This window comes from Rattus norvegicus, chromosome 1 (assembly GCF_036323735.1).
Source record: "Rattus norvegicus strain BN/NHsdMcwi chromosome 1, GRCr8, whole genome shotgun sequence".
Lineage (NCBI taxonomy): Eukaryota > Metazoa > Chordata > Mammalia > Rodentia > Muridae > Rattus > Rattus norvegicus.
The window spans coordinates 11981371-12269728 of record NC_086019.1 but is presented as its reverse complement, the minus strand read 5'-3'; the positions used below and the strand labels follow the sequence as shown (position 1 = coordinate 12269728).

At 37.6% G+C, this 288358-nt stretch overlaps 2 non-coding genes across 2 annotated transcripts; both read right to left on the bottom strand.

The window, feature by feature from the left end:
• Positions 1-70429: 70429 nt before the first annotated feature.
• On the bottom strand, positions 70430-70491 carry LOC120100214 (U7 small nuclear RNA). The gene has a single exon (XR_005499994.1). It is a non-coding gene; the product is annotated as a U7 small nuclear RNA (small nuclear RNA).
• Positions 70492-72237: 1746 nt separating this feature from the next.
• Positions 72238-72302, bottom strand: LOC120100212 (U7 small nuclear RNA). The gene has a single exon (XR_005499992.1). It is a non-coding gene; the product is annotated as a U7 small nuclear RNA (small nuclear RNA).
• Positions 72303-288358: the final 216056 nt, after the last annotated feature.

The window sequence follows — 288358 nt, the reverse complement described above, 5'->3', positions numbered from 1 at the left end:
ACAAAACAACAAACACCACAGAAATACAAAGAACCCTTAGGTCATACTTCAAAAACATGTATTCCACAAAATTAGAAAGTCTAAGTGAAATAGACAATTTTCCCAATAGATGCCAATTAACCAAGTTAATTCAAGGTCAGATAAATAATTTAAACTGAACCATAATTCCTCAGGAAATAGAAGCAGTGACAGAATGGGGCAGAGGGCTTACCAGACTTTCAGGCCTAATATCAATGCTTCTCAAATTATTCCACAAAATACAAAAAGACAGAACACTGCCAAATTTATTTGATGAGATCACAGTCATCCTGATACACAAACCATACAAATATTCATCAAAATAGGAGTGCAGACAAATTTCCCTCATAAACATTGATGAAAACCCCTCAACAATTTTTGTTTTTTGCAAATGGAATCCAAGAACACATCAAAAAGATGATCCATAATGATCAGGTTGGCTTCAGAGCAGAGATACAGGGATTGTTCAACATAGAAAAAGCTGTTGATATAATCTAGCATATAAACAAATAAAAAAAACTAAAAATCCCTACATGATCTTCTCATTAGATACTGAAAAAGTTTTTGGTGAAGTCTAACACCCATTCATGTTAAAAATCTTAGAGAGATCAGAAAGACAAGGGCTACACCTAAGCATAGTAAAGGCAATTTACAGCAAGCCTGGAGCCAAAGTCAAATAAATGGAGAGAAACTCAAAGCAATTCTACTAAAATGAGGAACAAGAAAAGCTTTTCCTCTCTCTCCATATTTATTCAACATAATGCTTGAAGTTTTATCTAGAGCAATAAGACAACTAAAGGACATAAAGGAGATTCAAAATGGAAAGGAAGTCAATGCATTTCTATTTGCAGATCATATGATAGTATACATGACCCAAAAATATCAACCAGAGAATTCCTACAACTAAAAAACTCCTTCAGCAAAGAAACTGGATACAAGACTAACTCAAAAACATCAATAGCCCTCCTAGTGATAATGGGATTGAGAATGAAATTAGGAAAACAATGACCTTCACAAGAGCCAGAAGCAACAGTCAATATTTTCGGGTAACTCTAACCAAACTAATGACAGACCTATATGATAAAACTGCAAGTCTTGAAGAAGAAAATTGTAGAAGCCCTTAGAAGATGGAAAGATTTCCCGTGCTCTTGGATTTGAAAGATTAACATAGTTAAAATTGCTACCCTACCAAAGCAATCCACAAATTTCATGCAGTTATCAAGAAAATTCCTGTGCCATACTTTACAGATCTTGAAAGAACAACACGCAACATTATATGGAAGAAAAAAAATGCAATAGCTTGAACATTCCTGTGGAAACAAACGAACACCAAACAAACAGACAAACAAACACCAACATTCCAGTGGTATCACCATTCCTAATTCCCATATTGTACTGTAGAGCTGTAATAATATAAATATTATACCTTTATAAGAAAAATATTTCATCTTTTAGCAGCCATTAACACAAATAGGCTCCCATCAAGGAATGGTTCTCACGAATTATCTGCCCCACTCCTACAGACACACACAAACATGATAGAAATATGTGTGTACCCAATCTTTCCAATGTTGGGAAGGTCTTACGCAGTCAGTCAGAACAGTTATGATTTCACCAGTATCATAATTAATGTTAAGAGGACACCATATATTCTTTATGTGTTCTGTTGTACAATGTACCATGAGCTTAAGGTACAGAGAGTAATGGAGATGTGCCAGTGATAACTGAGGAGTTGTGTCACTCGGTGTCATCATTTTGAATATTTATGAGTCTCTATACTCGTAAATAATTTCCTATCACAAAGAGAAGGTTCTTTTACCAAGTCCAGGTGTAGCACTAAACTGTGGGTATAAAACTAAATATCTATAAATCAGTTTAAGAACACATTTCCTTAAAATAACATAAATAGTAGATTCCCTCAGACAGTTTAACATAAACTCAGCTATGCGCTTTTGAACAGAAATTAATCTTTCAAGTGATACTTTTCAAATACCTTGGCCCTAATTTATTAATAAAATGAATATATGTGATTTTTATTTTATAAAACAATTCAGGATTAAGATAACATTGCATAGCTTTTTCTCATGTTCAATATTTACTTTCTGTACATTGACACGGTTCACAGTCATCATAGCTGGGTAAAACTTTGGTTACCTCCTCTGGAACCTTCTGGTACCAGGCTACATAACCCATGAGAAGGGTACTTAAGATCAGATTTACCTATGGAGACTCTGAGTCCTATTCTAAAATACACAGTACATTTGGCAACAGGGACTTACAAGTGTGGGATTAACGAATGGTAACAGTAAGAATCTGTGTTGTGGAGACTCTTGACGTTAATATCAGTGTGGGATGATAACCCTGAGGACGCAGTATTGGCATGTATACTGCAGTGAGAAAGAACAACTCTCCAATTGGACTTAAGATCTGTTCAACAAGAGGAAGATTGTGCCTGGTAAGAGATCCTTACGTAACTACTCAGTTCTAGAGAAGTTATAGTTGCTGGAGAAGAATCTACCACCACAAATTTATTAAATCTATAGCAATTATACAGCATTTGTCCTTATACTCACTTATAAGTTTATTATTTTTCTTGACTCATAAAGGAAACTTCTCCTTGCAAGAGAAGGAGGCCATTAGAGAAAACAACAAATAATCAATGTCAGATTCCGGCAATCTAGTCCCACTGGCTATATTTAAAAGAAATTCCTCACTTCAAGGAACCCTGTGGAAAAGTGGGCAGAAATATTGTAAAAGCCGTAGATTCATGGAATTTGCTTTGAGGTGGCCTCTCCACTAATACAAGAAGCTACATCCATAAAGCCTAACCAACATGACTGCCCAAATGGGAACTAAAAACAAAGACAATACAAATGAACATGCTAAACTGGATGAAGAAAAGTCCATGAGATTTTAGCCATACACAAAGAATTATAGGCAACTTAGGAAAGTTGGGAATAGGGGAGATAGTCCTCTCAGAGAAAGGCACAAAGTAACAATTATTTTTTTAAAAATGTTATCTAAAGGAGAGCATAGTGCGTTTGGGGAGAGAAAAAGGAAAATAGATATTTTGCAATTAAATTATAATCCAAAAGTTTTAAATTTTTATTTTTTGTATTTCGCTAAATAATTAAACATTTTTTCAAGTAGCATTTTTGAGAAGAAGCTCAAAACTTCAATTTAGCCACAGAAGACTAGAAATGAGGGTGTGTGTGTGTGTGTGTGTGTGTGTGTGTGTGTGTGTGTGTGTGTGTGAATTGATTAATGCATGGAAAAGCAAAGAGATAATTATGGTTGTTGAAAAGAATAACCATATTTTGCTTGCCATTTCTTCTTATGGTTTAATTTTTCTTTAGGAAAATCTCATTTTGTGCTTGAAACCAGAGCTCTAATTTCAATAGTATAGTATCATAATTCTATCCACCATGGAATTTACAATTTCTTCCCCATTCCCTCACCTGCTAAGGCAATCAGCGTGTTTCTTTCTAAGTCCTCATCAGCTGATTAACATATTGAGTAAAATTTGACCTACATTAGGTAACATTACATGAATTTGGGGCTTTTTAATGTGGTTTTTGCATAATTATTGTTCATTTCTGCAACTCATTGTCCTTTTCCTAGAATTTTCTACTAAATTTGCAACCCATCTGTCTTTTTGTGTGAAACTTAAAAAAAAAAATAAAACTGCTTTAATAAATTTTACACTTACATGGAGATCCATATGTTGTACCACCAAAGCAGATTTTCTGTTGATATCTTAACTTTGTTTTCCTATTATACTACTCTATTTAAAAGAAAAAGGCTATACAATATTCAAAGTCAATCTGCATAGTATGCTCAACATGCCTCATTTGATATAAATTACAGGGAACAAGAAAAGATGCCTGAAAAATTAAAATTAAACCTTTCATTACCAGAGTGGTAAATATTTAATAATTTTCATTATTAAAAATAGAAAAAGACTTTATTTAAAGACCGTATCCTTAGGTGCAATGGAATGTGTCAAGATAGAGAGAGAGACAAAGATAGACATAGAGATGGTGGGGCTGAACAAGGGAGGATTACTTTTAGTCATATAGCTGGTGATTAGGGAGGTATCCACAAGGCTGTCAGCTTCAGGGTATAGAATGTGGTTATGTGGTTCCTTACAAGGAACACGGGGAAGAAGTGCATATAGTTCCAGAATTGGTAGAATGAATATGCCATTACAACCAATGTTTTTAGTTTTAATTGTTCTTTTTAATTTTCTTCATATCCATAATGGAAAGATTATAAAACATATCCTAAAGTTGACCTATCTCACCTTCTGTATTCCACATGATGAATTAAGCATTACTTTGTTCACTGGAGCATGTTTTTGAAAGGGTTTTAGTGTTTTTCTTCCAAATTTCCAGGTTGGTTTCAGAAGTTTGATGCATTCTCTTTCAGGAGTATATGTTTGTAATTTATAATCAAACATATACTAGCCCTCTCAAACTAGCCACCATTTCTGATATGTTCTCAATTTCTTTTCCTCTTTGCTTGACATGTTTTAATGTAAATATATAACCTGATGATTTTTTTAACATTTAAGGCACCTCAACTTGTAAATTTTATGTATAATAAATTTTTCCCCAATAATAAATGGTTTCCCCAAAAGTACTAAAAAATGTCTTCAATATGCTTTGAACCAGTGGTTTTGAACCTGTAGTTCTTGACTCCAAGGCAGGATCCATATCAGTAATATTTCATATCAGACATTTATACTATAATTCATATGAGTAGAAAAATACACTATTGGAGTAGCAAGGAAAATAATTATATGTTTGGAGGTCGCTACAACATGAGAAGCTGTACTGAAGAGTTGCATCATTAGGAAGGTTGAAAAACACTGCTTTAAAGACATGCCATTTGTGATAATAAGAGAACTACCAACTTTTCTATTTAATGTTGAGACACAGGAAAACGATGTCAAAATATCATCTATGCCCTTTTTGATATGAATATAGCAGTATTCTTTTTACTAGATTCAGTAAAATGAGTTTAGAGTTTTGATCTCAATCTAAAAAGAGGCCTGTAATAAAAATGATAATATATGATACCTATAAGCAAAACCAAAATAGACCTACACAGAAAGAAATGTGGGAAGAAACTTATTTTCTCCACAAATCATTTTTTTTTAATTTTCCATTCTTAAAAATGTTTTTGATGAAGAAAATTCAATATACTCTTAGATTTGAAAATTCTGAAACTTACAGGTTAGCTTCCCTTTCTGCACCCATATTCATTGTGCTCTGAGTCCTCTGGGCATACCAACCAGCCTAACTCACCTGCTTTCCCCTTTGAACCTCTATTTTCCCACCACATCACCCCCACCTTCATCAGACTTGTGGATTCTAGACCATGCAGGTTAGTTTCCCTTATCCCACCCAACTTCCCTGCTCTCAGAGTTCTGTGGGCCAATGACAAAATGCACTGAGCAACCTGCTAGCCCCGAGGGACCTCTATATTCACTCCACCCATCCTCCCACATTCATCAGACCTTAAGCTCCTAAACCATATAGCCCTGCATATCCTGAACCATACAGTACAAGGGTACCAATCAGAAGCCTGGCATACCAGGAACATTGAGCTTAACCTTCCTACCAATGGCCTTCTTCAACAAGAACATTCAGGGTCCAAAAAGATGGCTAAAGACCCTCCCAAAAAATGCGATCAACAAAAGCCAACACAATATGACACCATCAGATCACAACTACCCTACTATAGCAAATCTTGGTTATCTAAAACAGTGGAAGCACAAGAAAATGACCTTAAGATGATAGATACCTTTAAAGAAGAAACAAATAAATCCCTTAAAGAAAGCAGGGAAACACAGTCAATCAGATTGAGTTCTTTAAAGATTGAAAAAAAAATCCCTTAAAGACACACAGGAAAATACAAGTAAACAAGAGACGGAAATAAAACCATGCAAGATTTGAAAGTGGAAATAGAAACAATAATGAAAACACAAACTGAAGGAATACTGGAGATGGGAAACTTAGGAAAGAAAACAGAAACAACAAATGCAAGCATCACCAACAGAATATAGGAGATTGAAGGGACAATCTCAGGTATAGAGGATACAATAAATTAAATTGACACATCAGTCGAAGAAAATGTTAAATCTAAAGAATTGCTGACACAAAACATTCAGGAAATCTAGGACACCACAAAAAGACCTAACTTAAGAATAGCAGGAATAGAAGAACATGAGGAATTCAAGCTCCAAGGCCCAGAAAATATTCTTAATATATTCTTAGAAGAAGAAAAAAATTCCCAACCTAAAGATTAGATGACTATAAACATACAAGAGGATTATAAAACATCAGTTAAACTGGACCAGAAGAGAAAATATTCCTGCCACATAATAATCATCAAAACAAAAAAATCTATAGAACAAAAAAAGAATATTAAAAGCATCAAGGGGGAAAAGGCCAGGGAACATACAAAAGCTCTAAAAACTAGAACGGCCTTGACAGGTATCTTGCTAGCTCTAAAAAATAACAGGTGTCATCCTAGACTAATATACAAAGCAAATATCTAAATCAACATAGATGGAGAATACAAGATAATTCAAGACAAATTCAAACTCAAACAATATCTATCCACAAATTCAGAACTATAGAAATTACTAGAATGGAAACTCTAACCCAGACAGCTTAACTACATGCAAGAAAACCCAGGAAAAACTAACTCCACCCCAGCAAATACAAAATACATGAACTCTCTCTCTCTCTCTCTCTCTCTCTCTCTCTCTCTCTCTCTCTCTCACACACACATACACACACACACACACACACACACATACACACAAACACACAAACACACATAAACACAAACACCACCAACATTAAAATAACAGGAAATATTAATCACTAGTCATTAATATCTCTCAACATCAATGGAATACATTCCCCAATAATAAGACAAAGGCTAACAGAATGGATGCATAAATAGGACCCTTCATGCTGCTACATACTAGAAAAACATCTCAGTAATAAAGATAAACATTACATCACTAAGTAAAGGACTGAAAACAAGTTTTCCAAACACATAGACCCAAAAAGCAAGCTGGGGTAGCCATTCTAGTAGTTAATAAAATAAGACCTTCAAACAAAAATAATCAAAAAAGATGAAAGATACTTAATACCCATCAAAGGAAAAGCCTACCAAGATATTTCAATTCTAAACATCTAAGGCCCAAACACAAAGACAGCCACACTTGTAGAAGAAACATTGCGAAAGCTTAAATCAGACATGAAAATCCACACATTACTAGTGGGAGACTTCAATGCTCCACATTCACCAACTGTGCAGTCATACAGACAAAAACTAAGCAGAGAAATAATGGACCTAAGGGACATTATAAATCAAATGGACCTAACAGACATCTACAGAATATTTCAACCGAACACACAGAAATATACATTCTTCTCAGGAAATTATTGATCCTTCTCCAAAACTGTCCATATAAACCATCACAAAGCAAACATCAACAAATACAAGAAAAATGAAATAATTCTTTGTATTTTTTCAGAACATCATGGATTAAAGATGGATTTATACAACACCAGGAACACCAGAAATCTGACACACTCATGGAAGTTGAACAACTCACTACTCAATCATCTCTGGGTCAGGGAAGAAATAAAGAAATAAATTATAGACTTTCTAAAATTCAATGACAATGAAGGTACCCAAATATGCTCCTCTTTAGTATGGTGGCTTCTTTTTTCTAGATCTCTCAGGTATTTTAAATTGCAGATATGAGAAAATTTCTAATTTCTTTATGAAGGCAATTAGTGATATGAAATTTCCTCTTAACACTGCTCTTTCATTGTTTCCCATAAGTCTGAGTATGTTGTCACTTTGCCTGAATTTCTTCGCCAAGTGGATCAAGGACCTCAGCACAAAGCTAGATGCATTAAATCTCATAAAAGAGAATATGGGGAATTCCCTTGAATGCATTGGTAGAGAAAATGATTTTCTGAACAGAACACTAATCGTGCAGGCTCTAAGATCAACAATAGATAAATTGGACTTCAAGAAATTGCAAAGGTTCTGTAAAGGAAAGGACAACTGTCAGTAGCTCAAAATGCCAGCCTAAAGATTTGGAAAAGATCTTCAGCAACCTTACACTTGACAGAGGGCTAATATCTAAAATTTACAAAGAACTCAAGAAGGTTGACAACAACAAGCTAAAATAACCCAATTAAAAAATGTAGTACAGAGCTAAATTTTTTTCTCAATAGCTGAGTCTCAAATGACAGAGAAGTATTTAAAGAAATATTCAAAGTCCTTCATCCTCAGGAAAATCAAAATCAAAATCAAAACATCTCTGAGGTTCCAACTTACACCCATCATAATGGCCAAGATCAAAACTCAAGGGAGCACATGCTTGCAAGCATGTGAATATAGGTGAACACTCTTTCATAGTTGGTGAGAGCACAGACATGAACAACTGTTGAGCCCTACCTTGGGGTGTTTCCCTTCCCCCTTGCTGAGCCTTTCAACCTGCTGTGGCAAGAAATTGTTTATACTCTTGGCAGCTGCTCTTGGCCCCTGATTTGGGACCTGGACTTTTCTATGATACCCTTCTCCCTTGCCGAGCCTTTCAGCTTGTTATTATTAAGAAATTGATTATGCCCCTGTTTTTGGAGCTGGGACTTTCCACAACACAGATTTTTCCTGTTCTCCTGTTTTCCTGGTTGGGGATTTTCACCTGCTTTGTTGTTTTTCCATGGCTTTTGCCTCTGGTATATAAGGAGATCTCAATAAAGCCCAGATGACATTCTTCTAACATGAATGACCCAAGTGTTTGTCTTCTTAAATCTCACAGGCCTACCCCAGGTTTTCAGTGTCATAATGAAGCAGGCGTTGTCAAATGGAGGTCTCACCAGACCTGGAAAGAGAGGACTACCTGACAAGATCATCCCAGGAAGTAGGCCGGCAAAGAAGGAGGGACACATTGTTGACCAGGACGGGGAAGTGAGTTTGATATAAAACGAATAAGCTAAAAAAAGTAAAAAAGAGAATTAAATTTAATGGGAGTCTGATATAGCTGTTTCCTGAGAGGCTCTGCCAGTACCTGACAAATAGAGAGGTAGATGTTCGTAGCCAACCACTGGACTGAGGAGGGGGTCACCAATGGAAGACTTAGAGAAAGGACTGAAGGAGTTGAAGGGATTTGCAACTCCATAGGAAGAACAACAATATCAACCAACCAGGCCAATCAGAGCTCTTAGGAACTAAATCACCAACCAATGATTACTCATAGAGCGACTCATGGTTCCAGCTACATATGGAATAGAGGATAGTCCTGTCAGGCATCAACAGAAAGAAAGACCCTTGGTCCTGTGAAGCCTCATGCCCTTATGTAGGTCAGTTCCAGGGCATGGAGGTGGAAGTGAATGGATGGGTGGTTGAGGGAGAACCATCAAAGAAGCAGAGGTAGGGGGATGGGATGGGGGCTTTCCGTAGGGGAAACAGGGAAAGGGGATAACATTTGAAATGTAACTACAGACAATATCCCACAACAAAAGAAATAATTAAATGAAACAATATATAGTGTTTCATGTTGATTGTCTTAGGGTTGCCCTTGCTGCAATGAAGATCCAGCACAACAATGAATTTGTGGAGAAACAGGATTTATGCAGCTTACACATCCTTAACCACAGTCTATTGAAAGAAGCCAAGAGCTCAGGCTAGGCCAAAAACGTGAGGATACAGCTGATGTAGAAGTCATGTAAGAGTGCTAGTTTGCTAAAACAAGGACTACCATGTTATTTATATCTAATTCATTCACCATTCCATCCATCTATCCATCTATCCATCCACCCATCCAACCTCTATCATCTATCTAGCCATCTATATATCTAAACATAAATGTAATTACATTTTTCTAACAGACTTTTCACCATTCCACATATACATTGATAAATGATAGACAAATGGACATATCACCAAGAATGACCAAGAACTATATATGTCTATAGACCTCAACCACTTGTCAGACTTTATCTGAGAAGCAGATATATGGTTCGTTTTGGTACACAGAGAGATCTGGGGCTTTTAACATAGAGAAGCACACACTCAAAGTTACTCTATCATTATGTAAGGTCATCAAAATATAGCTTTGATTCTATCCAGAAATTTGTCAAGTAGATTGGAAAATAGAAACAGATGTAGATGTAGTCAAAACTGTAATTGCAAGGTAAAGCACTGATCAACACATGATTGAAAATATTTCAGATGGCTAGAGATGGGAAAGATGAGTGTGTCCTAAGTGCTTTGTTTCCAATATTCAATAACTTTAAAAAATCATTTTTATGGCACGCTATGGAGATGCTATTACTTTACATGTCCAGTTTTTTTTTAAACATGTTTTTCAAATTTTATTTCTGATGCTTCTCAATAAATTGGTACTTATAGATATAATAAAATGTAAGTATTTTGTGTCTTATGAGGAGGGATAACTAACAATGATATCATTAACAAAACAGTTTTATATCAACCTACTACTACTGTTGTGTGTGTGTATGTGTGTGTGTGTGTGTGTGTGTGTGTGTGTGTGTGAAACTGGATTTATCTAGTAAGAATAAAACAATACTGATACTAAATACCATATGCTTACTGAGAAAAAGTTCATTGACATTAATGGATTATCTTCCAGGAGTTGTTGGACAGTAAATCCTATAGACCCCAAAATATTAAATGCCATTGAAAATGCGAGCAAAAGACTTAGAGACAAACCCGCTCCCATACCTAGAACCAAAATACCAAGCTAAAAGTCATAGAATATAATCAGAGGACATGGTACAGACCCACCCAAGTCTGGTGCTTGCTGCTTTAGTATCTATGAGCCCATGTGCTTACATAGTTGAGCCAGTAGACCATGTACTCCTGGTGTTCTCTGTCCTCTCTGATTCCTATGTTTCTTTTCTTCTTGCATGGGAGTCCCCGAACTCCAGGGGAAAGGGATCAATGAAAATCTCCAGATTAGACTCTTTCTCCTCATAATGTTTGGTTTTGTGTCTTGTACCTTTATCATGTGCTGCCAGATTAAGCCTCATTGATAAAGAATGGACATGGCACCAATATATGAGTATAGTACGATATTACTAGCAATCCCCCCCCCCTTTTTTTGGACAGTAGCATTTGGTTCTACCCTACCCTACATCTCTGAGCTATCCAGTCACATAGAACTTTTAGCTATATTTGGTGATTTCTTACTGGGAGAAACATTTTAAGCTAGTTGAATTGCTCATGATTATTTAAAAGTATGTATTAAGCATCTACACATGTCAAGTATAATTTCAAATTCCTGGCATAACTTCTAGCTGTTTTGGAGACTATCCTGTAGTATACCACCAACATGTATGGACTCAAGACTCATACTGTCATTGGTTAGCGACACAAGGCTTGAATAAAAGAGAAAAGGTAGAGTACTGATTCAGAAAGGCCATGTAGCTTTGTACATGTACCACTTTATCAAATGTCACAGCTTCTTTGAAAAGACTTGAAAGATTTTAATCTGATGTGATATGAACATGGAATGTGAAACAATGTCAATTTGTGTGGGAATTTAAAAAAAACAGATACTCAATAAACTCACTCACATTGGCATCTTGGACGTAACAATTTCTAATGTCAGCATCACCTGAACGATGATTTGTGCATACAAGAAAAACCTCAATTATTCTGGAACAAATTCTTTTCAAAAAAAAAGAGCAACATACAGTGATTCAAAAATCTTGTGAATCTTCGTTTCATTAGCACTTCACTTGGAAAAGAACACATTTTCATAATGCACTTAGCATTAAAATGATTGCAATAAACTGGTTTTGCAGTTCATAGCATAGGCTACTGTAGCAGTATGCCCACATTTCACTATCATCAAGGCATCTGAGTACCTGATGGAGAATGAAGGAGTATAGCTTTACTCAGCATTTGCTTCAATCTCTGCTTTCCTGTACATATTTTCACTTTATTTTTTTAAAGTAACCTAGCTCGACAATACATTTGCCATTCTTCACATTGGAGTAATAGACTTAGGCATGTTGAATTTAGTAGTGCAAAAGTGACTGGCATAGTCATGTTACTGCTGTGAAAGCAATATAGTTCAAGTAGGGGATTTGCAAATAATAGATCAATTTCCTATCACAAAGCTCTGGATGTTTAGATGTCAAACAACAGGAGGCTGGTAGATATCTGTCTGGCGATGTCTCAGACTCCCATGTTAAACTTGTTCCTTCTTCCTACAAATTGAAAATAAAAGGGAATAAGGGACAATGGTAGCCCTCAAAACTTTTTTCAATGTTACTGTTTCTAAGAGTTATCCAGCCTCTTAGCTTAATATTCTCCTAAACTCTCCATTCCTTAACATTATGACATTGGCTATCAAATTTCAATGTGAAAGTTTTGAGTAATGAACTACTATTATTCTAGATAAGCTTACTGAATAATTAAATTTAATTACTTCAATTTCTTCTTCTTTACCTCCTACACTAACTCCATTGCTTACTCTTCTTTTGGATTTAGGTCTTGTGGTGATTTGAGTAGATATGGGCACCACTGATCCTGTGTTTGAATGCATGGCCCATAGAGAGTAGTACTATTAGGAGGAGTGGCTTTGTAGAAATAGGTGTAACTTTGTTGGAGGACGTGTGTCATTGGTGGGCTTTGAGGTCTCCTATGCTCAAGCCATACATAGTGGGCAACATGGTCTCCTTCAGCTGCCTGCAAATCAAAATGTAGAACTCTCAGCTCCTTCTCTCTTTTCTGCCTGCACACTGCCATGCTTCTCACCAAGACAATAATAGACCAAACCTCAGAACCTAGCCCCAGCTAAATGCTTTTCTTTATAAAAGTTGCTGGGTTCATGGTGTTTCTACACATCCCACAAAACCCTAGCTAAAATAAGTCTATTCTCTTTCCTTAATATGTGGTAGTGGCATAATCATGGTATCATATATTGTGGATACTTAGAGATAAGCTCAAGCATATTGGGATTCATTAATTGGAATCAATGAATCATGGGAAGAATACATTTGCTATAAAGTGACACATTTGATTTGAATGTTAAAGGCAGTTTCTTTCCAGTTAAAATATTTCTTTGTTCACAGCGGCAATGAATGTTATACACATTATACATGCTTATGTTAACGTACACATACAAGCAAGTACACAGACTTATATGTGCATACACAAGTGAACAGTACTAATACAGGATCACCAGTAAGCATGAGTCAATAGACTCAATGATCAATATATACACCTTATATGTATAATATATAAGTAGTGAAACATCATGGGTGTCCAATAACTTTATACTTATATTAATCCTAACAAACATTCTGCCTTAGTATGATAAGTTGTCCTTTGTTTTACATTAATGAAAATGAACACTATTTTTGTGTAAATTTTGTTATGCACTTTCTTAAATAGCCCAAGCTAAGCTCGCCTTGGAATCCTTTTGACATAATCCTCCTAATCCTAAGAATACAGCTTTGTGCTCCTATGTATAAATTTCTAGAGATTTTTATTTAATTGATCTGTAACAATGTTCCTAAAATGGGTAAATTATTTAGGTCAATGACCAGTTAAGGTAAAAGTCTATCCAGGAAAGTTATATATTGAGAACCAGGGTTCATATTGTGAAATAAAAATCTTTTTGATACATTATAAATGGATATTAGTATCTATATAAAATAAATTTTAGTATGCTGAGACATATAGCATACTATGTGGAAGCCTTTATGCTATATAATTAAAATAATACAGTATGAAAACAAAAATGACATCATATGCCATCTTTGAAACTGTGACTTCAATAACCCTACTTCTGTGAAATTTTATTTTTTAAATGTCAGAAAAAATATTAAACTAGAGAATTACCCAAAACTTCGGTTCATTATATTATAGTGATTTTATAGGAGCTAGACTTAGTTTTATCTTCCCATAAGCAAGATATAAAAATAAATAAGAAATCACAAAACAATCTGTATATCAACTATAATGAATCTAATAACCATTGGTTGAAAGGAAGCACATGAGGAAAATTAAAACATGTGTGCCATTTGTCTAGTACAAGAATGACAGTCAGGCCCTGATGTCTCCTTGGATAAACAGAAAGAACTAAATATCTGGAAATCCACTGAGAGGTCTTAGAAGGACCTTCCTTTAACATTCTATTAGGTGTGGAACTACCAGCATTCACTAAGCCTCTACTTGATTCTGCAAAACAAACAACACACACACACACACACACACACACACACACACGGGGGGGGGTTAGGAGGAAGGGAGAGAGAGAGGCAGAGAGAGAGAGAGACAGAGACAGAGACAGAGAGAGAGAGAAATTCCCAGTACCCACACATATTTGTCTTAAACTTTAAGAGTGATTTGATAACCAAAACTTTATGACTGTGAAATTAGGAGTAGTAAACCTTGAAATGCTGGAGTAAAAATTGTCCAAAATAAAACAAAATAAAAAGCACAATAAAATATTAAAAAAGAGGCAGTGAAAAATAAAGCAACTTCAAAGGTCTAGCAGGATCATAATTGAAGTTCATTTGGAAGAGAAATAATAAATATTTGAAGAAGTAATATGCAAGAATGTTCCAGATTTAATCAAAATTACAAAACGGCATTCCAAAGAACAAATCTGATATAATAAAGGTTGAGTAATAATAGACAAATTGCTATGGGTACTCAAAAGGAATTCCTTAATGCCAATCGGCAGCAACAAAGACTCTTCAAAGAGAAAAGAACCAATGCAGAAAGATGCATGGGTCAAGATTACAGCTGATCCTCATCAGAGAAAACACATGGTTGATGGCACTCATCCAATATCTATCTTTCAAAATGTAAGTAAAATAGTAAACTCTAGTCAGACAGAAAAACAGCAGCAGAAACTGGAGTTTGCAAATAGGGAGGAAAAGTCCAGGAATGGTAATTTTTTTTAATTATTGGATATTTTTAAATTTATGTTTCAAAAGGTATCCCTTCCCCACCACCCCGCTCCAGTCCATAAACTCCTTATTCCATATCCCTTATCCCCATATTTAATGAGGGTGTTTCCCCACCCACACAGCCCTTCCCTTTTCCCTGCCCTGATATTCCCCTACACCCTGGGATGGAGACTTGGCAGGACAAAGGGCTTCTCCTCCCATTGGTGCCCAACGAGGCCATCATCTGCTACATGTGCAGCTGGAGCCATGGGTCTGTCCATGTTTACACATTGAATGGTGATTTAGTCCCTGAGAGCTCTACTTGGCCGGTGTTATTTTTCTTAAGGGTTGCAAATCCATTTAGCTCCTTCAATCCTTTCTCTAACTCCTCCATTGGGGAACCCATCCTCAACCCAATGGTTGGCAGTGAGCATCCATCTCTGTATTTGTCAGGCACTGGCAGAGCCTCTCAGGAGACAGCTATATCAGGTGCCAGTCACCATGTACTTATTGTCTGGGTTTCGTGTCTCTATGTATATGGGCAGTCTCTGGAAGACCTTTCCTTCCGTCTCTGCTCCAAACTTTGTCTCCATATACCCTGATATGAATATTTTTGTTTCCCCTTTAAGAAGCATCTGCATCTTGACCTTCATGTGGTCTGTGGATTGTATCTGGGTTAATTCAAGCTTTTGGTCTAATATTCACTTATCACTTAGTGCATACCATGTATGTTCTTTTGTAATTGGATTACCTCACTCAGGATGATATTTTCTAGTTCCTTTGATTTGCCCACGAATTTCATATAATCATTGTTTTTGATAGGTGAGTAGTACCTCAATGTATAGATGTACCATATTTTCTGTATCCATTTCTCTGTTGAAGGACATCTGGGTTCTTTCCAGCTTCTGGCTACTATAGATAAGGCTGTAATGAACATAGTGAAACATGTGTCTTTGTTATATGTTGGAGCATCTTTTGGGTATATGCCTAGGAGAGGTATAGCTGGGTCCTCAGGTAGTGGGATGTCCCATTTTCTGAGGAACCTCCAGACTGATTTCCAGAATGGTTGTACCAGTCTGCAATCCCACCAACAATGGAGGAGTGTTCCTCTTTCTACATATCCTTGCCAGCATCCGTGGTCACCTGCGTTTTTGATCTTAGCCATTCTGACTGGGGTGAAGTGGAATCTCAGGGTTGTTTTGATTTTAGTTTCCTTGATGGCTAAGGATGCTTTTAGGTGCTTCTCATCCATTTGATATTCCTCAGCTCAGAATTCTTTGTTTAGCTCTGATCCCATTTTGAATAGAGTTATTTGATTCTCTAGAGTCTAACTTCTTGATTTCTGTGTATATATTGGATATTAGCCTTCTATCAGATGTAGGATTGCGAAAGATCTTTTCCCAACCTGTTGGCTGCTGGTTTTTTTCCTAATGATAATGTTCTTTGCCTTAAAGAAGTTTTGCAATTTTGTGAAGTCCCATTAGTCAATTCTTCATCTTTGAGCATAAGCCATTGATGTTTTGTTCAGGAAATTTTCCCCAGTGCCCATGTGGTCAAAGCTATTCCCCACTTCTTCTCCTACAAGTTTAAGTTTATCTAGTTTTATGTGGACATTCTTGATCCACTTGGACTTTGTAGGAAGTGATGAGAATAGTTCAATTTGCATTCTTTTATATGCTGTCTTCCAGATGAACCAGCACCATTCTTTTGAAAATGCTATCCTTTTTCCACTGGATGGTTTTAGCTACTTTGTCTAAAAACAAGTGAAGATAGTTGTGTCATTTCTGTGTCTTCTAGTCTATACCATTGATCTACCTGCCTGTCTCAATACCAATGCCTTACAGTTTTTATCACTATTGGTCTGTAATACAACTTGAGGTCAGGGATGGTGATTCCAACAGACTTTCTTTTATTGTTTAGGATAGTTTTTGCTATCATGGGTTTTCTTACTCCAAATGAATTTGCAAATTAATCTTTCTAACTCTATGAAGAACTGAGTTGGAGTTTTGATGAGGATTATACTGAATCTGTATGTTGTTTTTGGCAAAATGGCCATTTTTACTATATTAATCCTGCCAATCCATGAGAATGGGAAGTCTTTCCATTTGAGATCTTCTTCAATTTCTTTCTTCAGAGGCTTGAAGTTCTTTTTTTTTTTTCCGAAGTTCTTCTAATACAGGTCTTTCAATTGCTTTTTCAGAGTCACACCGAGGTATTTTATGTTATTCAGGCCTATTGTGAAGGGTATAATTTCCCTAATTTCTTTCTCGACCTGTTTATCCTTTGAGTAGAGGAAGGCTACTAACTTGTTTGAGTTAACTTTATATCCAGCCACTTTCCTGAAATTGCTTATCAGGTTTAAGAGTTCTCAGGTTTTAGGTTTTTTTTTTTGTTTTGTTTTGTTTTTTTGTTTTTTTTTTTTTGGATCACTTAAGTATACTATCATATCATCTGCAAATAGTGAAATTTTGACTCCTTCCATTCAGATTTTTAGCCCTTTGAACTCCTTTTGTTGTCTGATTGCTCTGGCTAGGATTTTGAGTACTATGTTGAATAGATGGGGAAGGAATTGGTAACCTTGTCTAGTTCCTGATTTTTGTGGGATTGCTTCAAGTTTCTCTCTATTTAGTTGGATGCTGGCTACTGGCTTGCTATATATTGCTTTTACTATGTTTAGGTATGGGCCTTGAACTCCTAATCTTTCCAAGACTTTTAACATAAAGGGGTGTTGAGCTTTGTCAAATGCTTTCTCAGCATCTAGTAATATGATCATATAGAGTTTTTTTAGGTTGTTTACATAGTGGATTGTGATAGTGGATCTCCATATATTGAATCATCCCTGCATCCCTGGACTGAAGCCTACTTGATCATGATGGATGATCCTTTTGACGAGTTCTTGGGTTTGTTTTTGAGAATTTTATTGATTATGTTTGCATAAATATTCATAATGGAAATTGGTTTCAAGTTCTCTTTCTTTATTAGGTCTTTGTGGGGTTTAGGTATAAGTGTAATTGTATCTTTATAGAAGGAATTGGGTAGTGTTCCTTCTGTTTCTTTTTTGTGGAATAGTTTGAAGAGTATTTGTATTAGATCTTCTTTGAAGGTCTGACAGAATTCTGTACTAAGACCATCTGGTCCTGAGCTTTTTTGGGGGGAGACTTTTAATGAATGCGTCTATTTCTATAGGAGTTATGGGTCTGTTTAGATGGTTTATCTGATCCCAATTTATCTTTGGAATGTGGTGTCTGTCTAGAAAATTGTCCATTTCATGCAGATTTTCTAGTTTTGTTCAATATAGGCTTTTGTAGCAGGATTTGATGATTTTTTTTTCAATTTCCTCAGTTTCTGTTGTCATGTCTCCTTTTTCTTTTCTGATTTTTTTCTTTTTTCTTTTCTTTTTCAGAGCTGGGGACCGAACCCAGGGCCTTGCACTTGCTAGGCAAGTGCTCTACCACTGAGCTAAATCCCCAACCCCATGATTTTGTTAATTTGGATTCATTCTCTATGCCCTCTGGTTAATCTGGCTAAGGGTTTATTTATCTTGTTGATTTTCTCTAAGAACAAGCTTCTGGTTTTGTTGATTCTTTGTATAGATCTTTTTGTTTCTAATTGGTTGATTTAAGCCCTGAATTTGATTATTTCCTGCCTTCTACTCCTCTTGGGTGTATTTACTGCTTTTTATTCTAGAGATTTTAGGTTAGCTGTCAAGCTGGTAGTGTTTTCTCTCTCCAGTTTATTTTTGGAGGCCCTTGGAGCTATGAATTTTCCTCTTAGCACTGTTTTCATCGTGTCCCATAAGTTTGGGTATGTTTTACCTTCATTTTCATTAAATTCTAAAAAGTCTTTCATTTCTCTCTTTTATTCTCCCTCAACATGGCATTATTCAGAAGAGCACTGTTTAGTTTCCATGTGTTAGTGGGCTTTCTGTCATTTTTATGCTGTTGTTGTTGATGGTGTTGTTGTTATTGTTGTTGTTATCATTTTTGTTGTTACTGAAGAGCAGTCTTAGTCCATGCTGATCTGGTATGATGCATGGGATTTTAATCTTCTTGTATCTATTGAGGCCTGTTTTGTGAACAATTATATGGTCAATTTTGAAGAAGGTAACATGAAGTTTTGAGAATAAGTTATATTCTTTTGTTTTAGGATGAAATGCTCTGTAGATATTTGTTAAATCCATTTAGTTCATAACTTCTGTTAGTTTCTCTGTGTCTTCTTTTAGTTTCTGTTTCCACGATCTATTGATGAGAGTCCATTGATGAGAGAGGGTGTTGAAGTCCTTCACTATTATTTTGTGAGGTCAATATGTGCTTTGAGCTTCAGTAAGATTTCTTTTATGAACGTAGATGCCTTTGCATTTGGAGCATAAATATTCTGAAGTGAGAGTTTGTCTTAGTTTATTTTTCCTTTGGTGAATATGAAGTGTCCTTCCTTATCATTTTTTGATAACTTTTGGTTGAAAGTACATTTTACTTGATATTAGAATGACTACTCTATCTTGTTTCTTGAGACTATTTGCTTGGAAAATTGTTTTCCAGCCTTTTAATCTGAGGTAGTGTCTGTGTTGGTCACTGAGGTGTGTGTCCTGCATGCATCAAAATGCTGGGTCCTCTTTACATAGCCATTCTGCTAGGATATGTCTTTATTTGGTAATTGATTGCAAATGTTGAGTGATATTAGGAACCAATGATTATTGTTTCCTCTTCTGCTTGTTGGTAAAGATGAAATTATGTTTGTGTAGCTATCTTCTTTTGGGTTAGTTGAAAGAAGATTGATTACTTTCTAGCTTTTTCTAGTGTACATTCCATCCTTGTGTTGGAGTTTGGCATCTGTTATCTTCCATAGGGTTATATTTGTGGAAAGATATATATGAATTTTTGTCCTGGCATATCTTGGTTGCTCTGTCTATGGTAACTGAGAGTTTTGCTGGATAGAGAAGCATGAGCAGGCATTTCTGTTTTCTTTGTTTGTGCTTCATCTTCCCAGGATATTTTGGCTTTCATTGTTTCATGAGAATCTGGGTGTAATTCTAATAGGTCTGCTTTTATATGTTACTTGACCTTTTATTCCCTTAGTGCTTTTAATAATTTTTCTTTGTTTTATGCATTTGTTGTTTTGACTTTTATGTGAGGGGAGGAATTTCTTTTCTTGTTCAATCTATTTGAGTTCTGTAGGCGTTTTGTGTGATTATAGGCATCACTTTCTTTAAGATAGGGATATTTTCTTCTATAATTTCATTGAAGATGTTTACTGGCCTTTTAAGTTGGAATCTTTGCTCTCTTCTATACCTATTATCCTTATATTTGATCTTGTTCTTATGTCCTGGATTTACTAGATGTTTTGGGTTAGGAACTTTTGGATTTTTTTTTTTTTTTTGCATTTTCATTGGTGTTTTCTTAATGTTTTCTGTGGTATCTTCGGCTCCTGAGATTCTCTTCTATTTCTTGTATTCTGTTGGTAATGCTTACATCTATGACTCTTGATCTTTTTCCTAAGTTTTCTATCTACAGGGGTGTCCTTCTTTGTGACTTCTTTATTGTGTCTATTTTCATTTTTGGATCTTAGAAGACTTTTGTTCTTTTCCTCTACCTGTTTGTTTGTGTTATCCTATAATTCGTTAAGAGAGTTTTATATTACCTCTTTAAGGATTTCTACCTGTTTACCTCTATTGTCCTGAATTTCTCTAAGGAAGTTATTTATGTCTTTCTTAAAGTCCTCTAACATCATCATAAGTTAGAGTTTAATTCAAAATCTTGCTTTATGGTATGTTGGGGTATCCAGGGATTGCTGCGGTGGGGGATCTGGGTTCTGATGATTCCACATGATCTTGTTTTATCTTGCTTACTTTCTTGCCCTTGCCATCTGCTTACTTTTGTTGTTAGCTGATCCTGCTGTCTCTGATGGTGGCTTGACCCTCCTGTAAGCCTGTGTGTCAGCACTACTTTCTCCGCATAGTATCTGGGTACAGAGAACTGTAGCTCAGGGTCAGCTCAGGGTGTGGACAGAAACCGAAAGAATCCTGTCCTAGACTGCTCCTCAGTTCCTGTGTCCAGAGGGCTCCAGACTGGTTCCTCTTGGGACAGGAATGTGAGTAGAAGAGGTGGTCTCACCAATGCTGTCACAATTGTAAGGACTTCTGAGAATCCTCTCTCTTCCAGTGGGATCCATGTGCAGAGAGCTGTGGCACAGGGTCATCTCCAGTTTCAGGCAGAAACTGCAAGGTGTAAATATTACAAAATTATGACCTCTTCTTCCTTGCTTGAATTTCTAAAAGATGACTAGGTATTTAAAATTTTAAATGAAATTCACCACTACTTATAATGAATATATCCAAGTGAAAATATTGAATCATGATGATTATACTTTTAAACTCACTTCTTTTATTTAATTAATTCATTTTTATTAATATATTTGTTCATTTTATATCCTAATATCAGCTCCCCAACTCCTTCCAGTATCTCCTCACAGAGATCCTCCCACCATTCCCTCCTCAATTCTCCTCTAAAAGAATGACCCCTCCATTTGTATCACACACACACACACACACACATACACATATACACACACACATACACACACATACACACACAGACATACACACACATACACATACACGCATACACACACATACACACACATACACATGCACGCATACACACACACATATATACACACACACACATACACACACATACACACATATACACACACACATACACACACATACACACACATACACACACACTCACATACACACATACACACACATACACATGCACATACACACACATACACACACATACACACACTCACACACACTCACACACACACATACACACACACACACACACACACACACACACACACACACACACACACACACACCGGTCACTGCAGGACTAGTTGCATCTTCTCTCACTGTTTCCAGAGAAGGTGACTCAGTTAGCAAAGCATAAAACAAGGCTGGCAACAAATTCTGGGATAGCCCCTGCCCCATTTGTTTGGGAACCTTCATGAAAACCAAGTTTCACTTGACTGCTTATATGGAGGGGCCCAGGTCCAGTCCATGCTGACTCTATGGTTGGTAGTCTAGTCTATGGAAGACTCCAAGGATCCAAATTATTTGACTATCTTGGTTCTTTTGTGATCTTTCTATGTTCTTCAGTTCCCTCAACTCTTCCCCAACTTTTCCCCAAGATTCTTCAAGCTCAATCTAACTTTTGGTTATGGGTCTCTGTATTTGTTTCCATTGGCTGATGTATGAAGTCTCTCAGAGAAGAGTTATACTAGGATGCTGTCTGCAAGTATAACAGAGTATTATTCATTTCAGGAACTGGTTCTTGCCCATGGAACGGGTCTCCATTTTGATGAGTCATTGGTTGGACATTTACGCAGTCTCTGCTCTTTTTCCCTGCATATCTTTAGGCAGGACATATTTGGATCTAAAATTTTGTGGGTGGGTTGAGGTCCTGATCACACTTTTGGGAGTCCTGTCTAGATACAGGGACATGGCTCCTTCAGGATCCATATCTTCCAATTATAGGAGTCTCACCTAGAGAATTTATCAAGCACCCTGGGGCATCCCTGACCCCAATCCCAGGTCTCTGGCACATCCTAGAGATGCCCCTACCTTTGATTTCTGTTTTTTTAATCCTCATCTTCCTACATCTAATAGCCTACCCCATTCCCCTCCCAATTCCCATTCAGTGCCCTCCTTTAGTCCACTTTCAATATCTATTTTATTTCTCTGGATAAGCATTCAACCGTCCTTCCGTGGGTCCTCCATGATATTTGACTTCTTTGTTTCTGTGGATTGTATGATGGTAATCCTATATTTTTAACTAACATCCACTGAAGGTGGGTATATGCCATGTATATCTTTTGGGGTCTTGGTTACTTCACCAGCATGATATTTTCAAGATGCATGCATTTGCTTGCAAAATGTATGATGTCCTTTTCATTCAATAACTGAGTTCCATTGTGTAATAAACCACATTTTGATTACCTATCCTTTAGTTTAGAGACATCTAGACTATATCCAGTTTCTGCCTATTATGAATAAAGCTGCTATGAACATAGTTGAATGTTTTTGTGGAATGGTGGAACATTGTTTGGGTATATGCCAAGGAGTGGTATACACTCGTCATCAAAACAGAAACTAAACAGAGAAATAATAAAGCTAACAGAGGTTATGAATCAAATGGATGAAACCAATATCTATAGAATATTTTAACCAAACACAAAAGATATAGTTTCTTCTAAGAACTTTATGGAAACTTCTCCAAAACTAAACATAGTATTTTTCAGTATATTCAGTAGATGTAAGAATATTGAAATAACCTCTGGCCATTATAAAGAAATTGGAGAGATCTCATATTACCAACTTACTGGTACACCTGAACCCTGTAAAACAGAAAGAAGCTAGTGCATCTGAAAGAAATTCATGGCAGGACATAATCAAAATCAGGCTATAATTAATAAATTAGAAACAAAGAGAACAATACAAAGAATCAAGAAAACCAAGAGCTGGTTATTTGAAAAAAAATCAACAAAATAAACAATCCCTTAACCAAACTAACTAAAAGGCCCAAAGACAATATCCAAATTAATATTAAAAATGAAAGGGGAACATAACAACTGAAGCTGAATAAATGAAAACAAATATGTCTTACTTCAAAAGCCTATATGTCAGCAAGCTTGAAAATCTTAACAAAATAATTGATTTTCTAGACAGATACCAATTACCAAGTTAAACCAAGATTAGGTAAACTATCTAAATAGTATGATAAAGCCTAAAGAAATAGAAGCAGTGATTAAAAGTCTCCCAACCAAAAAATAAAAATAAATATAAAAAATAAAAGTCCAGGGGTTGGGGATTTAGCTCAGTGGTAGAGCGCTTGCCTAGGAAGTGCAAGGCCCTGGCTCCGAAAAAAAGAACCAAAAAATAAAAATAAATAAAAGCCCAGTGCCAGATAGATTTAGTGCAGAATTTGATCAGACCTTCAAAGAAGAGCTAATACTAAGTGCTCAACTTATTCCTAAAAACAGAAACAGAAGGAACTTTGCCAACCTCATTTTATAAGACCACGTCTCCCTGACACCTAAGCTACAGAAAGACTCAATAAAGTAAGATTTCATGACAATTTTCTTTATTAACATTGATGCAAAAGTACTGAATAAAATATTTTTAACTGAATCCAAGAACACATCAAATACAGCATCCCTCATGATCAAATAGGCTTCATTCCAGGGATGCAGGGGTGGTTCAGTATAAAAAAAATCCACTAAACTAATGTACCATATAAAGAAACTGAAAGAAAACAGCTATATAATCATCTGATTAGATGCTGAAAAAGCCCTTGAAGAATCCAACACCCTTCACGTTAAAAGTCTTAGGGTGATCATGGAGACAAGGAGTTTATCTAAACCCAATAAAGACAATATAGAGCAAACTAATAGCTAACGTCAAATAAAATGGAGAGAAACTTAAAACAATTCCAGTAAAATCAGGGACAAGTCCAGGGTGACCACTCTCTTCCTATTTCTTAAATCAACTTCAAAACAATATAATATGTTTTATTACATATTATAAAGCAAAGTGCCAAAGAAGGATGCAATAGCTTAGAAGGAATGAGGGGTGTGAGATTCAAAAATGACCATGATTAAGTAAAGATCAATACAAAACATACTCACATAACTATTAGTAAATCTAAATAGAGTGTTGTATCCTGGAGGGCAGGAACACTTAAAATAGAACCATTTACCATTCAAAAAGAGCTAGAGCCCAGCAAGCACAGATTAATTAGATCAGAAATGGTTTTCATCATGTCAAATTGAAACCCAACAGTGCACAACTACACTGTGTCATGATTCTGCTTAAATAAGGTTGTTTTACAATACTATCTAAAAACCCTATGCTTTAAAATCAACACAATTAGCAAGGGTGTCAGTATCTTTGAAACCCAGTTTTCTTTCTTCCTTTTTATTCAATGTATACTTCTCAGTGTAATAAATTCTAGGACTTTAAGAGAGCTCTGCATACAAGCAACATGACTTTAAACACAGAGCAGTGTTCCAGATTTCTAAAAGGGGGTCAATTGATACACAGATCTCAAATTTGAAATGTTTTCCCAGCACTCTAAAACGAAGACCTCTCTGTTGTATAGGAAGAAATAATACTGATCAAAATTTGAGGAGTATACAAAACCAATTCATTCATCATCAAGTGATTCAGTTTCTTGTTAGGGTCTCTACTGGTAGTACATAGTATGGAGAAGAGGTTCGTAAAGGGAAGAATATCATTTGCAAATTCCTAGACCCAATTATTGTACATAGAATTAAACCAACTAATTTAAATTATAATAAGTTTAATATATTTTGTAAATCAATAGGTGCTACTTTAAGTTGTTTGATAATAACTTAGTAGCTATCATATGAATTATTACACTTTCAATTTTTTATGTTTTCAGACTTATTTCCACTTCAGGATCTTCACCCATAATATACATGGAACAAAGATTAGGCTATAAGGTTAAGAACCCCATTCAATTAACTATACTCTATTATTCATTGAGAAGTTGGATTAAAGAGCTTAAAATACACACACTGTGTTGATGCTCAAAATAAAGTATTCATTAAGATAGTTTAGGCTGGTTTAACCTCTTTTTGTGATTGAGGTTATTTGTGAACTCCTGATATTCTTTTATTTACCAAATGCTGAGATTATAAGTATGAGTCAAAATATATTTATCACACAGTGTTGTACAAATCCAGAGTCTTCTGTACATTAGAAAGTCTTTATCTATGTTCATTTGCATAATGAATATATAATAAACACTTGCAATAATATTTTATTTGGCTCTAAAATGTAAAATTATGACATGTCAAGAAAAATAGCTGGAACTGAAAATATTATACTGGGAAAGGTTATACAGGGCTTAAACCACAAAAATAAGTTTTTTCTTTTTTTTTTTTTTGGAATGTAGCTCTAATGTTTTGGAGTATCATGCTTAACTTTGAGTATTAGTAATGTCAAGAAAAATTGAGGAGAACCATTGCAGAAAGACCAAATGGCATTAAGTAGTAGGATAGAAGGACACAATGGACATGAAAGTTGAAGAAGGATCGTTGGTGATGAAACGATCTCAGCAAGAAAGGGGAGGGAATGTAATAAGAGAGAAATAGCATAAAAGATGTTAAACTAAACTACAAATTATGAAAAAATATGAAAGTCTATTCTTTTTGTAGAGTAAGAAAAATATGAGACAAGCAACAGAGAAAGACTATGAAATACTATTTTCTGGCTAAGGTACGGTCATTGAAATTTTGCCTGACTTTGCCTTTAATAAGGCAGGAACTCTAAGTAGACATTCATCAGTAGACAAGAAGCTCATGGAATCCTAAAACAACCTGCTAGCATACTAGCTACTGATGGGATTCATGACCTCATAACCAATATTTACATGTGTTTATGCACTAAGAAAAGCATCAGGTTCTCTTAGTTAGTTCTGTAGTTCTGATCACACAGATGCTCGTGGACAAACTTTGTTGACCAGAAAACAATTTCTAAGATGTGAATATTAGAAAGTTACTTGTAGGAAAGAGGTAACTAGATAATTAGGTAACACACATACAAACATTTTATACATATATATATATATATATGTAGAAAATGCTCCCAGAATCTATGGACTATTGAACAAAAATATCAAGGCCAAGTGTGGGATATTTCCTTAAAATTTGATCTTCCAGCAGACCACAGAGGCCTCCAATATATTCTAATACAACTTATTTTGGTTCCCAACTTGATAGTAAGACACTTTGACTAGAGATGCTACATGCCTTGGTCACTGAATAATAATAAATCAAGCTGAAATTTTTATTTTGAACAGAAGCCCATGACTGACCAAACTTCAGAGAATAAGTTATGGCAGAGTTCTCAGTTCTACATGGTATGTTTATAGCACCACTCCAATGTGTGAGAAGACTAAAGCAGAAAGTCTGGACAGAATCTAAGACCCAGAGGCTGGGCAGATATTCAACAAAAATATGTATTCTGGTTGTGGTATATGTGTTGCCCTGATGAAATTACTATAGCTATAGTTTTCTAAACAAAATATAAAATTGGTCCGTAATATTTAATTATGGATGATAAAGGACCTTCATCTCACCTTGAGGGATTATTAAGTCAATGGGTACTGTGAGAGGGGGTGTTTCCTTCTTCCATGGGTTAGCCACTCATACACATTCTGTTCTTTAGCATTCAGTCATGCTTCTTATAGGAACTTCACATTCAGTGGCTGCACCCAAACACAGGTAATGAAAGTATGATACATGTTGCACAAGAGAGAGATGAATGAAGAGCTTGACAGGAGAGGAAAACAACTAACATGTATTTTATAAATAGATGAAACTCTCAAATAATAAAAAGATATATTTGTGTACCATTTGTCAATCACTATAATAAAAACAAGACACATGAGCCAGAAAAAATTAAACATGTAAATATTTTACAGTTACCAAGGTACATGGGTGAGCTTATACATCAGTGAAGGAAGTGATATTTGGTGTGATTTCTTACCTTCCATAATCTCTTGTGATAGCAAAATCTATTTTTTAATCATTGTTGATGCTGTGATATAACGTAAATTTTGGGCACTGCTATTTATCTGACTACACTGTGATTGTCTGTGTTCAATAAAAAAAATTCTAATTTGCCAGATGTCATCAAGCCATTATGCTTGAAAGAGAAAACAAAAACTGGGGAGTGGAACCCCACTGTTAAAGGAGAAAACACGATTTCTTTTGTGGAAACATGACCTAGAAACTTGCATCTCTTTTATGCTTGGCAAATAAAAACATGCGATTCACTTAGTAACAACTAGTTTTGAAACAGCAACCTAAAGAGCGAAAAATGCTCTTAAAATTAGAAAAAGTGGAGCAGGATAAGAAGAACGGGGCTAAATGAGGTAGTTTGTGCACAGCAGAAAATTCAATGAAAGGGATACAGGACTTAGTGGTTGCAATGGTTTATTTGAAAAAGTGATTTTCTTTCCTACATTCAAAAATGCACACTTAAGCAGAAAGAGTAACTTGATAATACTTGTGACTGAACAAAAAGTCCCAACAGCTGGGGGAGAGAGGAGGATGGGGAGAAAGCATAAAAGAGAAAAGCAGTACCAGACTGCAGGGTTTAAATTTCATTTTGATATGATCTCTCTCATATTGTTCAAAGCATTACTCTGGCCACTATTTTGAGGATGAAAGGTAGGAAGTGCAAAACTCAAATAAACAAGGCCAAGTAAAAGTTCAGTTGAAGATATCTACAAGAGCAAATGTTGGCTCAGCACAAGAAGACATTGTAAAATATAGTAATAAAACTTACGTGAATTTTAGTACAGCACAGATAGAATTCATGAATTTTGCTTGACTTGAAGGACAGAAGACACGGCTACTGTAAAATTTATGCTTAGCAACACATACGGTGTTACAAGGGTTATCAAGAAAATACAATTCCTATTTGAAGTCACCACCTCGACACAGACAGTATACAGTCTTCTCTCTAAGTCTGTATCTTTACTGTTTGTGGAATATTTTAGAAAAGGAATTATACAGTATTGTCTGGTGTACTTGTTTCTTTTCATTAGCATACTTTCACATCATTTCCATGCCTCAGTGACAACAGTTCATTGCAAAACAATGTTCCATGATTCATATCTTTATCCATTCATTCAGCATTTGGTCATGCGAAACCTCTGACTAGGTCACTTTGTATAAAATTCATTGAACATTTTTATCGAATTCCAAATTTGGGCATTTGATGTTTCTGTGGATAAACTGGAGTGAGAAATGCTAAACGTATTTTAAACAAATTCCTACATTATGTTTTAAGTTACTTGTACTATTTTATGTTCCAGTGTTCACTGAAACTTTAATTTCCCATATTCTCTTGATTCCTTGTGATTGGTCTTCTTAATTTTAGTTTTTAAACTGAATATAAAGTATAATCTTATTTTAGTTTCAACTTGTATTTTCTCAGTTACTATAATTTTAGCATCTTTCTAGATTTTATACAGTTTATGAAACTTTTTTCAAAAATTTCTTATGTTTATTTTTCTTCATACCATTGAGGTATAATTATCCTTTATGCATTTTAGACGCAAGCACTCCATATTATACTTTGATAATATTTTTTCTCATCTGGTGGCATGTATTTTCATTTCACTGGACAAGAAGAAAATTTTAAAATATTTATACATTGTATACATTGTTATCATATGTGTATGAGGATGGTACCTGTAAATATGTATGTGTATCATATGTTTGCTGAGCTCACAAGGTAGCATTAGAAAATAGCATTGTCTCCTCTGAGACTCAAATTCTAAGAGAATCTGAGATATCACATGGGTGATAAGGATCAAACAAGAGTCTTCAGCAAGAGTAAAATGTGCTCTTAACCACCAAGTAGTCTCTATGACCCAACCATTCTTAACTAGGAAGCAGTACTCATTAGTCAAGCATGCATTTATTTATTTATTTATTTATTTATTTATTTATTTATTTTATTCACTCATTCCTTCCTTCATTCATTTTCATTTATTAATCTCTCTCTGTCTCTCTCTGTCTCTCTCTGTCTCTCTCTCTCTCTGTGTGTGTGTGTGTGTGTGTGTGTGTGTGTGTGCGCGTGTGTGTTTGTGTGTGATCACATGGATAGTCAAGGTTCATATCAGGAACATTTTTTATCACTTTTCTACCTTATCCTTTTTTAAAGTTGCTCCCTCAAATACTTTGCTGATTCAGCTATTCTAGCTTGCCAGCTTGCTTCAGGTATCTCATATATTCCTTCTTTGTCTAAAACTGCAGGCTGACAGCCCAGAACATCATTTACATTGTTTGTAGAGATCCGAGTGATCCTCCAAGATCTTGAGCACTGAGCCATTTCCAGGCAGCAAGAATGACTTTTATGGATGATTTTACTTTTATTTATGCCACAACTAAGATGTTGTTGTGCTGCATATATTTTCCCTTACAGAATTATAAAGTACCTTTAACTGTATATATTGCTGTATTCAATACTACATTACCTCATTAAAATAAAGCTGGACTAGTTGATACTTCTTTTTTTTTTTTGGCTTTTTACAGGGATTTATTAAATGAATTAATATCTAGTGAGTGATTCACATGAATTCTCTATACATTTGATATTGATTTTTTTTCTTTTCTCCATTTTTTTTTTTTTTATTAACTTGAGTATTTCTTATATACATTTCAAGTGTTATTCCCTTTCCCGGTTTCCGGGCAAACATCCCCCTCCCCCTCTCCTTCCTTATGGGTGTTCCCCTCCCAACCCTCCCCCCATTGCCGCCCTCCCCACATAGATTAGTTCACTGGGGGTTCAGTCTTAGCAGGACCCAGGGCTTCCCCTTCCACTGGTGCTCTTACTAGGATATTCATTGCTACGTATGGGGTCAGAGTCCAGGGTCAGTCCATGTATAGTCTTTAGGTAGTGGCTTAGTCCCTGGAAGCCCTGGTTGCTTGGCATTGTTGAACTTTTGGGGTCTCGAGCCCCTTCAAGCTCTTCCAGTTCTTTCTCTGATTCCTTCAATAGGGGACCTATTCTCAGTTCAGTGGTTTGCTGCTGGCATTAGCCTCTGTATTTGCTGTATTTTGGCTGTGTCTCTCAGGAGCGATCTACATCCGGCTCCTGTCGGTCTGCACTTCTTTGCTTCATCCATCTTGTCTAATTGGGTGGCTGTATATGTATGGGCCACATGTGGGGCAGGCTCTAAATGGGTGTTCCTTAAGTCTCTGTTTTAATCTTTGCCTCTCCCTTCCCTGCCAAGGGTATTCTTTTTCCTCATTTAAAGAAGGAGTGAAGCATTCACATTTTGATCATCCGTCTTGAGTTTCGTTTGTTCTAGGGATCTAGGGTAATTCAAGCATTTGGGCTAATAGCCACTTATCAATGAGTGCATACCATGTATGTCTTTCTGTGATTGGGTTAGCTCACTCAGGATGATATTTTCCAGTTCCAACTATTTGCCTACGAATTTCATAAACTCGTTGTTTTTGATAGCTGAGTAATATTCCATTGTGTAGATGTACCACATTTTCTGTATCCATTCCTCTGTTGAAGGGCATCTGGGTTCTTTCCAGCTTCTGGCTATTATAAATAAGGCTGCGATGAACATAGTGGAGCACGTGTCTCTTTTATATGTTGAGGCATCATTTGGGTATATGCCCAAGAGAGGTATAGCTGGATCCTCAGGCAGTTCAATGTCCAATTTTCTGAGGAACCTCCAGACTGATTTCCAGAATGGTTTTACCAGTCTGCAATCCCACCAACAATGGAGGAGTGTTCCTCTTTCTCCACATCCTCGCCAGCATCTGCTTTCACCTGAGTTTTTGATCTTAGCCAATCGCACTGGTGTGAGGTGAAATCTCAGGGTTGTTTTGATTTGCATTTCCCTTATGACTAAAGATGTTGAACATTTCTTTAGGTGTTTCTCAGCCACTCGGCATTCCTCAGCTGTGAATTCTTTGTTTAGCTCTGAACCCCATTTTTTAATAGGGTTATTTGTTTCCCTGCGGCCTAACTTCTTGAGTTCTTTGTATATTTTGGATATAAGGCCTCTATCTTTTGTAGGATTGGTAAAGATCTTTTCCCAATCTGTTGGTTGCCGTTTTGTCCTAACCACAGTGTCCTTTGCCTTACAGAAGCTTTGCAGTTTTATGAGATCCCATTTGTCGATTCTTGATCTTAGAGCATAAGCCATTGGTGTTTTGTTCAGGAAATTTTTTCCAGTGCCCATGTGTTCCAGATGTTTCCCTAGTTTTTCTTCTATTAGTTTGAGTGTGTCTGGTTTGATGTGGAGGTCCTTGATCCACTTGGACTTAAGCTTTGTACAGGGTGATAAGCATGGATCGATCTGCATTCTTCTACATGTTGCCCTCCAGTTGAACCAGCACCATTTGCTGAAAATGCTATCATTTTTCCATTGGATGGTTTTGGCTCCTTTGTCAAAAATCAAGTGACCGTAGGTGTGTGGGTTCATTTCTGGGTCTTCAATTCTATTCCATTGGTCTATCTGTCTGTCTCTGTACCAATACCATGCAGTTTTTATCACTATTGCTCTGTAAAACTGCTTGAGTTCAGGGATAGTGATTCCCCCTGAAGTCCTTTTATTGTTGAGGATAGCTTTAGCTATCCTGGGTTTTTTGTTATTCCAGATGAATTTGCAAATTGTTCTGTCTAACTCTTTGAAGAATTGGATTGGTATTTTTATGGGGATTGCATTGAATCTGTAGATTGCTTTTGGTAAAATGGCCATTTTTACTATATTAATCCTGCCAATCCATGAGCATGGGAGATATTTCCATCTTCTGAGGTCTTCTTCAATTTCTTTCCTCAGTGTCTTGAAGTTCTTATTGTACAGATCTTTTACTTGCTTGGTTAAAGTCACACCGAGGTACTTTATATTATTTGGGTCTATTATAAAGGGTGTCGTTTCCCTAATTTCTTTCTCGGCTTGTTTCTCTTTTGTATAGAGGAAGGCAACTGATTTATTTGAGTTAATTTTATACCCAGCCATTTTGCTGAAGTTGTTTATCAGCTTTAGTAGTTCTCTGGTGGAACTTTTGGGATCACTTAAATATACTATCATGTCATCTGCAAATAGTGATATTTTGACCTCTTCTTTTCCGATCTGTATCCCTTTGATCTCCTTTTGTTGTCTGATTGCTCTGGCTAGAACTTCAAGAACTATATTGAATAAGTAGGGAGAGAGTGGGCAGCCTTGTCTAGTCCCTGATTTTAGTGGGATTGCTTCAAGTTTCTCTCCATTTAGTTTAATGTTAGCAACTGGTTTGCTGTATATGGCTTTTACTATGTTTAGGTATGGGCCTTGAATTCCTATTCTTTCCAGGACTTTTATCATGAAGGGGTGTTGAATTTTGTCAAATGCTTTCTCAGCATCTAATGAAATGATCATGTGGTTCTGTTCTTTCAGTTTGTTTATATAATGGATCACGTTGATGGTTTTCCGTATATTAAACCATCCCTGCATGCCTGGGATGAAGCCTACTTGATCATGGTGGATGATTGTTTTGATGTGCTCTTGAATTCGGTTTGCCAGAATTTTATTGAGTATTTTTGCGTCGATATTCATAAGGGAAATTGGTCTGAAGTTCTCTTTCTTTGTTGTGTCTTTGTGTGGTTTAGGTATAAGAGTAATTGTGGCTTCGTAGAAGGAATTCAGTAGGGCTCCATCTGTTTCAATTTTGTGGAATAGTTTGGATAATATTGGTATGAGGTCTTCTATGAAGGTTTGATAGAATTCTGCACTAAACCCGTCTGGACCTGGGCTCTTTTTGGTTGGGAGACCTTTAATGACTGCTTCTATTTCCTTAGGAGTTATGGGGTTGTTTAACTGGTTTCTCTGTTCCTGATTTAACTTCGATACCTGGTATCTGTCTAGGAAATTGTCCATTTCCTGAAGATTTTCAAATTTTGTTGAATATAGGTTTTTATAGTAAGATCTGATGATTTTTTGAATTTCCTCTGAATCTGTAGTTATGTCTCCCTTTTCATTTCTGATTTTGTTAATTTGGACGCACTCTCTGTGTCCTCTCGTTAGTCTGGCTAAGGGTTTATCTATCTTGTTGATTTTCTCAAAGAACCAACTTTTGGTTCTGTTGATTCTTTCTATGGTCCTTTTTGTTTCTACTTGGTTGATTTCAGCTCTGAGTTTGATTATTTCCTGTCTTCTACTCCTCCTGGGTGTATTTGCTTCTTTTTGTTCTAGAGCTTTTAGGTGTGCTGTCAAGCTGCTGACATATGCTCTTTCCTGTTTCTTTCTGCAGGCACTCAGCGCTATGAGTTTTCCTCTTAGCACAGCTTTCATTGTGTCCCATAAGTTTGGGTATGTTGTATCTTCATTTTCATTAAATTCTAAAAAGTTTTTAATTTCTTACTTTATTTCTTCCTTGACCAGGTTATCATTGAGTAGAGCATTGTTCAATTTCCACGTATATGTGGGCATTCTTCCCTTATTGTTATTGAAGACCAGTTTTAGGCCGTGGTGGTCTGATAGCACGCATGGGATTATTTCTATCTTTCTGTACCTTTTGAGGCCCGTTTTTTGACCAATTATATGGTCAATTTTGGAGAAAGTGCCATGAGGAGCTGAGAAGAAGGTATATCCTTTTGCTTTAGGATAGAATGTTCTATAAATATCTGTTAAGTCCATTTGGCTCATGACTTCTCTTAGTCTGTCGACATCACTGTTTAATTTCTGTTTCCATGATCTGTCCATTGATGAGAGTGGGGTGTTGAAATCTCCCACTATTATTGTGTGAGGTGCAATGTGTGTTTTCAGCTTTAGTAAGGTTTCTTTTATGTATGTAGGTGCCCTTGTATTTGGGGCATAGATATTTAGGATTGAGAGTTCATCTTGGTGGATTTTTCCTTTGATGAATATGAAGTGTCCTTCCTTATATTTTTTGATGACTTTCAGTTGGAAATTGATTTTATTTGATATTAGAATGGCTACTCCAGCTTGCTTCTTCTGACCATTTGCTTGGAAAGTTGTTTTCCAGCCTTTCACTCTGAGGTAGTGTCTGTCTTTGTCTCTGAGGTGTGTTTCCTGTAGGCAGCAGAATGCAGGGTCCTCGTTGCGTATCCAGTTTGTTAATCTATGTCTTTTTATTGGGGAGTTGAGGCTATTGATATTGAGAGATATTAAGGAATAGTGATTATTGTTTCCCTTTATATTCATATTTGGATGTGATGTTATGTTTGTGTGCTTTCATTCTCTTTGTTTTGTTGCCAAGACGATTAGTTTCTTGCTTCTTCTAGGGTATAGCTTGCCTCCTTATGTTGGGCTTTACCATTTATTATCCTTTGTAGTGCTGGATTTGTAGAAAGATATTGTGTAAATTTGGTTTTGTCATGGAATATCTTGGTTTCTCCATCAATGTTAATTGAGAGTTTTGCTGGATACAGTAACCTGGGCTGGCATTTGTGTTCTCTTAGGGTCTGTATGACATCAGTCCAGGATCTTCTGGCCTTCATAGTTTCTGGCGAGAAGTCTGGTGTGATTCTGATAGGTCTCCCTTTATATGTTACTTGACCTTTTTCCCTTACTGCTTTTAATATTCTTTCTTTATTTTGTGCGTTTGGTGTTTTGACAATTATGTGACGGGAGGTGTTTCTTTTCTGGTCCAATCTATTTGGAGTTCTGTAGGCTTCTTGTATGTCTATGGGTATCTCTTTTTTTAGGTTGGGGAAGTTTTCTTCTATGATTTTGTTGAAGATATTTACTGGTCCTTTGAACTGGGAGTCTTCACTCTCTTCTATACCTATTATCCTTAGGTTTGATCTTCTCATTGAGTCCTGGATTTCCTGTATGTTTTGGACCAGTAGCTTTTTCCGCTTTACATTATCTTTGACAGTTGAGTCAATGATTTCTATGGAATCTTCTGCTCCTGAGATTCTCTCTTCCATCTCTTGTATTCTGTTGGTGAAGCTTGTATCTACAGCTCCTTGTCTCTTCTTTTGGTTTTCTATATCCAGGGTTGTTTCCATGTGTTCTTTCTTGATTGCTTCTATTTCCATTTTTAATTCCTTCAACTGTTTGATTGTGTTTTCCTGGAATTCTTTCAGGGATTTTTGCGATTTCTCTCTGTAGGCTTCTACTTGTTTATTAATGTTTTCCTGTGTTTCCCTAAGTGTGTTCATGTCTTTCTTGAAGTCCTCCAGCATCATGATCAAATATGATTTTGAAACTGGATCTTGCTTTTCTGGTGTGTTTGAATATTCCATGTTTGTTTTGGTGGGAGAATTGGGCTCCGATGATGGCATGTAGTCTTGGTTTCTGTTGCTTGGGTTCCTGCGCTTGCCTCTCGCCATCAGATTATCTCTAGTGTTACTTTGTTCTGCTATTTCTGACAGTGGCTAGACTGTCCTATAAGCCTGTGTGTCAGGAGTGCTGTAGACCTGTTTTCCTCTCTTTCAGTCAGTTATGGGGACAGAGTGTTCTGCTTTCGGGCGTGTAGTTTTTCCTCTCTACAGGTCTTCAGCTGTTCCTGTGGGCCTGTGTCTTGAGTTCACCAGGCAGCTTTCTTGCAGCAGAAAATTTGGTCTTACCTGTGGTCCCGAGGCTCAGGTTCGCTTGTGGGGTGCTGCCCAGGGTCTCTCTACAGCGGCAGCAACCAGGAAGACCTGTGCCGCCCCTTCCGGGAGATTCAGTGCACCAGGGTTCCAGATGGTCTTTGGCTTTTTCCTCTGGCGTCCGAGATGTGTGTGCAGGGAGCAGTCTCTTCTGGTTTCCCAGGCTTGTCTGCCTCTCTGAAGGTTTAGCTCTCCCTCCCACGGGATTTGGGTGCAGAGAACTGTTTATCCCGTCTATTTCTTTCCGGTTCCGGTGGTGTCTCAGGCAGGTGTCCTGCTGCTCCTGGGCCCTCCTCCACGGGAGCCCAGAGGCCTTATACAGTTTCCTCTTGGGCCAGGGATGTGGGCAGGGGTGAGCAGTGTTGTTGGTCTCTTCCGCTCTGCAGCCTCAGGAGTGCCCACCTGACCAGGCGGTTGGGTCTCTCTCTCACCGGGTCTGGGAGCAGAGAGCTGCTGCGGGCCGGGATCCGCGGGTGTGGGACTTCCGGTAAACACAGAACGTGCCCGGTCCTAGAGAAATTCTGCTTCCGTGTGTCCCAAGCTCACCAGGCAGCTTTCTTGCAGCAGAAAATTTGGTCTTACCTGTGGTCCCGAGGCTCAGGTTTGCTCGTGGGGTGCTGCCCAGGGGCTCTCTGCAGCAGCAGCAACCAGGAAGACCTGTGCCGCCCCTTCCGGGAGCTTCAGTGCACCAGGGTTCCAGATGGTCTTTGGCTTTTTCCTCTGGCGTCCGAGATGTGTGTGCAGGGAGCAGTCTCTTCTGGTTTCCCAGACTTGTCTGCCTCTCTGAAGGTTTAGCTCTCCATCCCACGGGATTTGGGTGCAGAGAACTTAGTTGATACTTCTTAAAATGTTTTATTTATTTTTATAATATTGTTGATGATGATGTTTTTGTTGTTATTTGGTTTAACTAGTCGGGGTTTTGTGTGTGTGTGTGTGTGTGTGTGTGTGTGTGTGTGTGTGTGTGTGCGCGCGCGTGCCCATGCACACACGTACATGTGTGTAGCCTTTGTTGCCCTGTAACTCACTTCATAGACATAGCTGGTCTTGAAATCAGGAGATGCCTCTACCTCCCAGAGTGCTGGGATTAAAGCAATGTGCCACTACGTCCTGGACACGCAAAATATTATATCATTAAATTGTTATATCTAGATGACATAATGGTTCACATCTATAAACTTGAACTTGGGGACAGAGGCAGGAGATCTGATATGAGTTCAAAGGTAGCTGAGTCTAAAGAGAGAGATTCTAAATAAAAAAACAATCAAGCAAATAAAATATTTATGATTGTTAACCCCAAAATTAGAAGTTAGTTTCCAATTGTTACCTATTAATCATATTGAGTCAAGAATAATAGGGAATTTTATAGTTTACTTCCTTCTTCTAGACTTGCTTCCTTTCATCCTCTTTTCTTTCTTTTCTATGTGAGTATATTTGTAAGCAAATTTTTCCTACAGTCAGTCTGCTTCTCATTTATAGCAAATTTTATTTTTTGAAAGTGAATATTTTCCATTGGAAGTCATTTGATTACACGTTTCAGTTAGGAAGGACTCTCATATCCATATTGTACATATTTAACAACGAAATTTATTGAGTGAGTAAAATATACTTAATGAACATCTGCAGAAGCAAAGAGAAAATTAGATATCATCCTGTCTGGAGACTAAACAATGTTAACATTTAATGACTTCTATCACATTAAAGGGCTCCAGAAAGAGAAAATTATATTATCATGTTAAAAGTTAAAGTAAAAAGAGACTCTATTTTTTGGACATAGGAATCTTGTTTCTATGTTATGTCAACACTGAATAATATTTTCAATTTTACTAACATATGAGTACATACCAAAATGTTCTTCCCATGACTCCTTCCAAAATTCACTGCCATAAGACTCAACAAAAACACTAATAATTATTAGTGTGTTCCAGGATCAAAGTGTTTTCTTGGCCAATGGGACAGAACAATTTTCTAACAATTATTTTCTAACAATTACATTTTGCCAACATGTGGATAGAATAATGACAAAGATTCTATTTCAATTTTCCATCTTCTCTGGAAGAGCTTTTTAGCAGTAATAAAAGGAAGACTACAGTTATTTACAGACTATCGGGGAGATTTTCCAGGAATCTCAGACATTCCTGTATGTCTACAGAGTGAGTTCATATGATTTCAATTTGAAAGTGTATCAATAAGCAAATGAAATTTTTTAGCCAAATCCTCCTTGAGAATAATCTGGTCTAGATATTCTGGAATGGGTAGTGTAAATAAATTCACTATACTCTAGAAATTGCAAACATTTCATCGAATGTCCTAGTTCTTTTTTTTTTAATAAATTGATTTTCTAGGAGGGTCTAATGATCTAATTCAGACTTCTTTTACTAGAGTAACTATATGCATGTAGCTAGTGTTGCTCATGATAATTGCAGGTATTTTAGTATAGCTACATTTTAGAAAAAAACAACTTATTTTATAATTAAGAAAATTATTATAAAATTTATTCATATTTTAACATATTGATTTTTTCTGAATCACTGAGTTCATTGGCTTTAGCACATTATCATGCCCTGTATTAAAGGTAGAAAAAAACCCAAGACTTACATAGATTCCAAATCATAGAGTGCTATCATACTATTAAAGTTCCATTTGTGTATCTAAATATAGATGACCTAGATTTCAGGAAGGAATAGTCTCGCAGGCAATATTTGTTCATATTTAGGCAATTCCTAGCAGAGTAGTTCTCTTGCAGTATTTTGATATAGTTTGCCTGTTGTGGCTTAAGCTATTGTTTTTCTTCTACACTTTAATTGGAACAATTTATGTCTAAAATATGTATGCCACTCAAAGAGCAAAAGCACTGACAAGATAGAAATCATGATGATCAGTTTCGATTAATTTTATAGGGGAGCAAGGCTTATAAATTCCCAATAAAATCATTTTCTTCATTGTTAGAATTTTGAAAAATACAGTGCAGTGAAGTATTAAATCTTCCCCTTAAAATATTTTAATACTCATTTGACAAGTATTGTTAGAATTTCTTAGCCTGAAGCAAACAAAAGAGCTATGGTTTGGTATGAAGAAGAATGAGAAATTCTTTTATCAAGTATCAAGAGCAATACTGAATCCTTCAACTGATAGAGGACTACTAAATATTTTATTCCTTACATTGGGCATTTCTCCAACTAAAGTCATTTTTTTCTATGATTTATCCTCTTAGACAGTTAATACCCATACAGGGAACATTGGCAAGGACATTCTTCAATATACTGCCTCATTTGTGTTTCAGGCTAGAATACTAACAGTGAAGAGAAAACTCATTCACACTGTGTGATTTCCTGCTCAAGTCCCACAATCCTGAATTCAAATCCTCTCAAATATATCAAGAGTCAATTGTACTACAATTTACCATACATAAATTATCAAACTAAAGTTGATCTAAGGCATGATAGCCCACGTAAAATTAGTTATATTTGGGCACATATAGTACTGAGAAAAGCAGTGAAGGTTAAAAAACCTTGAACACATACTTGGGGCTTCAAAAATATGGGAAAGAAAGATAGATGAAATGAGTATAAGGATGTATATTCAAATTCTAAATACTGGCCCCAAGATCTGGTTTTCCTTTTCTGTTACCTCAAGTAGATCCTTAGGGAGGAGGTGATCCTCATGCATATCAAATGATGTTATGTAAACTTACTCTCCAAATTGATCGGTCAATAAAAGCTAAAGAATATGATTGGACAGTAGATAGAGGTTGGCTGGTTTTCAGTTACCTGGCTTTGGGTTACAGGGAGAATCCGGAGGAGAAGAAAGGAACCTAAGTGAGGAGGCAGCTGCCAAGAGGGGAGATGGACCATGAGCACGTGACCAGGAGAAAGAGCAAGTAACCAAGGACCTATGACTGGGACAGAAGGTAAAATAGCTCTAAAATCTGCCCAATCTAGGTTAACACTTTGTAAATAACACACTTGGATTGTATGTCATTTAGACGGTGTAGCTAGAATGATTAATTCCTTCTACAGAGGAGTTTGAGGCTTAAGTAACTTTGGTAGAAATAAAGGGGTAATGGCAGAGAACACAAATTAATTTTGGAATGCTTCCATATATTAAATTCAATAAAGAAGGCTTTACTTTATGAGGATATTTTCCTTGGACCTAAGACAATGATCATTCATGTTTTTATCTATGTTTCTCTCCATGGTCTCCATCCAGTTTTCCATAACATAAGATTATGTGCTTGATTTATGAGTGCTTTCTCAGGACCATGGAGACTGACAATCAGAATACAGAGTATGATGCTAATCAAGTTTTGATAAACACTCTCCTTCAGATTACTATTTTTTGTTTTATCCCCATGACACAGAACAATGTATAACAAAGATCTCTAAGAATTTTGGAGTAGTTTCTTTAGGGAACATTCCACCATCATCTCCTATCTAAGTTCTCATTATCAGATATTATTGACAAACAGGATTTCATCAGAGGAATTGTGAGGGACAGCAGCAACAAAAAATCTCTATATCCCAGGATTTCTTCCAAAAGTGCAAGGATTCTCACACTATCTTATGCTTGTCCTTACTTAAGCATTTGGGATAATGACCTTGTTTTAAGGATGTCTGTGAAAGGCAAATAGAATCTGCTTCAGTGATGTTTCCACAACGTTTAAGGAGCAACCTAAAGAAAATGAAATAACAAAACTGGAGGAAAATGGAAAAGAAATATGGTAATATCTACTTCCTGTATTTTATGTGTTACTTTTACCAAGGATTTGGGGAAGGGTTTGAAAAGAAAAAAGTATTCTCACTAGATAGAGTGTGATATCAAGTGTCTCTCATAAGGTTTAACATTTCATGTAAAGTAAGATCACTTATATAAAAACAAAACATGTTTGATAACAGGTAAAATCCCAACTAAATGTATCTTCATACGAACCGTCAAACTATGTTAATATTAATTTTTATTTGATATATTTATTTTGATTTATGTAAAGATTTTTTTCCTTTGGTGTACTTTACAAGTATTGGCTTGGTTTATAAAATCACATAAAAGTTAAGCCATAATCATAAACAGAATATTATTAAACATAAGTAAACATGAAATTACTTAAATGAGATCTAGCATGTAGAGTGCTATTAAAGTGAGAGAAAACTAGTAAATCACCTTAATGGGAACTGATATACATGGAGTGAATATTTCACAAAGCAGTACAAGCTGCCCCAGGTTCTGGGAGTACTGTCAGTGTACTAGCAACCCAGCCCCTTTTTTTCTTTTTTCTTTTAATTGGATATTTTTATTTACATTTCAAATGTTATTACCTTTCCTGGTTTCCCATCCATAAGTGCCCTATGCCATCCCCCTCACTCCTCTTCTATAAGAGTGTTCCCCCTCTCAAACCCATTCCTTCCCGCCTCCCTGCCATAACATTCCCCTACACGGGTGGGGGGCAGTGTCCAGTCTCGGCAGGATCAAGGACTTCTCCTCCCATTGGTGTCCAACATAGTCATCTTCTGCTAAATATGCAGCTGGAGACGTGGGTCTGTTCATGTGTACTCTTTGGATAGGAGTTTAGTCCCTGGGAGCTCTGGTTGGTTGGTATTGTTGTTCTTATGGGGTTGCAAGCTCCTTCAGCTCCTTCAATCCTTTCTTGAAACCCACCAGTGGAGATCCTGTTCTCAGGTCAATGGTTTGCTTCTAGCATCCACCTCTGGATTTGTCACACTCTGTCTGAGCCTTACAGGAGACAGCTATATCAGGCTCCTATCAGCATGTACTTCTTGGCTTCATCAATATTCTGTAATATGTATAGGCTGGATCCCCAGGTGGTGCAGGCTCTGAACGGCCATTCCTTCAGTGTTTTTTTGTTTGTTTGTTTGTTTGTTTGTTTTTTGTGATTGGGTTACCTTACCCATGATGATATTTTCTAGTTCTACCCAATTGCCTGTGAACTTCATGAAGTCACTGTTTTTGTGTAGATGTACCACATTTTCTGTATCCATTTTTCTGTTGAAAGGTATCTGGGTTCTTTCCAGCTTCTGACTATTATAAATAAAGCTGCTATGAACATATTGGAGCATGTGTCTTTGATGTATGTTGGAGCATCATTTGGATATATATGCCCAGGAGTGGTCTTCAGGTAGTACACTGTCCAATATTCTGAGGAATAACCAGACTGATTTTCAGAGTATTTGTACCAGCTTGGAATCCCACCAACAATGGAAAAGTATTCCTCTTTCTCCACATCTAAGCCAGCATCTGTTGTCACCTGAGTTTTTGACCTTAACCATTCTGACTGGTATGAGGTGAAATCTCAGGATTGTTTTGATTTGTATTCCTTGAGGACTAAGCATGTTGAAAATTTCTTTAGGTACTTCTAAGGCATTCAATATTCCTCAGTTGAGAATTCTTTGTTTAGCTCTGGACCCCATTTTTAATACGGTTATTTGATTCTTTAGTCTGACTTCTTGAGTTCTTTGTACATATTGGATATTAGGCTTCTATCAGTTGTAGTATTGGTAAAGATCTTTTTCTTTTGTTTGCATTTTCCCACACAACCAGCTTAAGCCTATCTGGGTTCCTGCCAAAAACGTCTAACACTACCCCACCAACCAAGAAGATGGCCTGCCTTTCACTGGCAGACCAAAGACCTAAGAAGATGAGTAGGTGGGGAAACATCACATCCAGAGGGACAGGAAGACCTCCTGGAAGGACATTCATGCCCTGGCGACAGCTGCCCAGACCATGTGTCCTCAATAAGCTCCCCTCTCCTCTGTTTTTATGGCTATTATTGTCATTCTTCATGCTAACTCTGCTACTGTCCAGCCTCTTCAAAGCATTCCCAACACATAGCACTAGCGATTCTATGCTAGGGAAAGCTACAACAGATATAACAAAGTTATAGGAACCTCGCACTGTCCACTTGAAGGATGTCATACCAGGATTGAGATCCCTCTACACCCACACTCCATCTCCACTATCCCCAGTTCTTTCCTTTGCTTTCCTTACAGAAACATGGGTGAGTGTCTCCAGGAGGTCTCCACATACAGAGGTTGCAGACATTGGAGCTGCAAAAGAGAATCTGCCAGCCAAGGTAGCACTATGCTCGAAAACCTTAAAACTCATTTTCAGCTCTCCATTAACAATCCATGGGATGAATGTAGGCAAATCTGAGTGATGGCTATGCCAAATACGTGGTAGCTGACCTGCATATCTCCTTTCTCCACATCAGTTTTTTCTTATGCTAACATGATCCAACAGGAAAATCAGTCTTGGAAGGAACTCTGAGCAACCCTCCCCTGGCTACAGTACATCCAATATGCAGCTGACCTCCTTCCCTTAACCACCCACCCCAAATCTTCCCAATGCTTTTGTTGTACTTTGCTCTCCTGACCATTATTAGCAGCCATCCTCATTAGCATTTCCCTCTATAACTCCATGAACCCTTACCCACAAGGAAAGAACAGAACATTCCTATTTTTTACCTACCCCCACCTCTTTGGCTCATAGAGATCTCTTCAATAACCCATTCTATGTGTCAGTGACATCACCATCACCAAATCTGTATGTGTTTACCCTCCTGCCCTCCTCTTGTGCAAAGGCACTACAGATGCCTATATTAACCCCCCTTTTCATTCCTGCACCCTTGTAATAATTGTCCCACAGGTTTATCTCTAGAAACCTGAAGAACTCACCTTGCAGCTAGGAGGAAGCCAGAAGTAGAGAGAGTTCTTCATGCCTCTACTCATTGGACTAGGCCTTGCTGTCTCACTGGATACAACAGGAACCATTAGAGCAGCCCTTGTCAAAACACATCTGGCTACCGACTTACAGGACAAGATTGACTAGGCAATGGCTTCCACTACAGAGAACCTTGAGTCTCTTCAATGCCAGATAACCTCTTTAGCAGGATTTGCTCTCCAAAAGCAAAGAGCCATTGACTTACAGACTGCTGAACAGAGAGGGACTTGCATTTTACTGGGGGAGGAATGTTGCTTCTATGTCAATGAATCTGGGCTGGTAGAACAAAATATACAGATGCTCAAAGAGCTCCTGGGAAAGTTCTGGGCATGCTCTACTCCCAACACCCTTTCCCCTTGGTACTCTTACCCCTTGATAGATTGGATTCTTCCATTCCTTGACCCCCATACTTGCCATTGGAACCTTAATTCTCTTGATGCACTGTCTCATTCAGTTTCTAAAGCAGCAGATGAGTAACATTGCTAAGTTCACTACCAATCCTACCAATCAGGTCTTGGTTCAGTATCAAACTGTTCCCAACATAGGAGACAGTTTTTCTGATGATACATCTCACTTTTTATAGGTAAAGGAGGAGTTGTGGGGTGGCTGGTTGTCCAAGGTATCCTGAATCCTGGTCGAGACTGGTCGAATCTCTGGAAACCCAAATAGGGATGGCAGGCATATTCTCAGCCTCCTATACCAGGGTCTCGCTAGCTGCAGTCCCCCACAAACCCCTGTAGAGAAGTTTGAGACAGACCAAGTCATATAGAGCAGTGCCCCAAGCCCCTCCTCCACCAGGACATAACCACAGGTCATATAGGCTCAAGATAAATCAGTCCTAGAGACAGGAACATGCCCCCAAATATGTAGATGAGATGTCCCTCTGTGCTTCCAGGGACTAAGCCACTACCCAAAGACTATGCATGGACTGACCCTGGGCTCCAACTGCATAGGTAGCAATGAATAGCCTAGTAAGGGCACCAATGGAAGGGGAAGCCCTTGGTCCTACCAAGGCTGGACCCACAGTGAATGGGGTTCTTGGGAGGGGAGGGTGATAATGGGGGGAGGATGGTGAGGGGAGCACCCATATAGAAGGGGAGGGGCTAGAGGGATGTTGGCCTGGAAACAGGGGAAGGGAATAACATTTGAAATGTAAAGAAATACCAAATTTAATAAAGATGAAAAAAAGACTGTATTTAAGGGTCATTTTCAGAATTAAAGGTGTGCAAGGATCATTCTATCATCTGAGAGCTTCTGTCACAAGAACTGTAACACTGCCACTTGGGGAAGAGATCTACTCTCCCAAAATCACCACCTGCACCCCTCACTGGCTAGTATGTCTCCTGCTGGCTAATCCTGGCCTGAAATGGAAGCAGAACAACATCGGCCCAAGTTCTTTTCCTTTCTCCTGGACTTGCAAATCCAACAAGACCTGAAATCTCTGTAGAAAGCCTCCGGCACCGAGGCCCACCATTTGCTTTAAGTTTCTCTCTACTTAGTTTGATGTTGGCTACTGGCTTGCCATATGGGGCTTGAATTCCTAATCTTTCCAAGACCTCTAGCATGAAGGTGTGTTGAATTGTGTCAAATGCTTTCTCAGCATCTAATGAAATGACAATGTGTTTTTTTTTCTTTCAGTTTGTTTATATAGTGGATTACACCGGTGGATTTCTGTATGTTGAATCATCCTGGCATCCCTGGGATGAAGCCTACTTGATGATGATGGATGACTCTTTTGATGTGTTCTTTGATCAGATTTTGAGAATTTTATTGAGTAATTTTTGTATCGATGTTCATAAGGGAAATTGGTCTGAAGTTCTCTTTTTTTGTTGGATCTATGTGTGGTTTAGGTGTAAGCATAATTGTGGCTTCATACAAGGAATTGGGTATGTTCCTTCTGTTTCTATTTTGTGGAATAGTTTGGACAGAATTGGTATTAGGTCTTCTATAAAGGTCTGATATTATTCTACACTAAAACAATCTGGTCCGGGGCTTTGTTTGTTTGGGAGACTTTTAATAGCTGTTTCTATATCTTTAGGAGTTACAGAGCTATTTAGAGGGATTATATGATCCTGATTTAACTTTGCTATCTGATATTTGTCTAGAAAATTAGTCATTTCCTCCAGATTTTCAATTTTTGTTGAATATAGGCTTTTGTAGTAGGATCTGATGATTTTTTGAATTTCCTCGGATTCTGTTGTTATGTCTCCCTTTTCATTTCTGATTTTGTCAACTTGGATATTGTCTCTGTGCCGTCTGGTTAGTCTGGCTAAGGGTTTTTCTACCTTGTTGATTTCCGCAAGGAACCAGCTCCTGGTTTTGTTGATTCTTTAAATAGTTTATTTGTTTCAAATTGGTTGATTTTTCCCCGGAATTTGATTATTTCCTGGTTTCTACTCCTATTGTGTGTATTTGCTTCTTTTTGTTCTAGAGCTTTTAGGTGTGCTGTCAAGCTGCTGACATATGCTCTCTGCAGTTTCTTTCTGCAGCCACTCAGAGCTGTGACTTTTCCTCTTAGCACTGCTTTCATTGTGTCCCATAACTCTGAGTATGTTGTGCCTTCATTTTAATTAAATTTTAAAAAGTCTTGAATTTCTTTCATTATTTCTTCCTTGAGCAAGTAGAGTGTGGTTGTTCAACATTCCTGGGTATATGGGCTATCTGCTATTTTTGTTGTTATTGAAGACCAGCCTTAGTGCATGATGATCTAATAGGATACATGGGATTATCTAAATCTTCTTGTATCTGTTTAGGCCTGTTTTGTGACCAATTATATTGTCAATTTTGGAGAAAGTACCATGAGGTGCTAATAAGAACCTTTTGTTCTATGATGCTCCAACATACAACAAAGACACATGCTACACTATGTTCATAGCAGCCTTATTTATAATAGCCAGAAGCTGGAAAGAACCCAGATGGCCTTCAATAGAGGAATGGATTCAAAAAATATGGTACATCTACACAATGGAGTACTACTCAGCTATCAAAAACAATGACTTCATGAAATTCATAGGCAAACAGAATGAACTAGAAAATATCATCGTGAGTGAGGTTACTCAATCACAGAAAAACACACTTGATATGCACTCATTGATAAGTGGATATTAGCCAAAAAGCTCAAATTACCCAAGACGCAATTTACAGACACCAGGAAGCTCAAGAAAAAGGATAACCAAAATGCAGATGCTCCCACTCCTTCTTAAAAGGGGAAAACAATATCCATAGGAGGGGGATATAGAAACAAAGTTTAGAGCAGAGACTCAAGGGATGGCCATTCAGAGTCTGACACACATGTGGCCCATAAATATACAGCCACCAAAACTAGATAAGTAGATTAAGCTAAAAATGCATGGGGAAAGGTATTGAATATAGATATCTCCTGAGAGACACATCTAGAGCATGTCCAATACAGAGGTCAATGCTAGCAGCAAACCACCAAACTGAGAATAGGACACACTTGGTGGGAATCAGAGGAAATATTGAACGAGTTGAAGGAGCTTGCAACCCCATAAAAATAACAATGCCAACCAACCAGAGCTTCCAGGTACTAAACCACTACCAAAAGATTATACCTGGACTGACCCAGGGCTCCAACTGCATATGTAGCAGAGAATAGCCTTGTTGGGGCATCAGTGGAAGGGAAAGCCCTAGGTCTTGCCAAGGTTGGATTCCCCCAGTGCAGGAGAATATGGGGAAGGACAATAAAGGGGATGTATGAGGGGACTACCCATGTGGGGGAGGGGGAGGGAAGGGAATGGGGGTTTATGGACTGGAAACCGGGAAGGGGAATAACCTTTGAAATGTAAGTAAAGAAATATATAGTAAAAAAATTAAAAAAAGAAATTTTCTATAAATATCTTTTATATCCAATTGGCTCATAATTTGTTAGTTTCTCTATGTCTCTGGTTAGTTTCTGTTTCAATGATCTATCCACTGGTGAGAGTGGCCTGTTAAAATCTCCCACTGTTATTGGGTGAGGTGCAATGCGTGCTTTCAACTTTAGTAAGGTTTCTTTTATGAATGTAGGTGCCCTTAAATCTGGAGCATGGATATTCAGGATTGAGAGTTCATCCTGGTGGATTTTTCCTTTGATGAACATGGAGTGTCCTTCCTTACTTTTTTGATAACCTTTGGTTTGAAAGTCGATTTTATTCAATATTAGAATGGCTACTCCAGCTTGTTTCTTGGGACTATTTGCTTGACAAATTGTTTTCCAGCCTTATACTCTGAGGTAGTGTCTGTCTTTTCCTGTAGGCATCAAAATGCTGGGCTTCTGGATAGTCTATTAGTCTATGTCCTTTTATTGGGGAAATGAGTCCATTGATCGTAAGAGATATTAAGAAATAGTGATTGTCGTTTCCTGTTATTTTTATTGTTAGAGGCGGAATTATGTTTGTGTGTCTCTCTTCTTTTGGGTTAGTTGAAAGAAGATTACTTTCTTGATTTTTCTAGGGTGTAGTTTCTCTCCTTGTGTTGGAGTTTTCCATCTATTATCCTTTGTAGTGCCAGATTTGAGGAATAATATTCTGTAAATTTGGTTTTGTCATGGAATATCTTTGTTTCTCCATCTATGTTAATTGAGAGTTTTGCTGGATATAGTAGCCTGGCTGGACATCTAGCCAGGATATTCTGGCTTTCATCTTCTCTAGTGAGAAGCCTGGTATAATTCTGATAGTTCTGTCTTCATATGTCACTTGAACTTCTTTCCTTACTGCTTTGAATATTCTCTTTGTTTTGTGCATTTGATGTTTTGACTATTGTGTGACAGAAGGAATTTCTTTTCTGGTCCAATCTATTTTGAGTTCTGTAGGCTTCATGTATGATTATGAGCATCACTTTCTTTATGTTAGGGAAGTTTTCTTCTATCATTTTGTTGAAGTTATTCACTGGCCTTTTAAGTTGGAATCTTCGTTCTCTTCTATACTCATTATCCTTAAGTTTGACCTCAATATGTCCTGGATTTCTGGGTGAATTTGGTTTAGGAGCTTTTTGTGTTTTAGATTATCTGTGACAATTTTGCCAATGCTTTCTACAGTATCTTCTGCTCCCGAGATTCTTCTATTTCTTATATTCTGTTGGTTATGCTTGCATCTATGACTCCTGATCCCTTTCCCAGGTTTTTATCTCCAGGGTTGTCTCCTTTTGTGCTTTCCTTATTGTTTTTATTTCCATTTTTTAAATCCTGGATTGTTTTTGTTCAATTCCTTCACCTGTTTGGTTGTGTTTCTTTGTAATTCTCTTAGGGACTTCTGTGTTTCCTCTTTAAGGGCTTCTACTTGTTTACCTGTGTTGTCCTATATTTCTTTAGGACATATTTATGTCCTTCTTAAGGTCCTCTATCATCATCATGAGATGTGATTTTTAAATCCAAACCTTGCTTTTCCCTTGTGTTTGGATATCCATTATTTGCTTTGGTGGGAGAACTGGGTTCTGATGATGCCAGCTAGTCTTGGTTTCTGTTGCTTAGGTTCCTGGGCTTACCTTTCACCATCAGGTTGTCTCTTGTGTTAATTTGGCTTGCTGTCTCTGACCGAGGCTTGACCCTCCTGTAAGCATGTGTATCAGCACTTTTGTAGACTTGTTTTCTTTCAGCCAGATCTGGTTACAGAGTGTTGTGGGCCCGGGTCAGCTCTGAGTGCAGGGAGAAACTGGAAGAGTCCTGTCCCACACTGGTTCTGAGTTCCTGTGTCCTGATGCCTTCAAGAAGGTTGCTTGGGAAAAAAGATTTGTTCTTATCTCTTCTCTCAGGTGTGTTAGCGCTCCTGGCAACTGGGTTTCAGCTCTGAGCACAGACTGTAAGGGTCCCGCCTCTAACTGCTCCTAGTTTCCCGTGCCCAGAGGGTACAGAGGGCATGAGACAGGTTCCTCCTGGGCCAGGAATGTGAGCAAAAGTTGTTGTCTCCTCTGAGCTCTCATGATTGTCCACACTTATGAAAGTTCAGCTTTCTCTGTGTACCCCTTAAATGCTGGTCTTAGTTGCCTTGTACTGCCCACATCCCTGGTCTTCTGTGGCAACCTATTTCCAATGATTAAGTTACCTGAAGAGTAGAAGTTTACACATTTTGATTTACCAAGCAGTAATTTCCAAACCAGTTTGGTTTCGTTTTCTTTCTCCTCTCCTCTCTTCTCCTCTCCTCTCCTCTCCTCTCCTCTCTTCTTCTTCTTTGTCTTCTTCCTTGTCTCCTTCTTCTTCTTCTTCTTCTTCTTCTTCTTCTTCTTCTTCTTCTTCTTCTTCTTCTTCTCTCTCTCTCTCTCTCTCTCTCTCTCTCTCTCTCTCTCTCTCTCAGCTGGCACAATGCTGGCCATGGGGAACTCATTATATTAATATGTAGAATACAGATATGTCACAAAACAATAATAATGCACATGTCAAAATTTTTATGAAATAGCATTACATAATGGTTGATTACTACTCAATTGAAGATTATAGAGAGATAATGAAATTCTAAATGAATGAATGAATACATTTGAAAGACAATAGGCAGATGAAAGGATTTCATAAATTTCTTTTATTTGTATTATTTAGCTATCTTAATATGCACATAAACATTTGCATATGAACAGACATATCCACCTTGATATTTTCTACCTACCTATATCAAAATCTCTATCTATACATGTATACATATACAAAACTACATAAAGATATGCATTAACACACATGTACACATATACACATCTATATATGCATATATAACTATACAACATGTACCATGTACACACATCTATACACCATATAGACGTACAAATACTCATATACATATATGTTTTTGAATATCATATGTGGTTGTTTGAATATTCTTGGCCCCGGGGTGTGGCACTATTAGAAAGTATGGCCGTGTTGGAGTAGATGTGGCCTAGTTGGAGGATGTGTGTGCCATTGAGGGGCTGGGCTTTATGTCCCTCCTACTAGTTGTCTGGAAGTCAGTCACCTCCTTATTGCCCTCAGATCAAGATGTAGAACTCTCTGGTTCTTCTCTAGCACCATGTCTGCTTGCATGCTCTCATGCCTCCCACCATGAATATAAAGGATTGTAACTCTGAAAATGTAGGCCAACCTCAAAAAAATGTTGTGCTTTATGAAAATTTTCTTTGTCATGATGTCTCTTCACAATAATAAAATTCTAAAACACAATGATTACTAGATAAATTTTTGAGTGATATTAGAGTGAGTAGAACTCAAGGAAGTTACTTTATGTCTCAGTGCATACTCATAATCACATGGCTTTCATGTTCTCAGTTTTCAAATACTATTATTTCAATATTTTATAAAGTCATTTTAACTTGCAGTCACAGTACCCCTCCATCTACTCCTCCCAGGACCACCCTTTCAAATTCCTCCCCCTAATGCCCCTTCCCCTAATTCTCAGAGAAGGCAGATATCACCCCACCCTGGAATATCTAGTCAAAGCATGTATTCCAGGTAGGGAGTAAGGAATTCAGTGGCAGGGAACAAAAGCTGAGACACATATACCCCATTTTTTAGGGGACACACATGAAGACCAAGCTGCATATTTGGTACAAATGTGTAAGGGGCACAGCTCCAGACTCTGTATGCTTTCTGGTTAGTGACTCAGTCTCTATAAAGCCCCATGGAATGAGATTAGTCGACTAATGCTTCTTGTGGTATCTCTGATAGTTCCAGCTTGTACAATTCTATTCCCCACTCTTCCAGAAGACTCCTCAAGCTCTACCCAATATTTCACTATAAGTCTGTATTTGCCTCCATCTGCTGCTGGGCTGCTAGATGAAGCCTCCTGAGAGAAAGTTATGCCAGATTCCTGTCTACAAGCATAGCAGAGTATCATTAATAGTGTCAGGGGTTGACTCTCTCACATGAGATGAGTCTCAAGGTGGGGCAGTCATTGGTTGTCTATTCCCTCGGTATCTGCTCCATTTTTATCCCTACATATGTTGTAGGCAAGAAAAATTCTGTAGATTGAAGGTTTTGTGGATAGATTTATGTCACCCTTCCTCCTATAATGTATTTTCATTTGAAACAATAGTAAAATCTTTGAAATAACTTTGGCAAAGAAAATCAAGTTTATTTTTGTTCTTATTTTAAACACAATAAAACTTTTTAATGATAAACAAAACAAATACTTTATTTTAAAATATTTGGGGAAAAGCTTGAATAGTACATCTAAATAAGTCTTTTATATTCGTGAGTACGGTAAATCAGTAAAAGAAATCTAGTTTTAAATTGATTGAACGTATTGGGTATTATAAACAAATGAGACAAATGGGTTGTTTGATTTTTTTTTCCTCTATTAAGAAACCCAAAGGCCTCCTGAATTCTAGAGATACTCGGAATTGTGGGTTGACATTCTTGACATTTAGAGACTCATTTTTCCCACTGTCTGGCAATGTAATTATCTTGCTAACATATAGAGTCTAAGTGTCTTGTCAGAACTAGCTCTGTAAAATGCCCACTGGCAATCTCAGTCTACGTATTTTCTGTCCAGCCCAATTTGTTTTTCTTTCCCCCAGCAATTGATTTAAACGCTCTAGCCAATTGTAATGAGCTGTTTTCTGCCTTTGTACATTGTTACAAGCGATTCTCATTTACAGTATCTTTCTTTGAAATAATTCATGGTTTCTGGACCCAGCTTTTTTTAAAATATGACTCTACTTATTTTTCTCTTTATTTTATTGTAATCTCTATAGCACTCTGGGATTGAAACTGAATTAATATATCAATCTCTCAGACTATTATTTATTTGAGCTTCATGAACAAAGAAAATTAAATTAGAGAAATTGAGAGAATTCATTCCTTTATAGATTTTACAATAAAGTACATAATAGATAATATTGTGTTAGTCTTATATATTATTATTTTGGTTCAATAGTGATAAAAATTTGTGGTGGAGATCCTGCACAAGTATTACTTATTGTATATACTTTAATAAATCATAAACAAATGATTAATTTTCTTTGAACCAAATATTTATCTTATAGTAGTAATCTCTTTTTAAAAATATAAATTCAAAAAAAATTAAAGATAGTAAGAGCCATAGGAACAGGCAATTTCCCTGAGATTATGTCTCCTAAAATGATGGGGATGCTTCATACGTGATTATTTAATAATATGATTGCCAAATACTCTGCTGGTTACCGTGCAAGGCAAGTGGCAATGTGATCTGCCTTGTATTGTCTGGTTTCCATCTTCCTGTCCACAACTCTAACTAGAATCCCAGATGCTTGTAACCATCAGCTACTACTAGGTGAGACCTCTACCCCAATTCCATGCCTACTGCTCCCCAGGGCAAACCCAGGAGAGACAAGACCTGCTATGCCCCTCTACACTACATTTCCAGGGCTGCAACTCTATTTGCATCTCTGGAGGCCTGCTGATATTCATGATAAACAGAGGCCTATACCCATCAGAGAATATAAGCTCTGACTACATACCTGGAACCCTGTATCCACCAAGGACGATTAGCAGCTTGAAGTCATCAGGACCTACTAGCACTGCCTGCCTCCTTGAAAGCCTGCTACCACCAGGGACAAATAGCTCTGTCTGCAACTCCAAAGAACTGATCCAATCAGGAACTATAACACCTATCAACAAGAGAGATAACCAGATAGCTAAATGCCAGCATAAAAAATACAATCAACAAAAGCAAGGGCAAAATGGTACCCTCAGAAACCAGCTATTATATTAGCAAGCCTTGAGCATCCTAACACACCATAATCATAATAAAATAACCTTAAATCTAATCTTATGAAAATGATAGAGCCATTTAAAGAACAAATGAATAAACCCCTTAAAGAAATACAGGAAAATATAAGCAAACGGGTAAAAGAAATCAGTAAATCTGTTCAAGACTTGAAAATGGAAATAGAAGCAGTAAAGAAAAGACAGTCTGAAACAATACTTAAGATGGAAAACTTAGGAAAGAGAAGAGTAACTTCAGAAGCAAATATCACTGGCAGACTACAAAAAATGCAAGAATCTCAGGCATAGAAGATACATATAATAGAAACACTTGATATCTTTCAAAGAAAATATTAAAGCTAAAAGCATTCTAACAAAAAAATCCTCAAGATTTTGGAATCTAGGAAAATACCAAACCTAAGAATCATAGGAATAGAATAAAAGGAAGACTTCTAAAACAAAGGCTCAGAAAGTATCTTCAACAAAATCATAGAAGAAAATTCCCCTAAGGGAAGCAATGCCAAACATAGAAGTAACTTAGAGAATAGCAAATAGAGTGGACCAAAAAAGAAAATTCTCTAAACACACAATGATCAAAACACTAAATGTACAAAATAAAGACTATTACAGGCCACAGAGGGAAAAAGGTCAAATAACATATGAAAGCATAACTATTAGAATTACACAAGACTTGTCAACAGAGACTTCAAAAGTCAGAAGGGTAAGGACCGGATTCTAATGGTCTCTAAGAGATAACAGTTGAAAGACAAGACTAGTATTCCCAGCAGAATTCTCCATCAGTTGTAGGTATAGAAAACAAGATATTCTACGACAAAACCACATTTAAATGATATATTTCCAACAATCCTGCCTACAGATATTATTAGGAAGAAAAGTCCAATATAAGGAGGGTAAATACACCCCAAAACCCACAGCAAATAGATATTTCCACAACAAAGAAATATGTCCATGTGAGTAAAACTAAAGAAGAAACAAACAAACAAACACACATGCACACACACATACACACACACACATGAACACACACACATGTCCACACACATGTGAACAGACACACACACATGCACAGAAATGCACATACCACACAATACAACCACCAACATTAAAATCATCAGATCTAACAACCATTGGTTATTTATATCTCTCACAATCAGTGGACAAAATTCCCCTCCAAAAAGACACAGGCTATCCAGGTGGATATATCATTCTGCTGCACACAAGGAAAACACCTTACAACAACAATCAATACTACCTTACAGAAAAGGATTTTGAAAAGTTTTTCTAAGCAAATAGACTGAAGAAACAAGCTGAAGTAGCAATTCCACTGTTTAATAAGATGGACTCTTAACCAAAAGTAATCAAAAGAGATAAGAAGACATTTTATTCATATTAAAGGAAAAAGCCAGCAAGATTACCTCTCAATTCTGACTGTCTATGACACAAATACAAGAGCAACCAAATTTGTTATAGAAACATCACTAAGACTTAAATCACACAAGAAACACACACATCAATGGTGGAATATGTGAGTGTCCCATTTGTCCCAGTTGACAAGTAATACCGACAGAAAATAAACAGGGAACTAATAAAATTAACAGATGTAACTAATAGCAATCTACAAACCATCCCAGTAAAATAACAAAGATAAAACTTTCTCCTTAGCATTTCATGGAACATTCTCCAAAGCTGATCATTTACTGAGGCAAAAGCAAGCCATAGCAGATACAGGAAAACTGAAATGACTCCTTGTATCCTATCAGACAACCATGGATTCAAGCTGGACTTGAACAGTAGAGACACCAGAAAATCTACATACTCATAGAAAATGAAAAAATCTGTACCCTATGATCACTCTGTTAGGGAATATATAAATAATGAAATTAAAACCTTTCTAGAATTGAAGAAAATGAGAGCAGAAAATACCCCGTTATGGTACACCATGAAAGCAATGATAAGATGAATGTTCATTCATCTCAACAGATACAGAAAGATAGAAATAATCCCATGCATCCTATCAGACCACCACGGGCTAAAGCTTGTCTTTATAACAATAAGGGAAGAACGTCCACATATACATGGAAGTTGAACAATGCTGTACTCAATGATAACCTGGTCAAGGAAGAAGTAAAGGAAGAAATTAAAACTCCTTAGAATTTAATGAAAATGAAGGTACAACATACCCAATCTTATGGGACAAAATGAAAGCTGTGCTAAGAGGAAACCTCATAGCTCTGAGTGCCTACAGAAAGAAACAGGAGAGATCATATGTCAGCAGCTTGACAGCACACCTAAAAGCTCTAGAACAAAAAGAAACAAATAACCCTATTAAAAATGGGGTTCAGGGCTAAACAAAGAATTCATAGCTGAGGAATGCTGAATGGCTGAGAAACACCTAAAGAAATGTTCAACATCTTTAGTCATAAGGGAAATGCAAATCAAAACAACCCTGAGATTTCACCTCACGCCAGTGAGAATGGCTAAGATCAAAAACTCACGTGACAGCAAATGCTGGCAAGGATGTAGAAAAAGAGGAAACAGTCCTCCATTTTTGGTGGGAACACAGACTAGAACAACAATTCTGGAAATCAGTCTGGACGTTCCTCAGAAAATTGGACATTGAACTACCTGAAGACCCAGCTATACCTCTCTTGGGCATATACCCAAAAGATGCCCCAACATATAACAAAGACACATGCTCCACTATGTTCATAGAAGCCTTATTTATAATAGCCAGAAGCTGGAAGGAACCCAGATGCCCTTCAACAGAGGAATGGATACAGAAAATGTGGTACATCTACACAATGGAATATTACTCGGCTATCAAAAACAATGGCTTTATGAAAATTCATATGGAAAATATCATCCTGAGTGAGGTAACCAATCACAGAAAAACACACATGGTATGCACTCATTGATAAGTGATTATTAGTTGTATTACCCTAGATGCACAGAACACATGAAACTGAAGAGGGACGACCAAAATGTGATTTCTTCATTCTGTCTTTAAAAGGGGAACAAGAATACCCTTGGGAGGTAATAGGGAGGCAAAATTTAAAACAGAGGCAGAAGAAACACACATTCAGAGTCTGCCCCACATGTGGCCTCTTCATATACAGCCACCCAATTAGACAAGATGGATGAAGCAAAGAAGTGCAAGCTGACAGGAACTGGATGTAGATCTCTCCTGAGAGACACACCCAGAATATATCAAATACATAAGCGAATGCCAGCAGCAAACCATTGAACTGAGAACGGGGCCCCCGTTGAAGGAATCAGAGAAAGGACTGGAAGAGCTTGAAGGGGCTCGAGACCCCTTATGAACAACAATGCCAACCAACCAGAGCTTGTAGGGACAAAGCCACTACCCAAAGACTATACATGGACTGGCCCTGGGCTCCAACCTCATAGGTAGCAATGAATAGCCTAGTAAGAGCACCAGTGGAAGGGGAAGCCCTTGGTCCTGCTAAGACTGAACCCCCAGTGAATGTGATTGTTGGGCGGAGGGTGGTAATGGGAGGAGGATGGGGAGGGGTACACGCATATAGAAGGGGAGGGGGGGGTTGGGGTATTTTGGCCCGGAAACCGGGAAAGTGAATAACAATCGAAATGTAATAAGAAATTCTCAAGTTAATAAAAAAAAGATGTATGTTCATAGCAGCAACTTCCTTCTTAAAGAATTTGAAGAGTCCACATATTATCAATTTACAAGGATATCTGAAAGCAGAAAATAATCACCTTCGAAGTGGAAATAAAACAATTAGAAACAAACAAACAAAAACGATACAAAAATTCAACAAAACCAAGACGGGTATTTTGAGGAAATCACCAATATAGAAAAACCATTAGCCAACCTAACATAGAGAGAAAAAGAAAGAGAGAGAGAAACCAAATTATCAAAATCAGAAATGAAAAGAGAGACATAATAAGAATCACTGAAGAAATTCAAAGAAACATTAGGTCTAATTTCAAAGGCCTGTACTATATTGGAACATCCAAATGAAATGAATAATTTCCTAGATAGATACCAAATATCAAAGTTAGATGGAGTTTATGTAAACTAAATAGTCTTGTAATCCCTAAGGAAATAGAAGCAGTAGTTAAAATATTGCCAACCAAAACAGTAGCAGAGCCAGATGGTTTTAGAACAAAACTCTATCATACATTCAAAGAAAAGGTAATTCCAATACTTCTCAAATGATTCCATAAAGTAAAAACAGAAGGAATTTTGTCAAACTCCCTGTATGTGGCCACAGTCTCCCTGATAACTAAATTGTACAGACTCATCAAAGAAGGAGAATTTTGGACCAATTTTCCTTAAAAAAAAAACCATAATTACCAAGTAGACTTCCTCTTAGAGATGCAAGGGTGGTTCATTTTATAAAACTTCATCAACATAGTCCATTATATAAACAAACTGAAAGAAAACAGGCACATGATTGTCATATTAGATGTCAAAGTGTTTTTAACCAAATATAACAAACCTTTATGTTAAGATTCTTAAAGAGATCATAAATACTAGGACCATATCTAAACCCAAGTTTGAAAATAAACAGTAAGCCAGTAGTCAACATCACATGAGATGGTGATAAAGCAATTTCATTAAAACAGCAATAACACAAGGCTGTCTGCTCTTTCCCTAGCTCCTAAGTAATGCACTTCAAATCTTATCTAGAGTAATAAAACAACTAACATTGATCAAGGGGCTACAAATTAGAAAGGAGGAAATCATATATTGCTATTTGCAGTTGACTAGATAGTAAACATATGTAACAACAAAAATTCTATTAGAGTACTCCTACATCTGATAATCACCATCAGCAAAGTAGTTTTCAGTGGATTACAAAATTAACAACACCAACAATAACAACAAAAATGAGTAGTCTCCATTTGTACAAATGATAAAGAGGACAAAACAAATTTGTAAGACAACACTAATCACAATAGCCACAAACAATGCAAGCTATCTTTGTTTTACTCTAACCAAGCAAGTGAGAGACCTATGTGACAAAAAGTTCATGTCTCTGAAGAAAAAATTAAAGATGTTAGATAGAAAGATCTGATCATGGATCAATTTGATTAATATGAAAAAAATGGCCATCATACCAAAAACAATATGCAAATTAAATGCAATACCAACCAAAATTCCAACTCAATTCTTTACAGCCCTTAAAAACCAATTTCAACTTCATATGGAAAAACAAAAAATCCAGGATACATAAGGGAATCTTGTGCATTAGAAGAACTTCTGGAGAAATTAACATCTCCAATTTCAAGCTGTACTGCAGAACAATAGCAGTAAAATCTGCATGATATTAGTACAAACAAACATGTCAATTCATAAAATTGAATCAAAGACACTGAAATAATCCCACATACATATAGATGGTTGATTTTGACAAAAAAGTCAAAACCATGCAATGGAAAAGGAAGAGTATTTTCAACAAATTGTACTAATCTAACTGTATGTCTTCATGTATGTATGTATGTATATATATATATATATATATGTGTGTGTGTGTGTGTGTATGTATGTATATACACATATACATTATACCTACACCTATATCTACACTTACACATATACATACACTTGTACCTATACCTATACATATACTTATACATATACATGAATGTATGTATATCACCCACCACAAAACTAAAGTCCAAGAGGATCAAAGACCTCAAAATAAAACTACTTATAATATCTCATAGAATAGAAAGTGGGGTATAACATTGAACTCTTTGGTAGAGAAGATAACATCCAAAACAGAACACATTGCTAAAGCACTAAGATCTACATGTAATAAATAGGACGCGTCATGAAACTTAAAATCTTCAGTAAGGAATTAAGACTGTCAATAGCACAAAACGATAGCCTACACATTGGAAAAAATGGTCAATCCCCATATATGAATTATAAATATGAATTATAAATATGAATTATATGTATATATGAATTTACACACATATATGCATATATACATATATATATATACACACATACATATATATTTCAAGTATTTAGACAAAAACAAAACAAATACCCCAAATAATCCAATCCAAAAATAGGGGTGGGTAGGTAGGTATCTTTAGGAACAGATAGAGACCTGGGAAGGGGACATGCCCAAGAAACAATAGGGGTGTCCTGGGCAGTGACTTAGGGCACTGGGGATATGGAGCCTGGAGATGCTGCCTACTGCCATTAGGCAGGAACCCAGGTGGAGTGATAAGGACACCAATCCACTGAAAAAGCTTGCAACCGATAACTTTTGACCCCAAACTTATCCTGGCTATAAGAAATGCAAGTACTGAAAATGAAGTAGAAATTGAGGGAAAAGTCAATCTATAACCTGCGCAACTTGAGACTCATCCCTTTCTCAAGCACCAATTCCAGATATTATAAATGACACTGTATTATGCTTTCAGAAAAGAGTATAGCATAACTGTCCTCTATAGGATGTTGCCATTATGCAGGTGAAGGCAGATATAAGATAGAACAAAGCCTTTCATTCGATGAGAAGGAAGGATGTGAGAGAAAAGTTTTAGAGAAGAGGAGAATATGACAGGAGAAGGAGGAGAGCAGCCGAGAGAACATAGAGGCAGATATTAAGATTCCTCTCTACATATTTACAGGTTTTTATAAACATTCTTAAGGGATGGATGTGTATAGGATTTTTTATGTCTAGTTAAACAACTGTATCTTATTTAGGTGGGCAATTATATTTTATTAATTGGGCCAGACGTTACTGTGTTGTATGTTCTTTTATGTAGCAATTTAATTGAATTCAAGACAGTGTATGGTAGCTGGAGACACTGGGCCACCACAGAACTGGGATGTGTATGTCTGGCATTGTGGCAACCTGCCTTGGCAACTAGATAAGTAGAGAGATTGTTGCCATTCTCAGAGAGTAGCCATCAGCAGTGTGATATGGGATGGAGTAAAGCAGGTGAGATGCTTTGCTCACTGAGATGAAAATATCAAACAAATGACATGGGACACTACAGTTCCAGCTCTAGTGCGGGGTAAAAGACTACATTATTTTAACTTTGCAGGAGCAGTCCTCTGAGAGTCTCTATCTACCAACTCACTCAGACAGAGTGAAATTACCTCTCCCACAGCTAAACAGTGAATAGAGTTGAGAGCAGTTATAGAAGAAAATGAGGAAGGATTACAGTCCCTAACAGGGTTAGAACTCCTCAGGAAGACCCTTTGCGCTCTCAGAGACTGAACCAGCAACCAAGGAAAATAAACAGGCTGGACCTATGCCTCTCTGCACATATTTAGCATCTGTGCAGCTTGGTCTTCACCTTCGTGTGGAACATGAATAACTGAAGCAGGGGCAACCCCCAAACCTTCACCTGTATATTGGATATGTTTTTGAAGCTGGGTTGACTTGTCTAGCCTCAGTGGAAGAGGAAGTGCCTAACCTCTCAAAGACTCGCTGTGCCAGAATCAGGGGACACTCAAGGTACCTCAACCTGCTCAGAAGGGGATAGGGATATGAGGCCAAGGATTGTGTGAGGGAATGACTGGAAGGAGTCAAGGTGCAGGATGTAATGTGAATAAGTAAAAAGAAACAAGTTAAAACTACATACATAGCAGAGCTTAAATAAATAACATAATGATTAAGGCAAAATATGGAAAATTAAGATGAAACTAAGCTCAAATTTAACAAGTAAATTCAAAGAAAACTAATAAAGTAGAGAGAAAGCAAAACAAAGAATCAACAAAGCTAAGAACTCTTTCCCTGAAAAGATAAAAATAATTTACAGAATTTTCAACCAACTACATAGAAGGAAAAGTTAACTGAAATTAGCTGAGTCAGTCATGAAAAAGAAACATTATAACAGGCAATAAAGAAATTCAGAATATTATAAAGGAATACTTTAGAACCGCTTTTCCAGTTGGAAAAGCCAAAAAGAAATGAATATACTTTCAGATTCAGTCAAACAATCAAAATTAAACCAAGAAAAAGTCAACAACTTAAACAGACCCATTTAAATGAAATTGAAATCTAATAAAAACAAACAAACCAAAAAGAACTTTCCAAGTAAAACAGTCTAGAGTCAGATGGATTCACATCAGAAGTCTACCAAACTTTCAAAGAAGATCTACAGCCAATCTTTCTTAAATTAATCAGACAGAGAAGAAGAAAAAAACATGTATAAAGTCAGTCATTTTAATACCCAAATTAGGAAAAGATATAAGAGGAATTAAAAAGAGAGAAGAGAAAAATGTATACCAGTATAACCAATGATGTAGACTGAAAATTTTCAGTAAAGTATTTGGAATATGAAACACAATGTAAAGATTAGCCACCATGACCAACTGGGTTTTAACACAGAAATGTAATGTTGGTTCAGCAAACGCAAGTAAGCAAATGTAATAAACCATTCAAGTGGACATAAATACAAATCATGTGATCATCTTAATACATACAGAAGGAGCTTGTGACAAAACTTAAAATCATGTTGAGTTGAAGTTCTAGAAAGAATAAAGAGCATTGGAAACATACCTTAATGTACGGAGCCATTCTGAGCTATACAGTCTCAAAGGATGTGGGGAACAGGTGCGGTCCCAAGGTGGCGCCCGGGACTGCAGTTAAGTCTCATGACTAGCACATGACTTCCTCACACACCTGAAACTAGCCATGTCCATTGTGAAAGCTGTGTAGGCACACCATGACACAAGATCAGGCCATGTGACGTGGACCTATGAACTGAGATTATGCAGTCTGGACTGAGGAGGCAGAGTTGAGGGAGGATATAAGGGAGTGTGCTCAGGGGCTGGGAGAGGAAGGGATGAAAAGAGAGATTGCTGCTTGCATGCAGAAAGAAAGGTTCCTGAATAAACTGCTTTGAGAAGAACGTCGTGGTGTCGCTCCTTTCTGTGGGACGGAGACCGAGGTGACAAGTGGTGGCCTGTACGGGAACTCTTCCTCCACTCATTCAGAACTCATTGCAGTCAGGGGAGCTAGCTAGTAAGTTTCCAGGTTTGGGGACTAGGGTTAAGTTCTCGGATTGGGACAATAAAGTTCCCAGGTTTTGGGATGAGGGTTAAGTTCTCAGATTGAGACAATAAGGTTCCTGGTTTTGGGACAAGTTGCACCAAGCACCTTGGGAAATTCTACATCAGGGCAGACAGTTCGCCAAGCTCTCAAAGACTTACTGAAAGTAAAAGGAATTGGGCTGAAAAAGGAGACCCTGAAAATTTTTTTAAAAGCAGTGGACCAAGTTGCTCCATGGTTTCCTGTCACAGGACACCTGACGATGCCCAGTTGGAAGAAATTAGGGAAAGATTTGAGGTTTGCCAAGGAGCAGGGGGGTTTTACCAAAAGGAGTGCTGCCAGTGTGGAAATTAGTGAAAAATTGCACAAGGGATGAGGAAAGGTGTGGTTCAAAAAGGGAAATGAGGCACTAAATCAGGTTAGGGAGGAACGTTCTCAAAAATTAGAAACTGAAGGAAATTCTAGTGAGGGGGAAATGTTGGAAGACGATCTGGAAAGCATCGCTGACAGCTTAGAGAAAGTGAAACTAAAGGTAGAACCATCGGCTCTGGGGCCGCTGCATCCGCCTCCGTATGCTCCGGGCGGGGCAAAGGGACATAGCTTACACCCGGTAATCTGGAGAATTTTTTGCATTGCTGCAGCCATTGTTACTGCTATAGCAGTTTCTGCCACCGCAGCCATTGTTGCGGCCATATCCCTTACCTCTGTAGTACAGACTGCGGCAGCTGTAAGTAATTTATCCACAGGTGTTGCAGAAGCTTTAGATGTTCAGGGTAATATTAATAGTCAGTGAAAGCGGGAATTTTGCTGCTGTATCAAAGGGTCGATTTGCTCCAGGAACAAGCAGATATTATGATGGAGTTAATGCAATTGGATTGTGAGTGGAAATATTCAGGACTGTGTGTCACTTCCATACCATTTGTGAATGTCAGTCGTGCTGCTCAGATATCCCGTAATATATCTCAGTATCTTACAGGAATTTGGTCTCAACACTTTGATGGACTAGTCCATGAATTGAGACAATCCATCGTCCATATCAACTCCACTCGAGTGGACGGTCACCGTGGAAGTGGTGGGAAAGGGGAAATCCTACCTCTCTGCTGGCTCCTATTGGAATCTGGGTCCCTTCGGTGGAACACCATCTAGTTTTTCCCCTTTGTCTATTGTCTGTCCTTGGTGCACCAAGTTGTCCATGTCTGTCAGTTTATGTCTGTGGTTTTTGTTTCTCGTTGCTTAAATGTTTTATGTTTCATGTTCAAAAGAGAAAATGTAAAAACTTTATCCGCTGGTCGTTCACACCTTGATTTGGTTTTAACTCGTTTCAAAAAAGGAACAAATGAATAAAAAGCAGTTTCAATTGGCCCTTGGAGCCCTGCACCTGTAGCTAGGAGCCTAGGTCAGCTGGAGAAGCTGCCGGGGGATGAGCGTCTACATGAACTGATTATTAGACTTAGCAGGTGACAAGATGCTTCTCTTAAAATCCCAGCTAGAAAAGTCAAAATGGTGTTTGGTCTAAATATTAAAGATATGTGTAGCCACTTCAATTTTGTTTCTGATTGGATCTAAATGTATAAATTTGCTCTACATGCCTTGGTCATGGATTATTGGCTTTAGAGTTATTGGATATGGTTAAAAAAACTTAACATTGGTAACAGAAAGTTGACAGAAAACTGGTAATTTGGATAGAGTCATTCTAGACAACATGTGGCATGAGCCAATCTAGGGAAACAGGTCTAAATTGTGACAATATTTTTATGGAATTCTTATCCTAGAAACCAGGCTTCTAAAAGATTTTAAGGCAATGTCTCTTTGTTGAGGTATTGGAGACCGCACCATCATGCATTCATATGTAGGAATTGGCAGTCAAACCTTGTATAGACTCGGTGTCTTGGAGACTGGATTTTGGAGAATAGATTGTTTGTTGGAGGTTGAGTTTTGCTTTCCAAAGTTGTGGTTTGCCCTGAAGTTATCTGTATTTTGATGCTAATTCCACTGCCCTAAGGATAGCTGCCTAGTCATGTACTCAGAACTCTGGTTCCTAACAGCTGAAGCTTCCAGACTCACAGGCAAACAAGACAAGGTGCCCACCACATATCGAGAAAGGCTCACCTTGCACAATCTCCTAAAGTAAAGCCATCTGGCCCCTACCCTTTCATTCCTGGGCTTTTGGGAGGAATGGTAAGATGACCCAAAGTAGCCATTTCAATGACGGGCAACTTCCTCTAGCCCCTGACCAATCTAAAACACGGGGCCTTGAGGAGGACATGGTGACCCTATGACGGATAAGGCTGGGGTTTGAGAGGTCGATCCTAAGACAGAGATGGCTACACCTCTTTCGGTCATTTGCTCCTCTGCCCAGTTTCTCCCGGAAATCTTAATGGCCTTCTATAAAAGAAAAAAGGGGGAGATGTAGAAAGACATTTTGAGCTATACAGTCACAAAGGATGTGGGGAGCAGGTGTGGCAGCAGTCCCAAGGTGGCGCCTGGGACTGCAGTTAAGTCTCATGACTAGCACCGGACTTCCTCACACACCTAAAATTAGCCATGTCTATTGTGAAAAGCTGTGCAGGCGCACCATGATGCAAGATCAGGCCATGTGACGTGGACCTATGAACTGAGATTATGCAGTCTGGACTGAGGAGGCGGAGTTGAGGGAGGATATAAGGGAGTGTGCTCGCTGGCTGGGGAGAGAAAGGGAAGAAAAGAGAGATTGCTGCTTGCATGCAGAAAGAAAGGTTCCTGAATAAACTGCTTTGAGAAGAACGTCGTGGTGTCGCTCCTTTCTGCAGGACAGAGATGGAGGCAACACCTTAATATAACAAAATATGATTTTATATATATGTATATATGTATGTATATATGATATGAAACACACACCAATATCATAGTAAATGGAGGAAAACTTGAAGCAACCTTACTGATATAAATAATCAGAAAGATATCCAAATTTATTACTCCTCCTCAATATTGTATTCTGAGCACTTCTTTGAATAAGGGGAGAGAGGAAATTAATGATATTGAAATAGAGAAAAAGAACCACAATTCATTCCGTTTTTATATGACATACATTGACAAGTCGCAGATTTAGAAAACTGTACCAGAAAATTTCTATAAACGATGATTTCTACAACATGGCATGATACGAAGTCAGCAAATATACGTCTCTATCCCTGAAGACACCGTGCATTTCAAACTCAGAACCCAGAGAACCCAAGTTTCATCTGTTCTGAAAGGCCTACTCCTTGTTCATGATTACTTTTCAAGATAGAAGATGACTCCATGGAAACTTCTGAATGAGTGAAGTAACAAAATGTTCATTCAGATTATTTCTATGGACCACACCAATGTCCAACATAACACAATAAAGCCTAAAGATTCAATAGTGGCACACATACCTTGGTGGCATCCAAGAACTCTACACGTAGTCTTAAGATTTGCTCAACAAAGCACCAGTGGGAGGAGTAGCCCTTGGTCCTGCCAAGACTAGACTCCCCAGTGTAGGGGAATGTCAGGGTGAGGAGGCAGTGGGTATGGGTGGTTCAGGAGGGGAAACACCCTCATAGAAGAAGGCAGAGGTGGTATGGGATAGGGGATTTCTGGATTTGAAACCAGGAAAGGGAATTACATTTGAAATGTAAATAAAAAAATCCAATACTAAAAAGAGACGAAAAAAAAAAGATTTGCTCAACAAGAAGGAAACCATGCCAGGCTTTGATAAACCAACCAAACACCTGGAGCTAATACAGTCATGTATTATGGAGAACATACAACCTCTAAGACAGCATAATCTCTAACTATAATCTAAATTCATATCCTTACATTGTCTCATAAATATTGTCCTAACCCTTTATCATGAAAACTATTTTTTGCATCAGATGTGCCATTAAGGAAAGCCAAATCCAAATGCTATGCATAGTTGTGGAGCACAGGCCCAATATATACATATACAACACAGAACTTGTACTTAAGGTTCAGGGATGATTGCAGAAGATATAATGTTAAGATTATAATAGGCAGAGAAACAGGAAATTTTCTGTGATACTGTATCTCTAATAATGTGAGATGCTATATTCATAAAATCTCACCAAGACTTGAACAAGAACGATACCAATGTACATGCTAAGGTGGAAGGGAGAAAGTTCATGAGTCTTCATGAATAGGCAACTAAGGAATGTTGAAATAGCAAGACATAGTTTTCCTGTGGGAGGAGGACAACAATTGGTTATCCAATACCAACTGATTACCTGTGAAAACATACAAGTTACATTGTGGACTGAGCAGTGTATGTTTTAATATACCCATAGATATAGCAACTACTAAAGAAAAAAATAATGAATTTGAGACAGAGCAAAGAGTTACATATAAGGAGTTGGAAAAACAATAGTAGACATTGTGACTGATCTAATTTTATTATAATCCAAAGGTGACACAAATCATAATAAAAAGTGATAGAGCTGAATTTTAGTATGTCCAGCATTTAATCAAATAATGATGTTAGCAAAGTAAGTTGCAACAGTGTTAACCTACTCAGTAGTTGTTTTCATTAGAAATCTACAGGAGAATCATATAGAGAGTTCAAATACTTTTAAATAAATTTACCAAAATTACAAAGATCCCAAATTTAAAGTACTTAGAAAGTTTTTCAATAGTGTTCAAACTTCCCTGCTCTTTTTATCTTCACTCAGAATAGAAAACTGTCATATCTACGGAAGTATTCCCTTAAGTAGCAAATCAGAGCCTCACTTTACCCATCGTATTTCACATCCAAAATCCTACTCTCAAGTTTTAGTAGGTGTTGAAAATCTCAGACATGGATTTTCTTTTAGCTCCTGTACTAACTGGGTATTGGCATTTCTGGTATATTCTGGTAAAGACAGCCAAGATATATGAACTAATGCAATCAAATATGAAGTATTTAATAAATATTTAATCAACTCCCAATAACTACTCAAACAAAAGAACATTACCTTACCTTATCTTTGCTTCAAAACTAATAAATTCTCATATCATACAGAGGAATATCTTACCATGTTTTGTTGTGTGTTTTTAATTTTTACACACACATCATAAACATTCCTGATTGAATTGAAGATTTTAAAGAATACTAATTTATACTTCCTTAGTCACTACCTTTATAAAAATTGTGCATAAACAATTCTCTCAGTATTTTATTCTGCATGCTTTAATAAAGCACCCAGAAGAGTTAGAATTTCTTTATGTTAAAGCACCTGCAAATTGTAGAAAGGGGAAGTATGGTGAAAATATAAAACAAAACTCTCATAAGTGACTGCAGTACAACACAAACAAGTGAAAAAAATTGAAGAAGTCATATAATAAATAGGACTCCCATTTAGAATGATTGACTTCTAATTTGTGGATTTCATACTGGAAGTGTTTGGTTAAATAAATAAAGTTATTATACTAAAAGAGTTTCACAAAATGGTTTATATTGATCCAATGGTAAGGAAGAGTAGAAACATTGTCTCTGGAACTGATTTACAAATGCAAACAAGTAAAACTTAAAATTACTAGCATTGCTATGTAGATTTTCATATTTCTGTGAGCAGACTAACCTGAATATGAATCACTGATAACATGGTCTCCTCCTAGGTAAAGATCTCAATTAATCACAGCCATTTTTCATATTGGTATACTGTAAATAAACATTACCTCTTACGAAGCACAAGAACAAGAAAATATTTGTATTAAAAATTCTATTTAATTCTTATTATTGAGATGTTTTTAAAAGTAATTTAATACTTGAACAATTCTAAGTCATCATGATGAATTTAAGGAGAAAGTATGATTCTCTTGACATACCCTGAACCTCAGAGAAAGGGGATGGGGTACAGAAAGGAAGGTAAGAATTATAAGACAAGAAAGGAAAGTCAGGCACATGAAGATAAAACAATTTCAGTTCTCTGAAATCCAGGATGATCATTGTAATATTTTCTCACTTCTTGTCATCGTAGGGGGAAAAATCCTATTTTCAGGCAATCCAAACATAATTATACAGGAATCATCATTTTCATGCTCCTGAGTTGCAGCTGTCTCATTTACTTGATTATTTTATTAAGATCATATTGAACTCCTGAATAAATTATGACATTTTTACTACTTAAATTATTTCCATTAAGGAAATATACTAGTAAGCTATCTATCTACTCTATTATAAATGGTCTTAACACCTAAAATATCTAAATAGAAAGTTAGATTTGCATCCTGTAATTATAGGTATGAGAAGGGCTTAAAATAATGGATAATGTTATAAAGTATGTAAAGAAAATGCATTTTATTTCAACAGTTATTTCAAGTGTTTATGTGAATATGTATGTAGGTATTTATGTATGTATGTTTATGTGTGTGTAAAAGATATATTAAAATATGTATATATATTTGAAAAGGAACATTTTTTAGTCTTTCTTATGGGTATAAGTGTGGACAGATGGATTTCTTAACAATTTGATATCTGAAAAAATATTTTATTAAGCTTTTTAAATAAATATGCTTGATCATATAATAAAATATAATTTATCCTGAGAATGAACATCTTTTGTTTTTTCCTATTGATATTCATTACTTCATTTTGTAACATTATATCTGGTTTTGTCCTTTCCACAATGATAAAAACATTCATTGTTTTCATGATTAAAAAATGAACCATTTTATCCAAAGGGAATTGTCAGTATATTTCCATAAATGTAATGTGTGGTAGTTATGATGTAAATGATTCAAAAAGAAAGAATTTTATTACAGAACTTAAATTAAGAAACAATATCAGACAATGAACGATAGAAAAATACAGGTTTTTAAAATGTATATGTGAAGTAACCATGGATTGTTTTTTCAAGATAAAACCAGTGAGAAATTCTCTTCAATTATTTATCTGTGGTTTATGTTCTTTTCTGAAATATCTGTAAGTATTCAGAGACACATTTTCAAAACTTTTGAAAAAAAGTCCAGGTTTCTGTATTTCACTATCAATTGAGAAAAGGACGGAAGAAAAACGAGGAGGAGGAGGAGGAGGGGGAGGAGGAGGAGGGGGGAAGAGAAGAGGAAGAAGAAGAGGAAGAGGAAGAGGAAGAAGAAGAGGAAGAAGAAGAAGAGGAAGAAGAAGAAGAAGAAGAAGAAGAAGAAGAAGAAGAAGAAGAAGAAGAAGAAGAAGAAGAAGAAGAAGAAGAAGAAGAAGAAGAAGGAGAAACCCTCAGACAACCAAAGAAAAACTCAAGATCACAAATACTGAAAGGTATATTAGTTATCAAAACAAAAGTTATAAAATGTTATCACCATATTTAGAGGAATCTCCTGCTGTCATCTTGGACATCAGATCCCATTCCTGGGGGGGAAAGGGAGCTATTTTCCTTAATGTCCTGTGGCTAATCTTCTATAAAGTTGATTCCAGCTCCTCATTTAAGAAGTGGAATCACAACTGATAAACTGCACACACGTGATTCACCTGTGGGCAAACCTGAGTGTGGGATATAAAACAATGCCAGGAAATTTGGTAAGGTAGAGTAATTCTAGACCTTGAGACTCAGTGGGCACACACCTGAAGCTTTGGTGACTCCCAGCTACCGGCAAGACTCCTGACTTGGAACACATGCTATGCTTCTCACATAAAAGAAACATGTCCCATGGTCACCTAGGTTTAAAGCAGAGTTCTCCATAATGAGGTACCTAGAGGCCTGAAGGATTTAGCCAATAAGATTCCCTTCCCAGATATTGCACCCAAGAAAAGGTGTTAATCTCAGGCCCAACCCGAGAAGTGGGTTATGGTTTTATGCATCCAGTGATGGATCCAACCTGACAGTTCCGTAGTCTTCTCAAGATAGCTCTCTAGATGGCTCTCTAGGTTATGGGTTTTCTTACCAAAGTCAGACAACCTGCTAGAAAAATTCTAAAAGACCTATAATAGCTCTATGGATAGCTCTTTCATTCTCTGACCAAAGTCAGAAAAGTGCTACACAAAAAGAAATGTTCAACATCCTTAATCATCACAGAAATGTTGATCAAAATGATCCTGAGATTCCATCTCACACCAATCAATCAGAATGGCTAAGATCAAAAATTCAGGGGGCAGCAGATTCTGACAATGATGTGGAGAAAAAGGAACATTCCTCCATTGCTGGTGGGATTGAAACCTGGTAAAACCACTTTGGAAAAGAGCCTGGTGGTTCCTCAGAAAACTGGAAATAGTCCTACCTGAAGACTCAGCTATACCACTCTTGGACATATACCCAAAAGAGATGCTGCCATACCACAAGGACACGTGCTCTGCCATGTCCGTAGCAGACTTACTTATAATAGCCAGAAACTAGAAACAATAAAGATACCCTGCAACAGATGAATGAATACAGAAAGTGTGGTACATTTACACAATGGAGTACTACTCAGCAATTAAAAACAGTGACTTTGTGAAATTCTAAGACAAATGGATGGAACTAGAAAATATCATTCTGAGTGAGGTAAACCAAACACAAAGGAACACATATAATATGCACTCACTGATAAGTGAATATTAGCCCCAAAAGCTCAGAAAATCCAAAATACAATTCACAGATCACATGAAGGTCAAGAAGAAGAAAGTTCAAAATGTGGATCCTTCAATCCTACATAGAAGAGGAAGCAAAATACTCACAGGAGGTAGAGGGAGGATGGGACCTGGAAGAGAGAAAGGAAAGGGATGAGAAAAAGGCAGGGAGGATCACATATGGGATAGGACAGGATAGAAGTACAGCGGGTCAGGACATTGATTAGAATAGCATTGGGAGATGGAGGAACTGTGGGTGACCACTAGAAAGTCCCAGTCACAGGGAAAGCAAGAGGTTCCTTGGACCCAACCATGATGACTTTATCCAAAATACAAAATAAATGGGATATAGAACCTGTAGAGACAACAACCAGTATATAGTCACAGCCCACCACTTGAGGGATAGGGTCACCCACTCATCACAAAATGTTTAACCCAGAATTGTTCCTGTCCGAAGGAAAAATAGAGACAAAAATGGTACAGAGACTGAAGGAAGGGCCATCCAGAAAACACCCCACATAGGGATCTATCCCATCTGTAGAACCACACTCAACACTATTGTTGAAGCCAAGAATTACTTGCTAATAGGAGCCTGGTATAGTGGTTCCCTGAGAATTTCTGCCAATACCTAACTAAAAAAGATGCAACTGTTCACAGCCAACCATAAGACTGAGCTTGGGGACCACAACAGATGAGCTAGTAGAAGGACTGAAGGAGCTGAAAGGGGTTATAACCCCATAGGTAAGACAATATAAAATAACCAGATGCCTCAGAGCTCCCATGGACTTAACCACCAACCAAAGAGTATACATGGAGGGATAAATGGCTGCAGATAATTATGTAGTAGAAGAAGGTCTTATCTGGCATCACCGGGAGTAGAAGCCCTTGATCCTGTGGGTTCTTGATGCCCTAGCATAGAGAGATGCTAGTACAGTGAGGTGGGAGTGGGTGAGTAGGTGGAGGAAGACCCTCATAGAGGAAAAGAGGAGGTGAAGAGGAGAGGTGGGAGGGTTTGTGGAAAAGAAACTGGGAAGGGGGATATCATTTAAAATGTAAATGAATAAAATAAGTAATAAAAATGAAAACCAGAATAACTCTAAAAAAGTGTAATAGTTCTAGTTCTCTGTATTTCTCTAGGCTTTTCCAAAAATAATTTCAGAAAACCAGCTAGACAATTTCTAAAAGAGCTGTTTTAGCATTCTAACTAGATTTTTGGTTTTCTAATGAATGTCAGAAAATCCAACAGAAAAATCCTAAAAGAGTTATGCTTGCTCTCTAAGCCGTTCTCTCTGTGTTGTGGTAAAGTTATAAAATGCTTATTTTATCCAACACTAGAACCTTCACCATAGTGCCGCAAAACACTGTTAGGTATTTACATCTTAGATTGCAAAGCATCTCCCCTGCTTAGCTCCATCCCTTATGACACTGCCAATGGCTACTTTCTGTGCCTAGCAACAATCTCTCTAACCATGTAGTTCCCAAGGCAGGTTGCCACAATGACAGACATACACATCCCAATTCTGTGGAGGCCCAGTGTGTCCAGCCACCACACACTCTCTTGAACTCAATTACATCGCCATATGAAAGAACACACAATACATTAACCTCTGATCCAATTGATAGGATATAATTGCCCACCTAGACATATAAAGCCCTATACACATCCATCCTTTAAGAATATTCATAACAACCTATAAATATGCAGAGAGGAAATTTAACATCCGCCTCCATGTTTTCTAAGCTGCTTCTCCTTAGCCTCTTCCTCTCTAAAATTATTCTCCTGCTCATCCTTCCTTCTCATACAATGACAGGCCTCTTTCTATCTTGTACTTGCCTTCACCTGCATAATGACATCGTCCTACATCTCTGGGTAGTTCTCTCTTGCAAACAAAAGCCCAGACTTTTATTGATATATCAATTCAGTTATTTACCCCAGGCTCCTTTACCGATTATCCCACAAATCAACATTTTATGAATTTAGCCCCTTGATTTTTTAGAAAAAAATCAGCAAGTGCTTTTTTTAAAACACAGCCAATACATTCAGAGATCTGTGTGCCTTTGTAAACACAAACAATAAGCTAGTTGAGTGGGATCCTGCCTAGAGATCACTACTTACACCATTCCCGATGCTCCTTTATTACTTGAAACATAAGCCTTATTTTTTTTTATTAACTTGAGTATTTCTTATTTACATTTCGAGTGTTATTCCCTTTCCCGGTTTCCGGGCAAACATCCCCCTAATCCCTCCCCTTGTTTATGGGTGTTTCCCTCCCCATCCTCCCCCCATTGCCGCCCTCCCCCCAACAATCATGTTCACTGGAGTATCAGTCTTAGCAGGACTCAGGGCTTCCCCTTCCACTGATGCTCTTACTAGGATATTCATTGCTTCTTATGAGGTCAGAGTCCAGGGTCAGTCCATGTATAGTCTTTAGGTAGTGGCTTAGTCACTGGAAACTCTGGTTGCTTGGCATTGTTGTTCATAAGGGCTCACGAGCCCCTTCGAGCTCTTCCACTTCTTTCTCTAATTCCTTCAACGGGGGTCCTATTCTCAGTTCAGTGGTTTGCTGCTGGCATTCGCCTCTGTATTTGCTGTATTCTGGCTGTGTCGCTCAGGAGAGATCTACATCCGGCTCCTGTCAGCCTGCACTTCTTTGCTTCATCCATCTTGCCTAATTGGATGGCTGTATACGTATGGGCCACATGTGGGGCAGGCTCTGAATGGGTGTTCCTTCTGTGTCTGATTTAATCTTTGCCTCTCTATTCCCTGCCAAGGGTATTCTTGTTCCCCTTTTAAAGGAGTGAAGCATTCACATTTTGATCATCCATCTTGAGTTTCATTTGTTCTAGGCATCGAGGGATAATTCAAGCATTTGGGCTAATAGTCACTTATCAGTGAGTGCATACCATGTGTGTTTTTCTGTGAGTGGGTTACCTCACTCAGGATGATATTTTCCAGTTCCCTCCATTTGCCTACGAATTTCATAAAGACATTGTTTTTGATAGCTGAGTAATATTCCATTGTGTAGATGTACCACATTTTCTGTATCCATTCCTCTGTTGAAGGGCATCTAGGTTCTTTGCAGCTTCTGGCTATTATAAATAAGGCTGCTATGAACATAGTGGAGCAGGTGTCTTTTTTATATGTTGGGGCAACTTTTGGGTATATGCCCAAGAGTATAGCTGAATCCTCAGGCAGTTCAATATCTAATTTTCTGAGGAACCTCCAGATTGATTTCCAGAATGGTTGTACCCCCACCAACAATGGAGGAGTATCCCTCCTTTTCCACATCCTTGCCAGCATTTGCTGTCCCCTGAGTTTTTGATCTTAGCCATTTTCACTGGTGTGAGGTGAAATCTCAGGGTTGTTTTGATTTGCATTTCCCTTATGACCAAAGATGTTGAACATTTCTTTAGGTGTTTCTCAGCCATTCGGCATTCCTCAGCTGTGAATTCTTTGTTTAGCTCTGAACCCCATTTTTTAATTGGGTTATTTGTCTCCCTGCGGTCTAACTTCTTGAGTTCTTTGTATATTTTGGATATAAGGCCTCTATCTGTTGTAGGATTGGTAAAGATCTTTTCCCAATCTGTTGGTTGTCGTTTTGTCCTAACCACAGTGTCCTTTGCCTTATAGAAGCTTTGCAGTTTTATGAGATCCCATTTGTTGATTCTTGATCTTAGAGCATAAGCCATTGGTGTTTTGTTCAGGAAATTTTTTCCAGTGCCCATGTGTTTGAGATGCTGCCCTAGTTTTTCTTCTATTAGTTTGAGTGTATCTGGTTTGATGTGGAGGTGCTTGATCCACTTGGACTTAAGCTTTGTACAGGGTGATAAGCATGGATCGATCTGCAATCTTCTACATGTTGACCTCCAGTTGAACCAGCACCATTTGCTGAAAATAGTATCTTTTTTCCATTTGATGATTTTAAGCCTTATTTTTACCCATTCCATTCCCTTTACTGACTCATTAGTGCAGTTTTTTTCAGATCTGTGGAGTCCCTCATTCACTTCATATTGTATCCTTATATTTTGCATAGGTGAGAAATTCTGTTCATATATTCTTGAACTCACATTTTCCCGAATCCTATCCTATAGCCTTAAAGGCAGTCCTGAATGTCTCTGTGTGACATAGACACATTCTCACTTCCTTGAATCATGTTTTCTCTGATTATCATGGAATCATTAAGCTTGGCAGATAGGACATTCCTCTCTAGGAAGAACATATACTCAAATACATAAATTATTTTAAAAAATAAAGCATGTCTTACACCTATAGCTACAACGAACATGTGTAGAGGCCCATGCCCTGCTTGCTACGCTGCAAGGGCCATAATCATGGCATGCCACACCTTCTGCAGCCTACAGGACCTAGCAAAAGTCTTTGACAATGCTATAAAAAACATTTTGGATTTGGTGAAGATGCTGTTTAAAGTGCTTTTCATACAACCATAGGATCTGAGTTGAGACTTCCAGGACACATGAAAATCCCAAAGGGCAACAGGTGCCTACAAACACAATACGGGGATAAATTTCTCTTCTTATTTTCCTAAAATCAATTTTAATATGTTAAAAAATTGAAGATTTAGCAAAATCTTAAAATTTTTCATGTTGTTTTTTTTCCCTAGATCTTTTTGAACATTCAGATAATTGAATAGATCATTTATTGTCAGAAAACTAAACTTATGGATTGAATGCTATATAAATCAGTGTTATTTCTATATACTTTGTGCCAAAAGTGACTGCATAAAAAGTAATTCATATGACATTAACTTTCTTAGTATACTTGACTGGGTTCTTTCTTTCCTTTATAGGGCTTTATTTTGCTTCAACATAAGGTCATATGCTTGTGGCTGTGTGAGTATGTGTGCTCACATGGGTGGGTGCCTGTAGAGGAAAGACTAGGGTTTGAGATCCTAGAAATGAAGATACAGATGTTTTTGAGCAGTCTGATATGGGTCTTGGAATATAAAAGTGTTTCACAAGTGAAAAAGCAGCTTCTACTAATTGCTGAGTCATGCCTGCAGTCTTTCTTTTATGTTCTTGTAGATAATGTATTTCTAGATTACAACTTTTAAAAATAACACTTCACTCTTAACAGAAAATATTTAGAATAATAGAAAGAAATGAAAATAATAAACTTCCTATATAACATTATCAAACACAGGCCTGGGATATTTACTATAGTTTAACTATGTTACATGTGCCACTATATAGAATACTTTGTATAGATACATTCATTAAATTCTTACATATATAAAATTTTAAATTTCATAATGTGCCATAGATAAGAACTGTTAACATATCAGGCTCCACATTATGTAGAAATTTGGGTTTTTTTTTTACATTTCAAAATTAGTTCATAATTAATCTGTGAGTCACTTTGTTCTGCCTCTTGAACCGTTTAAAGTTCCATTGAGAGACAAGTACCATATCTTCTTATTTTTATGTAATAAATGATTTCACTAGAAATACTTTCTAAATAGTGTAGAACATGTTATTTCTTTTTATTGAAGTTTGAAAAGAGCAATTTCTTGATGAAAGCTATATATTTTTAGGCCTCTTGAAAAAATACTTGATATAAAAATCAAGCTGCTTTCAAAGAAATTGTATTTTTTTTATCTTAGAGTGCTAAAACACTCGAACAATCTTTTTACAAAGGTAGAAGGAAAACAATATTGGCTCCATGTGTCATTGAAAGTGACAATTTCACTTTATGAAGGTTCTGTCATATTTTTAAATCTTTTTATTCCAGTTAAAGGCTCTACATGATTTATGTTTTTGTAGAATTGTATACAGATAAATGACTGACTGATTGATGTACGTACATATAAATTCAATAGAGAACTATAATGTGTTCATATTAACTACTAGATGTTATTTTTCCTGTTGCTACAATGAATGCTTTCTTTCTAGGCTCCTTTATTATTCTGTTTTCCTTTTATGATTTATGTGTTTCTTTTAAAATAACTTGGCATACTTTTAATTGTAATGATTTAAAAAAACACTCTATTGAATGTAATATTTATGTTTTGCTATCACAAAATTGAGTTATTCATTATATTACTTCATCTTACTTGAAATAAAAATTGCATGTGCTTGTGGATTTTATTTCTCTTGTAGTGCAGACATTTCATCGATATGTTCTGTCATTTAGATCTAACTTATTGCTATAAGAGTAGATATTTGGTTTATGGAATATATACTTTTCAATAACTACTTGTATGCTGTACCAGCAAGTTCATAATAATTTATTTAAAATATTCATTAGATGGAATTGGTGTCATTTCTCATGCACTTATTGCATATTATTGAATTTTTTCTTTTAGATTCTCAACATACTGAAAGTTGAGAAAAGAGTGTAGTGACTATAACAGTAACTTTTATTGTTGTTAAAAGATCAATAATATTTTTCAATTAAATGATATTCAAGCACTTGACATATACCTTATTTTGTATTAAGCTATTGTGAAAAAGTACCTATGAGTATTAATACAAAGATATATATGCATGTATTTTTTTTGAAAAATTCTAGGCATCAAAAAAACCCCACTATTAACTTATGGTATGTTTGAGCAAACATACAAAACAGCTGTTAAGTGTTTGTTAATAATAATAGTGTTCTAGAATTTTGAAAGCATTTATACAATAAACATTGGGAGCTACTTGTCCTTCAATTATCTATAATTCCAAAGGGTAGGGAACAATTAAAAACCAGATAGAGACCACTTTTACATAGAGATCTCTATATAACTATAGAGATTCCATGTACAATTTCATGATGCCAACCTTGAGAATTTTTTTAATATCACACCCAGCAAAATTGACTCTGTTGATGCATACACTAGCCAAAATGTTGGTCTTTTAAGTTTTCCATTCTAAGACTGAATATTATTAGCCAATTAGAATAATTATATTCATTTATCGAGCAAAACCAGACATATTTATGTATAGTCATTTGTGTTTGATCTCTACAGCAATGCTTCTATACAGTGCCATAAACCATCATCTGTATTGTTGTGATATTTATTCATAAAATTGGGACATAAATGTACCACAAAACGTATTTTCTGGCAATATTCTTTCTTTTCCCTTTTTGTTTTCCATTTTATTTGAGAAATAAATGCTCCTTTGCTTTCGTGTGATTGATTTAGTTTTAGCACTCTGATTCATTCCTCTTCACTAACCATTTTAACATATATTTTTGCCTGCCATGAAATCATAGACATTTGTCCTTGATATGTTTCCTACTGGTTATTTTACATTAATATGAACATTAAAATCACCTATTTAAGAACATCGTGCAATGCATTTTGATCATGTTCAAGTCCCCCACACATCTCCTCTCTGACTTGTACCTCATTTGACTACTATTTCCTGACTGCACATTTCCTTTTAAACCAGCAAATTCAAATATGCTGCCTATATGCTCTTAGAAGTATGTCTTGAAGTATATTAGAAGTGTAGTTTTAGGAAAAGTAGTTTTAGGAAAGTAGTTTCTCCCCAGAAACTACAAATGTCAAGTAGCTCCTCAGAGAGAGGTAGAATCACTTCTTGACTACTTACCTCTTCCATTTTGGGTTTGGATTAGCTTGAGATCGCATAAATATTACACATGCTATGATAACTGCTCTGAGTTCATTTGACAGCTGCCCTGTTATGATAAGAAGCATATTCTCTGTAATAATTGCTGCTATCCCTGTCTCTTACACTTTTTACTGTCTCTTTTAAAATCGTTCCAGAGCCTTGGAGGGAGGAAGTATAGTACAAATGTTCCTTCTGGGACTAGCAGTTCTTGAGTCTTTTATTATGTCCACCTTGTCCGGTTTTGGTCCGGTTTTGGTTATCCATGTTTGTGCTGAGAGAAGCATTAATATTTTGATATGATAATTATGATTAGATAATCATCTAATGATGATAGATCATTAAATATAAATTTAATAGTATGCCCATTCAGCAGCCTCTTGGGTCCATGGCCTGTCTACCTAAAATCCTTGTCCCAGTAATAATACCATGTACAACTTTAACTTACGGAACAGGACTATATTCCAGTTATAAAATGTTTGATCTCTCCCATAATGCTCTTGCCACTACTGAAACAGTGAATATAACTTCCTAGACCAGTTATTATTAAAGCTCACAAATTTTTAAGTTTGGGTAAAACTGATGATTATATTTTCCCTCTTGTATCATAAATATAATTTATATATATATAATTTATATATATATATATATATATGCACACATAATACATAATTAGGCTATCCTTCCACCTTGTTGTTCCTTTGCTGTCCTTTCTATTCCACTACCTGAGTTTAGACCTTCCTGATGCTTTATTCTACTTTAGCCCATTCTATCACTATACTCTATTTCTCTATCTTCTCATCTACAGCACTTGCTCCCATACCTATGTCTTCATTCCCTAACCATTATAAGCCCTTTATGGGTATACTAAGTATAAATACCACATATAATGATTTAAGACTTCATCTGATATTCTTGACTTACTTTTCTTAACAACTGAGTCTAATATGTAAATCTATCAACTTTTAATATCCAATCATCTTTTGATAGACATCTAATCTGTTTTCATTTGTTCATAATGGGAGTCCTTTGTGCCTATTTCCAAGAATGGTGTGTCTAGATCTTGTAATAGCTTAGGTATCAGTTTTGTTTTCAGTTTGTTTGTTTTAGTTGTAGTTTGATCATTCATTTGTTTTGAAACTCCACACTGATTACCATAATGGATTTACCCGATTTAACTCTCCCTAATTAATATGTGCTTTCTACCACCATCTCCTTACAAACATCTGCTGTTTTACTAATCCTGGACATGCAGACTGGGGTAATATGAAACCTCAAAGTACTTTTAATTTTTATTAGCCTAATCCCTAAGATATGAATTATTTTTAAAAGAGTGTTTTGAATTATTTTATTTCATATTTTGAGGATTTTATGCTTAGTTATATGTCTCAAATATTTAATTATGATATTTGCCAATAGAACAACACCATTCATATTAACCTAAAAATATTTTAGAATAACATATTGGAATAAATACAACGTAGGACATTAAAGACAAGTACTATGATGATTTTAAAAGATGAGATGAAGAAAGAAAGAAACATAGAAACAGAAAATTGAAGAAGATATCATGATGAAAGCACTCCTATACTCATAGATTTTTAGGATTAGTGCTGTGAAAATGGTCACTCTTATCCTATAAAGAAGCAATTTACAGATAAAACATTATTCCTATCAAATTACAAGGCAATTCTTCTAGAAATTAAAATTATTTACCTAAAAATACAAAAGACCTAGGAGAGCCAAAATAATCATGAGAAATAAAAATATTACTAAAGTTATAAACATTCATATTTCAAGGTATACTACGGAGACTTAATAATTAAAACAACATGTTATCAGTGTACAAATGACATGTCGGTCAGTGGAAATTAATTAGTATCGTCATATGGTTTCATTTACCTATAAATATTTTATTTTTAATAAAGATTTCAAAAAATATATAATAGTGAAGAGATATCTTCAAAAATACTGCTGTTAAAACTATAGAACTACATGTAGATTTATGAAAGTAGATACTTATCTCTCTTTACAAAACTCAAGTCCATGTGGTTCTAGGACCTTATCATAAAACTACATATGCTGGATTTGACTGAGAAGGAAGGAAGGAATATATATGAAATCATTGACAGGTGAGAGGACTTCAATAGTTCAGTCATTAAAATAAACAATTAAAAATAGTACCACATTAAACTACAAATCTTCTGAGCAATAGAGGACACTATTTTTCAAGTGAAATGGCACACTATTTAGTGGGGAAAGCATTCACTAAATATATATTGGACACAGGGTCAGTGTACAAAATATACAAAAATTTTGAAGTAAATGCAATGTACTGTCAATTTATTCTTAGCTTTATATGAGATGGGAATTTTCTTTTCTCTAGCATATCTGCCATTCTAAAATGAGAATGTAAGAGGAAGCCTATTTTTCTTTAATGATACATCTTAGAATTCTTTTTAAATGATTACATGCATAAGCCTGATTCTTGCCTCTGTGTAGTTCTTTCTGTTTTAAATGCTTATTTTATGGGGACTACCCACTTTTAACATTCCATAGTTAAGTGTTGAGCAAGTACTTTTTGTCAACTTTTATGAAATTATTTGCCAAACTGGGTAATTTGTGACGGCCAGTAACTTTAGAATTAGCTTGCTACTAAATCTCAGAAAATAACTGATCCAATTAAAATATGGTGTGTTGATCTAGGCAAAATATTCTCGATAGAAGAAACTGAAATGGCTTTGAAACACTTAAAGATATGTCCATCATCCTTATTTATTAGGAAATTGCTAATGAAAACTACTTTAAAATTCCACCTTAATATCTGTCAGAATGGCTATGATCAATAATACAGATGACACCTCATGGTGTCAAGGATGAGTAGCAAGGGGAACACCCTCCATTGCTGGTGGGATTGCTAACTTTTAAAGCACTTTAAACATAAACTTTATTTTCCTGTAGATAATCATAATCTCTGAGACTTACTGCCTTCATCTACTAACCTATGTCTAGTCCTGGAAGCTTCTAGCCTCCATACCACCTTATCTAGGCCTGGAATGTTTTTAATCCTCTGATACTTACTGCTGAATAAGCTCTCACTTTCTTCTTTCTGAACTCTGGTTGGTTGGTTCAACTCAGCTGTTCTGGCTCAAAGCCCTCTCTAAGCTGACTGAGCCTATAGGCCAGTCAGAGAGGCTTCTCTCTCTTGTCTTTCTGCAACTGTGTTTTCTTGGCCTCATCCTAACTTTGGTAATATGTTCTAGTCTTCTTACTTTTCATTTTATGACTTGTTCTATTTTCACTGTGTCTAGCTTGTTCTTTCTTAGTAAAATTCCATCCTTTATTTCTGTCTCTCAAATAGCTCTCCATTCCTCTCTATCCTTGTAAGAGTTGGGTATGTCGTATTCTTTCAAATCTCTCTCTGAGTTGTCAGACACTCAGTTACATCATCTTCAAACATGAATAGTTCTTCCTACAAATGAAATTTATCTCATTGTTTGGGATTCAAAGTGTTTATCAAATACATGTCTGTATTCCAGACACAGAGATTCACATTGTGTGCTGAGGGCTGTGCCACGCCACAACTAAGGCTGTTATTTTCAGTAAATAACAGTCTTGGGGTTCACAGTTTGATAAAATTCCTACAATAAGCCACTATGGAAATCAACATGGCAGTTACCATAGTTGCTTTTTACAAACTGCAATTGATGCCACATTTCTGAAACCACAATAGAACTCATTGAACATTGAGAAGTTGATCTGTTGCCTATATGGAGAGTTCACCCCTAAGTTCTAATCTTTTTGGTGTGGTAATGCACTCTGTAGGTTATGAAAAGATAGATGAAGACATCTACTTGGCCACACATATTTGACTTACATGCTGTCCTGCCTAAAAATATATACATAGGCAGTGTTAAAATAGAACTTGTGGTATTAGCTAAACAAAGTTTGTTTTAACTTAATGCCCACTATACTCGAAGGATGCCATACCCACCACTACTAGGGTAAGAAAGAAGCAGAGACTAAATAGCTGAGACTTAAGTTAAAATCAAGTACTGATGATCTATAAAAAGTGAAAATATCAATAAAATAGCTCTTAGTGATATTCCGCTGCATTTATAGACCAGTGTCATATCCAGTCTCCATTGAAGAGACTTCCTCTGTCAGCAGATGGGAACAGATGCAGAGACCCACAGCTAGGCATTAAATTGGAGATCTCTGCCAAATCCTTCCATCTCAGATCTCATGAAATCTTGCTGAAGGAAAGGCAAAGAAAATGTATGAGACAGAGAAGATGGAAGACACCAGGAGAACAAGACCGTCTCAATCAAGTAAGAAATATACATATAAGCGAACAGACACTAAATCAGGGGTCACGGGGCCTAAATGGGTCTGTAACATGTCTTTTGGGTGCATGCTGCACTTTTCTTAGATTAGTATTTTGAAGGGATTCCAGACTGTAAAAACGAATGATTCTCTGAATGCTCTTGGGACACTTTCTCCCGTTGGCTTGCAATACCCACATGATAATTTTACTCCATCATGTCATGATATTTTGTCATGAACAGTTATTGTCCAATGGAAAACTGTTTTTCTCTGAAGAGATGGAAAGGGAGTGAATCTGAAGGGTAGGAGATGTGGGGAAGAAATGGGAGGAGCAGAGGGAGGGAATCTTTAATCAGGATATTTTGCATAAGAAAATAATCTATATTCATTAAATGATGGTGTTTGTGGGAGGGGGACTTTATATGCATAGGTCTGGAAACTAGCTCTAGGTTATATGAACAGAGGTTTTGGAAAGAGAGTGATGGGACATAGATAATTGAAAGTATAAGTTGTCAGTGCAAATAGAGTATAATGTTTGAGTATCTCAAACTTATTTTCTAGTCATTTAATAAAGTAGACCTAATGGAATATAAAAATCTCTGTACTGTTGTGGAATTATACTAGATATTTAATTCTAGTGATCATAAAATAATACTTAAGATAATAAAATTATAAACAAAAATATACAGAAATAAATACATCAGTTCATTTAATTTTTTTATGGAAAACATTTAAAAAAGCTACAGTATAGTTTTCAAATCTTTGAGATGGTTCTGTATGCATCTCAAGGTGTAAATCTGTCTTAACAAATTAAAGTAAAACAAGTAAACTCCAATAATCTTTAAACTAAAACTCATTTTATTTATTTATTGCATTCTTCTCTTTCAAGATTCTTTTTTATCTTTATTAACTTGAGTATTTCTTATTTACATTTCGATTATTATTCCCCTTCCCGGTTACCTGGCCAACATCCCCCAACCCCTCCCCCTCCCCTTCTATATGGGTGCTCCCCTCCCCATCCTCCCCCCATTACCACTCTCCCCCAACAATTACGCTCACTGGGGGTTCAGTATTGGCAGGATTTGATGTGCCATGGATAGGACACTTTCCTCATTTGTGCTATGAACCTTGGGTATTATAGTACCCATATGTGTATTATAGAACCCACCGTGCACTATGGAGCTATGTACACATCAATATGATGTGCACTGTGTACTAACATGGCTGTATCCCCATTGTTTGTTTTACTCACTTACTATGGACAGGAAATTCCTTTTCTACATGACCATGTATTTGTCGGGTACTATTTTCTCCAAAATGACTCATGTTTCTATTGAGTTTAATATAGTTCTATGTCACAAAAAATGGTACCAAGTAATAAGTGTTTTATTTAACTGGAACAGTATCTTAGGCTTGCATGTTATTGGGTGCATGTTAAAACACATTTTCTTTCCTCCACGGCCATAGTCTACACTTCTACCTAGTATGTTAATCTGTTTCAGGAGTGAGTGGAATGAGGTAGAACTCATGTGTTTACTTATTTGGACATCAATCCTATCAGCACACTGACATAAATATAAAATAAATAACCATCTCATAGATAAAATGTTAATTAGGGTCACTAGTGAAGCTTTTAAAAAGATAAGAGCACCAATCAGAAATCAGCAGGGAAAATTATCTGTGGTCTAAGTAGTTTTGGTTAGCTCTAACAAGAATTCTGCATTCTTCAGGTAGAGTATAGCCATGTGAGTAGTTTTCATACACAAATTGTAGTACTTGCTTTGTTAAATTGGGTAAAAATAAAGTTGTGGTGAGGGCCTAAAGACAAATACTGAATAATTATTACCATGAACATGTGTAATGGAATCTTTGGTCTTTGACAGCCAAGGGATACAGGAGTAAAATCTACTGACAATTTCAAAAACTTTTAATTTGTTGCTTGGAGACATATGTAGTAAAAATAATGGAAAGTTTTTTCTGTATGTGTGTGTGTGCGCGTGTGTGTGTGTGTGTGTGTGTGTGTGTGTGTGTGTGTGTGTGTTTAATAATCACAGAGCTCACATATGTGGGATGTGTTCAGTACAAAGAGGAGTTGGGTTTTTTTATTACTTTTTTTTTACTAACTTAAGTATTTCTTATTTACATTTTGAGAGTTATTCCCTTTCCCTGTTTCTGGGCCAACATCCCCCTAACCCCTCCCCCTCCCCTTCTTTATGGGTGTTCCCCTCCACATCCTTCCCGCATTGCCGCCCTCCCCCCAACAATAACGTTCACTGGGGGTTCAGTCTTAGCAGGACCAAGGGTTTCCCCTTCCACTGGTGATCTTACTGGGATATTCATTGCTACCTGACAGACTCCAGGGTCAGTCCATGTATAGTCTTTAGGTAGTGACTTAGTCCCTGGAAGCTCTGGTTGGTTGGCATTGTTGTAGATATGGGGTCTCGAGCCCCTTCAAGCTCTTCCAGTTCTGTCTCTGATTCCTTCAACGGGGGTCCTATACTCAGTTCAGTGCTTTGCTGCTGGCATTCGCCTCTGTATTTGCTGTATTCTGGCTGTGTCTCTCAGGAGAGATCTACATCCAGTTCCTGTCAGCCTGCACTTCTTTGCTTCATCCATCTTGTCTAATTGGGTGGCTGTATATGCATGGGCCACATGTGGGGCAGGCTCTGAATGGGTGTTCCTTCTGTGTCTGTTTTAATCTTTGCCTCTCTATTCCCTGCCAAGGGTATTCTTGTTCCCCTTTTAAAGAAGGAGTGACAAATTCACATTTTGATCATCTGTCTTGAGTTTCATGTGTTCTATGCATCTAGGGTAATTCAAGCATTTGGGCCAACAGGCAGTATTCAATGAGTGCATACCATGTGCGTTTTTCTGTGATTGGGTTACCTCACTCAGGATGATATTTTCCAGTTCCAACCATTTGCCTATGAATTTCACTAAGGCATAAGACATTGGTGTTTTGTTGAGGAAATTTTTTCCAGTGCCCATGTGTTTGAGATGCTGCCGTAGCTTTTCTTCTATTAGTTTGCGTGTATCTGGTTTGATGTGGAGGCTCTTGATCCACTTGGACTTAAGCTTTGTACAGGGTGATAAGCATGGATCGATCTGCATTCTTCTACATGTTGACCTCCAGTTGAACCAGCACCATTTGCTGAAAATGCTATCTTTTTTCCATTGGATATTTTTGGCTCCTTTGTCAAAAATCAAGTGCCCATAGGTGTGTGGGTTCATTTCTGGGTCTTCAATTCTGTTCCATTGGTCTATCTGTCTGTCTCTGTACCAATACCATGCAGTTTTTATCACTATTGCTCTGTAATACTGCTTGAGTTCAGGGATAGTGATTCTGCCTGAAGTCCTTTTATTGTTGAGAAGAGTTTTAGCTATCCTGGGTTTTTTGTTATTCCATATGAATTTGCAAACTGTTCTGTCTAACTCTTTGAAGAATTGAATTAGTATTTTGATGGGGATTGCATTGAATCATAGATCGCTTTTGGCAAAATGGCCATTTTTGGTATATTAATCCTGCCAATCTATGAGCATGGGAGATCTTTCCATCTTCTGAGGTCTTCTTCAATTTCTTTCTTCAGAGTCTTGAAGTTCTTATTTTACAGATCTTTTACAGGTTAAAGTCACACCGAGGTACTTTATATTATTTGGGTCTATTATGAAGGGTGTCGTTTCCCTAATTTCTTTCTAGGCTTGTTTCTCTTTAGTGTAGAGGAAGGCTATTGATTTATTTGAGTTAAATTTATACCCAGTCACTTTGCTGAAGTTGTTTATCAGCTTTAGTAGTTCTCTGGTGGAACTTTTGGGATCACTTAAATATACTATCATATCATCTGCAAATAGTGATATTTTGACCTCTTCTTTTCCGATCTGTATCCCCTTGACCTCCTTTTGTTGTCTGATTGCTCTGGCTAGAACTTCAAGAACTATATTGAATAAGTAGGGAGAGAGTGGGCAGCCTTGTCTAGTCCCTTATTTTAGTGGGATTGCTTCAAGTTTCTCTCCATTTGGTTTAATGTTAGCAACTGGTTTGCTGTATACGGCTTTTACTATGTTTAGGTATGGGCCTTGAATTCCTATTCTTTCCAGGACTTTTATCATGAAGGGGTGTTGAATTTTGTCAAATGCTTTCTCAGCATCTAATGAAATTATCATGTGTTTTTGTTCTTTCAGTTTGTTTATATAATGGATCACGTTGATGGTTTTCCGTATATTAAACCATCCCTGCATGCCTGGGATGAAGCCTAATTGATCATGGTGGATGATTGTTTTGATGTGCTCTTGGATTCGGTTTGCCAGAATTTTATTGAGTATTTTTGCGTCGATATTCATAAGGGAAATTGGTCTGAAGTTCTCTTTCTTTGTTGTGTCTTTGTGTGGTTTAGGTATAAGAGTAATTGTGGCTTCATAGAAGGAATTCGGTAGTGCTCCATCTGTTTCAATTTTGTGGATAGTTTGGATAATATTGGTATGAGGTCTTCTATGAAGGTCTGATAGAATTCTGCACTAAACCCGTCTGGACCTGGGCTCTTTTTGGTTGGGAGACCTTTAATGACTGCTTCTATTTCCTTAGGAGTTTTGGGGTTGTTTAACTGGTTTATCTGTTCCTGATTTAACTTCGGTACTTAGTATCTGTCTAGGAAATTGTCCATTTCCTGCAGATTTTCAAGTTTTGTTGAATATAGGCTTTTATAGTAAGATCTGATGATTTTTTGAATTTCCTCTGATTCTATAGTTATGTCTCCCTTTTCATTTCTGACTTTGTTAATTTGGACACACTCTCTGTGTCCTCTCGTTAGTCTGGCTAAGGGTTTATCTACCTTGCTGATTTTCTCAAAGAATCAACTTTTGGTTCTGTTGATTCTTTCTATGGTCCTCTTTGTTTCTACTTGGCTGATTTCAGCTCTGAGTTTGATTATTTCCTGCCTTCTATTTCTCCTGGGTGTATTTGCTTCTTTTTGTTCTAGAGCTTTTAGATGTGCTGTCAAGCTGGTGACATATGCTCTCTCCTGTTTCTTTCTGCAGGCACTCAGAACTATGAGTTTTCCTCTTAGCACAGCTTTCATTGTGTCCCATAAGTTTGGGTATGTTGTACCTTCTTTTTCATTAAATTCTAAGAAGTCTTTAATTTCTTTCTTTATTTCTTCCTTGAGCAGGTTATCGTTGAGTAGAGCATTGTTCAACTTCCACGTATATGTGGGCATACTTCCCTTATCGTTATTGAAGACCAGCTTTAGGCCGTGGTGGTCTGATAGCACGCATGGGATTCTTTCTATTTTCTGTACCTGTAGAGGCCCGTTTTTTGACCAATTATATGGACAATTTTGGAGAAAGTACCATGAGGAGCTGAGAAGAATGTATATCCTTTTGCTTTAGGATAGAATGTTCTATAAATATCTGTAGAGTCCATTTGGTTCATGACTTCTCTTAGTCTGTCTACGTCTCTGTTTAATTTCTGTTTCCCTGATCTGTCCATTGATGAGAGTGGGATGTTGAAATCTCCTATTTTTATTGTGTGAGGTGCAATGTGTGTTTTGAGCTTTAGTAAGGTTTCTTTTACATATGTAGGTGCCCTTGTATTTGGGGCATAGATATTTAGGATTGAGAGTTCATCTTGGTGGATTTTTCCTTCGATGAATATGAAGTGTCCTTCCTTATCTTTTTTGATGACTTTTAGTTGAAAATTGATTTTATTTGATATTAGAATGGCTACTACAGCTTGCTTCTTCCAACCATTTGCTTGGAAAGTTGTTTTCCAGCCTTTCACTCTGAAGTAGTGTCTGTCTTTGTGTCTGAGGTGTGTTTCCTATAGGCAGCAGAGTGCAGGGTCCTCATTGCATATCCAGTTTGTTAATCTATTTCTTTTTATTGGGGAGTTGAGACCATTGATGTTGAGAGATATTAAGGAATAGTGATTATTGCTTCCTGTTATATTCATATTTGGATGTGAGGTTATGTTTGTGTGCTTTTCTTCTCCTTGTTTTGTTGCCAAGAAGATTAGTTTCTTGCTTTTTCTAGGGTGTAGCTTGCCTCCTTTTGTTGGACTTTACCACTTATTATCCTTAGTAGTGCTGGATTTGTAGAAAGATACTTGTAAATTTGGTTTTTTCATGGAATATCTTGGTTTCTCTATCTATGTTAATTGAGAGTTTTGCAGGATACAGTAACCTGGGCTGACATTTGTGTTCTCTTAGGGTCTATGAGACATCTGGTCAGGATCTTCTGGCTTTCATAGTCTCTGGCGAAAAGTCTGGTGTGATTCTGATAGGTCTGCCTTTATATGTTACTTGACCTTTTTCCCTTACTGCTTTTAATATTCTTTCTTTATTTTGTACGTTTGGTGTTTTGACAATTATGTGACGGGAGGTGTTTCTTTTCTGGTCCAATCTATTTGGAGTTCTGTATGCTTCTTGTATGTCTATGGGTATCTCTTTTTTTAGGTTAGGGAAGTTTTCTTCTATGATTTTGTTGAAGATATTTACTGGTCCTTTGAGCTGGGAGTCTTCACTCTCTTCTATACCTATTATCCTTAGGTTTGATCTTCTCATTGAGTCCTGGATTTCCTGTATGTTTTGGATCAGTAGCTTTTTCCGCTTTACATTATCTTTGACAGTTGAGTCAATGATTTCTATGGAATCTTCTGCTCCTGAGATTCTCTCTTCCATCTCTTGTATTCTGTTGGTGAAGCTTGTATCTACAGCTCCTTGTCTCTTCTTTTGGTTTTCTATATCCAGGGTTGTTTCCATGTGTTCTTTCTTGATTGCTTCTATTTCCATTTTTAATTCCTTCAACTGTTTGATTGTGTTTTCCTGGAATTCTTTCAGGGATTTTTGCGATTCCTCTCTGTAGGCTTCTACTTGTTTATTAATGTTTTCCTGTGTTTCCCTAAGTGTGTTCATGTCTTTCTTGAAGTCCTCCAGCATCATGATCAAATATGATTTTGAAACTAGATCTTGCTTTTCTGGTGTGTTTGGATATTCCATGTTTGTTTTGGTGGGAGAATTGGGCTCCGATGATGGCATGTAGTCTTGGTTTCTGTTGCTTGGGTTCCTGCGCTTGCCTCTCGCCATCAGATTATCTCTAGTGTTACTTTGTTCTGCTATTTCTGACAGTGGCTAGACTGTCCTATAAGCCTGTGTGTCAGGAGTGCTGTAGACCTGTTTTCCTCTCTTTCAGTCAGTTATGGGGACAGAGTGTTCTGCTTTCGGGCGTGTAGTTTTTCCTCTCTACAGGTCTTCAGCTGTTCCTGTGGGCCTGTGTCTTGAGTTCACCAGGCAGCTTTCTTGCAGCAGAAAATTTGGTCTTACCTGTGGTCCTGAGGCTCAAGTTCGCTCGTGGGGTGCTGTCCAGGGGCTCTCTGCAGTGGCAGCAACCAGGAAGACCTGTGCCGCCCCTTCCGGGAGCTTCAGTGCACCAGGGTTCCAGATGGTCTTTGGCTTTTTCCTCTGGCGTCCGAGATGTGTGTGCAGGGAGCAGTCTCTTCTGGTTTCCCAGGCTTGTCTGCCTCTCTGATGGTTTAGCTCTCCCTCCCACGGGATTTGGGTGCAGAGAACTGTTTATCAGGTCTGTTTCTTTCAGGTTCCGGTGGTGTCTCAGGCAGGTGTCCTGCTGCTCCTGGGCCCTCCCCCACGGGAGCCCAGAGGCCTTATCCAGTTTCCTCTTGGGCCAGGGATGTGGGCAGGGGTGAGCAGTGTTGGTGGTCTCTTCCGCCTCAGGAGTGCCCACCTGACCAGGCGGTTGGGTCTCTCTCTCACCGGGTCTGGGAGCAGAGAGCTGCTGCGGGCCGGGATCCGCGGGTCTCCTTACTGCTTTTAATATTCTTTCTTTATTTTGTGCATTTGGTGTTTTGACTATTATGTGTCGGGAGGTGTTTCTTTTCTAGTACAATTTATTTTGAGTTCTGTAGGCTTATTGTACGCTTATGGGCATCTCTTTCTTTAGGTTAGGGAAGTTTTCTTCTATGATTTTGTTGAAGATATTTACTGGTCCTTTGAGCTGGGAGTCTTCACTCTCTTCTATACCTATTATCCTTAGGTTTGATCTTCTCATTGAGTCCTGGATTTCCTGTATGTTTTGGACCAGTAGCTTTTTCCGCTTTACATTATCTTTTTAATAATTTTGTTACATCGTTCCACAGCAGTAAGCGTGAATGTCCACAGAAAGCTATCTAGCATTGGGAAATGAAAATTGTTACAAAGAACAGGGTGCTAAGTGGTATTGACATGAAAAAAATTACAGTGTGTGAACCACAAGATTTGTACATAGGAACCTGTGAAATGCACCCTAAAAACTAAAACAACAGTTTCTTTGTTTTTCTTATCTCCTCTGTCTCTCTCTGTCTCTGTCCCTCTTTCTCCATCTCGCTCCTCACTTCTTGGTATCTTCTATTTATCTATATACTTTCTTATTTAAAACAATTATCAAATCTATATAAATTCATCATATTATCTTCATTCTCAAGTGTCTTCCCTACTCACCAAATTAAACATACTTCTCAAAAAAAAAAAACCCAAAACCCCAATACAAGAAAATGCCCAAAATATATAAAATAAAATATGTCTTCCAAAAACAAACCACTAAAACCCCACAAAATTATGACCATATGCACACATTCATACAAACACACACACACACACACACACACACACACACACACACGCAAACAGACATACACACCCAGATACATACAAACATATACCCACAGAAACACACACAAATACACAGACACACACACACACACTGAACAACAACATATCGAACCATGGAGTCCATTATTTGTTGGTCAAGAACTCCTGATGATATCTGTCCTGGAGTGATTGATATTGCCTGTTTCATTCTATTACAAAAGACATATTTCTCCTTTCCTTGCATAAATATAAACAAATTTATTTATTAATATTTATCCTAATGGATAGGATTGCATTTATTTATTCATCTTTTAAATTTAACAAGAAAAAAATTTAGTAAAACAAACATTATTAAATTGAATTCATATATGTCAAACCAGCAAAGGAAACGAACCCAAAAGAAGGCATAAGACTGAGATCCACGCATGCTCAGGAATACCATAAAACACTAAAATAAAAGCCATATGTGCAGAGGAACCTGGTGCAGACCTGTGCAGATGTCACATATTCTGCTTCAGTCTCTGTAAGTTCATATGAACTTTGTTCATGATACTTTAGGGGTCCTTGCCTTTTTGGTGTCTTCGATTCTGTCTAGCTCTTAAAATCTTTTTGCCTCCTCTTTAGCAAGGTTCTATGATGTACCTGGGGGAAGATTTGTTGGAAATCCAATTTAGGGTTGAATGTTCCAGATTCACTCACTCTCAGATTAATCCCTGGCAGTGGGTCTCTACATTTGTTCCCATCTGCTACAGAAGGAAGCTTTACTGGTAATGATTGAACAAGGAATCCATCTATGCGTATAACAAAATATCATTAGGGGTCACTTTATCAGTACATTTTTTCCTTTTTCTTAGATATGTATTATTTGGATTTGACCTAGGCACTGGGTTGTGTCATCAGATTTTTGGTCACCCAAGCAGAGTCATGTATAGGATTCATCTTGCAAAGTGAATCTTAAGACAGATATTTATTGGTTAGTTACTGCCACAATTTATCTACCTACTTATTTTTAGGCATAGTTTCTCTATGTAGCTATACCTATCCTGGAACTTGCTATATAGACCATGTTGCTAGATCCCACATAAATCTACCTGCCTATGCCATCTAAGTACTGAGAATAAAGCCTATCCTTCATGAACATAAAATCATCTTCTTGATGAGTTGCACTTAATTTCTTATCCTTGTACACAACTTCTTTATGATGCAACCATGATAAGATATGTCAATATTGCATATCAGTGGTTGGACTAGTTTTCTGTATCAGTAGAACCCAAGCATACTACTGAGTTGAACTAATATTTTGTTTTTGTTTTGCAACTACTTATAGAAAGCTTTTTAAAAATTTATTGATAAAGATATCATTAGAAGCCAGGAAAAAAACAAGCAAAAACAAACAAACATAAAAAATACTTAGCAAAGATATTCATAAAGAAAATTCGTGTGGAGTCACACAATTCATATAAAAACATTCATGATAGATATTGACTTTAATAGTAAGTTTTATTTTCTATTTCCTTTCTACATTTCAAGATATAAAATAAAATAATGTTGATACAGGAAAGAAAGACCTTTAGGGTTTTAACACATTTTAATGAAACCACTAAAATATTCTTCACTTGAATATGAATTAGTGAAATTGTCACTTTAAAAATAATTTTCTTAGTAATGATATTCCCCAAGAGCATTGAAAAACACCTGTGTGTGTACATATATATACACATATATACATATATATACACATATACATATGTATATACACACATATATATACACATATACATATATAATATTTTGTTTCTTATTTTGGAAAATTTCTAGTGACTTTACATATATATTATTTTCCTTCACAAGTACCTTTGGCATAATAGAGTTCTAAAAATGAACTATCCCCATTCTGAACAATTTGCATACATGCATAGATAAAAACAAACTGTATAATAGTTGATATGGTGCTGGTAAATGATCTTCAAAATCCATGTAAAACTGGATGAGGTGCCATATTTCTGTAATCCCAGCACTTTCATACTGATAGAGAAGGCAAAACCAGGGTAACCCCTCACAAGCCATCTAACCCAATGTATGCTACAGGGTAGAACAAAGTGACCCTGTCTAAAGCAAGAAGGAAGAACAGATACCTGTTGTTAATCTCTGAATTATAGATGCCTATAATTGCACACATAAACATGCACATCCATATGCAGACAAAGATAAAATACATTTCATATCACATTAGCAAATTATTTTTCAAGTGAATTTCATGCATTCAGACAAACTTGAAATCTAATATTTAAATATCCAACAGGTCCGTTAGGGATTTCAATAAAGGATGCAGGAGCTTTTAAGTGAAAAAAGAGAATTCTAACTGTCTTGTATCCAGAACCATCATTTTACCTCATTGCTTGTAATGACCTTCCCTTAGGAGTCTTGCCTGTCTATATTCTGTGTCTACACACATCCCAAATATATCAATTTATATATGTGGAGAGTTTGGTGAAAAGAGGAAAAGAATGAGACAATATAAAATGAAAATCTCCATCACTTTCTTTGAGTAACGGGACTGTGTGGCATCTGGAAATCTTTTAAGTTGGCTCATCCGTTCTCTTCTGAAAGAACAAATTACTTAAAATTAAATAGCTTTATTCAATGAAATGTGCAGTCCTTGATATATATGAGACATTACAAATCAACTTCTCCTTCTTATATCTGATTTTCTCTTTAAAACATTGCACTAATCTCTACCATACAATTAAAGGAATCAGAATGCAAAATTTTAATATAAAAACCAAAGCTTTTTTCTAATGTCAAAATCTTATAATTCAAAGAAACATTACTCATCCCTTTTAGCAATTATCCAAATGACATGAGAAACAAAAATAAGACTTTTTCTTCTTTTCTCTATCTGTAAAATTATGGTCTATTTTATTCCAAGATTTCATATAAAGCTTTGAATACATGAGTCATCACCTCGAAGGAAATCTCATTTAATCCATGATGCCTTTTGATCTCAATTATTTAGTTTCATTTCCTTTCCATTTTGCCTTTAACTTCAGATCATCATTCAGCCAAAATTACTATAATCCTATTCTCCCTTGGCCAGAAATCTAGCGTATATCTAACAATACTTTAACTCTCTTCTGTTTTGAGGCAGTGAAACTTAAATATAAATCTCATACAATAGCCTACAGATGCAAGTAGGTGGTCAAAATTTTATAACGTTGCTATTTGTGAAATGTATGTTTCTAGAGTTTAGACTCTTTTTAAGTTTTATTTTATATTATCTGAATATTCATGTGTTTCTGGGTGAGTTTACGTAAGTGTAAGTGCAGGCATCTGTGGGGTTCAATAGGAGGATCCCAAGACCTATAGCTAGAGTCTAGGATGTTGTGAGCCACCGGAAGTGTGTTCTAGAAATTGAGCTTGGTTTCCCTAAAAGATCAGTATGTACTTTTAATAATTCCAGCTCTACTTTTGTCTTTGTAGAAAGAACAGTTCATTATGTCATTTTATTGGTGTAACAATACACAAGAAGAAAAGAAGGAATGTAACTATTAATGTTAAATTTACGGTCAATTAAGGCACAATAATGTCACAAAAACCATAGAAAGGGATTTGATTGTTACTACAGTCTTCACTATAATCTTCTTATAAGTAATTATTATGTTTACCCAATAGGAGAATTATTGAAAAATCTCAATCAACAAGAATAATTACAATATGTTTTTCTAGACTCAAATATTATTTGGAGTAAGACTTTTGAATGTGCAATTCAATTAGAGCTATAATATTATTGAAATGGAATTATGTCTCTAAATCTATGTTATGATTAAAAAAAACTTTAAAAGCTAAAATCCTACTCTTGGTAATATAATGCCTTTATTTGTTCCATTTCAGATGGAAATGTCAGAAAGACTATTTTGGTCTTAAAGTTTATTTCATATTCTTTATTTTTTTTATTTTTCTTGGATATTTTGTGTATTTACATTTCAGATGTTATCCACTTCCCCTCCTCTCCCATACACCCTTCTTCCTTCTGCTTCTCTGAGGATGCTCCCATTCCCATCTACCCATGCCAACCTCAGTGCCCTAGCATTCCACTACATTGGGAAAGAAGCCTTCACAGGACCAAGGTATTTTTCTCCTATTGATATTGGAAAATGCCATCCTCTGCTACAGTATGGCTGGAGTCATGGGTCCCTCCATGTATACTCATTGGTTGGCAGTTTAGCCACTAGACACTCTGGAGGGATTTGGTTAGTTGATATTGTTGTTTTTTATATGGTGTTACAAACCCCTTCAGCTCTTTCAGTCTTCTCTAACTCCTTGTTCAGACAAAGGAGTAGCTGTAACCATTCTCATCTGTATCAATAGGGCTCTGGAAGAGCTTCTAGGGAGATACCCATATCTGACTCCTGCCAGTAAGCGCTTCTTGGCATCAGCTATAGTGACTGGGGTTAGTAGCAGCATATGGGATTGATCCCCATATGGGGCAGACTTTGGATGACCTTTTTTTCAGTCCCTGTTCCACTCTTTTTGTCCCTGTAATTTCTCCTGTGAGTATTTTGATCTCCCTTCTAAGAAGGAATTAAATATCCACATTTTGGTCTTCATTCTTCTTGGGAAGAAGATCTATGAATTTTTGCTTAGGTATTCCAAGCTTTTGGGCTAATATCCACTATGAGTGAGTGCATACTGTTAATATCAGCAACTGCCTTCACCTCCAGCAGTGACACCATTTGGTCCTGGTTGCTGTGGCAATGGCCATACATTTCCAGTATAACTTTTCGCTTCATTCCCAACTCCACTTTGAAGAAGTTACATCATATTCCAAATAAAAGACAGACATCTTCTGCCCTCTCTCTATGTTCTCTTGTTTCTCTTGTCCCTTCCCATTGTCTCATTCTCCCACTAAATCTCTCCATGTGGAACTGTGTTGACTAGGTGTGCTTTATCAGGGTGTGGGCCAATATTTAAACAATCACACATACTATGTGTGTTCTTTTGTGACTGAATTACCACACTCAGGATATTTTCTCGATCCATCCATTTGCCTAAGAATTTCATGAAGTCATTGTTTTTAATAGCTGGATAGTACTTTATTGTGTAAATGTACCACATTTCCTGTGTCCATTTCTCTGTTAAAGGATATGTAGGTTCTTTCCAGCCTTGGGCTATTATAAATAAGGCTTCTATGAACATAGTAGAGCATGTGCCCTTGTTATATGTTGGAGTATATTTTGGGTGTATGTCCAGGAGTGGTATAGCTGGGTCCTCAAGAAGTACTATGTCCAATTTTCTGAGAAAACGCAAGACTGATTTTCAGATAGGTTGTACCAGCTTCCCACCAACAATGGACATCCTTGCCTGTCACCTGAGTTTTTGATCTTAGCCAATCTGACTGGTGAAAGGTAGTATCTCAGGGATGTTTTGATTTGCATTTCCCTGATGAGTAAGGATGTTGAACATTTCTTTAGGTGCTTCTCAGATATTTGGTATTCCTCAGTTGAGAATTCCTTGTTTAGCTCTGTACACCATTTGCTAATAAAATTATTTGAATTTCTGAGTTCCTTTTATATATTAGCTATTAGCCCCTTATCAGATTTAGGATTGGGACAGACCTTTTCCAAATCTGTTTCTTACGTATTCAATCCATCATTAGCCTTTGGAGATCTCATTGTCATGATATGTCAATATTTCTTTGCTTCTAAATAGCCAGGCATGGCTATAGGATGTGTGCAGTTCCAGATGTCAATCACCTTAAATTCAACATCACCATTCTCACTAGCACAAATTACCTCTCTATCTTTTCCAGCTATTTTCTTAAAGATAGCAACTTTAAAATAGATTCAAATGTCCTGCCACCTTCCAATTCCGTTTCATTAAGACTTATTCTTTGAACATAATTCTTTTACTCTTCAAGGAAATCATTATATCCTATGGTGGATCTCACTCATCTTATACAGCAAGTTTTTTGAACATGCCTGAGTTATTGTTGCAAATGTTTCTTATTATTCTTGTTGGTTTACCGACAGTTCCGCTAGGCTCCTCCCAGAGATCTAGGCTTGTGTCAACATCTAAAGCAGGCAATGTGCAAGCAAGATGCATCAGTGCCAGCATATACAGAAGACTGCTTGCTACCCCAGACCTCTTTCTTCTTTTATTCTCTCTCTCTCTCTCTATTATGATGTATTCCAAGCTGGCCTCTCTTTATCTCCTTATCTCTTTCTGTCCTCTATACCCCCTCTCTCTGCCTCTGCCCCTTTTCTAGGTCCTGTTCCCTTTCATTACACCACAATAAACTTCTCTTAAATCATGTCTGTCATATAGTGTGATTTCGCAGAGGAAAACCTTGGTAAAGACCCACCATGTACTTCCCGCTGCATTACATTGCATTGTATTTCCCAACACTTTCGTTTAATACAATAAATGGGCTAGATGAGGAGACCTGGAATCCAATTCTGGCTGGGTTACAAGCTTGCTGAGTGAGTAGGCCAGTTATGTTTCTCTAGATCTTAATGTGTAATGAAGGTATTGTAATAGAACACCAATGAAGTCATTATATTTGAAACTTTCTTGTAATTATTTATTGTGATGATAATTATGTTTTTATTGTGCACATTTTATGCACAACTTGGAAGTGGAAGTTTCTGAATATGCCATGTGATGAAGGTTCATGTGGTGTTTTTCTATGTCAGATGCACATGGTGTTTTGCTAAGGCAAGACCCATGGGAGGACATGTGTTATTTGGAGAGAATATAAACAGGATGATGTGCTTCCATAGATAGTTTTGCAATGCTTTATTGGTTTCTTATAATGGCTTCATTGAGAGAGGCATGGCAGAGAACTTTGACTGGTTGCTTCTGATGGATCATGTCAAAGACGCTGATTCCATTTAGCTATTCTGACACTATTGAGTTGAACTGCTGGCAGACTGACAAATGGAGGTTGGAATTTCCCCCACAGAGCTAGTTCTAAACAGGTCCTCATCTCCTTGTCCTATTTACCATATTTTCACTTCTACCTTTGGACAGTTAGTTAAAAGGGGGGTTGAAGTATTTGAGAATCCTTAAAAGTCAGTTTTTAAAAATTTAAACCTACAAGTGTTGCCCAATATGGCTGAGGCATAATGGGTATTTCTGCTTAAAATGTGATAGACAAAAGGTCAGCTTAAGAAGTCTATGTTCCTTTTGTTGATTCTTGAACTTAGACCATAAGTCATTGATGTTTTGTTCAGGAAATCCTCCCTAGTTCACATTTTGAGACTCGTCCCCACATTTCCTTCTATTAGTTTGGTTGTATCTGGTTTGATGAGGAGTTCCCTGATACACTTGGACTTAAGCTTTGTACAGGGCAATAAGAATGGATTGATTTGCATTCTTCTACATGCTAACCTCTAGTTGAACCAGCACCATATGTCGAACATGCTATCTTTATTCCATTGGATGGTTTTAGCTCCTTTGTCAAAGATGAAGTGACCATAGGTATGTGGGTTCATTTCTGGGTCTTCAATTCTCTTCCACTGATCTTCTGCCTGTCTCTGTACCAATAACATACAGTTTTTACCACTATTGCTCTGTAATACTGCTTAAGGTCAGAGATGGTGATTCCCCTAGAAGTTTTTTTTTTTAATGTTAGAGTATAATTTTCACTATCCTGGGTATTTTCTTTTATTCCAAATGAATTTGCAAATTGCTCTTTCTATCTCTATAAAGAACTGAGTTGGAATTTTGATTGGGATTACATTGAATCTGTAGATTGATTTTGGTAAAATGGCCATTTTACTGTAGTAATCCTGCCAATCCATGAGCGTAGGAGATTTTTGCATCTGAGATCTCCTTCAATTTCTTTCTTTAGAGACGTGAAGTTCTTGTCATACAGCTCTTTCAGTTGCTTGGTTAAAGTCACACCGAGATATTTTATATTATTTGGGACTATTGTGTAGGATGTCATTTTCCTAATTTTTTTCTCAGCCTGTTTATACTTTGAGTAGAGGATGGCTACTGATTGGTTTGTGTTAGTTTTTTGCCCAGCAACTTTGCTGAAGTTGTTTATCAGGTTTAGTAGTTCTCTGGTGGAACTTTTGGGGTCACTTAAATATACTATCATATCATCTGCAAATAGTGATATTTTGATGTCTTCCTTTCCAATTTGTATCCCTTTGAGCTCCTTTCATTGTCTGATTGTTCTGGCTCAGGTTTCAAGTACAATACTGAATAACTAGGGATAGAGTGGGTAGCCTTGTCTAGTCCCAGATTTAGTGGGATTGTTTCAAATTTCTCTCCATTTAGTTTGATGATAGCTACTTGTTTGCTGTATATTGCTTTTACTATGTTTAGGTATGGGCCCTGAATTCCTAATCTTTCCAGTCTTTTTTCATGAAGGGGGGTTGAATTTTGTGAAATCATGTGCTTTTTATCTTTGAGTTTGTTAATATAGTGGATTACATTGATGAATTTTCATATAGTAAACCCTCCCTACATCCCTGGGATGAATCCTACTTGATCATGATGGATGATCATTTTTATGTGTTCTTGGATTCAGTTTGCAAGAATTTTATTAAGTAATTTTGCATCGATATTCATGAGGGAAATTGGTCTGAAGTTCTCTCCCTTTCTTGGATCTTTCTGTGGATTAGTTATAAGAGTAATCGTGGCCTCATAGAAGGAATTTGGTAGTGCTCCATCTTTTTCTATTTTGTGGAATAATTTGGACAGTATTGGTATGAGGTCTTCTATGATGTCTGATAGAATTCTGCACAAAACCCATCTGGATCTGGGCTGTTTTGTTTGCGAGACTTTTATAACTGCTTCTATTTCTTTAGGAGTTTGGGTTTGTTTAGATGGTTTATCTGTTCCTGATTTAATGTTGGTACCTGGTATTTGTCTAGAAAATTGGGCATTTCCTCCAGATTTTCCAGTTTTGTTGAATGTACACTTTTGTAATAGGATCTGATGATGTTTTTAATTTTTCTCAGATTCTTTTGTTATGTCTCCCTTTTCATTTCTGATTTTGTTAGTTTGGATATACTCTCTGCACTCTCTGTTTAGTCTGGCTAAAGGTTTATTGATCTTGTTGATTTTTTCAAAGAACCAGCTCCTGGCTTTGTTAATTCTTTGTATAGTCCTTTTTTGTTTCTATTTGGTTGATTTCAGCCTTGAGTTTGATTATTTCCTGCCTTCTACTTCTCTTGAGTGCATTCGTTTCTTTTTGTTCTAGAGCTTTTAGGTGTGCTGTCAAGCTGCTGATGTATGCTCTCTCCTGTTCCTTTCTATAGGCACTCAGAGCTATGAATTTTCCTCTTACTGCTTTAATAGTGTTCCAAAAGTTTGGGTATGCTGTTCTTCATTTTTGTTAAATTTTAAGAAGTCTTTAATTTCTTTCTTTATTTCTTCCTTGACCAAGTTGTCATTGAGTAGAGTGTTGTTCAACTTCTATGTATATGTGGGTGTTTTGTCGTTATTGTTGTTATTGAAGATTTGTAAGGCAAAGGACCCTGTCATTAAGACAAAATGCAACCAACATATTGGGAAAATATCTTTACCAATCCTACATCCAACAGTGGGTTACTGTCAAAAATATACAAAGAACTCAACAAGTTAGACTCCAGAGAGCCAAATAACCCTATTAAAAATGGGGCACAGAGCTAAACAAAGAATTCTCAGCTGAGGAATATTGAATGGCTGAGAAGCACCTAAAGAAATGTTCAACATCCTTAGTCATCAGGAATATGCAAATCAAAACAACCCTGAGATCCCACCTCACACCAGTCAGCATGTCTAATATAAAAACCTCAGGTGACAACAGATGCTAGCAAGGATATGGAGAAAGAAGAACACTCTTCTATTGAAGGTGGGATTGCAAACTGGTACAACCATTCTGGACTTCAGTATAGAGGTTCCTCAGGAAATTGGACATTCCAATAACTGAGGTCCCAGCTATACCTCTCCTAGGCATATACCAAAAGATGCTCCAACATATAACAAAGACCCATGCTCCACTATGTTCATTGCAGCCTTATTTGTAATAGCCAGTAGCTGGAAAGAACCCAGATACCCTTCAACAGAGGAATGGATACAGAAAATGTGGTACATCCACACAACGGAGTACTACTCAGCTATCAAAAACAATGACTTCATGAAATTCATAGGCAGATGGATGGAACTAGAAAATATCATCCTGAGTGAGGCAACCCAATCACAGAAAAAAACACACATGGTATATACTCACTGATAAGTGGGCATTAGCCCAAAAGCCTGAATTACCTATATGCAATCCATAGACCACATGAAGCTCAAGAAAGATGACCAAAATGCAGATGCTTCACTCCTTCTTAAAAGGGGGAACAAAAATATACATAGGAGGGTATATGGAGGCAAAGTTTAGAGCAGAAGGAAGGACCATTCAGAGTCTGCCCCATATGTAGCCCATTATACATAGCCACCAAAACTAGATAAAAATGAGGAAGCTAAGAAGTACATCCTGATAGGAACTGGATATAGCTATCTCCTGAGAGACACAATCAGAGCATGTCAAATACAGAGGTGAATGCTAGAAGCGAACCACTGAATTGAGAACAGGACCCCCATTGGAGGAATTAGAGAAAGGATTGAAAGAACTGAAGAAGCTTGCAACTCCATAAAAACAACAATGCCAACCAACCACAGCTTCCAGGACTAAACCACTACCTACCCATTGCTCCAACTGCATTTGTAGCAGAGGATGGCCTTGTTGGGCACCAGTTGAAGAGAAGTACTTGTTCCTGCCAAGGTTGGATCCACCAGTGCAGGGTAATGTGCGAGGTGGGGGTGGTAAGTATAGGAGTGGATGGAGTAGAACACCCTTAATTGGGAGGGGAAAAATAAGGGGGTAGGGGACTTATGGACAGGAAACTGGAAAGGGGAATATCATCTGAAATGTAAAAAAGATATGTATCCAATTTAAAAAAAATTCAATGTTCCTTAAGGAAGTTGCCAGAGCAGCAACTATGGCTGCTGGTTGCCCTCTTACCTTGCTTGAAGAGTGTTTTTCGTTTCTTTCTTTGTTTGTTTGTTTGTTATTGTCGCCTTTCTGTTTTGTTTTTTCATGGTTTTCATGTGTACTGTTTTTAAAAAAGACTGGAGGAAGCTGGTGATTCTCCTATGTTAGAGAATATTTCAGAGTTGGCTAAGGATGTAGAGAGTTTGCAAGTAGAGAGAGAAGTGCTTGCAAAGCAAAAAGAGCCAGTGGGATAAGAACAATTGGGATCAGGCTTGAGTGTCTGAGAATAGGAACATATAGCACAATGCAAAAGGGAAGCAAAATAGGATTGACAGTAAACTGCTCCATGCATTTTCACAGTTGGATGCCCAGTGTACCTCAGTGAGACAACGGGCTGGGAAGAGCAAGAAGCAGTACAGGTTTTCTGAGTATATCATCTAAGGATTTGCTTGGGTCTATACAGGCACCTTCAGCGGTCCTAATTTTTGTAAGAATTGCCTGCTAATAATGATTTTCCTTCCTATAAAGAAATGACCTGGCAACCAATAGAAATGATAGATCTCAATCATTTTAAAGAGGCTATGATATTATATTATTTGCTCTCTCCAATTGTTGAAGAAATGTTAAATACTTTGGCTATATAGAATAGGGCCACCCCCCACCCCACTCCCACACCACCGCCAAATTGGAAAGAATTAGTGTCAGCTGTTTTTGAAGCTGGACAATAATTACAGTGGTTGTCATAGGGGAGGCAAGAAGCCACATGAATAGAGATAAATGACATTGGTTTTCATGAGCATGATGATAATATCATAGGGCAAGCCATATCCAGAAGTCTTAGAAATTAAAATGCCCAATACTTCAATCATGGTCAACTCGTCCATTTCCAAAGAGATTCTAAGTTTAGGAGATTCAGATAGCTCAAAATTGCAGGTACACTGACTCAAGAGAATATGGTGTTTGTAGAAGGAAAGAAGCAGATTCTGGCTGTTATGAATCACAAAAGTTTCCAGGGTATTGTAGCAGATGTGGGACGGGCAAACATTGGTCAAAGAATTGCCAGTTCAAGAGGGACATACAAGGTAAACTCTTACCCTCAGAAAATGAACAGAGGATCTGTCAGCTTGAGGCCCTGCAGTAAATAATACTGTCCATCTTCCTTTGATCAGCCAGAAAGTACCAAGCAGGCAAGAAAATCAAAATTAAGTATTTATATTCTTATACATGGTAAAAAAGAAGTGTAGCTTTGCATCTGGCCACATTTATGCCTCTTAACCTGTCCTCAAAAGTTGAACATTACAAGTTAACCACTGGTGTGTATAGTCATTTATCGTTGGGCGCGATGCCTTTAAACCCTCCATTATTGATGTTAATAGTATAGTTAGAGTAAAGCATGACTGGGTTCATGGAAAATCCCCAGCCAGTTTCAGAAGACTAATACAAATCTGGTGGTCAGGATGCCCAATGACATGAAAAACATGTGACCTTTCTGAGAAACCAACATCCTGCTGACTAATGATATGACAAACCTGTAACATTTCTGAAAAGTCAACATCCTGTTGACATCAGCTGACCACACGATTACTGTGTCCTTGGCTTGGATAGATGTTTCCCACTTCCCCCTTCCCTCTATTACCTCTTCTATAATATAAATACAACCTTGGGAAAAAATAAAATCGTCACCATGATCAGACTCTTGTCTTGGCGTCCTTCTTCACGTCTTTTGTCCCCCATTCTTTTCCAGGTACCCTCTACATGCTCACTGATTGCCCTGTAGGACGGAACAACTGGACAAGACACTTTATTTTCAGGAACAGTGAGGATAATCTTAGAAAGAAGTATGTTAACTTCTCAAGGATTTATTGTGCACTCTAGTATAGTGGATAGGGAAAACAAGAAAGAAATTAGAACCATGGCTTATGTTAGAAAGAAGTAGCAAGTTGATGCAAGCCGTAGGATTGCTCACTTCTGTTGTTTCCTTACATTAAGGTCAACACCAATACAGTAGAAATGATGAGAGCTTTTGGGAGTACTGGAAAACACGTAGGGAAAAATGATTAATGATCAGACACCCAAATTAATGGTGCAAATGAATGGTGTTAACAAAGAAGGTTTGACAGATATAAGAGCTGATTTCAGTATGCTTTCTTAAAATTCCTAAAATTCAGATTGTGCCTCGGGCCATGCAGGAAGAACAACAAAGGGCATACCAGTAAGAGAAACTGGCTGAGAAAACTACCTTGCTTGCTTGCTCTTTGTTAGTCTATGTTGATTAGTTATGAATGTACAGGGGTTTGGGGGATAATTTGTTGTCTTTACCTATACTATATAATGTTATTTCTTGTAAAAATATTGGGGAACTGACTGATTTTTTCATAATCATTCATTAGAAGAAAGCTAAAATGTAATTGCATTGTAATTTGATACTACTTGAGAGATTTTGCTGCAATATATAAACAATGGAAGAAAAAACAAAGTGCAGAGGGTTGGAGAATTGGTCTTTCCATCTGTCAACTGTGTGTATATTATGTATATGTGTAAGATTTGTGTGAATGGGGGATGGAACTTTGTTTCTTCCATCAACTATGTATATGTATATGTGTAAGTTCATGTTAGTGAGGTTTGGAACATTGTCTCTTTCATCCATCAACTATGTGTGTGTGTATGTATATTTGTATGTATGTATGTATGTATGTATGTATGTATGTATGTATGTATGTATATGTGTAAGGTTTGTATGAATGATAGAATGGAACATTGTTCATTCTACTCAACTATTCATGTTTAAACTACTGGATGTGTGTTGGAGCTTGCTCCATCCACTAATTGTGTGTGTGTGTGTGTGTGTGTGTGTGTGTGTGTGTGAAATGCTTGGAACCTGCTTATTGAAGCTTTGCTCTAACCATTCTGTGTGTGAATGTGTATGTGTGTGCCTGTAGTTCTGTATGAATGTATATATGAATATACATATATGTATATATGTGTGTGTGTGTGTGTGTGTGTGTGTGTGCTTGTGAATATATGTGAATTTTCTTTCTTCCCTTCTCTTTCTTGCCAGCTTCAAGGAACTAAAAAGTTAATGGTTTGATTCACTGGCCACAGGGTGTGCCAGTCCTGTAAATTAAGCTTTGTTTCCTCAGAGAATAGACTGCTGAGTAACTTTTCTAACCACTGACTGCCATTGGCAAAAGTTTCTGTATGTATATGGATCCATCACATCATTAGATCTAAGCACTGGCCCCAAGTGGCTGCCTGCCTCAGTTTACCCACCTTATGGATGCCAAAGTCAGTTATTGACAAGATAGGCCACTTAAGGAGATTTACAACACAGTTCACAGGAATTGATAAAGTATTATCAATAAGACAATTTTTTATGGATTAACTGTGTGGGACCAGAAAGAAAAACAGGGAAGCTGAAATCTTATGTGGCTAACATACCCTTAAAATAGTAGGAAAGGGTTCTTTCACAACAATTGAGTACACAAATCAATATCTCTACAATTCCATGGGCATCAAATAAGGAAATTAAGTTTAATGCAGTAGATGGTCCTGGGGAAGGTATTGATAGAGGTGATCAAGAAAAATCATAATCTGTGCTCATGGCCCAAAACCAGGACATCACAGCAATTGAATCTCCAAATTTGTAATTTGTATGTTAGCCACTGCTAACATACCAAGACCCTTGCCCCTAAAGTGGTTATCAAACTGACCTATGTGGAAAAAAAAACAGTGGCCTATAACGAAAGAAAATGTGCAGGCACTTGAACAATTGGTAAAAGAACAGCTGGAGGCTCAACATACAGACATCTACCAGCCTATGCAATACTCCTGTATTTGTTTTAAAAAATAATTGAGGCAAGTAGAGGATGATAACAGATTTATGTATAATTTACAAAGTAATTCAACCCATGGATCTTTATAGCCTGAAAATTTTTGCAATCTTTGCTACCAAAGTTATGGTCAATAATAATAGTTTGCCTGATTGATTATCTTTTCACAATATCCTTGCATGAGCAGTATAGGGAAAAATTTAATTTCTCAGTACCTACTTTGAATAAAAGTCATCCACAAAAGAGATAATAGTGAAATTTACTCCCACTAGAGAAGTTAAATAGTCAAACTTTATGTCATTATTTTGTGCAGAAATCACTTTGGAATAATTTGTAAGCAATTACATCAGTATATTATTTATTATATGACTGGCATTCTTTTGGCTGATTTTAACATATGTTTTAGAGAATATTTTTAAGGCACACAAAGAATTCTGCCATGCTGGGGGTTACAGATTGCTCAAAAAAAAAACCCAAAAAACAAAGAGCAGACTCACCGAATTATTTGAGTTATGTAGTCAATCAACCAAAAATTTAACCGAAAGTTACACAAATCTGTACGGACCAATCACAAACACTTCATGATTTTCAAACACTAATGGGAGGTATTAAATGGTCAAGGCCTACTATTGAATTAGGTACATTTGACTTAAATAATTTGTTTCAAACTATCAAAAGGAGATTCAAATTTTAAAAGTCCAAGATATCTAACATCTGAAGCAGAAAAAGAGTTAATTCTTATACAACAAAGACTGCAAGATGCCTATAAGATTACATCAATTGTCAGGAACCAATCTGACCTAAATTGTAGTAAGTCTCACACATGCTGAGATGATGTCATAATGGGTAATCGATGAAAATTGCCAAAGAGCTTGTAGTAATTACTTAGGCAAAATTAATAAAAATATCAGAAGAACACATATGTAGTTTATAAAAAGAAATGATTGGTTTTTCCATGTGTCATAAGGAGAACACCAATTCCAGAGGCATTAACGTTCTATGGGGATAAAAATAGGATAGAAGTGGCAGGTTACTAATCAGTCAAAATAAATAAGGTATTCAAGAGTCCATATACCTCAGCCAAAAGTCAGAATTATATGCAATCCTTACAGTATTATTAGATCATCCTGAATCTTTTAACATAATCACTGATTATATATATATATATATATATATATATATATATATATATATGGTGTGTATGTGTGTGTGTGTGTGTGTCTGTGTTTTAAATACATGGATTACTGAATTTGTACCTGGTAACTCAGAATTAATATTACTATTTATACAGTTGCCAGAGGCCATTAGAACTAGAAACCATCCATTATATATTATTTTGGTCTCATACAGGTTTGCCAGGTCCACTAGCTCAGGGACATGGCAAGAATGATCAATTGCTAATAGGAAATATGTTGGAAACTTCAAAATTTTATGAAAAACATCCTGTTAATGGAAAATATATCACTCAACAACAAGTCAAAAAATAATTTTAAAAGTGTCCTACATGGTCTCTGTTAAAGCAAATTCCATTACCTGCCAGTTGAATCCCTAGAGGAGGTAAAAGAAATGACATCTGGCAGTTGAATATTCTCCATTGTGCAGAATTTGGAAAAGAAATATGTATATACCACACCAATGACACATACTCATGGTCTCAAGAGGCAGCTTATTTACTTCTGAAAAGGTGGATTGTGTTACTACACAGTTATTGGAAATAATGGAAATTATAATGATACTTGAATAAATTAAAACTGATAATGTCCCTACATTATACATAATGAAATTATTCTTTACTTATTACAATAAAAAGCATGTCAGTGGTATATCAACAAAATCCAACAGGACAAGTAATTATAGAAAAGAGCCAATCATATCATAAAAGAGATGTTTATTAAACAAAAATAGAGAGTTAGCCCTTTTGCTCACATTTCTGGCCCAAGAGGATCCTGTTTTGCAGCCTCTGGATACAGGAATATAGAAGCTGACAGCAGCAAGAACCTGCTGGTTTCTCCCTGTGCTCAGAACTGAACTGAACCAAACCAGTCCCACAGCTCCCTGCACCTAGATCCTGTGGGGAATAGAATTAGGTCCTCAGAAGTGTGGACAATCCTGACAGCTCAGAGGAGACTACTACTGACCACATTCCTGGTCCAACAGGAACTGACCTAAGGCACTCTGTGCCTTCTGTGCACAGAGACCTAGGAGCAGTCAGGGGCAGGACCCTTCTGGTTTCTGCCTGAATCAGGAGCTGAAAGCCAGTTGCCAAGAGCGCCTATACACCTGAGACCAGAGATAAGATCAAATTTTCTTCTCCAAGCAACCTGCCTGGTGCTGTCAGGACAAACAAAGGCAGAAGTCCTCTGGGACAGGACATTTCCAGTTTCTGGCTGTGGCCAGAGCTAAACTGGTCCCATAGCTCTCTGCATCCAAAACCCTTGGGGAAGAGAGCTGAAGTCCTAGAAGTGTGGACAATCCTGGGAGCTCGGAGGAGACCACCACTTCTGCTCACAATCCTGGCCCAAGAGGAACCTGCGTAAGAAAGGAATATAGAATCAGTCAGGGGAAGGAAATTGCTTGTTTCATCCTGTGCCCGGAACTGAACTGAACTGGTGCCACAGCTTCTTGAGGCCAAATCCTATGGGGGCCAGAGCTGGGTGCTCAGAAGTGCAGATAATCCTGAGAGCTCAGAGAGACAACTACTTTCTGCCCACATTCCTGACTTAATCAGAACACACCCAGGCACTCTTTGCCTTATGGGCACAAGGAACTAAGAGCAGTGAGGGGCAGGAACTTTCCGGTTTCTGCCTGCACCAAGAGCTGAAAGCCAGACCAACTATTCTGCACCAAGGAACTCGGCAAGAGGCTTCAGGTCACACAATCCCGGGAACAGTCCTCTATTCCCAGATATGTCTGAAAAAATCAGGTCTACGGGAGTGCTGACACACAAGACTAGAGAAGGGTCAAGCCACTGTCATAAACAGAAGGACAAGCTAACACCAGAGACAACCTAATGGCGAGAGGCAAGCACAGAAGCCAAAGGAAGAGAAACCAAGAATACTTGGTATTATCAGAGCCCAGTTCTCCAATGAAAGCAAATATTGGATAACCAAACCCACTGGAAAAGTAAGATTTAGATTCAATATCACATTTTATCATGATGATGGAGGACGTTAAGAAGGACATAAATAACTCACTTAAAGAAATACATGAATACACAAGTAAACAAGTAGAAGCCCTTAAAGAAGAAACACAAAAATTCCTAAAAGAATTACAGGAAAATACAACCAAACAGGTAAAGAAATAGAAAAAAAATCCAGGATTTAAAAATGGAAATAGAAATGATAAAGAAAGCAAAAAGGGAGACAACTCTGGAAATAGAAAACCTAGGAAAGAGATCAGGAATCATAGATGCAAGTATCCCCAACAGAGTACAAGAGATAGAAGAGAGAACCTCAGGGGCAGAAGATACCATAGAAAACATTCACACAACCATTAAAGATAATGTAAAACACAAAAACAAGGAAAGAATATTAAAAGCACTAAGTGAAAAACGTCAAGTAACATATAAAAGTCAACCTATAAGAATTACATGAGACTTCTCACCAAAGATTATGAAAGTCAGAAGATCCTTAGAAGATGTCATACAGACCCTAAGAAAACAGAAATGCCAACCCAGGTGACCAGATGAAACAAAACTCAATTATCACAGATTAAGAAACCAAGATATACCACAACAAAACCAAATTTACACAATATCTTTCTACAAATCCATCCCTACAAAAGATAATAGATGCAAAACTCCAACAAAAGGAGGGAAACTGTACCCTATGAAAAGCAAGAAAGTAATCTCCTTGCAACAAAACCAAAAGAAGAGAGAGACACATAAACATAATTCCACTTCTAACAACAAAATGTCAAAAGCAACAATCACTATTCCTTAATATCTCATGACACCAATAGACTCCATTCCCCAATAAAAAGACAAACTAAGATCTTTGATACATAAGGAGGACCCAGCATTTTGCTGCATACAAGAAACACACATCAGAGACAATGACAGACACTACCTCAGAGTAAAAGGCAGGAAAACAAATTTCCAAGCAAATGGTCCCAAGAAAAAACCTGGAATAGCCAACCTAATATCAAATAAAATTGACTTTCAACCAAAATTATCAGAAAAGATAAGGAAGGACACTTCATGTTCATCAAAGAAAAAATTGACAAAGATGAAATCTCAATCCTAAATGTCTATGCTCCAAATGCAAGAGAACCTACATTCATAAAAGAAACCTTACTAAACCTCAGAGCACACATTGCACCTCACACAATAATAGTAGGAGATTTCAACACCAATCTCATCAATGGACAAATTATGTAAATAGAAATTAAACACAGACATAGAGTAACTAACAGAAATTATTAACCAAATGGATTTAACAGAAGATAGAAATAATCACATGCATACTATCAGATCACCACAGAATAATGCTGCTCTTCAATAAAATAAATAAATAAATAAATAAATAAATAAATAAATAAATAACCCATATAAACATGGAAGTTGAACAATGCTCTACTCAATGATAACTTGGCCAAAGAAAAAATAAAGAAAGAAACTAAAGACATTTTAGAATTTAATGAAAATGAAGGAACAAGATACCCAAACTTATGGGACATAGTGAAAGGAGTGCTAAGAGGAAAATTCATAGGGCTGAGTGTCTCCAAAAAGACACAGGAGAGAGCATACATTAGCATCTTGACAGCACACCTAAAAGCTCTAAAACAAAAAGAAGCAAATACATACAAGAAATGTAGAACACAGGGAATATTTGAACTCAGGGCTCAAATCAACCAAGTAGAAACAAAAAGGACTGTACCCAATCAATAGCTGGTTCTTGAGAAAAATCATTAAGACATATAAATCCTTAGCCAGGCTAATCAGATGGCAAAGAGACAGTAACAAAATTAACAAAATCAGAAATGAAAAGGAAAACATAATAACAGAATCTGAGGAAATTAAAAAAATCAGCAGATCCTATTATAAAAGCCTATATTTAACATAACTGGAAAAATCTGGAGGAAATGGACAATTTTCTAGACAAATACCAGGTCCCAAAAGTAAATCAGGAACAGATATACCATCTAAACAACCCCATAACTCCTAAAGAAATAGAAGCAGATATTAACAGTCACCCAACAAATAAGAGCCCAGGACCAGATAGGTTTAGTGCAGAATTCTATCAAACCTTCATAGAAGACCTCATTCCAATACTGGCCAAACTATTCCAGAAAATAAAAGCAGATGGAGCACTACCAAATTCCTTCTATGAAGCCAGAATTAAGAGTATACCTAAAGCACACAAAGACCCATCAAAGAACGTGACCTTCAATCTAATTTCCCCTATGAATATACTCAATGAAATTCTTGCAAATAGAACCCAAGAACACATCAAAATGATCATTTGCCATAATCAAGTAGGCTTCATCCCAGGAATGCAGGGATGGTTCAATATACGGAAATCCATCAACTTAATCCACTATATATGTAAAAAAAAAAAAACTCAAAGAAAAAAAAAGCACATGATCATTTCATTAGATGCTGAGAGAGCATTTGACACAATTCAACACACCTTCATGATAAAAGTCCTCAAAAGATCAGGAATTCCATGCCTATACCTAAACATATAAAAGCAATATACAGCAAACCAGTAGCTAACAGTAAACTAAATGGAGAGAAATTTAAGCAATCCCACTAAAATCAGGGACTAGACAAGGCTGTCTACTCTCTCCCTACTTATTCAATATAGTAGTCGAAGTCCTAGACAGAGCAATCAGAAAATGAAAGGAGGTCAAAGGGACACAAATTGAAAAGGAAGAAGTCAAAATCTCACTATTTGCAGATGATATGATAGTGTACTTAAGTGACAACAAAAGTTCCACCAGAGAACTTCTAATACTGAAAAACAACTTTGGCAAAGTGGCTGGGTATAAAATAAACTCAAACAATTCAGTAGGCTTCCTTTACTCAAAGAATAAACAGACTGAGAAAGACATTAGGAAAATGACACCCTCCGCAGTAGTCTGCCAAAAAATAAAATACCTTGGTGTGATTCTAAACAAGCATGTGAAAGATCTGTATGAAAAGAATATCAAGTCTGTGAAGAAAGAAATTGAAGAAGATCTCAGAAGGTGGAAAGATCTCCCATGCTCACGGATTGGCAGGATTAATATAGTAAAAATGGCCATTTTGCCAAAAGCAATCTACAGATTCAATGTAATTCCCATGAAAATTCCAATTCAGTTCTTCATAGATTTAGAGAGAGTATTTGCAAGTTCATTTGGAATAACAAAAAACCCAGCATAGCATACACTATCCTCAACAATAAAAAAACTTCTAGGGGAATCACCATCCCTAACCTCAAACAGTATTGCAACGCAATCATGATAAAAACTGTATGGTATTGGTACAGAGACATGCAAGCATATCATTGGAATAGAATTGAAGACGCAGAAATGAACCCAGAAACCTATGGTCACTTGATCTTTGACAAAGGATTCAAAACCATCCAATGGAAAAAGTTAGCATTTTCAACAAATGGTGCTATTTCAACTAGAGGTCAGCATGTAGAAGGATGCAAATTGGTCCATTCTTTTTGCCTCCTACAAAGCTTAAGTACAAGTGGATCAAAGACCTCCACATCAGATCAGATACACTCAAACTAATAGAAGAAAAAGTGGGGAAGAGTCTCGATCACACTGGCACTGGGGAAATTTCCTGAACAAAACACCAATGGCTTATGTTCTAGGATCAAGAATTCACAAAAGGGACATCGTAAAACTGTAAAGTTTCTGTAAGGCAAAGTACACTGTAATTAGGACAAAACGGCAACCAACAGATTGGGAAATAATCTTTATCAAATCCTACATCTGATAGAGGTCTAAATTCCAAAATATTCAAATAACTCAAGAATTTAGACTCCAGAAAGCCAAAAACCCTATTAAAAAGGGGGTACAGAGCTAAACAAAGAATTCTGAGCTGAGAAATATCAAATGGGAGAGAAGTACCTAAAGAAATGCTCAACATCCTTAGTCATCAGGGAAATGCAAATCAAAACAACCCTGAGATTCCACCTCACACCAGTCAGAATGGCTAAGATCAAAAACTCAGGTGCCAACAGATGCTTGCAAAGATGTGGAGAAAGAGGAATACTCCTTCAATGTTGGTGGAATTGCAAACTTGTTCAACCACTGTGTAATTCATTCTGCAGATTCTTCAGTAACCTGAACATTATATTACCTGAGGACCCAGGTATACCGCTCCTGGGCATATACCCAAAAGATACCCGAATATACAACAAAGACACATGCTCTACTATGTTCATTGAAGCCTTATTTGTAATAGCCAGAAGCTTGAAAAAACCCAAATGCCCTTCAACAGAGGAATAGATACAGGAAATTGTGGTACATCTATAAAATGGAGTACTACTCAGCTATCAAAAACAATGACTTCATGAAATTCATAGGCACATGGATTGAACTAGAAAATATCATCCTGAGTGAAGAAGCCCAATCACAGAAAAATACACATGGTATGCACTCACTGAAAAATGGATATTAGCCCAAAAGCGCGAATTACCCAAGATAAAATCCACAGACCATATGAAGCTCAACAAGAAGCATGGCCAAAGTGAGGATACTTCTTTCCTTCTTAAAAGAAGGAACAAAAATATTTATAGGAGGGGATATGTGTTGTTGTAAAAATATGAAAAATAAAAGTCTTTCATCCTACTCTAGGTCCGGAACTGAGGTGCCCCAAGATATCTGGTAGATATCTTGCCAGACGCACACATTCCAATTCCGTGGCAGCCCAGACTAGCCATCCCACACTCCCTAATACATAAATCTGCACATGAAAGAACACACAACACAATAACCTTTGGCCCAATTGGTAAGATGTATTTGCCCACCTAAACATACAAAGCCCAATACACATCCATTCCTTAAAAACATTCGTAACAACCTGTAAAGGTACAGTGTGGAATCTTAACGTCATCTGCTATATTGTCCTGCCACGGCTTCTATCCCTCTCCCTCCTGTCTCTTCCTCTTGTCCATTCCAGTCTCCTCCTCTTCCTTCAAACTTCTCTCCCGTCCATCTTTCCATCTCATCCAATGACAGGCCTCCTTCTATCCTGTACCTGCCCCTCACCTGTATTTTACAAATTCAATAGGGAGAAGGTTCTGGTGAAATCACCTGAGTTCTGAGTACCTAACTAGGCAGCTGTCCTTGAGGCAGTGGAATTAGCATCAAAATACAGATAACTCCAGGGTAAACCACAACAGATATGCAGCAAAGTTTGGAGCAAAGACTGAAGGATCAGTCATTCAGTACCTGTCCCATAGGTGGCATATATGTGTGTGTATATATATACACACACACACACACACACACACACACACACACACACACACACACACACACATATATATATATATATATATATATATATATATATATATCCACCAAAACTAGATAAGATTGATGGAGCTAAGAAGTGTATGTTGACAGGAACTGACAGTAGCTGTCTCCTGAGAGACACAGCCAGAACATGTCAAATACCTAGGTAAATGCTAGCAGCAATCCATCGAACTGAGAACAGGACCCTCTGTTGGAGGAATTAGAGAAAGGTTTGAAAGAGATGAAGGGGCTTGAAACCACATAAGAACAACAATGCCAACCAACCAGAGCTCCCAAAGACTAAACCACTACCCAAAGACTATACATCCACTGGCCCAGGTCTCCAGCTGCATATGTAGCCATGGATGGCCTTGTTGGGCACCAATGGAAGGAGAAGCCCTTTGTCCTGACAAAGTTGGACTCCCAGTGTAGAGGAATGTCAGAGGGTGGGAAGATGGCTAGATGTGGAGGGTAACACCCTTAAAGAAGAAAGGGAGGTAATGGGATATGGGGGTTATGTCCGGGAATCTAGGAGAGGGAATAACATTTGAAATGTAAATAAAAATTATCCAATAAAAGGAAAAAAAAACATCTCCCAACAAAAAACAGCCCAGGACCAGATATATTTAGTGCAGAATTCTATCAGTCTTTCATAGAAGACTTAATACCAATACTGCCCAAACTATTCCACAAAATGAAACAGAAGGAGCACTATGCATTTCCTTCTACATAGCCACAATTACGCTTAGACTTAAACCACACAAAGACCCAACAAAAAAGAGAACTTCAGACAAATTTCCCTTATGAATATTGATGCAAAAATACTCAATAAAATTCTTTCAAATGGAATCCAAAAACACATCAATACAATCATACATCATCATCAAGTAGGCTTCATCCCAGCGATGAAGGGATGGTTCAATATACGGAAATCAATCAATATAATCCACTATATAAACAAATTCAAAAAAAATATCCACACATTCACTTCAATAGATGCTGAGAAAGCATTTGACAAAATTCAACACGCCTTCATGATAAAAGTCCTGGAAAGAACAGAAATTCATGGCCCATACTTAACCATAGAAAAAGCAATACAAAGCAAACCAGTAGCCATCCATCATCAAACTTTATGGAGGGAAACTTGAAGCAATCCCACTAAAATCCTGGATGAGACAAGTTTGCCCTCTCTCCATACTTATTCAATACAGTACTCAAAGTCCTAGCCAGATAAATAAGGCAACAAAAGAATGTCAAAGGCATAGACACTGGAAAGGAAGAAGTCAAAATATCACTATTTGAGCATGATCAGGCTTTAGGAAACAGACAAAACAGCATCTCAGCTCTACAGTAGTCGGAAATGTATTTTTAACAGTACAGCATAATGGCTTCTGCCTTCCAAATGGGGTCAACATTATTCTCATAACTAAACACTTTTGTGCTTTCCTCCTTTGTCTTGCAGGATCCCTCATCTCAGAGGCAAAATCTGAATATTTCTAGTTGCATAAGTTTTGAATTTAGGAATACTTCTTCAGTATCTCATCCCCATACACTTAATTTTCAATTAATTTTACAGTTCCAGTGATTTAATTTTACATAATAACTTTCAATATAATTCCCTTTCTAGTTCACAGATTTTGAAATACAAAAAATATGGAAATATTGTTGATTTGGATTTCAAAAAATTTGCATGCCCACGTGTGGTTTTTTTCTTTTTACACAGAATGGGATGTTGAATAGAAGGAGCCAAAATCAAAGCGCCTGATCAGGATCGTAAAATACTAAGGGTATGACAACTGGATGGACATTAATGCGTCAATATAGGAAGCATCCATTGTTAACATGAGACATAAGCAAGCTTCGGGGAACATGGGGATATTGGGAACATGAAGTATATTTTTAAAAATCTTTGAATGGGCACTTTCTCAGAAGGGAGGACAAAGTACTGTTTTTGCTGAAGACGTAGATTTAGTTCCCAGTACCTACAACAGATGACTCACAACTCTACTCAACTTTATTGTCAGGGGGATTTCATGACTCTGGCCTTGTTGGGTTGCTGCACATACATGCACATATATAAACAGACACACTTACCTATCCATACATAGTCTCTTTTAAACACTTTTGAAATTATTTTTAAAAATCTATTAAGAAGTCAGTTTATAGAACAATACTAACTTCTCAAAATACAGAAAGATCCATATAGAAGAGAATTTAGAAGTCATGAAGGGCAATTCAGCCTTTTCTTTCTTTTTTTTTTTTATTAGCTTGAGTATTTCTTATATACATTTCAAGTGTTATTCCCTTTCCCGGTTTCCGGGCAAACATCCCCCTCCCCCCTCCCCTTCCCTGTGGGTGTTCCCCTCCCCATCCTCCACCCATTGCCGCCCTCCCCCCAACAGTCAAGTTCGCTGGGGGTTCAGTCTTAGCAGGACCCAGGGCTTCCCCTTCCACTGGTGCTCTTACTAGGATATTCATTGCTACCTATGAGGTCAGAGTCCAGGGTCAGTCCATGTATAGTCTTTAGGTAGTGGCTTAGTCCCTGGAAGCTCTGGTTGCTTGGCATTGTTGTACATATGGGGTCTCGAGCCCCTTCAAGCTCTTCCAGTTCTTTCTCTGATTCCTTCAACGGGGGTCCTATTCTCAGTTCAGTGGTTTGCTGCTGGCATTCGCCTCTGTATTTGCTGTATTCTGGCTGTGTCTCTCAGGAGAGATCTACATCCGGCTCCTGTCGGCCTGCACTTCTTTACTTCATCCATCTTGTCTAATTGGGCGGCTGTATATGTATGGGCCACAAGTGGGGCAGGCTCTGAATGGGTGTTCCTTCTGTCTCTGTTTTAATCTTTGCCTCTCTATTCTCTGCCAAGGGTATTCTTGTTCCCCTTTTAGAGAAGGAGTGAAGCATTCATAATATGATCATCCGTCTTGAGTTTCATTTGTTCTAGGCATCTAGGGTAATTCAAGCATTTGGGCTAATAGCCACTTATCAATGAGTGCATACCATGTATGTCTTTCTGTGATTGGGTTAGCTCACTCAGGATGATGTTTTCCAGTTCCAACCATTTGCCTACGAATTTCATAAAGTCATTGTTTTTGATAGCTGAGTAATATTCCATTGTGTAGATGTACCACATTTTCTGTATCCATTCCTCTGTTGAAGGGCATCTGGGTTCTTTCCAGCTACTGGCTATTATAAATAAGGCTGCGATGAACAGAGTGGAGCACATGTCTTTTTTATATGTTGGGGCATCTTTTGGGTATATGCCCAAGAGAGGTATAGCTGAATCCTCAGACAGTTCAATGTCCAATTTTCTGAGGAACCTCCAGACTGATTTCCAGAATGGTTGTACCAGTCTGCAATCCCACCAACAATGGAGGAGTGTTCCTCTTTCTCCGCATCCTCACCAGCATCTGCTGTCACCTGAGTTTTTGATCTTGTCCATTCTCACTGGTGTGAGGTGAAATCTCAGGGTTGTTTTGATTTGCATTTCCCTTATGACTAAAGATGTTGAACATTTCTTTAGGTGTTTCTCAGCCATTCGGCATTCCTCAGCTGTGAATTCTTTGTTTAGCTCTGAACCCCATTTTTTAATAGGGTTATTTGTCTCCCTGCGATCTAACTTGAGTTAGAACTTGAGTTCTTTTTATATTTTGGATATAAGGCCTCTATCTGTTGTAGGATTGGTAAAGATCTTTTCCCAATCTGTTGGTTGCCGTTTTGTCCTAACCACAGTGTCCTTTGCCTTACAGAAGCTTTGCAGTTTTATGAGATCCCATTTGTCGATTCTTGATCTTAGAGCATAAGCCATTGGTGTTTTGTTCAGGAAATTTTTTCCAGTGCCCATGTGTTCCAGATGCTTCCCTAGTTTTTCTTCTATTACTTTGAGTGTGTCTGGTTTGATGTGGAGGTCCTTGATCCACTTGGACTTAAGCTTTGTACAGGGTGATAAGGATGGAACGATCTGCATTCTTCTACATGTTGCCCTCCAGTTGAACCAGCACCATTTGCTGAAAATGCTATCTTTTTTCCATTGGATGGTTTTGGCTCCTTTGTCAAAAATCAAGTGACCATAGGTGTGTGGGTTCATTTCTGGGTCTTCAATTGTATTCCATTGGTCTATCTGTCTGTCTCTGTACCAATACCATGCAGTTTTTATCACTATTGCTCTGTAATACTGCTTGAGTTCAGGTATAGTGATTCCCCCTGAAGTCCTTTTATTGTTGAGGATAGTTTTAGCTATCCTGGGTTTTGTGTTATTCCAGATGAATTTGCAAATTGTTCTGTCTAACTCTTTGAAGAATTGGATTGGTATTTTGATGGGGATTGCATTGAATCTGTAGATCGCTTTTGGTAAAATGGCCATTTTTACTATATTAATCCTGCCAATCCATGAGCATGGGAGATCTTTCCATCTTCTGAGGTCTTCTTCAATTTCTTTCTTCAGAGTCTTGAAGTTCTTATTGTACAAATCTTTTACTTGCTTGGTTAACGTCACACCGAGGTACTTTATATTATTTGGGTCTATTATGAAAGTTGTCGTTTCCCTAATTTCTTTCTCGGCTTGTTTCTCTTTTGTGTAGAGGAAGGCTACTGATTTATTTGAGTTAATTTTATACCAAGCCACTTTGCTGAAGTTGTTTATCAGCTTTAGTAGTTCTCTGGTGGAACTTTTGGGATCACTTAAATATACTATCATATCATCTGCAAATAGTGATATTTTGACCTCTTCTTTTCCGATCTGTATCCCCTTGATCTCCTTTTGTTGTCTAATTGCTCTGGCTAGAACTTCAAGAACTATATTGAATAAGTAGGGAGAGAGTGGGCAGCCTTGTCTAGTCCCTGATTTTAGTGGGATTGCTTCAAGATTCTCTCCATTTAGTTTAATGTTAGCAACTGGTTTGCTGTATATGGCTTTTACTATGTTTAGGTATGGGCCTTGAATTCCTATTCTTTCCAGGACTTTTATCATGAAGGGGTGTTAAATTTTGTCAAATGCTTTCTCAGCATCTAATGAAATGATCATGTGGTTTTGTTCTTTCAGTTGGTTTATATAATGGATCACGTTGATGGTTTTCTGTATATTAAACCATCCCTGCATGCCTGGGATGAAGCCTACTTGATCATGGTGGATGATTGTTTTGATGTTCTCTTGGATTCGGTTTGCCAGAATTTTATTGAGTATTTTTGCGTCGATATTCATAAGGGAAATTGGTCTGAAGTTCTCTTTCTTTGTTGTGTCTTTGTGTGGTTTAGGTATAAGAGTAATTGTGGCTTCATAGAAGGAATTCAGGAGTGATCCATCTGTTTCAATTTTGTGGAATAGTTTGGATAATATTGGTATGAGGTCTTCTATGAAGGTCTGATAGAATTCTGCACTAAACCCATCTGGACCTGGGCTCTTTTTGGTTGGAAGACCTTTAATGACTGCTTCTATTTCCTTAGGAGTTATGGTGTTGTTTAAATGCCTTATCTGTTCCTGATTTAACTTCAGTACCTGGTATCTGTCTAGGAAATTGTCCATTTCCTGCAGATTTGTTGAATATAGGCTTTTATAGTAAGATCTGATGATTTTTTGAATTTCCTCTGAATCTGTAGTTATGTCTCCCTTTTCATTTCTGATTTTGTTAATTTGGACACACTCTCTGTGTCCTCTCGTTAGTCTGGCTAAGGGTTTATGTATCTTGTTGATTTTCTCAAAGAACCAACTTTTGGTTCTGTTGATTCTTTCTATGGTCCTTTTTGTTTCTACTTGGTTGATTTCAGCTCTGAGCTTGAATATTTCATGCCTCTACTCCTCCTGGGTGTATTTGCTTCTTTTTGTTCTAGAGCTTTTAGGTGTGCTGTCAAGCTGCTGACATATGCTCTTTCCTGTTTCTTTCTGCAGGCACTCAGCGCTATGAGTTTTCCTCTTAGCACAGCTTTCATTGTGTCCCATAAGTATCGGTTTGTTGTACCTTCATTTTCATTAAATTCTAAAAAGTCTTTAATTTCTTTTTTTATTTCTTCTTTGACCAGGTTATCGTTGAGTAGAGCATTGTTCAATTTTCACGTATATGTGGGCATTCTTCCCTTATTGTTATTGAAGACCAGTTTTAGGCCGTGGTGGTCTGATAGCACGCATGGGATTATTTCTATCTTTCTGTACTGTTGAGGCCCATTTTTTTGACCAATTATATGGTCAATTTTGGAGAGAGTACCATGAGGAGCTGAGAAGAAGGTATATCTTTTTGCTTTAGGATAGAATGTTCTATAAATATCTGTTAAGACCATTTGGCTCATGACTTCTCTTAGTCTGTCTACGTCTCTGTTTAATTTCTGTTTCCATGATCTGTCCATTGATGAGAGTGGGGTGTTGAAATCTCTTACTATTATTGTGTGAGGTGCAAGGTGTGTTTTGAATTTTAGTAAGGTTTCTTTTATGTATGTAGGTGCCCTTGTATTTGGGGCATAGATATTTAGGATTGAGAGTTCATCTTGGTGGATTTTTCCTTTGATGAATATGAAGTGTCCTTCCTTATCTTTTTTGGTGACTTTTAGTTGAAACTTGATTTTATTTGATATTAGAATGGCTACTCCAGCTTGCTTCTTCCGACCATTTGCTTGTAAAGTTGTTTTCCAGCCTTTCACTCTGAGGTAGTGTCTGTCCTTGTCTCTGAAGTGTGTTTCCTGTAGGCAGCAGAATGCAGGGTCCTCACTGCATATCCAGTTTGTTAATCTATGTCTTTTTATTGGGGAGTTGAGGACATTGATGTTGAGAGATATTAAGGAATTATGATTATTGCTTCCTGTTATATTCATATTTGGATATGAGGTTATGTTTGTGTGCTTTTCTTCTCTTTGTTTTGTTGCCAATACGATTAGTTTCTTGCTTCTTCTAGGGTATAGCTTGCCTCCTTATGTTGGGCTTTACCATTTATTATCCTTTGTAGTGCTGGATTTGTAGAAAGATATTGTGTAAATTTGGTTTTGTCATGGAATATCTTGGTTTCTCCATCTATGTTAATTGAGAGTTTTGCAGGATACAGTAACCTGGGCTGGCATTTGTGTTCTCTTATGGTCTGTATGACATCAGTCCAGGATCTTCTGGCCTTCATAGTTTCTGGCGAAAAATCTGGTGTGATTCTGATAGGTCTCCCTTTATATGTTACTTGACCTTTTTCCCTTACTGCTTTTTATATTCTTTCTTTATTTTGTGCGTTTGGTGTTTTGACTATTATGTGATGGGAGGTGTTTCTTTTCTGGTCCAATCTATTTGGAGTTCTGTAGGCTTTTTGTATGCCTATGGGTATCTCTTTTTTTTAGGTTAGGGAAGCTTTCTTCTATGATTTTGTTGAAGATATTTACTGGTCCATTGAGCTGGGAGTCTTCGCTCTCTTCTATACCTATTATCCTTAGGTTTGATCTTCTCATTGAGTTTTGGATTTCCTGTATTTTTTGGACCAGTAGCTTTTTCTGCTTTACATTATCTTTGACAGTTGAGTCAATGATTTCTATGGAATCTTCTGCTCCTGATATTCTCTTCCATCTCTTGTATTCTGTTGGTGAAGCTTGTATCTACAGCTCCTTGTCTCTTCTTTTGTTTTTCTATATCCAGGGTTGTTTCCATGTGTCCTTTCTTGTTTGCTTCTATTTCCATTTTTAATTCCTTCAACTGTTTCATTGTGTTTTCCTGGAATTCTTTAAGGGATTTTTGTGATTCCTCTCTGTAGGTTTCTACTTGTTTATTAATGTTTTCCTGTGTTTCTCTAAGGGAGTTCTTCACGTCTTTCTTGAAGTCCTCCAGCATCATAATCAAATATGATTTTGAAACCAGATCTTGCTTTTCTGGTGTGATTGGATATTCGTGTTTGTTTTGGTGGGAGAATTGGGCTCTGATGATACCATGTAGTCTTGGTTTCTGTTGCTTGGGTTCCTGAGCTTGCCTCTCGCCATCAGATTATCTGTAGTGTTACTTTGTTCTGCTATTTCCGACAGTGGCTAGACTGTCCTATAAGCCTGTGTGTCAGGAGTGCTGTAGACCTGTTTTCCTGTTTTCTTTCAGCCAGTTATGGGGACAGAGTGTTCTGCTTTCGGGCGTGTAGTTTTTCCTCTCTACAGGTCTTCAGCTGTTCCTGTGGGCCTGTGTCTTGAGTTCACCAGGCAGGTCACTTGCAGCAGAAAAGTTGGTCTTACCTGTGGTCCCGAGGCTCAAGTTTGCTCGAGGGGTGTTGCTTATGAGCTCTTCACGGCAGCAGCAACCAGGAAGATCTGCACCGCCCTTTTCGAGAGCTTCTGTGCACCAGGGTTCCAGATGGCGTTTGGTGTTTTCCTCTGGCGTCAGAGATGTGTGCAGAGTGCAGTCTCTTCTGGTTTCCCAGGCGTGTCTGCCTTTCTGAAGGTTTAGCTATCCTTCCCATGGGATTTGGGTGCAGAGAACTGTTTATCCGGTAGCTCCCTTCAGGTTATGGCGGTGTCTCAGGCACAGCGGTCCTGCTGCTCCTGGGCCCTCCTCTACGGGAACCCAGAGGTCTTATACAGTTTCCTCTTGGGCCAGGGATGTGGGCAGGGGTGGGCAGTGTTGGTGGTCTCTTCAGCTCTGCAGCCTCATGAGTGCCCACCTGAGCAGGTGGTGAGGTCTCTCTCCCACGGGGTTTGGGAGCAGAGAGCTGCTGCGGGCCGGGCCAATTCAGCCTTTTCAATGAAATTTTAATTCAGACACAACACACCCAAGGAAAGAGAGGGAGATTTGTTTTCTCTAAAAATAAGAATTTGGAAATAAGTTTCCCCAGTATTATGTCTGGTGACCATAGCTGGCCAAATATCTTACTACTATACTGTACATGTATCTATAATGTATATTATTTTATTAATCAATATATACCATGATTAGGTGCAGTTTTTCCCTATTCTAAATGAAAAACAGAAGTGAAACAATGGGAATATTCACAAAGAGGTCAAATTTAGTTGACTTATTTGAAGAAAAACAGTAAAAATAAGACTCTAACACATATATTATCTTGTGAGTTTAAGATGTTCTTAATTTGAGAAAAAAAAAACAGCAATACCCCACAGTTTTGCTGTATTGTAGACTTCTAAATACAAACTTTCTATTTGGCTAAATGTAAATCATGTTTCATGTTTAGGGTCTGCAAAACAGTTCTAATGATCTGAATAAGCCCAGAAGTGTTTCAAGGATTTTATGATGAAAATTAATGGAATATTCACTGCCCCTGGAATTTACCATTAATAGCATTTAATACTGTAGACTATTTATTTTCATAAATTAATATGACATGTGAATTCTTTCTAGTTATGGTTTTTGTATCATCATAATAATATTCATATTATATAATTACACACACACACATATATCCATTCACTAATCCACAAGCATTCTGAAGATTATAAAACCAACACTGATATTTTGTAGTCTGTATTATCACATGATATTCAGTATTAATTGGAAAGTGTTCTTTTCTAATCCTATGGTACTCTTTTAAGTTGATATTCTATTTAAATATTTAATTGATATTTAAGTTGATGTTGAATTAGCAACACAATACAAAGGGAAAATGTAATACTTGAACACATTAGAGATAGACAGAGTAGACTTAAAATGTAGCCTTTTATTCTAGGTTATTGATACTTAAGGACTAGAATGAGATAATGAGCTACTGTGTCTCACCACTCATTTACTAATGACTTTCTGCACATTTTGGTTTTCACTCTGTCTTCAATAACCATGGCAAGAAAAGTCCATTTCATTCAATAAACACTTTGTACCAGACTTTAAAGCAGCTTCTCTATCCAAATATGACAAAATTGTTATGTACTAAAATAATAATCAGCCCTTAAACACACATGGCCATACAGTTTTTTCCCTTGTTGGCAGTGACACCAAGTTGACAAGGACATGGAAATTGGAAACGGTTGTGACCATGGTCAAAGTCTTAAACAAAGACTTATAAAACCAGCACTGATATTTTGTAGTCTGTATTATCACATGATATTCAGTATTAATTGGAAAGTGTATTGCCATATATTACAATGCAGTTTCATAACAAACGTGAATGCCATTGAGGCAGGCAAAGAGAAAACAGGCATAGTATTGTAGAAGGCATCTTCTAAGAGGGGTTGCCAAGCTCCAACACCATTTAGTCACTGGTCTGGCAGAGGGAAAAGTTTAGACACTCCAGTTAAAGCCTGAGAAGGACCACTTTTGGATAAGGCAAAGTGTCAGCCTCCAGATCTGCAGAAGCTTTGGAACAGTGCAGTCCTTAAGGCGAGCAAAATTTTAAAATACCATTGAGTAGTTTGTCAGAAACAGACTCAACACAATTTAAATCAGCAGAACTATTTGAAACCGGCTTCACACATTCCCAGGAGTGTGGCCTACATTTCCAGTTTCTGACTTGGGATTTAAACAGAGTGTGATTTTCATGACCTTTCTCATTTTGATAAGAACAATTTAAGAATTGGGCTGATTTCTGCCTAATCAGCAGGGATGTTGAGAAATGACTCCTGTGGTTTCTGCTGACACTGATTTATGAGATTTGCTGATGTTCGGTAAGGAGACGTGGAGATGTAAAATCTCAAGTTGGAGTGAGAAGGGTAGATAACAAGGCAAATAGATCATCTAGTTAATTTCAGCAAAAATTAAAACTTAAATGTGAGTGGAAGATTGAACTGAGCAATACATAGATGAGAGACATAAAGACACAGGCAATTCAAAACTGTGTAGGAATGTTTTATATGGAAGAGTTTTCCATTTTACAAAACACTAATGCTAATGTATGCTTTGTGTTTGGGCACCCACACACACCCACACATATTTGCAAAATGAAAATACAAATTAATGCTTTTCCTACCAAATTGACAAAGCCTTTTTAAAAAGGCTAGTTGATACATTCTCTTTGCTTTGTCTGTTTTCCTTTTTTGTTTCTTTGTTTTTTTTTTATTGGATATATTTCTTTACTTATATTTCAACTGTTATTCCCGTTCCTGGTTTCTTGTCCATAATCCCCCACCCCCTCCCTTTCCCCCATATGGGTGTTCCCCCCATCCATCCCCTTTACTGCCTCCCCATATTCCCCTGAACTGGGGATCCAACCTTGGCAGGACCAAGGACTTCCCCTTCCACTGGTGCCCAAACAAGGCTATTCTCTGCTACATATACAGTTGGAGCCCTGGACTAGAACTCCTATGGGATACAGGCATTACTAACAGTAATGTTGAAGTTCTGATCTTATTGATTTCATCTCCCTATCAACAGTATGATAGGTTCAAGCAAAAGTACCCAGCATATTCTTTAAGGACATATATATATGAAGAAAAAGAAACATATTATCAAAACTCAACATGGATTCTACCATTTAAAACAAAGGCCAAACCATTGACTAAACCAACTTGAGACCCATCCCATGGGCAAGAACCAATCCCTTACACTATTAACAATACTCTGTGATGCTTGCAGACAGGAGCCTAACATAACTGTCCTCTGACAAGCTCTGCCAAGTAACTGACCGAAACAGATGCAGAGACCCACAGCCAAACATTAGACAGAGCTTGGGAAGTCTTGTGTTATAGTTGGGGTGTACTCTGAGTCTGTGGTCTGCCTGTAAATCTTGTTCCTGTAACTGGGCTGCCTTTCCTGGTGTTAGTGGGAAAGATATGCATAGTCCTTGAGTGACATGAGGAACCAGGGTGGTGCCTTTCTGAGAGGAGAAGGGGATGAGGAAGGTCTATGTGAGGGGGCACTGGGAGGGAGGTTTGAGATATAAAGTTAATCAATCAATCAATCAATCAATGGAAAAATAGAACAAAACCCACTAGTGCACACCCTTTCTTCAGTCAGCTACATTTGTTTTGTTGGAAGTATATAGAATACTGCTCTTATATTTCCTAATAATAGCAAACATTTATTTATAAATAAAAACACACCATTATCACACTAAAACAAATTGACAATAAATCATCAACACTCTAATATAAATTTAATATTAGAAATTCTCCATAACAAAAGTTATATTTAAAGTTGGTGCATATCCAGGTGAGTATTAATCACAATTAATTGTGATTAATTTCATGATGTATATAGGTGATATAATTGATTGTTTGAATATTATATACATGCACATGTGTATATCAAATTTTCTCTCATTCTCTCTTCTTCAGTTTCTTCCATATCTCACACCACTTTCCTATCCAACATCATGTGCTCTATATTTTTAAATTTTTCTTCTCTATTAAATTTTAAGTGAGATAGCCCAGTGGGATTGTGCCTCTTCCGTTATTTGGAAATTTTACTTCTAACATCTTCTCCTAGGTATACTGCCGCGCCCAACCTCGACCAGCAAGGAAGACACGACCACAGGAGATCTTCTTCAAGCAGTTTTACTCAGGAACCTTGATACAATCTTCTGACCTCTATCTCTTCTGACTCTCTCTCCTCTGACTCTCTCCCTTCTGACTCTCTCTCTTCTGACTCTCTCCTCTGACTCTTTCTCTTCTGACTCTCTCTCCTCTGACTCTCTCTCTTCTGACTCTCTCTCTTCTGACTCTCGCCCCCCCCGCCCGGGGAACGCCCTGCACCACACTTAAATAGCTAGCACTGGCCAGTCCTAGCAAGCCACGTGGGTCATGTAGATAGGCTGTCACTATGCGGAAGCTAGCAGGCCAGGCAGACATAGCCAAATAAGGACTTGTTTACTGCAAGGAGCGCTCACTGTTGGGAGGGTGGAAGGCAGAAACCAGCGCCATCTTTGAGGCACGTCGCAGCTCTCTACAGTATACATTATAGGAAGCTTACACTGTATTAAGTTTTCACACAACTCTTCAAAAGCTGGTTCTTCCTCTAATGCTCCCTCACTTCCTCTTCAACTTGCTTCCCAGTTTGATCCTCCCATTCCAGTCTTCCCTTCTTCTTCCACCCATGACAATCTATTCTATTTACCCTTTTTAGAATGATTAAATCCTGTCCCCAGTCCATTAATCTATAAGTAACCTCTCTCTCTCTCTCTCTCTCTCTCTCTCTCTCTCTTTCTCTCTCTCTCTCTCTATATATATACATATATATATGTATATATATATAAAATCTCCCTTACCACTTACATAACAGCTACCATCCACGTATATAAGCAATTACACACCAAGTTTGTCTTTCTGGATGGGTTACTTGACTGAGGATGGCATTTTCTTCTTCCATCCACTTACCTGTGAGTTTTATGGTTTAATTTTCATGATAGAAACAAAATCATTAGGTAAAGGTACCACATTGTCTCATCCATCTGATCTAAGTTAATTCTGGATTCTATTTGAATAGAGCAGCAATATAGATGGTTGAGCAAGTATCTATGTAATAAGATGAAATATCCATTGGGTGTGTGCCCGAGAGGTTTAAAGCTGGATCTTAAAGCAGATAGTAGATCTATTTTCAGTTTCCTGAGGAACTACAACACTGGTTTCCATGGCAACTACACAAGTTTGCACTCTCACCAGTAACGGATGAGTGCTCCCCCTTACCCCTTTCTCAGCATCCTCACTCGTATAAGCTTTCATTGGATTTATTGTCCTTGGCCATTTTTGACAGGTAGAAGATGAAATTTCAAAGTAGATTTGATCTGTATTTTTTTGATGACTAAGATTGTGGAACATTTCTTCAAGTCGTTTGCTATATTTTTTCTTTTTTTAAATTTTTATTAGATATATTTCTTTACTTATGTTTCAAAGGTTATTCCCCTTCCCGGTTTTCTGTCCATAATCCCCCATCCACTCCCCTCTCCCTCCCCCAAATGGGTATTCCCCCCACATACATCCCCCTTACTGTCCCCGATATTCCCCTGCACTGGGGAACCAACCCTAGTAGTACCAAGGGCTTCCCCTTCCAATGGTGCCCAACAAGGCTATTCTCTGCTACATATGCAGTTGGAGCCCTGGGTCAGTCCATGCATAGTCTTTCGGTAGTGGTTCAGTCCCTGGAAGTTCTGGTTGGTTGGCATTGTTGTTCTTAGTGGGTTGCAAGCTCCTTCAACTCTTTCAATCCTTCCTCTAATTCCCCCCAAGGGGGTCCTGTTCTCACTTCAGTAGTTTGCTGCTAGCATTGACCATGTATTGGACATGCTCTGGACGTGTCTCTCAGGAGAGATCTATATCCAGTCCCTTTCAGCATGCGTTCTTTAGCTTCATCAATCTTGTCTAGTTTTGGTGGCTGTGTGTGTGTGTGTGTGTGTGTGTGTGTGTGTGTGTGTGTGTGTGTGTGTGTCTGTGTGTGTATTATATAGGCCACATGTGGGCCATGCTCTGAATGTCCGTTCCTTTAGTCACTGTCTAAACTTTGCTTCCATATCCCCTCCTATGGATATTTTTTTGGCCGTCTTTTTTAATCTCACTGAATGGACATACTGTTGCTCTCTCTGCATGGGTATAGCATCATCTACTGAAGCATGGGTAGCCTATAAGGTGCCACATCCCTTAAGAAAACTGACTTTCCCTCTTTCCACAGCTATCAACTGTCAGTAGCTTCTCAGCTAGAGTAGGACTTTATGAGCCGCACCCTCTCGGGGCTGAGACTTTTCTGTGGCCTGAAACAGTCTTGTCTGTGCAGTCACAGCACTGTGCAGCTGTGCTATCTTTCCTTCAAATTAACGTTTCACTACAGCAATCCATTATGTTTGGCTGTACCAATCTTTCTGACTCCTTACCAGGATGATCCACACGCCTTGTGAAAAGTGTTGGAGATGCAGATGTCTTATTTAGAATCCAGCACTCACAATCTCTCTTTCTGCAGACTTATTGGCTACTGATCTCTATATTACTTCCTCTCTGCCAAAAGAAAAAAAAAAGGTGTTTATCTGATGGAGAATGAAAGACGTACTATTATGTGACTATAAAAACAAGTTGAGACCAAATACTCTACACTTTCCAAGTTCTAAGAGTCAATGAAAGCTCAATTCTACAGCTTGCTGTGATATAATATTAAATTAAATCATCTATAGGTATTCATACTAATGAGCTCAGTAATACTATGATTGGGTACATAGATCCACATTTTTTCCTCTTTATACAAAATGACAAGTGTGAGCCTGGTATTCTATTCTCAAAAAGTGCAATATACAAACTAATGTTTGATTTTTTTTTCTGTGACTCAGGCTGCCTGTCTGTATAAAATAATAGAATATGATATAGAGTAATCCAATTTTTGTAATATAATGCTAACTTTTTCAGTGATTGTGGGGCGGCGAGCCGTGAAAGGTACCCTGATTCCTGGTCGAGACAGGTCGAATCCCTGGGGACCCTAAAAGGGATGGCAGGCGCATTTTCAGCCTCCCAGATCAGGTGTCACTAGTTGCAGCCCCCCACAAAATCCTGTAGAGAAGTTTGTGACAGACCAAGTCATGTAGAACAATGCAACAAGTCCTTCCTCCGCATGTGAAGACATGACTACAGGTTACATAGTCTTAAAACAGATCAGTTACAGAGAAAAACATCCCAAAACCCTCCTCTGCACATGAGGATGTGACCATAGGTCACGAAGGCTCAAGACAGATCAGTCGTAGACACAGGACCACTCCCTGAATATGTAGGTAAGGTCTGACTCATCCAAAAAACTACTTAAGTGTCATGTCGTGTTCAGAATTAAAAGTGTGCGAGAACCACTCTTTCGTCTGATACCTTCTGTCATAAGAGCTATAACACTGCTGCTTGGGAACAATATCTGCTCTCCCAAAATCGCTGCCAGAAGCCTTCTTGTTGGATAAGCCAAAACTGAAATGAAGGCAGAACAACACCTACCCGAGTTCTCCTCCTTTCTCCTGAACCTGCCAACCTAGCCACACCAGAGATCTCCAGGGAAAACCTACGGCATGGAGGCCCAAATGTGTTATTTTATCACGTTTTACTATATATAATCCCCCAAGTTAAGAAATAAAAAACTATTCAGCACAAAATATCTTAATTACTAATTCAGGACCAGCCCCTACAGGCTGTGGAGATATAAGGCAACAATATATGTTATTTTAGTAAAATGGTTTATGTCTTGTGCATTTTAGTAAAATAGTATCATGTCTGCTTCTAAAATATTATTCAACTGAGTCATGGTTTCTCAGTAGGAATATATATATACATATGTACATATGTATATATATATATATATATATGTATTCTCAGAGGGAGAGCAGAGATTGGGGAAAGGGTAGAAGGAGAGAGAACTGTAGTTGTGGTTAGCTTGTATTATTAATTATAAAAGAGAAGAATAATTAAAAAATCATAATCATGACATAGTATATGATATTCCATTTCATTTCACTTTAGAAGAGAGCTGACTTCCCAAGGATATGAATCAAACGTGACATAACAAGATACCATAAGGCTAGAAACAAACCCTCATATCAGGTCATGGGCAAAGTACCCAATAGGAGAAAAAGGATCCCATGAGCAGGCAAAACAGCCAGAGACAAACCTACTCCCGCTCTTGGTAATCTCACAGAAATACCAAGCTATATAGCCATAACATATATGCAAAGGGCATAGTGAAGGTCCATGTAGGCTCTGTGTTTTCTGCTTCAGTCTCTGTGAGTGCTCGTAAGCCCTGCTTAGTTATTAACTCTGTATCCTGCTTTCTGATACCTGAGGCTAAAAAGATTTTTAAATCTTGGGTAAATTGTTATCCCAAAACACGCAGTGTTTCATTGCATTCTCATCTTGTGTTAGAGCTTTTTCTGCCATATTCTAATAAAAATTGGCACTTATTAATGTTGCAGTAAATATATAAATTGCTTGCACCTTTTATCACACACTAGGGCCAGCACCCATAGGGTCACACATGTTCACACTACTGAGTAAAGCACTAGAATGGCAAAGGGGAATCAAACATTTCCCACAAGAGCCACAAGTGATCGACTTGGTTTTCCAAGTAGGATATTTGATATTCCATAATCTTCTGAAAAAGTTTATCTTGGACAATTAAAAAATGTTACTTTTTAAAGCTTCAGATTTTTCTCTTACCCTCAGAAATCGAAGTGAATTTCCAAGACATTCAGTAAAATACCACAACTTACATTACTGATGATATCAATGGAGTAGAACAATGTGATGTTGCATGAGAACAGTATTAGATCAGTGTTTCTCTGGTACGCTATAGTTTTTCAACTGCTGCTGATTTGCGATGTGATAGTTCTGGAATTCCTTGCATATACAATGTGTATTTTTATTTCTTGGTCCGATTAACAATCTAAAATAATATTATGTGTTTTACAGCTGTAATTATTGATCTACTGACCTTAAGAGACAATGGATAAGAAGTTGGGGAAGAAATTATGCATCTGAAAGTATCCTGCATGAAATGTTCGCATTTTACCTTACAGTATTATTAGAAAATGGTGGAAATTTTAAGATTGAGCCTTAGTGAAAGAATAGAAAATTTTCTCTCAAGTACATGATTTGATAGATAGTTTAGAAACTTAGTCTCCACTATTCAGTCTTTGTTTCAGGATGTTGTAAAGTAAATTGAATTTGTCTCTCATATGCTCCACAGTACATCATGGAATACTGCCACATACTGAGGCAATAACTCAAGTATAAACAAAACTTTCAATATGTTAATACTATGCTGTATATGCAAATAAACTTTCATTTTGTTAAATGAAATGTATCTTAATAATTTCTAAAGAAACACGGACTCACTAGAATAGTAGGCATGAGTTTTCTTGAAAATTAAAAATGATGGGCATCTGACATCATGAAATTCGTAGGCAAATGGAATGAACCAGAAAATATCATCCTGAGTGAGGTAACTCAATCACAAAAAAACACACTTGGTATGCACTCATTGATAAGTGGATATTAGCCCAAATGCTCAAATTACCCAAGATGCAATCCACAGACCACAGGAAGCTCTAGAAGAAGGATGACCAAAATGCAGATGCTCCCATTCATTGTGGCAAGGGGGAAAAATATCCATAGGAGGGGATATGGAAGCAAAGTTTAGAGCAGCGACTCAAGGAACGGCCATTCAGAGCCTGCCCCACATGTGGCCCATATATACACAGCCACCAAAACTAGATAAGATTGATGAAGCTAGAAAATGCATGCAGAAAGGGACTGAATATAGATCTCTCCTGAGAGACACATCCAGAGCATGTCCAATACAGAGGTCAATGCTAGCAGCGAACCACTGAACTGAGAACAGGACCCCCTTGGGGTGAATTAGAGGAAGTATTGAAAGAGTTGAAGGAGCTTGCAACCCCATTAAAACAACAATGCCAACCAACCAGAGCTTCCAGGGACTGCACCACTACTGAACTGACTCAGGGCTCCAACTGCATATATAGCAGAGAATAGCCTTGTTGGGGCACAAGGGGAATGGCCCTGGCAAGGTTGTGTTGCTTCTTTCTCTGACCCACAGAAAAGAGCGACAACACAATGTTCTTCTCAAAGCAGTTTATTCAGACACCTTACAGCATGCAAGCAGTAATCTTTCATTTCTTTTCTTCTCTCCTCAGCCCCCGAGCACACTCCCTTATATCCTCCCTCAACTCTGCCTCGTCAGTCTGTGTAATCTCAGTTCATAGGTTCACGTCACATGGCCTGATCTTGCGTCATGGTGCGCCTGCGCAGCTCTCACAATGGACGTGGTGGCTAGTTTCGGGTGTATGAGGAAGTCAGGTGCTAGTCATGAGACTTAGCTGCAGTCCCGGGTGCCATCTTGGGACTGCTGCCACACCCGCTCCCCACAAAGTTGGACCCCCAATGCAGGAGAATATGGGGGGCAATAAGGGGGATGTATGGGGGGAATACCCGTATGGGGGAGGGGCATGGGAGGGGTTGGGGGCTTATGGACAGGAAACAGAGAAGGGGAATAACGTCTGAAATATAAGTAAAGAAATATAAGGGGGAGGGTGGTAATGGGGGGAGGATGGGGAAGGGAAGGGGAGGGGGAGGGGCTAGGGGGATGTTGGCCCGGAAATCAGGAAAGGGAAAAACAATCGAAATGTAAATAAGAAATACTCAAGTTAATAATGATAAAAATAAATAAAATTTTTTTTATTGGTTCTTTTTTTTTCGGAGCTGGGGACCGAACCCAGGGCCTTGCGCTTCCTAGGTAAGCGCTCTACCACTGAGCTAAATCCCCAGCCCCCTTAAATAAAATTTTTAAGAAAAGAAAAGAAAAAAATGATGGGCACCATTACTTAGCCAGGTGAGGTAGACTCCCTACTTGAGAACCAGAAGATTCAGATTTCTTTATTCAAGATATTTGAGTGAAACAAGCCATGTATTTGATCCACATCCCACATATGGCACTCCTGTACTTTCTACTTATGATTTTGCTTGGCAGAACAGTTCCAAGTCAGAAGTGAGTTTCTTAATCAGCCCTGCTCTTAAGATTAAGACATGACCTTAATATATTCCCTAGTGATATGTAATTGTTCATATATGTACTGTTGATGATCAGTCTGTTATTGTGTGTTCCATGACTGCATTTTTTGTTTGGACCAAAAGAGACAGAGGTAGTATAAAAATGGCTTGCTACACAAATAAGAACCTTGGAATATGAATCCCTATAATCTACTTCAAGCATGCAACTGCGAAGCCCTCGTATATATCAGGAATGAAGAATCCCCCAAAGTTCACGACCCAGCAAGCTTGGCATACATATCAGTGGCTAAGAAGTCATTTAAATGAAAAATTACTACTAAGAGGACATGGCACTTTAGAACTGAGAATTCAAGCCAAAAGCAGTGATTGTGTGTGAAAACACATCCTTGAGTCAATATAATGCAGTCTATAAATAGACAAGTATAGATAACTCCTAATGATTACAGCTCCCTGTCCTTAGTCACTTTCTGGAGAGACTTTAGACCACTGGAGTATCAACAAAACATACATCCATTCTCATACAAACCTTTATTCACAGTAATAAAAGTATCATTAAAATGACTATTTTATACAGGTATATCTGAGTATATTTCACTCTTCCATTTATTTTATATTACCTTATAGGTGTTTCAACTCCGTGTACATCTTTGAACCATGTGAGTGACTGGTACCCATGGATAGCAAGAATACTGGATCTCCTGAAACTGGAGTTACAGGTGATTATGAGCCATTGTGTTGGTGCTGGAAATTGAATCTAGGTCCTTTGCAAGAACAAAAAGTGCTCTTAACCACTGAGTCAAAGTGTGAGAAATTTCCAAGGCATAACATCTAGAATAGAACTAAAACGTGTTACCACGTGTGTTGCTTCAAGACTGTAAGGGGTGTTACAATGGCTGAGAGGTCATAAGTTAAAGCCCACTGGGTACTGTTAATGAAGCCTTAGACTGGGAAGACTATTAACACAAAACAAGTAAAAGGGGGATGTTAGCCATGATATATGGCTTAATGAAACTTCTGGCTGAATTCATGTAGAAGAGAGAAAGTATACTAAAAAACTCCCATGTACAAAATCAAGAAATTTTTTAGATAAAATGTTGAAAGTGACACCTGTTTTGGTATTATATAATATGATAAAATATTTATTAAAATATGAGCTAAAACAAACCCTTTTATGTCTAAAAATAAAATTTAAAATGAACACATATCCTCAACACTTTACTCAGGAATAATAACCATAGCTCCAAGTCAGGAGTGGAGTAAGGCAAAGGAATACAGGGAAAGAATGAGAATGAGATTTCAGGATCTTAAAAAAAAAGTAATACCTTCAGACATGTTTTCTGACATAGAAAAATAGAAATGCATACTGACAGTGCTCCAAATGGCATGTCTATTAAAACTCTATTAGAACGGAATTCTTGAGAGTACTAAGGATGTTGTCAGTCAACATCATTACAAGAGCCAAAAATAGACAAGAGCTCATCCTGAGGAGGTTAGTTCATGTGGCTTTTGTCTAATAGAGTAGATTATAAATTGATTATAAGAAACTCAAAGAGCTTACAAAGGCATTGTAGTCACATAGCACTTAGAGGTGAGGGTACAATTTGAGAAGAGTATCATAAGATGATTTAATCATTATAGAAATACCACACAATGCCCTCCCACCCACAGAAACTAGGAAATATTCTCCTAGGGCATCAAAGTTATTTGTTTATGTTGACTGTTGATGACCAATGTGTTAATGTGTGCCTCATGGCTGAATATCTCTTTAGATTAAAAGATACAGGGGTCATATAAAAAATTTTACAGGAGTTATGAAAGAGTTATAAAGCTAATTACTTATTTTAGTTCTAATTCTTCAATTGATTTGCATTTAAGTATCATGATACATAATTACATAAAAATTTTAGCTATCTGAAGTGTATGATATAATAAGAAACTCCATGGCTTGGAATCCCGAAAGTCTATTCTGGTTGTATAGAAGTTCATTGGGTTGTTTAGACTTGGGTTTGGTTCATTTGGGTGTGTGCTGTATTTTTATTTATTTGCAAATTTTCATAATAAAGTTTAATTTTTAAAATAAAATAGGTTTGCAGATACCCTAATTATGGATCATCTAAAAGAAATATAATTAAAACTAGAAGGATCACTATAATACAAAGCCAGATGTTTAAACAGCAAAAAAAATAGCTTTTAAAAATTTTTTCAGGGAAATCAACAGATACCTGAAAACAAACAAACAAACAAACAAACAAAAAAGAACCATTGACATGTGCTATATTTATTTTCAAGTTTCCATGGAGTAGAGATGATCCTGGTCTCCCATCCTTACATATTCCAAGTAGGTAACATAGTTCCTGTCGTGGCTCAACTGTGCAAACATAGTCCACACTGACATGTTGGGGACATTTGTCGCTTCAGTGCACAGATTTTGAGATACAATATGTCTACAACATTTCAATGTATTAAAGATTCCTTATCTGTTTATAGAACTAATGAATTAGTAATATCTTGTCCCTAAAGTCAAATTGAAATATTACTTGAGATGATAGAAGGCAGTGTGCCTTCTGCATATGGGAGGACAAAATGACTTTCTGTGCAAGATTTGGACAATGAGAGTTTAAAAAGTATATTTACAGCATCTTTGCAATTCATTGACAGAAAGATGTGATCTCTATCATATATTTTTGAAGCTTAATGATTTTGTATCAACTTCAGCCAGTAAATTATGATGGAGTTGAATGTATTATTCAGGTTTTCAGGATATATAACAAATTGTGGCTTTTGTTACAGAAGCTAAAATCATTTCTGGCATTCTAAGCCACAACTCGAGAAATATGATTATAGTCAGAATATTCCTTGGAGAGGAATTCCAATCTATGCAAAATATTCCTGTAACTATGGATGTTAAATGTTTCAAAATAAGTCACACTTTTATATCAACAAATTTCATGTGACAGATATATCAGTGAAGACCTACATAAGAATCTGGATATCAAGATTGTAATTTTCTAAACATTTTTTTATTTTCACATGTATTTTAAACAGAATCAAAGACATTCTATAGGTGACTTTTCTGGATTAAATACCAGAGAGTGTTTGGACATAACAGAATATTTGACAAGACACCTAAGCTTAAGACAAATGTGTAACACTGGAATATTAACAGGAACAAGTTTCTGCAGAGACACTCCAACTTCAATATTAAGCACCCCATTGATAATTGATAGGCACAAGGAGAATTTTAACTGCCTATCTCAAGAGCATGGGCGCCAAAATCAAGCTTCACATCTGTCAGGCCTGAGTACTGTTTCAAAAGTCTCAAAAAGTAAAAGCACTTTTGTGCTTATATTTTAAGGAATTGTACAAAAAGAATCTAGCAAGTGAAAAATGTTAAATAAAGAAAAGTATGCAAAGCAATTTTATATAATTCTAAATAATTATCTTGTCATTTACACAGAAGGTTTTCTGATTCCTTAATCCAAACAATGACTCACTTAAGCAGGAACCAACTAGATTTATTAATATAATGATTTTCCTAATGCCTTTTCCCAAATTAATACTACTACATTGTGTCAGATGTTGGTGCATGCTTCTAGAAGTTTCCTTGTAGGTCACCATCCATAGCAAATCCAATGATTATTGTGTGATGACACTTTCAGTGAATGAAGAAGAGATTGCAATACTATCAGTTTAATAACAAATATCTTTAAAACTTGCAGTTTTTAAAAACTCATATGCCAACGTAAAAAACTGGCTACAAAATAATACATTCCACAAATTGAGTTCAGTTTTTACCATCATTCAAGACAACGTGAAAATAAGTGATTTTAAAGCAGGAAGTCAAATTATGAGTATTTTGGTGTATATTTTTTCTTTTTTACTGAAAACAGGTCCTTTTTATCATAAAACATATTCTGATTGTAGTTACCTTTTCTCCACACTTTCCAGTTCATTCCTATGTCTCCTCTCCTCTGCATCCCCCGTATTTTGTTTTCATTAGAAACAAAAATGCTTCCAAGAGACAACAAACATACATGACCAAATAAAATATAGTAAGATGAGGCAAAAAACTATCAGATCAAAGTTAGACACTGCAACCCAACAGAAGGAAAAGATTCTCATAGAAATATTAAGCTAATAACTATAATAAGTACCTAGAGTGTCTACTGCAGACCACGAAAAGCCCTGTGCTTGCTGCTGCAGTCTCCGAGAGCTCATGTGCACCTTGCTTAGTTGATTAAGAGGGCTATGTTCTCTAGGTGTCTTGCATCGCCTCTGACTCCTACAATCTTTCGGCCTCCTCTTTGTGGGGTTGACAGAGAGCTCCTACTTAGACATTCTCCATATAGTGTATGGCTGTAAGTCTTTGCAGCTGTTCCCATCTGATGCCTCTGAAAACCTCTTAGGTAGGGAGTGGATAAGGCATCTATGAAGAGCACCATTAAGAGTCATTTTACTCCTTTTTCAAGAAAGTTTGGTGGCTGAGCTGGTGTCCACTTTTCTACTTTGCTTGCCTGCAGAGTACTTGCCCATAACAAGGGAAGAAGAACATAGAATTGAGAGCTCTATGCAGGCACCGGCTCCACTTCTACATTTTCATTGAGTTTTGTGGAGCCTCACTTTAAGTTTGCAAAGAACAACTATTTGTCGTAACAATAGCCTGGGTTTCTGGTAGGATTCCATGGAAAACTCTTGGCCAACAACTAGTCTATGTTGGCAACAAGGAATGTCCGGTTGACACTCTGTATTGGTATAACTAGGAATCCTTATCCGAATCACCTTTACACATTCCAGAAAGTTTCCATTGCATCTAAATGTAGTTTACATCTTCAAAGCCACCAAATCAATCAGCCACATCCTCACACTCAACATTTCCATACCAATTCCCTAACACTTTATTACTCCACTCCTATTTCTACCTGTCCTCAGTCCATTTGCAAGAACTATTCTATTCCTCATTTTTAGAGAGAGCCATGCCCCTTTCCCACCTAGGCCACCACCAGACTCCACTTCTTTACACAACCACTCTGGGCCTATGGACCATAGCTTGGTTATCATTTACTCAATAACTAATATACACTTATAAAGGAACTCACACCATATTTATTTTTCTAGCTCTGGGTTACTTTACTCTGAATTATATTTTTTTTGTTCCATCTGTATGCTTCATTATAGAATAGATATTTAGTATTCCTTTGTGTAAATGTACAACAGCTTCTTTATCTAGACTTCTCTTGGTACACAGCTGTGCTATTTCTATGGTCTGGCTATTATGAATCAAAGTGTCCATGAACATGATTTAGCAAGTATCCCTATGGTATCATGGAGCATCCTTGCATATATAGGCAAGTAGGATATAACTGGATCTGCATTTGGGCTTCTTCTGACCTGAAAGGGGTAGCCGCTGGGGGTAGTACAGTGTGTCTGCTAGTTTTGAGGTATGGTACAGAGCAGCAAACGGGAGCAACAGAGTTAAGAAGGGAAAGATTTTTCAGAGTCACAGGAAATGCAGACCTTTTGATAAGAATGGGAGTTTGCATTTGGAGGGGGCGGAGAGAGAGAGAGAGAGAGAGAGAGAGAGAGAGAGAGAGAGAGAGAGAACAGAACAGAACAGAACAGGAGAAGAGAAGAGAAGAGAAGAGAAGAGAAGAGAAGAGAAGAGAAGAGAAGAGAAGAGAAGAGAAGAGAAGAGAAGAGAGAAGATCTGCAGGCAGACTGTCTCCACTATCTCCTTTTCTGCCAGGCATGTCCTGAGGCTTAGTAGTACACAGATGCTGGAGTTGGGACCTGGGCAAAAAACAAGGAGGAAGGTGAGAAGAAAAAGATCTGTGAACTCCACAGGAGATGAGAGCAAGGAGACTTGAAAAGCTATCATTTGGTGTTTTGCTGCATAGCTGCAGGAGGTGAGATTCAATTATCTTAACATTTTTTTCATCTTTGTTTCCAGATTATATTCATTTGACTCAGCAAGATAGCTGTGTCCATGAGTGTTCTAGAGTCTCGTATGTTTGATCTCCTTCCCAACTCTTCTGTTTTTATATTTACTATGGCTTTTAAAATTTTCAATCTTATATGACTGATCTTGAAAAGACATGAACTAATGTCTACTCACCCTTCATAGGGCAAACAACAATTAAGCAAGTAATTTATTCTGGCCAACCCTCATTTGGCAAACCAAAAAGTTTAGGTTACTTGTATAAGCAAAAAATGACTCAGAGACAGTCACGTCATGAGAAATCTCTCTGTAGCCTGGTGTGGGGTGACTTACTATATCACCATTCCTGAAGATCCCCATATAATTTCAGTTAACTTAGGAAGAGGAACATCTCTGAGCAACTGTCAGCATCCATGCGATATTGGAAAATGCACCATGAATTTTGTTATTTTCTGAGCTCCTTGACTACATGAGCTTCTCATCTGTAGCTCAATTCAGAGAAAATGGATGTATAACACCTTTGTGAACAAACAGTTCTCATGATCCCATATAAATAGCCTAATTTATTTCTTTAATTCCAACCCAGATAAAAGAAAATCTATGCGTTGCATCTTTATAACCCTTCTCTCTTTTTCATGAAATGTTCATATTTCCTGTGGCTTCTGCATCATCTCTTCAAATAAAGCGCTTTTTAGCAAATACCTCTGAGACTCTAATAGTATTATATTCTGATTATTTTGCATGAAAATTTGATTTTTAAATTAAAACCAGTGTTATTCTGTTTCTGTTGAGTGAATTAAAAGTAAATAACTTTTAGAAACGACACCAAACCATGACATATAAAATCAATACTTAGATATAAATAAACTCAAAATACCAGGAAAACAAAACAGAATAACAACTAAGAATAGTCTAAAACACTTTTGCAAATACATTATAAAGTGATATTGATCATTCATGTAAAAAGAACATTTAAGACTCAAGAATATATTATAAATATCAGTCTAAATTAAAAAGGGAGGCCAAAACTTTAATACACATTTCTAAAAGAATGTGGCTTAAATTGGTTTTATTGATTCTTAAAGATAATCCCTAATATCTTTTTGATATTAGAAATTTAATTTTTCACCTTTTATAACTATTGCAACTTTAATAAATGTGTGTTTGTATATATGTGCTTGGATATGTGTGTTTGATTGTGTGTGTATGTATGTGCATGTGTGTTTGTTTGATTGTGTGTATGTGTGTGTATGCATGTGTTCTCATGTGTGTGAATACAGATGTACATATCTATGGCAAATGTGAATGAAGTTAAGATATCAACTTTGCGTGTCAGTCTTCTACATTTTACCTTGTATTTAGAAGGTCTTCTTTTACATGTCTACCCCGTCAATTTCTAAGGATCCTCCTGTCTCCATCCTCATGTTGCCATGAAAGAGAGCTGATACTATACAAACATACTGACTTTACTTTCTATGATTTATGGGGATGTGCATTCAATCCTCTACTTGCATGGCAAATCTACTCATTAAATAATTTATTTATCCAAAATTTAACATTTTTAGAAAATTGCTTGAACTTTTTGAATAATAGTAAGTGGATAAGAAATGACTGTATTCCCGTGCCAACACCACATCCTTATCCTCATCTCCCTGCTCCTTCTCTTCCTTCTTCTAGATAGATTATCTCTATGTAGTCATGGCTCTCCTGGAATTGTTATGTAGTCCAGGATGGTCGCTAAGGTAAAGATACATTTGCCTCAGCCTCCTGAGGTACATGGATTATAGATATGTACCACTAGGTTCAGCCTTTTTTAAATCTTTGAATAGAATAATCCATTGCTTTAAACAATGCCATAAATAATTCCATGGCTACATTTTGAGATTGAATTCTTCAACACTTTCTCTTTTTCCCATTTTTTTTTTGGGTATTTTCTTTATCTACATTTCAGATGTTATCCCCTTCCCAGTTTCCCCTCCAAAAACCCCATCCCATCTCCCTAACCCTGCCTCCATGAGGATGCTACCCTACGCATCCTGCCTCCTACCTCACGGCCCTGGCATTTGCCTACTCTGGGTCATCAAGCCTTCACAGGACCAAGAGTCTCTCGTCCCATTGATGCAAAACAAGGCCATCTTCTGATAAATACGCAACTAGAGTCATGGTTTGCTCCATGTATACTCTTTGGATGCTGTTTTAGTTCCTGGAAACCCTGGTTGATTGGTATTGTTGTTCTTCCTATGGGGTTAGTAACATCCTCAACTACCTCAGACGTTTTTCTAAATCCTCCAATGTTGACCCTGTTCTCAGTTCAATGGTTGACTATGAGCATCTGCCTCTGTATTTGTCAGGCTCTGGCAGAGCCTCTCAGGAGACAGTTATATCAGGTTGCTGCCAGCATGCACTTCTTGGCATCAGCAATATTGTCTGGGTTTGGTGGGCTGGATGTATTTGGGATGTAAGTGAGGCAGTCTCTGCACCATATTTTGTCTTCATATTTCCTCCTATGAATATTTCTGTTCCTCCTTCTGAGAAGGACTGAAGCTTCTGCTCTTCGGTCGTCCTTCTTAAGATTCATGTGGTCTGTGGATTTTATCTTGGTTAATTCGAGCATTTGGACTTATATCCATTTATCAGTAACTGCATACCATGCATGCTTTTTTCTGATTGGGTTACCTCACTCAGGATGATATTTTGAAGTTCCATCCATTTGTCTATGAATTTCATGAAGACATTGTTTTTAATAGCTGATTAGTACTCCATTGTGCAAATGTACCACATTTTCTATATCCATCCCTCTGTTGAGGGACATCTTGGTTCTTTCCAGCTTCTAGCTATTATAAATAAGGCTGCTATGAACATAGTGGAGCATGTGTACTTGTTATATGTTGGAGCATATTTTGGGTATATGCCCAGGAGTGGTATAGATGGGTCTTCAGGTAGTACTCTGTCCAATTTTCTGAGGAACCTCCAGACTGATTTCCAGAGTGGTTGTACCAGCTTGCAAACTCACCAACAATGAAAGAGTGTTCCTCTTTCTCTATGTCCTTACCAGCATCTGTTGTCCCCTTAGTGTTTTGGCTTAGCCAATCTGACTGATGTGAGATGCAATCTCAGTGTGGTTTTAATTTCCATTTCCCTAATAACTAAGGATGTTGAACATTTCTTTAGGTGCTACTTAGCCATTTGATATTCCTCAATTGAGAATTCTTTGTTTAGCTCTGTACCCCATTTTTCATAGGGTTATTTGATTCTCTGGAGTCTAACTTCTCGAGTTCTTTGTACATATTGGATATTAGCCCTCTACCTGATGTAGGATTGGTAAAGATCTTATTCTAATCTGTTGCTTGCCATTTTGTCCTATTGACAGCAATTTCAATCACTATTTTATTGCATCCCTCGATGATTTTTACACTTTAATTTTATTCTATATTGCTTATTTCACATTCTACTAGAACTAAGTTTTTTTTTCTAGAAAAAATTGCAGTAGTAAATCTCTAACCCAACGATTTAAGTCTGAAATGAATAGGACAGTGGCACATTGGCTCAATGTGTTTTATTATGTAATAAGATATATCTTACTCGGGGTTGGGGATTTAGCTCAGTGATAGAGTGCTTACCTAGTAAGTGCAAGGCCCTGAGTTCGGTCCCCAGTTCCAAAAAAAAAGAAAAAAGAAAAAAAAAGATACAACTTTCTCTTGTCATATTTATACCAAAACAGTGAGCTAAAGCAATCAAGGACAAAATTTTCATCTTACTCACTGTCTTTCTTCCCACTCAAGAATAAATACATATCTGTAATATTAGCTTGCATATACATCTTTTTTTAAGGTTTAGATTTTTATATGTCACACTTGATATGAATATAGGTCATTGTTTTTGACTGTACTAAATCTTTAATGTCTAATTCTTTTGAGCTCCCTTTAGTATTATATTTACATCATTTCTGAAATATTGACTCAGAAATCAACTTAGTAGAAATTAATATATTTTATATATAGGTATTTATGTCAATATCCATAAATTTTATACATGTACACTCTAAATATTTTAAAATTTCTTTACTGGGTAGATCCAAATGTATGCCAATTATTTTGTATTATACCAAAGGAGAAATTGAATAATAATACTATATCACAACAAAGCATACTTTTTTATTGCAATCTGTATTATAATGCACTATTGAACAGTTTTATTGAATATACTTTATCAGTTCTAAATAATATTGATAAGCTAATTATAGTAAAATCTCAATTGTGCAAAAATATTTGCTATATCCTTTAGACTGTTGGATCAAAAATACGAAATTGAAACTGTTCTTTTTCCTGTTGCATATAGGAAAATCTCTGTGAGAACATCTGTCAATCACAGCAGTAGCTTTCCTGTACTATTGCAGCTTGAGGGAGTAAGCAATTACAAGCAAACTGTCTGGCAAAATATGGGTACTACTTAGTTGGCAGGAATTATAAATTCCATAGACTGGAGACTTTTTCATAAATTTTGTAGACCGAAAGTTGGCTTACAATAACAATTCAGAAAGACTTGACCTGAAAGTATATTTTCTTGTTGAGAAGTATTTCTGCTTACCAAGACATTATACATAGCAATAGTTTTTTGTTTTGGTTTGGTTTTTCTGATGTTGGCATTGCTCCAGTATGATAAGGGTAAAACCATGCAGGTGTTTTATGAGGCAAGAGCAACACGATAGGTGTCCATCGAGTTACTTGCTCAAAATACAGCAGAGTATCATTTTTGTCTCATTTGATTAACCACATTTAGTTTGTTTTTCTCCTATATCATGTTAACTGCTAGTGAGAAAGCTATCCAGTTGTAAGAAAAAATTATCTCTTGAAATGCATAGCTACTGTATACTGATTGTTTTCTTTTGTTTGTGAACCTTTTTTCTATTACATGTAATGACTTTTTATGACATATTTGGGACAGGATGACACTATTAGAGGAATGAATTTACCATGTAATTATATGGGAGAAATTCTCTATGTTACAAACTCTCTATGGAGGCTGATTTCTTATCTTTCCTCATTATTACCATACATATGTCTGTGTGGTATTTATGTTTCTTTAACTTGAAATTTAATAAAACAAGTATTAAATTGAGGAGAGAAAATGTCACTTGCACTGTCTTTGAAAGCAGAAAATAATATATTCCACTGAACAGCTGGGGAACTTTCATGCTTTATGTAAATTATGCTGAAAGTAACAAAAGTAGGGAAAATGTGAATAGATAAGAGGATTTCAAAGTGCAAATGAATGCAAATTGTCTACACGTTAAAAATGTATGCACATACTTATTTTTCAAATGCATTGCACAATCTTTAAAGGAAAATAGGAATCTTGTGTTTTATGACATAACCATAGGGGGCTCAACTGTGATGTATATTTAAGTAGCAACATATTAAAATATAAAATGCATAATTTGAACAAATAGAACATAGAATAAGTGTTATCATAAAAATAATCATCCTATTATTTCATTAGTGTTTCAAACAACATTTTATTCCTGCAAAAAACAAAAACCACACTTTTATTTTCTCTCTTATTCAATGCCTATCACCTGAAAGTATGTGTCATTTCCTATGAATGAAATCAGGAATGTCATGTTAGTCACTAAGAATATCTTTGGTACAAAAAAAAATTAATCTGAGAGACACAGCCAGAATACAGCAAATACAGAGGCGAATGCCAGCAGCAAACCACTGAACTGAGAATAGGTCCCCCGTTGAAGGAATCAGAGAAAGAACTGGAAGAGCTTGAAGGGGTTCGAGACCCCATATGTACAACAATGCCAAGCAACCAGAGCTTCCAGGGACTAAGCCACTACCTAAAGACTATACATGGACTGACCCTGGACTCTGACCTCGTAGGTAGCAATGAATATCCTAGTAAGAGCACCAGTGGAAGGGGAAGCCCTGGGTCCTGCTAAGACTGAACCCCCAGTGAACTAGACTATGGGGGGGAGGGCGGCAATGTGGGGAGGATGGGGAGGGGAACACCCAGAAAGAAGGAGAGGGGGAAGGATTAGGGGGATGTTTGCCTGGAAACCGGGAAAGGGAATAACACTCGAAATGTATATAAGAAATACTCAAGTTAATAAAAACAAAATTAATCACTTATTTCTTTCTGTATGGCTTACTTAACATTCTCTTTAAATGCTTTTAATAAATATGAAGACAGAACAATGATGCCTAGTTCAAATATCTTTCCACTGATATATGACTTTAATTATAGAATAGTTTCATGTTTAGCAATGTAATATATGCAGGTTAATCTATATGTATGATAATCTGTATAATATATGTATGCAAATCTACAATACAACACAGTATTAATTGTTTATAATTTACATCTTAAGTTTTTTTCATTAAGTTCCCTAAATTTTCGACAGTCCCTTGGAGAATTTTGCTTTAATATATAGCTTTTTCCAAAAAATCCCTGAAATTATAATAAATGTTAAAGCAAAATGATAATAGCCAACCACAGAAGGAATAAGTATTATTATATATGTCCCTTCTGTATTCCAACAATATATATGTTATCTTCTTTTTTGGTCATAAGGTGGCAACCAACTACCCTATTACATCAAACCCTGATCAAGAATTTGTGTTTTGGGTTTTTATAAATGTTTTTAATCAATTATTTTATTTTTAAGTCAAATTATTTTTAATGGCTCAGAGTAATAACTTGAGAATATTTTAATTGACTCTTAGATATTTTATCATTTCTCTTTCCAACTACACTTAACAGAGAACTTTGTTGAGTTTCTATTTTATTATTTTTACTCTTTATTTATTCTTTAATCTTCCCTTACCTTCCAGACTTTATCCCCCTCCTTATCTGTCCTCTGATTGTTCCTCATCCTATACCTCTTCCCTACTCTAGACTCCAAAAGGATATCTCTTCCCCAAACCCCAACACCACCAGACCCCCTCATACCCTTGGGCTCCAAGTCTTCTGAGCATTAGGCATATCCTCTCCGACTGAACTCAGACCCAGAAGTCCTCCACTGTACATGCATCAGGGGCCCCACATCAGCTGGCATTTGCTGCCTGTTGGGTGGCTCAGTGTCTGAAAGATATCAGGGGTCTAGGTTAGTTGAGACTGCTGGTCTTCCTATAGTGTCACCCTCCTCCTCAGCTTCTTCCAGTTTTTCCCTAATTGAACCACAGAGGTCACACGTTATTGTCAATTGTTGGGTGTAAATATCTGCTTCTGACTCCCCCAGCAGCTACTCTACTGATTTACATTTCAGTTGTCATCCCTTACCCCCCATATCCATCTCTCCTCTTCCTGCTTCTAAGAGGGAGCTCCCCAACCCACCCATCCACTCCCATCTCACTGCTCTAGAATTCTCCTAACTTGGTGTTTTGACATGTAAGTAATGTCAACACTTTAAGAGCCTACGTACCTATGGTCACTTGATCTTTGACAAAGTCGCTAAAACCATCCAGTGGACAAAAGACAACATTTTCAACAAATGGTACAGGTTCAATTTGTGGTCAGCATGGAGAAGAATGCAAATCAGTCTTCTTATCACCCTGTGCAAAGCTCAAGTATAAGCGAATAAAGAACCACTACATAAAACCACATACACTTAAACTATTAGAAGAAAAAGTGAGGAAGGGCCTCAAATACATGGGCACTGGGGAAATTTTCCTGAATAGAACACTGATGGCTTACGTTCTAAGATCAAGAATCAACCAATGGGACTTAATAAAATTGCAAAGCTTCTGTAAGGCAAAGGACACTGTCAGTAGGAATAAATGGCAACCAACAGATTGGGAAAAGATCTTTACCAATCCTACATCCAATAGAGGGCTAATATCCAATATATACAAAGAACTCAAGAAGTTAGACTTCAGAGAATCAAATAACCCTATTAAAAATAGGGTACAGAGCTAAACCAAGAATTTTCTCTTGAGGAATATTGAGTGGCTGAGAAGCAACTAAAGAAATGTTATCCTTAGTTATCAGGGAAGTGCAAATTAAAACAACCCTGAGGTTCCACCTCATACCAGTCAGAAAGGCTCAGCTAAAAAACTAAAGGAACAACAGATACTGGCAAGGATGTGGAGAAAGAGGGACACTCCTCCATTGTTGGTGGGATTGCAAGCTGGTAAAACCACTCTGGAAATCAGTCTGGAAGTTCCTCAGAAAATTGGACATAGTACCACCTAAGGACCCATCTATACCTCTCCTGGGCATATACCCAAAGGGTGCTCCAACACCTAATAAGGAAACATGCTCCACTATGTTCATAGCAGCCTTATTTATAATAGCCAGAAGCTGGAAAGAACCCAGATGTCCCTCAACAGATGAATTGTTACAGAAACTGTGGTAATTTACGCAACGAAGTACTACTCAGCTATTAAAAACAATGACTTCATGAAATTCATACAAATGAATGGAACTAGAAAATATCATCCTGAGAGAGGCAACCCAATCATCAGAAACACCCATGGTATGCAGTCACTGATAAGTGCATATTAGACCAAAAACACGGATTACCCAAGTTACAATCCACTGACCACATGAAGCTTACAAAGAAGGATGACCAAAGGGCTGATGCTTCAGTCATTCTTAGAACAGGAAACAAAAAACAAAATTCATAGGAGGAAAAACGGAGACAAATTTGGAACAGAGGCAGAAGGAAAGGCCATCCAGAGACTCCCCCACATGGGATTCCAGTCCAGATACATACAGCCACCAAACCCAGACAATATTGCTAATGGTAAGAAGTGCATGTTGACAGGAGACTAATATAGCTGTCTCCTGAGAGGATCTTCCATAGTTTGACAAATACAGAAGCTGATGCTCTCAGCCAACCATTGAACTAAGAACATGGTTCTCCATTGGAGCAGTTAGAGAAATGATTGAAGGAGATGAAGGGGTTTGCAACACATAGGAACAATAATACCAACCAGTCATACATCCCAGGGACTAAACCACCATCCAAAGTCTACTCATGGACAGACCCATGGCTCCAGCTGCATATGTAGCTGAGGATGGGTTTGTTAGGCACCAAAGTGAGGAGAAGCCCTTGGTCCTGCCAAGGCTTTACATTGCCCCCTCTCCCATTGTAGGGGTATGTCAGGGCAGGGAGGAGGGAAGGGATTGGTGGATATGTGGGAGAACATCCTTGCACAAGAAGGGGAGGGTAATGGGATGGGTTTTATGGATAGGAAACTGTAAAAGGGGATACATTTGAAATGTATATAAATAAAAAAATTATCCAATAAAAAAGAATTTAAGAACTACTGCAAATTGATTATAAAACCTTTGCATAACTGGAGGGTCATGAATAAGGTACAACAGCACATTACAGTTAATATGTGATATTTTTAACAGACTCATGCATGAAGCATTGTTCCTCAGCTAATAATGATACATTAGGACATTGTCTCTAAATGGAAAAAGTATATAATAGCTGAAATGACTTTTAACCTGATCCCTAGTTACCTTTCTATTATGTCTCCTAGCTTCTGTAACAAAAACTGCTTTGTTTCACATCATTTTCCCTACCATGGTGGACTGAACTCTCTAAAACCATAAGCAAGGTAAATCTTCCCTCAATTCAACTCATATTAGATATTTGTCTCAGTAAAGAGCAAAGTAACAGTAACATATAAATGTGTCTTTATCTATCTATCTATCTATCTATCTATCTATCTTCTATCTATATCTATCTATCTCTATATACATATATATCCTTTTTTCATAATTCATGTGTCCATTAAATTCCACCAAAGAATTATTTTTCTAAAACTGAATAAAATAATATTGCTCCATTTTAAATTTTGCATGTTGAAGTGTTGAAAATGGTTATCAAAGCATATTTAATGTTTTCAGTGTTTACCATATGATATTGATGATTTTTGGCTAAGGGATTTTTGTTATTTTATTTTTATAACTTTATAATATTGTAGCATTTTCCTAAGGCTCTTGGAATTTCATATTTTGCATATATTTCTTCAGTATTTCATGTTCTCTGCATTTTAAAGGTTACATTTTCTTTAGTGAGCATACTGTCGCTCATTTTTCCTGATTACCCATTTTACTTCAGTTTCTCTAGTAACATTTCCAAAGATTCTCACTAGCTGATATTGGAATTTGTAAATTTATCAACATATCTCTGATCTGATTTTCATACTCTTTGTTTTTTTATTTCTCCATTCAAGGAGAATATACTTTCAATAAAACTTTGCCCCATTTTGCCCCTTATTGAAGTCTTTGTGATGTAAAGTCCTCTTACATGTTCTCATAGTTTTATGGTACGAAGAACATTATGTCTATATTATTCAAAAATCTTCATGTTATCTTTAATGATAAAAATATGGACTCACTTGTAAGTGGATATTATCTGTAAAGAATAATCATGCTGTAATCCAGAGACCTAGAGAGGCTATGTACCAAAGAAGACTCTCCCTGGGAAGGGGAAATAGGCTTCATTGGTGGACTCTGGCCTGGTAGGGATAGAAATTAAAGGGATCAGTTGGGGGAAAAGCAAATCACTGGGAAAGATGAAGGAATTGGAGGGGTCAGTATTCAGGTAGCAAGGTGAAAACAGTTCAAGGGAACTTTCAGGAATCTGAGAGGGTGACCTTAGCTAAGATTTCTAGTAATGAGGAATATGGAGCCTGAACCTGCCGTCTTTTGTAACCAGACAAGGCTTCCATTGACTCTCTGTTTAACCTCAAAGATGTGCCAGTGTCAAGGTAAAGAATAATGTGAAGTGGTCAACCAATCACTGGTCCAAAATTTAGGTCTATCTCTCAAGAGATGCGTGGAGGTTCAAGAATCAGAGTTTGGTAATGCAGAGACTTAGGATAAAACCAAACAAGACAGGCCAAAAAATTAAAAAAACTTAAGGATGCTTTGCTACATTTTGGGTACAGGGGTAGCATAACTAGACAGAGCTCTGGAAATTTTGTGGAACAGGGAGATGTAGAGTCAGATGGGTCAAGGACACCACAAGAAATGGCCCACAGCAGCCTGCATGGGTTTGACCTAAGTTCTTTGAATATATGTTATAATTATCTAGCTTGGTGATGTCATAGGATCATAGAACTCCTAACAATTACAGCAGGGATGTTGCTGTTTCGCATGCCTTAGGGACCCTTTTGTTCCTGCTAGGTTAATTGTCCAGCATAAATGATGATGATGATGAAGACGATGATGATGATGATGATGATGATGATGATGATGATGATGGAGGTGCCTAGTCTTATTATAACTTGATATGCCCTGTTTGGTTTACCTTTCCTGAAGTGAAGGGAAAAAAACAATAAATGGATTCAGGGAGAGTGGAAGTGGAGGAAAAGGATTGGGAGGACAGGAGAGGGAAATTGTGGTCAGAATATAATATATTAGAGAAGAATGAATAAAAATATGCATGTAAATAGCATGAAGTATTTCTGAGATCTGATCTTTTAATACATCCAGTCCTTGACACTAAAGCAGACAAAACTAATTATGAATTCCTAACTGCTATTCACTATACATACATACATACATACATACATGCACACACACACACACATACACACACACACATACACACACACACATACACAAACACACACACCAGTATATGTTCCTGTTTATATAAAGAATGAGCATGCCCTGGCATTGAAGCCTAGATCACAAGGCAATCTTGGGTACACGTCCTTATATTCTACTTGTTTTCTGAAGGTCTGCTAATATATCATGCTGCCTATGTCAGGCTAATCAGCCTTGAGCTTCCAGAGATTTTCATTCCTCAACTTCCAATCTTTCTGCAAACAGAATGAGAGGACTGAGTGTGAAGCTCTTGATTTTTCACTGCTTCTGGAAATTTAAACCCAGACTTTCAAACTTGCATAAAAAGTTTTAAACTCCAAGTCATATCCGCAGACTTCTACTGCATATTTATTTTAAATGTAGTATGGTACACTCCCATTATCTTTAGGAAAATGTATTTCTAATAACATATATGGGAATATTCTTGCAACAATGCTTAAGATATTGCTCTCTTACTTTATGAGGGCATAAACTATGACAGAAATAACTTCTGTTTCTCAGTGATACTCTTTCCTTCCTTATTACCTACAAAGCTGCAGTAAATAATTCTCTCTGTATGCATAGGCTATGCTTACCAACGATGAGTGAATGTACTTTCAGAGATATGCAACTGCCAAACCAAAACATATGTTAATTTTCAGATATTCAAAGCATTAGAGACTATTGATAAGACAACATGGGTGAATTTGTTTTCTTTTGGATAACTCACACTGTTAGGTTGAGAAAAAATTTAAAATACCATTACGTGTAAAGCAAGGTAGGGTCTATGAGGATAAGTTCTCATGGATATTGCTGGTTATTTACTATTCATAGCTAATAAACAACTGTCATAAAGTACTCACTCAGTACTTTGAATAAGCAGAATATTTGGTGTAAGGTACACTTTGTTTCCCAATTGCATTCTCTTTTTGTTGTTGTTGTTGCTGTTGTTGTTGTTACCAGTAGCAAACAATTTCGGGCTCATTGGTCTTTTAAAAGTGCCTTCTTCTTTTTGTTCAACTGCTTAGGACTGTTAGCACACCTGCTCTACCAGTGGCATATATGGTTCAGCTGTAAACAATCAGAGCTTGCCATTGTACCCTTTATTTGACCTAGGATGCGCACTTCCCTCAATTACATCCAGTGAGAAGTCATGAGACTCTCGGAGCACACAGAGAAAGGTAGCAAAGGCTTCTATAATATTTAAACGTGGCAAAAAGTTTGGGGCTGAATTTCTGCAATTTATTTGATTCTGTGAGTTAAGAGCCATTGTTAGAAGAAGGTAGACAGATGCTGAATTGTAGCCTGAGAAAATGAGGAGCAGCTGGTACTAAGCCCATATTGATCTTAGGAGCCCAAGGACAGAACTCAACTCAACTTCAGTAGTTAGATTTTTGAGCCAATAAATGCTCTTAAGGAAGTTTCCACATCCTGTCACTTCCACTAAAAACACATTAACCAATTCGTGTACTTTGTAATATAATATTTACCAATGATTGATCTTCTTTAATCTCTCTATACATCTCTAATACATTTTTATGTACTTTTGTTCTTGATTCATAATATGAGGCTTCTCAGGGTATTGGTCACTTCAAAGTACTTTATCTTATTAATTCTTTCCAGTTGCTTCTTTAGAATAATTTAATTACAGAATTTTTGGTGTCTTTATATGAATATTTAATTCATTTACTTCCTTTCTTTCTCTTTGAATAATAGAGATTAATTATGGCTTTGAAAGCTGGCTTGAGAGAGACTTCCAATTCTATTCCATTAGTTTTGATGCAAAATTATTCTATGGCCATTATTTCCTAAATAGCCTATTTGAATTCATTTCTCTTTGAACCACTGAGAATTATTTATGATAATAATTCTGTTAAAATATTATTTGTGCACATTTCATTTCAGTGTCCATGTACGCAGATCTTGAACACTTTTATGAAAGCAATATATTAAAAGTTTTTTTTGTCATTTCATGTGACAAAGTTTACTGTTTCATTTTAGAGATTCAAATAGATTATTATTTTATGGTATGGCATGAATGCACAAATATCATGTTGAACAAATAGAACTTACTTTTTCTTTTTTCATATAATATTTTATTATATCTTTGAGACCTTCATACGGACTGACATGTAATTTGATATTCACCCATCCCATTTCTCTTTCAACATTCCATATGCTACTATTTATATGGTGCCATTTACTAGAATATGGATGACGTATCAAAGTTAATACCCTAAAAGGAAACTAATAACCTCTGTTAGGGGTAGGGGTTGTGAATTCATTCATAATCCATGCTAGGCTGTATACTGTCTTGTTCATATGCTATGAGTTAACATATACAAAAGCCCTGTACTATTCAAAATACTAATTTTACTTTAATATACAATATTTATTAATTAATTTATTCTCTTTACATCAATCCTACCCCCCTTTCTCCTAGCTCTGCTCCTCACATAACCCATCCACCATTCCCCTTCTCCTTCTCCTCTGACAAGGAAGAGGTTTGCCCTGTGTACCCAGTTGCCATGGCACCTCAGGTCACTACAGTATTAGACACATCCTATCCCACTGAAGCCTGACAAAGCAGATCAACCAGGGGAGCAGGACTAATATTGGGCAACAGAGTCAGGGATATTCGTGGTCCAGTTGTTAGGTGATTTGCTTGAAAACCAAGCTGTGTATCTACTATATAGTGCAATGGCTTAGGTCCTGTCTATATATGGTCTTTGGTTGTTGTTTCAGTCTCTGGGATCCCCCAAGGGTTCAGGTTAGTTGACCATGTTAGCTTTCTTTTGGAGTTCCTATTCCTACCAGGTTCCTCAATCAGTTCCCCAACTCTTTTCCAAGACTTCCTGAGCTCTGTCTAACATTTGGCTGCGGGTCTTTACACCTACTTCAGTCGGGTGCTTGATGGAGTCTCTCAGAGAAGAGTTATACTAGGCAAAACAGAATATCATTAACAGTGGCAAGGATTGTTTCTTCCTTTTGGGATGGGTCTCAAGTTAGACCAGTCATTTGTTGGCCATTCCCTCAGACTTCATTCGTCTTTGTCACTGTACTTCTTTTAGGCACAACAAAGTTTGGGTAGAGGATTTTGTGGGTGACTTGGTGACTTCATCTCCCTACTGGGAACCCTGGCTGGCTGGAAGAACTTAGAAGAAATTAGCCACTTTAGCTCTGTATCCCGCATTGGAGCCTTCCCTCTCCCCAGTCTCTGGCAAGTCCGAGAGGTTACACACACACACACACACACACACACACACACACACACACACACACATGCATGCACACACAGAGAGGGGAAAGAGAGAGAGAGAGAGAAAAGGAGAGGAGAGGAGAGGGGAGGGGAGGGGAGGGGAGGGGAGAGGGGAGAGAGAGAGGCTCTTACTATTCTTGATCCTCTCACCAACTCCTCTCCCACACAGATTCTTCCCTACATCTACCTCCAATTACTGTTTTATTTCCCCCTTTTCAATAAATTCAAGCAATCTCCCTTGGGCCCTCATATTATTTATCTTCTTGGCCTCCATAGATTGTAGCATGGGCGTCCTGTACTTTATGGCAAATATCTATTTACCTATAAGTGAGTATGTACCATGTATGGTATTTGGCATCTGAGTTACCTCACTCGGGATGAAATTTTCTCATTCCATCCATCCATAAAAACTTCATGGTGTCATTGATTTCAAAACCTGAGTAATACTCCATTGTGTAAATGAACCACATTTTCTTTATCTATTCTTCTGCTGAGAAACATCTGAGTTGTTTCTAGTTTCTGACTATTACAAATAAGGCAGCTATGAACATACCTAAGTAAGTGTCCATGTGGGATGATGGGGCATCATGGTTGTATGTCCAGGATTGTTATAACTTGCTCTTTGGAACTATTCCCAATATTCTGAGAAAACTGCAAATTGATTTCCAAATTGGTTGTACAAGTTTTACTTGTATGTTCCTACCACCAATGCACAAGCTTTCCCCTTTATCCACATCCTCACCAGCATGTGCTATCCCTTGAGCTTTTGATGTTAGCTATCCTGATGTTTATAAGGTAGAATCTCAGAGTTGTTTTGATTTGCATTCCAATGATGACTGAACATACTGAACATTTTTAAAATGTTAGTCCCCATTTTCAGTTCTTGGACAGTTTTATTAATTTATTAATACCTGTTGGTATTTTCTGTATTTCTTGGAGGTACTCCCTTATTTCCTCTTTAAATGCCTATATTATCTTTAGAAGATCAGATTCAATGTCATCTTCTCCTGCTTTGTCTGTGTTAGTAATTCCAGGGTTTTTGTAGCAGGGCAGCTGAGCTGTGGTGGCATCCTATTGGCCTGGCTCTTATTGATTGTATTCTCATGTTTTTGTCTTCTTATGTGCTTTAGCCATCTGGTTTACCTGTTTTTGCCTGATTCCAGCCGAAACTCCTCTGTTAACTGTGCTCCAAGTAGACAGGATAAGCAAAAGATGTGTGAGGGGTCTAAGCAGATTGTTCTTAGACTCTCTGCACTCACTCAGGGAAAGAGAATACTTCTGTGTCTCACACATATCCTCTGGATGGCAGGGAGAGCCCAGAATCAGACAGAAGACTTTGCGCCCTTAAATGTGTGTGTGTGTGTGTGTGTGTGTGTGTGTGTGAGTGTGTGTGTGTGTGTCTGTGTGTGTGTGTAAATTTCAAACGTTATTCCCTTTCCCAATTTCTAGTCCATAAACCTCCTATCCCATCCCTTCTCCCCTTGCTTCTATGAGAGTGTTCCCTGACCATCCCACCCACACCTTTCCACCTCCCCACCCTGACATTCCTCTACACATGGGCATCAAGTCTTGGCAGGACCAGGGGTTTTTCCTCCCATTCGGGCCCAACAACCCCATCCTCTGCTATATATGCAGCTGGAGCCACGGGTCTGTCCATGTGTACTCTTTGGATGGGGGTTTAGTCCCTGGGAGCTCTGGTTGATTGGTATTGTTAAAATGATTATTCAACCATGAAATAAAGTTTATTTCATTTTAGAGATTATAAATTTCTAGGCTGAAATATGCTTAATGATATATTAAATTGTTATGACATATGTCATTTATTTTTATAACAACAAATGTTTAACTTCTTGAGGTCATGCTGTAAAAACATTATTTCCATTATATAATTTATTCCAGTGAGTTAAATCACATTCCTAAGATTTATCAGCATGAACTCTATATTTCTTTTATTTTGGGAACATTATACTTTGTCAGAGGGTGATCTTATAATCTCTTACCTCATCACTAGGTTCTTGGGGGAAAGCTCCTATAGAAAACTTACTTTTGATACAAGAAACTACTGACATTTTATTTTCAGATATAATCCAGTTTTGCATTTATTATATTAATAAGCTTAGAAAAGATAGATGATTTACTATATGAATTTACTTGCAGTTGTCATAAACTTGATATTTGATTTTTCATATCATTAAAATTGCCAGGTAAAATTTCTGATAAAATTTAATTTTACAGCTAGAATATAAGAACTCAATGCCTGCACATTTCTGAGAATTTGATAACTACGGAAGTAGAGAAATCTATAACTCATTTCTATACTACCTTTTCCAAAAAGCTTTTATTTATTGTTTCACTTATTTACAATTTTGTGCTATAAATTTATGTATTTTAAAAGTTTTTTTTTTATCTTATACTTCAAATTATGCTTCCTTGAAAAATTTGAAGTGAGAAATAATACATACATAAGCAAGTACAAAAAACATAATCTCATATACAAGAGTTTGTTATCAGTTGAAAACAACTTAGCACCAGGACGTTTTAAAAACGGGAAAAGGGGACATGAAGCCGTGTTGATAGGGAGATTTGGAGGATCTGGAAGTATTTGAGAAGGACAAGAAATTTTATCAAGATATATGTAGAGGGCCGCTATAACATTCGCCACCACAAGATGGCGCTGGCTTCCACTGCGCCCCACGTGGAAGGCCAGGATAGCTTCCGCCATTACAAGATGGCGCTGGCCTCCGCCGCGCTAGCCGACTTCCTTTCAGGAAGTTAACTGTGTGCACATGTGCAAGAGTGCCTTTGTGCCAGGTCTTTGCCCAATGAGATCATGGGTAAGCGACCAATCAGGTGTGGATGCGCTGCGCTAGGGTGTATTTAAGCCACGCCATGCGGGGCTTCTCCTTAAGATTGAATAAAAGTTTGGCTGCAGCAAGGATTCGTATGTCTCTGCGTGTTTTCTTGCTGGAGAGGTCGCGCGCGGGACAGATATACAGTATGAAAAAAATTAAATACAAATTTAGGCATTTGGAGGGAACAAATATCTTCATGATTATGTATTATGAAAAAGACTTTACTTAATTCAAATTCCATCATTAGAAAATAACTGATTGCTTATTATCGATAAATGTGTGTCTATTTCAAATAGAATTTTAAAAGGAATTTGAAGGAAAGCTGTGCAAATACTGAATTATACATATGCACTCTCTCTTTCTCTCTCTCACTCTCTCTCTCTCTCTCTCTCTATATATATATATATATATATATATATATATATGTATGTATATGTGTGTGTGTGTGCGTGTTTATGTGCATGTGTGTGGGTCTATCTGGGTACATCTGTGTGTGTGAGTGTGTTTGTGTGTGTAACTTATACAAGTAATCTGTTTTTATAAACTTGAAGTCTACTGTTTTATTTTTACTTATTTATCATTGATATTTTCATTAGAGTGAAATTCTATAATAGAATATATGAAAATCATAGTTGTCAGTAAATTCTCTTGAGATTAAGTTCTAAAAGGACAAATATATTATGACTAAAAGTATTCAAAGGGACAAATTCAGATTTTGTAAGTATAGTTTTAGGATGTCTATATAAATATTTTAAAATATATTAACTATATAAATAAGAACAACTTGTATTTGGGCATTTATATGTCAGAAACTATGGTATAGACTTTCTATGCAATATCTTATGTAATTTTTAGATTATTTGTAATCAGAAGGTATACTGAATTTTGGGAATCATGTACAAAACTGGTACATGCTTCATCACTCAGTAAACCTGCAGACAAGATTAAGCCAACGACTATTGGTTATATTTGAACTTCCAGTTGTGATGTTACTAACTTGTTGGTTATATATTTAACTAGGCATGTCAGAAGGGAATGCCTGTCCTATGGGTTCTATGCTACCACTATACTTTAAAACCACATAGATTTTATGAAATCATAATATAGGCTTGGAAAGTAATTGATGTAAAAAATTATAACCTACAATGTACATATATGTGATTTAAGCATTTTGAAGACAGATTCTGTCAGCCTTATACATTCAATTGATATTTCAATAAGTCAAATCTTTGCAGACATTGAAATGGAACAAATATATTTTAAAGGTGAGAAGGACATGAATTTAGTGGGATAGAAATAGTGTAGTACAGACTTTATGACGGATGTGTTGGAAATGTAACTCCCAGGGTGATGGTTTTAGGATGAAGGGCCCTTCCAAGGTAATGAATTCGTCTGAGCAGATGCCTATGGGTAGGATGCATGTCTCAAAAAAAGAGATTAGATTATTTCATATTCTCTTTGCTCCTCTTTTGTGTAAAGATATAAAACAAGATGGCTATATGGGCTCTCATCAGATACTAACTGTGCTAGAAATGCACACAGGAAATGAAAGGAAGAGCTTTGCTTCATTTTTGCTGCTTAGATGATTGTACTTTTTCGTAACAGCACAAATAGAATAAATGGAAGAGTAAGAAACTATTATAAGAATGACAAAACCTGTCAACTCATGATTGGTGGATGGTGGCAGTCTGGCTGAGAAACTAATTTTACAGGAAATATGTTAGCCAAAGGAGGGAGACTAGATTCATAGAGTGCTTTAAGGAAAACTAAACACAGGTAGTTTGAGGGTGACATATCATACAAAAATAAGGGCTGCCAATAATAGAACCTAGTCAGTGTTAAAAAGAAAACTGTAACTAAACATACATTTCAGTAATTTTTAAAAATATTTTCTCAAATCTGTAAAGATTAAAGGAACATTATGTACACGATAATCACTAATCCTCATTTTGGATTCGGATATTATATGTTACTCTTTGTTTCTTCAGCTTATACGTGGTTCTGGAATATTTTAAAGCTATTTTCTTACAGTAAGAAGTTCTGGAGAGGTAACATCCTTTCATGTTCTAGTAAACAAGGTTTAGGGCAAATATTGCTAGACTATTAAGGGAAATATTTCCTTTCTTCTCCAGAAAAATAAAAATGTAAATGTATGTTATTCTCAGGAACCACATGTACTGCAATATCCATCTTTCAAGATTGTACTAAAGAGAAAATAAAGGTGTCAGTGGGAGACGGAAGAACTAAGTCTTTTATTATTTCATTACTGTCAGTATTGACGTCAGTATATTAACCTCGGATTCCTCTTAAATGCCACCCATTCTTATTGAGAGGTCTGAGTTGATACACAATTGTGTGAACATTGGAAATGACACATATACTGACAACCCCAGTATAATGAAAATATAAATGTGTTTATGGTTTTCTTTTCTAGAAATACTATGCTTAGCCTAAACATGCTCTTTATTCCAACTTCATGTTCATCCTGTACTGAAAATGTAAAGAGGAAAAGTTTTCTCTGTGCTGATGGGAAAACTGAATTAATTATAGGAGCTTTTGTATTCGAAGGCTTTCAGTTCCTCAAATAAAATCTCTCCATAAAATAATGCCACGATTATAGAAGTGACAAACACAAATGCACAAGGTAACAGTTTCCACAAAATTTTCATGGAGTATTATTATTCTGTTTCTTATTCTAATATTAATATATAAACATAAATTTGGTAAGAAGAGACAATATAAAATTCAAAATTCCTAAATTCACTTGGCTGATATGGAAATATTATTTGTAAACCATTACTTTCATTAAATCATTAAATGAAAATTACTTTTTATTTATCTAATTTGTGTGTGTGTGTGTGTGTGTGTGTGTGATACAACCATAATTTATTTACAAAGTAAAGGGAACAAGCAAATGTAAAATCGACTGGATGAGCAATAATAGTATTCGAGAAAGAAAAACACATAGACTTTTCCATCAATTAAGCAACATGACAATCATAACTGAATGAGCATTATTCAGCAGATGAAATAGAACTCTGGATGACTTCAGTTTGGGTTCTGGGAAAAGTAAGTAATATGTTCCAAGAAGTTAACAGAGCATTCACTGACTTGAGAAAGTTTAGCAAGCAGAAATGATCCACTCGTTTAGCATCTAAACCACTCTGAAGTGGCACTTGTGGATAAATAGAACCAACCATCCATGGGGCTCAAATAAGACTTAATATTGACTTCAGTAATACACTATCAAAAACCATCCAGGTGAATCGTGGCCTATTACTTCTCATAAAAAAAGAAAACTTGAAAAATCTTAACAGAAGGAGTTGACAAAGCGAAGAACTGAATTGGATCTTACACACTTGGAGACTTTCAATATGACAGTAAATAAAATGATATTTTAGAAGTATGGCTATCCATCTACCTGTCTTCTTTACCTACATCTTTGAAATAATGGACATTGAATTCAACTCCCACAAAGTTGTGAGATATTTACATAGACAGTCATTCCATTGTCCTTTTCTGCCTTTAACTACCAAATGGATGAACAGTACATGATTATAAGCTAGTGAGTCTTAAAACTGATGCACACTAAATAGAACAGCAAGAATTATTTAAGTTTCTTGGAATTTCATATAGCATATCTTTTCTATCCATTTGCCTTATGTTCATATAGATCTTTTTAATGTAATGATGAGGTTCATTGCATATATTTTAAATCATGGAAACAATTTACTGCATTGCTCTTTCTTTGATGGACTTTTTCTAAGAGCAAATTCATTAACTCACCTTGTTATGCAGTAATGAAAACATAGTTCTTTTATGGTTAGCAAATCAAGCCTCAAGAACAAAATGAACTTTTACAAGTCTTTAGTCATTTGTCTTGTCATGTGATTTAATCATAAAGATACAAGTTATCTAAAGGAAATTTTATTTTGTGCAGTCCCCTAAGGCATAAATCAAAACATTTTGTGTGTGTGTGTGTGTGTGTGTGTGTGTGTGTGTGTAAGACTATAGTATAGAGTCCTTCGATATTTCTCATAAAAAGAGATGACAAAAACTTAGAGTTAATTATCCAAGAAACTAAGTTGTGTGGAGGTATGTTCTGAAAGAAGGTATAATTGTCCTTCCTCTATTAATTTTGGTTCTTTTGGACAATTTCACAACTAAATCTGTACAAGAACTTTATGATGGCTACAGGCCTGAAAGATCAGAGGGATAAAGTCATGGCATCAGTTTTTCATCTGTCTCCAAACATAATAGTGTGTTGGAAAGACTCCCTCAGGCAGAGCTGGCCCTCAAAACATTTGTACACACTTTGTTTCCCCAGTAAGAGATCATCTTTAAAATTCTTTGCTGGCTACAACTACACCCAAACCTGCAAATTGCAGAAATCCATTAATTAATATGTTTTATGATGACTTGAAATCCAATTCCATTTCTTGTGGTTTTCTGCAATTTTTGTCACACAAGCCAGAAATATTAGAGCTACTCATCTATAACTCCTTGATTTTACCAATACATCTTATAATTGTGTTTGCAACATGGCACTACTCGTTCTGACACATTTTATCCTTCTTCGTTTCCTTAGATTAACAAAATGTAAACAATGAGCTCTCATCATATCCTTATGTTATATACAAATCTACTTGAGAATGTAAGCATTTATCCATAGCTCTCCATATTCTAAATATAGCTCCAGTGTCATAGAAAAACGACTACTTTCCTCTTATCTCATGCAGCAGTCTGAAAAATAGAGAAGGAAATTATTTTTAAAATTTATACCCCATGTGGTGGAGAAAATGAAAACAAAAGAAATCAATTCAAGATCATGTCAAAACAGTGCATAATTATGATCTTGTCTAAAGTAGAACCTGGGCCAATAAATATTAGCTGAATGAATCGGAGAAAAATCTTGAACATGAATATGGCTTTTCTAAGCCAAAAGAGATGAGTGTATCTAGGCTATAAAACCTCAGAAGAGGAAAGTGATATGAACAAAACTTCTCTACACAGACTTTGTGTGTGTGTGTGTGTGTGTGTGTGTGTGTGTGTGTGTGTGTGTGTGTGTGCATATATTTAAAGTACTTGTCTACCAGACATGGAAGAAACTGTACAAAATACAGATGTGAATCCAGATGGAATAGGTTTGCATTGAAGAGATAAGTCAGAAGAGTGTTAGTTATAAAACACTTGACATGGAATGATGACACAATTATGAGAGTAGATGCAAAAGCATACAAAGCTTCTACAGGGAACCAGAACTCTGTTCATAGCACCCACCTTATACCATGCACAACTACCTGTAAAGCCTTCCTTAAATTAAAAAAAATGTAAAACAACCACTTCCAAAAACAACAATAACAAATAAAATAGGACTGACAAGAGATGTTTGATGCTGAAATGATTCAGGTGAGTCAATCTTCAATACCTTGAATCCCACAGAGCAAGCATCATAGAAGTTAAGAGCCTCTAATGTCTTCATTTTAATAGATGTGGTATTAATTATTTAATCGCAAATGGGTTTTTCTACCCCACTTTTATCATCCGATTGCCATATAAAGAACACACAACCTTATTATTTATGATGCGCCTTAATCAGCAGTAGAGCTTGACAGATGTCTACCCTCTAAGCTATAAGAATCTACTTCCCCATCAATAACTGAATTATAACTTGCCATGATCTATCTGAGCAGCTCTTAACTCCAATTGGCCAGCCCTGGTGGTCATATTTTTTCGTCTCCTAACCTTTGACATCTTCTTCTCTTCCCACCCTCTCTCTTCCTCCCTGCAGTCCTCTCCCCAGAGCTGAAGTAAGCCACAGAAATAAAAACTCCACCCACCAATAGGCTGGAGGCATATTATTCTACAGCCTATGTATTCACGAATTAGGAGTAACATGGGGAGCATGGTAACATAGCATCACCTGTATCTGCATGCAGAATCTCTCCTCTCTGGGGGCAATCAGACCTTGAATCTAGTGTTTTGCATTAAAATAGTAAATGACCACACCTCAACAGATGTACGTTTGCATGAAGTGATATAATAAGAAAATGAAATCACAACTTGATTGCTTGCACTGCAGTTACTAGAACAATAAAATATTATAAGGAACAAAATGAAGAAATTTCCATCACGGTTTTGGAGGAAGGAGAGGAATACCTTGCTTATATTTACTAACTTTTCTAATAAGATATCACATGGTAAATGAGAAATAGAATTCGGAAACATTTAAAAACTATCAATGGACAACTGATTTTAGTTGTGATAGACATCTGGGATTTTCATTGAACAACCTTTAAAACGTGTTCATTAAATCCACCAAAAATTATCATTTTTAAAAAATTATTTTATTTATTTACATCCCAGTTGTTGCCTTACCTCAGTTTCCCCTCCTACAGTTCCTCATCCCATTCCTCATCCCCCCTGCCTCTGAGAGGGTGCTCTCCTCACCCCACCAAACCTCCCCCTTCTCTGGGGCCTCAAGTCTCTCATAGGCCAGACAAGGTAGTCCTCTGCTATATATGTGCCAGAGGCCTTCGAGAAGCCCTTTTATACTCCTGGTTAGGGGCTCAGCCTATGGGAGCTCCTTGGGATCTGAGTTAGTTGAGACTTGCTGGTCTTTCTATAGGGTCTCTCTCCCTTCAACTTATTCAATCTTTTCTCTAATTCGACATCAGTGGTCCCCAACTTCAGTCCAATGGTTGGGTATAAGTACCTGCTTCTGTTTCAGTCAGCTGTGGATACAGCCTCTCAGAGAACAGCCATGCCAGGCTCCCATTTGTAAGCACACCATAGCATTAGTGTCTGTCCTTGGTGCCCTCCCATAAGATGGATCCCAAGTTCGGCCGGTCATTCAGCCACCTTTCCCTCAGTATATTTTCCACATTTGTCCCTGCAGTTCTTTTAGACAGGAACAAATCTGGGTAATAAATTTTGACTGTGGGTTAATAGCACTGTTTCCTACACTTGAGACCCTTTCTATCTACTGGATATGAACTCATCAAGTTCCCTTTCTCCAATGTTGGGCATTTGTCTAAGGTTACCTTAACGTGTCTCTGCTTCCATCCAGTCTCTGGTACTTTCTAGAGGGATCCCACATAACACTCCTTGAGGCTATAATCTCCATTCATTCTCTTTGTTCTCTGGGCTTCTCTCCTTTTCCCTCCACACACATCTGATCCTGTTCTCTCTCTCCACTTCCCTACCCTCTCCCACACAGTTCCTTCCCTTCTGCTGCCTCGCGTGATTATTTCTTTCCCCCTTCTAGGTGGGACTGAAGTCTCCTCCCTTGGCCACTTCTGCATGTTACACCTCTTACAGTCTGTAGGATGTAACCTAGATAATCTGTACTGTTTGGCTAATATGTACTTATCAGTGAGTACATATCATACATGTATTTTTGGGTTTGAGTTACCTCACTCAGGGTGACGTTTTCTAGTTCCCTTTGCCTGCAAAATTCATAATGTCATTGATTTTAAAAGCTAAATAGCATTTCATTGTATAAATGAACCACATTTCCTGTATGCATTCTTCGGTTGACGGACATCTGAGTAGTTTTCAGCTTCTGGCTATTCCAAATAAGGCTGCGATGAACGTGGCGCAGGAAGTGGCCTTATGGTATGATGGTGTGTCTTATGGTTATAGCTGTGTCTTTAGGTAGGTCTATTTCCAATTTTCTGAGGAACCACCAAATCTATTTCGAGAGTGGCTGTACCAGTTTACAGTCCCACCAGCAAGGCAGGCATGTTCCTCTTTCTCTATATCTTCACAAGCATCTGATGTTACCTGAGTTTTTGATATTAGCCATTCTAACTGGTGGGAGTTGAAATCTCAGCATCGTTTTGATTTGCGGTCTCAGAATTGTTTTGATTTGCATTTCTCTGATGTCTAAGAACTTTGAACATTTATTTAAGTGCTTCTCTGTTTAGCTCTGCACACCATTTCTAATAGGGCTAGGGTTTTTGGAGGTTAACTTATTGAGTTCTTTATATATTTTGGATATTAGTCCCTAATAGGATGTAGGGTTAGTGAAGTTTTTTTCCCAATCTGTAGATTGTGATTTGTCCTATGAACAGTTTCTTAAAACTTACAGAAGATTTTCAGTTTCATGAAGTCCCATTTATCAATTGTTTATTCTAGAGTCTGAGGGATTGGTGTTTTGTTCAAGAAATTTTCTCCTGTGCCAAAGAGTTTTCGTTTCTATCCCACTTTTTCTACTATTAGATTGAGTATATCTAGCTTTATATTGAGTTTCTTAACCCATTATAAATTGATCTTTGTGCAAGGTGATGAATATGTATCTATTTTCATTCTCCTACATGCAGACCATCAGTTAGACCAGCACCACATATTGAAGATTATTTCTGTTTTCCAACTATTGGTTTTTGGCTTCTTTGTCAAAGATGAACTGTCCATAGACATTTGGGTTTACTTCTGTGTCATTGATTCCATTCCATTCATCAACCTGTCTGTCTCTGTACCAATATCATACAGTTTTTATAACTATTGCTTTGTAGTATAGTTTGAGGTCAGGAATGCTGATTCCCCGGAAGATTTTAATTATTGAAAATTGTTTTGGATATCCTGGGATATTTGTTTTTGTTCCATATGAAGATGAGAATTTTCTTTTCATGAATGTGAATAATTGTGTTGGACTTTTAATGAGGATTGCATTGTATCTGTACGTTGCTTTTCGTAATATAGTCATTTTCACCAATCCATGATTATAGGAGACGTTTCTATCTTCTGAAATTTTCTTTGATTTCTTTTTTTAGAGATTTGAAGTTCTTGTCATACAGATCTTTTATTTACTTGTTAGGAGTTACACCAAGATATTTTATACTATTTGTAGCTATTATGAGTGGTGTTGTTTCCCTAATTTCTTTCTCAGCTTGTTTATTATTTGTATAAATAAAGGCTACTTATTTGTTTGAGTTAATTTTATATCCTTCTAAGTTATTTAATAGATGTAGGAGTTCTCTGGTGGAATTTTGGGGGCCGATTATGTATTATCGTATAATCGGCAGTTAGTAATACTTTGACTTCTTCCTTTCCAATTTGTGTTCCTTTAATCTCCTTTTGATGTCTAATTGTTCTGGCTTTGCATACTATTTTGAACATATAGGGAGAGTGGGTAACCTTGTTTTGTCCCAGATTTTAGTGGGATTGTTTCTAGTTTCTCTCTATTTAATTTGGTATTGACTATTGTTTTGCTATATATTGCTGTTAGTATGTTTAGGTATGTGCCATGAATTCCTGATCTCTCCAGGACTTTGAAGATAAAGGGACATTATATTTTCCTGAATGTTTTCTTAGGATCTAATGAAATGATTATGTGTGTTTTCCCTTGAGTCTGTTTATATAGTGTATTACATTGACAGATTTTTCTGTATTGAACCATCTCTGCTTCCTTGGGGAAAAGGCAACTTTATCCTGTTAAATGATGGCTCTGATGTGTTCTTGTATTTGGTTTGGCAGACTTTATTGAGCATTTTTGTCTTGATATTTATAAGAGAGATAGTTTTTAAAATTCTCTTTGCTGAGTCTTTGTGTGGTTTAGGTATCAGAGTAACTGTGATTTATAGAATGAGTAAGGCAGTATTTGTTCTGTTAATATTTTGTGGAATAGTTTGAGGAGTATTGGTACTAGCTCTTCTTTGAATGTCTGGTAGAATTCAGCACTAAAACCATCTGGCCCTCAGGTTATTTTGGTTGGTAGACTTTAAACGGCTGTTTCTACTTCATTAGGGGTTAAGGACTCTTTAGATAGTATACAGGCTCTTGATTTAATTTTGGTATGTGATATCTGTCTAGAATTTTTTTCCATTGAATCTAGATTTTCCAGGTTTATAGAATATAGATTTTTGTAGTAAGTTCTGGTGGTTTTTTTTTTTTTTTGAAATTCCTCAGGTTCTTTTGTTATATCTCCTTTTTCATTTCTGATTTTGGTAATTTGCATACTGTCTCTGAGCCCTTTAGTTAGTTTGCCTAAGGGTATATCTATCTTGATGATTTTCTCAAAAACTCAGCTTTCAGTTTTGTTGATTCTTTGTTCCATTCTCTTTGTTTCTTAGTAGTTGATTTCAGCCCTGAGTTTGGCTATTTTCTGCTATCTACTCCTCTTGATTGTGTTTGCTTCTCTGTTCTGGAGCTTTCACGTGTTCTGTTTATTGCTATATGGGATCTCTCCAATTTCCTTATGAAGGCACTTAGAGCTAAGAATTTTTCTCTTAACACTGCTTTCATTGTATCCAATAAGTTTGAGTATAATGTCGCTTCACTTTCATTGAATTCTATATTGATTTCTATTTATTGATTTCTTTCCTTATTTTGTCCTGAATCAAGTTATCATTGAGGCGAGAGTTGTTCAGTTTCCATCAGTGTGTGGTTTTCTGTTGTTTTTGTTGTTATTGGAGTGTAGCCCTAGTCCACCATTACCTAATAGAATGAATGGGATTATTGCAAACTTCTCATAAATGTTGAGGATGGCTTTCTGTCTGAGTATATGGCCAATTTTGGACAAGGTTCCATGAGTTGCTGGGAAGGTATATTCTTTTGTTTTGGGGTGATATGTCCTGTAGATATCTGTTAAACCCATTTACTTCATAACTTCTGTGGTTTCACTGTGTCTCTGTTTAGTTTCTCTTTCAGGGACCTGTCCATTCATAAGAGTGAGGTGTTGAAGTCTCCCAATATTATTGTGTGAGGTTCAATGTGTGTTTTCACCTTGAGTAAAGTTTCTTTTACGAATGTGGGTGCCCTTGTATTTGTGACATAGATGTTCAGTGTTGACACTTCCTCTTGGTGGGTTTTTTCTTTGATGAATATGAAGTATCATTCCATCTTGTTTAATACTTTTGGGTTAAAAGCCTATTTTATTGGATATTAGAATGAAAACTCCAGTTTGTTTCTTGGGGCCATTTGTTTAGAAAACACTTTTCAAGTCTTATACTATGAGTTAATGCCTGTCTTTGTCACTGAGGTGTGTTTCTTATATGCAGCATAATGTTGGATCCTGTTTACTTTTCCAGTCTATTAGCCTGTATCCCTTTAATGGGAAACTGAGTCCATTGTTTTTAAGAGATATTAAAGAGAGATGATTGTTAGTACCTGTTATTTTTATTGCTGGAGAACTTTTTTTCTAGTAAAACTACTTGGTGTTTGGTAGGCTTCTTGTACATTTATGGTCATCTCTTCCTTAGAGAAGTTATTCTCTATGATTTTGTTGAAGATGTTTTTGTAGCACTTTGAGCTAGTATTGTTCACTCTCTTCTATTCCTATAATTCTTAGGTTTAATTGTTTCATTCTGTCCTGAATTACTTGGACATATTTGGTTAAGAGCTTTTTATATTTTGTATTTTCTTTGACTGACATGCCAGTATTTTCTGCGGTATCTTCCACTCCTTAGATTTGATCTTCTATCTCTTGTATTCTTTTGGTGACGTTTGCATCTGTAGTTCCTAATTTCTTTCCTAAGCTGTCCATCTCCAGGGTTACCTGCCTGTGTGTTTTCTTTATTGATTCAATTTCCCTTTGTAGTTTTTGTACCATTTTGTTTAGTTACTTCACTTGCTTCATTGTATTTTTCTGTATATATTTAAGGAATTTATTTGCTTCTTCTTTAAGGTATTCTACCTGCTTGGTTTTTCTTGTATTTCTTTAAGAGAGTTCTTTGTAGCATCCTTAAAGACCTCTATCTTTTTCATGAGATGATATTTTAGGTAATTATGAATGTTAGAATATCCAGGGCCTGCTGTGGTAGGAGAACTGGGTTCTGATGGTTCCAAATTGCATTGGATTTTGTTGCTTATAATTTTCCTCTTTCCTCTGACCATCAGGTATTAAACAACCCGGGTGCCTGTGATTGGATCCGGTCCCCTTGGAGGCTATGAGAGCTATGTGACCTGAGTTAGGCCTAGTCTCCTCAAAGGCAGGCAGTGTTGTCTCTAATTAGGGTAGGCCTCCTTTACCGTTGGTTACTGTGGACCTCATGGGGGACTTGCAGGCTGTAGTGTTCGGGCAGATCTCAGGCCACTAGTGTGGCCTGAGTAGGGAAATGTTGGGGGGATGGATGGCAGGGTTGTGGAGATGAGGGAAGGGGAGTCTACTCTACTGGGCTGTGTGGGTATCCCAGCTGTCATGGGTATTTGGGTTTAATTCACACCTGTGTCCTTGGTCACTACAGACCTCCTGGGAAATGTGCAGGCTGCAGCATTTCAGCAGGTATTGCCCAGGTCTCTGATCTGGCTCAGGTGGGGAAGTAGGCCAGAAGGAATGTCAAAAAATTATCATCTTAAGATATAGACAAAACTACTACTTTGCCTTTATTATGCCTATAATAGTAGAAAATGTGGTCAATGATATAAAGTGCTGAAAATCTTCCAGGACTATAGAAATCAAGATCAATAGAACTAAAATTTAATCAAGATCAAGTATTTAAATCTGTAAGAGTCTGCCAAATTTTTTTATAGTCTCATACTTTAGCTCCATTTTATAATTCTTAAATATATAATAACCTGTTATTTGGCTACTCCAATTTTAGTAAAATAAAATCATACATTGATTATTTGAATGCAAATGAACTGAGGATATCATTCTATTGTAACTTTATGTTCTTACTTAAAACTAAAGGTCCTAGATTAAATTTCATTAAAAATTGTACTTTTAAAATACTTGAGTATGAAATACCAAAGTTGTCACTAAACTCAGAAAATGAATTTTAAACAAATTTTGTTTTCCTGGGGTTTGTAATATCTTCATAGTGTGGTGTGTTACCTTCTTATCTATTGTTATGATACTACATTGTTTCCAAGCAATTTATAAGAGAAAATGTTTAATTAGACTTATGGTTCTAGGGATTTGAACTATTTACCAGAATAAAGGCATGAGTACTAGAAAAACTGAATGTTTACATCTAAAACTACAAGCAAGCTCAGAGAGATCCCTCTAGGATCCACAGATACAAGGCAGGTAGAGGTGGAATTGGAAACCTCAATACTGACTCCAATGACCAACATTTCCCAACGTTATACTTCTTAATTTTTTCCCTAAGTGCCACTAACTGTAGATTAAATATTCAAATACATGAACAGAGAGGGACCACTCTTATTCAAATCCTTACATGCACTATATTTCTTCCTCCTACATGGCCAACAATTTCTCATCTGTTTTTTTTCTATGAAACTAAGTGTAAAAATAAGAATATTCAAACTTCAGTCGTTGGTAAAAGACTGTGTCAATGAAATGAATATATCCAAAGCAATAAGCAGGAAACTATGCTGCAGGCAAGTTTTTTACCATACTGTAAGCTGTCGTAAAAATAAGAAATATTACTCACAATTTTACTACATGACTTCAGCTACTTGATTACATTGCTAGAGAGAAAACAACAGTCGGGCAGTCAAACAGACACCGATGAAGTTTCAGAAGAGACAGGTGGGAGGATTCAAATTTTTAATCATGGATATAAAATGGAAAATTTTTCTTTAAATTTGCCTTTCTAAAACTATTTTCCTTACTAAGGTCAACTCTTATATATTAATAGAGCTATGTTTTTAAATAATTGCCTTCATTAGGTTTTCTTTATAATTTCACAAATAAATGTATGTTTTTCTTAGATATCCTATCCCTCATTTATCTTTCATGTTGATTAATTTTATTTAGTGTTCCACAGTCTCTGTTTTACTTTCAGTTCCCTTATCAAAGTTTCTACATTATCTATTCTGATACTACCCGTACCCATAACTCTTGTGCCCTTATTATTGACCACTATTACCAAATGTCCAATATTACAATTTCATATCCAGTATTAAAATGTGCACATCGTTTTCCATCCATGGACATTTTTAAGTACAGTGTTATTGCTTTTTGTCACCTTGATTCCAGAGCTCTGACATGTCCATCCAAATACATTGCGGCATCTTTTGCTAACTCTACTATTAATTCTATGGGTTATTTCTTTTTTTTTTTATTAACTTGAGTATTTCTTATATACATTTCAAGTGTTATTCCCTTTCCCGGTTTCCGGGCAAACATCCCCCTCCCCCCTCCCCTTCCTTATGGGTGTTCCCCTCCCAACCCTCCCCCCATTGCCGCCCTCCCCCCACCAGTCTAGTTCACTGGGCGTTCAGTCTTAGCAGGACCCAGGGCTTCCCCCTCCACTGGTGCTCCCACCAGGATATTCATTGCTACCTATGAAGTCAGAGTCCAGGGTCAGTCCATGTATAGTCTTTAGGTAGTGGCTTAGTCCCTGGAAGCTCTGGCTGCCCGACATTGCTGTACTTCTGGGGTCTCGAGCCCCCTCAAGCTCTTCCAGTTCTTTCTCTGATTCCTTCAATAGGGGACCTATTCTCAGTTCAGTGGTTTGCTGCTGGCATTCGCCTCTGTATTTGCTGTATTCTGGCTGTGTCTCTCAGGAGCGATCTACATCCGGCTCCTGTCGGTCTGCACTTCTTTGCTTCATCCATCTTGTCTAATTGGGTTGCTATATATGTATGGGCCACATGTGGGGCAGGCTCTGAATGGGTGTTCCTTCAGTCTCTGTTTTAATCTTTGCCTCTCCCTTCCCTGCCAAGGGTATTCTTTTTCCTCATTTAAAGAAGGAGTGAAGCATTCACATTTTGATCATCCGTCTTGAGTTTCGTTTGTTGTAGGCATCTAGGGTAATTCAAGCATTTGGGCTAATAGCCACTTATCAATGAGTGCATACCATGTATGTCTTTCTGTGATTGGGTTAGCTCACTCAGGATGATATTTTCCAGTTCCAACCATTTGCCTACGAATTTCATAAACTCGTTGTTTTTGATAGCTGAGTAATATTCCATTGTGTAGATGTACCACATTTTCTATATCCATTCCTCTGTTGAAGGGCATCTGCGTTCTTTCCAGTTTCTGGCTATTATAAATAAGGGTGCGATGAACATAGTGGAGCACGTGTCTCTTTTATATGTTGAGGCATTTTTTGGGTATATGCCCAAGAGAGGTATAGCTGGATCCTCAGGCAGTTCAACGTCCAATTTTCTGAGGAACCTCCAGACTGATTTCCAGAATGGTTGTACCAGTCTGCAATCCCACCAACAATGGAGGAGTGTTCCTCTTTCTCCACAACCTCACCAGCATCTGCTGTCACCTGAGTTTTTGATCTTAGCCATTCTCACTGGTGTGAGGTGAAATCTCAGGGTTGTTTTGATTTGCATTTCCCTTATGACTAAAGATGTTGAACATTTCTTTAGGTGTTTCCCAGCGATTCGGCATTCCTCGCTGTGAATTCTTTGTTTAGCTCTGAACCCCATTTTTAATAGGGTTATTTGATTCCCAGCGGTCTAACTTCTTGAGTTCTTTGTATATTTTGGATATAAGGCCTCTATCTGTTGTAGGATTGGTAAAGATCTTTTCCCAATCTGTTGGTTGCCGTTTTGTCCTAACCACAGTGTCCTTTGCCTTACAGAAGCTTTGCAGTTTTATGAGATCCCATTTGTCGATTCTTGATCTTAGAGCATAAGCCATTGGGGTTTTGTTCAGGAAATTTTTTCCAGTGCCCATGTGTTCCAGATGCTTCCCTAGTTTTTCTTCTATTAGTTTGAGTGTTTCTGGTTTGATGTGGATGTCCTTGATCCACTTGGACTTAAGCTTTGTACAGGGTGATAAGCATGGATCGATCTGCATTCTTCTACATGTTGCCCTCCAGTTGAACCAGCACCATTTGCTGAAAATGCTATCTTTTTTCCATTGGATGGTTTTGGCTCCTTCGTCAAAAATCAAGTGACCATAGGTGTGTGGGTTCATTTCTGGGTCTTCAGTTCTATTCCATTGGTCTATCTGTCTGTCTCTGTACCAACACCATGCAGTTTTTATCACTATTGCTCTGTAATACTGCTTGAGTTCAGGGATAGTGATTCCCCCTGAAGCCTTTTTATTGTTGAGGATAGCTTTAGCTATCCTGGGTTTTTTGTTATTCCAGATGAATTTGCAAATTGTTCTGTCTAACTCTTTGAAGAATTGGATTGGTATGTTGATGGGGATTGCATTGAATCTGTAGATTGCTTTTGGTAAAATGGCCAGTTTTACTATATTAATCCTGCCAATCCATGAGCATGGGAGATCTTTCCATCTTCTGAGGTCTTCTTCAATTTCTTTCCTTAGTGTCTTGAAGTTCTTATTGTATAGATCTTTTACTTGCTTGGTTAAAGTCACACCGAGGTACTTTATATTATTTGGGTCTATTATGAAGGGTGTCGTTTCCCTAATTTCTTTCTCGGCTTGTTTCTCTTTTGTATAGAGGAAGGCAACTGATTTATTTGAGTTAATTTTATACCCAGCCACTTTGCTGAAGTTGTTTATCAGCTTTAGTAGTTCTCTGGTGGAACTTTTGGGATCACTTAAATATACTATCATGTCATCTGCAAATAGTGATATTTTGACCTCTTCTTTTCCGATCTGTATCCCTTTGATCTCCTTTTGTTGTCTGATTGCTCTGGCTAGAACTTCAAGAACTATATTGAATAAGTAGGGAGAGAGTGGGCAGCCTTGTCTAGTCCCTGATTTTAGTGGGATTGCTTCAAGTTTCTCTCCATTTAGTTTAATGTTAGCAACTGGTTTGCTGTATATGGCTTTTACTATGTTTAAGTATGGGCCTTGAATTCCTATTCTTTCCAGGACTTTTATCATGAAGGGGTGTTGAATATTGTCAAATGCTTTCTCAGCATCTAATGAAATGATCATGTGATTCTGTTCTTTCAGTTTGTTTATATAATGGATCACGTTGATGGTTTTCCGTATATTAAACCATCCCTGCATGCCTGGGATGAAGCCTACTTGATCATGGTGGATGATTGTTTTGATATGCTCTTGAATTCGGTTTGCCAGAATTTTATTGAGTATTTTTGCGTCGATATTCATAAGGGAAATTGGTCTGAAGTTCTCTTTCTTTGTTATGTCTTTGTGTGGTTTAGGTATAAGAGTAATTGTGGCTTCGTAGAAGGAATTCGGTAGGGCTCCATCTGTTTCAATTTTGTGGAAGAGTTTGGATAATATTGGTATGAGGTCGTCTATGAAGGTTTGATAGAATTCTGCACTAAACCGTCTGGACCTGGGCTCTTTTTGGTTGGGAGACCTTTAATGACTGCTTCTATTTCCTTAGGAGTTATGGGGTTGTTTAACTGGTTTAACTGTTCCTGATTTAACTTCGATACCTGGTATCTGTCTAGGAAATTGTCCATTTCCTAAAGATTTTCAAGTTTTGTTGAATATAGGTTTTTATAGTAAGATCTGATGATGTTTTGAATTTCCTCTGAATCTGTAGTTATGTCTCCCTTTTCATTTCTGATTTTGTTAATTTGGACGCACTCTCTGTGTCCTCTCGTTAGTCTGGCTAAGGGTTTATCTATCGTGTTGATTTTCTCAAAGAACCAACTTTTGGTTCTGTTGATTCTTTCTATGGTCCTTTTTGTTTCGACTTGGTTGATTTCAGCTCTGAGTTTGATTATTTCCTGCCTTCTACTCCTCCTGGGTGTATTTGCTTCTTTTTGTTCTAGAGCTTTTAGGTGTGCTGTCAAGCTGCTGACATATGCTCTTTCCTGTTTCTTTCTGCAGGCACTCAGCGCTATGAGTTTTCCTCTTAGCACAGCTTTCATTGTGTCCCATAAGTTTGGGTATGTTGTTTCTTCATTTTCATTAAATTCTAAAAAGTTTTTAATTTCTTTCTTTATTTCTTCCTTGACCAGGTTATCATTGAGTAGAGCATTGTTCAATTTCCACGTGTACGTGGGCATTCTTCCCTTATTGTTATTGAAGACCAGTTTTAGGCCGTGGTGGTCCGATAGCACGCATGGGATTATTTCTATCTTTCTGTACCTGTTGAGGCCCGTTTTTTGACCAATTATATGGTCAATTTTGGAGAAAGTACCATGAGGAGCTCAGAAGAAGGTATATCCTTTTGCTTTAGGATAGAATGTTCTATAAATATCCGTTAAGTCCATTTGGCTCATGACTTCTCTTAGTCTGTCGACATCACTGTTTAATTTCTGTTTCCATGATCTGTCCATTGATGAGAGTGGGGTGTTGAAATCTCCCACTATTATTGTGTGAGGTGCAACGTGTGTTTTGAGCTTTAGTAAGGTTTCTTTTATGTATGTAGGTGCCCTTGTATTTCGGGCATAGATATTTAGGATTGAGAGTTCATCTTGGTGGATTTTTCCTTTGATGAATATGAAGTGTCCTTCCTTACCTTTTTTATGACTTTTAGTTGGAAATTGATTTTATTTGATATTAGAATGGCTACTCCAGCTTGCTTCTTCTGACCATTTGCTTGGAAAGTTGTTTTCCAGCCTTTCACTCTGAGGTAGTGTCTGTCTTTGTCTCTGAGGTGTGTTTCCTGTAGGCAGCAGAATGCAGGGTCCTCGTTGCGTATCCAGTTTGTTAATCTATGTCTTTTTATTGGGGAGTTGAGGCCATTGATATTGAGAGATATTAAGGAATAGTGATTATTTTCCCGTTATATTCATATTTGGATGTGAGGTTATGTTTGTGTGCTTTCATACTCTTTGTTTTGTTGCCAAGACTATTAGTTTCTTGCTTCTTCTAGGGTATAGCTTGCCTCCTTATGTTGGGCTTTACCATTTATTATCCTTTGTAGTGCTGGATTTATAGAAAGATATTGTGTAAATTTGGTTTTGTCATGGAATATCTTGGTTTCTCCATCAATGTTAATTGTGAGTTTTGCAGGATACAGTAACCTGGGCTGGCATTTGTGTTCTCTTATGGTCTGTATGACATCAGTCCAGGATCTTCTGGCCTTCATAGTTTCTGGCGAGAAGTCTGGTGTGATTCTGATAGGTCTGCCTTTATATGTTACTTGACCTTTTTCCCTTAGTGCTTTTAATATTCTTTCTTTATTTTGTGCGTTTGGTGTTTTGACAATTATGTGACGGGAGGTGTTTCTTTTCTGGTCCAATCTATTTGGAGTTCTGTAGGCTTCTTGTATGTCTATGGGTATCTCTTTTTTTAGGTTAGGGAAGTTTTCTTCTATGATTTTGTTGAAGATATTTACTGGTCCTTTGAGCTGGGAGTCTTCACTCTCTTCTATACCTATTATCCTTAGGTTTGATCTTCTCATTGAGTCCTGGATTTCCTGTATGTTTTGGACCAGTAGCTTTTTCTGCTTTACATTATCTTTGACAGTTGAGTCAATGATTTCTATGGAATCTTCTGTTCCTGAGATTCTCTCTTCCATCTCTTGTATTCTGTTGGTGAAGCTTGTATCTACAGCTCCTTGTCTCTTCTTTTGGTTTTCTATATCCAGGGTTGTTTCCATGTGTTCTTTCTTGATTGCTTCTATTTCCATTTTTAATTCCTTCAACTGTTTGATTGTGTTTTCCTGGAATTCTTTCAGGGATTTTTGTGTCTCCTCTCTATGGGCTTCTACTTGTTTATTTATGTTTTCCTGGAATTCTTTCAGGGATTTTTGTGTCTCCTCTCTATGGGCTTCTACTTGTTTATTTATGTTTTCCTGGAATTCTTTCAGGCATTTTTGCGATTCCTCTCTGTAGGCTTCTACTTGTTCTCTAAGGGAGTTCTTCACGTCTTTCTTGAAGTCCTCCAGCATCATGATCAAAAATGATTTTGAAACTAGATCTTGCTTTTCTGGTGTGTTTGGTATTCCATGTTTGTTTTGATGGGAGAATTGGGCTCCGATGGTGCCATGTAGTCTTGGTTTCTGTTGCTTGGGTTCCTGCGCTTGCCTCTCGCCATCAGATTATCTCTAGTGTTACTTTGTTCTGCTATTTCTGACAGTGGCTAGACTGTCCTATAAGCCTGTGTGTCAGGAGTGCTGTAGACCTGTTTTCCTCTCTTTCAGTCAGTTATGGGGACAGAGTGTTCTGCTTTTGGGCGTGTAGTTTTTCCTCTCTACAGGTCTTCAGCTGTTCCTGTGGGCCTGTGTCTTGAGTTCACCAGGCAGCTTTCTTGCAGCAGAAAAGTTGGTCTTACCTGTGGTCCCGAGGCTCAAGTTCGCTCGTGGGGTGCTGCCCACGGGCTCTCTGCAGCGGCAGCAACCAGGAAGACCTGTGCCGCCCCTTCCGGGAGCTTCAGTGCACCAGGATTCCAGGTGGTCTTTGGCTTTTTCCTCTGGCGTCCGAGATGTGTGTGCAGAGAGCAGTCTCTTCTGGTTTCCCAGGCTTGTCTCCCTCTCTGAAGGTTTAGCTCTCCCTCCCACGGGATTTGGGTGCAGAGAACTGTTTATCCGGTCTGTTTCCTTCAGGTTCCAGCGGTGTCTCAGGCAGGGGTCCTGCCGCTCCTGGGCCCTCCCCCACGGGAGCCCAGAGGCCTTATACAGTTTCCTCTTGGGCCAGGGATGTGGGCAGGGGTGAGCAGTGTTGGTGGTCTCTTCTGCTCTGCAGCCTCAGGAGTGCCCACCTGACGAGGCCGTTGGGTCTCTCTCTCACAGGGTCTCGGGTTATTCTTTAACTGGCCTTCCAACGTTAACAAAATAATCGTCAATTACAAACTACCTTCCAAAGGAATAGTTGTCACCTAATTTTAGGATTGCTGTGTTAAGTATAGTTTCAGTACTCTGCCAAACTCATCCTTTTTCCTTATTCCATTCTGATGCCCTTTGCTTATCCCAAGTAGTATTTCTGTCTACTGTGCATGGATTCCCTCATATGAGTTTTTTTCTTATGCTATTCTTAAACTTGCAAATGCCTTTCATCTTAAAACATCCAAATACTTACCATGCTTACACTCACATGATGAAATCTATATTACATCTTTTTAATATCTTTTTTTGGCATTCTGTAAGTGTGGTTAGTCTTTCGACTGTTCATCAATATTAGTTACTCACTACTAAATGTTCATAAAGCCAATGAAGTTTTATATTAATAATCCAATTATCACCCTTTAGTGTCTGATGGGCAGCTTTACTTAGCTTGTTTTGGCTTATGTTTTCTTATGGTATTGCCAACAATTTTTATTTGTGGCAGGATTATTATGAAGTTTTGACTAGATCAGTGGGATCTAATTTCAAAAAGGCTACTAGGCATAGCAGAGGCCAGTCAACAGTAACTTTCAGGAGGAGATTCTACACAGAGCCACTTTTGTTTTAGATTATATAATATATAGTCATGGCAGATTTCTGACAACAAATTTTAATCCATAAACATTAGATATCCTTATCTCAGTGCATCATCTATCTCTCTTCTCTGTTCCATTTGTCAGAAGTGAAACAGGGACTTCGGGTTACACATGAGATAGGAAGGTTTAAGCTCAATCTTTCTTTTATATCTATAAAAATATAGAGACATGTTTTGAAAATCATCCCGGAGATATATTGAATGCCCATTTTTTCATGATGTTGTCCTTGAATAAGGACACTTATTTGGTCAATAGCATTCTGTGATTGTTCCTTAGGATATTTTGTGAAGATGATTTCTATATATTTGCGATTTTTCATGGTTGACTTATGTATATGCATTGTGCTTTGTTTTATGAAATCTAAAATGGCCACTTACGTAGTTTTTAAGCAAATTAATACTAAATGCATTTTAATTAATTTAGCATTTGCTTTGGATATTCAACAAGAGTACAAACTTCCCAAGTGCAAGTGCAAGCAATATAATAGAATTTTATCAAGGTGAGTGACAACATTTTTCTTGATACAAGTGCACAATGAAATATTTTTATTTCTTGTTATGGAATTATAAATATCACCAGTAAAGCTATGTCAGAGATAAAGTATCCACTGTAATTTTTTAATCGAAATAATTTTTCTCATATAATATATCCGGATTACAATTTTTCATCACTGTATGCCTGTCTACCAGTTCCTCCCCACTTCCCTTTCTATTCACATTCGTCCAGATCCATCTTCTATCTGTCTTTCATTAAAAATCAAACAGTCTTCTAAGAAATATAATAAGATGCACTACAATGCCATATAAGATAAATAAAAAGCCAACAAATCAATATAAACAAACAGAAAAAGATCCCCAAGAGAAGACTGAAGAAAAAGAGAGAGACTCAGGGATCTACTTATTTGCACCTCAGGAATCCCATACAAACACTACCTAGAAGCCATAATACATATTCAAAGAACCTAAAGGCTAAAAGATAGAAAACTAATAGAGGGTGTGTGTGTGTGTGTGTGTGTGTGTGTGTGTGTGTGTGTGTGTGTGTAAATAAAACTGAATATAATAACATTAGAATAATAAAGACTCAAAACAGTATGAGACATGAGACCTCCAAATGTCATCAAATTTTTCTTTTGTTGGTCATCTATTTCTAGCATGCTAATTACATGAGTAGTTTATTCCCCTAGAAAGACTTTCCAGAAGGAAACAAGATTTTAATTTGCTAGTAGATATAATTGGGAGACTGCTTCTGGATAATAGATGGAGGCATGTGTCTAGCTCTCCTTTGAATTCCAGGATCTCATTTGGCATGGACTCATGCAGACCCTGTGCAAGCTTCCTCTTTCTCTCACTGTGCATTCATGTTTACTAAACTCTGTTGATTAGGACTTTGTTTAGCCTTCATTCACTCTGAGTCTTGAAACTTCCCATGTCCACTATTACAGGGTTCCCTAAGTTCTTACAAGAGGCATATGATGGAGATAGAATATTTACGGCTGAATTTTCTGATATCTCTCACTCTCTGTCTAATGTCTGGTTGTGGGTCTTTGTAATTGTTCTAATCTTCTGCAGAAGAATTTCCTCTGATTGTGGCACCAAGTCCTTCCTGTCAGTTTGTGAGAAACAATCTATTGTTTTTGTAACAACCCAGGTTGTTTAGCAATTCTCATGGGACCCCTTTAGCCAACAATTCAATTAGATAATACCCAATCCCAGTAATTTGTTTGGTTGAAAAGTGATTGTCAATTGGAACTCTATTCGCTCTATTAGTTAGCAACATAATTTAGATCCATATATATATATGAAAGTTTCTACTGTATTATGTTCCCATATTCTACTCCTCTACTGGACTTAATTTTATCTATATTTTTTCATATTCTCATCTTTATCCCCATTTTTAACCTCCTCCTTGCTTGACCCTCCTATTGCAATGCCTCAGACAAATCCATAGCTATTTATTTAATTTCTATAGCTATTTACTTAATTTCCCACTTCTGAGGATGCCAATCTGTTTTTTATGTCCCAGTTACTTATTCTATGACTATCCTCTGTGCATCTAAGGACATGGCTTGGTTATCATTGATTAAACACCTAACATCCACATATGAGCAAATTAATACCATATTTGTCCTTTTGTGTCTGTGATACTTCACAGAAAGAGTTATTTTTACTTATGTAATTATTATTATTATTATTATTATTATTATTATTATTCATACTTCTTTCCATTTACCTGTAAATTTCATTCTTTCATGGCTGAGGAACATTCTGTTGTGTAAATGTACCATATGTTCTTTATTGATTTATGTGTCAAGGGGTATTTAGGTTGTTTCCAATTTCTGGCAATTATGTATAGGGCAGCAATGAAGATGGTTGATCAACAGTCTGTGGTGTTATAGAATATCCTTTACATATATAACCAAAAATGGTAGAGTTGGATATAAAACTAGATTACTTCTAATATTCTTGAATAAATACACACTGATCTCCATAGTGGCTATACCTATTTGCAGTCTGACCAGCAATAGATTACAACAATGAGCTGTAATTCCTATAATTGATCTTAATAATTTAGATAGGTGTTTAAAATTTCAATGTAGTTTTGGTTTGCATTTCCCTCATTGCAAGAACATTGAACACGGGTTTATATTTTTCTTAGACATTTGATTATGATCAATTGAGAATTCTCTATTAAGATATATGCCCCATTTTTAAAATTAGGTTATTTGTTTTGTTTTATTTAGTTTACAGGGTTATTTAAATATTTTGTATATTAGCTTTCTGTTCAGATGTTAGGTCGCAAAAATCTTTTCCTGTTCTGTAGGCTGGTGCCTTGTCCAAAGAACTGTGTCCTTTGGTATACAAAAGATTCTCAGTTTCATGAGGTGTCACTTATTAATTGTTGATATTTGTGTTTGTACTAAGAGTGTCCCACTAAGAAAGTCTTTTCATATGACCAAAACAGTCAAGGCTATGCTCCATTTTTTATTCTGTCAGGTTCAGTGTATCCAGTTTTATCTTAATGTTTTAATCCATTTGAAGTTATGTTTTGTACATGTTTGAAAACAATATTGATATAGACTCTTCTACATACAGCCATCCAATTTTACATGTGCAATTTGGAAAAAAATTCTGTCTTTTTTCCACTGTGTATTTCTGGCTTCTTTATCAAAATTTGGGGTTCATCCACTTGTGGATATGTCTCAGTTTTTCCTTTGACTTTATTTATCAGTATGTCTGTTCAGGGCCAATACATTGTTTTTATTTGTTTATATAGTTTTCTGTGGTATAAATTGAATTCAGGAATCACACAATTTCAACTAGTTCTTTTATTATTCAGGGTTGTTTTAGCTCTCTGTAGTGTTTTGTGTTTTACTGATACTCAAAATTGTCATTTTAATGTGTATTAAGAATTGTCATCTTGATGTCAATTTCATTGAATATGTACATTGCTTATGGTAGGATGACCATATTTACTATATTAATGCTGCCAATCAATGATTGTAGAATGTTTTTTCATGCTCTGAAGATTTCTAAAATCTCTTTCTATACTGTCAAAGCTTTTATCATACAAAGCGGGTTACCTTGAGATATTTTATATTATTTGATGCTATTATAAAGGTTGTTGTTTCCCTGATTCCTTTCCTCAGTGTGTTTATCATTTGTATACAGGGAAGCCCATGATTTTCATGACTTAATTTTGGATCCACCTACATGCTGAAAGTGGAATTTTTGCATCTGTCTTTATACTCTAACATCATCTGCAAATAAATGTAATTTGACCTTTTCATTTCCCATTTGGATCAACTTGATCTCCTTCAGAGCCTAACTGCTCTAGAAAAGACTTCAAGTAATGTGTTGACTAAAGATGGAGAGAGTGAACATCTTTGTCATATTCCTTATTTTTGTGGAATGGCTTTGAGCTTATTTCCATTTGAGCTAGTATTTTTCTTTTTTGGAATACTCATAAATATCTTTACAGTACTGAGATATGTGCCTCATATTCCTAATCTCTGTAGGCCTATTTCATGAAGTCATATAGAATTTTTGTCAAAAAAAGCATTTCTGCATCTAAGGTATAACTAAAAGGCCTTTTGTCTTTCAGTTAGTTTATTTGGTGAATTCGAGATTTCTAGGTTCATCCCTTTACTTTCCACCTAACTTTGTGTTCTGTTTTGTTGTTGTTGTTGTTGTTGTTGTTGTTGTTGTTGTTGATGATGATGATGATGATATTGTTGCTGTTGTTTGGTTGTTTACTTGTTTGTTTTTTTCATAAAGAACAATATCTGAGATTCGAATTTGGCCTTTCATTGAATCATGGTCTGGTATTTCAGAAGTTGTATTTTTAGAGAAAATTGACATTTTTTACAAAATGACAAAAAATGACCAGTAGATACTCAGCTAGCGGTAAAACTTAGCATCTAGCTCCCCATTTCATGTTGCTATTGCTATTGTTTGGGTTTGCACAGGACTTGTTCATGCTGTCAAACTGTTTGAGCTTATAACTCTAGCTACCTTTTATGTCCCGGAGACAATTTCCCATTCTCTCTGGCTTTTACATCTTTTTTGCCTCTATATGCTCATCTCCAAGTTTATGGATAAAGAGGTACAGAAATATGTTCCCTTTAGAGTTGAAATTTCTAAAGTATCTTTTGTCTATTCTGCACCCTAGATATTTATGGGTCTCTGTGGTAATCATCATCCCTTATACACGGAACCCGCTCTCATGAGCACTGAAGGATACACTACTCTATGTGTATGATAAACCATTTAGAGTTAGCTTTATATTATATTGACTTCAAAACTGATAATAGTAGCATTTCTCACACACTCTATAATCTGTCTTCACACAGGTTCTTGGCTAAATTACAGTGTCTGATATGGGTTTCACATTACAGAACACTGCTTAAATACAATTAGAATGTAGTTGTTTGTTTTGCTGATATTCTTGCCACTGCTACACAAGTGGACATGTCCTGCAAGGCAAATCATCATATCTCACAAGATTCACAGATGGGTGCCGCTCTGGTATTATAAACAATACCTTCAACAAAATTACTAATATCAATTAATGAATAACTTATATAGAATTTTTTAAGTATTTTCTAAAGTATTGAATTTTGAAAGACAAGTTTACATGGTTCAAGAGAATTAAAAGTAGGTATCTATAAACCATCAACTATGGTTTTGATGTCATTCAAAGGGCCATATCCAATATTTTGTCATAAACTTAGAATGCTATTATGTGATAATAGACATTTAGGTTATAGAATTTATTCAAAGAGCATTATGCTAGTAAGGATAAAGTCTTGACACAGATATTAGAATCCTGGATGTGTTTGCTTTTTCTCCCCAGTTCATTGTCAGGAGGCAAAAAGTTTTAATTTGTAGTATAGTCCCTGAGTCAACACTCATAAACAACACAAAATAAAAGATGGGATGTTGAGGTTTGTTCTTCCGTTCTATTGTAATGCTAAGACACAGGCCTCCAAGACCTTGAGCTGCATGTAGACCTGTGACCCTGACCTCAAGCTCTTTCTGATTCATAAATTAAGATGCCAACAGGCGAGTGCTGGGAAGAAGAGACATAGGTGGGATTTAGACTTCCAGGGCTTTTGGTCAGAGGAGAATCAGAAGAAGATGCAGGAGAAGGAAGGAGAAGCCACAGTGGGTTAGGAGTCAAGAAAACATGACCCTGAGTTCTGGCCAATTGGAGTTAAGAGCAGCCCAGATGAAACATAGTAAGTAGTAATAACTGAGGGTTATCAAAGGAAAGTAGGTTCTAATGCATAGAGAAAAGGTATCTGCCCAACTCTTGTGCTGCTTAAGGCCTATTGGAAATATAAAAGCTGTGTGTATCTTTTATGTGGGAACTTCATGGTCAAAGGCAAGGTAGAAAGCACAAGTCAAGATGTAAAATTCTACAGTGGGCCACTATTATAGGTGATCCAAGCAAAAACATCTTTTGACTGCATTATGTCAGGTATGTAATCACGGTTACATAAAAATTGTCTGCCATGTCTTTCACAGGTGCTCAGTTGGCACATTCTTATATAATAACAAAATACGTTTTTCAAAGAGGTAATTTGACTGTATTATTCTAAAAATGGATTAAATATATTAAAAATATTTTTGTTATGCACACTTGATCATTGAAAAAGAAGCAAAAAATATACAATGGATAAAAGAAAGCATCTTCAACAAATATTGCTGGTCTAACTGACTTTCTATATGTAGAAAATTGAAAATCGACCCATATTTGTCAACATGCACAAAGCTCAAGTCAAAGCGAATCAAGGACGACAACATAAAACCAGATATACTGAATCTAATAGAAGAAAAAGTGGGAAAGAGCCCTGTATTCATTAGCACAGGGGAAAATTTCCTAAACAGAACTCCGATGGTTTATGCTCTAAGATCAAGAATTGATAAATGGGACCTCTTAAAACCAGAAAGCTTCTGCAAGGCAAAGGACATAACATAGTTAATAAGACAAATTGGCATCATACAGACTGGGGAAACTCTTCATTAAAACCACATCTGATAGAGTGCTAATACCCAAAATATATAAAGAACTCAAGAAGATAACCACCAAAAAAAATAAAAATAAAAATAAATGGGGTATAGAACTAAACTGAGAATTCACAACAGAGGAATCTCAAATGACTGAGAAGCACCTAAAAGATATTCAAGGTCCTTAGTGATCAGAGAAATGCAAATTAAAACGGCCCTGAGATTCTACCTTATACCAGTCAGAATGGTTGAGATCAAAACCTCAGGTGACAACACATGTTGGGGAGGATGTGGAGAAAGAGGAACACTCCTCCATTGCTGGGGGGATTGTAAAGTGCTAGAATAACTCTGCAAATCAATTTGGAGTTTCCTCAGAAAATTGGAAATAAACCTACTTAAAGATGCAGTAACACCACTCTTAGGAATATACCCAAAAGATGCCCTCCCATGCCCCAGTGGCACATGTTCCACTATGTTCATAGCAGCCTTATGTGTGATAGCCAGAAGCTGGAAGCAACCCAGATGTCCTAAGACAGAAGAACGGATACAGAATATGTGGTTCATTTACACAATGGAATATTACTCAGCTATTAAAAATGAGGACATCCTGAGTATTGCAGGCAAATGGATGGAACTAGAAAATATCATTTTGAGGCAACTCATACCCAAAAGACATGAATGGTATGTCCTCACTAATAAGTGAACCTTAGCCAAAAAAAAAAAAAAAATAGAAAGTACAGAATACCCAAGGTACAATCCACAGAACTTAAAAAGGCCAACAAGCTGAAGAGCGGAAGTGAGGATGCCTTAGTCCCACTTGGGAAGAAGGAGAGAGCAACCACAAGGGAGGAGGGGAGGAGAGAGGGACAGGGGAGGGAAAGCAGGTGGGAGTTGGGGAAAAGAACTGAAGCCCTGAGGGCCAGCAGAAACAATATAAACAGGTGACCTGGGGAGAAAAGAGGTTGGGAAGATGCTCTATAATGTAACAGAGACCTGGGAAGGGAGAGACCCTCAGGATTCAAATGGGGGGCCCTAGATAAAATGCGGTAGAGTGGAAAGAGGTAATTAGAGAACCCACCTCCAGCAGAAAAACAGGGCATGAAGTGAGCGATGGGGTTGTTCTCCCACAGTCAAAACTCTGATCCATAATTTTTCCTGTCTGACAGAAATGTGGGAATGGAAATGGAAAAGAGTCTGAGAAAAAGAAGTTCTAGAGACCCACTCAAATTGAGATCCAGCTCAAGGGGAGACCCCAAGGCCTGACATCATTATTGAGGTTTTGGGGCCCTCACAAAAAGGGGTCTATCCTGACTGCCTTCCAAAAGACCTGACAAACAGCTGAAAGATTCAGATGCAGATATGTGCACCCAACCATGAACAGAAGCTGCTGACCCCTCTGGTTGAATTAGGGAAAAGGTAGAGGAAGCTGAGGAAAGGGCAACCCTGTAGGAAAACCAGCAGTCTCAGTTAACCTGGACCCCCAAGACGTTTCAGACACTGGATAACCAACCAGGCAGCATATATCAACTAAGATGAGGCCTCCAAAACATATACAGCAGAGGACCCCCGGGTTTGGGTTCAGTCAGAGAAGATGCACTTAACGCTCAAGAGACTGGATGTCCCAGGATGTTTACAGGTCTGCTGGGGTACGTGGGGTGGGGACATCCTTGTAAAGACTTGGGGTGGGGGAGGTATGGGATGTGGAACAGTTGGAAGGTGGATTAGGAGGGGAATAAAATCTGGAGTATAAAAAAAGCAAAATAGTTAATTAAAAATATTTTGTTGAGATTAAAATGCCTAATACTTTACAATAAATGACTAGTGCATACAGAGTTAGCTCAGTCATTCAGAGCACTGGAAGCTTTAGGAGAAGACATCAGTTCTTCCCAAGAACATTCTTGGATATCTCATACATCAAAACCTTCTTGTAGCCACAATTATTTGTATACATCTGGTGTGTGCATATTTATCTCTGTGTGTGTGTGTGTGTGTGTGTGCGCGTGTGCGCGCACATGTGTGTTTGTGAAACTATTCAAGGAGCATTAATTATGTAGTCTGAAAATATTTTCTAGATATTTCCAAAATACTATATTATAAACTAGTAAATCCAGAATGGCAGATAATGAATTAAATAATAATTGGATTTGTCTGTTAAAGACTCTGGTTCAAATATTCTGATATTTAAGGACCGTTTGCTTTATCATCTTGACCACAACACAAACTTTAGTCATTACACACATAGAGTGCCAGATTTTATTCAATTCTGAACATGGGATACAGGGAGAAGTAAGACCCCAATCCTGATTTCATCCACCAATGAGTACTTTTATAACCTTGGAAAAAAAGGTGAATGATAGTTAAAGAATCAATAAATCTCCAGCTTCAGTGCCATTTAAGACGGACAAGGATAATATACAAAATCATCATAGACTAAGAGGTTGACGCCTTAGAAATGTGAAATGTGCCTGGCTGACGAAGATGCTGAGAAAAGAAAATGAACAATGTTTTATACCATGTAATCTTGTGGCCTTTCTGACTTTCCTGTATGTTTGTAACACGGCAGTGTTGGGGAACAAACTCTGAGATTTACACTTGCTTATGAAACACCCTGTCAGTCACAGCTAAGCTATAAACTCAGCCAGTTCTTATCTTTTTCATTAAGGTATTATGTCTAAACTAACTCTGTAATATCAGGAGATCATAGAGCTCATTAATAGTTTTTCATTTTTTCTCAATATTAAAATGTATGCTGTATCTTCTTTAGAAAGTAACAATTATTTAAGGAAAGGGAAAAATAAAATAATCATGTTTTCTATTTATTTAGAGGCTTGTGCTAAAGTGATATTAGCTTTGCTGCCACCCCCATCCTTTGTTTCAAAAATATATACCGTGGTTGTACTCATTGGTTCCCAATACTAAAATTCTTAGCAGAATTATGATTGAAGGCACACTATGTTAAAATGGAATTGCACAATGATTATAAGAGACAGAGGATCAGGAAGTTTTCTGTGAGACTATGTCGCCTAGTAACATCAAAATCTATACCCACAAAGTATCACCACCATGAGTGTCGAAACATAAGCTACTAAGAACAACAGTAGATATACTTAAGAGGACTGGAAAAATCCTCAACCCTAAAAACAAAACTCAGGCAAGGGGGAAAATATCCATAAGAAGGGTATATATATATATACATATATATATATATGGCCACCAAAAGTAGATAAGACTGATGAAGCTAAAAAATGCATGCTGAAATGGACCGGATATAGATCTCTCCTGAGAGACACATCCAGAGCATGTCCAATACACAGGACAATGCTAGCAGCAAGCCACTGAACTGAGAACAGGATCCCCTTAGGGGGAATAATTAGAGGAAGGATTGAATGAGCTGAAGGAGCTTGCAACCCCATAAGAACAACAATGCCAACCAATCAGAGTTTCCAGGGACTAAACCACTACCAAAAGATTATACATGGACTGACCCAGGGCTCCAATGGCATATGTAGCAGAGAATAGCCTTGTTGGGGCACCAGTGGAAGGGGAAGCCCTTGATCCTACCAAGGTTGGACCCTCAGTGCAGGGGAATATGGGGGGCACAGTAAGGAGGGTGGATGGGGGGAACACCCGTATGGGGGAGCGGGAGGGAATTGGGGCTTACGGACAGAAAACCGGGAAAGGGAATAACATTTGAAATGTAAGTGAAGAAATATGTCTTAATAAAAAGAAAAAAAAAGGAAAAAAGTGAAAAATAATATTCTTCCCAGGGAAGCACAAACCTATTGTTTATACAGTATCAAATTGCCAGCCCTGAAAATATACAAGTGACATTATATGGACATAACAGTTTGTGTTTGTGTGTGTGTGTGTGTGTGTGTGTGTGTGTGTGTGTGTTAGCAACATTAATTTCAAAAAAGGCAATGAATTGGATAGAGAGCATATAATAGAACATAGGAAAATTTGGTGATCCCAAGAGAGAAAATAGAAAGGGGGAAATAATGTAATTATATTATAATCTCAAAAGTAAAAGGAAAATGCTATTTTCAAACTTTATTTCAATTTCATTTCGGAGAAAAAGTATTTCTGGATTTGAATTTCAATTTTCCTCGAATGGTAAGCAATGTGTGTATATCACATTGTGGAGACATTGCCTGAACAAGTATTAAAGATGAAAAAAGGGGCAAAATACAAATTGATTCAGCTACTAGCTTCCTCCTATCTACACACTGCAATCAGACAAGAATGGAGAAGGCAATATGAACCCTACTGAAGATCTTTGCACAGTCAGCTTTCACAGAACATTCTTCTGTGCTTTACCAAGGTCAAGTACATGCACTTGGATGATGTGGAAAAATATGCTCGAAAATACAGGACTATCAAAATGTTTAGGACCTTTTGTAAGATCTAGGCATACAAAAGTAGAGAAGAGGGAGCATGAGGGATTCCATTTAACAAGTAAATCAGCCTTGACTTATCTCCTTTGTTTTCCTACAATGTACAACTAACATTTGCTTTTCTCGTGCTTTGGAAAATTCTCAATAGTATAAGGAATATCACCTTACTGTAATGCAATGTCCTTTGTGAATCTGTTTGACTATACATCTGTACCTGTAAATGAAATCATATACATTTATTAAAATTTAATAGGAATTTCATTATGGAAATTGAAGCAGTGGGTAAACTGAGCCATCTTCCCAGGATGTGTGTCCTTTGACAAGGTAATCGCTTTTATTGCAAGTGTGAGTAGAATCATGCTTCGAAAATTAGTAAAACAAAGGATAAAAATTCAATAGAAGAAATACACTAAGGGAAAACAAAACATCTTCGAATATCTATTGAATAATCACAATAAACTGTCCAAGAAGTCTAAAGAAAGCTATTGTCAGAAACACATAATATTTGCAGTACAGATATTTCACAACAATATATTATAATATAGCTCTATTAATGTTATTTATAAAGCAAGAGAATTAAGAAAACATTTATTTGGTTTGGTTTTTGTTTTGGGGGGGGCTTTGCAATCCCACTTTTTTCTTTTCCTTTTCTTTTATTGGATTTTTAAATTTACATTTCATACGTTATCTCCTGTCCTGGTTTCTCTTGTGGAAACACCCCCATCTCATCACTTCAATTCATGCTTCCGTGGTAGGTCTCCCACCCATCCAATGACTCCCTCCCACCTCCCCGCCATAGACTGGAGCATTGAGCCTAGACAGGACCAAGGGCTTCTCTTCTTTCTGATGCCCAACAAGGTTAATCCTCTGCTATAATGTGGCTGGAGCCATGAGTCATTCCAAATGAAACCTTTGGTTGATGGTTTAGTCTCTGGGAGCTCTGGGGTGTCTGGTTGATATTGTTTTTCTTCCTATGGGGTTTCAAACACCCTCACCAACCTCAGACTTTTCCCTAACTACTCCATTGATGACCCCATTATCATTTCAATGTTTGGCTGCTAGCATTCACCTCCGATTTGTCATGCTTGGGCAGAAACTCTCAGGAGACAGCTACATCAGGCTCCTTTGAGCATGTACCTCTTTGCATTCCCAACAGTGACTGGGTTTGGTGATTGTGTGTGGGATGGATCCCCATGTGTGGTAGGTTTTGGGTGGTCTTTCCTTCAGTCTCTGCCCCACAATTTGTCTCCATATTTCCTCTTGTGTGTATTTTTCCCTCTTCTAAAATGTACTGAACCATCTACACTTTCATGTTTCTTCCTTTTGTACTTCATGTGGTCTGTGAATGGCATCTTGGGTTATCTGAGCTTTGGGGCTAATATCCACTTAACAGTGAGTACATATCTTATGAATTCTTTTGTGATTGGGTTACCTCACTCAGGATGATGTTTTCTAGTTCCATCCATTTGCTTAAGAAATTCATAAAGTCACTGTTTTTAATAGCTGAGTAGCACACCGTTATGTAAATGTACCACATTTCCTGTATCCATTCCTCTGTTGAAGTACATCAAGGTTCTTTCCAGCTTCCGGCTATTATAAATAAGGCTGCTATGAACATAGTAGAGCATGTGCCCTTGTTATATGTTGGAGCATCTTTTGGGTATATACCCAGGAGTAGTATAGATGGGTCATAAGGTAGTACTATGTCCAATTCTCTGAGGAAACTTCTGATTGATTTCCAGAGTGGTTGTACCAGTTTGCAATCCCACCAACCATGGAGGAGTGTTCCTCTTTCTCCATATCTTTGCCAGCATCTATTGGCACCTGAGTTTTTCATCTTAGCCATTCTGACTTGTGTGAGGTGGAATCTCAGGGTTGTTTTGATTTGCACTTCCCTGATTACTAAGGACCTTGAACATTTCTTCAGGTGCTTCTGAGGCATTCATTATTCCACACTTGAGATCTTTGTTTAGCTCGGTAGCCCATTTTTAATAGGACTGTTTGATTCTCTGCAGTCAAACTTCTTGAGTTCTTTGTATATATTACATATTAGCCCTCTATCATATGTAGGGTTGGTAAAGAGTTGTTCCCAATCTGTTGTTTGCCATTTTGTCCTAATGACAGTATCCTTTGCCTTACAAAAGCTTTGCAATTTTATGAGGTCCCATCTGTCCATTCTTGATCTTAGAGCATAAGCCATTGGTGCTCTATTCAGGAAATTTCCCCCCGTGCCTACGTGTTCGAGGCACTTCCCCACTTTCACTTCTATTAGTTTTAGTGTATCTGGTTTTATGTGGAGATTTTTGATCCAGTATGACTTGAGCTTTATTCAAGGCAATAAGAAGGGCTCAATTTGCATTCTTCTACATGCTGACTGCCAGTTGAACCAGCACTATCTTTTGAAAATGCTGTCTTTTTTTTCCCCACTGAATGGCTTTGACTCCTTTGTCAAGGATCAAGTGACCATAGGTGTGTGGGTTCATTACTGGATCTTCAAATCTATTCCACTGATCTATCTGCCTGTCTCTGTTCCAATACCATACAGTTTAAGAAAACATAGTTTTAAAAGGACCACTCAGATTTATCATTTCCTTTTTTCTGTTTTTAATATTTAAATTTTTATTTCTGAGAATTTCATACTTGTATGTGATTAAATGTTATGTTTTTTTCTTCAAATCATCTGTTGTCTTTTCCTTGAATGCTGTCCACTGCAATTAGTGGCATTTCTAGTCAAGGTTGAGGACAATGCAGGTCTATATTATAAATCAAATTATTTTGAGGAAATTAGACAGCATGCTCATTTTAAAAAAACCAAACAAATAAAATACAACAGGAAAATAAGCAAATAAAGCAGCACATTTTACCCTATAGTCAATGACCTCTCATCCATAAGCTTTTGATCAGGTTTATAGCAGTAAGTTTGAAATTCCCTCCTCTTAAGCAAGTCTTAACTCTAGCCAGAAATTACTTAGTGTTCTCATAGCAGGCATGCCACTATTGCAAAAATAAGCACATCTTTCCTAGGTGGTTAGTATGCAACACATAACGTTTACTGCAAGGTAAGATCATAGATGTCTTTTGTATCCCATGGCTTCTTCAGTATTTTCTGGTACTATAAAAATGGAAAAACAGGGTGGAAGTTCCTGAGTTCCTGACTTTGAGATAGATGTCTCTGTGTCCTGCAGCCAAAGTTTGCTATAGCTTCAACAATAAGGGCATACCATGTAGTTTTGGTGGGTCAAAGTTAGTCTTTTTGTTCCACTCTACTCTCAGTCATCTCATGTTCAACTTGACAATTGCATATTCTTTTAACTCATACTATCCTCTCTCTTCCTTCTTTCCATATGTATTCCACTATCCTCTGATTTGTATTTTCCTAATTTGTTTCTGTGATAGAAGGTTATTACTATTATCTTTATCATCATTATTTTTATTATTAATTATTTTATTTATTTACATCCCAAGTGTTGTCACCCCTGTGGACTTCCCTCCCAAAGCTCGTCACCTCACCTCCCCTCTCCTTCACATCTGAGGGAGTGCCCCCAAGAAATCCCCCTACCTGGGCTATCATGTTTCTACAGGATTAGGTACATCCTCTCCCACTGAGTCCAGAAAAGGCAATCCTCTGCTACATATGTGCCTGGAGCTTAAGATTAGCCTGTGTATGCTCTTTGGTTCATGGCTAAGGTTTTTAGAGATAACAGATGTCCAGTTTAGATGACACTTTTGGTTTACCTATTGGGATGCCATATGCTTCCGTTCCTTCAATCCTTCCCCTAACTCTTCCATAGGTATCCCAGAACTCTGTCCAGTGTTTGGCTGTGAGTATCTGTATCTGTCTTAGTCAACTGCTGGTAGAACATCTCAGAGACATCCATGCTAGGCTCCTGTCTACAAGCACAACATAGCATCAGTAATAGTGTCAGGGTTTTGTGTATGCAGATGGGATGGATCTCAAGTTGAGCTGGTAAATGATCAGCCATTTGCACAGTCTCAGCTGCATTTCATCTAGAAAGGAACAATTTAGGGTCAAATATTTTGAAAGTAGGTTGGTGTCACCATCGTTCTACTGGGAACCCTGTTTAACTACTGGTCTCTTCAGGTTTCATATCTACACTTTAGGACATTTTTGGCTTAGGTCACACAGGTTGAATCTTGGGTGCTTCCGCCATCCCAGGTGTCTAGGACTTTCTAGACATTCCCTGCACTCACCACTCCCAGTAGCTGCATATATTCAGGACTTCTGGGTGTCTCTCCTCTCTCCTCTAATATCTGATCTAGCTACCATTTTCCCTACCCCCTTTTATCCAGGACCCTCCCTCCCTCTGCTCCCTGTGATTATTTTGGTCTCACTACAAAGTGGGATTGAAGAATCCTCACTTGGACATTCTTTCTTGTTTAACTTTGTAGGGTCTGTGAGGCATATAATAAATATTTTGCACTTTTAGCTAAAACCTGCTTATCAAAGAGTACATACCATGCATGACTTTCATGAAAGTTATGCTATTTTACTGGGGAAATTTTCCTGAACAAAAAAAAATGGCTTATGTTCTAAGATCAAGAATCGACAAATAAGACCTCATAGAACTGCAAAGATTCTATAAGACAAAAGACACTGTCATTTGGACAAAACAACAACCAACAGATTGGGAAAAGATCTTTATCAATCCTACATCTGATAGAGGGCTAATATCTAAAATATACAAAGCAACACAAGAAGTTGGATCCAGAGAGCCAAATAACACCATTAAAAAATGGAATACAGAGCTAAACAAAACATTCTCAGCAAAGGATTATCAAATGTCCAAAATGCACCTAAAGAAATGTTCAACATTCTCAGTCATTAGGGAAAAGCAAATCAAAACAACCCTGAGATTCCACCTCAGAATTCCACTCAGAATTCCAGTGAGAATGGCTAAGATAAAAAAAAAAAAAAAAAAAAAAAAACTCAGGTGACAGCAGATGCTGGCAAGGATGTGGAGAAAGAGGAACACTCCTCCATTGTTGGTAGGATTGCAAACTGGTACAGCCACTCTGGAAATCTGTCTGGAGGTTCCTCAGAAAATTGGACGTTCCACTACCTGAGGACCCAACTATACCTCTCTATACCCAAAAGACGCCCCAACATATAACAAAGACACATGCTCCACTATGTTCAAAGCAGCCTTATGTATAATAGGCAAAGCTGGAAAGAACCCAGATGCCCTTCAACAGATTAATGGATTCAAAAAATGTGTTATATCTGCACAATAGAGTACTACTCAGCTATCAAAACAATAACTTCATGAAACTCATAGGCAAATGGAATGAACTAGAAAATATCATTGTGAGTGAGGTAATTCAATCACAAAAAATCACACTTGGTATATACTCAATGATAAGTGGACATGAGCCAAAAAGCTCGAATTATTCAAGATGCAATCCACAGACCACAGGAATCTCCAGAAGGATGAAAAAATGCGAATGTTCCAACTCCTACTTAAAAGAGGAAAAAATATCCATAGTAGGGGATATGGAAGCAAAGTTTAGAGCAGTGATTCAAGGAACAACCATTCATAGCCTTTTCCACATGTGGCTCATATATATACAGCCCCCCAAACTAGATAAGTTTGATGAAGCTAAAAAAATGCATGCTGATATGCACTCTTTGATAAGTGGATATTAGCCCAAATGCTCGAATTACCCTAGATGCACAGAACACATGAAACTCAAGAAGGATGATCAAAATGCGAATGCTTCACTCCTTCTTTAAAAGAATACCCTTGGGAGGGAATAGGGAGGCAAAGTTTAGAACAGAGGCAGAAGGAACACCCATTCAGAGCCTGCCCCACATGTGGCCCATACATATACAGCCACCAAACTAGAAGTTGAATGAAGCAAAGTGCAGACCAACAGGAACCAGATGTATATCTCCCCTGAGAGACGCACCCAGAATACAGCAAATACGTAGGCGAATGCCAGCAGCAAACCACTGAACTGAGAATGGGACCCCCATTAAAGGAATCAGAGAAAGGACTGAAAGAGCTTGAAGGGGCTTGAGACCCCATAAAAACAACAATGCCAACCAACCAGAGCTTCCAGGGACAAAGCCACTACCCAAAGACTATACATGGACTGACCCTGGGCTCCAACCTCATAGGTAGCAATGAATAGCCTAGTAAGAGCACCAGTGGAAGGGGAAGCCCTGGGTCCTGCTAAGACTGAACCCCCAGTGAACGTGATTATTGAGGGGAGGGCGGTAATGGGGGGAGGATGGGGAGGGGAACACCCACATAGAAGGGGAGGGGTAGGGGTTAGAAGGATGTTGGCCCGGAAACCGGGAAGGGGAATAACAATTGAAATGTAAATAAGGAATACTCAACTTAATAAAAGTGAAAAAAGTAGATTTTACTTCTGGTAAAAGAAAAAAAAATGCATGCTGAAAGGGACCAGATAGAGATATGTCCTCAGAGACACATCCAGAGCATGTCCAATACAGAGATCAATGCTAGCAGGAAGTCACTGAACTGAAAACAGGACCCCATTTAGGAGAATTAGAGGAAGGATTGAGAGAGTTGAAGGAGCTTGCAACCCGATAAGAACAACAGTGCCAACCAACCAGAGCTACCAGGGTATAAAACAGTACTGAGAGATTTTACATGGACTGACCCAGGGCTCCAACTGCATATGTAGCAGAGAATAGCCTTGTTGGGGAATCAGTGGAAGGGGAAGCCCTTGGTCCTGCCAAGGTTGGACCCCCAGTGCAGGGAAATATGGGAGACAATAAGGGGTATGTTTGGGGAAATAGCTGTATGGGGGAGGGGAAGAGAGTGGATGGAGGCTTATGGACAGGAAACCGGGAAGTGTAGGAAAGTAAGTAAAGATATATATCTAATAAAAAAAAAAAGAAAGTTATGCCAGTCAGTATATTTTATAGTTCCATCTATTTGTTTGCAAAATCCATGATGTCCTTGTTTTTCATAGCTCTATAGTATTCCATTGTATAAATGAACCACATTTTTTATATATACACAGTATTTTTTCTTTTTTTTTTTTTAATTAACTTGAGTATTTCTTATATACATTTCGAGTGTTATTCCCTTTCCCGGTTTCCGGGCAAACAGCCCCCTCCCCCCTCCCCTTCCTTATGGGTGTTCCCCTCCCAACCCTCCCCCCATTGCCGCCCTCCCCCCATAGTCTAGTTCACTGGGGGTTCAGTCTTAGCAGGACCCAGGGCTTCGCCTTCCACTGGTGCTCTTACTAGGATATTCATTGCTACCTATGGGGTCAGAGTCCAGGGTCAGTCCATGTATAGTATTTAGGTAGTGGCTTAGTCCCTGGAAGCTCTGGTTGCTTGGGATTGTTGTACATATGGGGACTCGAGCCCCTTCAAGCTCTTCCAGTTCTTTCTCTGATTCCTTCAACGGGGGTCCTATTCTCAGTTCAGTGGTTTGCTGCTGGCATTCACCTCTGTATTTGCTGTATTCTGGCTGTGTCTCTCAGGAGCAATCTACATCCAGCTCCTGTCGGTCTGCACTTCTTTGCTTCATCCATCTTGTCTAATTGGGTGGCTGTATATGTATGGGCCACATGTGGGGCAGGCTCTGAATGGGTGTTCCTTCAGTCTCTGTTTTAATCTTTGCCTCTCCCTTCCCTGCCAAGGGTATTCTTTTTCCTCATTTAAAGAAGGAGTAAAGCATTCACATTTTGATCATCCGTCTTGAGTTTCGTTTGTTCTAGGCATCTAGGGTAATTCAAGCATTTGGGCTAATAGCCACTTATCAATGAGTGCATACCATGTATGTCTTTCTGTGATTGGGTTAGCTCACTCAGGATGATATTTTCCAGTTCCAACCACTTGCCTACGAATTTCATAAACTCGTTGTTTTTGATAGCTGAGTAATATTCCATTGTGTAGATGTACCACATTTTCTGTATCCATTCCTCTGTTGAAGGGCATCTGGGTTCTTTCCAGCTTCTGGCTATTATAAATAAGGCTGCAATGAACATAGTGGAGCACGTGTCTTTTTTATATGTTGGGGCATCTTTGGGTATATGCCCAAGAGAGGTATAGCTGGATCCTCAGGCAGTTCAATGTCCAATTTTCTGAGGAACCTCCAGACTGATTTCCAGAATGGTTGTACCAGTCTGCAATCCCACCAACAATGGAGGAGTGTTCCTCTTTCTCCACATCCTCGCCAGCATCTGCTGTCACCTGAGTTTTTGATCTTAGCCAATCGCACTGGTGTGAGGTGAAATCTCAGGGTTGTTTTGATTTGCATTTCCCTTATGACTAAAGATGTTGAACATTTCTTTAGGTGTTTCTCAGCCATTCGGCATTCCTCAGCTGTGAATTCTTTGTTTAGCTCTGAACCCCATTTTTTAATAGGGTTATTTGTTTCCCTGCGGTCTAACTTCTTGAGTTCTTTGTATATTTTGGATATAAGGCCTCTATCTGTTGTAGGATTGGTAAAGATCTTTTCCCAATCTGTTGGTTGCCGTTTTGTCCTAACCACAGTGTCCTTTGCCTTACAGAAGCTTTGCAGTTTTATGAGATCCCATTTGTCGATTCTTGATCTTAGAGCATAAGCCATTGGTGTTTTGTTCAGGAAATTTTTTCCAGTGCCCATGTGTTCCAGATGCTTCCCTAGTTTTTCTTCTATTAGTTTGAGTGTGTCTGGTTTGATGTGGAGGTCCTTGATCCACTTGGACTTAAGCTTTGTACAGGGTGATAAGCATGGATCGATCTGCATTCTTCTACATGTTGCCCTCCAGTTGAACCAGCACCATTTGCTGAAAATGCTATCTTTTTTCCATTGGATGGTTTTGGCTCCTTTGTCAAAAATCAAGTGACCATAGGTGTGTGGGTTCATTTCTGGGTCTTCAATTCTATTCCATTGGTCTATCTGTCTGTCTCTGTACCAATACCATGCAGTTTTTAATCACTATTGCTCTGTAATACTGCTTGAGTTCAGGGATAGTGATTCCCCCTGAAGTCCTTTTATTGTTGAGGATAGCTTTAGCTATCCTGGGTTTTTTGTTATTCCAGATGAATTTGCAAATTGTTCTGTCTAACTCTTTGAAGAATTGGATTGGTATTTTGATGGGGATTGCATTGAATCTGTAGATTGCTTTTGGTAAAATGGCCATTTTTACTATATTAATCCTGCCAATCCATGAGCATGGGAGATCTTTCCATCTTCTGAGGTCTTCTTCAATTTCTTTCCTCAGTGTCTTGAAGTTCTTATTGTATAGATCTTTTACTTGCTTGGTTAAAGTCACACCAAGGTACTTTATATTATTTGGGTCTATTATGAAGGGTGTCGTTTCCCTAATTTCTTTCTCGGCTTGTTTCTCTTTTTTATAGAGGAAGGCAACTGATTTATTTGAGTTAATTTTATACCCAGCCACTTTGCTGAAGTTGTTTATCAGCTTTAGTAGTTCTCTGGTGGAACTTTTGGGATCACTTAAATATACTATCCTGTCATCTGCAAATAGTGATATTTTGACCTCTTCTTTTCCGATCTGTATCCCCTTGATCTCCTTTTGTTGTCTGATTGCTCTGGCTAGAACTTCAAGAACTATATTGAATAAGTAGGGAGAGAGTGGGCAGCCTTGTCTAGTCCCTGATTTTAGTGGGATTGCTTCAAGTTTCTCTCCATTAATTTAATGTTAGCAACTGGTTTGCTGTATATGGCTTTTACTATGTTTAGGTATGGGCCTTGAATTCCTATTCTTTCCAGGACTTTTATCATGAAGGGGCTGAATTTTGTTTAATGCTTTCTCAGCATCTAATGAAATGATCATGGAACCACATTTTATGTGTCCATTTTTTAGTTGAGGGGCATCTGGTTTGCTTCCAGTTTCTGGCTATTGTGACTAAGGCTGCTATGAACACAATGGAGCATGGTCCATGTGATATTGTAGATCATCATGTGGCACATGCCCAGAAGCAGTATCTGGGTCTTCAGATATAGCTACTTCCAATTTTCTGAGAAAGCACCAGATACATCTCCAGAGTGGTTGTACCAGTTTGCAATCCCAGCTATGGTGGAGGGTTCCCCTTTCTCCACACTCTCAAAAGTGTTTTACACACATTCCTCTCTTGCCTTGAGTCTCTTCTTTCCTTCTTGTTTTCTCCCCTATTCCTACATACTGCTACTTCTTCACTGCATTCATGTTGCTCCCCATTCCCTATCCTCATTACTTTACTCACTTGTAAGATCCCTTTCTAGTCTGCTTTCCATTTGTGTTCAAATGTAGATCCCAAAATGGAAATAAAGCTAGAATTTCCACCTTAGAAAGAATGCATGGCTTTTGACTCTCTGGGTCTGAGTTATCTCAACATAATTTTCTCCTTTTCTGTCCACTTATCTGTATATTTCAGGATTTCATGTTCCATTACAGTTGAGTTTTATTACTTTATAATTATGTACCATATTTTTCTTACCTCTTAATCTATAGATGAATATTCCTGGTTTACCTAGTATAGCACGTCATGTAAGGGTTTCCTAGGCATCAACCAAGGGACTTAAATTTCTCCTATCCACCTTGCTTCCATGAATATTCTTCTATAGATTTCCTAGCTCCTGGCACTGATAGGCTAGTACCAAGCCCACACCAGGCCCTGGGCCATACTCCCACTCAAGCAACAAACAACAAATGTACAATTCCCTGCACAATCCTAGGAATTGAGAAATTCAAGAAAACACAGCTCTTCCAAAATGTATCAATGTCATTAAAGCCCTTCATGAGAGCAACGTGGGAGCATTTCTGGGCATGGAATTCAAACGAGTGATTAAAAATATATTCTTTTCCTTTTCCATTACTGCTGGAACTTTCTAAATGTTAAAGCCATAGAGAAATTGCGTTTCTTCAAAATATAGACTAAGTACTGGTGCTTTAAATCTTTTGGTGAATTAATTAACAATAAAAATGAACATGATGATTCATAGCAAATACCAACAAGTATTAACAGACACATGCTGTAAATAAAGCCATCCTAAAAAATTCCAGTCATTACCAGTGTTGTTCTTTTATTACCGACACTTAACAGGTTACACCCTAACCTGCTGAAAGAAGTTAGCAGCTATAAATGAAACAAAAAAATATTGATACCATTCTATTTTTGTGAGAGATAACTTTGTAATAATATATGGCATTTTTTCTCAAACTTAAATAGTGGAATTATTTTTTGATGACTCTCCTTATAAGTCTAATCCCATCTCTATCCAACAAGAGCAAATTTATCTCATCCAAATATGCTCCATTTTCTGTCTTTTATTTTTCTTGACTTGTTGGAATTTAAGCAAGTTAATCCAAATGCCTCAGACATCATTGTCAATTTCATCTATTTACTTCCTACTGTGTTTCCAGATTTTTCTCATACCAAGTATATGGTTTAATTAGCTTCTGCTGCATAAATGATTGCACTGCAGCACAATTGATTTGAAAACATCTTAAAACTGAAGTTAAAGACAAAACTCACATAACAACCTGCCTAAAATGCACAATGGATACTCATATACTTTATGATACATATTTAGTTGCAGGTTATCCTTTGTTATTCTTCTGGATTCTACTATTTTGTTTTTAGACCTTTAAAAGTAACTATCAACTATCACTTTCTACTCTTTATCTATTTGAATCCCCTCCTATGGTGGTGAATTATGGTTTTTTTTTTACTTCTTATATATAAATACTCATTAGTTTTTCTCCTTATTATATACTAAACCAACCAAAGAAAAGAAAATCTGTATCCATGAGTCTTTTGGTAGTTGGATTTGAATCCATGGCCTTGTGAAGGTTACCCATATAATCTGCTGCTGAGCTACACCACAGCCTCTAAACCATCTATAGTTTTCTCACCCTTAATTCTATCTCCTTCACTGCCATGTCCCATCACCTTAGTCAATATTGTGCTACCCATATCGATCCAGGACCGGTTTTAATGCATCAATCTTCTTAACTCCAGGACCTTTCTAGATTATTTTGTTGTTGTTCTATTTTGCTTCTGAGAGATTTCCTAGGCTATGTTAATCCCACTACTAGATAAAGATGATTCAGTTGCACATGCCTGTAATTTTAACAGTTGCAAGATAAAAGTAGATGAGCTGAGAAGTTGGAGGCCAGCATGAGCTATAAGAAAACAGAGAGGAAAGTTTGTTTTAGAGATATCTAAGCCTATCACAGTGTCCAGGGAAGCTGTAGCTGTATAATCTTCCAATATTTGAGGCCATTCTAGACTATAGTAAATTCAGACCAGTTGATTTGCACAATAAGACCTTCCTTGTCTCAAAATATGAACAGGGTTGAGAAGATGTTCCAGCTTCTAAAATTCTTGCTGCTCAAGTGTAAGGACCGGCATTCAGACTCTCAAGGACTCCGATATAAATCTGGGTGTAGTCGCTCAGGTCACTAACTGTGCCTCAATTATATCCTCAGATTAAATGATGATATAAGAGCCAAACCCAAGTTGTTGGAATATACAGCTTGGCCTGAACCCAGAGCATTTCCTTCTGTTTGAACTTCTTTTGCTGTAGACATTAAAGACTCTACCCTCCACACAATCTTCCAATATTACCGAGTCAATGTGTCTTCTCTCAGATTCTGACTGAAGTGCTCTCCTGGGCCCATGCTAAATTTGACAATATACTCTAATCTGACTCCTTCTCATTCTCTGGCTTGTTCTGTCTTCATCTGTGCCTAGCTTGTTCTCTCTGCAACCCATCTCGTAAAATCGTCCCAGTAAACTATCATACATACATATCCTCAATGCAACACAACATACTACCACTTTTTTCCTCAGTGCATGTCTGAATTCTGTCTGAATCATATCTTTGAATGTAATCTCTTGACAAAGCAGCCATGTTTCTGTATAAAAATTCCTGTACATGTAATCTAACACTGAGAAGGCAAAAATAAATAAATAAATAAATAAATAAGCTCAATGAACTGTCAATCTTTCTAATTAGTAAGTTACAAAGTCCAGTATAATACCCAGTCTCAAACAGCAATATAGAGGAGCAATTGTGGTTTATACTGGACATTGCTCTCTGACCAACACCTACAGGTCTTTTTCTATTTTTTAAATTTTGTTTTTCTTGGATATTTCATGCATTTACATTTCAAAAGTTATCCCCTTCCCCCCCTTGACTCCCTGCCCCATGAAAATGTGTGTGTGTGTGTGTGTGTGTGTGTGTGTGTGTGTGTGTGTGTGTGTTTGCATCCAAAGCTATGAGTAAACCCATGGCATTGCATTTCCAGGACAAGTACTATATGATTGACCTACTCCTGCATCTACTTATTAATATTACTTTAAGTTAGGGTGTTGCTAATGCTTACCTTAAGAGGCTTGCCTAAACTTCATTGGGTAGCTTTTAATGCCCTTCAACTTGGTATCTTCCTGCTTCAATTTCCTAATTTACAGATTATAAGTGTGGGCCACCACATCTGTTTATAATTTTTTGGGGATGTTCATAATTACTCTTCTACATTAATGTCATTTAAGCACCAAATATTTATCATTTCAAATACTTATTCAAACATGTCAGGGCATAATGAAATATTAGGAAAATGACAGATGATAAAAATAACATTGCCCTAGTTTAAGGAAAAAAAGGGTTTATTTTAGACCACAATTCCAGGCTATAATTCATCATGGAGGATACTTCTAGGAATAAGGATATTTAAGCAATTGGCCTTGTGTAGGATTAGATCTTTCAAAACTAATATTGATTATGGCTCTTTAACTCTTAAACCTTCCTTCAAGCTCACTGTTCACCAAAGGTAGGGGGAAAAACAGATAATAGAAAAGAGGGGTTGTAGACCCGATTGGAAATGTTTCTTTGAGGCTATTCCAACCTTTACTGTCTGCAATTCAGTCCACTAGCAAAGCACCATACACGAATAGCAGCAGTGGCTTGATCCAGAAGAAACCACAAGGCATGAGTTCACTGAAGCAACAAGAAGTAGTCAAAACAACAGAAGTCCTTTGCTGTGTTTTTCTCTACAAAGTTATGACAAACGAAGATCAACAAAAATGGCAAACCAATGCCAGAGAGTCATCCACTGTCTGTTAGGCTATTCTTATACACTTTTCAAACATCACATGTCTTCTCAAGTGTCTGCTCCAGCAGAACATCATATGTTCTTCCACTAGGGAGCTTCTAGAAAAATACCACAAGTGGTTTTCAGCAAAACATTCTCCTACATGTGTGCTTCAGCAAAATATCCTCTCATAAGACAGTTTCCAGAAGGAAAAAAAAGCACATGACACAACTGAGTCTCCAAAAAAAAAAAAAAAAAACCCAGAAATTTCCACTTCAGTCATACTATGCCCACATGCCCACATTCAGCAGTTAAAATGGAACCCATGTATGCTGACTTGCTCACTTGCTTGTAAGTAACTTTTCCACTCATACTCACAGGACCTCTTACATAGGGAACTTTGCTGCACACAATGGCTGGGCTTCTCACATCAATTAATAGAAAAGTATTGCTCCTCACATATAGGTCCACAGCTCAAGAATATTTACACAACTTTTCAAAGAGAATCACTTCCCAGGTGATTAGTAACAGCTGGGAAATGACAAAGCTAACTGACCCACCCATAACCCCCATTTCCAGAAAGCGTGGAACACAGTGTTTCTTACTATAATACTAACAAAATGCTCACTCAGGTCTTCACCCTGCTGACTTAGTTAAAGATATAAGACATGTTAAAATAAAGTGTTTATTCGAAAAACCTTGCCTATATTCTAACATTAAAAATAGCAGATTCAAACTTTATTTTTTAAAGATTTATTTTTATGAGTACACTGTAGCTGTCTTCAGACACACTAGAAGAGGGCATCAGATCCCATTGCAGATGGCTGTGAGCCACCATGGGGTTGCTGGGAATTGAACTCAGGACCTCTGGAAGAGCAGTCAGTGCTCTTAGTCACTGAGCCATCTCTCCAGCCCCCAGATTCAAACATTAAACATGAAAGATAGTATGTTGAAAGGTTACGAGTACTTTTCTTATTTTCCTTCTATAATTCTACTTCTATTCCTCCCTTTTCCATTTTATCTTCCATCTTCTCTTCATCCTCCTCCTCCTCCTACTCCTTCTCCTCCTCTTAGCATCAATCATTCATCATTGTCATCACCATCATCATCATCATCATCATCATCATCATCATCATCGTTTTCTCCATTCTCTCACAACCTTTACTCTGTTGCTTTCCTGTCTTAATGGACTGTTTTTACTTCTTCAGTATGGATTTAGAAAGGAATTTTTATAACATGTCTTAAATCAATCATTCTCACCAAAATGCTAATTCTCATAATCCTAAGTAAAAATGATTTGAGTATGCTATTAATTCACACTAGATGTGAGGGAGATTGTAGAATTATAAATTGCTGAAATTAAATTAGTTTCTACAAAGAGTTTGTGGGAACAACCAATCAATGTCTGATTTGACTCAAGGTCCAGTCCACAAATGGGAACCCAAACCAACACTGCATGATGTGCAAGAACAAAGAAAAATTGTCCAGAGACCTGGGACAATATCACATAATATTGTTCCTAGAAAACAGTGATAAAATAATTCCTAAGGTTATTCTGCTCTACGCATAGGTCTTGTGCCTCATCAGAGAAGTTTCCTCCTGCAGCCAGTGGAAAGAGCTATTGAGATCCACACACAGACATTATGCAGAGAAAGGAAGACCTTGGAACACTCATCCCTAAATGGGATGTCTCCAACAGATCACTCCCTTCAGAGCTCAGGGAAAATCATAAAAGGGAAGGCAGAAAAAATATGAGCCAGAGAACACTAAGAGATCTAGGTCCCCTAAATCAACTGGGAAAAGTTCATATAAACTAACAAGAGTTTAAATCATCATGCCCAGAGCCTTCTTGGATCTGTATCAGGTGCTCTGAACATTATAGATTTCAGCTGAGTGGTTTTATGAGACTCCCAAGTTTACTAACATTGGAGCGTTGATTCTTGAGTGCCCCCTTGGGCTCTTTTCATTGTGTTGGTCTTCCTCATTCAACTTCAGTGTGATGGTTCTTTGTATTATATTTTATTTTGTTGTTTCATTGTTATCTTTTAGAAGCCAGTTCTTTTCTAATAAGGAACAGAAAGGGAGTTAATAATATTCAGTCTCTATATTAGAGACTTTCATTGTATTTTGGCTCCAATGAATAAAGTTCGAACAGTCTGGTTCTTGTGGCATTTTGAGAGATAGAAACTGATAGAAGCATGACCAAAGGCTAGGTGATGGAGTTCACATTCATTAATGAATGTCTTGTATCTCTAGGAAGTATGTTAGGTCTAAAGAGAACCACCACAATTCTGTCACCACTAGTCGGTTATTAAACGAGGCTGGGACCTGCTGAGTGCTTTCCTTTCTGCTGTGTGATAACATCTGTGAAATTCTAGACAGTACACATTGTCAGGTTCACACTCTTGGACATTCAAAAGTCCAAGAGTGCTAAATACATTGTGTTTTTAACACAGTGTCTTAAATATTCTATTAGAGCAACCCAAAGTAGGTTAAGACAACTCATGGACAAATAATTACTTTAGACTTTAAGGTACTTAAAAGACAGTTTGATAATTTATTCTTAAACTGTACTTTATGTTCAAAATAACTATACAGTTACGAAAACATCCAGAAGTAGAAATGTTTGAAAACATAACAAAATTAAAATGCTGTAACATTATTTAAATGGAATTTTTCTCTTTAATGAAAACCAGAAACTACTCATCACTATTTAGTGACTGTGTTTCCATGAAAAAAGTACATCAATCATACCTGAACTCATTCAAAACCTTTATACAGTTCTGCCTGTGGCATTCTATAAGTAAGTAGTTATTGATATTTTGGCTCAGTTGTCAAGGTACATTAAATAACTGAGTTATTCAACCTACATATTGTGTTTGTGTGGGGGGTATATTTGTGTGTGTGTGTGTGTATCTCTCTATATATATGTATGTGTGTGTATGTGTGTGTGTTTGTGTGTGGTAGATAGCATATATATACAGCTCAGAAAGTGTTTTATGAAACACATTTCTCAGTGAAGACGAATGAAAAGAGAAAACGGATTAATCATTTCATAAAGTATAGTATTTTTGATAATTATTATCTAAAAGAATTTTGTTACCTGTATGCTGACTGAGCTACTTTTACTCTACCAATACAAAAGTTGTTATTCAAGGATAACCTATTCAAGTAACAACCTTTTGTGGATTTCGATGCTTTGGTGTCTGATATCATTGAGCCAAGTGAGAAACCAGGTGTAGGCAGCAACAGATAAAGTAGAGTTCCAACTCTCTTGATGACCTCAAGTACTAGAGTTCTTAGTAGCTTAGGTATATAAATGTCAGAGCTCGTTTGTAGGCTAAGGAAAAAATACTTCAGCCTCTGTCTGTAGCCAATACTACTGCTTTCAAGTCTAAAAGTTCTGAGAATCTCGGCACAAAAGAAGGCCTGGGAATCTTCTTGGACCTTTTCTGGCTTTCTGTATTTAAGTGTTTTCTCTTCTTATTCAAGTCCTTCTTGTTTCCACCTGTTAAATCTGTAAGCCATATAGCTATCTTTTGATGCTGTAGCTGTAGTTATAGTAACCAGTGCTATCAGATGTCTCTCAACAAGCAAAACACCATAGTACCCTTGAATTCTGTTTTATATCCTTCAGAGGAGCATTTGTCCATAAGCACAGCAAACTCAATAAATCATTAATAAAAATTCACTCTATTATCTTGATCTGGTTTTTAGGGATTTGTTTGTTTGCTTGCTTGCTTTTAGACACAAGGCTTCATTATGTCACTTTGACATAATGGAAACTCAAGATGGCCAGCCTCACTCTCCTCCTATCTCAGCCTCTTGAATGCAAGGAGTACAGGCATGTTCTTCTTTTCCTGTGTTTGCCTTGCAAAATTACAGAATTTCATTTTTTGGGAAACGCCCCTGCTCTGACCCCATAGAAATAGGTACAGGGTGGTGGCACAAGATATTCAAACAAGTCTTGGCTGTGACAACATCCTTAGGAGGCAGAGCAAGTGGGATCTGGAATTATTATCTGAAGAATGGAGTCCCCTCTATGGCTTCAACTTTCAGTAAAGAATGTAGAAATTGGGAGATTGCAAACTTTTAAAACCAATCCAGAAATCAATCTGGCAGTTTCATAGAACACTGGAAATTATTTCTACCTGAAGACCCAGCTACATAGCTCCTGGGCATACTGCCAAATGATGTTCTACCACACCACAAGAACACATGCTCCACTATGTTCACAGCAGCTTCATAGGTAATAGAAATCAGAAACAACCTGGATGTTGCTCTAATGCAGAATGGACATAGAAAATACAGTTCATATACAAAATGGAATATTCTTCAGCTATTAAAAACAAGGACATCATGATTTTTTCAGGCAAATGGATGGAACTAGAAAGTATCATCCTGAGGAAGGTAACCCAGACCCAAAAGAACACGCATGATATATACTAACTGATAAGTGGATATTACCCATAAAGTACAAAATATCCATGATATATCCACAGACCAAAAGCAGCTAACAAAGAAGGAAGGCCCAAGCAAGGAAGCTTAAATATCACTTACATGGAGGAATAAAATAGTTATAGGAGACAGAGGAAGGAAGGAAAATGAGAGGGAGAGAGTATGCAGAATGGAATGGGGATGTCTGGATCAGGTGTGAGATGAAAAAGAGAGAGGGAAAGAGGGTCATAGGAAGTAAATTTGCAACTATCAAGGGTAGGGTGCTAGAGAGATCTACACTTAATCTGGTAGATACTTGATGATCCAAGTTGGGTAGAAACCAAGGGAGACCCCACCCTCTCAGAAGAGAACGGGAAAGGAAGGATTCTGTGATGGGGTGTCCAAGAGGGAGCAGCATTTGAAATATAAATAATTGAATGAATAAATAAATTAAAAATAAAGACAATTGTTTCTAAAAAGTATCAATGACAATTTTGTCAGTGTTAAAGGGAAAACATCACTGATGTTAGGTGAAATCCTGGGAGCTGCCAAAAAGGAATATAGAGAACAAGACATGGATTTTAACTATGGCAGAGTGTAGAAATATAAAATGTATTAATAAAGAAGAAAACTCTCAAAAAGAGTGGGTTAGTGAGCTGAGGGAAAAACCACAAATGCATCTGGCCACAGGTGTAGTTTCAACAGGATTATCAGTGGTGTCTCCAATCCTACTTGTGTTTGGCTTCCTTTCATGCACGTCTACTCTTTAGATGATGCCATAGCAGAAAGGGCTTCAGTCTTCCTCTAAAAACTGTTTTTTTCTAAATGTTAATATTGGTAGAACGTTTTTAATTTGTACTTTGCTGATATATCATCATTATGGTAGCAGGGGGTTCACAATAGCACGTGATCTTGCAATTGCCATTTGGCAAGTGCTGTGATTGACATATCTCTTGTTCAAGGTTGTCAGAGTAACAAAGAGATGCTCAAAAGTTGCCAAATTGGTAGTCTCATCTCTCAACAGCATTGCTTATTTATTAGATGGTAAACATCTTTGGTAGTCCTCACGAGAGTTAAGAAAATCTCTTTAAAACCAATAGTCCTTTAACAGTGCTGATAGGCTGCCCAGCACCCAGTCGGACATGGATCCCTCTGGTCTGTCTGGATTTGGGAAGAGTCTATGAAAACCTTCAAGTTTTCCTTTGGTGGACAGTATTCTGAACTATTTCAAAATAATAATATGATGAAGAAGATGGTGATGATGATGACAAAAATAGTGTCTTAGAATTATGCCCTTGTGAATTACATATTCTTACATAACACTCAACTAAACTATGTGCCAGAATCTTGATATGATTTAGCTTCCTAAAACCCATTATGTCTAAGCAATTGAGACTTAACTCATGAAAAGATTTCAGGTTATGTCCAACTGCAGTCAGAATTCCTTTCAACTGTCCCCTTCTTCTTTTCGCTTGACCCCTCCTAGCAATTAGGAAGACCCAGTAAAGCAGGCTTCAATAAGTCTTTATTGGTTTTTTATCATGTGCTTTGTAATGGTTGTCTTTTAAACTGTTTAACCAATATTGAGATTTTTCTGAAACATTAGCCTTGAGATTTTATAATGAGCAAAATTTACTTGAACTTTCAAGTTGCACTTCTTTATACCTGCAAAGGAATTGAAAAGGAGAAGAAACAGGCAGCAAAGAGTTTATAGCTCATAAAATCTAAGTGTCTTTAAAGACAAATGCAGTCACAAAGTAAGAAAGAGGTGTATTTGCCAAGTGTACACAAGCATAAAATACATCAAAAAATGTATAATGTATTGCATAGTATGGTTAGCTATAGGTATTTCAATGTGTAATTTTAAATTTATCCTCAGATTAATAAATGATGCTACAATATATAATTAAATGATTAAGCTGAAGTGATCTCATGTTTTGTTATTTATTTCATTAATCTTTCTCTTTATCCCATTGATGGATCTCCCTTTATATGTCCTCTTTCTCCATAAAGGTCATGATCCATCTTCTATGATGCAGTAAGGATCAGAAATGATGTTTCACAATGGGAAATGTAATGCTATCCAATTTAGTAAACATGATAGTGACATATAATACATGTGAATTATTGAATTATACTTAAAACACATAGAATGATAGTACTCAGGAAGGTAATTTTTACTCACTCTTACAGAGACAACTAGGAAAACTGGAAAAATATTGAAAACTGAATCTGCAGGAATATCCTAGTGATATGTTAGATAGTTGAACCATCATGAGATTAAGGGAGGCATGAAACACCAAAAGCATTTGTAAAGTTTGATAAGATATTCACAGGTCTCTGTCAAAATGTCCTGTTTTAGGTGTCTGTAGAATTTTTAAGTCAATTAGACAACGGCAATCAAGTTTTTAAAATGGGCAATGCATTCTGCACACTCTCAAAATAGAAACATTAAACCCTAAGCAAGCCGCATACCCTTATATCTACAATGGTATATTGTCTACAAGATATGCTAGGGCAATGGTAGCATACATAGCTTGTGAGAGAAACCAACAAATAACAGATAAAGTGCCTTCCACAAGATGCAACCCATAGCATGTATGTTTATGGGACCAAGAACCTAAGCCTAGAGAGCCTAGGTATCTAGGACAAACTAAATAATACTCTTCTAAAAAATGGAAAGAAAAGAAATAAAAAAAAGAAAGGAAAAATATATACCGATAGAATGACTTCTAAATATATCCTACAGAATTCATGGATTAATGTCTTGTTCATATATCGAGACCCACAGCCAGACATTAGACAGAGAGTGATAGACCTTGAAACACTCGGCCATAAATGAGATGTCTCCAATAAATTCCAATCGCCAGAGCTCAGGGAACCCTGTGGAAGAGGAAGCTGAATGAATGTAAGAACCAAAAGGAATGGAGAACACCAAGAACACAAATCCCTCTGAATCAGCATGAGTAACTCTCACAGGAATGCACAGAGAGCATAAGAGCACACATAATCACTGATCTGTGCCAAGACCTCTGTATATAAATAATGGCTTTACGTTTAGTGCTTATATCGAGCTCCTGAGTGTGTAAAGCAGTGAGTCTTTGAATCTTGCACCTCCTTTTGTGCTTTTTCCTCTTGTTATTTTGTTTTGTAAAACTTTAATAGGATAGATTTTGTTTTACTGTATATGCTGCTTTTAAGTAAATATTAAATATTTTACTTTTATCTTATATTGTTACATTTCAAATAAATTAATAAATAAATATATGATTAAATTAACACCTAGCCACTAGTTAGGCGAGGTTATAATGGTTTTATCAAGACAGGGGACATAACCCCACCAGAACCAGCCTCAGGTTAAGATGCAGTTGACCAACATATAAATGGAATCCACATTCCTTTGGTGTGCTTTTATTGGCTTACAGTTTGGTGTTTATCTTTCTTTATTAGTGATTTTATTTTTGTTTTCTCGGTATTTGTTGTTATACTAGATTTTTGTTTTATTTGGGGAAAGAATTTGAAGTTGGGAAGAAAGGAAGGCAGGGGTGATTTGAATGAACTTTGGTTTCAGGAAAGACATTTTTGAGGAACTTAGTGTTACAGTCCTTTTAGATGAAAGTCTTCTCCTATGCTCTTCAAAACAACAGCTCTTTGAAATGATCTCTTGTGTGCACTTACTTCTATTTGGGGTAAGCCTGTAAGTACACGGTATTTGGGGTGAACAAGGTGTATATAAGGACTTTGGAGAGTAGGAAAAGTTTTCAGGATGAATGAAACTCATTGGTTAGAGTTTAAAAGGTTTGTGAATGCCTCATTTATATGGAGAGGAATTTCAGGGATCCCAGATATTTGCTGGATCAATTCTTATTGGGTAGGAGGAAGTTTTTATGTGTGCCAAGAACTGCTTAGCCTTGCCTGGGTAGAAGTTGTGAGGAGTTGGGATCCCCAGAAAAAGTCAGAGAAGCGGAAGCCCTGCTGGGAAAGTAAGTCCTCTGTTTTTTTTTTTTCTTTTTTGAGAAGTTCAAAAGTGCTATCATGGTAGACTGTGACTTTAATTTGCAAGGTTTCCCCATAGACTTGGACAGTGAGACCTTTAAAACTGCCCATCTTTCTTATTTTCAAAGCAAAGGTGAAACTTACATTAAAGGATGTGTTCAGTTTGATATAAATGCACATAATATCAATATGAGATAAACTGAGTGCCTCCTGAAGAGAAATGACCACAAATGAACAAATAAAATAAATTAGTATTTATAATGTAAAACATTTTAATGACTGAAAAAGTAAACTGTAGATAATAACACAAGTAATGCCTGAGTATAATGTTGAGTGAAAGATTTTAGTCAAGAAAGAATAGCAATATACAGTAGCATTCTCATAAGCTGAAACAGCTGTAATTTCACATTTCAAAACTCATTACTTATGAGGCAATACATAATTTCTCTACTGATGTTTTTATTTGTATATATGAATATGTATCATAGACACGCAGATATATCTTATATTGCTATTTTATTTACTGAATGACTTAGTTGTATTTTCTTTTATACATACATGATTTTGTTTAGATCTCTTCTTTCTTTTAATCCTTTATCATTGCTATTAATCTGATTTTGCTTCCTCAATATTTTGTAAATTGTCTCAGTGTTCTGCTGCACTGTCTCTAGAGGGATTTGTGCCTTCTTGATGCTTTGCTAGTGGATTGAGTAGAGATAAGGGATTTGCTTCATAGCTTCACTGAGAAAGAGACAGTAGTAAACATGAATAATTAATTAGTCAGCTACTCTATACATTTTCTTCTACTTATTCTGCATGAACTTTCTGATCTGATAATGTCACTAATGGTTTTATGAATGAGCATGATACCTTAAGTAAAAATTAGCCTATTTGTAGAATCTCTCATTTTCAGTAACAAAGATTACTTGCTAGTTTAATTTCTTATTTGAAGAAAGCCTTGAAATATTTAACACATTAGAAGTCACTTGGGAAATTTTGCATTTAAAAATATGACTTGTTAAAATCATAAATTATAAATTATGTATGAAGTTATATAAAATTATTTAAATATAATTATGTAAATAATTGAAGAGATGAAGGATGCTAGATAGCTAAGAGCATATTGCAGGCATGTTTATTTTGGATCTCATATTTGAAAACAGTTTTTTTATTATTTATTTTATTTATTTGCATTTCAAATGTCCCCATTTCTGGTCTCCCTTCTAAGAACACCCCACCACATTCCCCCTCTCTTCACCTCTAAGAGCATACTCCCTCACCCACCCACTCCCACCTCACCCCTCTAGCAGCATTAGCACCCCTTCTCTGCAGCATTAACCCTTCACAGGAACAAGGATATCCCTTCCCACTGAGGCCAGACAAAGCAGTCCTCTGCTACATATGCAGCTGAGCCCAAGGATTAGCCCTTGCATGCCATTGGTGGTGGCTTAGTCCCTTAGAACTATGAAGAGTCCAGTTAGTTGATACATGTTTATGTTCTTCCCATTGGGTTGCAATCCCCTTCAGTTGTTTCAGTCCTTCCCTTAACTCTGCCCTAGGTATCCCAAGGTTCAGTCCAATGGTTGGCTGTATGTATCTGCATTTATCTCAGTCAAGTGCTTATAGAACCTTGAGGAGAGCAGCGATGCCAGGCTCTTGTCTGCAAACAGGTTTTGGTATCAGCAATAGTGTCAGTTTGGGTGTTGGCACATAGGATGAATTCCAAGGTGAGGCAGTCTCTAAATGACCTTTCATTCAATCTCTGTTCAGTTTTTTGTCCCTGCATTTCCTATAGACAGGGACAAATCTAGGTCAAAAATTTTAGATAGGTGGATTGTCCCATCCCTCACCTGGGGCTCATGTCGATTTATGTAGTGGATGTGATCTCTTTGGGTTCTATTTCCCAACTATTGGACATTTTTAACTAATGCCATCATTATTTGGTCCTGTGAGCGTCTTCCCTCTCTGGTACCTGGGACTTTCTACTGGTTTCCGCCATTCCCTACCTCACATTGCTGTATATTTCTATCCATTTTCCGGGCCCACTTGAGTTTCTCTTCTATTTCCCTCCATACCTGATTCTGCACCCTTTTTTCCCTTCCAGTCCTCTCTTTCATACAGATCACTCACTCCCTCCTTCTCTCTGCCGTGAATGATTATTTTCTCCCTCTTCTAAATGGAATTGAGTCATACACACTTGGACCTTCTTTCTTGTTAAGCTTCATATAGTTTGTGAGTTGTATCATGGGTACTCTGAAATTTTTGTCGAATATCCACTTATCAGTGAGTACATATCATGTATGTCCTTTGGGTCTGAGTTGCCTCACTCAGGATGATATTTTCTAGTTCAATCCATTTGCCTACAATATCCATAATATCTTCATTTTTAATAGCTGAGAAGTATCCTACTGGGTCAATGTAACACATTTCCTGTATCCATTCTTCCGTTGAGCGACATCCATCTGGGTGGTTTTAAACTTCTGGCTATTATAAAATGAGGCTGCTATAAGCATAGTGGAGCATGTGTCCTTGCTATATGTTGGAGCATCATGTGAGTATATGCCCAGGAGTGGTATAGGAGTGGTATAACTGGGTCTTCAAGTAGAACTATTTCCAGTTTTCTAAGGAACTGTCAGATTGATTTGCAGAGTGGCTGTACCAGTTGAAATCCCAAGTGCAGAAGAATGTTCCTTTTTCTCCATATCTTTACTAGCATCTGCTGTCACCTGATTTCATATCTTAGTTATTCTGATTGATGAAAGATGGAATCTCAGGGTGATTTAATTTGCATTTCCCTGATGACTAGAAATAGTGAACATTTCTTTAGGTGCTTCTCGACCATTCGAGATTCCGCAATTGAAAATTTTTTGTTTACCTCTGTAGCCCATTTTTAATTGGGTTATTTGGTTTTCCGGACTCTAACCTGCTGAGTTCTTTGGACATTTTGATGTTAGACCTCTATAGTATATGGGATTAATAAAGATCTTTTCCTAGTCTGTAGGTTGCTGGTCTGTCCTACTGACAGTGTCTTCTACCTTACAGAAGCTTTTCAGTTTCATGAGGTGCCATTCGTCAATTGTTGATCTTAGAGTCTGAGCCATAGGTGTTCTATGCAAAATTCTATTCAAGCATTGGTTTTCTTTTCCAATTATCCATATATTGTTCTCCAGAAAATAAGGAAAATATACAGTTTACATATTTTCACTTTTGAGAATATTTTAGGGGTTGTTTGTGTCATCGTTTCTTTTGTTTTGTTTTTGGTATTTATTATTTTATGAAACAGAAAAAGTAAATGTATTAAAGTTTTATGTAATTATCCAGAACTTTGATGAATGAAAGAGTATTGTAAATTTTGGCTTAGGAGAAAACATAAAATTTGTTACTCAAACAGAAGGGTTTTTTACTCTTTTTTTTTGCAAATTTTTATTGGATATTTTATGTATTTACATTTCAAATGTTATCTCTTTTCCTGGTTTCCCCTTCCAAACCCACTATGATAGTTTGCATTTGCTTGGCCCAGGGAATGGCACTATTAGAAGGTGTGGCCTTGTTGAAGGAAGTGTGTCACTGTGGGGGTGGGTTTGGAGACCCTCCTCCTAGCTGCCTGAGGATGCTCAGTCTGTTCCTGGCTTCCTTCAGGTGAAGATGTAGAACTCAGCTCCTTCTGCACCATGCCTGCCTGGATGTTGCCATGCTCCCCTCTCGCCTTGATGAAAATGGACTGAATCTCTGAACCTATAAGCCAGTCCCAATTAAATGTTGCCCAATATAAAATTTGCACTGATCATGGTGTCTGTGTGAGATTCAAACTTTAAGGACAAAAACTGCCTTGGTAAAATACCAGGTGACTGTGACTGCAACACACTCTCCAAAGAATTTAGGATAACACCCTGTTCCAGGAAATGAGCTAACTGCCCTTAGCTGTCCCCAATCTGCATGAATGAACTAACCACAGTAAGGGCAGGATCCTTCACCACCCCCTCTGTGTGACAAAGATATTTCCCCACCAAGAGCCTCCAATGAATTCAAAGGACAATAGGCAGCCACAAATGAATTCAAAAGGTAATAGGCCCCACCAATGAGATATAACCAACTCATGCTGTAACCTAAAGCCTGTACCTTGAAAAAGTATAAAAAGTGTGTGCTTTTGTTCTTCGGGGTGGTTTCTGTCCTAATTACAGGGCCACCCCAGTGCACTGGATCATTAAATCTCTTGCTTGATTGCATTGATCTCCATCTCCCTGTTTTTGTGAATGGGACGTCCCAGACTGATCGGGTCCTACGTCTGTTCACAGCAACAAAACCCTAATTAAGACACCCATCTACCTCCCTGCTTCCGTGAGGGTGCACCCTGCCCCTTCATTCTCCCATTCCCACCTCACTACCCTGGCATTTCCCTACTGAGGGGACTCGAGCCCTCACAAGATCAAGGAACTCTCCTCCAGACAATGCCATCCTCTGCTACATATGCAGTTAGAGCCATGGGTCATTCCATGTGTACTTTTTAGTTGATAGTTTAGCCCCTGGGAGCTCTGGGAGCTCTTGTTGATTGATATTTTCTTCTTCCTATGGGTTTGCAAACCCCTTCACCTCCTTCAGTCCTTTCTCCAACTCTTCCATTGGGTTCCCGGACTCAGTCCAATGTTTGGCTGTGAGCATCTGCCTCTGTATTTGTCAGGCTCTGGCACAGCCTCTCAGGAAACAGCTAGAATAGATTCCTGTCAGCAAGCACTTCTTGGCATCCTCAATAGTATATGAGTTTGATGTCTGTACATGGGATGGATTCCTAGGTAGGGCAGTCTCTAAATGGTCTTTCCTTTGGTCTCTGTTCCACATGATATCCCTGTATTTTCTTTAGATAGAAGCTTTTTTTGTGTTAAAAATTTGGAGATGAGTTGGTGGCCCCATCCCCAAAACAGGGGACCTTCTCTAACCTCTGGATATGATCTCTGCAGGCTTTCTCTTTCTTTTGTTGGGCATTTCAACTAATCTCATCCCTGTTGGGTCCTGGAAACCTCAGGCTGGCATCTGGGACTTGTGGTGGCTCAGGGGTAGCAGGCTATGAAAGCTATCCTAATTCCTGGTTGAGATAGGTTGGATCCTCAGGGGGACCCTAAAGGACAGCAGGAGCATTCTCAGTCTCCCAAGAGATCAGCCCCTCTTATATAGCTACAGGCACACCCCACCCCACAGCAACCTGTAGCGAGGTTTGAGGCAGATTAGTCACATAGGCAAACACCTCAATCACCTCCTCCACACAGGAAGATGTGACCACAGATCACATAGGATGAAGACAGATAAGTCATTTAGAAGTAGTACCATGGAGAAGAGAGCTGACCACCCAGGAGTGCAGACATCCTGAGACCGCAGGACAGATTGCCACCTCTGCACAAGTTTGTCCACATCCTTGGTAAAAGGGGAAACTGCATAGTGCCTCTGGACCCAGAGATATAGGAATAGACAACCACCAGTACCCGCAGTTCTGGTCTGTGCCCAAAACTGAACTGAAATGGCCAAACAGCTTCCTGCACCCAAATCCCATGGGGGAGAGAGAGCTGGATCCTCAGATGTGTGAATACTCCTGAGAAGTCAGAGGAAAGTACCCTCTGCCCACAGTCCAGACCCAAGAGAGAATCACATTGAGCCAACTGTGCTCACTGGGTGAAAGGATCTAGGAGCAATCAGGGGCAAGAACCTTTGATTCCTGCCCGCACCTAGAGCTGGAAGACAGTCTCTAGGAGTGCCTATACACCTGAAACCAGGGCATCTGTTCTCAGGAATGGTTGAAAGAAGTCAGGAAAATAGTTCTACAGAGGTACTGACACAGAGGACTACAGCAGGGTCAAGTCACTCTCACAAACATCAAGACAAGCAAACACCAGAGACAACCCAATGGCTAGAGGCAAGCACAGAAACCTAAGCAATAGAAACCAAGACTTTTGGCCTCACCAAAGCCAAGTTCTCCCACGAAAGAAAATACTGGATATCCAAACACACCAGTAAAACAAGACTTAGATTTAAGATAACATTTTTTGATAATGATGGAGGACTTTAAGAAAGACATAAAGAGCTCCCTTAAAGAAATACAGGAAAACACAAGTAACAAGTAGAAGCCTAATGAGGAGAGACCCAACCGCCTGGTCAGGTGGGCACTCCTGAGGCTGCAGAGCGGAAGAGACCACCAACACTGCTCACCCCTGCCCACATCCCTGGCCCAAGAGGAAACTGTATAAGGCCTCTGGGCTCCCGTGGGGGAGGGCCCAGGAGCGGCAGGACCCCTGCGCCTGAGACACCGCTGGAACCTGAAAGAAACAGACCTGATAAACAGTTCTCTGCACCCAAATCCCGTGGGAGGGAGAGCTAAACCTTCAGAGAGGCAGACAAGCCTGGGAAACCAGAAGGGACTGCTCCCTGCACACACATCTCGGACGCCAGAGGAAAAAGCCAAAGACCATCTGGAACCCTGGTGCACTGAAGCTCCCGGAAGGGGCGGCACAGGTCTTCCTGGTTGCTGCCACTGCAGAGAGCCCCTGGGCAGCACCCCACGAGCGAACCTGAGCCTCGGGACCACAGGTAAGACCAAAATTTCTGCTGCACGAAAGCTGCCTGGTGAGCTTGGGACACACGGAAGCAGAATTTCTCTAGGACCGGGCACGTTCTGTGTTTACCGGAAGTCCCACACCCGCGGACCCCGGCCCGCAGCAGCACTCTGCTCCCAGACCCGGTGAGAGAGAGACCCAACCGCCTGGTCAGGTGGGCACTCCTGAGGCTGCAGAGCAGAAGAGACCACCAACACTGCTCACCCAGGCCCACATCCCTGGCCCAAGAGGAAACTGTATAAGGCCTCTGGGCTCCCGTGGGGGAGAGCCCAGGAGCGGCAGGACCCCTGCCTGAGACACCGCCGGAACCTGAAAGAAACAGACCTGATAAACAGTTCTCTGCACCCAAATCCCGTGGGAGGGAGAGCTAAACCTTCAGAGAGGCAGACAAGCCTGGGAAACCAGAAGAGACTGCTCCCTGCACACACATCTCGGACGCCAGAGGAAAAAGCCAAAGACCATCTGGAACCCTGGTGCACTGAAGCTCCCGGAAGGGGCGGCACAGGTCTTCCTTATTGCTGCCGCTGCAGAGAGCCCGTGGGCAGCACCCCATGAGCGAACTTGAGCCTCAGGACCACAGGTAAGACCAAATTTTCTGCTGCAAGAAAGCTGCCTGGTGAACTCAAGACACAGGCCCACAGGAACAGCTGAAGACCTGTAGAGAGGAAAAACTACACGCCCGAAAGCAGAACACTCTGTCCCCATAACTGACTGAAAGAGAGGAAAACAGGTCTACAACACTCCTGACACACAGGCTTATAGGACAGTCTAGCCACTGTCAGAAATAGCAGAACAAAGTAACACTAGAGATAATCTGATGGCGAGAGGCAAGCGCAGGAACACAAGCAACAGAAACCAAGACTGCATGGCATCATCGGAGCCCAATTCTCCCACCAAAGCAAACACGGAATATCCAAACACACCAGAAAAGCAAGATCTAGTTTCAAAATCATATTTGATCATGATGCTGGAGGACTTCAAGAAAGACATGAAGAACTCCCTTAGAGAACAAGTAGAAGCCTACAGAGAGGAATCGCAAAAATCCCTGAAAGAATTCCAGGAAAACATAAATAAACAAGTAGAAGCCCATAGAGAGGAGACACAAAAATCCCTGAAAGAATTCCAGGAAAACACAATCAAACAGTTGAAGGAATTAAAAATGGAAATAGAAGCAATCAAGAAAGAACACATGGAAACAACCCTGGATATAGAAAACCAAAAGAAGAGACAAGGAGCTGTAGATACAAGCTTCACCAACAGAATACAAGAGATGGAAGAGAGAATCTCAGGAGCAGAAGATTCCATAGAAATCATTGACTCAACTGTCAAAGATAATGTAAAGCGGAAAAAGCTACTGGTCCAAAACATACAGGAAATCCAGGACGCAATGAGAAGATCAAACCTAAGGATAATAGGTATAGAAGAGAGTGAAGACTCCCAGCTCAAAGGACCAGTAAATATCTTCAACAAAATCATAGAAGAAAACTTCCCTCACCTAAAAAAAGAGATACCCATAGACATACAAGAAGCCTACAGAACACCAAATAGATTGGACCAGAAAAGAAACACCTCCCGTCACATAATTGTCAAAACACCAAATGCACAAAATAAAGAAAGAATATTAAAAGCAGTAAGGGAAAAAGGTCAAGTAACATATAAAGGGAGACCTATCAGAATCACACCAGACTTCTCGCCAGAAACTATGAAGGTCAGAAGATCCTGGACTGATGTCATACAGACCCTAAGAGAACACAAATGCCAGCCCAGGTTACTGTACCCAGCAAAACTCTCAATTAACATTGATGGAGAAACCAAGATATTCCATGACAAAACCAAATTTACACAATATCTTTCTACAAATCCAGCACTACAAAGGATAATAAATGGTAAAGCCCAACATAAGGAGGCAAGCTATACCCTAGAAGAAGCAAGAAACTAATCGTCTTGGCAACAAAACAAAGAGAATGAAAGCACACAAACATAACCTCACATCCAAATATGAATATAAAGGGAAACAATAATCACTATTCCTTAATATCTCTCAATATCAATGGCCTCAACTCCCCAATAAAAAGACATAGATTAACAAACTGGATACGCAACGAGGACCCTGCATTCTGCTGCCTACAGGAAACACACCTCAGAGACAAAGACAGACACTACCTCAGAGTGAAAGGCTGGAAAACAACTTTCCAAGCAAATGGTCAGAAGAAGCAAGCTGGAGTAGCCATTCTAATATCAAATAAAATCAATTTCCAACTAAAAGTCATCAAAAAAGATAAGGAAGGACACTTCATATTCATCAAAGGAAAAATCCACCAAGATGAACTCTCAATCCTAAATATCTATGCCCCAAATACAAGGGCACCTACATACGTAAAAGAAACCTTACTAAAGCTCAAAACACACATTGCACCTCACACAATAATAGTGGGAGATTTCAACACCCCACTCTCATCAATGGACAGATCATGGAAACAGAAATTAAACAGTGATGTCGACAGACTAAGAGAAGTCATGAGCCAAATGGACTTAACAGATATTTATAGAACATTCTATCCTAAAGCAAAAGGATATACCTTCTTCTCAGCTCCTCATGGTACTTTCTCCAAAATTGACCATATAATTGGTCAAAAAACGGGCCTCAACAGGTACAGAAAGATAGAAATAATCCCATGCGTGCTATCGGACCACCATGGCCTAAAACTGGTCTTCAATAACAATAGGGAAGAATGCCCACATATACGTGGAAATTGAACAATGCTCTACTCAATGATAACCTGGTCAAGGAAGAAATAAAGAAAGAAATTAAAAACTTTTTAGAATTTAATGAAAATGAAGAAACAACATACCCAAACTTATGGGACACAATGAAAGCTGTGCTAAGAGGAAAACTCATAGCGCTGAGTGCCTGCAGAAAGAAACAGGAAAGAGCATATGTCAGCAGCTTGACAGCACACCTAAAAGCTCTAGAACAAAAAGAAGCAAATACACCCAGGAGGAGTAGAAGGCAGGAAATAATCAAACTCAGAGCTGAAATCAACCAAGTAGAAACAAAAAGGACCATAGAAAGAATCAACAGAACCAAAAGTTGGTTCTTTGAGAAAATCAACAAGATAGATAAACCCTTAGCCAGACTAACGAGAGGACACAGAGAGTGCGTCCAAATTAACAAAATCAGAAATGAAAAGGGAGACATAACTACAGATTCAGAGGAAATTCAAAAAATCATCAGATCTTACTATAAAAACCTATATTCAATAAAATTTGAAAATCTTCAGGAAATGGACAATTTCCTAGACAGATACCAGGTATCGAAGTTAAATCAGGAACAGATAAACCAGTTAAACAACCCCATAACTCCTAAGGAAATAGAAGCAGTCATTAAAGGTCTCCCAACCAAAAAGAGCCCAGGTCCAGACGGGTTTAGTGCAGAATTCTATCAAACCTTCATAGAAGACCTCATACCAATATTATCCAAACTGTTCCACAAAATTGAAACAGATGGAGCCCTACCGAATTCCTTCTACGAAGCCACAATTACTCTTATACCTAAACCACACAAAGACACAACAAAGAAAGAGAACTTCAGACCAATTTCCCTTATGAATATCGACGCAAAAATACTCAATAAAATTCTGGCAAACCGAATTCAAGAGCACATCAAAACAATCATCCACCATGATCAAGTAGGCTTCATCCCAGGCATGCAGGGATGGTTTAATATACGGAAAACCATCAACGTGATCCATTATATAAACAAACTGAAAGAACAGAACCACATGATCATTTCATTAGATGCTGAGAAAGCATTTGACAAAATTCAACACCCCTTCATGATAAAAGTCCTGGAAAGAATAGGAATTCAAGGCCCATACCTAAACATAGTAAAAGCCATATACAGCTAACATTAAACTAAATGGAGAGAAACTTGAAGCAATCCCACTAAAATCAGGGACTAGGCAAGGCTGCCCACTCTCTCCCTACTTATTCAATATAGTTCTTGAAGTGCTAGCCAGAGCAATCAGACAACAAAAGGAGATCAAGGGGATACAGATCGGAAAAGAAGAGGTCAAAATATCACTATTTGCAGATGACATGATAGTATATTTAAGTGATCCCAAAAGTTCCACCAGAGAACTACTAAAGCTGATAAACAACTTCAGCAAAGTGGCTGGGTATAAAATTAACTCAAATAAATCAGTTGCCTTCCTCTATACAAAAGAGAAACAAGCCGAGAAAGAAATTAGGGAAACGACACCCTTCATAATAGACCCACATAATATAAAGTACCTCGGTGTGACTTTAACCAAGCAAATAAAAGATCTGTACAATAAGAACTTCAAGACACTGAGGAAAGAAATTGAAGAAGACCTCAGAAGATGGAAAGATCTCCCATGCTCATGGATTGGCAGGATTAATATAGTAAAAATGGCCATTTTACCAAAAGCAATCTACAGATTCAATGCAATCCCCATCAAAATACCAATCCAATTCTTCAAAGCGTTAGACAGAACAATTTGCAAATTCATCTGGAATAACAAAAAACCCAGGATAGCTAAAGCTATCCTCAACAATAAAAGGACTTCAGGGGGAATCACTATCCCTGAACTCAAGCAGTATTACAGAGCAATAGTGATAAAAACTGCATGGTATTGGTACAGAGACAGACAGATAGACCAATGGAATAGAATTGAAGACCCAGAAATGAACCCACACACCTATGGTCACTTGATTTTTGACAAAGGAGCCAAAACCATCCAATGGAAAAAAGATAGCATTTTCAGCAAATGGTGCTGGTTCAACTGGAGGGCAACATGTAGAAGAATGCAGATCGATCCATGCTTATCACCCTGTACAAAGCTTAAGTCCAAGTGGATCAAGGACCTCCACATCAAACCAGACACACTCAAACTAATAGAAGAAAAACTAGGGAAGCATCTGGAACACATGGGCACTGGAAAAAATTTCCTGAACAAAACACCAATGGCTTATGCTCTAAGATCAAGAATCGACAAATGGGATCTCATAAAACTGCAAAGCTTCTGTAAGGCAAAGGACACTGTGGTTAGGACAAAACGGCAACCAACAGATTGGGAAAAGATCTTTACCAATCCTACAACAGATAGAGGCCTTATATCCAAAATATACACAGAACTCAAGAAGTTAGACCGCAGGGAAACAAATAACCCTATTAAAAAATGGGGTTCAGAGCTAAACAAAGAATTCACAGCTGAGGAATGCCGAATGGCTGAGAAACACCTAAAGAAATGTTCAACATCTTTAGTCATAAGGGAAATGCAAATCAAAACAACCCTGAGATTTCACCTCACACCAGTGAGAATGGCTAAGATCAAAAACTCAGGTGACAGCAGATGCTGGTGAGGATGTGGAGAAAGAGGAACACTCCTCCATTGTTGGTGGGATTGCAGACTGGTAAAACCATTCTGGAAATCAGTCTGGAGGTTCCTCAGAAAATTGGACATTGAACTGCCTGAGGATCCAGCTATACCTCCCTTGGGCATATACCCAAAAGATGCCTCAACATATAAAAGAGACACGTGCTCCACTATGTTCATCGCAGCCTTATTTATAATAGCCAGAAACTGGAAAGAACCCAGATGCCCTTCAACAGAGGAATGGATACAGAAAATGTGGTACATCTACACAATGGAATATTACTCAGCTATCAAAAACAACGAGTTTATGAAATTTGTAGGCAAATGGTTGGAACTGGAAAATATCATCCTGAGTGAGCTAACCCAATCACAGAAAGACATACATGGTATGCACTCATTGATAAGTGGCTATTAGCCCAAATGCTTGAATTACCCTAGATCCCTAGAACAAACGAAACTCAAGACGGATGATCAAAATGTGAATGCTTCACTCCTTCTTTAAATGAGGAAAAAGAATACCCTTGGCAGGGAAGGGAGAGGCAAAGATTAAAACAGAGACTGAAGGAACACCCATTCAGAGCCTGCCCCACATGTGGCCCATACATATACAGCCACCCAATTAGACAAGATGGATGAAGCAAAGAAGTGCAGACCGACAGGAGCCGGATGTAAATCTCTCCTGAGAGACACAGCCAGAATACAGCAAATACAGAGGCGAATGCCAGCAGCAAACCACTGAACTGAGAATAGGTCCCCTATTGAAGGAATCAGAGAAAGAACTGGAAGAGCTTGAAGGGGCTCGAGACCCCAAAAGTACAACAATGCCAAGCAATCAGAGCTTCCAGGGACTAAGGCACTACCTAAAGACTATACATGGACTGACCCTGGACTCTGACCCCATAGGTAGCAATGAATATCCTAGTAAGAGCACCAGTGGAAGGGGAAGCCCTGGGTCCTGCTAAGACTGAACCCCCAGTGAACTAGTCTATGGGGGGAGGGCGGCAATGGGGGAGGGTTGGGAGGGGAACACCCATAAGGAAGGGGAGGGCGGAGGGGGATGTTTGCCCGGAAACCGGGAAAGGGAATAACACTCGAAATGTATATAAGAATTACTCAAGTTAATAAAAAAAAAAAAAAAAAAGAAGCCTAATGAGAGGAAACAAAAAAATTCCTGAATAAATTACAGGAAAATAAAACCAAACAGGTGAACAAATTGAAAATGGAAATAGAAACAACAAAAAAGCACAAAGGGAGACAAGCCAGGATATGGAAATCCTAAGGAAGAGACAAGGAGTCGTAGATACAAGCATCACCAACAGAATACAAGAAATAGAAGAGAGAATCTCAGGGGCAGAAGATACCATAGAAAACATTGACACAACTGTCAAAGATAATGTAAAATGCAAAAACCTTCTAGCCCAAAATATACAAGAAATCCAGGACACAATGAGAAAATCAAACCTAAGGATAAAAGGTATAGAAGAAGGTAAAGACTCCCAACTTAAAGGGCCAGTAAACATATTCAACAAAATTATAGAAGAAAAGTTCCCAAACCCAAAGAAAGAGATGTTGATAAACATACAAGAAGCCTAGAGAACTCCAAATAGATTGGACTAGAAGAGAAATTCCTTCACATAACAGATAAAACACCAAATGCACAAAACAAAGAAAGAATATTAAAAGCAGTAAGGGAAAAATATCAAGTGACATATAAAGGCAGACCTATAAGAATTGCACCAGTCTCATCAGAGACTATGAAAGCCAGAAGATCCTGGACAGATGTCATACAGACCCTAAGAGAACACAAATGCCAGCCCAAGTTTCTGTATCTAGCAAAACTCTCAATTAACATAGATGGAGAAACCAAGATATTCTATGACAAAACCAAATTTACACAACATCTTTCTACAAATCCAGCCCTATAAAGGAGAATAGCTAGCAAACTGCAATAGAAGGAGAGAGACTACACAATATAGAAAACAAGAATATAATTTCCTTGCAATGAAACAAAAAGAGAGACAAACAAACATAATTCCACCTCCAACAATGAAAATAACAAGAAGTGACAATCACTATTTCTTAATATCTCTCAACATCAACTGACTCAATTCCCCAATAAAAAAATACAGACTAACAGACTGGATGCATAAAGAGGACCCAGAATTTTGCTGAGATAAAGCAGACACTACCTCAGAGTAAATGGCTGGAAAACAACTTTCCAAGTAAATGGCCTGAGGAAACAAGCTGGAGATGCCATTCTAATATCATATAAAATTGACTTTCAACCAAAAGTCATTTTAAAAGATAAGGAATATTTATGTAGTTGGAGAATGGAGGCCCAGGTAAAATTCCCCACCCCAAGCTGGCTCCTCAACCAAAAATAACCATTGGCCCCTGAGAACACCCAAAGACCACCCTCCCAGGTTTCACACAATATCAATTGCAGGAACAGTCGTGCACGGCAAAGTGTAAGTTCTATGCACTTCACAGCACAGAAAACCCTTCTTTCAGAGGGCCTGCAAGTTGCCAGGGATTACACCCCCCAAGTCTGGTGCTCTCATGATGAGCAACTTACATAGACATTGACATTTCTCTGTATCTCTCTGTCCAGGTCTGGGGGCAGGAGGAATCTGCCAAAGGCCAACAGTCTTCCTTTACTGCACTTCACAAGGTTCTAAGATGTGGAGAGTTCACCCGGATTGCAGTAGCCCATTGGTTGTTCATATATTTAAGTAAAATGGTCTACAAACTGAAAAAAAAAAAAGATAAGGAAGGACACATATATTCATCGTATTCGTCAAAGGAAAAATCCACCAAGATGAAATCTCAACCCTAAATATATCCAAATGCAAGGGTACCTACATTCATAAAAGAAACCTTACTAAAGTTCAAAGCAAACATTGCACCTCACACCATAATGGTAGATTTCAACATCCCACTCTCATCAATGGACAGATCATGAAATCAGAAATTAAACAGAGACATAGAGAAACTAACAGAAGTTATGAACTGAATGGATTTAACAGATAGATATAGAACATTCCATCCTAAATCAAAAGGATATACCTTCTTCTCAGCACCTCATTGAACCTTCTCCAAAATTGACCATATAATCGGTCACAAAACAGGCCTCAACAGATACAGGAAGTTAGAAATAATCCCATACATCCTATCAGATCCCTACGCACTAAGACTGATCTTCAATAACAACAATAATGACAGAAATCCCACATATACATTGAAGTTGAACAATGCCCTACTCAATGATAACCTGGTCAAGGAAGAAATAAAGAAAGAAATTAACGACTTCTTAGAATTTAATGAAAATAAAGATACAACATTCCCAAACTTATGGGACACAATGAAAATGGTTCTGAGAGGAAAACTCATAACTCTGAGTGCCTACAAAAAGAAACATGAGAGAGCATATGTCAGCAGCTTGACAGAACACCTAAAAGCTCTAAAATAAAAAGAAATAAATTAACCCACGAGGAGTAGAAGGCAGGAAATAATCAAACTCAGGGCTGAAATCAACCAAGTATAAATGAAAAGGACTATACAAAGAATCAACAAAACCAGGAATTGGTTCTTTTAGAAAATGAACAAGAACGATTAAACAGTTACCCAGACAACCCAGAGGGCACAGAGTGTGTATCCAAATTAACAAAATCAGAAATGATAAGGGAGACATGACAACAGAATATGAAGAAATTTTAAAAAATCATCAGATCTTACTACAAAAGCCTATATTCAACAAAACTGGAAAATCTGGAGGAACTGAACAATTTTCTAGACAGATACCAGGTATCATAGCTAAATCAGAAACAAATAAAGCATCTAAATGACATCCATAACTCCTAAAGAAATAGAAGCAGTTATTAAAAGTCTTCCAACCAAAAGGGCCCAGGTCCAGATGGGTTCATGCAAAGTTCTATCAGACGTTCATAGAAGACCTCATACTAATATCCTTCAAACTATTCCACAAAATTGAAACAGACGGAGCACTACCAAATTCCTTCTATGAAGCCACAATTACTCTTATACTGAAACCACACAAAGACCCAACAAAGAAAGAGAACTTTAGACCAATTTCCCTTATGAATATTGATGCAAGAATACTCAATAAAATTCTTACAAAGCAAATCCAAGAACACATCAAAAAGATCATCCATCATGATCAAGTAGGATTCATCCCAGGGATGCAGGGATGGGTTAATATATGAAAATCCATCAATGTAATTCACTATATAAACAAACTCAAAGATGAGAAGCACATGATCATTTCATTAGATGCTGAGAAAACATTTGACAAAATTCAACACCCCTTCATGATAAAAGTCCTGGAAAGACCAGGAGTTCAAGACCCATACCTAATCATAGTAAAAGCAATATACACAAAACCAGTAGCTAACATCAAACTAAATGGAGAGTAACCTGAAGCAATTCCACTAAAATCAGGGGCTAGACAAGACTGCTCACTCTCTCCCTACTTATTCAATATAGTTCTCAAAGCCCTATCCAAAGCAATCAGGCAACAAAAAGAGGTCAAAGGGATACAAATTTGAAGTGAAGAAATCAAAATATCACTATTTGCAGATGATATGATAGTATACTAAGTGACCCCAAAATTTCCACCAGAGAACTACTTAACCTGATAAACAACTTCAGCAAAGTGTTGGGGTATAAAATTAGCTCAATTAAATCAGTAGCCTTTCTCTACTCAAAGGATAAACAGACTGAGAAAGAAATTAAGGAAATGACACCCTTCACAATACTCCCAAATAATATAAAATATCTTGGTGTGACTTTAACCAAGCAAGTGAAAGATCTGTATGACAAGATCTTCAAGTTTCTGAAGAAAGAAATTGAGGAAGATCTCAGAAGATGAAAAGATTTTCCATGCTCATGGATTGGCAGGATTAATATAGTAAAGATGGCCATTTTTCCAAAAGCAATCTAAAGATTCAATGCAATCCCCGTCAAAATTCCTACTCAATTCTTTAAAGATATTGAAAGAGCAATTTGCAAATAACAAAAGACCCAGGATAGAAAAACTATACTCAAAAATAAAAGAACTTCTGTGGGAATCATCATCCCTGACTTCAAGCAGTATTATAGAGTAATAGTGATAACAACTGCATGGTATTGGTACAGAGGCAGGCAGATAGATCAGTGGAACAGAATTGAAGACCTAGAAATGAACCCATACACCCATGGTCACTTGACCTTTGACAGAGGAGCAAAAACCATCCAGTGGAAGAAAGATAGCATTTTCAACAAATGGTGCTGGTTCAACTGGAGGTCAGTACATAGAAGAATGCAAATCGTTCCATTCTTATCACCATGTACAGAGCTTACGTTCAAGTGGATCAAGAACCTCCAAATCAAACCAGATACACTCAAACTAAGAGAAGAAAAAGTGGGAGTCTTGAACACATGGGCACTGGGGAAATTTTCCTGAACAAAACACCAATGGCTTATGCTCTAAGATCAAGAATTGACAAATGGGACCTCATAAAACTGCAAAGCTTCTGTAAGGCAAAAGACACTGTCATTAGGACAAAACGGCAACCAACAGATTGGGAAAATATCTTTACCAATCCTACATCTAATAGAGGGATAATTTCCAAAATGTATAAAGAACTCAAGAAGTTAGACTCCAGAAAGTCAAATAACCCTGTTAAAAATAAGTTACAGGCTAAACAAAACATTCTCAGCAAGTACTATGGAATGGTCAAAAGCACCTAAAGAAATGTTCAACATCCTTAGAAATCAGGGAAATGCAAATCAAAACCACCCTGAGATTTCACCTCACACCAGTCAAAATGTCTAAGATAAAAAACTCAGGTGACAGTATATGCTGGTGAGGATGGTGAGAAAGAGGAACACTCCTCCACTGTTGGTGGGACTGCAAACTGGTACAACCACTCTGAAAATCAGTCTGGAGGTTCCTCAGAAAATAGGACATTCCACTAACTGAGGACTCAGATTTTCCTTTCCTGTGCATAGATCCAAAAGATGCTCCAACATACAACAAAGAGACATACTCCATATATTCATAGCAGCCTGATTTATAATAGCCAGAAGCTGGAAAGAACCCAGATGCCCTTCAACAGAGGAATCGGTTAAAAAATGTGGTACATCTACACAATGGAGTACTACTCAGCTATCAAAAACAATGACTTCATGAAATCATAGGCAAATGGAATGAACTGGAAAATATCATCCTGAGTGTGGTAACCCAATCACAGAAAAACACACTTGGTATGTACTCATTTATAAGTGGATATTAGCCAAAAAGCTCGAATTACCCAAGATGCAATCCACAGACCACAGGAAGCTCAAGAAGGACGACCAGAATGCAGATGCTGCCACTCCTTCTTAAAAGGAGAAAAAAATATCCATAGGAGGGGATATGGAAGCAAAGTTTAGAGCAGTGACTGAAGGAACGGCCATTCAGATCCTGCCCCATATGTGGCCCATATGTGTACATACAGTCACCAAAACTAGATAAGATTGGTGAAGCTAAAAAAAAAAAAAAAAAAAAAAAAAAAAAAAAAAAAAAAAAAAAAAAAAAAGAATGCATGCTGAAAGGGACCAGATATAGATCTCTCCTAAGAGACACATCCAGAGTATGTCCAATACAGAGGTCAATGCTAGCAGCAAACCTCAGAACTGAGAAGAGGACCCCCTTGGGGAGAATTAAAGGAAGGATTGAAAGAGCTGAAGGAGCTTGCAACCCCACAAAACAACAATGCCAATCAACCAGAGCTTCCAGGGACTGGACCCCTACACAAAGACTATACATGGACTGACCCAGGGCTCCAACTGCATATGTAGCAGAGAATAGCCTTGTTGGGGCACCAGTGGAAGGGAAGTCCTTGGTTCTGACGAGGTTGGACCCCCAATGCAGGGGAATATGGGGGGCAGTAAGGGGGATATATAGGGGGAGTACCTGTAAGGGGCAGTGGGAGGGGAGGGAATAGGGACTCATGGAGAGGAAACCGGGAAAGGGAATAACATTCAAAATGTAAGTGAAGAAATATATCTAATAAAATTTTAAAAAGAAAAAAGGAATATATCTAATTAAAAAAATTTTTAAATGCTTATCAAGTACCTGTTTTGTCCCCAAGACTCCTAAAAGGGCAGGGGTACAAATAAAATCACAATATGAATTTAAAAAATAAGTAGGACTATGGCCCCAAATATGTAGATCAGGTATTCCCAGGTCTCAGGCCAAACCAATAGGAAGTAAATGCTATCAAACACTGGCCCATCCAAAAACTGCGTTTAAGAATCCTTCTCAGAAGGATTAAAGGTGTGAAGGAATTATTCCATCCTCTGAGAGCTTCTGTCATGAGAGCTGTAAACACTACATCTTGAGGAAGAGATATGCTCTCCCAATGCTGCTGCCAGCAGCTCCCATACTCCCCTCAGTCTCCTGCTGGCTAAGCCCAGCTTGAACCAAAGGGGCAGCCCTGGAAACACAGGTGAAGCAGCACCAGCAGCAGGGGCTATGAAGGAACTTCCCCCTCCCTGCCTGAGTTCTCTCCCCTTCACCTAAACCAACACAAGTAGGCAGACCAGAGATCTCTGCGGAGCCTCCATCTCACAGCCCCACAGAGGCTACAAGTTCCCCTAACTACAAAAGTCTGTTCTAATTCCTGACCCACTCTATGTCATGCCAGTCTCCTCCTATATCTGAAACTACCCATTTTTTCCACCTCCCCCTTGCCTATTCCTCCCAAGTCCCTCCCACCCTGTACCTCCCCTGTGTATTTTGTTTCCCCTTCTTTGAAGGAATGATGCATCTGTACTTTGGTCATCCTTCTTGTTGAGCTTCATGTGATCTGTGGGATTTCTGAGCTTTTGGGCTAATAAGAACTTATCAGTGAATGCATACTATATGTGTTCTTTTGTGACTAGATTACCTCACTCAGGATGATATTTTCTAGTTTCAGCCATTTGCCTAAGAATTTCATGAAGTCATTGTTTTTTAATAACTGAGTAATACTCCATTTTGTAAATGTAGCACTTTTTCCATATCCATTCCTCTATTGAGGAGCATCTGGGTTCTTTCCAGCTTCTGGCTATTATAAATAGAGCTGCTATGAACATCGTGGAGCATGTGTCCTTGTTATATGTTGGAGCATATTTTGGGTTTATGTCCAGGAATGGTATAGCTGGATCCTCAGGCAGTTCAATGTCAAATTTTCTGAGGAACCTCCAGACTTGTTTCCAGAGTGGTTGTACCAGTCTGCAATCCCACCAACAATGGAGGAGTGTTCCTCTTTCTCCACATCCTCGCCAGCATCTCTTATCACCTGAGATTTTGATCGTAGCCATTCTGACTGGTGTAAAGTGAAATCTCAGGGTTGTTTTGATTTCCATTTCGCTGTTACTAAGGATGTTGAACATTTCTTTAAGTGCTTCTCGGCCATTTGATAATCCTCAGTTGAGAATTCTTTTTTTTTTCCTTCTTGCTTCTATGCTTTACTGCATGTTAATAACCTAAGCAATTTTTTGTTTATTTTTATTTTTATTTAAAAAAAACTTTTTATTGGATTTTTTTATTTACATTTCAAATGTTATCCCTTTTCCTAATTTCCTGTCCATAAACCCCCTATCCCGTTCCCCTTTCTTCTATGAGGGTGTTCACCCACCAATCTACCCACCCCTTCCCACCACTCTGCCCTGACATTTCCCTCCAATGGGGTGTCCAGCCTTGGCAGGACCAAGGGCTTCTCCTCCCATTGGTGCCCAACAATGCCATCCTCTGCTACATATGCAGCAGGAGGCATGGGTCTGTCCATGTGTACTCTTTGCATGGTGGATAAGTCCCTGGGACCTCCCATTTGTTGATTGTTAGAGCATACATCATTGATGTTCTGTTCAGGAAATTTTCCCCTGTGTCCATCTGTTCAAGACTTTTCCTTAATTTTTCTTCTATTATTTTCAGTGTATATAGTTTTATGTGCAGGTTCTTGATCCACATGAATGTGAGCTTTGCCCAAGAAGGTAAGAATGGATCCATTTGCATTGTTCTACATGCTGACTGCCAGTTGAACAAGCACCATTTGTTGAAAATTCTGTGCTTTTTTACAGTATGGTTTTAGTTCTTTTGTCAAAGATCAAGTGGCCATAGGTGTGAAGGTTCATTTCTGGGTCTTCACTTTTATTCCTTTGATCTGCCAGTCTTTCTCTGTACCAGTATCATGCAGTTTTTATCACCATTGCTTTATAATACAGCTTGAAATCAGGAATGATTGTTTCCCCAGATTTAGTGTTGAATTATATTTTGACTCTTAGGATTAATTCTATCCCCATCTTCATTCTATTCTGAAGTTTTCAGGAGGTAATAAATAACAAATGATGAATAAATAAGATAAAATAAAATAAACTGGACATGAGATTGCAATAGAAATGAGGTGAGAAATAGTAAGAAAATTTGCAGGCAGTTAGTGATGGATGAACAGAATCAATCCATATTGTGAAAGTGAAACTTTTAAATTGTGAAAATGAAAAGTAACTTTAGGTAACATTTTGAAGGCAGACATTCTGAGTAAAGAGTAAAAATATTCAAGTAGGTCTTCAGAAATAAATGTGAAATTGAGGGAAGTCCCACACCCGCGGATCCCGGCCCGCAGCAGCTCTCTGCTCCCAGACCGGGTGAGAGAGAGACCCAACCGCCTGGTCAGGTGGGCACTCCTGAGGCTGCAGAGCGGAAGAGACCACCAACACTGCTCACCCCTGCCCACATCCCTGGCCCAAGAGGAAACTGTATAAGGCCTCTGGGCTCCCGTGGGGGAGGGCCCAGGAGCGGCAGGACCCCTGCGCCTGAGACACCGCCGGAACCTGAAAGAAACAGACCTGATAAACAGTTCTCTGCACCCAAATCCCGTGGGAGGGAGAGCTAAACCTTCAGAGAGGCAGACAAGCCTGGGAAACCAGAAGAGACTGCTCCCTGCACACACATCTCGGACGCCAGAGGAAAAAGCCAAAGACCATCTGGAACCCTGGTGCACTGAAGCTCCCGGAAGGGGCGGCGCAGGTCTTCCTGGTTGCTGCCACTGCAGAGAGCCCCTGGGCAGCACCGCACGAGCGAACCTGAGCCTCGGGACCACAGGTAAGACCAAAATTTCTGCTGCACGAAAGCTGCCTGGTGAGCTTGGGGCACACAGAAGCAGAATTTCTCTAGGACCGGGCACGTTCTGTGTTTAGCGGAAGTCCCACACCCGCGGATCCCGGCCCGCAGCAGCTCTCTGCTCCCAGACCCGGTGAGAGAGAGACCCAATCACCTGGTCAGGTGGGCACGCCGGAGGCTGCAGAGCAGAAGAGACCACTAACACTGCTCACCCCTGCCCACATCCCTGGCCCAAGAGGAAACTGTATAAGGCCTCTGGGCTCCCGTGGGGGAGGGCCCAGGAGCGGCAGGACCCCTGCGCCTGAGACACCACCAGAACCTGAAAGAAACAGACCGGATAAACAGTTCTCTGCACCCAAATCCCGTGGGAGGGAGAGCTAAACCTTCAGAGAGGCAGACAAGCCTGGGAAACCAGAAGAGACTGCTCCCTGCACACACATCTCGGACGCCAGAGGAAAAAGCCAAAGACCATCTGGAACCCTGGTGCACTGAAGCTCCCGGAAGGGGCGGCACAGGTCTTCCTGATTGCTGCCGCTGCAGAGAGCCCGTGGGCAGCACCCCATGAGCGAACTTGAGCCTCAGGACCACAGGTAAGACCAAATTTTCTGCTGCAAGAAAGCTGCCTGGTGAACTCAAGACACAGGCCCACAGGAACAGCTGAAGACCTGTAGAGAGGAAAAACTACACGCCCGAAAGCAGAACACTCTGTCCCCATAACTGACTGAAGGAGAGGAAAACAGGTCTACAGCACTCCTGACACACAGGCTTATAGGACAGTCTAGCCACTGTCAGAAATAGCAGAACAAAGTAACACTAGAGATAATCTGATGGCGAGAGGCAAGCGCAGGAACCCAAGCAACAGAAACCAAGACTACATGGCATCATCGGAGCCCAATTCTCCCACCAAAGCAAACACGGAATATCCAAACACGCCAGAAAAGCAAGATCTAGTTTCAAAATCATATTTGATCATGATGCTGGAGGACTTCAAGAAAGACATGAACACACTTAGGGAAGCACAGGAAAACATTAATAAACAAGTAAAAGCCTACAGAGAGGAATCGCAAAAATCCCTGAAAGAATTCCAGGAAAACACAAACAAACAGTTGAAGGAATTAAAAATGGAAATAGAAGCAATCAAGAAAGAACACATGGAAACAACCCTGGATATAGAAAACCAAAAGAAGAGACAAGGAGGTGTAGATACAAGCTTCACCAACAGAATACAAGAGATGGAAGAGAGAATCTCAGGAGCAGAAGATTCCATAGAAATCATTGACTCAACTGTCAAAGATAATGTAAAGCGGAAAAAACTACTGGTCCAAAACATACAGGAAATCCAGGACTCAATGAGAAGATCAAACCTAAGGATAATAGGTATAGAAGAGAGTGAAGACTCCCAGCTCAAAGGACCAGTAAATATCTTCAACAAAATCATAGAAGAAAACTTCCCTCACCTAAAAAAAGAGATACCCATAGGCATACAAGAAGCATACAGAACTCCAAATAGATTGGACCAGAAAAGAAACACCTCCCGTCACATAATTGTCAAAACACCAAACGCACAAAATAAAGAAAGAATATTAAAAGCAGTAAGGGAAAAAGGTCAAGTAACATATAAAGGGAGACCTATCAGAATCACACCAGACTTCTCGCCAGAAACTATGAAGGCCAGAAGATCCTGGACTGATGTTATACAGACCCTAAGAGAACACAAATGCCAGCCCAGGTTACTGTATCCAGCAAAACTCTCAATAAACATTGATGGAGAAACCAAGATATTCCATTACAAAACCAAATTTACACAATATCTTTCTACAAATCCAGCACTACAAAGGATAATAAATGGTAAAGCCCAACATAAGGAGGCAAGCTATACCCTAGAAGAAGCAAGAAACTAATAGTCTTGGCAACAAAACAAAGAGAATGAAAGCACACAAACATAACCTCACATCCAAATATGAATATAAAGGGAAACAATAATCACTATTCCTTAATATCTCTCAATATCAATGGCCTCAACTCCCCAATAAAAAGACATAGATTAACAAACTGGATACGCAACGAGGACCCTGCATTCTGCTGCCTACAGGAAACACACCTCAGAGACAAAGACAGACACTACCTCAGAGTGAAAGGCTGGAAAACAACTTTCCAAGCAAATGGTCAGAAGAAGCAAGCTGGAGTAGCCATTCTAATATCAAATAAAATCAATTTCCAACTAAAAGTCATCAAAAAAGATAAGGAAGGACACTTCATATTCATCAAAGGAAAAATCCACCAAGATGAACTCTCAATCCTAAATATCTATGCCCCAAATACAAGGGCACCTACATACGTAAAAGAAACCTTACTAAAGCTCAAAACACACATTGCACCTCACACAATAATAGTGGGAGATTTCAACACCCCACTCTCATCAATGGACAGATCATGGAAACAGAAATTAAACAGTGATGTCGACAGACTAAGAGAAGTCATGAGCCAAATGGACTTAACGGATATTTATAGAACATTCTATCCTAAAGCAAAAGGATATACCTTCTTCTCAGCTCCTCATGGTACTTTCTCCAAAATTGACCATATAATTGGTCAAAAAACGGGCCTCAACAGGTACAGAAAGATAGAAATAATCCTATGTGTGCTATCGGACCACCACGGCCTAAAACTGGTCTTCAATAACAATAAGGGAAGAATGCCCACATATACGTGGAAATTGAACAATGCTCTACTCAATGATAACCTGGTCAAGGAAGAAATAAAGAAAGAAATTAAAAACTTTTTAGAATTTAATGAAAATGAAGATACAACATACTCAAACTTATGGGACACAATGAAAGCTGTGCTAAGAGGAAAACTCATAGCGCTGAGTGCCTGCAGAAAGAAACAGGAAAGAGCATATGTCAGCAGCTTGACAGCACACCTAAAAGCTCTAGAACAAAAAGAAGCAAATACACCCAGGAGGAGTAGAAGGCAGGAAATAATCAAACTCAGAGCTGAAATCAACCAAGTAGAAACAAAAAGGACCATAGAAAGAATCAACAGAACCAAAAGTTGGTTCTTTGAGAAAATCAACAAGATAGATAAACCCTTAGCCAGACTAACGAGAGGACACAGAGAGTGCGTCCAAATTAACAAAATCAGAAATGAAAAGGGAGACATAACTACAGATTCAGAGGAAATTCAAAAAATCATCAGATCTTACTATAAAAACCTATATTCAACAAAATTTGAAAATCTTCAGGAAATGGACAATTTCCTAGACAGATACCAGGTATCGAAGTTAAATCAGGAACAGATAAACCAGTTAAACAACCCCATAACTCCTAAGGAAATAGAAGCAGTCATTAAAGGTCTTCCAACCAAAAAGAGCCCAGGTCCAGACGGGTTTAGTGCAGAATTCTATCAAACCTTCATAGAAGACCTCATACCAATATTATCCAAACTATTCCACAAAATTGAAACAGATGGAGCACTACCGAATTCCTTCTACGAAGCCACAATTACTCTTATACCTAAACCACACAAAGACACAACAAAGAAAGAGAACTTCAGACCAATTTCCCTTATGAATATCGACGCAAAAATACTCAATAAAATTCTGGCAAACCGAATTCAAGAGCACATCAAAACCATCATCCACCATGATCAAGTAGGCTTCATCCCAGGCATGCAGGGATGGTTTAATATACGGAAAACCATCAACGTGATCCATCATATAAACAAACTGAAAGAACAGAACCACATGATCATTTCATTAGATGCTGAGAAAGCATTTGACAAAATTCAACACCCCTTCATGATAAAAGTCCTGGAAAGAATAGGAATTCAAGGCCCATACCTAAACATAGTAAAAGCCATATACAGCAAACCAGTTGCTAACATTAAACTGAATGGAGAGAAACTTGAAGCAATCCCACTAAAATCAGGGACTAGACAAGGCTGCCCACTCTCTCCCTACTTATTCAATATAGTTCTTGAAGTTCTAGCCAGAGCAATCAGACAACAAAAGGAGATCAAGGGGATACAGATCGGAAAAGAAGAAGTCAAAATATCACTATTTGCAGATGACATGATAGTATATTTAAGTGATCCCAAAAGTTTCACCAGAGAACTACTAAAGCTGATAAACAACTTCAGCAAAGTGGCTGGGTATAAAATTAACTCAAATAAATCAGTTGCCTTCCTCTATACAAAAGAGAAACAAGCCGAGAAAGAAATTAGGGAAACGACACCCTTCATAATAGACCCAAATAATATAAAGTACCTCGGTGTGACTTTAACCAAGCAAGTAAAAGATCTGTACAATAAGAACTTCAAGACACTGAGGAAAGAAATTGAAGAAGAGCTCAGAAGATGGAAAGATCTCCCATGCTCATGGATTGGCAGGATTAATATAGTAAAAATGGCCATTTTACCAAAAGCAATCTACAGATTCAATGCAATCCCCATCAAAATACCAATCCAATTCTTCAAAGCGTTAGACAGAACAATTTGCAAATTCATCTGGAATAACAAAAAACCCAGGATAGCTAAAGCTATCCTCAACAATAAAAGGACTTCAGGGGGAATCACTATCCCTGAACTCAAGCAGTATTATAGAGCAATAGTGATAAAAACTGCATGGTATTGGTACAGAGACAGACAGATAGACCAATGGAATAGAATTGAAGACCCAGAAATGAACCCACACACCTATGGTCACTTGATTTTTGACAAAGGAGCCAAAACCATCCAATGGAAAAAAGATAGCATTTTCAGCAAATGGTGCTGGTTCAACTGGAGGGCAACATGTAGAAGAATGCAGATCGATCCATGCTTATCACCCTGTACAAAGCTTAAGTCCAAGTGGATCAAGGACCTCCACATCAAACCAGACACACTCAAACTAATAGAAGAAAAACTAGGGAAGCATCTGGAACACATGGGCACTGGAAAAAATTTCCTGAACAAAACACCTATGGCTTATGCTCTAAGATCAAGAATCGACAAATGGGATCTCATAAAACTGCAAAGCTTCTGTAAGGCAAAGGACACTGTGGTTAGGACAAAACGGCAACCAACAGATTGGGAAAAGATCTTTACCAATCCTACAACAGATAGAGGCCTTATATCCAAAATATACAAAGAACTCAAGAAGTTAGACCGCAGGGAAACAAATAACCCTATTAAAAAATGGGGTTCAGAGCTAAACAAAGAATTCACAGCTGAGGAATGCCGAATGGCCGAGAAACACCTAAAGAAATGTTCAACATCTTTAGTCATAAGGGAAATGCAAATCAAAACAACCCTGAGATTTCACCTCACACCAGTGAGAATGGCTAAGATCAAAAACTCAGGTGACAGCAGATGCTGGCGAGGATGTGGAGAAAGAGGAACACTCCTCCATTGTTGGTGGGATTACAAACTGGTAAAACCATTCTGGAAATCAGTCTGGAGGTTCCTCAGAAAATTGGACATTGAACTGCCTGAGGATCCAGCTATACCTCTCTTGGGCATATACCCAAAAGATGCCTCAACATATAAAAGAGACACATGCTCCACTATGTTCATCGCAGCCTTTTTTATAATAGCCAGAAACTGGAAAGAACCCAGATGCCCTTCAACAGAGGAATGGATACAGAAAATGTGGTACATCTACACAATGGAATATTACTCAGCTATCAAAAACAACGAGTTTATGAAATTCGTAGGCAAATGGTTGGAACTGGAAAATATCATCCTGAGTGAGCTAACCCAATCACAGAAAGACATACATGGTATGCACTCATTGATAAGTGGCTATTAGCCCAAATGCTTGAATTACCCTAGATCCCTAGAACAAACGAAACTCAAAACGGATGATCAAAATGTGAATGCTTCACTTCTTCTTTAAATGAGGAAAAAGAATACCCTTGGCAGGGAAGGGAGAGGCAAAGATTAAAACAGAGACTGAAGGAACACCCATTCAGAGCCTGCCCCACATGTGGCCCATACATATACAGCCACCCAATTAGACAAGATGGATGAAGCAAAGAAATGCAGACCGACAGGAGCCGGATGTAGATCTCTCCTGAGAGACACAGCCAGAATACAGTAAATACAGAGGTGAATGCCAGCAGCAAACCACTGAACTGAGAATAGGTCCCCTATTGAAGGAATCAGAGAAAGAACTGGAAGAGCTTGAAGGGGCTCGAGACCCCAAAAGTACAACAATGTCAAGCAACCAGAGCTTCCAGGGACTAAGGCACTACCTAAAGACTATACATGGACTGACCCTGGACTCTGACCCCATAGGTAGCATTGAATATCCTAGTAAGATCACTAGTGTAAGGGGAAGCCCCGGGTCCTGCTAAGACTGAACCCCCAGTGAACTAGACTATGTGGGGAGGGTGGCAATGGGGGGAATGTTGGGAGGGGAACACCCATAAGGAAGGGGAGGGGGTAGGGGGATGTTTGCCTGGAAACCGGGAAAGGGAATAACACTTGAAATGTATATAAGAAATACTCAAGTTAATAAAAAAAAAAAAAGAAAGAAAAAAATGTGAAATTGTCACTAAAACCATCTAGCTTCATTAATTTAATATGAAATGATAGTTTTATAATTTTTATTCATCACTGGCAAAGAACAAAGTGAAAAGATATGATATTTTTTCGATTCAGGTTTTTACATCTTATAGAAATTGACACTTTGTCATTGATAAATAATTTGAGAGACATTCCTGTCTGCATGTAAGTACTGGGGACAAGAAAGATGCTTTAGCACTTAAGATCACTTGCTGCGCGTGCAGAGGACCTGACTTTGGTACCTAGCACTTAGATTGGGTAGCTCACAGTGAAGCTCCAAGGAGTCAGACATTTCCTCCTGGTTGCAAACACGTAAATCCATACATATATGCATACAAAAAAGGAACTCGCAGACTTAAATAAATAAAAAATAAGAAGAAACTGTAATTAAAATGCAGAAATTGCAAGACAGGTTAAACCCAATGTAGCACTGTCTAACTATGTGTTAAAGTTATTGTCCTGTTCTCCTTTCTGCCCCATGCTCCTGTCAATAAGACTCAGATTCAAAATATACTTCAAACTACCTTGGCCTTATAGCTAGGTTCTACTCTGACTAGATCATAACTTAAGATAACCCAAATATTTTAACCTGCATTCTGCCATGTAACTAGATACCTGTGATCAAGTACCATGCATCCATTTAAATGTGGGGATTTTGGGAGGGTGAAGGATAGTTCTCCCATCTGGCTCTCTCCCAGAATTCTTTCTCCTTCCATAGGTCACACCTCCCATTCCTGCCTTTACCATAGGCTTTTTTAATTGACAGGTGATGCATCCATGCAGTAAACAAAATATCCTTTCTATATCTATGTGCTACCTATAAGCTGTGTCAATGCTAAACACAAATATGTCTAGAGCAGTAAAATAGAAAAGATACAGTATAAGAACCAGAAGTATAAAGAAGCTTAGAAAGTTATGTGATTTCCTGGGAAACAATCTTTGAGATTGGAACTATTATGAAAGAGAAAAAAGGTTGTTTGATGATGAGAGGGTCACACCATCAGTATGACACAACAATATTTTTACCTCGTGACAGGATGTCAAAATATGTGAAGGCAAAGCTGGTAGAAAGAAACATAAACAAATACACAAACAAGCCAGAAATTATTAACAAACAACCAAACAAAACCCCATACTATGGCTGGATATTTGAACAAGCTGCCTTTTGTAGCAGATAAAATATAAAAATAAATTCAGAAGACCTGAAGAATAGCAACAAAAATACCTTTCCTATTGATGTGGAAAATGACATAGATTGAATATATTGGATCATAAGATAAATCTATGTTGAAATTCAAAAAGATTATAAAATGTTATGGGAATTATTTTACAAAGAAAAACCTAACTAAAATATCTCAATATCTGGAAAAAGCATTATTTGGTTATTATATGACCTATGGGCCAAAAGTATAAGATTTGGGAAAGTGAGGTGTTATTTGATAAGATAGATAATGATAAGCAAATACACTGTGCCTTGCTGATGGCCATAAAGTGCTAAATGCTAAATAATTGGATAGCTTAAATGATCATATTGAAAAGAAAAGGTTTAATGATTATTCAGCTCTTTATGTAATTCTGGCAAAATATGAGAACATTACATTCAAAGTAAAAATGAAGAAAATATTAAAGTGGCAATGTTAATTTAAAATAATAAACATGAAATTAATTGATATTGTCAGTGCAAAAGTAATTTCTGTTTTGCAGTGTTGAAATTTGTTGTTTGATAGCATAATATATTCTTAATTAATGTGGTTTTTATACTTTATTTAATTTATTAATTACATTTATCTACTTACTATGCATGTATTATGTTTGTGCATGCCTACTTATCAAGTCACAAATATATATGTCAATAACAATTTACAAGAGTGAGTTCCCTACCACTACTATATGGGTACTAGTAATAAACACAAATATAAGTATCTTGATCAGAAAGCATTTATACTTACTGTACCAGCACAGGCTATATTCTATAAAATTTTAAGGCATGTTCCATCTTCTGGGTTTTTGTTTTTGTGTGTGTATGTTTGTTTATTTGGCTAATATCTTATTGATTTCTGTTCATTTATTGTATACTATGAAAATGATGTTTGACAGCAAATTTAATTTCCTCATTCAAATTCAAAATAGATGAAAAGTAATGGAGACAAATGCACAGCATCCACAACACACGTGGGCCAGTAGCTGAGACTTAATCTATCATACAGTAGAGACTCAAGTCTTCCAAAAGACAAGACGCCTTGGAGATGAGAACTATGGTGATTGGCCATCAGAATTGACAGTGACCAACTTGAAGCTACGGTGGAGGGAGATCCTCTAAAGCTACACAAAAGGCTGTCAAAAGAAAAAAAGAACAACAACAACAAAGTCCCCTGAGCTCCATTGTCCAGTCCTCTAGAGCTCCCTGCACTCAGGCCTATAGGAAGCAGGAAAATCCAGCTCTACCTGCATTCATGGTGACCTGTTAGCCCTAGGGACAACCATGCCTGAACAACCAGGCAGGATTCCACACCAAGCCCATTGCCTGCCAGATCCTCGTAGACATACCTAGCAGCTGAGAACGGTGCTCTGTCCTCTGAAATATATTTCTTCCCTACAACTCTGTGTTCCCAGAGGCCTTGCCACACTAGGAGTATCCAGGTTAGACTCTTCCTCCAATCCCTGCCAGTCCAGGCCTCTTGAGGCACACCCAGTAAATGTAACCTGCTCCTGGTCATTTGAGCTCAATTGTCGGTCAAGAGATCCAGCTCTGCCTGTGTTCCTGGAGGCTTTCTATCACCAGGGACTACTAGGTAAATCCCCTCTGCCTGTCAGGTCTTCATAAAACACTTCCAAAAGCATTAATCTTCACCTGTTCTCTCTGCTCCACGTAGCTCTGTCTCCATCTCCTGTGTCCTGCCTCACCAGGGACAATCAGAAAGCTAGAAGCCAGTATAATAACAAAATCAGCCACGGCAATATAGTACCACCAGAGCCCAGCTATCCGAATACAGCAAGCCCTGGATATCCCAACACAGCCAAAGTGTAGAAAATGCCCTTAAATACAATAATAAATATGAGAGAGGTCTTTAAAGAAAATGAATTAATTAAATAAATAAAAGAATATACAATCAAAAAGGTAAAGAAAATTAATAAAAGTGTTTAGCATCTGAAAATGGAATGGAAGCAATAAAGGAAATGCAAACTGGGGGAATAGTGGAGGTGGAAAATCTGGAAGGGAGAACAGGAATTACAGATATAAGCATCACCAACAGAATACAGAAGATGAAAGACAGATTCTCAGGCATAGAAGATATGATAGAAGAAAATGATATATTAGTCAAAGAAAATGATAAATCTAAAAAGTTTCTGGCACACACAATTCGGAAAATCTGAGACACTATGAGAAGACCAAACCTAAGGATAATAGGGACAGAAGAAGAAGAGTTCCAGCTCCAAGGCTGGGATTTCAACAAAATCATAGGAGAAAGTTTTCCTAACTCATAGAAAGAGATGCTTATAAACATAATAGATGCTTTAAAATATCACCAAATAGATGGGACCAGAAAAGAAAACTCTGCATCCACAAATTACTCAAAACACTAAATGTATACAACAACCACAACCACCACCACCACCACCACCACCACCACAACAATGTGGAAAGTGCCAAGGGAAAAAGGCCATGTAACATTTAAAGCAGACCTATTTGAATTACACCCAACTTTCCAAAAGAAACACTAAAAGTCAGAAGGGCTGTGTAGATGTTTTGGAGTCTCTAAGGTATCATAGATGCCATCCTCAATTACTTTATTCAGGAAATTATCAAAACATCTGTGGTGATTGAAATATTATAGATGGAGAAAGCAAGATATTCTAAGAAAAAAATCAAGTTTAAAAAATATCTATCCACAAATTCAGAGAAGAGAAACTAAACACAAGGAGCTTAATGATATTTAAGAAAACACAGGAAATATATAACTCCACACCAGCAAAACCAAAATAAAAAAAGGAAAAACATACATACACACACACACACACACACACACACACACACACACACACAAACACTACCATCAACAACAGAAAATAGCAATCATCAGACATTAATATCTTGAACGATATTGGACTTAATTCCTCAATAAAAATACAAAGGTAACATAATAAATGCAAAAACAGGATTCTACTGCATACAAGAAATACACCTCAGTAACAAAGAGAGATATTACTTCAGAGAAATGGATATCCAAACATAATCAAGAAACATGCTGAATTAGATATGACTATATATAATAGGATAGACTTTCAATAAAATTAATCAAATAGGTGGGGAAGAAAATGTCACACTCAACAAAAGAAAAATTCACCGTGATGATGTCTCAAATTATAATATCTATGCCCCAAATACACAAAGGCACCTACATTTGTAGAGGAAACCATTACTAAAGCTTAAATCACACTGCAAACTCCACAGGTGAAAGGTAGGAGACTTCCACACCTGACTATCAAAAATGGTCAGGTCATCAAGGCAGAAACTAAACAAGAAATAATCAAACTAATAGACGACCTGAATCAAATGGACCTAATAAGTATCTATAGAACATTTCACCCACATGCAAAAGCATATGCTTTCTTCTCCCTGCCTCATGGAATGTTCTCCAAAATTGACCATATACTGGATCACAAAGCAAGCCTCAAAAAATATACAAAACTTGAAACCCCTTGTGTTTTATCAGAACACTATGGATTTAAGCTGGACTTAAACAACAAAAGAAACAATGAAATGCCTACAATTTCGAGGAAATTGAACATCTCTCTATGCAATGACCACTGAGTCAGAGGAGAAATAAAGACATTAAAGACATTCTGGAGTTAATAACCAAACTCATGGGATACACTGAAAAAAGTGGTGAAAAGAAAGCTAATAGTACTAAGAATATTCATTAAAGAAATTAAAGAACTCCCATAAAAACAACTTAAAGGCACACCTGAAATCTCTAGAACAAAAAGAACCAAACATAGTCAAGAAGAATAGAAGATAGGACATAATCAAACTCAGGGCTGAAGTCAATGAATTTAAAACAAAGACTCATACAAACAATCAATAAAACCAAGAGCTGGTTCTTTGAAAATATCAACAATATAAACAAGCTTGTAGCCAAAGGCAGAGAGGGAAAATATCCAAATTAAGAAATCAAAAATGAAAAAGGGGAACATAACAAAAACTGTTGGGGAAATCCAAAGAAACATTATGTCTAACTTCAAAAGTCTATACTCCAAAAAATGGATGATTTTCCTCATTAAATCCACTTACCAAAACTAAATGAAGATTAGGTAAATGAATTAAACAGTCCTATAACTCCTATGGAATTAGAAGGGCTCTTTAAAATTTCCCAACCAAAAAAGGGCAAAGGCCACATGGTTTTGGTATAGAATTCTACCAGACTTTCAATAGAAGTACTAATACTAATAATTCTCAAACTATTCCACAAAATAGGAACAAAAGGACCATTGCCATACTCACTGTATGAGGCCATAATCATCCTGACTCCTAGACCACACACTCAACAAAAATAATAGAATTTCAGACCACTGTTCCTATAAACATTGATCCAAAATTACTCATTAAAATATTCACAAACCAAATCCAAGAACATATAAAACACCATCATCTACCAAAACTACGTAGGGCTCATTCTAGGGATGTAGAAATGCTTCATTATATGAAAATCTATCAATGTAATCCACCATATAAACAAATGAAAAGAAAAAGGCCATCTCATTAAATGGTGGAAAATCCTTTTTCAAAATACAATATCCCTTGATGATAAAAGTCTGGGAGAGATCAAGGTTACAAGGCCCATAAGTATATATAATAAGGGTAATATACAGCAAGCTAATAGCCAGCCTAATATTAAATGAAGAGAAGAAAAAAGTAAAAGCTTGATTAGTGGGTGCCTCGTCAGCTGACCAAACAAAATAGACAAACTAAGCCATTTCTAGATTAGACTTTGAGGCGTGATGACATGTGTACTATATGCAATAATCAGAGATGATCAGGTAGGGTGTTGGATATAAAAGCATCAAAGTATTCCCCAATTCCCATTATAGACCAAAAAAAGAAATCATGGTCCCTTTTTAATACTGCTGCTAATAAGACCCCCTATATATTTCTTTTTTTTCACATTTTTTTATTAACTTGAGTATTTCTTATTTATATTTCGAGTGTTATTCCCTTTCCCGGTTTCCAGGCCAACATCCCCCTAACCCCTCCCCCTCCCCTTCTTTATGGGTGTTCCCTCCCCATCCTCCCCCCATTGCCGCCCTCTCCCCAACAATCACGTTCACTGGGGGTTCAGTCTTAGCAGAGCCCAGGGCTTCCCCTTACACTAGTGATCTTACTAGGATATTCAATGCTACCTATGAGGTCAGAGTCCAGGGTCAGTCCATGTATAGTCTTTAGGTAGTGGCTGAGTCCCTGGAAGCTCTGGTTGCTTGACATTGTTGTTCATATGGGGTCACGAGCCCCTTCAAGCTTTCCAGTTCTTTCTCTGATTCCTTCTTAATTTCTTAATGTCAAAGAAACCAAAGGAGAAATATGCTCAGTAAATAAGTCAGATACCTAGAATTAGGGTTTTTAAAAGGAAGGATGGGTACCTGGCCAAATTAGAGTCAAGAAATGTTACAAAGACAACCCATGCAACAGGCCTCACACTGGAGATTTATGGAGTAAGATGGAGATATACAAAGATTGTATGGAGATATGGGATGAGTGAGGAAGGGAGAAGGCACCGGCTTTTTTATCTAAGTGTACAGTGCAGATGCATGCTTATAGGAAGAATATGAGACCTTTGATGATAGTAAAAGTGAGTCCCATTTTGGCAGCTGTTGATAGAATGACCATTTTTACTGAGTTACTAAAGTTGGACTTGAGAGGAAGGAGTAGGGTTTTCCAACGTCCAGGAAAATGACGCCTGAAGCTTCCAGTAACCAAAGGATATGCACAATTCTCCATGACAGACTTCTCCTACCATAATCAATTCTTCAAATGAGGAATTGCTTGGGCTATGAAGGTTGTCTCAACCACCATATTATGACTCCTTAAAGCAAGTGACACCACTTCTGCAAGTATTGTAATCAACCTTTGAAGGCAAAATCCCTCCAGACCTAACAGCGGCAAAGAATGCTTTCTCAAAGCACTGAAAACCAAAATCAACTATTTTCATCTGACATGAATAAGCAAACTTATTTCTCTTTAGATAAAAAAATATGTTGTTTAACAATGGTTCCTATTTGGATTCAAAGGGATGAGTTGGGCAAATATAAAATGACTTAAATGTCATGGTCCAACCCTGTAAATGCCTTTGCACCAACCTGATATCAAAGTTAAAAGGTGATTTTTAACGGATTATCAATGGGAGAAGTCTTCGGAGAACCTTGCAGAGAAAAGAAAGTGTGAAATAAGGTATTAAAACTTTGAGTAATATTTTAACTGAACCACATAAAAAACAAAATCTTATGAACTTCAATGCTACAAAATTAGTAACTTTGAAAAACAACTCATCAAACTTACTAGACAAAAACCATACAAAATTCAAATGTGTCTTTGACTAAAAATAACTCCATAATTACGATCAAGCTTCTCTGTTAAGAGAACACCAATGCTAGACTGAGCACTGCCAACATCTAAGAAATAAAAAAAAGAAGAAGAAGAAGAAGAAGAAGAAGAAGAAGAAGAAGAAGAAGAAGAAGAAGAAGAAGAAGAAGAAGAAGAAGAAGAAGAAGAAGGAGAAGAAGAAGAAGAAGCACAGAACTATTATAAAATTCTCCAGAAAAATGAGAGAGGATTAAAATCTGCAACCAATCTAATGAGTCAATAATGATTTTGATGATGAAATTTAACATAGACTTTATTTTTCTGTGTAAAAATTACAAGGGATTTTCTAACAGATATTGAGACGATATTAAGGGAATAGATATTGGCGAATCAAATGCATTAATGAGTGGGAAAGATAATGCTTCATGATCAAGTGGGCCTTTCTGTAGTCAAGCAAGATTCCCATGCTCAAAGCCTTGTGGACATTACTCACCATATTATGAATAACAAAAGCACTTGGTGATTAATGTGCTAGATTTAGAAAATTAATTTGACAAAATATCCACTTGGATTGCTTTTAAATATACATAGACTAATGACTTACTTTAAATTAATATAGAAAATGTACTAATTATTTCCATGGGCAATATACCAACTGCTGTAATAAGATCCAGAGAAAGATGTTTTTAATGAAGGCCCAACATCATATACTGTGAGAGAAGAAAAACAAACGTGGGCTTGGGCATGGGCATGAACGAAGGAAGACTATTCCCAAGTGAAATGATTTGTGTGGAAAGCCTCAGAACAAATTACTGGAACTAATAAAGGAAGTTAATGAGTTCAAAGGATACAAAATCAAGTTTTAAAAATTTAATTATCTTCTGATAGACCAACAGTAGAAAAATAAATTTACAATTAAGAAAATAATGACATTTATTATGGTATTACACATATTAAGTGTCTTGGGATAATCGAAAGAAAATATGCATAACACTTATGCTATAAACTAAAATTAGTGCTACAAGGATGAAAACCAAAACTGTTTAATAAACTAGCATTGCCATGGACTGAATGAGTTCCTAAACACAATGCTTAGAATGTCTGTACATGTTGTATAACATGTGATATGCATATAAAGTTTATTTGAGAACCTAACGCTTTAGACCAGTGGTTCCCAACTTTCCTAGTGCTGCGACCTTTCAATCCAGTTCCTCATGTTGTGGTGACCTCCAACCTTAAAATTATTTTGTGTTGCTTAATAGGTATAAATTTTCTATGGTTATGAATCATAGTATAACTATCTGATATAAATCTGGAGGTGTATATCAGAAGTGTTTGTGACCCATCTATTGAGAACCACTGTTTCAGATCATTTAAATCTAGAAAGAAAAACATAATTTGGCAATATGTGATCCAGAATCAACATTGATGACAGTAGCATGGCCTTAGTGTAAAGGAAATAAGGTAAACAGTAAAAAGGAAGATGGTGGGATATTGTCCACATACCCCACAAAGGAAAAGATAAGGTCATTCAGCAAGTGTTTTTGAGACAATGAATAAAAAAAAAACAGTCTGCAGCAATGGGGGGAGGGTTGGGAGGGGAACACCCATAAGGAATGGGAGGGGGAGGGGGATGTTTGCCCGGAAACCAAAGAATTATTATTAAGTATTAAATAAATTAAAAAAAAACAGTCTGAATTCTTAACTCAACCAAGTATAAAATAATGCAGATTATTATAGATTTACCTGAGATTCTGTAAGTAAATAGCATGATACATTTCTAAGCTGATATAATTTAACTATAAATCTTAAGCAAACATGGGCTGGGGATGGGTGTTTAATCTATTGTGCAGGAAGCCTGAGTTTCCATTGCAATGCTCCATAAATGATATGGGGGAAGGCACTCTCGTAAGCAGCTGTCCCCTTCTCTCTATGTGGATGTAGAGAGGTGTGTTTACTGGTCTAGAGGCAATGGATCCTGAAATATTTGAGCAATAAAGGAGATACACTGAAGTCACATCCAATGACCAACTTTATCCAGAGCATCAGACAATTTATACTATGAGCATTAAGAGACATCTCACAAAGTATCCAAACGCAAGGGCAAGACACATTGTTTCAGACAAACCATGTGGCAAAAACAGCTTTTTCCACAGAGGCCTATAAACAAATAATAATTGTCAGTTTTAATTGATAATCTGAGGTAAACATGCTCCTATCTGCTATTCCAAGAACAATTTTGTGATTTTTGAGGAACTGGAGTCATAAAGTTCTCGTCTTGTTTTCTCACAAGCACTAAGGATTTTCTTTATAGGACTCCATTCTGGGGCTGTGTTCTGACGTGTAAGGAGCTCCTAATCTACACAAGCAAGATGAAGGCTTGCCTCAGCCAAGTGAACATAACCGTTAAAAAAATAAAGAAGAAAATAATGGTAGATCATAATGGAAAATGTCACATTCATAGCACTCTAAGAAAACAATAAGCTAAAAATTGGAAGAAATTATATACAGTATGTATGTCTGATGACAGATTTTATATGGAATACATATAGAATTATAAATCCATGCCAAAAAGGCAGGTAAATATAAAATACATAAATAAATTATATATGTATATTTACACAAAAACATAAATAATGATGAAATTCATCAAGTGATAGACTACTGAAATGAGAGGAGAGCGAGATCCCACTACAAATTTTAATAATTTTACTTCTATAAGTAAAAAAGTTTGAAATTCAGGAAACTTAAATAGATCACAGTACTATCATTGTGTTAATTAAAAGAGTATAAAACATGAACATTATATGTGTTATGTTATGTGTGTAATCTTGAAACCATGCTTAACTGTATGCACACATGTGTATGTGGAGGAAGTCCTATGTCAGCCATGTTTCCTTGAACCTTCCTCCTTCCAGTCCTCTGAACCTTGTTTTACCTCACACATGCGAGAGGAATTTTCTGCTTGCTAAACCCTTACCTCCCATTGTCTTGCAGGCTGTGCTCTCTGTTTAAACGGCGTCTTAGACCATTTCTCAATCATTGCTATTAAATGGAAAACAAATATTGCAAGCCAATGCACTTTTTAATGTTCTCTTCTCCATAATGAAATATCCATAATGAAATTTCAACACAAAAAAACATCACTTAAGTTAATTTCAAATACTTTAAGGTTATAATAGGAATTTGGCAGGCAAGGAAAATCTAGGAAATATTATTTAATAAGAAATAACCTCATATGTCTTTCTCTTTTAGGTAAAACTGCTTTTAATGGAAATTTGCTCACATGGCATAAATTCTGTCTATCTATACACCTGAAAGATGGATACATCCACAACATGGAGTCATTGAATGTGATTTACTTTTACACCTTAAAGTGAAATCATACATTTATAACTTTGGATCAAAAAGAATTGTTCTCAGGTTATTTGTGAAATTTCAATTATAACTAATTCGATGCACACACACACACACACACACACACACACACATACACACACACAAAAAAAAATCATCTTCAGAAAGTGTGGACAATAAGAACAATTATCTCTGCTATAAAACATATTAAAAGGCTTAGGGATTCTTTGTGCATTGCATTAGTTTTCTAATGAAAATGATGTTGTGTTGAGTTAAGCAAATATAAATATTTCTGTCCTACTTCTTTAGTGTCTAAGGATTGATGATACCTGGAGGAAAATGCTAAAGGTTTCTTTGTTTTTAGTGAAAACAAAAGTCATAAGAGATGTTTTGAAGGAATAGACACTCTCTAGTCAATGACATGGAACCACGAAGACAGTCTAATAAATTGTTAGGATAATTTCATTCAGAGTTCGGGGTTGGTATAACACAGGCCAACATACTGGATATAATCCTTAGGAAAACAATAGTAATCTGGTTTGTCTTCTGAATACATGGGAAAGCAGGTCAGCAGCCATTTAACTAATTCACTCAGCAGTACAGACAATGACTGGTTTTAATGATAATGTACTACAGACCAATCTAATTGCTTCATGCCTCATGTTTAAACTGTTCTAGCTTAATAAGCATAAGAACATTATATTTACTTTACTGGGTTTAACGGCATATGCTACTGAAAATTGACCTTTACATGATCCCCTGTGTAAGTCTGTGCTATTTGCTTTGGATTCCTGGAAGTCTTGAGTATTTTTAGCTAAAATGTGTGCTTTTATATCTGCATAGGTTCTCATTCGCTCCCTGTTGCGTCCATTAATGCGTCAAGAACATGTTAACAAAAGCATGCCCTGAGTACTACCTGCGAGAAAACTAAAGGCAGAACACTCGGAAATTTGCCAGTCAGAAAAATAGGTTCACAAACAACATCATCCACCTATGCTGAACCTGAGAAATGGAGAACGAAGGGATTTTCTTCATTATCTTCTCAAATATATAAAGGAATTTTCTCTGGTTTAAAATGTTATAGTTAATGGCATGAGAAGTGTTTATTTTGTGTTTATTTTGTGGAGGTTTTCTTAATAAAGTGCTTAGTCCACAACTATGCAGAGTGGAATTCTGAACATAACATGTACACAGTTAAAAGCCAATGGGTGTGACCTCCACCTGTAATCCCAATATTCAGGAAGTGGAAACGGGGAGTAATAGCAAACTACCCAGCTAGTCTAATAGAACCAGCAAGTTCTGCGTTCAAGGGAGAGACCTGTCTGAGTAGGTTATGGTGATGGAGAACTAGGAACACATCTGACCTTACATTCAGGCCTCCCCACGAATGCACACACATGTAGAAGAACACAGGCACACACGCATGCACTCTGTGAAAACATACACACACACATGCAAAACAAACAAACGTAAATCAATTTTTAAGTTTTTTTTGATTGTCACTGAAACAAAAGTAATTAGTGTTTGCTACAGTAATTAAGTTTCAATTCTGGTTAAATCCAGCACTCAAGTTTGGTGTGTGTGTGTGTGTATGTGTGTGTGTGTGTGTGTGTGTGTGTGTGTGTGTGTGTGTGTGTATGTGTGTGTTCCTTTAAGTACTGGTCATACTGGCATATCACACTCCTCCATTTTTTAAGTTCAGTGCTCAGTTAAAGGAAGTCACTTTTGCTAAATTACCTTCATAAAGTCATGTATGTTCTAAGACTGTTAAAAGTACAATATTCTATGCATGCATTATTTTCCCAGTTTGATGCCAATTCTTCACTGACACCCAAACTTCCGGAGTTCCTATGTATCTGCAGAAAGGCCCTCCAAATTCTTTTAACCAGTCTTTTCATTTCCAGAGTAAGATTGGCAAGGTGAACACTCCCAGTTTAACTCCTTGATTATGTATCTCCCTCAGCTACATATTTGAACAAGCTGCTTCCCAATCATATAACCAAACCACCACTGCAGGTTTTAAAAAGTGAGTGAGAGACAGAGACAGACAGACAGACAGAGAGAGAGAGAGAGAGAGAGAGAGAGAGAAAGAGAGAGAGAGAGAGAGGGGTGATATGCTGCTCAGCCAAGGAGCCATTAAAGAATAAGCATGGTGTAGGGTTAAATGTTTAAATCCGAAACAGATTAAAGCTAAGCTTTATAGGTTCAAATTGACATGTATCTTTCTAAAACATACTTCAGTTTTGCCATCCGTGGGTATCTAGGGAACGTTTTTCACTTATACTCCTGAGTAACTAGAATTTATAATTTTATTCTGCAATTTCAATTGTATCTTTTCCTAAAGTGTTTTACCCAAAACTAATGTTACATTAAATTACATATATGTAAATCTTAAATCAAACACAAACAAACATTTCTTTGACACTAGGGCATAAGAAAGCTGACTTTTTAATCTTACTTTTATCTTGGAGCTATCACCAAACCTCCCAGTGACTTGCATATTATTATCTTGGACTTATGCTAATTCTAAGAAATATGCTGGAAAATATTGCAAACTTTGAGTGGAAAGCCAACATTCAGTCTGACATTTAACAAATACTCTGAAGCCGCATGATAAAGGTTTTAAAAGCATAATTTTGACTTTATAGATATTTCAGCAGGCATTAGAGGCATAAACTTTCTGCCATATTCCTACCATTTTTTTACAGTAGAGAATGAAATATATGTATGGAAAAGACTTGCTATTTTTTCTTGATTAATCTCCTTACAATGGGCCAATAACTTACTATTATTTTATAAATTGGAGTGTGACAAGATTTCAAAGGTCACTGGATCTTTATATTTATCTGCTTCTAAGTTTGACTAAATTTAATAGAGACCATAGAAAATCCATCAATAGGAATGGAGACGTGTTGGCAGAATTCATAAGTTGATAGAGTATTTGTTATATATTTGAGCTCTTTAACTAGGTCAACAAACGTACTTTGACTTTCTAGTACAGCTTGCTAAATGTAGAAACGACCAACTGTAGCAATGTTCATATAGATATCATCTTCAAGCTAAATAAATAAATAAATAAATAAATAAATAAATAAATAAATAAGGAAACAAAAGATGGGATGGCATCTAAGATCTTTAGCTTTGATAGCCAGCATTGGTGATTTGACAGCAGAAGATCCAACCATCACACATTTGTTTAATGTATACATAAGGAATATGAGAACTCTCTAAATTTAACACTTTACTACAGATGCCTCACAAAAGTATCTTTTTCTGCAGAGCACAGTGTTGGAAAATTACTCTCTACACTAGCCAAGTATGCTATCACTGAACTAGTTATCCAGTCCTTTTGTTTTATTTTGAAACAAGATCTTCCATAAGCTATCCCTGAATCTGCTGTCCATTTCTTTCATATACCTAGGTACTAGGGAATTACCTATTTGAGTACATTTTCGCAATTATTTGGAATACAGAGGAGAGTGGGGTGCAGAGATAGGAAATGGACCAGCTATGGAAAGATACAGGGAGAGAATAGTGATACTGGAGATAGAAGAAAACATCCTCTGGCCATTACAGGGCAACTACAACGTGAACTCACAGTAGTTGGAATAGTATGTACAATACCTGTAGAAGCACAAGCCAGACCATGAAGAAAATACTACCCATAGTCATTGAAATAATTGACAATTTTGTTCAGAAAAAAAATGATCAGTTTTGACTAACATGTATGCCCCTGGAAAACAGATCATACTCCAATGTAAGACCATATATCAAAGTATTTAAGGCAGCATAAATTGGTCTTTAGGGTTTGGGAGTTTGTTTGGTTTTACAAGGTTGATAGGAAGTGAGGATGGACTTGGTGAGAGTTGGGGAAATTTATATGATCAAAACATATTGTACAAAACTAAAAACTCGTAAGGAACCAATGGTTCCAATAGAACAAGAGCAGGTATTCTGGCATAGTCTTGTATCTAAAATCTGATTTTTAATCGGGAGGAATGTATTTTGAATTACTAATATCTCATGCATCATGATTAGATTTTCATCAACTATCTAAATTAAGATTATTACTAAAAAGTTATAACACAGAATTTGAATAAGAAAAAAGAATGAGAATAGTATGTTCAAATTAAGGAACTCGGGAAAATGGGCCAAAAGCAGAATAGAAATAGAACATTTTATATAGCTTACTCTTCCATAGTTAACTCTACAATTTACAGAAATGTAGCTTCACTGTAGAAATTTCAAAACTACTCATTACATTTTTGTACTTCCCAGTGGGTGGGAGAGGTGATAGAGTGCATGTTCTACATGTATAATGTTCCTGTCTTATTCTTATCACATCCATCTGGACACTTGAGGGATGGGAATATAACTAAGCTTGTAGGGCAGTTTTTTTCTAGCAAGGATGAGGCCCTGAGTTCTACTCCTATATTTGCCAAAAATAATTATGAAAAACAAAATCTTCCACTGTCTTTGTAGTAGTTTCCAGACAAAGAAAGAGTTCTGAAACTCTAATGTGAAACTTACTATTCTGAGGAAATCTGTCTCTTCTTTTTCTCCTGTGACTAAAGAATAGCAAGGGAAGACCTAGAAGTCAACATCAGTACCTGATGCCACTAGGAAAATGTATAACTGCAAAAGTTTAGTGAAAACTGGAAACCTGTGTCTTCATTGTTTAACTCACTGTCTTCTGAATACTAGAATAAGTAGATTCTTTGTCTTTAGTCCTATTTCAGATACCATTCTACTATATTGTTTTATTATTACTATATTATTTTATTAAAAGACAGGTGATTGCAAGGCACCTGTACAAAAAAAGGAAAAAATAAACTTATATGAGATAAGTTCAATTTGTGATGGTCAATAAGATAAGATCAGAGTCATTGGTGTTTCACTTTCTATCTCTAAGGTACCTAAGAGAGAAAGATTTACAAAAAGCATTGCCAGAAATGTGAAAGGGTTTGGTATTGATAATAATTCTATTACCTCAAGTCTTCTGATTTGAATACCTGTAAAGATTCATTTCATTTTAAAGAATGATAATGGTAATATTGTTGAAATCCTCATTCTAGGGATTATGGAAGGCAAAGTACTGATCTAGTACATATAAGAATAAGTTTCCAGGTGAAGGGAAAATGAAGAGAGAGAGAAAGAGTACTGAGAGAAATACCTGGAATTAAGGGGTATTTGGAGGCAAGGGTAGAAAAGCAGTATAATGAATCTATGAGGGTGACACTAGCTAAGACTCATAGTAAGAGGAGACACAGAGATTGAACTCGCCATTTACCACAATCGGGCATAATTTTCAACCCATCCTCAAAGTCTTCAATCTACAATTTCTTCTGCCTGCAAGATATGCAAGATGACACAGAAGTTGGGGGAATGACCAATCAATGGTAGGTCCACCTTCAGACTCAAGCAATGAGAAGTGGTTCACCCTTGACACTAGCATAAGGGCCAGCAATCAGAGGCTGAATAGCCTGGAGTTCTAAAATAGAATAAAAGATGACCGGCATGAAAGAAAGAAAGAAAGAAAGGAAGAAAGAAAGAAAGAAAGAAAGGAAGGAAGGAAGGAAGGAAGGAAGGAAGGAAGGAAGGAAGGAAGAGAAAAGAAAGACAATGAAATAATTCTTTTTGATATTCTTATATACTCACAGACAAGTCAATGAAATTATTCATAATGATCTTCTTCTATACTTGTAGACAGGAGCCTAGCATAATCAGTGTGAGAGAGGATTCATCCAGCACCTTATGAAAACAGATGCACAGACCCTTTTATCAGTCTACAGGTTGTAACTAACCCCTTTGTGGGTTGAAAGACCCTTGCACAATGGTTACCTAAGACCATCGGAAAACACACATATTTGCATCATGGTTCATAACAGTAGCAAAATTAAGAATATTAAATGGCAACAAAAATAATTTTATGGTTGAGATCACCACAACATGAGGAAATATATTAAAGAGCAACAACATGAAGAAGCTTGTGAATGACTGTGTAGCAGTTACCATTGATTTTCTACTTGTTGGGTTATAAAATAATCCAGAAGAAAATCCTCTGAGCTGTACATGAGGGAACATCTAGAGCAGTGGTTCTCACCTTCCTAATGCTGTGACTCTTTAATATAGTTCCTCATGCTGTGGTGACCCCAACCATAAACTTACTTTGTTGTTATATAATAATTGTAATGCTGCTACTGTTATTAATCATAATATAAATAGCTAATATGCAGGTTATCTAATATATGACCTCAAAGAGTTCATCACTTACAGTTTGAGAACCACTGATCTAGACTAAGTTAACTGAGGTAGGAAGGCTAACCCAATAAATGTGTAGCATCATTCCATTGAAGGGAGTCCTGAATCTCAGAGGGAGGAGAAAGTGAACTGGGATGAGAATTTATTGCCTTTACTGGCTCTCAATATTCCTTCCTTACCATCAGAACTTCACTATCTTGTAGACTAAACATGTATACTGGAAGCCAAAATAAATTCTTCCTTCACTAAGATGTTTTTGTTTGATATTTGATCACAAGAATTAGAAGTACAATGTAACAAGTCTAAAGAAATGTGACACATTGGTGTGTATGACCAGACTTTATGATGTATACATAAATAGCACATATATAAAAGTGGTTAATTAACTAGTAACCATTAATAGTGGTTGAATAAGAATGACCCCCATTGGCTTTTATATTTGAATGATTAATAATCAGGGAGTGGTACTACTTGAGAGGAATTAGGAGGTATGGCTTCACTGAACTAGGTCTGGCCTTGTGGGAGGAAATGGTTCACTGCAGGTAGGCTTTTGGTTCCAGAAGCCCAAACCAGGCTCAGCGGCTTCTTTCATGCAACCTATGGATTCAGATATACAATTATCAGCTATGTTTTTAATACCATATCTGTCTATGTGACACCATGATGCCCACTAGAGCAAAAATGGATGCAGTCTTAAAGTGTATGTAAGTTGCAAGTAAATGCACTATTTTAGAAGAGTCAACCTGCCATAAACTCTCTTCACAGCAAAAGAACAGTGGTCAAGAAACTATTCTTCATCCTCCAGCCAACAGATATTATATCACCTGAAATTGATTGTCTTACTTTGCTGTCTGACTCCCTTAAACTCAGTCCTCTTCTTCTCTTCTCCAAGTCTCCTGGCCTTGATTGCCATTCACCCATCTTTTATTTCTTCTACATATCTGATTTTATCCAATGAAAATATCCTTCTTCCTGAAGAACTCATTGTATTTATTTTAGTAACTACCAGCCTGGGATAAATTATCTCTTATTTATTTATATTGAAAACAAAAGGGTGTTGGATATGGGTGTGTATCTGGAAGAAGTGACTGGAGAAATAAGGGATGGACATTATCAAGAGACAATGTGTATGTGTGATTCTGAAAGAATTTATAGAAATAATATATTAAAAGTAGGTGGTTTATCTCATAGTTTAAAGTTCAAGAGCACAGTACTCACTGTACTCAATGACTTAAATTGCTCTCCCTAACTTAGATCTCTGAAATGTTCTCTCATCTGAAGTCCAACAAACTGAAGACCCAGCTTCCTCTACAGGAAAACTCGAGTTTACAAGTAATACCCTGACCACAGAAGGAACTCCTTTGTCTCTATAGGGACAATTCCTGAGGCTTTGTTGCCTCTAACCCTTGTCTAAAATTCTTCCAACTATTTCTTTTATTTATTTATTATTTCTTTTCACTATGTCCTATCTGTCTCTTCTATTTCATGAACACTAATATAAAGCATATGTGATTTCTCATATCAGTGAACTCTTTTATAATGCAAAGGTTCATACTGAGTTTGCAAAGCTGACTTGCCATGACTTAAAATGCTGTCTACAATTTTCTTTGTCTCTGGAAAACTTTCCAGATGTTTCTGAGAAACATCTGCTCTTTCTCCATGAATTCTAGTATTGGCTTCAGCATGACTCTTTCGTTGACACTACTAATTGGTGGAAATGTTCTGTAACAATCACAGGGGTAATAGTAAACTCTAATGAAGACCTCTCAGTTAGACACATGTAAAATTATAAAATACCCTGTTTCTTGTTGATGAGTCACATTAGTGATGAACCCTTAGTGTAGTTGAGATTTTTATTTTTTTATATTATGTTTCTGCCTGGGAATCCACTTCATAACATATTTGCTCACCATGCCTGTTTCCGTAAGTTATTTTTCCTTGTTATGATTTCTCATAAATCTTTGTTATTGATGAATTTTCTTATTTGTATAGTCTTTGTCAGATACTTTAGATTTTATTTCTCAGATGGGATTTGCTTGCTTTTCTAATGGCTGCATTGGTGTTATTGAATTTTACAGAGTTACTGTAAGGTTTATAACTAAACTTTTTAACTGTAATTCACAAATCTGTTTTGGGATGCATCTAATTTTCAGTCAATATTATAATAACATTTACTTAGAAGGCTGTGTATGATATTGTTATAACCTAATGAATCCTGATCCCCTTTCCACCACTGAAAACTAGAATGTGCCCCCAACAAGGCACTGTGCTCAGAGCGTGAAACTTCATCAGAGTTTGGTGAGACCAAGTTCACCTTTGTGCACTCTGTGCTTCAATGTAGCTCTTCAAAGATCCCTTATAGAACCCTGAGCTGCTCATAAAGACTTTACCCTCTTGCTACATCTACTATATCCCTGTTGTGTTCTTCTTGGCTTATCACAGAGTCTCCTGAGACGGGGAAGAATACCTTCTCCCTTCCGCAGCTTACTGCCTGGGGTATTAGTGTCCTTATTTTTGTGATCCAAGTATTCACTGTGTGTCTCAAAGAAAATTGGAAAGATTTTTGATGGAATTTTTGCACATTATTCTTAATAGCACATTATCTGGCAACTATGGCACCATAAATTAAATTTCTTTCTTTCTTCCTTCCTTCCTTCCTTCCCTTCTTCCATTTTCTGTGTGTTTGTTTTTCTGTTTTATCTTTGTTTTTTGTCTCCTTATCCTTTTGGGATTACCAAAAAATTTGTAGATTCTTTCCTGTGAACTGAAATTATTAGCCATGGCCCTTGACTAAAGTTTATGGTTTATAAGGTAGGGAAGTTTTTCAAATAGAGTTAGCTTAAGATTATCTTCATTTAGGAATATCTGCCCTCAAAGTTTTACTTAAGAATTTTTAATATTTAATAAATGAATTTTGTCTTATCTAATTTAGAAATAACTATTCCAGTTAAATATAAAACAGCAGTTCTGAAAAAAACGTGTTATACTTCCCATAAACAGAATGGGAATAGTTTAAACTCCTATTTTTTTAATATAAATATACTTTTTGGAAAGACAAAAATAACAGCAAAGCTTTTCTGAGTTTAGAAAATCAATCAAATAGTAAGGTCTGCATCTTTGAATGCTTGTACTCCCAAAACAGCAAGAAAACAGAAATATGTAGAAACTAAGAATAAAGTAAGCAAATATATTAGAGGACAATTATTTTAAGAAATAATAAAGTGCTAATTTCCTTCTGGGAAAAAAGAATTTTCTGTAATTCATTTTTTCAGCCATGCTGTAGCTATTCTAAACTGTGAGAGGAAATTTTAAAAGTTATTTTTAAATAAGAGAAAAATTTTGAAATTAGATGATAATGCTTATTAAATGTGAGCATTTTGCAAGAAAATAGTTTGAAGCTCTCAGCTAATTTATACTGTATACTAAAGAAACAATGTATAGTACACAAAAATTTCAAAATGAAGATAATGATAATTAAACCATTAAATTAAAAGAGGTTTTAGGATGGTTATATTCTTGAGTATTTTATATATTTTGGATATTAACATTAGCAATCAAAAGTAGGGTATAAAACTAAAGATAAAATTCACAACAGAGCAATCTCAAAATGGCTGAAAAGCACTTAATGAAATGTTCAAAGTCTTTAGTGATCAGGGAAAAGCAAATCAAAATGACGCTGAGATTTCACCTTACACAAATCAGAATGACTAAGAACAAAAACTCAGGTGAAAGCAGATGCTGGTGAGGATGTGGGAAAGATGAACACTCCTCCATTGTTGGTGGGATTGCAAACTGGTACAATCACTCTGGAAATCAATCTGGTGGTTCCTAAGAAAATTGAACTTTGCACTACCAGCTATATGACTCTTGGACATATACCCAAAAGGTGCTCCACAATACCACAGGGGCCCGTGTTACACTATGTTCACAGTCTCCTTATTTGTGCTATTCAGAAGCTGGAAAAAACTCAAATGTACCTCAACGGAAGAATGGATACAGAAAATGGTGTTCATTTACAGAGTAGAATACTAATCAGCTATTAAGAACGAGGACATCCAGAGTTTTGCAGGCAAATGGGTGGAACTAGAAAATATCCTCAATGAGGTAACTCAGACACAAAAGGACATGCATGGTATGTTCTCACTGATAAGCAGATATTAGCCAAAAGAATACAGAATACCCAAGACACAATCCACAGAACTCAAGAAGGTTAACAAGTTGAAGTGCCTCAATTCTACTTGGGAGAAAGAAGAAAGCAGTCAAAAGGGGCAGAGGGGGGAGGGACTTGGATAGGAAAGGGGACAGGGAGTGGAAGAGGAAACATGATTGGATATTGGGGGGTAGGATTAAAACCCTAAATACCAGCAGAAAGAATGGAAATAGATAACCTCATTGGGGTAAGAGTTGGGGTGACCCTATAGAATGTACCAGAGAGGTGGGAAGTGACTCTCAGAACTAAAGGGAGGGACCAAAGATGGCATGCTATAGAATGGGGAGAGGGAACTTGTAGAGTCCACCTCCAGTAGAAAGACAGGACATCCAGTAGAGGGATGGGGTTGTCATTCCACAATCAAAAACTCTGACTTTTTCCTGTCTGAATGAACTGCAGGGACTAACATGGAGAAGTGCCTGAGGGAAAGGAGGTCCAGTGACAGCCCCATACTTGGATCCATCTCAAAGGGAAGTCCCAAGGCCTGACATTATTACTGATGCTATAGTGTGCATAAAAACAGAAGTCTAGCATGACTGCCCTCCTAAAGTACCAAAAAAGCAGCTGTAAGAGTCAGATGCAGATACTTAAACTCAACCAATAGACAGAAGCTGGAATCCTCTATGATTGAATTAGGGAAAAGCTGGAAGAAGCTGAAAAGGAGGACAACCCCATAGGAAGACCAGCAGTCTCAACTAACCTGGACCTCTGAGTTCTCTCAGACACTGAGCTACCGACCAGGCAGTATAGCCCAGTGGATATGAGCCCCCTGACACATATACAGCAGAAGCCTTCCTGGTCTGGCCTCAGTGAGAGAAGATGCACCTAACCCTTGAGAGACTTGAGGCCCCAGGGAGTGGGGAGGCCTGATGGAGTTGGGGTAGAAGTGATGTGAGAACATCCTCTTGAAGACAGGGTAGGGGAAAAGAAGCATGGGATAAAGAACAATCAGAGGGCAGACCTCATAGTGGGATAAAGACTGGACTGTAAAATAAGCTTAAAGCATAAAACGAAAAAAGAAAATAAATATTAATAAGTAAAAAGAAAAGAGGGTAATACCAAAGAAAAATTTAAAAGGTCCTAAACCCCAATTGTGTATGGCAATTAAGAAGACACTGATTGAATACAGCAAAACAAGTAAAAAGCAATACAAAATTTCAATTTTCTTTATCTCAACTAAAATTGTGTCATACTGTTAAAAATCTCTCCTTTTCCAACACTTACTAAAGAAAACTGCAACAAAAACATGTTAAAAAATGTGAGAAAATGGTGTTCATGGGAAAGGTTTACTGGTGAAAGGGAAAAAGGGAAAAGACATTATATAACTATTATATACAGATACATATACATACACACACACACATATATATATACATATATGTATATATATAATGGAACGTGAGAGAAAGTGAGATGAGAGTATAATTAAAAAGACTCAGAACAAATCATATTCCTTGAAATAACAAAATGTTATGAAGCAGAAATTGTAGAAGTCTACCCATTATTGATAGAGTGAAAATGCTGGTGAATGAAGGAGTTCACTTTATTCACAAATTAATGTAGTGAAGGTTTTGAACTGAACAAGCTATTTAGATGTAGAGTCTAGATAGAGAATGCAGTTCGTTGTAGCCTTGCAATAGAAAATGCATTTTTCCCAAGCATTATCTTCTGCTCAAATCCCCCTTTTAGCTTTTTGTTCTTTACCCCATCAGTCTACCTTCTTGCAGATATTAAAAATGAAGTCAGTTAGCCATGGTCAAATGACTGACTACAACATAAACAAAAATTAGCCTTTTCTCTGCAACTCTATTCTCTCAAGTAATTTGTAACAATTATAGAAATCTGACTAACAAAATTGTTAGTTATATTTGGTGGAGAAAGTCTATTTTTTTCAGGAAATAATGGTAGAAAAACTGACACCCTACTATTTACTTACTAGAAATAATTAGATTTTCATAACAAAAAAAAGTTAAAAATCAGGGAGCAGTCAGGGGCAGTACCCTTTGGGTTTCTGCCTGTTCCAAAAACTGAAAGCCAGTCACCAAGAGCACCTACACACCTGAGAAGAGAGGTAAGACCAACTTTCCTGCTCCAGGTGACCTGCTTGTTAGCCTCAGAACACACAAAGGCAGAAGTCTTCTGGGACAGGAAACTTTCGGTTTCTGGTTCTGCCCTGAACTGTACAGATCCCATCCCACAGCTCACTGCCCAAATAAAGTGGGGCAGAGAGCTGAACACTCAGAAGTGCGTACAATCCTGAGACCTCATGGCAGACTGCCACTTCTGCTCACTTCTCACATGCCTGAAACAAAAGGAAACTGCATAGTGGCCTCTGAATACAGGAATATAGGCTTAGACAGTGGCAGGAACCTTCTGGCTTTTGCTTGAACTCAACCAGTCCCACAGTTCCCTGCACCTAAATGCTGTTCGGGAGAGAACTGCACCTTCAGAAGTACAGACAATCCTGAGAACCCAGAGGAGACAATTATTTTCTGCCAACATTCATGACCCAAGATAGAACCACCTAGTGCCCTCTGTGTCCCCTGGACACAGAGACCTAGGAGCAGTTAGAGGAGGGAACCCTTCAGGTTTCTGTCTGCACAAGACCAGAAAACCAGTCGAGAGGAGTAACTGAGAGCAGAGGTAAGACCAACCCTTCTGCACCAAGCAACCTGCCTGGAAGCTTCAGATCACACAAACCCAGGAGCAGCTCTCTGTTCCCAGATCCATCTGAAAGAAAACAGATCTATAGGAGTGCTGACACACAGGCCTACAGGAGAGTCAAGTCACTGCCAGAGACAGCAAGACAAGCTAACACCAGAGACAACCTGATGGTGAGAGGCAAGCACAGGACGAAAGCAAGAGAAACCAAGACTACTTGGGATCATCAGAGCCCAGTTCTCCCACCAAAGTAAATACTGGATATCCAAACATACCAGCAAAGCAAGATTTAGATTTAAAATCACATCTTATAATGATGATAGCAGACTTTAAGAAGTACATAAATAACTCCCTTAAAGAAATACAGGACAATACAAATAAAATAAATAGAATCCCCTAAAGAGGAAACCAAAAATCCCTTAAAGAATTAGAGGAAAACACAAATAAACAGGTGAAGGAATTGAAAAAAAAACATTCAGGACATAAAATGGAAATAGAAACACTAAAGAAAGCACAAAGGGAGGCAACCCTGGAGATAGAAATTCTAAAAAGGAGATCAAGAGTCACAGATGCAAGCATCAGACACAGAATACAAGAAATACAAGAGAGAATCTCAGGGGCAGAAGATACTATACAAAACACCTACAAAACGATCAAAGATAATGCAAAATGCAAAAAGTTCCTTGCCCAAAACATCCAGTAAATCCAGGACACAATGAGATCAAACCTAAGGTAAGTATAGAAGAAAGTGAAGACTCCCAACTTAAAGGGCCAGTAAATATCGTCAACAAAATTACAGAAGAAAACTTCCCTAACCTAAAGAAAGAGATGCCCATAAATATACAAGAAGCCTACAGAACTCAAAATAGATTGGACCAGAAGCAAAATTCCTCCTGTCACATAATAATCAAAACACCAAACGCACAAAACAAATAAAGAATATTGAAAGCAGTAAGGGAAAAAGGTCAAGAAACATATAAAGGCAGACTTATCAAAATTACACCAGACTTCTCACCAGAGACTATGAAAGCCAGAAGAATCTGGGTAGATGTCACACAGACACTAAGAGATGAAAAGTGCCAGCCCAGGCTACTATATCCAGCAAAACTTTCAATTAACATATATGGAGAAGCCAAGATATTCAATGAAAAATGCAAATTAATGTAATATCTTTCTACAAATCTAGGCCTACAAAAGATAATAGATGGAAAACTCCAACACAAGGAGGAAAAATACACCCTAGAAAAAGCAAGAAAGTAATATCCTTGCAATGAAACCAAAAGAAGAGAGATGGGCAAACATAATTCCACCTCTAACAATAAAAGTAACAGGAAAAAATAGCTATTCCTTAATATCTCTTAACATCAGTGGATTCAATTCCCCAATAAAAAGACATAGACTAACAGAGTGGATAACTAAAGAGGACCCAGCATTGTGCTGCATACAAAAAACATACCTCAGAGACAAAGTCAGACACTACCTCAGAGAAAAAGGCTGGAAAACAACTTTATAAGCAAATGGTCCAAAGAAAAAAGCTGGAGTAGCCATTCTAATATTGAATAATTTGAATTTCAATCAAAGTTTTCAAAAAAGATAAGGAAGAATACTTCATATTCATCAAAGGAAAAATCCACCAAGATGAATTCTCAGTCCTAAATTATATATGCTCCAAATTCAAGGGCATATACATTCATAAAATAAATAACAACAAAATGACAGAAAGCCCACATATACATGGAAGTTGACTAATGTTGTACTCAATGATAACTTTCTCATGGAAGAAATAAAGAAAAACTAAAAGACTTTTTGTTATAATTTAATGAAAATGAAGGCACAGTATACTCAAACCTATGGTACACAATGAAAGCAGTACACTCATAGCTCTGAGAACCTCCAAAAAGTAACTGGAGAGAGCATGCATTAGCAGCTTGACAGCACATCTAAAAGCTTTAGAACAAAAAAGAAGCAAATACACCCAAGATGAGTAGAAGGCAGGAAACAAGCAAACTCAGGGCTGAAATCAACTAAATAGAAACAAAAAGGACTATACAAAAAATCAACAAAACCAGGATTTGAGAAAATCAACAAGATAGAAAACCCTTAGCCAGACTAACCAGAGGGCATAGAGAGATTATCCAAATTAACAAAATGAGAAATGAAAAGGGAGACATAAAATCAGAATCTGAGAAAATTCAAAAAGTCATCAGAGTCTACTACCAAAGCCTATATTCAACAAAACTGGAAAATCTGGAGGAAATGGACATTTTTCTAGACACATACCAGGTACCAAAGTTAAATCAGGAACAGATAAACCATCTAAACAACTCTGTAACTCCTAAAGAAATAGAAGCAGTTATTAAAAGTCTTCCAACCAAAAAGAGCCCAAGGACCAGATGGGTTCAGCACAGAATTCTATCAGACCTTCATAGATGACCTCATACCAACACTGTCCAAACTACTCCACAAAATAGAAACATATGGAGCACTAACAAATTCCTTCTAGGAAGTCACAATTACGCTTATTTTTTTTTGTTGTTGTTTTAACTGAAGCTTTATTTTTTTTATTAACTTGAGTATTTCTTATTTACATTTCGAATGTTATTTTCTTTCCCGGTTTACAGGCCAACATCCCCCAACCCCTCCCCCTCCCCTTCTCTATGGGTGTTCCCCTCCCCATCCTCCCCCTGCTACCGCTCTGCTACCAACAATCAGGTTCACTGGGGGTTCAGTCTTAGCAGGATCAAGGGCTTCCCATTCCACTCGTGCTCTTACTAGGCTATTCATTGCTACCTATGAGGTCAGAGTCCAGGGTCAGTCCATGTATAGTCTTTAGGTAGTGGCTTAGTCCCTGGAAGCTCTGGTTGCTTGGCATTGTTGTTCATATGGGGTCTCGAGCCCCTTCAAGCTCTTCTAGTTCTTTCTCTGATTCCTTCAACGGGGGTCCTATTCTCAGTTCAGTGGTTTGCTGCTGGCATTCGCCTCTGTGTTTGCTGTATTCTGGCTGTGTCTCTCAGGAGCGATCTACATCCGGCTCCTGTCGGTCTGCACTTCTTTGCTTCATCCATCTTGTCTAATTGGATGGCTGTATATGTATGGGCCACATGTGGGACAGGCTCTGAATGGGTGTTCCTTCTGCCTCTGTTTTAATCTTTGCCTCTCTATTCCCTGCCAAGCATATTCTTGTTCCCCTTTTAAAGAAGGAGTGAAGCATTCATATTTTGATCATCCATCTTGAGTTTCATGTGTTCTGTGCACCTAGGGTAATTCCAGCATTTGGGCTAATAGCCACTTATCAATGAGTGCCTACCATGTGTGTTTTTCTGTGATTGGGGTACCTCACTCAGGGTGATATTTTCCAGTTCCCTCCATTTGCCTATGAATTTCATAAAGTCATTGTTTTTTGATAGCTGAGTAATATTCCATTGTGTAAATGTACCACATTTTCTGTATCCATTCCTCTGTTGAAGGGCATCTGGGTTCTTTCCAGCTTCTGGCTATTATAAATAAGGCTTCTATGAAACCACACAAAGACCCAAAAAAGCAAAAGAACTTCAGACTAATTTCCCTTATAAATATTGATGCAAAAATACTCAATAAAATTCTCACAAAACAAATCCAAGACCACATCAAAACAACCATCCATCATGATCAAGTAGGTTTCATCCCAGGGATGCACGGATGTTTCCATATTTAGAAATTCATCACCATAATCCAGTGTATAAACAAACTCAAAGCAAAAAAACCTCATGATCATCTCATTAGATGCTTATAAAGCATTTAACACAATTCAACACCCCTTCATGATAAAAATCCTGGAAAGATCATGAATTCAAGGCCCATAGCTAAACATAGTAAAAGCAACATACAGCAAAACAGAAGCCAACATTAAGCTAAATGAAGAGAAACTTGAAGCATTACAACTAAAATCAGGCTGTCCACTCTCTCCCTAATCATTCAATATAGTACTTGAAATCTTACCCAGAACAGCCAGACAACAAAAGAAGGTCAAAGGGATACAAACTGGAAAGGAAGAAGTCAAAATATCACTATTTGCTGATGATATGATAGTACACTGAAGTGAGCCCATAAGTTCCACCAGAGAACTACTAAGCCTGATAACTTCAGCAAAGTGGCTGGGTATAAAATTAACTCGTTCAAATCTCATTCAGTATCTCCTTTTCTAGGTCTATCCCCTTACCTGAAGAATTCATGATTTCACAATTAAATGAAAAATAACCTTAGCATTATTCCATTGCAAATACGTAAACATGCTCATCTTCAGTTCATCCATTGAAGGATATTTAGGTTGTTTCCATTACCTGCATGCTGGATATAGCAGCCATAAACATTGCAGAGTAATTATCTGTGAAGTAGGATCTTGAGGCCTATGGATTGATGTCTGTATGAGGTGAGGGCAGGCACAAGATAAGGCAAGGCCTGTGATTGGACAGTGAAAAAGTAAGGCAGGTACCGAGTTTTGGAGATGGGAGAGAGAGAAAAGAGAGGGGAGAAGAAGAAGCAAGATAGAAAACGTGAAGGAAGACCCAGATCTGTGTAGCTTTAAGTGGTCACAGGTAGCTATGAATATTTCATGAGGGATGGATTTTTAGAATACAATTTTTCTTAACTGGGTAGGCAGTTCATATCAATCTCAATTAGTTCTGACTTTATTGTGTGGATGTTTTGTGCAGTGAGAATTAATATAAAGAGACTGATATAAATCCGATTGATACATTACAAGCTTACTGAGTTTTGATTTTACCGGGTTGCTGGGAACGTGAGCAGAGTCCATAGCGAGAGAGCAGTGAGATAGGCAGTCTTCCTATGGGACTGGCGTGGCAGCGACCTGCCTTGGGAATTAGATAGATGGCCACTGATGGGGCTAGCCATGGTGGTGAGATCACCGCGGGGTCCAGAGAGTAGCCAGTGGCAGCATGGGATGGAAATTGGCAACGTAGCAAGCTGTTGGGAGACATTTTGCTGATTGACAGAAAAATACCCCACAGATGCCATGTGGCCCACCAGTGTCCGCCATAGCATGGGTTGGTGATTTTCATAATTTTTATTTACTGCAACAGAGGCCTTTGGATTGATGACAAGGAGTGGTATAGCTGGGTCACCTGATAGATTTATCTTTAGTTTTTTTAGTGATTCTCCATATGGATGTGCAGTATATCAGTACCAATTTGCATTCCCAGTAAGTTGTCAGTATTAGCCATGTTGACTGGGGTATAGCAAAATCTCATTCATTTTAATGTCTGTCATTGCTAAGAATGATGAAAAATTTTGGGATATTGCATAGTCATTTTATTTCTTCTATTAGGAACTCACCGTTTACATGCTTAGTTCATTTTTATTATTCCTTTTCTTGAGATTATAATATCACATCCCTGATGCCAATGTAACTTTTATTCTCCAGATGTAACTGTCATCTTAGAGCTTTACTGCTGAATATGCCCACCCTTCCAAGTTCTTTCTGAACTTTGGCTGTCTGATTCAACTCAGAGGTTATGGCGTAAAATGCCTCTCAAAGCTCACTAATTCAAACTGGCTTCTCTCGGCTAGCCACTGAATTCTTCTGCTTGGCCTTACACTAACCCTGACAATTTATTATAATCTTCTGGCTCATTCTTATTCTCTGGCTTGTTCTGTCCTCATATTCAACAATTATCTGTAAAACGGTCTTGGTAAAGCTGCCTCCTCTCTCTTCCCTTCTCTTTTGTGTGCTGTTCTCTAAGTAGCCTCTTTTTTTCTGTCCGTTCTCATGAGAGTTGGGTGCATTCTTTCTCTGACTCCTTCTGTCACATTTCTCTCTAATTCAACACTTGTCTGCCCTCAGTTATACTTGATTGTTTGGGACTAAAGGTGTGTGCCATGCCTGCCTCCCGCCAGAGAGCACACCGACCTAGAAAGTCTTTGCATGTGACCCCTTTCTCAAGCAGCCATGTTGCTGGATTAAATTTTTTCTGTACACAGTAGTATAATATACATTGCTCTCTTTCAATCCCATATTTTTGGTTTTGTTTTTTGTTTGTTTTGTTTTATTGTTTACTCCTTTTTACAGGTCCCCTCCTGGACTACCCTCCAACTGTTTCACATCCCACACCTCCCCACCAACTTCCCATCTCCAAAAGGATGTCCCCCACCCCCACCCACCACCACCAGACCTCCCCACTCCTTGAAGCCCAAAGTCTCTCAAAGGTTAGGTTCATTTTCTCTGACTGATTCCAGACCTGGCAGGCCTCTCCTGTATATGTGTTGGTGGCCTCATATCAGCTGGTATATGCTGTCTGGTTGGTGGTGGTCCAGTATCGAGAGATCTTGACAGTCCATCTTCATTGAGACTGCTGGTGTTCATATAGGGTCACCCTCCTCAGCTTCTTCCAGCTTTTCCCTAATTCAGCCACAGGAGTCACCAGTTTTTGTTCATTGGTTGAGTGTAAATATCTGCATATAACTCATTCAGCTGCATGTTGAGCCTTTCGAAGGGCAGTCACTTAATTTTTGTGGCACGCATATATGAGATTTTGTTTCTTTGCCCATTTTTCAATCAGTCATTTGTCCTTGACTCTTTATTTTTTGAGTAATTTGTAAATTCTTGCTATCTATAATCCTAGATTTACATGTCCACACATAAGTTTACTGCTGCTTACCATCAAGGATGCTTTGCTTCACAGCAAGTGGAGAGGATCACAGAAACCACGGGAAATACAGTATGGAGATCTTAGGCAACCCAGCTAAAACTGAAACAGCTACCTTACTGCTGCTGCATCTATAGCTAAGGAAACATTACAGAAGAAGGGGACACAACTATTCTAAGAGGCAAAATACTAGTAACTTCACAGTGAACTGATACATCCTGAAATGGATGTATAAACAAGATTGAAACACTGGTAATAAAATAGACAATGGAAGGGTGAAGATTTCATGGCGTCCTTCTTCTAGGCAAAGAATGGCAGGCAACTAATTGCAGTGGGGATAGGTGCTGTCCAAGGAATGAGCCCTGTTATTGGCTGTCCAATGTAGAGTGGTCAGCCCTAAAACCACACATGGAGAAACAACAAAATTGCACTTAAATATAGTTATATACATTTTTGTCATATTTTAGGTATTTCCCTTATTAGAGTAACATCTCTAATCTGAGTAGATATCTGGCCGACATTACTGTTCTTGCTTTTACAAAGAGTGTTATTTATGTACAGAAATTTTTCAGCTAAGTATTTTGAGTATGTAAATAGATAAGGCAAATATAAAAATAAAATACTAAAAAATACCTCAAATTTTAAAAATCAAAAGTAGTTTCTGATATGGAAAGTGTTGTGCTTAATGATTCTTTTTATATCTTCTCTTCTGAAAGACAAATAGGTACTATCAATCAAGTTTACATTTTTTCTTCCACTACACCTGGGGAATAAAAGTAGGTTCATTCTAAATAACATAAAAATTGTTAACATGATGGATAATATGTATTTAATTAAACTATACTCAATCAATACAGCACTAGCTTGAATGATTCTTTAAAAAGAGAAAAATCTAGTATAAAAATGTGAACAATTCACAAAATTATTAAGATTTAAAGTCCAGGTTATAAAGAATTATTATATGCTTCATTTTTCTTATGGCTTTTATATATGTATTTATCTATATATTTAACCATATATATATATATATGCGCACACACACACTATATATATATATATACATACACACACACACATATATATATAAAATTGATCAAGGCAAGTTTGAGAAGAATGAAGGAAGCATTTATTAGGGCCTATAGTTCTAGGGAGAGTCATTTCATGACCACCAGGACAGGAAACATAGCAGTTTATATATCCCTGTGTCCATTGAATTCAATATGTTTATAATGCACAGAAAACCAGGAATTATTCAAATCAATAATATATTAGAAGTTGAGAAATAACTAAAAGGTGTGGTTGTTGGAAATGGAATGGTCCACATAGGTTGATATATTCCAATGCTTGGTCTGCAGTCAGAGGAATTGTTTAAGAAGGATTAGGAGGCAGTACGAATGTCACAAGCCTGGGATTTGAGGTTTCAAAACCCCCAATGATTCTCACTTAGTTCTCCTTCTTCCTTTTACTTGTGCACCAAAATTTAAACTCTTAAAGACTGCATTAATACCATTCCTATAACCTTCCACCTTCTGCCTTCTGCCTTCTGCCTTCTGCCTTCTGTCTGCTTTCTGCTGCCTGCTTTCTGCTGCCTGCTGCCTGCTGCCTGCTGCCTGCTGCCTGCTGCCTGCTGCCTGCTGCCTGCTGCCTGCTGCCTGCTGCCTGCTGCCTGCTGCCTGCTGCCTGCTGCCTGCTTTCTGCTGCCTGCTGCCTGCTGCCTGCTGCCTGCTGCCTGCTACCTGCTGCCTTTAGCCTGCTGCCTTCAGCCTGCTGCCTGCTGCCTGCTGCCTTCTGCCTGCTGCTTGCTGCCTGCTGCCTGCTGCCTGCTGCCTGCTGCCTGTTACCTGCTGCCTGCAGCCTTCTGCCTGCTGCCTGCTGCTATGTTTCCTGTCTGGGTGGTCCTGAAATCACTCTCTCTAGAATTATAGGCCCTAATAAATGCTTCCTTCATTCTTCTCAAAATTGCCTTGACCAAATGTGTAATCACAGTAATAAAATAGCAACTAAGAATGTAGATAAGGAAGGAATTGCACTGTTACTCCATATCTGTATTATTCATGAGTTACATATGTATTATATATTTCTTCTGATTGAAACATCTTCAAAAGAAGAAGGCGATTTTTGTGAAAATGTTTCAAATTTTTAATCAATTAATAACAATATATTTATAGGCTACACTTTCTTGTATATAATTAATATATATATAATATATTATAAGATATGAATATGAATTAAGAGTTACATAACAGTTCTGCTTCATTAATTATTGGGAGTAAAGCGATTTACTTAATTGTCTATTATTCTGAGTTTTCTCACCGCAATATTTATATGAAACATAGTGAGCAGTTTGGGGCTTGTTTTTGTTTTTGTTTTGATTACCTGTTTATTGATTAATTTATTTGTTTACATCTCAAATGTTGTCCCCATTCCAAGTTTCCCCTCCACAAAACCCCTATCCCATTACCCTTGTCCTTGCCTCTAGGAGGGTGATCCCCAACTCTCTCCCACCTCACTACTCGAGCATCCCTATGCTAGGGCATCGAGCCTCCATAAGACCAAGGGCCTCTCCTCCTATTGATGCTAGATAAGGCCATCCTCTGCTACATATGAAACTGGAGCCATGGGTCCCTCCATGTGTACTCTTTGGTTGGTGGTTTAGTTCCTGGGAGCTCGGGGAGGAGGCCGTGGGGGTGGAGGTCCACTTAGTTGATATTGTTGTTCTTCCTGTGGGGTTGCAATACCCTTCAACTCCTTCTGTCCTTCTCCTAACTCCTACGTTAGGGTCCTAATGCTCAGTCCCATGTTGGCTGTAAGCATCTACCTCTGTAATGGCAAGGTGCCAGCAGAGCCTCTCTGCAGACAGGTATACCAGGCTCCTGTCAGCAAGTGCCTCTTGGCTTCAGCACTAGTGTCAGGTTTGGTGTCTCTATATGGGATGGACCCGAAGGTGACAGGAACAATTCTGGTTAAAAGTTTCGAAATGGGTAGGTGGCCTCATCTTTCAACTAGGACCCATGCCTAACCACTGTATATGGTCTCTCCAGGTTTTATCTCACCTTTGTTGGGTATTTCAATTTATGTCCTCCCTATTGGGTCCTGGGAACCTCTTGGGTCCCTGGCATCTGGGACTTTCTAGTGGCTACCCCCAGTTCTCCATCCTCCATTACTACACACCTCCATTCATTTTCCTGACCCTCTGTACTTTTCCCATATCTCTTTCCACACCTGATTCTGCCCACCACACCTTTTCACTCCTCCTCTTCTCTCCCTCCCAGGTACCTTCCTCCTCTACCTCTGGTGATTATTTTGTTCCTCCTTCTAAGTGGGACTGAAGAATCCACTCTTTGGTCTTCTTCTTGAGTTTCATATGATCCATGAGTTGTATCATGGATATTCCAAGCTTTTGGGCTAATATCCACTTATCAGAGAGCATATACCATGGGTCTTCTTTTGTGAATGGGTTACTCACTCAGAATGATACTTTCTAATACCATCCATTTTCCTGCAAATTTCATGAAGTCATTATTTTTTAATAGTTGAGTAACAATCCTTTGTGTAAGTGTAATAGCTGAAACATATTGTAATAGTAAGCTAAAACATACTAAAGAGAGTCTCCAAGTTGGGTTTGTACATGTGCTTATAGTTATATTTATATTAAGCAATATCTGGCTTAGTAGTCATTTCTCTTTAATAATTACAACTCAAAGCCCATTTCACACTCTATTCATTTCGATAATACTGTTTGCAAATTTCTTAGTATTTCATACAATATATTTTATTCCTAAATAAATCTGTCCAATACAACCATATAAATGTTAAATATTATCATTGTTTCATTCTTTTATCTTCTGTGGCTAACAGTAATTTTCCTATGTTGGGTTGAATTAACTAGTTTAAAAATGGCAAATCTACTTGATTATTTTAAATGATTTAAAAGATGAAATTATTACTGTCAAAAATAAATACAAAGTAAGAGAACATAAAGAAGTTAATTTGTATTAACAAGCCATTGATAGTTAACTTTGTTTGGTAATGTCTATGAGTTCGTAGCATTATCCCTGCTTAAATAGCATTCTTATCTTTTAAATTATATTCTGTTTTTGTTCTGAAAATGTAACCAAGTAAAAATCTCAAAGTTCAAGATGAACATGACTTTCCATTTAAAAGCCACCTAGATGATCATCCCCAGAAGTCCATCTTGATAAGGTGCCAGCAAAGCATTTCTTTAGTACTGTCTACACAACACAATCTGGACATTTGCTAATAGGATGTTACCCTTTATTTTTAACCAACAAAATATTTTTTGTTTATATATCATCTTTATTTGGACAAACAATTCTGCAATCTGTATAATTTTGAAATGTGTATAGGAGCTGATGTCTCATAAGAGTAACATTGACTTAAAAAGCTTCTTAAAATTAATAGTGAAATACATAACATATTGAATATGAAAAGTTACATTTTTATTTCAACATATTTGAAGTTACTTTCTCTTTTTTCATATATAACCAGCGTCAGAAAAATGAAAAAAAAATAAGATTTGAGAAAACTGTGAACTCCCTATGTTTGTAGTAATTAGGGAGTAGCTGAGGTAAATTCTATGCATAGAAATTTCTAAGTTAAGAAGCTCAAAATTATGCTGTGGAAATAATAAGCTACTTTAACTTTTCAGAAATTATAAGTAAGGGTAGTTCTATTCAGGTTCACTGAAAAATTAGATTTTTATTTCTATTTTATTTTATTATTTTAGATGCTTGTTTTTATTCTAATGTGTGTGTGCAAGAGACGGGGGTATGGATTTGAGCACATATGAAAGTGGTTAGGATCTATTTTTAAAACCTATTTATAATAAAAATCAAATAAAAATTCATAGATTATTTGACAAAAAAGGGTAGATGATTATAATCAGGTGATAGAAAGCAATAGGTAGTTGATAGATAACAGGGTTGGCAGATATAAACATACACCAATGTAAAAAGGTACATATGAAATTGTTTTCAAAACAAAAATGGATTTTTTTCTCTAAAAACATTACAACATTTAAATTCTGTGTGTCAAATAAGTGTGAGAACTTGCAAACATCGACGCTTCTCTAGTGTACCCTACTATATTACTATTTGTCAAGAAACCCTACATGCTGTCATTTATATAATTGATGGCTAACTCAATGGCAGGAGTATAAATTCATAGACTTTAGGGGTCTAATTTGTTGTTTTCAAATCTCATTTGATGTAGTGACAAAAGTGAATACAATGTCAACTGAAACTGTCAGTAGGAGAGAAGACAAGATTGACATTCACCTTGCTTGCCTCCGTGCTGCTTCCATTTACTTATTTACACCCTGGAACACAATGTTTTCTCTTCTTTGATATAATTGATTTCTGGAACCATTAAGGGTGAACCCTGATTCTACCTAAAGTGTTCTCTGTAGACCCATCTGAGGAGTGACCCTAATTCTTCCAGGGCCTTCGGTAATAAATGATGGGCTAAGGTAGGTGTCCAAAGAATGAAAAAGTACAATGAACATTGAAATGCTTACACGAGGAGGGAAATGGTAGCTATAAAAACAACTACTAAAAAGACTGAAGAATTTCTCAACAGTTTAAATACTGTTAAATTTTTAAATGCTGTACTAGGAGGCAGAGCTGCAGTAGATTGAATTAAGCTTCATTATTGATTCCCCAAGACATTGTTGGTGTGTTGCCCATTTAAATACATTACCAGATACTTAAGTGTAATTTATAATGCTTTGAAGAACATTTACCTCATTTAAAACAGCTAATCACATCATTCAAATGAGAGAAGATATCAGGGCTCACTATAGAGAAATGCTAGATGCAGATATAATGTCCATTAGAGTAGAAACCAAACAGATTTCACGTAACATTTTGAATTAAATATTTCAAATAGAAAAGTCTTTTAATAATACAGCTGCATTACAAGCTGTAATTATGAAAAGTCAATTAAATAATTGTGGTTAGGAACATCCATGACATTATGGAGATATAATAGGACATTATGTGAGAACTAGAAGAGTCTAATTCATCTACAACTCAAAAATGGCCTTCTACTTGAATACATATTGCATTTATAACATTTTTCACATTTGCATAGTTACATTGCATGCAGTTTTCCACTTTTCTCTAAAAATGTGTCACCTGTAATAAACTTTGCTCAGTGTTTTACATAATGCAATCTCTAGTCAGAATTTGAAAGAGAGGGAACATTTATTTAAATTTACATGCCTAATAATATGAGAATTACTTATTCTCAAGTGAGTGATAATGTGAAGCATGTACATGGTTTCCTCCTTATTCCTTTTCCTAACAGCATGACTAGAACATTCTATTGATTGATTGATTCACTGATTGACTGATTGTAAACATCTTTTCCATATTCACATTTCTTTAGATCAATATATTGAATTAATTGTTGAGGAGTCTCACACAGTTTATTTAAACTCATTTACTTTCAAGTTTTAATAATTATGTGGCATTTGGAAGGACTAGTGCAACCTAAATTGTCAATGTAATATTCATGTTCTGAATTGTTTCCTGAACAATTTAATTGTTTGGATTTAAATGTTACTGTTTTAGAATTTCATACCTACACACAACAAATTTTGATCAAATTCTTCCCATTCAGCCACCCCTCTCTAATTCATCCCTAGTCTCTGAGTACCATCACCTACCAAGTTAATGTGATTTGTCTTTAAATCCACTGGGTCTACTGCCTATGTGTGCATGATTACAGGATCATCTATAAGAGCATGTGTAGCTTCACAAAACCATATCCATGACGAAAACTGACTTTGGATTTGCCACCAGCATTAGTTGCCAATAGCTCATCTCCTATGGGTGGGTTTTGTTTTGTTTTGTTTTGTTTTTTGTTTTTTAGTCCCCAATCAATGCCAGAATTTTAGCTTACTTCAACTTGTTTGAGAAAGATCTTATCTATATAGGCACAGCCTTTGTGAGTTTTTGAGTGCAGTGGCTCTGCTATGTTCAGCAAATAATGTTTTGAAGATTTCAAACTACCCGTGTCCCCTACGATATTTTTCTCCCTCACAATAATCACTGGGCCTTGAAGAGAGAAGGTATGTTATAGAAGTTACATTTAGAGCTGAACGATCCAGGCTTTTATTCTCCACATATTAGCCAGTTGTGAATTTGAGTATAAGTTGCCATTTATTGTGAAAACAAACTTCTCTCATAAGAGTTGAGAGCCACACTAACCCTTGTGTGTAAAGGTACAGTGTAGGGGTGGTTTATTCCTATGTCTACTTAGCATCATACTGGAGTTAGGTTCTCACATATTTTTGGTAGCCCTGGACTTTGGACCAGTTAATGGTGCAAGACTGTAGAGTGAGATTTAAGCCCAGTCAGATAGTATCCACCTACTTGTATAACTTCCTAAAGCTATTGTCCCATTCAATACAGCTTTTCAGGACAGTCATTTTTGGATGGTGTATGCAGCTGAATGAAACTCTGTTGATGCTTCTTTCCTAGTAGAAGTTTCTGGCACATGGACAGCTAGCTAGTGTGAGTGAGGATAACAGCAGCTTGACTTTTCCATGTCTTCTGACACTAGCATGTGGTGTTCAGCCTAGTATCTTACTGCCACGTTCTGGAAGATGAGCATGAGCAACAGCAGCATCTTGTATCCCTTCAGGAGAGGTGGTCTATGTGACCCCAATAACAATTTGTAAAGGCATAACTTATACCTGGGACTTGTGTGTTATGACTTTAAGAATAAGGTTTTACCTTTGGTAAGCAGCCAAGAGTAATGGTAATCATCACAATGATTGGAGATGAGGGAGCCGGGGCACACTGTGCTTCCTTAACAGCAAATTTATAGGGAGCTATTCTAAACTTCACAATGAAATTTTCATGAAAAATCCATAGGTCCTGGGACCATCATTATCCACTCATTCATGGAATCTCTGTTAAAACTGCCTAAACAGATGTTTCGTGTACTTTTGAAGACTATACAATGAAAATTACCACTCAGCCTCTGCCAAAGAACACAATACCTTATTCGCAATCCAACATCTTGTCCCACAGAAAGTTCACTTTGACCTTCATCTTCCTCAATATATTCTTGCAGCTGGATAGATGGATAAGTTGTTAAGAATGCAAACTGCTTTTGCAAGCAACCCAAGTTCAGTTCACAGTATCTATTTTAACAGCCTCTGAGAACAGATTTGTGTGAACCCACGCCTCCAATGTCTATGGGCACCAGTGGTCAACATTTAAAACATTACATCTACACAATGGAATATTACTCAGCTATCAAAAACAATGACTTTATGAAATTCATAGGCAAGTGCAGGGAACTGGAAAATATCATCCTGAGTGAGGTAACCCAATCACAGTAAAACACACATGGTATGCACTCATTGATAAGTGGCTATTAGCCCAAATGCTTGAATTACCCTAGATGCCTAGAACACATGAAACTCAAGACGGATGATCAAAATGTGAATGCTTCACTCCTTCTTTAAAAGGGGAACAAGAATACCCTTAGCAGGGAATAGAGAGGCAAAGATTAAAACAGAGGCAGAAGGAACACCCATTCAGAGCCTGCCCCACATGTGGCCCATACATATACAGCCATCCAATTAGACAAGATGGATGAAGCAAAGAAGTGCAGGCCGACAGGAGCCGGATGTAGATCTCTCCTGAGAGACATAGCCAGAATACAGCAAATACAGAGGCGAATGCCAGCAGCAAACCACTGAACTGAGAACAGTACCCCCATTGAAGGAATCAGAAAAAGAACTGGAAAGCCTGAAGGGGCTCGAGATCCCATATGAACAACAATGCCAAGCAACCAGAGCTTCCAGGGACTAAGCCACTACCTAAAGACTATACATGGACTGACCCTGGACTCTGACCTCATAGGTAGCAATGAATATCCTAGTAAGATCACCAGTGTAAGGGGAAGCCCTGGGTCCTGCTAAGACTGAACCCCCAGGGAATATGATTGTTGGGAGGAGGGCGGCAATGGGGGGAGGATGGGGAGGAGAACACCCATAGAGAAGGGGAGGGGGAGGGGTTAGGGGGATGTTGGCCTGTAAACCGGGAAAGGGAATAACACTCAAAATGTAAATACGAAATACTCAAGTTGATAAAAAAAAATATGAAAAAAAATGTAAAACATTTTTAAAAGAAAGTGTTTCTTTTACTCTTCTCTAAGCTTCAAAGCCTGGGTATTAGGACAGGATGGTTCTTGATCCCCATTCTCTAGCTTATTGTTTGATCTATCTGTCTGTCTGTCTGTCAGTCTATTTATCTATCTATCTATCTATCTCTATCTCTCTATCATCTCTCTATCATCTATTATCTATCTATCTATCTATCTATCTATCTATCTATCTTTATCTGTATTTCTATCTCTGACCTTATATTTGAGATTTTGCTGCCTCAACTCATTGGGCCATAAAATAAAAGGCATGTGGTATCATGTCCAATTTTGTAGTCCCAATGAACCCAATGTAGACTTTCACTCCTGAAAAGGAATTTTCATAGCAACTAAGCTTCATCTCTAGACCCATAGTTGAATAACAAATACAAAGGAAGCTGAAAGTGTGTAGAATTTTTTGAACCCTACTGTCCAGGTAAAATTTCTCTGGTTGCATTCTCTTTCTTCAATCTTTCTACTGAGCAGTCTAGAAAATTATTAACAAATTTCTCTGGACAATTGGTAGTGTTCCTTATTAATCCATATCAATACAGAAAAAATTCTTTAGGTTATAATTCATTATGTTGCATCTGTTTAGTGGTCATGTTGTACTCAAAAACTTAATGTACTGTCTTTCACATTTTCCACTCCTCAGTCTTTGATCATTATTATCAAGATGTGATAGTTAATGACACCTGTGCATGATGGCTTCCAATTATAACACTGAAAAACAAACTATGCATAATCAAAGAACTAAAACTAGACTGAACTCAATGAAATAAGGAATTTGTGACTTCTCAGCTTGATTATAGTACTTTCATAACGTTACAGTCCCTATGTGTAAAACTGTTGCAAACTACGACAATTCACAATTTACTGCTATGAACGTGAGTCTACATGGACTATGTCACATTTTAAGGACTTATGATTAATCTCTGGCTAAATAAGATAACATTTTAAGAAATATATTACACTTAATTGTATGCTGAACACTGAAAAACAATTAAGAGAGAGAGACCCACAGGAAGAGAGAGAGAGAGAGAGAGAGAGAGAGAGAGAGAGAGAGAAACTACAACCATTTAAAAAATAATCTCTCTGGCTCTGTCCAACTCGACTCTAGTTCTTAAAGCTTTCACAACTTCTCAGTAATGCTACCAGAGTGAACAAACATTTCAGTCTCTGAGTAGAAAAGCAGTCTACATTAGGTATTCATGTATGGTTCTTGAAAAAGCCCTTTCTAAGCCTGTGCAACTTCCTAAATGACAGCAGTGGTGGGAATATAAAGTTTAATATTTTAACTACTTCTAAATTCATGAAAGAACTTAGGAATATTGAGATGAAATGAATATCTTTAGCTATAACACCCTTTTTTAAAGTACTGATGACATTATATCAATAAGGTGACTTTGATAAAACCAAGAGAGCTGTTTGCCAAAGTCACGAGTTACAAGGTCCATATACTGATCCAAACCCTGTAATCTCAAAAGAGAAGTAATGTATTGGAGAAACACAATAACAAATTAGTCAACCAACAATTCCTATAAAATGAAAGCATCTGTGGTTTAATAAAAATCCACGGTGACGGCTGTGACTGGTAATAGTGATTGTTAATCTGGAAGTAAGTTGTAGAATCATGTAGAAGGCAAACTCTTTTGGATTGCTAATGAAGTAGAATCTAAATAAGACCAGGCTGTATATATGACTGTGGGGGCTTATCTGGAGAATGTGAATTGAGATGGAAAGACAGACACCGACCTTGTCATAGTCTTCATTAAGACATGAGAAAAGGTAGATGAACACACACTTTAACGTCTTCATGCTTATTGATCATATAGTTTGACCAGAAACCTAATGTTCCTGCTGTTATGATGGACTTCCTTTTAAAGTGTAAGCCAAGACAAAGACCTCCTTAGTTACCCTGTTGAGGTTAGTTTGTCCTAGCAGTGTACCTGATATAGAAAAATGGTATCAAGGAGTTGCAGAAAATGCCATGGTGAGTCTAACTACATTGTTCCTAGCTTTTAGGAACCGATTTGATGGAGATATGTGAAATAATCTGGAACTTTCGGGAAAAATCCTCTTTAATATTGTAAGCAGAGTTTAATTGGCCACCTTGGTAGAAGCCAGGTGTACAGAATGCTGAGAGAAATGAAGGTAAAACGAGGCCTTGGCTTAAGAATTTTCTAAGGAGAACAAGTTTTCTGTCAAGAACTGGGCTAAAGGCCCATTTATGTAATATTCTGGCACAGAATCTGACTGCATTCTGCCCATGTACTGATAAGTGGAGTTGGGAGGTTAGAACACAGGTAGTGGATTAATTTGTTTGTTGAAAAAAATGTCAAGACAGGAGAACATTCTGGCTATGGCTAGCTATTGCTACCTACACATATATATATGCAGATCTACAGTGAATATAAATAGAAGTTGGGGATGAAAAAATTTTAAAGTACAGTTTAATAGGAAGAGAGCAAAAGCAAGTTTAAAGTTATCCAGGGTTAGGGAGCAGTGACATTTATAATTCTTATTGAAAAACTTCTTACTACTCAGTAGAACAGGAGAAAAAGCATCCAGATAGCAACACTCTACCCTTCAATGTCTCCAACTTGTGAAAATACATTTTTTAAAGGAAGAGAGCCTGAACTAAGAGGTTTCTGAATAAAATTAAGCAGCTCTAGAAAGAGTTCTTCCTGGTCATCCTTACAGAAAGAAACAAGCTAATGTAACTGTGGTTCAAGAGAGTAAGTCTCTAACTGGAACAAGCAACAGAATTTGAATTGTCATTCATACGATACCTAGTTGACAGACATGAAAGAAAGATTAAAGAGTTCTTTCTGTCTTCATTGACAGTTTTGAGAGATTCTGAGTTCAAGCAATGGGGAGCAGGGGCAGAGTCCATGAAAGACTCCATTAATAGGTTGTGTCATGAAGCTCTAAAGGAGAAATTTAAATTTTAGTGAAATCCTCCATATGTTGGAGATGTCCAGAACATAGGACGTCCATCCTCGAAGAAAAGAAAGTGAGCAAGATAGAGAAACCTGAAGAGAAGTTATATATACTATTGTTGGCTGAGCTAGAGAGATGAGACTACCCAAGCTCTTTGGAGCCCAGATAATTCCAAAATGAATCCCAGAGGCTGGTCATAGTACTGTGGGATTTTGTTTGCCTTGGGTTTCAGTTTTTTTTTCAACCCAAGCAATCACTCTTTTTTTTTAATTATCTTTATTTTTTTTACAGCCCAATAATTAACCCCCTTGTGTTCTGCCCTCCAACAGTACCTCATCCCATTCCTCCTCCTCCATCTCCAAGAGGATGTCCCCACATTCCCACACCCCTCCAGACCTTCCATTTCCCTGGGGCCACAAGTCTCTCAAGGGCTAGGTGTATCTTCTCTCATTGAGGCCAGTCCAAGCGGTACTCTGTGTCAGGGTCCTTGGACCAACTAGTGTAAGCTGTCAGGTTGATGGCTTAGTGTTTGAGCGATCTCAGACATCCAGGTTTGTTAAGACTGCTGGTCTTCCTATGGGGTTGCCCTCCTCCTCCTCAGCTTCTTTCAGTCTTTCCCTAATTCAACCACAGAAGTACATCAGACCATTGGCTGGGTGCAAGTATCGGGTTTTGTTTCAGTCAGTGGCTAATTGGGTCTCTCAGGGCAGTAATGCTAGACTCCTGCCTGTAAGTCTTGATGTAGAAGACCTCCTGGGGGGCCTTCAGATTGTGGAGTCTTCAGAAGAGCAGACATGCTGATGGTCTTCTCAAGCAGAAGGCACAGAGAGGAAAGTGAGTGGAATTCATGTAGGGGGTGGGGGTAAAGATGGGTTTCAAGTCTGCTGGGGTCCTTATGATTCTCAGCTGCTGCAGTTAGCGGAGAGGGTCCCTTACCTCTAGCCCTGTCTGTAGCAGACCTCCTGGGGAGCCTTCAGACTATGGGATCTTCAGAGGAGCAGACACTCTGATATTCTACTCAGGCAGAAGGTGCAGGCAGGAAAGTCCCAAGCAATCATTCTTATGCCTCATTTCTTTGCCTTTAGAATAAGAAAATTTTCTGTGCTATTGTATGTTGGAACTTCATGAATTTTTATGTAGGAGCTCACTGTAAAGTGATTGACTTGAGTCTTGAATTTCACATCACCTAAAAGACTAGATTCTGAATGTTAAAATTTTCTCAATTAGGTTGTCTGGAGTCAGAAGACTCATTCTATATGTGGACAGAATGACAGAATGGGCCAAGGTTCTAGGTGCAATGAAATGGGGAAAGGGAGTTTTCATCTCTCTATCTGTCTCTGTCTGTTGTGTGTGTGTGTGTGTGTGTGTGTGTGTGTGTGTGTGTATCTGTCTCTCTCTGTGTGTCTCTTTATCTCGGTCTCTCTCTCTCTCTCTCTCTCTCTCTCTCTCTCTCTCTCTCTCTCTCTGAGCCCCCTTCCCCTTCCTGACTGGATGCATGTTGACCAGAAGCCACACACTCTTACTCCTGTTACCTCTCTGTCATCATGACTTTCCCTTCCTACTTAGGCCAAAGTAAACACTTCTTTCCTTACATTGCTTTAATTAAGGATTTTGTCCCAGATGCATGTGCACAACTAACACAGTAACTTACCCAAATTCAGAAGAGGAGAAATTCACATACTTGTGACTGCAAAAATGGCTATATGTGTTTCTTCATATAAATGCTCATTTATACATTTAAAAATTCCTCCCACAATCCCTCGAGCCCTTCCTTTCCAACTTGGGCCCTGCAGAATGGCTCCCACAAAGAAGGGAGTCGAGAAGAAGAAGGGCCATTCTGCCATCAATGAGATGGTGACCTGAGAATACACATTAACATTCACAAGCACATCCATGGAGTGGGCTTCAAGAAGACTTCTCCTCGAGCACTCAAAGAAATTCGGGAATTTCCCATGAAGGAGATGGGGACTCCAGATGTGCGCATAGTCACCAGGCTCAATAAAGCCGTCTGGGCCAAGGGAATAAGGAATGTTCCGTACTGCATCCGAGTATGATTATCCAGAAAGCATAATGAGGATAAGGACTCACCAAACAAGCTCTACACACTGGTAACTTCCGTGTCTGTTACCACACTCAAAAATCTACAGACGGTCAATTGTGGATGAGTACTAACTGCTGAATGTCAAATAAAGTTACAGAACTGCCAAAAAAAAATTCCTTACAAAATATTCAGAATAGGAACCCAACCCATTCCCTATGCTTTGGCAATTTTTCTGTCAAATTATTAAAATGGAGTTGCTGGGGAGAGGACTCTAGGAACCTTTGGTTTACAGCTAAATTAGACAGACACTGTGAATCATCTCAGGGCCCAATTTATAACTAATATCCAAAGGAATTATTGGATAATATGAAGAGACTGAGCTGTTAAAGTTTGGGATCTTTTTTAACCTTCATTATTTTCAGGTTTATGCTCAATTGTAGAACATCCAAATGGTGTACACTGAGAGTAGAGGAGTATTAGATATCAGAAAAATCTCAAAAACAGTTATCTAATTTGAGAATGGAAAACTCTGAATTAGATAAATAAAGAGGAACCAACTCTCCTTAAAAATGTCTGGCTATGAGTTAAGAACTGTTAAATTGTGACGAGAATGTTAATGTTAATTATACATCCTGGGGTTGGGGATTTGGCTCAGCGGCAGAGCGCTTGCCTAGGAAGCGCAAGGCCCTGGGTTCGGTCCCCAGCTCCGAAAAAAAAAAAAAATTATACATCCTTATTGTAAGCTCACTTTAAAAATCTATGTTTCCTTTAATTAATCTACTGCTAGAAATCTACTCAATTTGATCCTTTCATTGACAGCTGCCAGACACTGCCTTGTGCCCAACTGCTTTGGCAGAATACTGTCAAGCTAAGAATGTTTTCCTTTAGGAACCCGCTGAGTGACATTATGGCAACCTGGCTACCTTGAGTCTTCCAAGGATATTTATCAGGAAGCATATGCCAAGTGGAAGTAACCTTCTAACCACAGTGTGGTTTACTCCACAGACTTTCTTCAAAATGGCTGCAGGAAAATTTACCAGACAAGGAAGACTCTACTTCTGAGAAGACTTGCACTGGTGGACTGGAAATGACACGGTGGCCCTGTAGCTCACTTCGATCAGTATCAGTTTTAGGAGATCAATCAAAAGCCAATGACTAACACAATACTAATCTTCAAATTAATCCTTATAAAAGTCTCGTAATTGGTAGATTTGGAAGCTACACTGTGATAGATGGAATTTTAACTTGAACACAAACTAGTCACAGTCCTTTTCCTTGCTCTATAAACGTACCATTCTGTCTTGTTTCATGAGTCGGGGAGGCTTCTCCTCCACTCAGTAATACACATGCCTATGCTGTAACATCAGGCATAAGTAAATGCGTCTCTAAAATGGCCATTTCTTACTAGCGTTCTCTTTTATAGCTACAGCAGTTGACGTCAATTTCAAAAAAGCAAGTATGGGTGTCAGCAATAAGGCCTCAGTAGAAAAGTCCGAAAGGTTATCATTAGCTGTGAGTCTAAAACCAGAAAACTTGAAATGTTGCTGGCAATGTGGAAGAAGAGTTTGAATTGACATGCATGGAACCTACAAGAAGCCACTAGAAGGATGTTGGAGGAATTCAGAAGGCTGAAGAAAAAATAGAGGCTGAGAGTATGAAATACACAGATTGTACGAAGATCAGAAGGGAGAGACTGAGACTCCCAGGACTGCAAGCCTGGAGATTCAAAGCTCTGGAGAACTAACTCTGGCCACTGTTCAGCGGTGCACTGCCTCTGAGTAATCAGCTTCAGCCTGGAGCTCCAAGAGCAACAAATACGTGACTTTATGAGCTTGGAACCATAAGCCTGTGATTCTCAGGTCGTATATTTAAAAGCCTCTGGATTTGGGAGATTCAGTCAGGATTTAGGGCCATCAATACTAAGGAGTCTGATACTCTTCTATCTATAATTTATGCTTGGATATCCTAAGAACTCCCTGCAAACTGTAGTGCACAGGTTGGAACCTGCTCTAGATTTTGTATGACCTTCCCATGTAAGAGACTAAGAGAATCTAATTGGTTTGTTCAGTTTTTCTGTCTCTGTCAAATTTTACTCAGCACGTGAGATGCCAGCATCTGTAACAATAGAAGTAAAATTATATGAGATGAAAGAATGTAATATACACAGGAAAATAAAAAAAAAGTTCTAGTTCAGTACCGCAGTGAAAATAAGTCTCACCTCATGCATCACATGTTGCCAAAATAAAACAAAATTAAGGATATTAAGAAAAAAATTCAAGGATACAAAGTATACAATAGAAAATGTACATTGCTTCATACTTTACACATAGTAATTATTCATTTGCAAATGAAGAGTTCACTTCATTAGATCTCATAGAAGCTATGTTGCTTATACCTAGGGTTAATTTCTGCAATGTGTCAATGCTAAGTAGTTGGGTAGAGATTTGCTATAT